Source organism: Larus michahellis, chromosome 3 (assembly GCF_964199755.1).
Source record: "Larus michahellis chromosome 3, bLarMic1.1, whole genome shotgun sequence".
Classification (NCBI taxonomy): Eukaryota; Metazoa; Chordata; class Aves; order Charadriiformes; family Laridae; genus Larus; species Larus michahellis.
The window spans coordinates 114,332,683-114,605,252 of record NC_133898.1 but is presented as its reverse complement, the minus strand read 5'-3'; the positions used below and the strand labels follow the sequence as shown (position 1 = coordinate 114,605,252).

Sequence of the window (272,570 nt, the reverse complement as noted above, 5' to 3'; positions counted from 1 at the left end):
GAGTTCGCTGCCTAGTTTCGAGGTACCAGAAGTTAAGAAATGCAGTCGTTTCCCAAGAGGTCTGTGCAAAAATACTGTTAGGCTAAGTAACATTTATATCTGAATTCTTAGAAAGCTTTTTCTGTACTCGAAGAGGAAGCATGGTTATCAGAGGAGGAGACACTTTGTCCCTTGATATAAAGCCAAAAGGATTAATCGAGGCAGAAAGTGCAAACCTTGGCCCCAGCAGTGGCGTTGGTGACTCGCAGCAGAAGGGAGATTGGCGAGGTGTCACCGAGCAGGCACGGTGCTTACTTGCCTTGGGAATACGGGCATGCGATGCCTAGCAGTGGTTTCCCTTGGCCTCAAAGCCCTTAGGACTTCCAACCTGTTAGTGCAGAAAGCTTTGGAAGTCTTGTATTTTGGCCCAGAAACTCTCCCGTGGCTCTTTCACTCCCCTCTGGTGATACAGTTACTAGCTTTCTGTAAGTGATTCTTTATTACTGTGATTTAAAACTCTCTAGGGAATTCAGATGAGTAAGCAGGTACTCTTTTGCTGCACTTTGTAAAATGTCCAGATAAATAACTGTAGGCCTACCCAGATGTTACTGCCCTTTGCAATCCTTGTTACGGTTATACAAAGTTCTCCCTTAACATAAATGATGAAGCTTGTCAAGCATATTTAATTTACTGGTTGTAGCAAAGCAGATTAATAAGCAATGACTATTTGCATGTCTTATTCTTAGTACTTTTCCATTCTAATTGTTATTTTCTCTTATAAAAATCACCACCATTATTTTGCTTTTTACTTCTGTCTCCATAATTTTGTGTTATAAACCCTTCTCCTCCTTAAGACTTGTGCATGTTCCAGTCAATGGGGCATGTACAGGTATAAATTGTTCCAGTGCTAATGCATTAAACTTCTTGTCTGTGTTTGTATGTCACATAATAAATGAGTATATTTGTGACCAGGTTGAGTATAAATATTTGTTCTTGCTAAAAATGTGTGTGATGTTTCGTCTTTGGTTTAGTATCAGCTGATGGTTACACCTTTAGAGCAATACTTAGCACACTCTTACCCAAAATAGCATTCTTAAACTATCTGTCATATCTTCCAATGTGGCATATTTATTTAGAAATTTTGAAGGGGATGAAAAACTTGGGGTCCAAAAGGCAAATAATACCAGATTTTTACTTTTTGCAACAACTCTTCTATCAGGTGTAGTCCAAATCTGCACCATATCAATGTAGTATCTAGTGGTTGCATCTTCAGTTTGATATTGGAGTATATACAAGACAGTATCATCATGCAGTAAATTTTTAAATTCTGTAGACCATGTTTACACATCAGGTTAGGTTAGGTGATTGCAATGATATCTTCTGATCCGTAACTTAATAAATTCAAAAATTTGCCATCCTAATGAAATGGCTAGGCCTTTTTGCTTGACAGACTGCGCGTTTCACTCAGCTATCCTTTTACTGAAGCTAAAGACTTTTGCTTGGGTGAACTTTCTGGAAGACATCTAGTCTTTTTATATAAAGACTTAACTGTTTGGAGAATCGACTGCTTCTGTTAGTGTTTTATTATAATGGCTAGTCGCAATTACTGTGTCTTCCACCTATTGCTTGTTGTTACAATTCTTTTTCAGTAGGTTAAGGAGCTATTCAGTACTCAGACTTTTTTCCCTATGAGCATTCTTGTACACTGTAATGAAATCATTTCTCAGTTTTGTTTCTCGATAAACCAAGCTGATCAACTCCCCTCTTTTAAAGAGGGCAAAGCTAATTTGAATTGCTTTGCATTGGCCACAAACCAAGATTGAGTACGCAGATGGTGACTGTGGGTCAACTGACATGTGGCAACTCGTTACTCTGCAGTAACACTTTTATTAGTGTGTGAGCCCTGCGTCTCTCACTGAAAGGATATTTTCTCAGCCCTTCCATCATTTTTATAGTTCTAACACCTCAGTAAATTATTATCCTAGTTCTTTACTCCCTCGCTGTTAGATTGAAGAGTGTCATTAGACTTTCTGGGCCCAGTATCATACTGGTTCATCTTCCTGTCCACTCTGGCCTCTGGGTGTTTATGATTGACACTTAATTTCGGCATCCAGCCCCATTCTTTGAATCTGTGCATAAGTGTTGCAGTGGAATGGCTTGATAATGAGACAGCTGTGAATGCAGCTTGTTTATGCGGGATCTGGTACTGCTATTTTATTTCTAGGTTTTTCCTGCTTCCTTACTCACCATTGCTCCTTCTCCTCTGTCTGTCTTTCTTTCCTGCAATTAATACTAGATAAAATGTCACTGTCATCTTTGACCCAGTCACGCAGTTAGGGGGTCTTCTACTGAAGAGAAATAAATAACAAAAGGAAGATCCAAGCTGTGATGAAACGCTTCTAGTCTTGAGGATATGGATAGACTGCAACTCTATAAAGCAGTGTGGAATTTAGGGTTTAGGTCTCTTTCCCTTGCAGAAGATATGAAAATCAGAGTACTTGATTTGTACAAACATTTCTTCCTACGCTGACTCTAAACTAGTATTAATAGTTTCATCAGTCAGTGTTGTTAAAAACATGTCAGACCTTCAAAATCATAAGATAGATTTTAAAATAATTAGTTTTATTCTCTTTTGGGGGGTTTTGAGCCTGTAGAAATCTTATCTGTATGTCAAAATATTTATTTGCATCACTGCCAGTAAGTAAGAACCCAAACCAAGGACCAGGTGCTGTACAAACACAGAACAATAAGGCAGCCTCTGGAGATCTTAGTGTCTAAAATTAGCTAATGGAAAGGCAATTGAGTGAATATAAGGAAATACTGGACCATTATTGGTCTGTATGAAAGCCTGTTATCTTCACACACTGTTATCCGAATGTTTCTTAAGATATTTTAAGTAGGGTTTTCAAGAAGGAGTGTGAGATAGATTGGGATGTTTAAGGGGGCATTATTACAAGAATGAGGGTCAGCATGAGAGAAAGCGCACAAGACCTTGTGTCCTTGAAATGTATCAATTCAGAGTTGGAGGTAAACCTCATGAATCAGAGGCAAAAGTTAATGTCTGTTCAATGAAAGGACATGCTGAAGGAGTTGTGAAAATAGCAGGGAGAGAACATGATGAGCTGGTTAGCATATTTGATGATCCCTCAAGCAGCTGCCTGGGATGGAACTGAAAATGTGTAAGGAATTTTTTTTTGCCACAGCAGTCATGTCATTATTGCCCTTCACTGACTAGCTCAATAACAGATTGTTTCATAGTATCTGCTCTATCTTTCTTTAATATTTTTTTTTCGCAGAATTTCTTTCTTTGATTCCTCCAGATAGTTTGTGGAAGTATTTTTTTCTTGGCCTTTTTTGTGCATACTCAGTATTTACAAGGATTCTGAGATGTATCTGTTAATTCTATTGAAGGTGATCTGAGGGAACACAAGAAGGTGGTTCATAGAAAATCTCATTACCCTCATTGTTTATCTTTAAGCTTAAAAAATGAGCATGCAAATAAAAGCAGTCTGTCAGCTGCTAATTACTGGATGACAATTTTCAGGCAAGTAGATGTTAAACTCAGAAATTTATGGAGCACATACAAGTCACAGCAGCTCAGTAAAACGCTGTGTGATACGCCTTGTTACTGGATCCTGTTGTTTTGTTCCAAGTCTTACAATATTTTTCTTAAAGTATCAGTCCCTGGTGTTCAGTGTTCAGATAAACACTTTCAAAAGAGATTCCACTTTTGAAAATTAGTTTCCACAGTTCTGGAGAAAGGTTTCTTGTGATTTCTAAAGGTACAACCCCCCAAAAGAGCAGATATTTGGTTATATTTAAGTCTTTTCTATGATTTTGGAGATCAAACTCATGTTTTAATGATACCGATTACAGCTTGTAGCAGCTTTAGAATAGCAAGTGTGTCTGCTGTTTAAGAATGAAATCGTGGCATTATTCAGTTGAAAATAATTCCTATTTGAAAATGTACTTGCTGTTATATGTATATTTCTAGAGATTTATTTCTACAAATAGGGGCAAATTTACAAATAAGGGCAAATTTAAAAAGATTAAATTAAATTAAATTCTGTTAGTTTAGAAAAGTATATTTTTAAGGTTCATTTGTATTTGGAAGTGCCTACTTGGGAATCTCTGTTACAAGCACATGCTTGTCCCATTCTTACCATGTAATCACGTTCCCTTGCATTGCTCTCTCAGACTTCTGTAGAGGAGTTACAAAGAACTATTTTCTCTAGTATTAATAATAACAACAACACCTGCGACTGAAGTGGTAGCATGTAGACAAAGGCAAGAAAGAAAACATAGAGAAGAGCGTTAGTATTTTGTGCTGTTTCCCTCAAAACTCTCAAAGGATGTTATTTTAACCAGTAGTGGGGGGAGTATGCTACTTAAAGGGTGAAAACGGACAGGACTGAGTCAGTACACTGTGTGATTCTGTGGTACACCCTTCAGTGTGATGGGAGTTTTGCTTAACTGAGATTTGCCAGAACTGCACCATTTTTTTTAATTTGAATTTGGTAATAATATCCTATGGTCACAGTACTTGTAAGGTGTGCTCTGCATGAGTGCGTGTACTCCCATCTGTTATATAAGAAAGTTTCAGGTTTTTGGAATCCACTGTTCGCTTCAGTGGGTCAAACTGAATATGTCTGCACAGGTCTTTCAAGATGCCTTCAAGTGCTGCCCCTCTCACGGTGCCTCAGGCTGGATTGTGTTGTGTGGATCAAGCTGCAGGCCCCTGGGCCATCTCTAGAACACACATCAGATGGGAAGCCCTCAGGGATACTGACTGCCAAAGTTATCTTGCTACAGTCCCAGAAAGATTCTTCTAATATCCATGCGGTACAGGTTGTGTTTCCCCTGGATGACCTGCTACTTCACCCTTTGTCATTGTCCCTAACTGCCACAACCTTTCAGGTAACATCAGGAGAGGAAAACAGCACCGCGATCAAAATAGTCACAAGAACAAGTACACCATGGAAGGTCACTTCTCAAGCCTCATGTCACCCTGAACCACATCCTTCCTGTCAGCAGCTCAACTGTGCCCCAAGAAGATAACACAATGGAGGTAGACTGCCTTTCCATAAACATGCTTTTTTGATCTTTCTCTGATCCTACAGCTCTAGTTCACCAGTGAAAATCATCAAGATCAGCAGTCTGTGGGCCACTTTTGCACTCACTAGACCATTTTCAGAACACTCTGCTCTGTTGCATCAGCTCCCTGATGTGTAACTTGGGATAAAGTGATTTATTTTCTGAGAAATTACAGAATTACAATTTGGTCCCAGAATCAGCAAAATTTCAGGTGATGGGACTTACATGAAAGACAGTTGAATTGTGTTTAGGAATGAAGAGACATTAGTTCCCATGGGCACAAAGTGAAGAGACAAGAGGAATGTTCTTGGGTTCAAGGTTTTTTAGAAAGAGAAAAAAAGAGAAAAGCCCGTATTGTTGTCAAACACAAAGCACTTTTATTTCTCTCATAAATTTGCTGTCAAGGAGAGAATCCTGAAAGTCAGTTCAGAAAGTAACAGTGCTTCATTGCCCCACTGGAATTTGGAAACTAGAAAGTGGTCTCTTTTCAACAAGACAACTTAGAATACTATGAAACCCTGAGAAATTAAATGCAATTTCATCTGGCTATGGCCTGAGCAGGATGCAGAAAGAAAGACTGCCAAAAAAGGGAACGAAGACTGAAGTTCATCTTGTTTTAACATGGAAAATAAGCATAGAAATTCAAAGTTTCCCCATTACAATGAAGCTTGGCTACATTGCAATGAATTTAAGTAGAATTAACAAAAGAGCATAACTATTTAATCTCCCAGAATCAGGCTTTCAACCAAGAGTGAAGCATATGTGATCATGTACTTCATGAATGTCTGTTAAATAAAACATGATGACCTTTAAAGTGGAGAATACATTTAGAAACAAGAATAAGTCTTCTAGCCTGAAGTCTTCTTGCCTTGTATGGTAAAGTCCTCACCTCACCTATTCAAACTTATGCCAGATCACCTGCCTTGAATGGGAATATCTGGCAGTGACGAGCTAGCTGCCTTGGATGCCTTTCAGGGGCCATCCTTTGCTGCATTGGTTGCTGGCCTGCAGCTGGTGATGCTACCATGGAAAGTGGTAGGAAATGTTAGTTTACTCTGCGGGACAACTGCATGGTGATGGGGGACATAGCAAGCCTTAGGCAGTGCAAAAAGGAACTCCTTTTGGAGGTCATGGTTCTGCTCTTGAATTCTCCCTGAGCAAGGTCCTGCTCTGCAGGCGCTCCTGACACTTGTACTTGTCTAGTTTGTTGTTTCAGACTTACAAAGGGCCTGCATCTGCCTGGGGAAGTGGTTATAGCAGCTCTGAATAGTAGGGAAAGAGCCTGCAGAATCTGTATAATTGGGCTAACTTGTGCCTCAGGAGGCTCTTCGGCAGGAAAGATTCTGTGGAGGTCATTCCCTCAAGTTATGCTGAGAAGACATAGTTTGTATCGTACAGCACTATGGCTATATGAATAGAACAGAATAGAATATTTCAGTTGGATCTACAACGATCATCTAGCCCAAGTGCCTCACCAATTCAGGGCTGATCAAAAGTCAAAGTATGTTGTCCTGGTTCCGGTGGGAATAGGGTTAACTTTTCCTGGTATTCCATGCCATGTGAGCCACGCCCACCCTGAGCTGCCGGGGGAGGGGGCAGGAAGTTGCTGCTTAAAAGCGGGCTGGGGCGTCCCGGTCCGGCCGGTCGGCGAGCGGCGGGGAGCGGCGGTTCCGTAATCGCGTTTGTATATTCCCCTGTCCGTGTTGTTGTTGTTGTTTGCCTGTTCCCTTTGCTGTTCTGTTAAACTGCCTTTGTCCCAACCCAAGAGTCTTGCCTTTTTTTACGATCCTTCCTGTGTTAGGAAGGCACGTGCGAGCGGCACGTGGTTCTTTGTTGCCATCTGAGGCTAAACCACGACAGTATGTTATTAAGGACATTGTCCAAATGCCTCTTAAACACAGACAGGCTTGGAGCATTGACCACCTCTCTAGAAAGCCTGTTCCAGTGTTTGACCACCCTCTCAGTAAAGAAATGCTTCCTAATATCCAGTCTGAACCTCCTCTGTTGCAGCTTTGAACCATTTCCATGTGTCCTACCACTGGATACCAGGGAGAAGAGATCGGCACCTCCCTCTCAGCTTCCCCTCCTCAGGAAGCTGGAGAAAGCAATGAGGTTGCCTCTCAGCCTCCTTTTCTCCAAACTAGACAAACCCACAGTCCTCAGCTGCTCCTCAGAGGACATTCCTTCCAGCCCTTTCACCAGCTTTGTTGCCCTCCTCTGGATGCATTCAAGGACCTTCACATCCCTCTTCAATTTTGGGGCCTAAAACTGCACACAGTACTCAAGGTGAGGACACACCAATGCTGAATACAGCGGGATAATCACCTCTTGACCAGCTGGTTATGCTGTCTTTGATGCACCCCAGGATTCAGTTTGCCCTCTTGGCTGTCAGGGCTCACTGCTGACTCCTGTTGAGCCTGTTGTCAACAGACAAAACTCTAAATTTTTCTTGCGGATTGCTAAGATGTGCCCAGGCTATTAGAGAGGAAATCTTACATAGTTTTCACAAATTTGTAAAAAATACTAGGACAGCTGTAGGTGAACACTTTTGTAGGATGAATCCAGTGCAAGAAGCACCCTAGTCTCGCAGAAGAGCTCTTCCTTTTATAATCCATGAGGAAATACCATTTTATCTAGGCAAGTTATCTTAAGAAAGCAACATAACACAAATGTCTGCTAGTTATGCACAGTCAAGTTGACTGCTGACCTTTATCAATGGAAAGCCCCGATTCTCACTTCCGAGTCTCATTGCCACAAACCTTTTTTGGCTATCTTTTGAGGTTACTCATACTTTTAATACATTTCCATCCATCTTTGTTTTTTTCTTAATGTTATCTTCTAGTACTTGGTATACTGAAATGTGGAATAAGTTAGTTGGAGGTATCTTAATGGCCTACAAACTCCAGCCCGAGAATTAACTGCTGGAGAAAGGGGAACTGAGAGTGAAGGCTGGGAGTGGACAAAAATTACAGTTAGATTGTCCTTATGGATTAGTGCTGTCTGCACTGTTGCTGATATGGCCTACTCTCTGTGCTTCTACAGTGTCCCAACAAGGAGATCCTTTACCAGGCATCACATTGTCATAATGGCGATGACACCTGATTTATTATACCATGAGACCATGAGACTGTGGAGTGTGAGACATCCACTTGAGGCATATACCAAGCCTGCTTCCTCTGCCTTGGCCAATTTCCCAAGGATTGCATGGCAGCCCAAGCCTCAGGCTCCCACATGCAGTTCCAGCCTGACTGCTCAGATCCTTCTTGGAAATGGACTAGTGTGATCTGAAGGACCTTGCAGAACTTGTAACAGAGTTTGAGGAGTAACAGCCAGTAGCACTGAATGGTGTGATAACAAGGAAGTGGTCTTTCAGAAAGGTCAGGAGGTGAAAAAGAAGAAGTGGTCAGGATGGAAAGAGTGAAGAGGAAGGAGTAGTGTATCCTGTCTTGTCCATCCTACAGGGGGAGTCATGCTAACGCAGGACCAGCTGATGAACTGTATTTGCGACATTTGCTTAAAACTTAGAGCTGAGACGTCCATAGAGTTTGGCAAGACAAAGGAAAACTTCATCTCATCTCTAGAATATATTGCCAATCCACCTCTGTGCTGGAGGGTGGCAGACTGGAGAAGACTCAGAAGGCAGAATGGCTCTAGACCATGCAGTACATTCCCTTCGCAGTACAGAGAATTTTAAATCTCTAATTAATAACATATTTTTACTTGTGTGCTCTTCTGTTCTTGTGTACTGGCAACAGACAGAGGTAGAGATGATTCAAGAGTGTGATCATTGTCTATGTCAGTTGCTCCTGCCTGGGGAAAGGGAATTGAGGCAGCACATCAACAACAGCCAGGCTTTTCTAAAGCACACAGTACAGAAGGCAGGTTTTGAGTGGCTGGCAACCTTGGGCTGAGATGAATGTGGGTGTAAGTGTCTGACATTTGATGTAGGGGTATTTTCTCACTGGATTAATTAGAGTTGGTTGGTTTGACCTTGATGCTGTCTCTGCGGATGATTTTACAGGGTAGTACAGGTGCAGCCGTAGCATCTTCCACGTCAGGCTGTGCTTTGTGTATAAGGATTTTAGTTACAAAACTTTGATTCAGTTGTGGGTCTGATTTTATGGAGTTATCAATCAGGAAGCACTTCTAGACTGGTGGGCAGTGGATTTAGGATTGTGGATATATCTGTCTTAAGTTTCCGTTAATAGCCAGTCAACATCTGGAGAGCTTGGAAATTTTTCTTTTACTTCAAGGAGTTTTTCTTGAGATACAGAAGTCAGCAATTCCAATCTGTGGCTTAAGTGAGTTCTCTGCCTTCTAGACTTGAGACATTGTCCCTCGTTTTCAGAAAACATTTAAGTAATTGATACAATCAATTGAACACAATCAGCAGGCAAGACTGAGAACAGCCCCGCTGAAAAACTGAGAACAGCCCCGCTGAAAAACAGAGCATGGTGCATCTCCGTTGAGAGGGTCAGCTTGTCTCATCTGTAGTGGTAAGTTAAAGGTACAAAAATACAGCATGGGTCCTGGAGTGCAATCTGCCATAGGTCTTGAATTCTTGAAGTCTTCCAGAAAATGCGTAAGTGCACTTTGTGAGATAGGGCATTGTATTAATGTACACTAATATATGCTACTAAATGTACCCCGTGTTTTAAAATCCCTTAAGACAGATGACTTTGAGAATGACTGTAAGAATGTTGTAATCATTGGACTTTAAAAACAGCTGTGTCTTCTGCACCAGTTTTATGAGTGTAACCTCCCTTTTTTGGTATTTAGCTTCTGAAAGTGAAACACTCTGATTCCAATTTAAAAAGAAAATTAATCTAAGAAGACATTTTAAATTTCCTTTGAGAAAAATGAAACAAAAAGTATGTTGGTCAATACAATCCCTGTTCTCATGTAGTTCAGTTTAACTGCTGATGTGCTTACCCATCTCTTTATGTCTGATACCCATAAAGGGGTGAGACTGATATACAGAGATTGGTTCTTCATCCTTTCCCTCTTGGCACCATGTTTAGGAGCCTGTTTTTGAATGTGGATCTCTCCCAAGCTGTTGGGCTCATGCTAAATATGTTGAGTAATGCTACAGCTGGCACCTCAGTTTGCTAAATCTAGCTGCTTCAGTCAGAGTGGCCCTGCACTCTGTAGGACTGAATTTAGCATTTTGTGGGTTTTAAGCACACCATTATATTTCCTATGCTGTCGTCTAAATAATTATGCAGTCTGCTCTCATTGCACTTATCACAGCACTACAGTCTTAACTTTGCTTGCATCTTACCTATTTATGCACAACCTATTACTAAGTCATTACCCTCCAACACTAGTAGCTATCAATTTTAAAATGCAGTCCTAACTATGGAATTGCTGCCAGGCACTTTTAGAATTCATGGGAGGGTCTGGCAGAGTTCCTGCAGTTGCAGGACAATGGGTGCAGGGACTATACTTGGATAATACTCTTCAGTGTTAAGTTAGACTTGATATGATAATGGAGTTTCTTAGAGTACAATTATAATGTTTTGAAGTACGTAATAAAATTATGTGGGAAATCGTAAACAGCTGAAAAAGCAAAGCATAAGGATTTAAATCATCTCTGAGGCTGTTCCAAGAAGAGCAGAGGCGCTTAGGCGGTAGAAAGATGCACATGTCAGAAATGAATAGATTAGATAGGACCTGAAGGCTTATAGACTTCAGAGAGAAAACAGAATGAACTAAAACTAAATCAATACAGCAAGATGTATATTAATTTTCCAGTCTCCCTTATTACTTATTAAACACAGTTTAAGGAAACAAAATAATTTCATTAAACAGGGAGGATTGGGATAACTAAGTAACTTTAACTCTTTGAAGATAACATTTATAATGGTAATAAGAAATCCACTACAGGCAAAACATTCTAGCTTTGAACTTTATCAATTCAATCATTATTTTGCCACTAAAGAGAAGGCCAAAAGAAATCGAATGTTTATTTATGAGGCATTTATTGTGGATAGAGAATTAAATCATAAACATGAATTGTAAATAAAAAACATTTGTGATTAATGGAAATAACTGGGGAAAAAATAGAAATTTGTCTGAAGCACTGAATTATATACGCTGTTAATGTTTGGTAAGTAACAGACAATGTGAATAAGGCTTACAAGGTCTTCAATATGTACAAAAAAGCAAGAGTGTTATAACAAAGACCCTCTTTCATTGGTGTTATCAGCAGCTGATCCCTACCAAGCTTTGTAGGATTAGTGGCAGACAGTGACGAACTTCAGCAGAAATGTACAGTCTTCTGGATGCCACAAAGTTCAGTCCTTTTACGTCAGCTTTATTTGTGTTTGAGCAGACTTGCACTAACTCTCTTAAGGTATCTGCCAGTCTTTCTTTTGGTGTCGCTGTCTAATAGCTAAAAGGTAGTGAATAGTGGTAGTGAGTACATAGTTCTCAGTGGCTAAAAGTATCATCAGTACCCAGAGGATAAAAGAGAAAACAATCCATTGTTAAAGTCGAGGTAGGATGAAAAAGGGACACAATCATCATGCACCTTAAAATAACAAAAAAGAGATTGCTGCCTCAAAAAATGGTTTAAATAGTCCATGAAGAAAATAAAGACACTTAGAATCCAATGAGATGTAATATCCTGTGCTGCAAGTAATGAACTTTTCATGCTTTGGCACAAAAAGCTATGAGCATTATCAATTAAGAGAAACAAATCACATGCCAGCGTGTTGCTTGGTGTGTAGTAGATAGTAAGTTTATCTGCTTAAAAATAATAATTTTAAAAATATTTCATTTATGTTAACATTAACATTTACATTATCGTATGAAGGAAATAAAAAAAATAAATACAAACAACTGACTTGCCATTAAGAATTCAAATGGAGTAGTGCTTGTATGCAGTTCTGTTGCTTATTGTGATGCAAGTAAGGAGCCTAAAGGCAGCCCCTTAATTCCTCTGCATTTGCATCCCAAGTAGCGGTACATGAAGAAAATCTGGCTCCACATAACTAGACTGTCCACGTGGGTCAGAGTAAGCTGAGCATGAGAATTTGCCCCATACTTGCCGCGTGCATGAATGGTGTGTCATGGAGAGTATCTTCACCGGATCGAGCGCTGATGCAATCCACTCCCTCCTGGGACCAGCGGGGGAGCTGCCCAAGAGATTCAGGCTCTCTGAGCTCAGCTTATTAATTGACTGTTAGTTTTTCCTAGCCTAAATTAAAAATACCCAAACAGTATTTTTATTAAACTTACAGATCCAAATCTAAGTCTTTTTGCCAGTCTCACTCATCTGAATTAGATTATCTTCATGAATTAAAAAAGCAAGATTTGATCATTATTTCTGTGTGGTTTATTTAGCTTTAGGTTAACAGTATCTATAAATAATGGAACACAGTCTGAAATTAATTTCAGAAAAACAGAGCCACCACAGTTTCCACAGTTGTGAATGGAGCGTGTGGTTTCTGAACACCTCTGAAGTGGGGCTACTCTGGTGCAAACTGCAAGCAACCGAATTTGAGATTTATGGCTTTACAGTCTAATTTTGTCCTGCAAGAGAATAATAGAATCTGTAAAAACTTATAATGAATTCCAGTGTATGCTTAAAAGCACATATGCCATTTTGAAAGCAGCTCAGACTTTTTCTGAAGCGTTTTTTAAATGTTGGAAAACTTGTTGAGTAACCCTCTAACTAAGGGAAAAGAATTAGTGCAGTAATTTGAAAGCAGTTTATAAGAGTCAATCAAGAAATTTAACATAACATTCCAAGGAAGTCATGTGATTCCCATTCACATATTTTCATTATCTTGACACTAACAGACAATGCAGCACTTTATTTCCAAAGGTATTGTCTTATGATAGCTCTCATAAGAGAGCCATTACAGTGCACAGTTGGTTTTGGCCGGAGGTAGAGATGATTTGCTTTATGATACCTATCTTTTTGGAAAAAAAATATAAATTTGGAGGAACTTCTTTAATGCAGTGGTCTGTGGTCCCTTTGGCTTGAATAGCTCTGTATTTACTTTTCCACATGTACAACTGCAAAATCAGAACAGGGTAGGTACGCTCTACCAATGGAAATTCTTAATTTCCTGCACTTAATAAAAAAAACAGTCTAGATATTGGCAGCTCCTTGAAGAAAAATGAAGAGATACCTCTTTCCCCAAGTACGAAAAGGATAAACATAACAGCAAATAGTTTTTCAGCTTCTGTAAATGTACTAAAAAAAATGGAAAATGAAAATAAAAATAAAAATACTTAGCTCGTATTTATAAACCAGTTATAGGCTACAATTTATGGAAACCCAGAAAGTGGAGTTAATGTTCACATACATATATAATGAAATTTAAAGTGCATGTATGTTAAATATGTATCATACTGAGGGATTCTTTATAAATGCGTAAGACAGAGATTTATTATTTATATTGCTCCAGGACTGTGCTAAGTTCTTTTCAGTATAAAGCAGGTTGATGTGTTTCCTTCCTCAAAGAATATAAAAGTCCACTTAAGAAAATAGATTGTATTCTATACCTTTAAATTTGAAACAAGCTATTTTATGGGGATGGGATGGTGTACAAAATGAAATGTAGCCATAATTGTTAAGGTTTGCAACATACTGTGTACGGCTCAAGCTGTTATATCTATTCCTATATGCATTCAATTAAAGAACCCATCTTCAATGATGTACTCTAGCACGCTCCTGGGAACTAATCCAATGTCTTTAGCTGTCTGTTTTACATGGAACCAATTATTGTAATATCTCTAATGTCTAAGAGGTATTGTCATGAGTGCCATTTTAGCATGGTCCAAAGTATTTATTTCTATGAGATTATCTATCTACTCTTCAAATTTATTATGCTTTCAAGAATATCCACAGAGTCACATTAGCATTTTTGTATCCCACAGCCAAATGTTCAAGCAAAATTTAATACGAGAGAAATAATCAGCTGACTAAACTCAGTGCTCTCCACTTCTATTTACATAAAATGACCTCTTGCTGGTGCTTAACCTCTCTCTATCCTCATTCGAAGTTCCCCGTGACAGCCTATGTGCATTATTTGTTATAATCCTCTGTTTTTCCCTGGTGCTGTGTGATGCTAGCTCAGCTCTGGTAAAAACTACAATCACTGCCTGGAAAAATCTGGGAATGAGAATGAAAGCAATGTTCTAGGAGTTTGCAGAAGAAAGGTTCTGTCTCGTGTTACTACAAATTATTGTTATTTTACAGCAATAATAAAATGTACCCACAAGCACTGAGGTCTCAGTTGTGCCACTATTTGACCATGTGTCTGAGCTAGTGCAGTTCTCCTTTGTACAATTCTGCCTTTCCAGAAGTACAGTGGGGGTAATTATCTAGTCCAAAAGAGTGTTTAGACTTTGTGCATTAAGGTAATGTTTGTTTGTTGCAAAGTAGTATGTCATTTTCATAAATTATTATTAGTAGGTTCTGACTTCCTATTTGCATGAAAAGTGCTGTTTTTGTGGAAAACTCCAAACAGCTGTGAGGTAGCTAGGCATCATTATCATTACTGTTGCCATTGTCATGGTTTTTTACTGGTAGTTGACTTTTACTAGTTGACATTGTATAACAGGTGCTGTATGAGCTCTTCAGTGACCTGATATAGCAGCCCTGTAACGATCTCATTTTATAACAAAACTTTTATTTATGCCAAGAAGTTATAAAACCTATCATCGGAACAAGTGGAGAACTCTGATTTGGTGGTGCTTTGGACTCACTTTATAAAAGGAAAATAGCTAAGATGTAATGGAGTGACAGAACACAGCACTTGCATCTGAAGCACGAGAATGGGAGGTATGCAATGATTCAGTGGTACAGTGGGATGACCTGTTTTTTCATTTGAGTGGATTTACTGTATGTCTCATGAGGAACGTGCCAACAAAGATTTAAAGAAAGGTTATGTGTTAGGGTCTGTCTGGTTAAGGAGGTCCCACGGTGATTTAAAGCTTTTCAGATGAGGCATGTGCATACAGCAGAGTGCATTGGTTCAAGGGAAGAACATGTACTTCCTGGTATGACTGTGGGGAGGCAGTAGTAAAACTGCATTGATGGATGGATGCCTGCATGAGTAGCATATTAAAGGTTGGACTATAGCAAGACTGAATATCTGTCTGGAAACTCATCTTCTAAGCTTCTCTTGTCACCTGCTAGCTGAGACATTGCAGGCCACAGTCATTCTAGTATAAAATCTCTCAATGCACTTTTATTTTCAATCTGAGAAAAGGAAAGAACAATTCTGCCCAATTAGTACTAAGAAATCTTCTGTCTTTTGAATGAGTAGGACACGTGCATTTTTAAAGATCTCAAAAATCCTGAGATCTTGTCTCTTCTTTCTGACGAGTTTTCTGTTAGAAAAACATGCAGTTAGCCTTTCTTCCGCTAGGACTGGGAGTCTATTGAGTTTGCAAACTGGAAATCAGCCTCTGGCTGAATCAGACTTACTGACTCCGCATCATGGGAAATACACTTCTGTTGGCTCCTTCTGTTATATGTTTATCAAAAAATGCTATTACATTAAGAGTAGTTTGATTCTATATGCAATGGGTGATATAAATAATAAATTCCTTGACTTTCACTTCATGCAGGATTGTGTGGTAGTAACATAGCTGTGCTGATGCCATGTTTGCTTTCATTTTCCTAATTTCTGTGGGTTAAATTCTTAATCACAACTTCTTGAATTAAGCTTCCTCAGGCTGGTGATGATGGTGATTTTCAGCTAAACCAGTAGTAAACACGCATTGGAATAGTCATTATGCAATGGTAGATTTTAACAGAAAGGAAATGATTATTTATTGAGTGTTGCTGGAGGGGTTAAAATAGTATAAATAAACAGAAAAGAAGACAAAGACCAAGGGAAGTGCGGTCTACAAAGCAAAGCTAGTTTAAGAATCTTTGAAACTTCTGCAAAGTTCAGATGAAAGGATTGCTTTATGTTATTCTTCTCCACTTGGCCTGAAGTCTTGTACTACAGTAAAAAATCAGGATTCATGCACATTCAGCAAGGGTGAGTGTGTTGTTCTGTACGGAGCATTTTAGGATTCCTCATTTAAGACTAACTCTAAGAGGTTACTAAACACTTTAATGGAAAAAAAAAAGCAACTGAAACCAACAGCAGGCTCCACCCAAAAGAAAGCATGTGTCAGCAGAGGAATTTGTTTGGTATTGCTTTGTTCTTTTTTGCTTGTCTTTACAAAAGGAGGCAGAAACATCACTTGTATAAATAAATATAGAATAGGGCACACCCACAGAAGTCTGCTACTATGACCTGAGAAAAAGCTGAGAAAGTAAAAGAGATTTTTAATGATGTTTTGGACAGGAGAAATTTGGAGATGGGAGCTGTAGAATTATGTACTATTATTTTGATTTTTTCTTGTATTTAGAGGAAGAGAACCTGTTTGTAAATAAAGGAAAGAAACACAGCAATTGCCCCAATATCAGCTCCCCCTTCTCCCTGGAATGACCTACCTAGAACCCAGAAAACTGGCTAACCTTTTGGATCAAAAGGCAATAGGAGCGTGTGGTTGGAAGCAGGCAATAGGAAATATTAATAGAATCCAGAATAAACCTTCAGTGTGCCAGGATGTCTGTCTTCACAGGATTCATTTTACCACCACAAAATCTGGAATCAGATGATCAAAACTTGTATTCTGCATTGTCATTCAGCACTGGAGTATAAGCAGTAGCAAAGCACTAAACATTTCATCCTGTCTTTTTTGGAGGCAACCCACACTGCTTCTGGGCTTCCTCCTCCTTGTAGCACTGTGTGAGCACACCCAGACAGTTGAAATGAAACAAGCAAGGAGATTCAGGTACACAGGTGCACCAGTAAAAGGACCGAATACCTGCTAAAGGACCAGCAAAAAGAGGAGAAGCTTAGCAAAATGAACATTTCCATAGAGGGATTTAAGTGAGGGGTCAGGGATTGTTGAAGCAGTTCCTGTGCTGATCTCTGTTTCATTCTTATCATTACTTTGCATAGTCAAATCAGATTGTGCAGGTAGTTCAGTAAAATGCATTTGATTGAAAGAATAATTACTGGAACCATTCTGATGCTGTCTTAAAAGATAGCGGATGATTCCAGAAGCATTTCTTCAGAGCATATTTGTTAGTGCAATATACTGAAAGACTTAAGAAGAGCTGGATGAAGAACTTAATGTGGTTTAGCTGTATTAAATCCACAGAATAGTGCCCAAATATGTGGCAATGTATTCTATTTATACAAATACAAGTTATAAAATACTTCTGGTTTTGGTAATTATGAGTAATTATTTTTATGGGAGTAAAATCATTAAAATAAATTATAATAAAAGTAATTACAAGAGCAATTGAATAGTAACTTGAAGACTGAAGAGGAATGGCATCGGTAGTATGGCTTGCAGAGTTGTCTGGGCCTCTGATTTCTGAGGAAGAATCCTTTCCCTGTAATAAGAGGGGACTCTGAGTAGAGCAATATTCTTAACTAAATCCCTGTAATCCTCTTCAGTATCTAATGAATCTCTTCATTGGTTTGTATGCTGTAGGATACAAATGCAATGATGTGCATTAATTATAAAATCCTAAAAATTTAGGCAGAGGTGGCACAGCCCACGAATTCATCCCGAGATTGTACCACCGTCGTTCCTTATGGGGCTTTGTCTGAGCAGCTCCTAAAGACTTAGAGCGAGTGTAATCACTGCAGTTAGTTTATTCCCGTGCTCTACTCCTCACCATTAGAAAGTTTTGAAGACTATTGGGAGACTTCCCTTTGTCTTTCCTCCACAGAATAAATAGCCCTTATTCTTCTAATCTTTCCTTATGTTTGTAGAGCTCCTATTGTTCCTATTGCTCCCTTATGGATTCTGTCCAGGTGATTGTATCTTCTATGCTTTTGTTGAAGTGAGAGCAGATGATGCAGAGTTAGAGACAGTGGCCAAGAGGCTACTGCATTCTCCGCCCCGTTATGCATATTTGCAGCTTCCTCCAGCACGCCACCCTCAGCATTTGTGCCCTAAGTATGGCAGTGGATATATTTCCCCACGTTATGGATTGAGAAACACACAACAATTTATTGTCGTTTAGGCAATTATCCTATCACCTGATGAACCCTCCCCACACAGGAAGGGGAATCAGGGAAAAAACAAGGAAACCCAAGGGCTGAAGTATAAACAGGTTTAATAGAATAAGACTAGATAATGAACATCAATTTCGCTGAAGAACCAATATTGATCCCAATACCAATACAAAATATACAGGGATTATACTCAGCCCATTCCATCAGTAGAAAGCTGTGCACTCCCAGCAGGGGACAGCAGATGTGGGACATTGCGAGCGCTATGGCTTTGGGAGGAGGGGAAGGGCTCAGGGGTCTGGCACCAGGGCAAGAAGTTCTCAGGATCACAGTCATTAAGGGAGAGAGGGAGAACTTCACAGCAAACTTTCTAATTTATATTGAATGTGGTATTCATGGTATGAAATAATCCTGTTGGCCAGCTTGGGTCAAGTGCCCGGGTCTCGCTCCTCATCCCTGCACCTGGCTGACTTGAAAACACTGAAACCTTGAAACCTGCATACTGTAGCTGGTTATAAAGTAAATATTTTCACAAATTCAGACACCAGAGTCTTCTAAAAGTGCGGTTTTCCCCAGCAGTAGAAGATTAATTAGTCCTGTGTTGCTCAAACCAGGACACCCCAGGAGACCAAGATTGCTTCTAGTGCTGAAAAACACCTTCTGTTGAGGAACAGCAGATCGTAAGGGTCCCTAGATGGGGTGGCTGCAGCAGGACACACGTTGCAACGCACTAAATCTGGGATTTAAACCTCTGCAGTTGCCCATTCACCCTCTGCCCTTCAGAACCGCAACTGTTGTTCTGTAGCTCAGCCCTTTGTTACATTTTAACAAATTCTGTTACACTTTAACAGATTTGGGTTGTATTTGCACTTCTCTTTCCCCAAGCAAAGAAAGTCGCAATAACAATTTTGGGGGCTATCAGGATGGCATTGGGAATGATCAATGAAATAACAACCTCTGGGATACAGGCTGTGCCAGCCCTGTGCCTGCTCTGGCGTAGGCTGGGGGTCTGGGATGCAAGGCAGGGCAAGCACCATTAAAAAACAGACTGGGAGCAAGATTTGCAGAGAACAATTGTTTATTGCTTTCACTCCAGCATATGCATAATTTCACAGCACAGCAAGCAGCAGTCAGGGATTTTGCATAACATAGTTGGTCAGGGCATTCTGCACAATTTGCCCCTCACGTTTATCCCGGGTGAGTGAACAAGCTGTGGCAGGCACAGGTGGTGACCGCGGCTCCATTTGGGCTTCTCGCTCTCTGCCTTGTGCCATCTGCTCCTCTTTGCTCCTGCGAATACCATGCAGGATAGAGCAGAGAAGCAGAGTCCTGTTAAGGTTAGTCTGAGATCTGCCCCTCTTCCTTTGAAGTGCTATTCCTCTGGCCTTCAGGGGATCGAGCACACTTGCTACAGGCAATCCCCCCCATATTTGAAGTTTCATCTCATAGCTATGAGACATCTCTTTCCTCATGGGACATGATATTTTTGGAGGGGGAATCCCTTTATCTGCATGGCTAGAGTGAATTCTTCACAGAGAGGTCTTAGTTGTTTTCTCTCTGTTTTCACAGTGCTGTGGTACCTGAAGCTGATCACATCTGGGCTGCTGTGGTCCTGCTGTCCCCCTCGACACCAGATGCATGTTCTTGTGTTGTGCAAGCTCATACAATTAAGTGGTGAGCAGGCTCCAGGAGCTGCTCTGGCTGAGAAATAATGACTTTCTTTGTGGAGCCAGCTGCCAGCCCCCTCAACTGTCTCAGCATGTGGTCACATTAGAAGCAGTGCTAGCAAAAAGAAAAGGATGGGAATGCAGTTGGGAAGTGAGGGTTGTCAGGACTACAGCAGACCAGATTTGGTACCATTGACTGCCGTAGAATTGCACTGTCCATTTCGGAATGTGCTCACCTTGATGTGTGAGATGTACTTTGGGTGGGTCCATGCTTCTTTGCACAGCTCTCTGACCAACTCCATGGTGATACCCAGCCTGCTGCTGCTGCTGCTGCTGTTTGAGGCAGAGCTGAAAGTGGTGTGTTGCTCATGCAGTAGTAGGTTACAAATGGTGATGTAAAACACGCCACCATCTGCTATGGAGCTTGTGGTAATGGTAGGTGATTGAGCAAGGCACAGATCTCACAGGATTGCGGAAATGTGGCCTAAATGTACAGCTTTGCATCGCTTCCTCTGAATTCCCTCTCATACCTTCTTCTGAATATTTTTCCAATATGTCAAAATCACTTGGAATGCTAATCCTGTCAGCCAATATCCTGTCTGTCCCTCGCAGTTTCATGCTGTCTGCAAATTTAATACGAATGTTCTCTAGTCCATCATCCAGGTTGCAAATGAAACTTTGAATGAAAATGGACCTGGGCCAGGTTCCTGTAGCCCAAAGCTTGATAGAAAAACGTCACCTGATTCATCCCTCAATTTTGACAGTGGTCCATTAATAATTACTCTTAGTATATTGTTATCCAATTAGGTTTTGTACCTACCTTCCATTAGTTTCAACTAAATGTCCTCAAAAATTCATCCCTCCCAACTGCGTCCCATCTTTGCTGTATCAACAGGTTCTCATTTACCAAGATGACGGGCACTTTCAGGGACAGTTTAATTGACTCTGAAGGCGGCTTATTTCTACACTTACAGCCACTTGAATGTATAGTATCTAATCCTCCCACCACGATGGGAAATTAACATGGTGATTTCACAACAGAATGACAATAAAGTAATTACCTGTCACTGGACTACATTTTCTGTTACCATTTGCAGAGCCTGGAAATCAGCATCTTCCCCTACCCTTTCTTTCATACCTGTGAATGAAAAAGATCTGCTGACTTTTTTTTTTTCCACAGAAAAGCAAAAAAAACCCAAAGCCTCATTAGTGGTGACTGTTCTCCGTAGTTGTGCAACCAGCAAGGTCGTTTGTGCTTTTCTGCATGGAAGTGGAACACATTTGTGGCATCCCCATGGCAGTAAAGCTCACACACTGTTTAAAGCAACGGCTCCTCGCACACTCATCGATAGGCAGTTGGGGCTGCGGACCCAACTGCTCCCAAAGTAAGCCTTTATAGCCACATGCTATGATATTGCATCTCCAGTGTTAGTCTTTAAAATACTGTGTTTGTTCTTTTATCTCACTGTTTTACAGTTTCCCTACTTGCTGCATGTAATTGCCACTAAAGTGATGGAAACGGCAGGTGATCCCTGCCTCCACTTCTGCCTGGAGGCCAATAGTTTGTGTCTAGAGGCAGCTTTGGGTTTTCCTGGTGAAAAGGTATTATTTGAACTGCACACATGTATCCTGACAACCCTGAAGACAAAATCTCCTCTACACATAAGCAGACAACCATCTAACAGAGTACAAAATACTTAATTAGCTTATCGCAATCACTTTAAGGGGAGTGAGGAAATGTTTTCTGCCACTGGATAGCATTTGTGTGGTGACACAAGTTCACTGTGGTGATGGTAGTCAGCTTAGAGATGTTATTTTCTTTCCTACTATACAAGAGAGAAATTGTAGAAATCATCAGATTTTTTTCCATTGTAACTGAATCATTTTGCTGGTTGTGATAAAGGAGTCTCTGTAGTAAGTTGGATAGAATTAGGTCACGGCAACATGCAGTCAGTCTCTGAGGCTGCCAGATATTTCAGTTCTGACCTTTACTGTCCACAGTACTGGAGTTAATTATGACTAGAAAGTACTTACCATTTTTAGTCTTCACAGAAATCTCTTAGCCAAACTGCTTACTAATGATAACGTAGTGTCTGTTGGTAGCTTGTGTTTTTTTAAGACTGTGTGGCACCTACCACCTTTGTAGCAGCCCATGATAATGACCTGCACAATTGGGTTACATTTAGATGTTACATCTGGAAATCACTTAGCACAATGATACTATGTCTGTATGGTACAGGGGGCCTGAATTCCGTTTGCCCTGGGCCTTGCTAGGTAATACATACTGCTATAAATGCAAGGTAAATATGATACCGCTCTGATGGTTACTATTTTATATTAACTTTCTGGGGTATAAATTAGTACCTGGTTCAGGACAGTGATGAGAACATCTTCAGATGGAAAGACGTTAAGTCTGTATCTTCCCCTATGGCTGGCCGAAAAGCTGTGGTGTGTGGTACTACATGTGTAATTGTGACTTAGCAGTTCTGGAAACTGCCGGAGAACTTCCAGAAAGGTGTTGATCCCATCCCGCTACTTGGAAGTATTAGGGAAAAAAATAACAGCAAAGGCAGGAAAGCCCCAGTCGCCCACAAAAAATCTATCTTGAAATAGAGAAACTTAATCTGACAGCATCAAATACAAACAGATCTTTCAGAAAAATGTTCAAGGTCTCTTTCAAGACAATGTCTACTGCAGAAGCATTGGGTTATTGTCCCCTGCAAGCAGGAAAAAGATCACAGTAACAGTAAGAGCTGTGTGGGAGGTCCTTCACAATATGCCTTGATTAAGCAAAGATGCGTGTGTGTTTAATTCTAATTTTACTGTCTGAAAGAAGAAATAAAATCCTTAAGGAAAATGTATTCCTAAACTCAATGAAATCAACCACAGTCTAATAGCTTTAATGCCAAAATATCTGCCCACAGTCTAATCAGGGAGATGTTTTATGAAGCAAAAGCCTCTGACACTGCTATGGCAGTGTCAGCCAACTCTTGCTTGAATAAAGCTACATAGAATGTAATTTAAGAATTTTCTAAGCTGCCGATTTCACAGCTATGGAGATATTTCTCCTTAAAGCAAAGGAAGCAGGAATATTAGTAGTCACTGTTGTAGGTTACCACCCTCCAGACTTTTTATGAATAGGATCTAACATTTCAAGCTTTAAGCATTCATTATTTTTTTTTTTAGCTCCCAGGAACTACAGTATCCATTTTATTAAAAACCCTTTCAAGCTTCCCAGCAAGTTTCCTTATGAAATCCAGCTGATTAATTCTGCTACAATTAACTAATATTCTCTTTTTCCTTAAGGATTTACCCTTCTCTATCAGTTCAGATAAATATCTAGTTGACCCGAGGCATCACAATAAAGCAATGATGAAAAGACAAAGTGTAGAGAAGGACTCCTATAAGGGGGGGGGGGGATAATTTCCACAGTCATTGCCCTCATAACCCACCCACCCCAATTCTTATTCCGATTGTTTAAACATTTAAGGCATTCTTGGTTTTTAAAAATACTTTTTTTCCCCTAAATTTCAGGCCTTGAAATAATATATCTACAATTTATGTCAAGGTAGTGAACATACTTCAGCTACAAGTTTCCAAGGATATATTACAAAGAGTTGTCTACAGAAATGTTGTTTTAACACCTCTTCCTCGTAGACATCCTGGATACTCATGTCGCATATTTATTGTCAATAAATGTTTGCAACAACTTGCAAAAGGATTTGGGCATTTGCCCGCAGCCTAAATTCAATGCAACTCAAGATATAAACATCACTGGTTTAAGCTTTTGCAGTGTATTAGAAACAGCAACTGGTTTTTCAGTGTTTGTTTTTATACGGTTCCCTACAGAGACTGAAGAGACTAATTTCTTTCCCCAAGCACAGGAATAACAGATGGTGTCAGTCAGGTAGACCTGCCAGGGTGTGTATGAACAGACAATCAAGAGATGAGAAGATTTACTTTGGAAACACAATAGAGAACAAAAGCCAAAACGTCTCTTTTCGTAATTGCTTGGGTGAGAAGATTCTCCTTCCTTCTTCTTCTTCTCCTGAGCCCAGGACGGCAGTAAGGGGATCAGCTCAGATGTATTTGAATGCAGCTTGAAGTTTAAAAAGGAAGGCTGGGGCAGGGACCAGACTGAGGGTCCTGCAGAAGGAACTTGATTCCTGAACTGTTGAGCAAAAGGGACTCTCATGAACTACGAAAACTTTGCTTTTCCATTTAAAGGCTTCTGACAGATAAGTAGTCAGAAGAACAGAGATGAGGCCTTTCTGTCTCTAAAACCTAAGAATATGTTTGAGTGGTGGCTTGCAAAAACACTTTTCTGTGTTGCAGCAAGCTTCTCTTGATTGTAGAGTTCATGGTAGTTTGGTGTTCAAGTGAGATTTGCGGTCCACCAAAGGTGTCCCTGTGGGAGCTATGGGTCAGTTAGAAGCTGCTTGTGAAGCCAGTCACCAGACACTGTTTCCAGGACAGGTGGGCTACGGCACAAAGGAGTGGCTCAGGGTCTCGTGCTGAGAAAGAACAATTCCAAAAAATATGTAGAAAAGGTGGAATAACCAACTGGAAATGTGGCAGTGTTTGAGATTTTCTCACATTTATACTTCATTCTTCAGAGAACTCCTGACAGAAGAGGTTAGGAGAACAAACATATGTTTTCCAAGGCATTGATTCATAGAAAACCATAAAAAATTGGAATACACAAATCATATGCATAGCTTCTCTCACGACGGAAGGTTTGGTGTGTCTCCATTCATAGAGCGTCTTGAGTGAGAGCATGAGGCTGCTCGACCTGGTCTGTCAAAGCCCTTTCAGCCTTTGGTCATAGCTCTGCCCATTTCATATCTGTGTGACTCATTCTTGAGCAACAAAAAGGGGGGGATTTCCTGTCGCGGTAGCTCAAGCCGGGGCATATCTATTTGTTCAGGTGTAGACCATAGAGACACAAGGTGCCTGATAAGAGCCCTGCGTGGTGGCTGCACGGTGATGGTGTTTGAAACAGATTGCTCTGTTTCAATACCCTCTCTCTAAAATGGAGTAATGTCAGGTTAAAAGAAAAGAAAATTACTTTTCAGTGGAAAATTAAAAAAAAAAAAAAATTCAAGTTAATATTGTTTTGTTCTGCCTTCTTAAAACATTAATGTGTTAAGGAAAAAGATGTTTCACTTCTATCTTACAATGCCTTTTTATAACTTTTATAGTTATAATTCAAATATTTTAGAATTTCTCATTTTAGAAAAAGATGCTACTTTTTGTCCCGATTTATGGCAAAATATTAAAAAAAGTCTCAGTGGTTTTGACCATCTCCAATTATTTTTGACACCATCAGCATCTACCTATCTATGGCAAAAAGCTAATTTATTTTCAAGCAATCTTGTCAGCTCTTCGAGGGAACTGTGAGATGAGTGAGGAGGGCATGAGAGAGATGTATTTATAGAGCTCAGTTCCAAGTTGTCTTGAGCTGGTGACAGCAGCGCACAAGACGGCCTGGCCCTGAAATGCTGAGGCGGGACAGCTGGTTTGCTGTCCATCTGGAGCACCGTACTCTGACACTTGAGATCATGGGATACTGAAAATACAATTTGCTGGATGTGGTTCCCCATGTCCCACGTGACTGTGACTCTCTTCACGCAGCTACCGGCCTTGAAATTCCTGCCTCTCTGAATTCCCTCTCCCTCGAAAAAGAGCAAAGGCACTTAACCCCTCTTTGATAGCCGGGATAACTGCCAGGATGCTGGGAAAAGAGGGAACTTCAGGCAGAAAGTCAGGTAATAAGTAGCCTTTGTAGAGGAGTTTGTCAAACACTGTTTGTCAATAGAGGAATTTGTCAAATATTGTTTGCTGCAGAGATTCCAGGGGGACTTGGAATGAGATTAACCAAGACCACTGCCTGTAGTTCAGTTTTACGGTAGGCTGGCTGCTGTTCTCGTTGCCTGCTGCAGGAAGGATGTTGCTCTAAAGCCCCTTGCAGCTCTTCCCAGAGACCAGAGCATCCTGTTTGTTATTACAATAAATTATGTTCTAGTGTACGCAGGCACAGGTATACAGAAGTGTAAAATATATACAGAAGTATAACTACTTTTCAAGCAAATGTGAGAAAGACAGCCCATTCTGAGCAGGATATTTATTCCCTTCGCAACTGTTCCTTTCCTTCTCAGAGGTTTCCTCTGTTCCAGCTCACACAGAAAATTTACTCAAACTCCTGAACCGGCAAAAAAACCAAACCAAACCAAACCAAACCAAAACCAAAACCAAACCCAAAACTCTTGAGGGAAGCAAACTAGGTTAATTATCTCACTCACAGAAAATCACCTACTGCTTTGGTATGAAGAGGTGGTGTGCGGGAAGCAGGAGCTGAGGACCTTGCTGGGAGTTGCACACATACCTGGCCTCTGCTTCCGTCGCTTCCTGAGGACTCCAGCACTCGTGGGGCCACAAAGAGCCCAGAAAAACCCCAGTACTTCAGGATTTATATTAAAATTCTAGTTTCTTAGGACTACAAAGACATTTTTTTTTAGACCTTACCCTTTATTGGCATGGTGATTCATTGCTCTGCCTGTAGCATTAGTCACAATATTTTGGAATTTATTTCAGTAACTCTTGAGAGCTTTGCTTTCAGATGTAAAGTGCAGCTGAAAACCACACTAATGTAAAGAATGGTTTTAGCGATGGGTAGGAAGAGCAGGGATTACCCGGGCTACTGGAAAAACTTACTCCATCCTGCAGTCAGATTCCTCATGCAGTCGAAGCGGAAAGCAGAGGCTTCTAGTGAGTATAAATTAGCCTGGCAACAATAACTTTAATTATGGTACAGCCACGAGAAAATTCGAAGTCCACTTCATCCTTCTTTTCCAAAAGTGAATTCAGCTTTCTTCTGAGAGATACATATTAAAGATTGTAAAAACAATTCTGTGTCCCATTTCCTGCGTGGGACCTTAATCTTGTAAAAAAATATTCATTGCACTCAAAGGTTATTTCTGTCTTGTTTTGACACTACAGATTTAAAGAATGAGATCATTTCTGTTGGATGCCCAGCTGTTTAAGAATCTGCATCTCTTTTTAAGAAGTGAAAGAGGAAAACACAGTGTCCTTGCCAGAAAAACAATCAGATAATAGGATTGCATTTTATCTAATTGGGAAAAAAGAATCAGACATGATGTGATGTGTGGATGAATCAGCACAGACAAGAATGCCTGTGACCCAAAAAATGTTTAATCTTGAAGTAACTGCCATACTGTGTGTAGTATTACTTTTACCTCTTGCACTGTAGTTTTTCATCTTCACTGCATTATGTTCCTAATATGCTAGATTTACATGCTGTGCTAATTCTGCTGATTTTATCACAAGTTTTAGGACTGTTGTTTATCTTCTTAAGGCCCAGTTCTAGAAGCGATAGAGGAGGAGTCTTGGATATCATTTTAGTTAAAGGCTAGTTTCTAATCACCCCGACTACAGGAAAAAAATATAAACATAATGAAGATCAAGCTAGAGTTTCTACAATATTTCAGTGCTGCCCATCGCTTGATTTTTTTATTTATTTTTTTTTAAGCTGGGGACTGGCAGAAGAGCTTATGTGTTTTACATCCTTACGCAATTTAAACCATCAGTGGAAGTTAAGTAGGAGTTGCAACATGCAGCAAGATTATTACTCCAAATTTTATATCAGGAGAAGGTGAAAGAGAAAGGCTATGAGGTTTGCTTGGTGGTTAACATACAGTCACTGCCTTGCTGTTGCTAGACATTTTGGGTGGAATACAATATGGTCACTATGTTTCCAGAGAAATTATGTTTTTCCTCCCTTTACCATTTCTTTAGATTATTTCTTATTTAACCATTGTTTGTGGCTTTGTATTTAAAGGACCATTGAGACAGAAGAATTATAGTCATTTGAACAAATTTTGCCATGTTGATTGATTTATTATGATGTTTGCAGCACAGAGAGATCGTTTAATTATAGCAGAAGGCACTTCTCCTTTACATGGAATTGTTCAATTATTAAATCTGTGGTGGGTCTAGAAATGGAAAGAACGACTGAACTTGAACAATAACGCAAAAGACAGACACTGCTAATGCTATGCTGGGATGCGGTTAAAGACAGAGCTCATGGGAGAGCAAAGTACTGGCACGGATACAATCATCATATCATCAATTAATTATTATTCAGTATGTTTTCCGCCAGACTCTTAATGCTGATGAATGAAAACAAATTCTGAAGCCATCTCTGCTGTATACCCTTACCCTTCTGAAGGGATATGCCACTTTATTACAACTCCTGAAGACAGAGATCTAGAAAAGTCTTATATTTGGTCTGTTTGATGGTGTCTTGTTGATTTGCTACAGTGGCAACAGTTATATGAGGACATATTGGAAATGAGGCAGAATTTCTAACAAACACCTTTAGTATTATTGTAACTTAAATGCTGTTGAAATTAAGAATAGGTAAAGTTCCACTGAATATTTTTATTATGTTCCTACATTATATGTTGACAATTATAAATCCTTGCGTACCTGAGGAGCCTGAGCCGTTTTCCTGTTCAACTCCTCTATAGCTACTGAATTATGTATCTTGATTCTGCCACTCTCTCCTCCTTACAAACTGTCACAACTGAGCTGTCACTCTTAAACTGATAATAGACTTTTTTTTTTTTTGCACTCTGTTAAATAATGTCAGGAACTTTCAGCCACCTGAGGCCAAAAGAACAGCAGGTTTTTAAAAGGATAACAAAACCCACTCTCACAGGGATAATTGGAGCTTTCACAGGCATGGGATGTGAATGCTAAGAGGGTATAAACCACCCGGCATTTTAGCTTTGTATCCTGATGGCCTTTGCCTCTTTCATAGAATCGTAGAACAGTTTGGGTTGGAGAGGACTTTAAAGATCATCTGGTTCCAACCCCCTGCCATGGCCACAGACACCTCCCACTAGACCAGGTTACTCAAAGCCCCATCCAGCCTGGCCTTGAACACTTCCAGGGATGGGGCCTCCACAAATTCCCTGGGCAACCTGTTCCAGTGTGTCACCACCCTCACAGTAAAGAATTTCTTCCTAATATCTAATCAAAATGTCCCCTTTTTCGGTTTAAAACTGTTCCCCCTCGTCCTATCGCTCCACTCCCTGATAAAGAGTCCCTCCCCATCTTTCTTGTAGGTCCCCTTTAGGTACTGGAAGGCTGCAATAAGGTGTCTCTGGAGCCTTCTCTTCTCCAAGCTGAAAAACTCTTCTCCCAACTCTCAGCCTGTCTTCCTAGGAGAGGTGCTCTAGCCCTGTGATCATCTTCATGGCCCTCCTTTGGACCTGCTCCAACAGGTCCATGTCCTTCTTATGCTGGGGGCCACAGAGCTGAATGCAGGACTCCAGGTGGGGTCTCATGAGAGCAGAGTAGAGGGGCAGAATCACCTCTCTTCACCTGCTGGCCACACTTCTTTTGATGCAGTCCAGGATGCAGTTGGCTTTCTGGGTTGTGAGTGCACTTTGACGGCTCACGTTGAGCTTCTCGTCCACCAACACCCCCAGTCCTTCTCCTCAGGGCTACTCTCAATCCATTCTCCACCCAGCCTGTATTTGTGCTCGGGATTGCCCCAACCCACCTGCAGGACCTTGCACTTGGCCTTGTTGAACTTCATGAGGTTCACATGGGCCCACCTCTGAGGTCTGCTCAGGTCCCTCTAGATGGCATCCCTTCCCTCCAGCGTGTCAACTGCATCACACAGCTTGGTGTCATTGGCAAGATTGCTGAGGGTGCACCCAGTGCCACTGTCCATGTCACTGACAAAGATGTTCAACAGCTCTGGTCCCACTACCAACCGCTCATAGTTAGCTAGGAAAAAATTGAATTGGAAACACCAATAAACTTCCAATTGAAGACAGCCCAGTATAACCAGATGTTATAATAGTTAATGTCTGCCTCATTTTTGGCGTATTTCAAAGACAATAGCTTTCCCAAAGAAGAAATTATAAATAAAATTTGGTAAGGATAAAGAACTAAGAAATACTTTAAAGACATCTGGAAGATCTTTTTGATGAATTTATTAAATGGCCAGAAAGTTATGATTCCTCACTTGAGAGAAAACACAACCTTGGCTAATATCCCATCCTAGTTCAGGGAAGACGAAAATTAAAAATAGAAGAATTGTTTACGAGAAATGTAAAAAAAATCAGAAATGTGCAAAGTTGATGAAGGAAGCTAAAGGCATCAAAAAACATCTATGGTCTGCAAGGCTTAAAGCAGTATTTCATTTCACCTGGGGAAAAGGTGGCTTGCGCTGACTGAGAAGGACCTTACTCATAGAGACAAAGCTTAAAAGACTCTTCATCCACAAGAGAAAGGCTATGCAAAAATCAGTCATGAATGGGAAATAGAAGGTAGAAAGGGGTAGGTTTCAATGGGGTGATCCACATAAGCCGAAGCAACAACTGCTGCCAAAATGGTCACCTCTACTTGCTCCCATCCCTGGGCTGCAGCCACCTGTTCCCAGCCCCTCCCTTGCACTGCCGCTTGTCTAACCACCTAGTGCGTGAACTAAGGGAGTTGAACCAGCAAAAATGTATTGACATGTATTTTTTGTGGCTTTTGGTAGCGTGTTTTCTGTTAGTTTGGATTTTTTTTAAACTGTGATAGGATCAGGCAAGCATCAGCAGAAGGGTAAGGTAAAGGGCGGGGAAGGGGAGGGGGACTGCATTTAAGCAGCCGCTTGCCATTGGAATGGCTTTGCTGTGTTTAACACCATACCCTTAAACTCACCTCTTTGGAAAGTGTTTTGCTTTATAGTTCCAACCAATCACAAAAGAAGAACATCCCTCCTCTAATTTATTTGTTAAATAATGCGCAAGGAGTGGGAAGCAGTAAATGTTGTTGTGGTTGCAACTACTACTTTCTCCTGTGTTATTTTGCTTTCTTTCTTCCTGGAGCAAATGATGCGAAGAGCCTACAGCTACAAGAGCCTTTACAAATGCATTTTATCTCCTTTATCTTTCTTATGGTTTGTGCTTTTTTTAAAAATAATGGAACAAAAACAGTTTCAAAAGACACAGCTGTTAAGTTAGCTTTTAACAGGAAAATGGTATACAGAGCAATTGTGACAAACTGTAAGTTGATTTAATTCAGGTTGTCACATTTTTACACGTCATACACTTTTTAAAAAGATGCATAGTTTCTTGCTTAGATCAGTACTTACAGCCATAGATTTTTCTCCCCAGTTCTTCAAGGAGTGAAGTACTACTCGTCTCTGTGTTTCCCTTCCTCTTCTTCAAAAACATCTTGGAAGAGCTTCAAGGACCACTTGTGATCTTATAATATAATATTTTTATCTTTGGGATTTCCACAATGTCCCCACTAAGGATGGAAAGAGCAAAACTAAATCAAGTGGACTAAGCCCAACCTGTACTTTCTAGACAATGCGCGGCTGGCTGCACCCTGGAGCTATGTGGAGTCAGTGCTGGCACCCATCTTGTAGAGACTGGAAGAGAATATACCACGGATGTACTGTCCACTCGTGTGCATATGCAATAATGCCAGGGTTTTGATCAAGAATGAAGCTTTTATACATGCAGAAATCACAGAGAAGAACACGGGCAAAAAAGAAAGCAATGCAGTGATACCGATACCTGGTATACGTAGTGCTTGTGGAATCATAGAATCATAGACTAGTTTGGGTGGGAAGGGACATTTAAAGGTCATCTAGTCCAGGCCCTCTGCCATGAGCAGGGGCATCTTCAACTAGATCAGGTTGCTCAGAGCCCCGTCCAACCTGACCTTGAACGTCTCCAGGACTGGAGCATCTACCACCTCTCTGGGCAACCTGTGGCAATGTTTCACCACCCTCATTGTAAAAAATTTTGTCTTCTGGCTGGGGTCTCCTGTAGCAATCAATGGCTTCAGAAATACTCAGCTAAGGTGAATTTTACCTGACAGAAGCATCAAAGCCTCAGAAATGCCCTCCTAATGGATTTTATGGTATAAGCACCATTCCTGCCTCCCATTTATGATCAACTAGTTCTTTTGAGCAGTTCTTTTAGTCACCAAATGACATCTCTGTGGCAATCAGGGTGATTTTTAATTTGAAAAAAGTTTTTTAGGAATGTTATTTATCTTCTATGATGTTAATCCCAACTGGAAGGAAAAAAAAAAAAAAAGAAGTAAAATACAGTGGGGCCATCAGCTTTCTTCAGTGATAGGGTGTTGAAACTACTGACTTAATCCTCTGTTCAGGGCTGCAGGATACGCACGCTTTACCCTGTTATGTGAAGTCAGTGACGGATAGGATTCTTTCTTTTCTCCTAAGTAACAAATAGTTAAAGATTAGGTCCCTCTTCTTTTTCTACCTGCTATTGATTTAATTATTTCTTTTCAAAAGCAACAGCTGGTCTGCTAAAAACAGATTGAAGAGAAGGGTCTTGAAATGTAGCGAAAAGGCAATAAAGTTGTGGTTATTCTACTCTTGAACTGAAAATGAGTTTTACAGGTGTGCATTCACCCTCCTCACTTGCAAACCCTCTCCGAGAGTCCTACTCTGCCCCATCCCAGTCCATGTCCCGCTTGCTGTGAACTCTGCTGAGAAACCTCCTTGCCAAATTAGAAGTTTCACCAGCTGGTAAGAGTTACCCTACCTGTATAAACAATTCTAACAATATTTATGTGTTTCTATGACTTAGCTGTGCCCCTTCCTGAAACTCCATCTTTTCAAATACAGGAGTGAAATATTGCCCGACTTGCCCATGTACCATAGTGTAACAGCCCTGGGACCCTGTCCTTAGATCCTCTCGTGAAAATGGAATTGATTGTATAGGCCTAAAATTCCTTTTAATGTAAATTACCAGTCTCAGACACGAAGAATTTGCTGTCTGTATCATCAGAACTTTCAGAACAATTTCTGAGATCGGCAAGTCCAGCGCTAAACCTTCTGTAACTGAATGCAAATACAGGCCATTTCTGAGGGAAGGTACAGGAGCCACGCAGTAAAATGTATGTTTTAAGACGAAGGACTTCTTTGTTTCTTGAAAGAGCAATATTAATTCAGCCACACACACATAGAGAGAGATAATACATACACCTTCCAGCGTAAGTCCCCCCCGAATGTGTGTGCGGCGGGTATTTAGCCTTGGCTGCGGCTGGCGGTGGTGGCGAGCAGGAGTAGCCCACGGGCCTTATGCGGCAGCGCCTCTTAGTGAGAGAAGGGAATTCTGCATTTAGTTGGTATGGGAGCAGAAATATTTTGCTTACCCTTCCTTTTGCTTCATTCCAAAGTCACTGACACAGTACACAAACATTTTAACTTCCAATAACACATATCTGAGAATTATTCTTACTATTCAAGCTTTAGTTCTTGTTACATCTACGGCTGTGCACGGACGGGCATTGCAGTCTCCCCTTCAGATGATGGGTTGACTTTTAGCATATTTTTTAATCTAATAATATAATTTTAAAGTCCAAGAAAAATCTATTATGTTATTGAAAAAATGTATTACCTTCAATTTATTCAAGATGCTTTTTGATTATGAGATGTTGAGTTTGTTGACCATTAGAATTTCAAAAGAGATTGCAGTCTGAATTCTTCTTCAGTCAGGAATTTTATCCCAGGTAAACTGGCTGAAATTCAATGGGAGCCTTTTCTTTATTCAGAGGTATTGATATTATGGTATAACTTTTCAAACAACTTTTGCAACTCACTGGATTTCAGTCTGATGGTATCCTTTAAAAGCGTAACAGAGGCCAGCATATTAGTGAGATACCTGATCAACCTGAGTTCAAAAGACTCAGACAAAATTACTTATTTGGATGTGAAAATAAATAAATAAAAGGAGTACAAGAAGAGTGGAAGATGCTAAGTGAAACTCGTTTAATCCAACATGGTCTCTAGAATAGAGGCTGATTCTAAGTTCTTGATACAGATTACTCCAGTTAGAAAAAAGGCATGTTTATTATTTTTAATCTAACAACTGTAAACCTTTTATAACATCCAGAATATTGTGTTGGGAAAAACTGGTAGCCTATGTATCTTTCTTCCTATGCCCAGAAGTACTTCATTGTATGCCAAGGATATTTGAAAAAAGAGTGACTCAACAGGTCAGATGGGGAACTATGATAATGAAGTAAGTATGTAATTCTGTAATACATGTGGCACTAATCCCGAACATGTCAAAAGACCTAAGGAGTTAATGCTGGATTTCTTCTATGCTTTTCAAACATTTGCATTGGAAGCTTCATTATGTGTTGATTTAGAGTTTCCTCTGGTTCTTTATCTTCTTCTTGAGACTCATTTTCTATCAGACTTCTTTATTCGCATTCTAACATTGGTGCTACCCATCAGATGATCTGGGGTCGTGTCCTCCTGAGCAAACGGCCAGGGCACAGGAACAGCCTTGGCTCTTCTCCCTGCTTTTCCAAAGGGTCTATGCATACCCTTACCAGGCTTGGGGTGTGTGTGTGGGGCTAGAGGTGGCTGCCCATGAGTTTTTGAAGCTACTGGCAAATTGCAGCCACGTTTGGCAGAAGGATTGGGGTTGTAAGGCAAATCAGAAACCCAGTCCGGTGTGAGGTATCTGATTTGCAACAGCATTTTGGCTCTACCAAAGCTCTTCTCCCACAGGTCCCCGTGAAACAAGGAAGAGAAGCAGTTGCGGTTGAAGGCCTCCAGAGGGAGATCCTGCCCATCTAAACCCAAGTGCCTAAATACAGCTCCTTAATTCCACCCTGAATTCCTGAAAGTTTCAATGAAACTGGATGGCCAGGGTGTGGAAAGGGAAGCTATAAATACCGTGGCCGAAGGAGCAGCTGCAGCATGAGTTCACCTGTAATTGGTGGTGAGAGAGAATCTGAATTTGAAAAAAACACCCTAATTCCTCCGGTTGTGGGAAAAGCTGTAACCAGAGTTCACCGACCCTGTAACCCCAGTCATCTGGAGAACCCTTCATTGGGTCCAGTAATCGTTCATTACATGAGAAAGCAATGTCGAATTATCAGGCTGGATATGTAGACCTTACTGAGTGTTAGGAATTCTTTACATAGCTCAAACCAGTGTAAAGAGACGTGGAGGAACAGCTGTGGTCACAGAGAGATGGTACAAACCAGAAGGAAATCCCTGGCAAAGCCAGAAATGGATGTGTTTTGAATTCAGGGAGTTAAAGTCACTGGAGTGTGGTTATACCTATTTAAGTGAAAATACGTTACAACAATGTTTTTGAGATGCCGTTTCCCTGGGTGAGCTCTGGTAAACAACTACTTCTTTTCCAGAATGCTACTTGTACTGAATTGGTTTAACAAAGGCATAAATTGTGGCAGTTTGAAGACCACAAGTAGGAGGAGATGCTGAGGAGGGTTGGCTGCCCGTGAGAGTTGTGATGAAGCTGGTGAGGGGTCTGGAGAACAAGTCTTATGGAGAGTGGCTGAGGGAGCTGGGGTTGTTCAGCCTGGAGAAAAGGAGGCTGAGGGGAGACCTTCTCGCTCTCTACAACCACCTGAAAGGAGGCTGTAGAGAGGTGGGGGTCGGTCTCTTCTCCCAAGTAACAGGCAATAGGACAAGAGGAAATGGCCTCAAGTTGCACCAGGAGAGGTTTAGACTGGATATTAGGAAAAATGGTTACACTGAAAGGGTTATTAAGCATTGGAACAGGCTGCCCGGGGAAGTGGTTGAGGCACCATCCCTGGAGGTATTTAAAAGACGGGTAGACATAGTGCTCAGACATACATAGTTTAGTGATGGCTTTTGTCAGAGTTAGGTTGATGGTTGGACTAGATGATCTGAAAGGTCCCTTCCAACCTAGGGGATTCCATGATTCTGTGATTCTATGAAGCCCCTGATTGGGCAGAACCGTAGTTCTGCGTAACATCTCAGTGATTATGGAGAGCAGAAAACATCAGAAAAGATGGTCCTGACCAAACATCCTCAAGGATGACAGTAAACATAACCAACAACTGTTCTATATCAAAGAGCGGTAACAGAACCAAAGCACCAACACAAAAACTCAGACTCCCTTAGAGATATGCAAGAGCTGATCAAATCTCATGGAACAGTAGCTACGTTTTTCTGTAGGCAAAGAGTTACTTTTGTGTATTTGGTTGTTGTTGACTTTTGTCACCAATAAGGTGTGTTGAGGGGGTTGTCCAGTTAGGATGGGTGTTGAGAGAGTGGCGGGGGGGTACCAGAGGGAGTAGAGCATATGGCCTACAAGGAAGGGTTAAGGGAGCTCTGCTTGTTTCACCTGGTGAGAGGAGGCCAAGGTAGAGACCTGCCGAGAAGTTAATGCATAGAAGGGTAATCTCAGTGGGAAAGAGAGAGAGTGAATATCACATGAAATCCCAGATGTACCCACAGAGCATCGGCACACGGCTATGAAGTGCATGTGAAATAAGTCCTCCATGGTCACTGAGCCGAGGCAGTAGGTCTAGCATCAGATGGTCAGCTGTAACACACTTAAATGGAAGAACCAGCACATCCCCGAGGTTGCGGCATACACACAGACCAAAGTCTGTCCAATTTCAGACCAACTTCTGTTTGAGATTTCTGTAGAAAAATGTACCTCTAATATAACTCTATAAATATGCAAGTACATTGATAACATATTGCTCAGTCATAAGGAGCTTGTGACTTCATATGGCTACGCTGATTCAATTAAAAATATTTTTCATTTATCTAATACAAAAGCACAAAAGGCAGCATATGACACCTCAGAGAGAAACAGAATTTTCAATTATCAAGGCAAAATAATGCAGAAAATCTGCTACATTCACCAAAAAAATAAAAGTAGAATGCAAAGTTTGGTAAATAATTCTAAAGTTGGGATTGAAAATAGAAAATTAAAAGTATTGATTAAAAATTTTTAAATGTTTTAAGAAAGTCCCGCTTTGTGCGAATATCTATTTTCAATAGTTTTTACTGTAAAAAATATTTTATGTGGATATTACCCGGCAAATCACAGCTATGCTCTTGTAGAAACACCCAACCTCAAAACGAGGCATTTCTGATCTCTGCAAAGTTTGAACGCATCAGATATGTTCTTCATGAGTTATTCGGGTTTACTAGTTTATCTCTGATCATCTGGTTTAAGGCAAAGTCGGGTTATGTAAACTCCTTAACTAGTCCTCCATCTAACATTCTTCATTATCTTTATTTTTCCTTTTAATTGGCAACCACCATCTTTATGTCAGCCAGTTTGCGGCTGGGTTTTGCTCGTCAGCCACTTCGTGTACCAGAGAATAGTTACGCAGCTTTGGCTTCTTGCTTTGATACTTCTTTTTTTTTCTGAGCATTTGATCCCTTACTCATGCTGACAGCCGAGGCCGGTTTGAGTCACACTCTTGTGAGAATCCTTCCTGAAGATTTTAGTATTACTACAAGATCTGTCACAGCGTGAAACAAAGCGTATCATGTTCCTGTCTAGAAATGACTTCCCAGAAAGTTTTGGCCCTGATCCTGCATGTACAGACACACAGAAGGACATCGATACTTGACTAACACCCAAAACCACTGTAAATATCTCAAGCATAAAGCTATTCATATAAGCATATGTTTGTAAGTTGCCGACTACTGCTGACACATGTAGGAAGAAAGATGATTATAATACAATTGAATACAGAATTTGATACAATCTGGCTTTGGTTTAATAAGGTGAAATCAAATAGATAAACAAGGTTCTTTTATTCATGAGCTCTTGAAAACTGTCCTCGGCATGTATGAGTCCATTTGCAGTGGAGTACCTGGCCCAAGTATTTTATAGGTTGGAAAGGGAAGTAGAGAAAAACAGGAGTGAAGTGCATCGAAGCACTGAAGCCGATAGGTACAGAGGGAGGATTTGTCTCCCTTCCCCAAATACAAAAAATAGCCTGAACTGAATGGAAAAACACAGATGCTTGGCACCATCCTAGCCCAAGTTAGGCAATCACAGAACACATTAAACGATCAAGAGAAGAGTAAGTAACGGATCTGTGAATCCTACTTTTGTTACGTTGGCGGACACATAGAGAAAACCAATGGAAAAGAATAAAATGAATAAACTCCAAGAATTTAATAATTACTTGGGCTGCAATTTCTAGATCTGTTTATGGGGAAATATAGTCAGAGGCTACGTCTGACTGCTAAGGGCTGTAAATTGCAATGCCTTGCTTGTGACAGAGGTCCGTTTTGCCAGGTGGTGATGAATCAAGCCGCAGGTTGACTGGTTCAGACAATTTTTCTCCCAGTTTCACGTGGTGTATATCAAGTGTTTGGGCTTAATATTTCTAAATAAATCACTTCATTTAAGCTTACAGAAACAATCAGGTGTTGTAAAATGTCATTTATTTTTGAAACTTCAGTAGTCTGATTTTTTTAATTACTCTAATGAGGAAAATGAAAAAAATATTAATTCCAATATTGAATTTCACTTTCTTGGACTAAATAAATGTAGTTTCCTATGAAGTTATAAGAAAACAGAGAGCTGAAAGCCATTCTGGTTTGTGTCCATGAGTCTCCATCGACCTTCTCACCTTCTTCTGACCCAAGCACAGTCACTAAGCTCGGGGCGCTTACCCTCAATTCCCTTGTGCCAAGAATGATACAAGCCAAGCACCACCGTGGAGTGAAACAGAAAAAGAAGAAAGTGGGGAAGGGGGAATCTGTGCATAGGAAAATACGATCTTGAGACTGTAGTGGCCCAAAAGCGCAAGTTTCCATTAGTGAAACCTCAGCCAATGGCCTGGAGCTCATCCTGATGAACTTCACGCAGGGAAAACACGACTCCTCTGCAGCTTAAAGCAGTGTTGCACTGCAGGGGGCTGATGTTTTGCTCATAAGGAGCACTGTCCTGGGCTTTGGTAGGCAGGGCATCCTGCTGGCACCGGCGCTGACGGAGCTGAATTGTGTTTGCTGCTTCCAGCTCCTCGCCAGCATCACCTCCCAGCTGTGCCGCCGGCGCCTCGTCGTCCCCAGGCCTCATGCGGCCCCCATAAATGCAGTGCCACTTGATTTCCTTGTCCACACAGCTTCTCACTGAAGGCGCTCAGAGATGTATCTATCACCTGTCGTGAGAGTTTCACTTACGTATGTTGCGTAAAGAGCAAAATCCGAGTGACGCATCTGATTTCGTGCAGCTTGCCCACTCCTTATCTCTCACCCGCACAAGCACACACCTTGAGCCCCTCTTTGTGAAACTCCTTTCCGAGGCTGTCAAGCTGTACCCTTATCAGTCCAGAAGTGCGACTCTGCACCGTTGACCTCTGTCCCAGCAACACTATGATGAATATGGCAATTTATTTTCTTGGCACAGTTTCTGTGTGATACAGTAGATAAATTAAATCAAACAAGCAATCCACCTATCCCAAATGGTAATAAAAAAACGTAAGAACTGATGTATTGAATCGGGCCAGAGGTCCGTCTAGTTCATTAGTCTTGCCTTGAAAGTGCTGACACAAGATGCTTGGGAAGGAGTGGACGCGCAAGGAAAGCATGTGGTGACTCTTCCCCAGTTCACCGCCCACCCTGCAGTCATCTGGAACTAACTGACTTGCTGGGAGGTGACATCTTTCTGTTTCAGAGCACCTGATGTGTTTTTCTTTCATGACTGTAATTGCTTCTTGGATATGTATAAAATTTTACTATCATGGCGTCCTCTGGAAGTGTTCCGCAGCTTTTTGCTCCGGAGGCTTGCTTAATTTCCATTTTCTTCTTAACCTTACTAGCCTTATTTTCTTAATTGTAAGCCTGATGCTTTTATTACTTTCCGACTAGAGAGTTGATAAATCAAAAAGTCATGCTGTGGAATTTAAGGAAGGTCAAGAGGGTACTAAGGGATTTAACAAGCAAATAAGATCTCTTCTCCCTGGTATCCAGTGGTAGGACACATGGAAATGGTTCACCAGGGGAGGTTTAGGCTGGACATCAGGAAGCATTTCTTTACCGAGGGGGTGGTCAAACACTGGAACAGGCTTCCTAGAGAGGTGGTCAATGCCCCAAGCCTGTCTGTGTTTGAGAGGCATTTGGACAATGTCCTTAATAATATGCTTTAACTTTTGGTCAGCCCTGAATTGGTCAGGCACTTGGGCTAGATGATCGTTGTAGGTCATTTCCAAGTGAAATAGTCTATTCTGTTCTACTCTAAGTGTTAGAAAAGGTGTAAACACCCATGATGCTGAAAAATTTTGAGCAGTAATAAGAAGAGACACAGAATCATAGAATGGATTGAAAGAATGGAATCATAGAATGGACATGAAAGGACGAAACTGAGGAGAACTCAGTTTTGACTGTGAAGGAAAATATTTTCCACCAGTGCAATGTATTCCTATCTGAAATATCTAGTAAGAGATTGGTTGTGTCTAAAAATGGACTAGACCTGAACCCTTGTGAAGAGTAAGGACAATTCCGCATTGCCGTTAAATAGCTTTCTCTCTCTGCAGTGGGTTCCTTTACTTTCTTCCACACCTGGGAACCAAAGTGCAGATGTCACGTCTGTGTCACTGCTCTTTGTGCTTTGGCATCCGACCTAGTTTGGATTTTGCTCCACCAGGTTTTTAATCTAATCACCATTACATGTTAGAAGAGGAAGTTATAAATCCGTTTATCTGCTCCTCCATTTTACCTCCCAGTATCTAATAAAGGTACAGCTAGTTTAGGAAATAGTAGGAGTACAATTCTCTGGTCAATAGCTGCAGAGCATTGGTTGAATCTGCTCCAGGTGCTTCCCATCACAGACGGGCAATTGTCCTTCCTTGTGTCCCCTGGTCCTTCCAGCCCCTGGACACACACATGGCAGTGGTATGGAAGTAACCTTTGCCGAGCTTCCTGTGCTGTGGGACTTTTGTGTCTCCTCTGTGATCTCTAAGAACACACAGGCAAACGCGAGAGAAAATCGCCAGGCTCTCCATCTGTGTGGATTTACTGCTTACTGAAACACCAGCATTTCTGCAGCGCGGGTGCCCAGACTGGAAATCTAAATAAGTTGGTAAAAATAAACAGGGCAGACAGAAGTCAGTGCATTAGGTCTAATCCCGACGCTAACGTGGCATGGCCTCATTTAATGCCGGGAACTGACAGAGGTAGCAGATAAGGAGAGAGTGGTGACAGATGACAGTTGGCACCAGATAAGGAAGCTTGGGTTTATAGCCCACACTGTGAGTTGACAATGGCGACAAAAGAGGACACACAGACCAAATTGTAAGCACTGGTGAAAAGGCTTCTTAAAAGTCAGTCTCGACAAACGAAAGCTGAGGTTTTGTGTGCTCCAACATAATGGCCACACTGAAGAGAATACACGTGCCACTGCGGACGTAATTGCCAAAAACTTTTTTCTGGGTTCCTTTAAACTTTCTCTTCTTTAGAAAAAAATCGAATAAAATAGAGCTCACAAAAAAAGAAACATGAGCTTTCTGAATGACTGTGGCTTATTGAGTGCAACTTTTCAGTCCTTCGTTATAACAAAGAGTGGTCACTGGGCAGAAAACTGGGTTGGGATTCATCAGCCGCAGCTTGTCTTTTTCAAATTACTTAACCTCTTCTATGCATCACTTCATGTTTGCTCTGAGAAGCGGTGTGCTTACAAACAACTGACTGGGGGAAATTGAACGTCGAAATACATCTGGTGGGTTCCTCCCCCCCCGCCCCCCGGCCCAGATTATCGGAGTAAGCAGGGAACATTTCAAAGTTGTCACTGCTTGCCTTGCAGAGGGTGAGGAGCCCCGCGGTGAGGGGTGACTGCTTGGCTGCGCCTGCTGCGTGGCTCTGCCGCTCACCCTCCGCAGGGAGCTGCCGGGTGCCAGCGGGGCAGGACTCTGGTCTGGAGTTCGCTTGGAGATAAACGCTTGAAAGCGAGGTGTGGGGCACAGCCAGCATGTGGAAGTAGTTGCCACAAGATATTACTAAAAGGAGTACATTAGTAGGATTTTCATAGATACAAAGGCACATATAAAAATTATTTGGGGTGAGATGTTGAGCAAATGGTTTCATCTTCTTACGATGGTTCAAAACAAGGATAATTACACTTACCCTATTGAGTAAACTAATTAGAGATCTAAACATAGAAAGCACAGTATGTTCCTAATGTGATTATCCTCAGCTCAAGGAAGAGAGCACAGCAGAGAGATAGCAGGAGAGGGAAACAAAGGGAACGTCAGCCCTCGCTCTGGTGCCGGAGTGGCAGAAATGTCTCCATGGCATTTAGGCATTTGAACTGGGATGGGGAGTGCGTCAGGCACTTCACAGCTCTCTTTCATGGACTCAGATATCAGCGGTTGTTCAGGTGTCAGTCAACTAAACAGAAACGGCATCTTCTTCATTTTGACCACTTGCTAACTCCGGGTAGGTTGAGGAACATCATCTTTTGTCTGCTGTTCTTTAATGGACAGCATGTGCTGCTGTGAAGGCACAGTTTATCACTGACATCAGATACAAGATGGGAGGGGGCATATTTGATATATTTGATACCAGTGGTAAATCTAAGGATTATGTGGGGGGAAAGCTGAAGTTCATGGTTTGGTTTTTTAATAGCCTTCAAAATACAATACAATACAATACAATACTAATACAGTAAAAAGCCTGTGTTAAATGAATATATTGGTACCTAACTACTGCCTGCACTTGACACTGGTCAGTTATCCATCCAGCAGGGACAAATCAGTTCCCTTCAGACGCTGAAGACCGGATAGAGCCCAGTGAGACCTTGTAGTAGAACTCAAGTAGAAAAGCAGGGATCAAAAGAAAGCCAAACCCTTCTGCAAACGCAGGCTGAAACACAGCACCCTCCACGTTATTCTTTGTTTCATTGCTCCAGATTGAAACAGATTTAATCAAAATCTTTATTATTTCGCCACGCAGTCTGCAGCATACTGACCTCAAAAGCTCTAAAAAGGAGAGTAGCTTCATATTCTCCTGGTTTGGCTCTGACTGCCCTAACCTTTTCAATTCCCTTTCTCACATACTACGTTTAGATAAGAAAGCCTGAAGGTGAGGCTTAGCTTGGAAGGCATTCCCAGCACAACTATGCTGGCAGCCCCTGTCAGTAGAGTGCTTGTGAGAAGTACCCGGCTTGTGCAGGTAAAGTGCTTGTTATTATCATGCCAGAATTACAGCTCTCCTCTAGATTTTAGTGAAATAATCAATTTGGGTATTTCTGTAGTGTCTAATTCGATCTAGACCCAAGTTTTTAGTCAGTACAAATTTATCTGCTCCATTTCGTATCATTATTTTGGTCTGGCAAAGTCTTGACGATAATATAGGGTTTGGCTCAAGTAAACTGGGCTCCATCCCCCTAACTCCTAGCTGGGAATACTATTTCTTTGCACTTGTCTCCAGAAAAGGAGACAAACCTCCTCAAAAGCACACCTGGAGGACAGTTCCCTAATGATTCCTTCTCTTGGTCAGAGTACACAGAGAAGGGCCCTAATGTTAACCCATTGCTTGCATCATTTTGTAGTTCCAGGGTAAAAATCGCCATGCAAAGTGTTAGGAGGAATAAATACAGTATTCTGGGCAGATTTTTCCGAATGGTGATAAATATCCTCAGACTGCTAAATGCAGGACTGATCTATTTTCTTTTCTTCTTTCTTAAAATTCCATTAGTTTCTTTTGTTTCAACAAGGTGGATGGGAGATTGTTTTCAAAGGTTTCTTGGTAGCTGAAATCTTTTGCCCTTTATTTTATGCTTTACTAAAGGCATGCAATAATCCCCCTACAGTGCACTGCCTGTCACGTTCAATTGCTTAATTAAGTTGCTGTGGTGAAGTCATTAGGACTATAACAGTTTAAATCTATTATCCATAGCCAGCCCAACATTAGCAATAAAATGCTAGTATCTTATTTTGGAGCCTGGATGCTAACTTTCTGCTGGAGGGCAGAAATAGTAAACTGACCACGTAATTGAAAATGTTGGCTCCTTTTCACAGCCCAGAGTCAGTCTTCTCTCAGTGTCCACGTATGTATATCCTTGCTTAACTGTTTAAGAGTAAACCGATTAAAAATAAACTAAGAAATAGTAAACTACTCAGCAACAAACTGCATAATGTGGTGAATAACAACAGAACGTTGGTGACTTACAAATAGTGCACCCATATGACTGTCAAACAAGGCACGATTTGAAAGGAATATGGACATCCACACAAACCCCAACATTTGCTAAGTATTGTTCCAAGCTTGCTCGTGGCTGTGCGGCTTTATTCAGGACTGCAGCTAAGTTTGAAATGAGCAAAGAGTGACCAAAAGGGGTGCACATAAAAAAAATCTCGGTAGGCACATCATTAACGAGATCACTAGTACTAGAGCAAGAATGACGCAGGTCAAGTGCATTTAAGAGCTCAAGGAAACCAAACCTGAGCATGGATACTAACAATTTAGTTCACCTGTGGGAGAAGTGGCCAAACCCTGAAGAAAGCCCCAAGATTTACTGTCTTCTGTGGTGGTCACACCAGCCTCTGCCCACCGTGGCCGTAGCCCAGGGCATTCTCTCAGCAAGCTGGAGCTGTTGTTTGGCAGTGAGAGGGGCTGCAGGAGCGGGAGGATATTTATCATTTGGGTGAACTTTACATATATTTAAGATCCTTATTAAAATTAAGACAAATTACAGTCTGTATGGGTAGAAATTCTCATTAATAAATCATTCCCATCATGTTAGATGACATCTATATGAAGTTCTGGACAGCTTTTTGTGTTTCTTGTTTGACCACAAAACTTCCTGTGCTTGATGTAAGGACTCTCACTGCTACCATATTTATTTGATTAGATTAGATTCTCTTTGAATGAAGAGGGTGTGAATACCAAATATAACAAAATATTTCCTGAATGTTCTGCGAAAGCACAAAACAGAACTACAGCTTTCCGTATCGTGCAATAATCTGCTGTATTTGTCTCTGTGCTGGCTTATATTCTGCTTTTCTTGCTTCTGTTCATGAGGATAATCATTTGAAGAAAGAACATCAAGTTGTTAAATGACAATTCCATGTAGTTTTTCAAGTATGAAATCAGTGACCTTGTTCTACAGTGCACACCACTTCCTAGTCAACAATTGTCCACTCTTGAGAAGCACTGAAGAGAAAAAGAAGCTACCTAATTGGGAACAAGGCTCATTTGAAGAACTAAAGAAAAAAATTAATGAAGTGGATGGTCCAAATGCGACTGTAGAAGTATTTTAAAGGCAGATTACATCTAGCAGACTCTCTGAGGCAAACAGTATTTGCTTCAGTGGAGCTGCACAAGGACTGACGGTGACTGGTAGCTTTTAGGTGGGACCGGGTCTGCCTTAATAAATGGCTCTGCTAAAAGCACAGGGGAGAAATACATTACCTGTAAACGACCCTGATGCTAGATATAGTCTGACTATAAACAAGGAACAATTTTTTAACACTTGAGAGCATTTAAAGGTTGCAGTCCCTTGCTCATGTCTGTCATTTTTAACATCAAGATGGGATATTTGTGCTGTAGTTCAGACAACAGCTAATGCTGGGCAACCCGGTGGCGCTTTGTGCAGGAGGTCATACCACTGCGACAAAATGGTCCTCTCCAGCCTTATGAACAAGGAATATAGACATCTACAAATGACAGAGGCTAGAGGCACATAGGAAGAATGGATCCAGCCCTCCCTAGACATCCAGAACCAAGGGAACTGCTTTCCCTGTCTTCTCCCTGCAAAACGGAAGCCCAGTCTGAAGGATCTTCAGGTTCAGTGCGTTATATATCAGGCGCCGCCTGCCATTGACTTTATCACTTAATCAACAAATTTTTAATGAAGAACCTGTATACAGCATTTCTCTCCAAACTTCAGTGTAAAGCTTTTACAGACATAAAATACTGAGTTGGCTGAATTTGAATAGGGGTGGGGTAGAGGAAATGCCCACCCTTATTACTCAGTTTGCCGATTTAACTCCACTACAGAACTGAAATTATTTAAGCAGCTATACATTAAACTAAATTTTTAATCAATCACCTTGAAAACCGTATAAAATAGTTGCTCATAACCTTTAGAGAAAGAAGAAAGATTATGTCCACGTAGTGCAATGAAGTTCAGCGAGAAGCTTCCCATCCTCTCTGTGGCTCCGCCAGCTCAGCCAACTCAGAGAACGGCACTCGCGTGCCACTTCTGGGGTTGTGACCTGCAAATTGCAGCCAAATGTCACTTCTCTACCTAGATCTGCTCCTCGCCAGTCGTTGCACTGACTGAGGAATGGTATGCACTGCAGAGCTGGTACACGGCTGAAGGGAACTGGTCAAGCCTGGAGACAGCTGGGAGCACGGTGCAGTTCAGTGACATGAGCTTGTAGTGAGCTCGTTTAGAGTTAGCTTTAACATCCCTGCGCAGCACAAAGGCTGATGGAATGGAAATTAAGAATGCAAACTTAACATTTATAGGAAAAGATCTGTATCACTTGGTGGGCAGAGTGCAAAGAAGCATCCCACATTTTAATGTTGACAAATAATTTAAGAGAATGAAAGGTCATACTTGTAGAGTAGGGAACAGCAGTCTTGAAAATGCTAATCTTGAAAGTGCCTGCAAAGCAGCAGTTATAGAGAATAACGGTGGAACATCCTCTTCTGTGGAAACGCTGTGACTCACAGCGTTCAGACATCGAATGTATCACTAGATGCGTGAAACGGCATTACATTTACTAGGCCATGACTGGAATAATGAACTAAATACTTCTTCACATCACACTCCAAGTGTCTCACATTATGCGTCTAAGAAATGAAAAGCTCGGATCAGTTGCACTGCTTCCAAGTATTTGCCCTAACTATCCACGTACCTCAGGTTCTCCAGCAGTTGAAGATCAGTAGAACACCTGTCGATATCAAGAATTGCTTTCTTCTTGTACTTGACATGAAAGAAATGTGGGAATACAAGTGCTGAATATTTGATTTGATAAGGTGCATTATGTTTTCCCCTTCAAATACACAGTAGGTTTCCTTTGTACTCTCTCTGTTTTTATTTTGTCATTGAACTCATGTTCATTTTTACAACATTGCTTTGCTCTTCAAGTATATTTTCCATGGATGATCTGCAAATTCCATCACGTAAACTAGTATCTGCAATGGTAGATACATAGCCACATTAATAATTTACATTATTTTTATTAAGGTTAACCAAATTGATTAATCCTTGCAGCAGATGACAACAAAGTGCTTACAATACACAAAGGAGCTACTATAAAATTCATTTTAGTCTCTGAGCAACAGAAATGCATAAACTGTGTAGATGGAGAATTGCAGGGGTGTGATGCAAAAGGGGATTTTTACATCTTACTAGAAAACCTATCAAAAAACTTTTGATATTGGATTTTATCTTGCGGATTGAATTTTTGAAAACAAGTCGATGGTTCATGGAACATAATGAAATCAATCAGTTAATGCATATTTGAGCTTTCATAATGGATGATGGCTCTGCTCATACGACATAAAGCGTGCGTCACGTAGGGGACGTGTCTACACAGCGCAGGGATTTGTGCTTGTTGCTCCCTTCCAGCCACTGGATTTCACTGTCCGGCCCGTTGCCATTGCTGCCGCAACGAGCTGTGACTTATACACAATCCGCCTCCTTCTACCAGCTCTCTGCCACCGATCCTTCTCAGGTGAGCACGTTCCATCCACCTTTCGCTCCCTGCACTGGCTGCCGTTACATATCAATAGGTGATTGCCAGGACTCGCATTCATCCGACTGTCTGTCCAAGAATCTAATGTCTTTTCCAAATCTCTGGCTGTCCTGGCCTCAAGCTGGGAGAGTTCAGCAACGCTGCCCAAAGTTAATTTGAAGGTTCCTGTTTGAAATAGCTTTAAAATGCCCATAGATTTTGAAACGTCAGCGTAAACTCTGTAAAATGATAAAGAAATAACTTTGTTTTCATAGAATGTGCAATGAAAAAACTATACCAAAGTATTAACGTAACCTACATAGCTCATCAGTGTTAGTGGACTTTTCTGTGTCACTGGAAGATAAAACTGAATTTTGACAATTAACTGGAAAAAGCTAGCGTGAATGGTTGACTGATCAGTATTAAATAGCATTTGCCTTCTGTATCTATTATTATATTGCTCTCCCCTGGACATCTGTGATGATTCAAGCATACGACATCTAAACAGCTATATTTTATAACTGTACCAGAAATAAAGAGCTTGTGTTAATATATACTTCTGAAAGAGTTTTCACACGGAGACACACAAACAAGAGTTCTCCCTATTTAGGAGACTGAGGTAGAAGCTTCATTTATGTAGAGGAATAGTTTCATTTAATTTGGAAAGATTCCTTGTCTGCATTTAACCAAACCCTAATCCTGCAAACACGTGGTGCTTCAGTGTGAAATAAGATGCCTGCTGACCAAGTTGCAGTGTAGCATTGCAGAACCGATGGCGAAGTTACAGTATTAATCGCATTTATGTAACATCTGTTGCCTAAGTACCTCCAAGCACTTTACGAATGTTAACTAACGAGAAGCCTGCCCATGCTCTTTTTGAAGTCAGTGGCAGCATTCCAGTTGTCCTCAAAGGGAGCAGGCACAGGCTCTGAGCCTCATAATAACGGAAAAGTAGGTTAAGGATCTCCGTGTTCACTGGAGAAGGGAGGGATAGCAGAGATGGGGAACAGATCCCAAAAGGCTTTTCTCTAACCATGGGGCTGCCTTTCCCTGGAAGAAAAAGTAATATAATTTACTGGTGAGACCACAAAATGAAACATAAAGAAGGGGCTGTTCACAAAGACTTAAACTATTGTTGCCTCAGAATGTGACCTTTTTCTTATTCCAAAAACAACACCCGGTGAAAGAGCTGGGCTTCCTGGGATGTCCCTCTCCGGTGGCTGCCATGGCCCTATAAATAGCTGCTCCTCGGAAAGGCATTTTGCTTTCTCTTTGAGGTTTTCTCTACAGAGGCAAACGACATTCCAGAAGTGTAGTTACTTTGCCTCCAAGTTTTCTATGTCCATGACCAACATGTTTTTAAATCAATGCTCTTGGCTTCTTGAACCATGGTAAGTAATCTGATGAGGAACAGAAGTCACTACGTATTTGCACTTTCACTCTTAAGCACTTTCCTGGTAGCAGTGCTCAGCGCTGAGTCCCGTTTCAATCAACTGGTCTGGCATCTCGTCTTCATTCAAACTCTCCCAGTAGGCCAGCAATGCCGCTTCCGTGTCACGTACCTCCATACAGAGGTCCACATGGAGCCACAAGGGTCACGGCTGTCAGAAGCTGTAGGCTTAATTGTCCCTTGTGCAAAGACAAATAGCATTTAGTTATATAGCGCCGTTTCGACAGGAACGCAGTCACATAGAGGATATTATCAGAGCCAATTTCAATGTTGTTTCAAAACAAAAAATCCCAACAACGTATCTGAAAATAAGGAACCAGAAAATAGCCTGTAGTAATTTTCCTCTAGTCTGCCTATACTTTAGAAGATTGAATTAATTTTTTGCCAATGATGCCAGCAGGGAGCCTATTTCCAGGCGTCATCCATCAAACACCCGTGCGACCCAGGACATGCACATGAAGACACTGGAAGTTCCCGTGATGCTGTGTGTGTCATATGGCCCATGTGGCTGAGTGAGGAGAACTGCTGTAGCAGGCAGGACCAATATAGATTAGATTACCTGGACGTTACAGAAGACACCCTCACAGAACCTCGTCCCTGCTCGGCAGTGCTGTGGAGGGAAGCAAAGCACCTTGTTATGATTCATCTGCACATGGGGATTTAAATGGGCATTTTCTGTGGGTACAGACAGGAACATCTTCCTGCCTTCCTAGTCACATAATGCCTTTTCTTTTAATATAGTCTAAATAGCATCAGCTTTAAAGATATAAAAGTGTTATTTATCTCTGCAATATGACGCACTCGCCAGTTTCTGACCACATCTGCTGCCTGCCTCCCAGTTTGCATGCTGCTCACCATCCATCTTCATTGACTTTTCCCCCACACCAACACCAGATTAGAACACCACGGGAAATTAAACACAGTGCATATAAATCATGTTTATTGTTGCCTCGGATACAGAAAGATAACAAGAATCAATAAGAAAGGCATGATGACTCACAGTTTTATTAGTATACTCAGTTTTTCATGAGCTGAGTCTTCATAAAGAAAATGGTTTAATTGGACCACTGAGATCTTGAAGAATTCATATATTCCTGGCTATTTATCTTCTGAAACCTCAGTTTCTGATTTTCCATAGCACTTACAATCACAAGGGAAAGAACTTCACTTCTCTCAGAGAACCTGACAAATTTCTAAAAGCTACATAGGTTTTGTGAGGGCAGAATTCATCTCAGCCGCAGTACCTGAAGCAGAGAGGTGGTGCTCAGCTCTCTGAGCAGCCTTAACTGAGGAGGAAGCAGACAGCCAAAATGACTAACAGAATGGGTTGTTCAGATGACTGAAGTGTTGGCCTTTCACCGTCTGCCCTCACAGTGCAGAAAGAACCCATTGTTAATGGGACTACAATTTCTGTCTGCCCAATTACAGGACCAATGGATCAGGAGAACCTTATTTTGACCATTCCTCATGATTATTGGTCTTTTATCACAATCTTAGATAACTTTATTTCTATGAAAGATGCATTGTCTTATTTAAATTTGTTGCTACTATGTTTCTGGGAAATGTTATTAAAATACAGTTTAACCTAAGCATATCAGAATATGGACTCCATACAATTATACCTAATAAAATCAGAGACAAGCATGTTTCCTTGCTTACAGCGTAGTCCTTCACCATGGTTTTCTTTGGGCAGCAAGCGGGAGGATCTGTTTCCTTGGCTGCATCCTTTTGAGTTGGTCAGACCGTACCTGGCTTTTATCCCCCTCCCAGAAGTAATCCTTTGCTCTCCCCAGTATTGTACAATAGCAGGTGTTTCTCCCCAGGGCACATAGTGATGCAAAGGCAAAAGTCAATCTCTTGTCGTAAGAGACATCATTTCTCTTTCAGCTTTTCAAAAGAACATCCCACAAACATGCAACCGTCCCTTAGGTTATGGCTAAGCTCTTTTCTCATGAGCTAACAACTGTCATGAACTATGGAAGCAAACCTCCCAAAATAAGAGAATATTCCACTAGCACCTCCAGTAGCCTAAGGAGCAGATATTTCCTTCCTTGCTCATTTGGGCAAATGGGCCCCTGTTTCCACACAACTTGTTACCAGGGATTTTTATGTATCATTCCCACATGAGCATTGGGTTTGTCTTCCATCACAGCTGACCCTGAGCTCCTGCCCTGGGTTTCCCAGTTTGGCGACAGGCAAACTCTGCTGCAAACCTCCATCATACTGCCCTGGCAGCTGATTTACCATGAGCGAACTTGAGTATCAACAGAAGCAGTCAGCAGTGATGGGTCGTGCTATCAGTACCCCTTTCCACATCAGCAGGAACCATTGGGTTGGTCTGTCACTACAGCTCTCTACTTATTTCTGGGAAGATGGTTTTTATCCCCCAAACTTCCTGGTTGTCTCTTGACCGCCTCATTCGTTCCCCTCGTCCACTGACCACTGCAGGCTGGCTAGCAGTAAGGACTGATAATCAACAAGATAAAGATGCTCCAGGTATAATCCTTCCAGAAGAGACTTCTTCATTATTTTTTTCTGTTCCTTGTAGAACAGAAGCTGCAGGGACAAATCTGTTTGTGTGTGCGAGACAAAATGAGGGCTCTTAATCCAAAACTGATCATTTAAGAAAGGTTAATGACTTTGAAGTTAATAAATTAAACAAGTTTTAAAAAGAATATCTACTTTTCTTTCTACAAACACAGAAGGCATTTCCCCGTACCTTTGTGGCGTGCTAGAACATAAAATTATACAATGTTTCTATTATTTTTCACTGAAATTTGTTATTTATCTCTATTTAGAAAACAGTAATACATTTTGAAATCATAATGGATGCTCACGCTACTCCTGCTTAAGAATCTAATTTTCATGACAACCAAGCTCACTAGCAATACAAAGAAGTAACATTCAAACATAAGATCACTCAGTAGTCATAGTCTTAACTCACAGCTGGAGGCTTCCTTGTTCTACCCATCCTTTATTTGTCTTTTTACTTGACACAAAGGGAAACGTGTAACACCGATCAGGAAAACCAGCCAGATGCCTGTGGGTGTTTTGTTAAGGTGGGGAAAGGTGGTGCAGTGCTACTTCAATGGCCACGAAGAGCTCAGCATTCTGAGTCAAAATGTTAGTCCAACTGCTCACCTTGGAGCACTTCCAGCGAATGTCAGAACAGTGACAAATCTGGCCAAAACCAGGTAAAGTCAGAATTTCTTCAGAACCTCATAACGGAACCTCAGAGCTTCAATTATCACGATGGTGCAAGCCCCTATCGATCACAGGAGGAAAAACTGTTGCCGTTATGAATTTTTTGCAGCTGAGGCTTTTACCTGCCCATCGGTGCTCCCCGAACTGGAGCTGACCTCTCCCTGACCAAAGGCGATGGGGACAAGGCTTCTGACACATCATGGTCCAAGGCAGCACTGCAAAGCAAGGATGTACAACGTTTTGTAAGACATTGAACAGACACTTGGAAGTGGGATGGCTCACTGTACTTATTCCGCACAAAGCAAATTGCGTTGGAAATGCAGAAGGCCCCAGACCAGGCACGAAAGCAGCTCCTGGAAAGCCTGCTGTCTGTGCTAAAAGCAGTCCCAGTTATCAGTGACTATTTGTCAACTGAAGCTACAACAATGTAATTTAATGTCTATCTATCTCAATAGGGCTTCTCAGTAGACATTCGATCGCAAAAGATGATGATATCCCAGCAGTATGTAAGTTTAAAACAAATTTATCTACAGAACGACTTTTGACTCGACATGAACGCTACAAGCTGCCAACTTCATATGCTCATTAAAGCTATTACGTTGGACCTGCTCCACAAACATAACCTTGTTTTCTAATAAGCTCAAGAAATAAAGTTGTACGGCTTCATCCTCAATATGTTCAAAGATGAGACTCAGCAGCTGGTCAGTTAGGACAGAATGTGCTGGAAAACAGCAGTCAGTGAAAGAATAAAAACATAAGAACTTGGAGGCATTAGCTTTTATTCTATAGCAAAGAGCTTGGAGATTTTGACCTCTACCTCACCCAACAGATTACTAAAGTGCCCTGCAGTGGTGGGCTGAAAATAAAGCAGCCAAACTGGTGGCTAGGGTCTTGCCATTCTGGGGAGAAATGTTGCATAGGACAGAGTGTTTTCCACTGCTGGAACAAACCTATAAACAAACTACATTATTTGCTATAACAAACCTCTTTTCCTCAAAATGGTTCATCTTTAATTGCACTCAGGCAGAAAATCTTGATAAAATCACAATTGACTTACATTTTTTTTATTTTCAGTATTTTTCAAATACAAATTCTTGAATATTTTAGCCAATTCTTTCTAGCAACTTTTGTTATTTTTCCACAACAAAGTTTAGTGACTGCAGCTAAGAGCAATTTGTTACTAGATGAATTACTGACTTGCAGTGTATTTTATTCAGAACAATTTGTCATGACTATATCCACAGCCAAAGAAGGGGCCACTTAGCTGCATGGTAAAACTGTCTACCACACAACATGCATTCTTGCTTAACAAATAGAATAAAATCATTCTAGTATTGGAGTTATATTGGAAGATGTTAATAATGGAAGATGTTAAAAACCATCTGAATTGCATGAGGCATGCATTGGAGTCTGTTAAGCGTAGGACTTACCTGCCTAGTGGGATGGAGTTGGTCACTGGCTGGTGGCAGGTTGTGATTTATGTCAGGTAGCACTGGAAACTCTTGGCTTGTTTTTCAATCACGTTTTATATTTGATCTTTAGCTTTACTTAGAAAGCAAAATTAATAAGCTACTCCAAATGCAAGTGCAACATTTTCTTCTTAAGAATAGCAGAGCTCAGCAGTAGATTCTCCTGGCTGTCTGACAGCGGTTCGAAAATGGCTTAAAAATGGATTGAATGGCTGAAATGACTCAAAATGTGCAGGATTTACTTAATGTCAGCAAAGGAAGCATACAGCTTTGTTAATTTGATCTCCATTCCTTCTGCTAATAATCCATGAACGTTGCCAATGGAAAAGAAAAAAATCCTGTAGTGCAGGGCAGGACAAGTGAACACTGAATTCTGGGCTGTCAATCCAACCCTGCATGGCGAGTGGCTAATTCAAAATCCTGCAGAAATGTATGAATGGAATAATTAAGGAAAACACCTTAAACACACATAGGAAAGTGACAGCAAATGCAATTCATTGTAGTAAAATTGTTGTGCTTGGAGCAAATGACTTATACTGATTACTTTAGGGCACTGGCAATGAGTGAAGAAAACAACACACGAATGACGTAAAACACTGGAAACAGCAACAATGCCGGGTGCTCCGTAAGGGCAGCTCCCAGTGCAGGACCATCAGTGAGAGCGGGACTTTAAAGTAAATTTTGAGTGAAGGAAGCACATGAAAGGAAGCGTGCTCTTCAAATTAAAGCACACGGTAGGTATCAAGGTACCCAAGCTGATTTTTACTCACATTAGAACAAACTAGTGGGTTTCTGAAAAAACTTTCCAATGAGAGTTATAAGGGGAAACAATGTAACAGTGCTTAAAAATCGATTTGATTAATTTATTAAACGAAATATGTGCGGATATGTGCGGTGGTTATCAAATAAAGCCAGAGACTGGCTTTGCTGAGGCAATACTTGCTACTCCAGCATTCCTCTTATGTTTTCTCCTTCAAATTTCCCATCTCAAAGCAGATGCCGTTTTAATATGAACAGATGTTGAGCCCAACCTGCTCAATGACACATTCAATGTTACTTGTCCCTTTCAGGAATTTGACAACCATAAAAAAGAAATAAAGTGAGGGAATAAATATCAATTCAAGCTTTCTGCCTTGTGTCTACAGTGTCCCGCCCTAGCAAACGCTTCCAGGCTGTACGGTCCTTGCCCCTTGTCCTACACAGCCACTCCCCAGTGCTTTTAACTGGGTTTTGGTTACACAGTGAGTCAACAGGGTTAGGAAATCAGCATAAACCATTATACGCTTTCATTACATGCGTGTATCACCAGATTTGTTTCATGCTGAGTGCCCAAATTCATGCTTACTTATATTTTCTTGGCACTACAAGACTGACTCCATCAATATTTGTAAAGTGCTATGCACTTGCTGGGTAAGAACTGTACACATGTAACTATTAGTAATTACTATTGTTTATCTTTAAACAAATATTAGCATTTAAATCCAAACTCATGACTAATCTTGTGTTGAATCTAGAGGTTTACTTCAGAACACTGAAAAGAACAGAAAAAATAATACTAAGGGCAATGGTTTTATGGTAGTGTCAAAAGCACATAATTAGATCATATGTTAAATTAAGAAATCTCAAGCTCAAACTCTGTGGGAAACAAGGATGTAGTCACATACTGAAAACATGTCCTGGATGAACTGAGATGACATAGGTACTTGGTTCCCCTCTGCCATGCGTTTGCTGGGTTGCCCTCTCAGCCGTATCTCAGGAGGGTACCCGGGCAGTGCCCCCACTCAGGATTGTGCCTCTCTTCCTGGGGCACTGGAAGAGCTATACAAATAAAGAAAATGTGTGTTCAGTTTTGTTACATTCAAAATCTTGCTTATGGGCAAAAAAGCAGCTTTCCTTATATATGTAAGTTAAGGCAAGAATTTATTGTTAGTACAATGCAAATCTTCACAGTTTAATGCAGGAATCATAGAATCATAGAATGGTTCGGGTTGGAAGGGACCTTAAAGACCATCTAGTTCCACCCCCCTGCCATGGGCAGGGACACCTCCCACTAGACCAGGGTGTTCAAAGCCCCATCCAGCCTGGCCTTGAACACTTCCAGGGATGGGGCACCCACAACGTCCCTGGGCAACCTGTTCCAGTGCCTCACCACCCTCAAAGTGAAAAAATTCTTCCTGATGTCTAATCGAAATCTACCATCTTCCAGTTTTGAGTCTAGATCTAATTATTCATTAATCATTAGTCTAAATATAATTATTACCAAAAAAAATGCAGGTAGGATATTTATATATATAGCAAAAGTTACAGTAATAGCAATCTTCCTTCTACTTAGGGTCATATATATATGTTTGCTACCACACAGTTAGACCTTTGTCTTGATTGGTCTACAGGTCCAGGTAACATCCAAATTTACTACATATGTCCCCATTTATGTATATTAGATACTATTTTTTGGCTTTCTTTGTTACTCCTAAAACCAGATTTGTCCAGCTCCAGGTCTGCAGGTTCTTTTAACTGACCATTACAGAGTTGTTTATGGCTGTGGGGTCTCCAGTGCCAGCCTGTGCCCTATCACTTACCACCCACCCCACCCTGCACACCTCTATGCTGCATCTCATGTCCCCGCTTTTCAATGCCTCCACCACCGTACCAGCCCTGTATTGCTCTACACAACAACGGCGTGTTAAGGGTTGTAAACATCTCTATTTACTGTTGTCTATATAAATCTATTGGTCTACCACACAAAGATAAAGTAAAACACATTAGATACAGACACCTGGTCAATGACAGCAATTGCTGCCATGGCTAAACCAAGTAAAACAGGTCAAGAAAAGTTCAGTCAGAGCTTGAGGCCTTGCAAACTCGGGACAAAGCTGGTGGCCTGTTACTGGCCATGGTGATGCCGTGTTGCAGGGCTGCACAGTCACAAATCTGCCTGAGAGCGCTCCAGCAGTTCCGCAAGCGCTGCCATGGCTGGGCTCCAGGAGCACATGCCGGTAACTGCGTGCCCGGCCGGGCTTGGGTGTGAGCTCCTGTGCACCCTTCTGTCCGTACCGCCTGAGAAGCAGCCCTCTCCGCGCTCCTATATTTGCTCCATGGCGTAAGGGCAGCCTGACTTGGGGAGCTCAGATTTCACTCCTACACCTGCTTCAGCTGCTGTCCCCACTTTATCCTGCTTGTTTGCACGGTGGCTGCAGCAGAATCACAAGCTGTTGGGATTTAAGCCAGTCCATCTTTCACTCGCTATCCCCAAATCTCCTGCTTTTCTGCCTTTGGACAAACTTTCCCACCCCACTGCTTTACTTAGGCAGTATTGGATAACTCTGTCTTTGGCCTTCAGCCCCTCATTACTGGGCTGCTCCAGGCTGCCAGCCCAAGTCATATGCATTCCTGAAATACAGCTGGCTGGTAGGAAGGGTGCAGTCAAATCCTGCTCAGATCCCGGAAGGGACACGACAGGCCTCGTGACTTCAGCTGATATATTAAAGCAGATTGCAGCGATGCCATTTTGAGGGAGGTTGCGCATAGCAATCCGAGGAGAGCATCAGACGTATGACGCTAGCTTCCTGAAAGGCAACAGGGCTGAACCGTGCCTGGACATGCCCTGGCTTCAAGCCTTTGCTACATAGAGCCCAGTAAAGTGCTTATATTGCCTTCAGCACTGAGATTTCTGCAATCTTTTTTTTTTTTTTTTCACAAGTCCCCTTTTCAGAGGAGAAAAAAGTTTTCATTTTAAGTGTTACCATGACACAAACGTGGCCACATGTCCCAACACAAGCTCTGGAGCAACCTCCTTAACAAACAATTTCCTCAGATCCTAGAAGAATTATCGTGGGACCTGGTACACCAGGAGAGAATCTTCTGTGCTCTGAATGAGAACCCCAAAGCAGTAAGCCTGATTTACACCTTTGCTATTGTTTGAGGAAAATTTCTCTACAACAGGAAGGAGATTTCTGGACAGACAGCTACAGGGAGCCTTGCTGGTGGAAAGGATTCTGTCCTCCTCACAGACTGACAGGGTTTGACCTATGGAAGAAATCAAGGAATGGGTTTACGCCTGCTATTTGCCTGGGTGACTGACAACCAGAGGTGTTTCTATATATGTAAACAGAGCAATTGCATCCCCCCAAATTGCCATAGTATTGTGTTGTGGTTTTTTTTTAAATGTACTGAAACACATCTCAGCAATTGCCACACAAGAGTTAAAATATTTTTAAATATGTAATTATGTGCCTAAATATTCAAATTGCAAACAAAAAAATAGCAAAAATATGGCCATAGCACTTGCACACAAGTACGGTCAACTCGCACGGAAAATAACTTTGAGAAGCAGCTGACAGCTTGTGCTGCGTTACTTGGTTTGGCTGCTGCCTCCAGCCAGGTGTGGTACGGTGATCTGCAAAGGCAACTATCTAATATGATGTTTTTCCCCTAAAAGAAACAACTTTGAATACTTGTTGGCCAATTTCTTCACACTGACACACCTTTACTGGATCTGCTGTTTCAGAACCCTAAGAATGACAGAGCAGCTGTCTCAATGACCCAACCCAAAGTCATGCAACAGCACCAATGCTGCAGAACTGTTAAATCAATCATCCCCTTAAACATCTTTCTCTTGGGTTCACTTACAACTAACGACATCTGGTTTAATAGAGGGTTGTCCCCTAAGTGAAGATGGCTTGCAGTGTGTGGGAAATGCTGCAACCTGTACTTCACTAATAATAAAAGTAACAACAACAATCATCATCCTCATTATCATCTGCACAAGCACAGTGCTTGTGAATTAGCCTAAGGAAAAGCCTTAGCAAAGTTGTGATTTAGCTTTTCAATTGTGAGGCTGCTTTAGTGGGTGACATTTGTTAACGTTGAAAGTCACCAGAGGTCTGTACCACTGGTCTGGTTTAGGTGGAAGCCGTCCCAGGCAGTCTGGCAGCCAATGCTTTTTGGCAAGGGTTCCTTTGAGGGTCCACAACTGTAGAGCTATACCACAGGTTTATCAGCTATATCCTGCTGATAAACTGCAAACCGCTCACTTCTCCCTCCGCTGTGGCAGATAAGCTGTCCTTGTGGGAAGGCTGGTTGACAGGTACCATTCAAAAAGTAGTTACTGCAGATCAGCACTCTTCCAGATCCAGATATGAAGTAATAGTTGACAATATTTAAGGGAGAAGGCATTTTAGGCAACGAGTTTGGTCAATTAATAGTACAATTTGGGTTCAAGCTCCCATAGTTGAGAATATTTCCCATTTTACTTACATATTAAGTGTTCACATGGCTTTTAAAAAGCTTTGCACAGCCTGAGGAGGATGCTCAGGGCATGCTGGCCTCAGAGATTTGCTATTTTCCCATTCAGGGATCTCTAAGATATTTATATCCCCAGTGGGTTGCTCAGGGTCTAAAAAGGTCAAACAGGCCCAAGGCTGAGGCTCTAATTATCTGTTTAGCCACATTAATGCTGAGAGGCAAACCACTTTCCATCGGAAGTCAGTAAGCTTGTAAAAGTAATTTAAACAAAGCAACAAATAAAAACCACCTTCTCGCAATCTGGCCTGTTGTCGCCTTGATACATTTTACCAGAAACCTCTGAGGACTGCTGAGCTCAAAGGTGAAATGACACAAAATAAAATTAAATCTGCAAACTGTGATCCTGTAATGTAGAATTAAGTAATTCTCACAATGAAAATCCATGTCTTGCTGTCTAAAAAAAGAATACTGAAGGGACTGCTTTTTCCCATTGTAGACACTGAGGAGCGGGAGCACATGGTCACCATAGTGTCAGGCCAGGAGAAAATGCACTTCTATACCCAAATTAAGAGGCAAAACATCACAAACATTACTGTAGGCATGTGGGAATCACAAACCATGGCAACATTCTTGAAATTCTGTGGTAAAGGTAGACCAGAAACACTTTGAGCATTGGTTCAGTGATGAAGGTCCATAAACACTCATGCTGGAGTGAGAGTATGTGCAAGTCCCAGCACTGGTACTTTTGCCAGGGCTGTGAGAAACAGCTCCTCCAGACACAAGGACACATGGATTGTAAGTTCCCCTCCAGGTTCACAGGCAGGCATCCTAAACTCCTCCAAATCTTTCGTCTGCAGCTTCCCAGAGAATGAAAAAGGCAAAGACGAGCATTTTATGAGATGCTTGTGTGACTTCACATAGTGGTCAGACACTCTTTAGTCCGTGCCAAATAGAGAAGAGGTGTAGGGGAAAAGAAAACCCTCAAATGCAGAAGAAATCACAACTCAGGCCCAGTCCTAGCATTTCAGAAGTTGAATTTTGGCTTGTTTGCATACAGTTAAAAAGTACATTAACTTTTTCTTAGCAATCTGACGTGGCTCCTTAAATTGTCCACTTGGTGAATTTAGTGCGGTTCTCTGTTTAAACATGTCATATTGTTCCCCATAGTAATTAAATGCTTGCCTAAGAAAGTCCAAAAATTAATCTGTGACAAAACATTCCGGGCAGAAGAACTGCCACAAACACTAGAAGCTTAAGCAAATATAGACCACACAGCCTCCAAGAAATGAGGAGAACATGTTGCAAAGTATTTTGCAACCTAACACTGCACACGGTTGCAGGCAATTACTTATTAAAGTACCTGTAAAGAGCAGGGAAGTAAACACGTCCAACACTAATTTCACCAGACTCTCTTGGTTACATTGCTTACATGACTGCTTTATGACTGTGGAACTCTACTACCTTTGAGCAACTAAGGACAAAACGTTCTGCATGTCCCTATTGTGCGAGATTGCTTTCAGACCATGTCAGAAGATAACAGGTTCAGTTCCCGCTAAACTGTGACAGAGAGCTGTATGTGTGGCAGTAGGCTTCAGCTCTCCAAGGAGGTTAAGCGCTCACTTGTTTCATGACATGGTGAAGTGGAGCCTTCATCCAAATGGGTGTTTTTCAATGTCCCTCAACAGTCTCTTGATCCTGCAGGACAAAGGAATACTGCTTTTTGAGGCTGACTTGGCTTTTTCAAAAGGTGCAATCAAGTGGACATTTGTATCTTATAACTAGAACGTTCTAAAAACTAGCTAATATTTCAGGTGTGCTCCTGATAATGTCATTTATCTATTGAGTCTAATAGTTGACTTGCCAACACATCTCGAGGGTACCCAATCTCTACCATTTCTTGACTGAGACACTGGAGATCTGAGGCAGGTTGCTCAGGCACAGCTTCTGGGATCATTGGTATTGTTCTATCTGCTGGGAGAGGTATGAACAATGTAGGCAAGGATAGCTATTCTGCTCTGAAAAGCCCACTATGTAGCCATGTATTAGATCTTCCACATCTGTACTGCTTCCTTCCTGCTTCACCTTCTCCTTAGCGCTGTAATGTCTCTGTACAATATGTCCTTGCGTTGTCCCCCAAAAAGAAAACATGACTTGCAGATGTAAAGATCCATGCATTATTTTTTTTTCTTTTTTTTTTTTCTCCTCGGCAGTAGGCATGTAAGTCTGTGTCTAGATCAGTAAATCGCAGACTTTGGAGGATTAAAATAGCCTCTAGCTTTGGGCTGATAAAGAAACACAAGTCACTTTCCCAAAGGGAAAAGGCTGTTTTATTGGCTCCTGTAGGAAACCTGCAATGCTCCTCCCAGGATAATAGAGCCCAATAATACAGTTCCAAGCAGCAGAGCATGCGCATGGGTATTATGACCTCATGCAAGTTTCAGAAAGCAGCGTGGGAAGCAAAAAAAAAAAAAGGAAAAAAAAAGAGCTTTGCAATTGCCAACGTACAGGACAAACACAAGTATATACATGAGCAAGTGGGAGAATGATGCAATTAAGCAGCATAGGCCTTGTAATCTCTTCAACACAAGCACATCTGTCAAACGGCTTTTTCATGTCAGGTATAAAACACACACATATACTTCTATTCTACAGTGCTGCAAAATTTAATATATGAAATTTTTGGCATTTTTTTTAGGATCTATGGGTGGAATTTTATACATGAGATAAATAATTATATATTGCGAAGACTGAATTGATGAATACTTTCTATCTTATGTGATGTTAAACTTACGTACCCGTGTCAAGCCTCAATGATTTAACTGATTTTCATGGATTTTCTCTCTACAGTAAAATTTTAGAGCAGGAACCATGTCTTTTTATTTGTTTATGTAGAACCATCATGCTGGAGACCCAGCTAGTCCTCTTCCATAACACAGTTTAAAGAAAGAGGTCACCAAGGAAGCAGATGGCTGAGAAATACAGGTCCAGCCTTTATCTTCATTCCCAAACACGCAAGAACCCATCTGTTCCCAAACAAAAAGGGAAAGCCTTTGCAGTTGTTCTGGACAGACTAATTATACGGTGGCCAAAAAGAGACTGTTGGAGCCTATCATTAAAGAAAAGGGAAGTTGCTGAATACCTGGTAAGGCCTGCGCAGCTGATGACACGGGGCCAAGACATATGTTTGAATTGTTGAAACATGGCTGTAGAATCTCTCATCCAAGGGAGAACCTGAAGCTTGTGTGGTGTGCCTCCAGGTATCTGCTGTGCCATGCCCCACTAGAAGATGGAAGGGGAAATGAAGGACACATTAAAAAAATAATAAAAGTGAAGAGAACTTAATCCAGAGTAAGTATAACAACAGCTAGGAATAAACTGCAGGAAAAGGAGTGACTTACCCAAGTATCGCCCCTCACACTATCCAAAACATGGCATCAGACAATTCCAAAAGCCAGAAAATGTACGTGAGCTACTAAAGATTCAGTAAAAGGGTGGAGAGAAGCACCTTTATGCCATTCCCTCTTTATTTAGTGACATTGTTGCATATATATACATAAAAGTCACCACTTGCTATTTCTTGGAGTTGGCATTTTAATCGAGTTCTTCAAACACACATTGAAAATACAAGTCTCTGCATGGTTGAATCATGTGGCTTCCCAGCAGGTTCCTCGAATTAACAGATTTCAACAGGAATTTAAATTACTTCTTCAGTCAAAGGTCTCTCTACAATTGGAAATTCCAGTCTGGAGGACATCTATTAGCAACTTAGCATAGAGTGCCAAAAGGAACTGTTGAAGTCTGTTCTGCAAGCATTTGTCCGTTTATGTGTATTTCAGTCCCAATATGTACAAATTCCATATTCTTGAATAGAAACTCATGGCAAACAATGCACCTAGACGCTCTACCTGGCTCCTTATGCTCTTATGCTCCCCTTGCAAATGATGGAATTTATCTCAAATCTTTCTGTCTACCCTAATTTGATAGAATCATGGAATAGTAATAGTTGAGGCATGAAGGGACCTCATCAGATTGCCTAGTTCAGCCCCCACCCTGCTCAAAGACAGGTCAACTACGGAACGTTGCTCAGGACCTTATCCAGTTGGGTTTCAAGGATCTCCAAGGCTGAAGACTCCACAACACCTCTGGGAAACCTGTTCCAGTGTTTGACCGCCCTCACTGCGAAGAAATTATTTCTTATATGTAAGTGGAATTTCCTGTCTTTCAATTTGTGCCCAATGACACTTGTCCTTTCTGGGCAACAGTGAAAAGATGCTGGTTCTGTTGTCTTTTACTACTTCGCTTTTGGTATTTACACACATTGATAAGATCTCCCGACCCTTCTCTCCTCCAGGCTAAACAATACCAGCTCTCTCAGCCTCTCCTTGTATGACGCATGCTCCATTCTCTTAATTATCTTTGTGACCCTTGACTGAACTTACTCTATTACGTGCATGGATCTCTTGTTCTGGGGAGCCTGGAACTGGACACAGCACTCGAGGTGTGGTCTCACCAAGTGCCTAATTAGAGAGAAAGAATCCCTTGCTGGCAGTGCCCGGATGTTGTTGGCCTTCTTAGCTGTAAGCGTAAATTGCTGGCTCATGGTCAACTTTTTGTCCACCAGGAGTCCTGGGTCCTCTTCTGCAATGCTGCTTTCCAGCCTTCAATGTGTACTAGTGCACGGGGTTAATCCTCACCTGCTGCAGGACTTGGCATTTCCCTTTGTTGAACTTTATAAGGTTCATGAACAGGAGCTGGCCCATTTCTCCAGCCTCTTGAGGTCCCTCTGAATGGCAGCATGTCCATCTGGTCTATCAACCACTCTTCTCAACTTTGTATTGGCTGCAAACTTGCTGAGGGTGCACTCTGTCCCCATCACCCAGGTCCATTACGAAGAGGTTGAACAGTACTGGCCCCAGTGTCAACCCCTGTGGTACTGCACTGGCCTCCAGCTGGACTTTGTGCCCAGCCCAACCCTTCGAGCCCAACAGTTCAGTTGGCCAGAGCCAGTTTTCAGTCCACCTCACTTTTCGTTTATCTAGTCTGTACTTCACTAGTTTGTTGATGTGGATGTTATGGGAGACAATGCCGAAAGGCTTGCTAAAGTCAAGATAAACAACATCCACTGCTCTCCTCTCATCCGCAAAGCCAGTGGTTTCTTCACAGAAGGCTACCAAATTGGTCAGACATGATTTCCCCCACTTATATCCATGCTGACAACTCCTAATCATCTTGTCCATGATATATTTGAAAATAGCTTCCATGAGGAGTTGCTCTATTACCCTCCCAGGGATTGAGGTGAGGCTGACAGGCTTGTAGTTCCCTGGATTCTCCTTTTTGCCCTTCTGGAAGACAGCTGGGATATTTGCTTTCTTACAGTCCCCAGGAATCTCATACGATTGCCATGACCTTCCAGATATAATTGAGAGCAGCCCTGCATGCATGGATGAATCCCATCAAATCCTACAGACTTGTGTATGCTCTATTTGTTTAAATGTTTCCTAACTCGATCCTTCTCAACTCAGTTTGTCTTCAGAGCTCCCGATTTTTCCACTGATCCCACAGCCTGGGATCCCTGAAAGCAAATCTTACCAGTAAAAACCAAGGCAAATAATTTAATTCTGCAGTATAAATAATTCAGTTTCATTTAGCTGTAATATTTCTTGTATCTGTATTAGAAGTAGCAAATGAATACAGGCAGTGACTGAGCGCTGCCTCTTGACCAGCCTGCACCTGAACAGTATCTATCTAAAACAACTGTTCTTAGTGGTGAACCACGTATGGATATTAAAAGATGAAAAACTGTTAGAAGTAGCTGATGGCATTTTCCTGCAAAATCATATTGTGATACTGGCAACATAAATATGGTCTAGGGAAAAAAGACGAATGACAAATCTCTCACAAAACTGGAACATTTTAACAATCATAAAAAAGACAGATTCCTCTTTGTGAAAAGAGTATGAGGAAAGCATTTTTTTTTCCAAACATAACCTGTAACTTTTATACCTAAATACTGGAGATAATGCAAGAATGACAGCAATTATCTTCATGCCTTTGAGAACTGAATTTTCAAGTTTCTGATCAAATTCCTGTTATTGTATCGTTAAGGAAGTGGCCTTGTTCGCTGAACTGAAGCGATACTGGAAGAGCTTCCTGTTTAAAGCAGCAGGGAGTGCAGCCCCGAAAACATCAATCACACGGTTCTTGATATTAACTCGACTGGAGCACTGCAGGAACAGGGCTCCATTCAGCTTCAAGGGTCCCCTGCAATGTTACATACTGCAGGATCCCAAAGTTAGTATTTCTTCACTGTGACACAAAAACTCTCTAATAGAAATGGGTATAGTTAGGAAGAGATGGAACAACTTTACAGTGTTGGGGAATCAGATCAGTGGTCTGGCATCCTCTCTCCCATCTTTCACAAAAAGTGCAAAAAAATCTGAGAAGCCAATTACGTAATAACCTACACATAAGTTTCTTCCACAGGACAGATAGCAATTCTTTGGCTTAATAACTAAGAGTCCAAGGCTTAAAGATTTATACCCTTTGTAATTGTAAACTATGTCCACCATTGCTGGTATTTTTTTAAAGTGGCTTTTATTTTCTGGTAGTGATTTCCCCAGAATAACTTTGTATTTCTAAATTTGTTGTCTGTTCTACATTCTTTCATGGAATTTCACTTTCATGTGGTACTTTTAAAAGAAACCCAGGAACATTTAAGCTCTTCACTGTTCTCTCAATGTTGTAATAATTGCACTTCACATTTAAACAAGACAAGGAGATACAGCCAGCGCTCCTATGAAATCTTTAGTACTCACAATTCCTTATTAAAAGTAAATGTAATCATAATTTGTCCATAAAAATGTCAAAACTAGGAGCAGGATGAAACGAAACATACAGCAACATGTCAGACAGATATGCTCTCTAAAAGAGAGCCACGTGGACAAAACATTATGAAATGGACTACTCTGATCTTGGTAACAGAGTACAGCAAGTTGATGTTATGAAGTTTTTGCTATATGCAGACATATATCTTAATCTTCACAGAAGTGATGAAGGTGTTACCAACTTAAAGCAAGAGATGGAGCACTGCTTATTCCTTCAGGCTGTTTAATCTTTCACAGCTTGAAATATCACTCCCAATTAAAGTACAGTTTAGAAACATGTTTAATTTACTACCATCATAAATACCAATTTCAAAAATTATGGATGACATAATAGCCGAACTCTGCTCTTACATACAGTTTAGGGGGTCAAAAGGATGAAGCACCATATACAATACATCAGGATAAATATATCTAATACAATAATTATTTAACTGAATTGACAAGGAAAAAATTTTAATTTATATATATCGATTAGTATACTCAATTTTCTAAAATGCTTCTTCAGTTTCCTGGATAGGTTTTCTGAAAAAAAAAAAAAATTATATCCTACAGCATTTCAGGTTCACATAGTGCAATTTTAGAGACACTGCTGTTTGACTGAATGGTTGAACAAACTTACGGCTTTACTTATGCAAATAACACCACTTATATAAATGGAACATATATCTGAGCTTGCATATGACTTGAAGTAACTCTCAGAAACATGAATACTAATATGCATCTTTGGCTACTGTTCCCAGAACGTTACTCATTAAAGCTTTGGGCGTGTTGTGGGGAGGACTACGCTATTATGACTATTATCTCTCATGGTTTAACCCCAGCTGGCAACTAAGCACCGCACAGCTGCTCGCTCAGTCCCGCCAGCGGGTTGGTGGAGAGAATCGGAACAGTAAAAGTGAGAAAACTCGTGGGTTGAGATAAAGACAGTTTAATAGGTAAAGCAAAAGCCGCACACAAAAGCAAAGAAAAACAAGGAACTCACTCACTACTTCCCATTGTCAGGCAGGTGTTCGGCCTTCTCCAGGAAAGCAGGGCTCCATCATGTGTAATAGTTATTTGGGAAGATAAATGCCATAACTCCAAATGTCTCCACCTTCCTCCTTCCTCCCCCAGCTTTATATTGCTGAGCATGACATCATATGGTACGGAATATTGCTTTGGTCAGTTGGGGTCAGCTGTCCCAGCTGTGTCCCCCTTACAGCCTCTTGTGCACCCCCAGCCTACTTGCTGGTGGGGCAGTGTGAGGAGCAGAAAAGGCTTTGACTCTGTGTAAGCACTGCTCAGCAGTAACTGAAACACCCCTGTATTATCAACAGTTTTCAGCCCAAATCCAAAACATAGCCCCATACTAGCTACTATGAAGAAAATTAACTCTACCCCAGCCAAAACTATCTCACAAATTTGCATTTGGACAACGCTTACACTGCTTGCAGAGGGACACTTAGCAGATGGGACATCAAGCTAAGATGCAACTAACAAAATTAAACCTCAATGAAGTATTTTTACGCTCAGTGGCTGACCAGTGCGAGGCTTCAGGACCACCTCCTCTGAGGTCTCTAGACGTCCAAGTTGTGCACAGCTTCCCCTATCTTGCTGCTCACAAAAGCGAAGGCATTTACCCACTACAACAGACGGCAACAGTTTCTTGCTTGTCATACAAAGCAAGAGAAAGGCATTGGGGAAGCAGGTGGATCCTGGAACAATTGCAGAAACATTCAGGCTCTGACCCAGTGACAAGTTCAATTGCACTGGGCTGTTCCAGGTTGCGGCTGACAGGTCTAACATCCTGAGTACCTACTTCCCATTCATTACCTGACACTCAACCTGATTCCGACACACACCACCAGTTTTGGCCACTAAACAGTCTGGCATGACTTACTGGCTGGCAGAGAGGAGGTACCTCAAGCTGTGCTCACCAATGCTGCTGGAGTTGGAAGTAGTTAGGGAGGAATTCTGAGAGCAGAAGCTTCAAAACTGTGTGTGGAGAAGGAGATAGTGGGAATGATGAGAGGGTGGGAATGAAGTGTCGTATGAACAACCCTATCCTTTCTAGTGTTGGTATGTGCAATTTTTATAAAGCATTTAAAATGAATGGCAGACAATAAAGCTAATAAGTGGCATAGACACTGGAAACATAACAAAAACTTACAAGATGTTTCAAAAATAGGAGGGTAATTTAAGCTCAAATGAATACACAAGGACTAACCCTAGAAACCTGTCAAGGGAAAATCCCTTGTTCTTTCTGAACAGAAAGGATCAGGATTGAACATGAGAATTCATAAGAGGGAGAACCATCCCAAACTAACTAGCAATGACCATATGGACTGAGAAAGCTATTTAGGGCGAGCCAGTCCTGGGGGACAGAAAAAGAAAATTCCATAGTCCTCCCTTTCTCTCCCTTAAGTTAGCTGTGAACTTGAAGAAACTGAAAGGAAAACTTATTTGGGACGCTTAACTTTAAATTGCATTTTTGTTATTTACTTTGCACCCCCACATACACTTCAACCTTTGCTCTTAGAATAAACTCACTTTACTCTGGAAGCTTATCTTGGCATTAAAAGCAACTCTTAAGCAACTCTGGGATGAATAAGGCGTATTATTATTTCAGAAACAACTAATCCAAATAAAGAAGAGTCTTAGTCCTATCTTGTTGCACTCACCTAGGGCAAGTGGGAGGAACCTTGGGAACTGAGCTCTCTAAGCAGCAAGGATCAGGTTGAGAACCTGTAACATCAGATACTGAGAAAAGTCAGGTCTCCCCTTTCAGCCAAGGAGACACAATACAACGACAGCCTAGAAACCTGAGAAACTTGTTAAAAGCAGTTATTTCCGTGCCCTGCTGTTACAGTATGACAGGAAATTAAACTAAATTATGTATTCACTGTACATTTATTCATATGCATTTAATATGAATGGGCTTTCTTTTATAGTTAAATCAATAAAAAGGTAGACTTGTCAGTTCTTTACTACTGTTTTATAGTAGTAGATTCCTTGCAAGGTTATCACCAGCCTCTCCCATCCACTGTATGGTAAATACTTAATTAAGCTCAAAACAACTGTTCTTAAACTCATAACTTAGCTTTGAATTCTCTGCTTTTGTTTCAGTTATGAAAAAAGGGCTTCTATTTCCCAAACTTTTCAATCATCAGAGTAACGACAATACTTCAATTGCATGTCGCACTAGTTATTACACTTTGAAATGCTGTACACTCTGTTTGTACTGTTTCCCATAAAGAATTTTAGAGTAAAATTTGTCTTGAAAAGCCAACGCGCTCATGTGTAAGAGTAACTTCTTGTTGAAGTCAGTTGGTTTGTCCTTGTCATGAAAGCAGGAAGTTCCTTTAGCAAGGAAATTATCATTTCTAAGATCTGTACCTGAGAGTTGACATTTACAGCTGAACAGCAAAGTGATCTTTCACTCATCCTTCTTTACAAGCTCTGCCTGATTTTGTTAACAGACATTGTGCTGTAACTGACAGACAAAATGGTCTGAGCTGAACATGAGTCCATGTTTCCGACAGACACCAATGCACTTCCCCATCACAGAATGTACAAGTGCTCAGAGGAAAGAAAGTTGGTCCAAATCAGTTTTACAATAGAAACCATTCGTTGCCTTAAAAATGGAGAAGATTATGTGCTCTCAGAGCAGCTCTAAGACCAACAGAAAAGACAAGTCAAATATCTAAAGCCAAAGTGTTCCCCTAAAAGAGCCAAGGGAGATTTTAGTGAACCTGTACAACTGTAGAAAGGTATTTATATTTTTCCTAATAAGCAGAGTGCCAAACAAGTGTTATCTGAGCTGGAAATCAACAGTATCATCAAGAAGAATGATTCCTAATATCAACAGGAATCACACCAGGCGCTAAATTACTAATATAGCAGAACCAGCTAATTAAAGATTATATTAATTCAGAAAACAGCTGATGCATGTGCTGTACAGAATATTTAAAGGGATGGCAAAAGACTGCTTTGGAGGAAGGATGAGATACAAACAAATGCCCACATTTCAACAGTAGATTTTTTATGAACAGTAATTCAGTTTGAGTGGCACCAGCTTTTGCAGAAATACTGTTCTCTCTGGAATGAAGTCGCAAATATTTTAGGCTAAGCAAAGCCAGATAGGTAAGGCTCAAATAAGACTTTACTGTGGAAAAGTGATTGCCTCTCTTTAGCTAATACTGAAACTCATTTTCCTTGTCATTTATTTTGCTAAAAGGAGTTTCAATAATTGTTCCTATTTTCTGACTGTGAATGTGTTCCCAGAATGACCTTCTGGGAACACAGACCAGGAACAAGAACTGTACACAATGGCGCATCTAGTAACTTTGTCCCATTGTCCCTTCCTGTCCTCTGCCACAGCTCTTCTCTTTTTGTTCTTTATTGCATAATGTCATATGGGAAGACTGGTATTGTAAACACCTGAATATCTTAAATTGTCATTCAAATAAACAAAGTTCATAGGAAACCTCTGGTGTTTGTTAAATCATTGTGACAGATTAAGTAATCTCTGTAGGGCTGAGAGATGCCTTTGTGATTATTTTTATACCTAAAAACTATGAGCACTTATGGGACCATAAAAACTTAATCGCAGAACATCAGAAGTTCATGCTATGCTAAACCACTCTCCAGGGATTATTTAAATCAACATGTCCTCCTGCATTTTGAGTGACAGCCTTTGGTGGAAAGAATCTCCTCGTGGAAGTACCACTTCTTATTCACTTAGATGCAAATATTTAAAAGAGTAAGAAAATAAGTAGTGTTTATTGAATACTGTCCCACTTACGTGAAATTTTATAGATTCACTACTCTGGGTACATTAGCTTCTTTGTATCGCTCGCCAGCCGCCTTTTCCACAGTATCATTTAACTTTCAGGACTAATTGCACTGTTAACCCTGTCAATGTGATGCTGAATGCTACCTGTCACCAGCCAATGCTTCATTTTCTCTCCCACAACATAGTATTCTCACACAGGCAGGAAGATCTCTGAAAACAAATGTAATGAAATCTTCTTTCAAAAAACCAGGAAAAGCAGATGACTTAGTTTTACTGCAGTGCCCCTGAAAGCCCTTACCATACATTTTACAGCAGACATCAAAGAGAGGCTACTCTTTCTCTGGCAGAAATGGCATATTTTCCCATTACTTTCTTCTTAACCAACAATTGTGTGCTTCGCTTTTAATTGTGAACATAGATTTTAAGCTTGTGGGGCAGGACCCCTTTTGTTCTTTCATGTAACCAATCTCCCCGTCACTACAAAGGGACTACTATTTTGTGGCTATTTTCAGGATGTCTTTCTTTGACATTGTCTTCCCCAACACACACCTTCCTAAATAAGAGCACAAGAAAATCTTCCCAAAACACCACATTTCTCCAATGGAAACTTGTGAAAGATGTAATTATGTAACTTAAAGTAACACAGCTCCAAACTATTTATAATAATACTGTGATTTACAGTATAGATCAATGTACCTTTCAAGTATGAACTCCTAAGATCCTAGAAGTCATATGGGGAAGCATATTTTTGTGTTTTCTGAGTACTGCATGAACACACAGGTTGACAAAGAATAAAAATTACCAGAAAAAAAATAATCAAGCGCTGTGTTCTAAAACCAACTGACATTTACGCTGTGATATCATGAGCTTGTTCTCAGGCATTTTGTTAATTGAAAGTAAGGAGTTCATTCCGTAGGTCAATTATTTGCTGCGAATATTTCACGGAAGTCTCATAACACCACCTCCATGGATTTATATAGATGCACCAGAATCATTTCTTGTGACTAGACCATGATTCAGAATTAGCTATCAGCCTTTTCTAAAGCGTCTCTTCCGTGGCTTCATTCGAGAATGTTTAGGTTAAGATTTCCAAAGACCTGTTGAAGGTATATGTCTCCTCACTAAAAGAAAATCAGATAAAATGAGCTTAGTCTTCATATACATATATCTACGTATGTATAGAGTAATGCAGACTGTACTGAGCCTAGTGGCACTGCACTCCCATGAAGTTACTCACTTGTATATAAAATTTGCAGCTTGAGATTTAAGGGAGTGATTCAGAATTAATTGGGAAAAGTTTGGGTTTTTTCCCTTTCTGAAAACAGCTCTCTGCTTTACTACAAAAACATCACACTATTGCTTCTGAAGCTGCAGATGCTACCACAATTGTAATTGCCTGTCATGCAGTGAAGAAATCTAATTAAAACCACTTATTTGTACCTATTAACCAGTCTCTTTAAATGCAGACAAAAGACCTTACCACAAGCTAAAACATAAGTACAGAGTGTGGTCTGCAATTCAGTAAGAGAAACAATGGATGTTTTCAGATAATTACACTTACCTCCATTTTCCTGCTACTACCAATTAGCATTAACCGTGAACTTAAATGGCTATGTAAATCACTATAGCTAGCCACTACTCCAGACATGGTTCAAACTGTTGGCATGATATTGGACAAGGCATTTCATCTTTCACACACTTAAAATGGTGAAATTTTGGTGTTGAGAATAAATTACTGATCACAGCATGGTTTAGAGGTAAATATACAATAATTATGAAAAATGTTTAATGAAGTGCAAGGAATAACTTGCAGTTTTCTCCCAGGAGACCCAGGATTCTCAAGCAGTTTTATAGATAAGAGCAGTATATTCCTTTGGAGGCTCCTTCATCACATCATTTAGAACAACTAAGGTTACATTTACCTCTCAAGATAGAAGTAAAAACTAACGCAACAGAAACCTCTAATGTAAAAGAGGCAGGCAGGGCACTAAACCAGAATGATTTAATAAGTAGCCTTACTGCACAAGTTCACCTGGTAGAGTTTGCTGCACTTCCTAATCCGAAGCCTTCACTCAAGACTTCACTCTGTTTCACATCAGATAGTGTTGACTGGGGGTGGAAGAGTTGCTGCATACCAATTTATTATCATCATCATCACCACATTGCTTCTTGCTTTCTTTAAAGAAACTGCACCGCTAGGCTGAACCTACTGACAAAGCACTCAAGCTTGTACCATTTCAGGTTTCTGTGTTTAAGAAACAGGCCATCAATGAACTAAAAACCGTGGGTTATAGCCATAATAGACAGACTTAAGTCAACGTGTGGCTGTAGGAACAGGGTTTTTTTTGCCCATTTTTTGCGACTTCTTCAGGGTGCCAGGCCATCCTCATGCCCTGTGCATGTCCATCCCTCATCCACCATTGTGTACACTATGCTGCCTCTGCATCTGTTCTGGCAAAGGGAGATGGTTACGAGCAGAATGGGGGGCTGATCTCTGATCTCTTCATTACCTCAATCTCTTCACTACCTGCACCCACATGGTTTCACGCCACCCTCAGCAACAGACACCTCCGCAGCCACGGCCTGGGCGGACCATCGCCTGGCACCGACCCCGCCGGAGCTGCCAGCACCTTGCTGCCTCGCGGAGCTGCCCCGTCAAGCTGTCCCCACTTCACCACCCCGCAAAGAAAGTGCCCTTTCCCCTCAGGTGCCACCACCCGCGTTTCCCCCCACACCCTCACACCTCGGCTCCGCCGCCAGGCGGGGCGAGGCGCGGTCGGGCCCCTGCAGCCCCGCAGCGCCGCCTGGAACAGGGCGAGGCCGCGCCGGGCCCCGTGCGGTACCTGCGCGATGCGCACAATGTCTGCCCGCCCTCAGCGCGAAGCGGCCGCCGCCGGGCCACCTCCATCCCCCCGCCGTCCACGCTGCCCCGTGATTTACCTCACCGACCCCCGCCCGCCCGGGCACCATCTTCCCGCTCCCGCCCCGGGCGGAGGGGAGTTACCTCGTCCCGCCCACCCCAGCCGAAGGGGCGGGGATTGGGCGAGCCCGCCTGTCACTCCGCGGCGGGACGGCGCGCGGGTTGGCCGCTGTGGCTGTCAGTCAGCGGCGGGGGCCGCGCCCGGCCCCTTGTTGTCACGGCGCCGTGCAGGGCTGGGGCTCTTCGCGCCGCCGCCGTTGTTGCTGCCGCCGCGGGAGCCCGGGCGGGGAGCGGTTCGCCGGCCTCGTTGCCCGCTCTCCCGGCGCGGGAGGAAGCGCCCCCGCCATGGCCACCAGCACCACGGGCTCTACGCTGCTGCAGCCCCTCAGCAACGCCGTGCGGCTGCCCGTTGACCAGGTGAGGATGGGAGAAGGCGCCCGCCCCGCTGCTGCCTCCTGGGGCGGGGGGGGGGGGGCTCGCCGCGGAGGGGCGGCGCCGCCGCCGCGCCGGGCGAGCGCCCCCCGGCTCCGCTCCGCGCTGTCCCGCCCCGCCCCGATCCCCTCCGCCGCCCCTCCATCCTTCCCGCCTCCGCCGGGCGCGGGGCCGGGGGCGGGCAGCGCCCGGTGGGGCGGTGGCGGCGGTTCCCCTCACGCCGCGGCGGCTGAGGGGAGTGGGGGGGGCACCGGCGCGTGCAGGTGCGCTCGCACCGCCGCTCCCCCGCCCGCCGGCGGCCGGTCTAGCAGCGCGGCCGCATCCCGGGCAGGGCCCGCCTCGCCCCGCCGGTGCGCGGCCGCTGGGCGGGCCGGGCTCGGTCCGCCGCCCGGTCCAGCAGCGGGGCCGCACCCCGGGTAGGGCCTGCCTCGCCCCGCCGGTGGGCGAGCCGCCGCGCCGGGCGGCCAACTTGTTGGCATCCCTCCCTCACCCCCCGCTCCGCGTTGGGCAGATGTGGCAGCACAGCTGGGAACGGGGGCCGGTGTCAGCTCAGCAATGCAAAGGTTGGGTAGTAATGGCAAACGTAAAGCAGCGCGCTGTGCCTGCGTGCCTCTGCCAGGGATTTTTAAATGCAGCGTTAAGTAATGATGCGTGCTGCGCATAACGCTGCTGGGAATCCGAATGTACTTTGTAGGCAGAGCGCTTCTTTGGTATCTTTTGTCTGAGCGATGTGAAAATTCCTGAAGGTTGTTAATCTTGTCATCTGCACAAAAACATCGGAGGTTTACTAAATGAGATTGGGAAACTGAGGTGTTCGGAGTTTAATGACTGAAGTTGTACAGAATGTTTGTTTATGGGGGAAGTGGTCTAGACCTCCTAAATCTGCATAGTATTTATGAATACATAAGTAAAATAACAGTAACTAACTCCTATAACTTTTGTAGACCCAGGAAATTTCATGTGAGGAGCTCTTATTTAAAAAAAAATAAAAATCTCCATTAATGTATGAATGAATGAAACACATCAACGACACACTGTGTGTTTGTGTAGAGGGACATTTTGATGTTTGGTTTTACAAAATACACCTAATAAGTGAGAAAAGTGACTGGAAAAAAAATACAGAGGAGGGGCATGTCTAGTGAAAAAATTTTGGAAGTGACTGAACTACATGCTCTTCCCCTCCTTTTTCCCCAAACGTTTGAATGGAGGTGAGAGAACCTTAGGTTAAGGATACACATGAAAAAGTATCTTCTAGAAAACTGACAAAAGCAGTCAAGTTTAAGTTAAGCTTGGTGTGATGGAATAGACACGGCACACAACTTGCAATGATACCTGCATTGGGGATCAATGGCACCACATGGCTGAGTGCCATGTACATGCAGACTGGAAGCTCTTCTTGGCAGGTGCTGTGTGTTTATTTCCATAAAGTCTGCAGCTTCTACAGGGTACAGGAAAACAAATAAGAGATGACCATCTTTTTATGGAATGATACTGGCATGTAATTATCTAGTCATAATAGTAGTCATGAACTTGATTGCTTCATGACATAGTGCAGCTTCTATCACATTTATTATATTTAAATGTTGTGGGTATGGCATTTTGATGATAATAAAGTTACTTTTTATCAAAGCCTGGAAGACTTCCCTGTATTGAATGTTTTGCAACAGATGCTCCTGTAAAGCCAAGATGTTTTTATGAAATACTGTTTGAGCTCCGTTGAAGCTTTTGGGGATGATCACAATGGAGGGTGGCTAAACACATGGTTTAAAATATTTTTATAAGCAGTTAAAAATCATACATACTTTGGTTTTAGATATCAGTGGACCATACATAATATAGGTCCAGTTGCATATGAAGAGCAGTAATTATGACTGGAGTATGAATCGAAGAGTTACAAAACTGTGCTGCACTAAGCAGAATGCATCCATAACTGTTTAAAAAAATAAAAGCAAGGTTAGATAAGTTAGATTTTTGTAATCTCTCAGTTTAAGAGTCTGTCCTGATAGTAAGTTTGTAATACAGAAAGAATGTGAAACGTGTTCAGTGTAATCAAATCAAAGGTAGTAAAGGAGAGAATGAGGGCAGAGAAAAGAAAAAGGAAGTGCTGATACTCTTTGGTGTGTGTGCTTGAAGATTATATGTGACATTCAGTGATACTATATGCATATTTGGTATTAAAATGTAGCAGCAGAATAAAAGTTTTCTGATCAGTAGGTTGTTTCTGCAACTTGATCCAAATCTGTACTGTGACTACAGTCATACCATACAGCAGGCACTTGAAGTGGGCACTCAGAACTGATGGAAATGAATGGGTTTTGTTTCTCTGCTTATATGTTTCAGTTTTGGCCACAAGTACTTACTAATCCTTATATCCAAAGTGTTGCCATTGTGATTTATGTTTAAGATATTACTGTCTAATTGTCCTGCTCTAAAGTTTTAGTGAAGGCAAAGGCACGTAACTCTGGGAGGACAAGTCCAGGCAGCATGTGTCAATGTTTCTCTATTGTCTGGGTGTTCAAACAAATGGACAGAAGAACCTTGCCTTTTTGGCAGTGGATGGAAGTAGAAATTTCAGTTAAAGGTGAAGCCGCTATCTCTAAGATTGAACTGATTAATCGGATCCACATCTGTGTATAGATTGAGTGTGAGAAATTGATTGTTTTCTGACTTAATGCTTGGTAGAACTAGAGGCACAGATTTGTTTGAGAATGGTCTTGGTTATGTGCTTGTTGGAGATCAGTGTAAAGGACGGAGTATGACAGCTCTGCCAGAGCCATTTGACACACGTGTAGAGACAAACAATCTCCTCTACGTGCCCAACTCTGTTACAAGAGAAAAGCTTTGTTGCTTTAACAGATTGCTGTTCTAGATCTTTCTTCTTGATACGACAGTACTAGTTAGCTATAGGAATGGAGAACAACTTGTTTTCTGCTTGTGTGTATATCCCCCAACAAGCTATTATGTGATAACTTGTCGCTATGTTAACCCTTCCTTTGGTTCTTATTTTGTCTTGCACCAAGTTATCTGAAATGGTTACTTCAAAAGCTGATGCATATTTGATAGGCTTCTTGTTCCTGTTTTTCTATTGTTACTTTCAGTCGTTTGGTGCAAGGGAAGATGCCTGGTGTGAACAAGAACCTGTGATTATCTTTGTAGATTTGGGAAGGCAAATGTGCATGTTTCTTTTGTATTTTATTATATGAAAAAAAATTAAATCACTCCTTGGGGGTGAAAAGCCTTATAAGAACTATATCTTTTCACTTCTTGGAGAACCTAAGTTTGCTACTCAGCCAAAGCAGCATCCTGTTGACAGCTGTGTCATCTTGGGTCCTTAAAGTTAATTGAAAGAGTGATTGAATGTTAATGTACTACAGTATTCCTTCTGTCTTGTTAGGGGAGAGAGGGAATAAAAGTAGTTATGTCCTTCCCACCCCTGACAGTTAAAGACAAGTATGGGAAGGATTATCATAAAAACTTGGCTGCTAGAGAATAATGTATTGCATAATACATTGAGATTGCAACTTGAATGATTTTTTTACAGTTACGTTTGTCACATAGCTGTCTGTTTTTCCTGTCTGTACTCATGTCATGTTTGTGTCTCTACCGCGTTCTTCTTTCTCGGAGGTGAAGCCTCACCAACAGCATGTTGGACATTGGTCCACTTCTAGTTCTGGTATTATCTTGCTGATTGTCTATTGACAAATGACATCTCTTCATGACATGTCAGGTTTCCTGTTGTTAAATTAGATCTTTTTAAATTTGCTGTGAGATGAGAATGGTTCTAGGAGACCAAAGCTTTCTTCTTGGCTTTGGGTTTCAGTGGGGTATGGGGAATTCAGAGAATAATCTTTGCTTTCACTGCTTCCACCAGAGGGAGCATAATTTTTATCTGGAAATGGGCAAAAACTACGTGAGTTATTACTGCCCTTCATTTGCCATAGAACCAGATAACTGTAGTAGAGGAAAAGCTGAGCAGGGGAGATAGGAGATTGACTATGACAATATGCGAGCATCAACTTTTTGCATGGATTGCCTAACAGATTGATCTTGAGATCCTGAAATATGGTGTGAGCAACTAGATCAACTAAGCTAACTTCAGTGATTATCTTCTATATAAGAAAAGAAAGAGTATGGCTCCAACTGCTAACAGTATAGCTATGTGAAGATGTGCGGACTGAATAAAATGTCATGCCTATGATTATGCACTTCACTTAAAATCCAGGATATAAAGAGAAGCAGTGTTTTTTCAACAAAAGTAAAAATTTCCTTGCTATTTCCACACTTTTCTTGGGTTGTTTTTGCAGCCTAATTTTAGCTCTTATTTGAATAAATTTGCTCCTTTATGTAGAATAAATATAATTTTCTACATGAGTGCCATCAACCTTCAAAGAATTTAAACCTACCTTTTTTTGAATAAGAATAGCATAAAAATCCAAGTCCTCCTAAACGTGAACTGTATAAACTGTGTGAGTTTCCTTCATTTAGTGATCACAGGCCAGTCTGCTGCATCTACATCTTTGCATATTTTTCAGCATACTCTTCCTTGTGCAGAGGGTTACCTGAGCTGCTTTCAACATGTACTTAATGCACTTAGTTCCACATAAAAGCAATTTTCATTAACATATGTTGAGTCTTCGTATTTCACCTTGTTGCCTTCAAGGAGAGTGGGCAGGATTTTTTTTTCCTCATACGTATGTATGAATTGTTTATTTCTTACATGCATGTGACTGGCAAGATGTATCTGCAAATTTTTTTATTTTATCTTGATGCTTTGGATATGAGCCTCAGCTGGAGTTTAAATAAAATACCAGGCTTGGAGGTGATGTAGGGAGTCATTTTGCTGAGAAGCAGTATGTGCCTGATTTGCCTGCAGGGAACATCTGGATGTGTCTCCTAGTTAGATTTCTGTTATTTCACAAAGTTTTGGGCATTAGTGATGCCTCACTTATTTTCCGCCCAAGCAACCTAATGTAGCTTCTTGAGGACTGAAATGCTTTAGTCTGGTAAAAATCTTTTTGTCTAAACATGGAGTGGAAATCAAAAAGTTTGTCTGGTATAGCTCTCCAGAATTTAGATGGCCTATTATTTGTCTTAAACATTAAGAAACTATAAAAAAAGGATGAAGTGAAGAGTGTCCCAAGTTTATTCTCTTTCACTATTGATTCTTAGACCCTGGTGTGCGTCTGGGAAATACAGAGCAGGGCATTACTGATTTTTCTGATGTGACCCAGGAAACTTATGAGTAATAGAAGCGTGTAAAAGTAGCATTCATGGGTGTGTGAAATCCAAACTGAAGGTAAGGGAGTGGTAGGATAAAAAAAAATTGTGCCCCTACTTTGCCCTGTATGTTCCTTATCCGCTGCTAGCAGCGGTCAGAAGAACGAAGGGTGGAGAGAAAAGTGTGATCTCCCATGACTATAGACGGAGGCTATAGTGGGTGAAAAGAAGCTGGGAAAAAAGTCCTGTTCTCCATTCTGTATGTGCTGTTCTCAATGACTGGATGTTTTGAATTGTTTGGATTTGCTAGCAAGTTTTTACTGGTTTCTTAACTTCTCTTTGAACTAGTGGAAGGGAGACTCATCATCATCAGAAAGGTCCTAGGGGGCATCTGCAGTGCCACCTTTCCTAGAATTTGGTATTGGTGTTTAGGTGTTGACTTAATTCTCCATGTATTATTTGTTGGGATTACTCTGCAATGAAAAATGTATAGAGAAGGGTGAAACTGTTGGGATAAGAGGAAAAAAATTGGCGAGATAAAATTACTATCTTGAAGGAAGGAGTGGAAGCTGTAATGAACACAGTTGGAAAAGAAAAAAAAAAAGCAGACACTGGTTACAGTGTTGGAAAAGAGCCATCTATTAAGTGGTAGAAAGATCTAGTGCAAGAAGGAAATACCTCTATTTAATTCATGGTTCATGAATATTGTTGTGAGGATGTCAAGTATAGACTACTTCAATTCTTTAATTTTTAGGGAGACAGCAGTGAATTTTCATTCTGATATGCAGTATGAAAGTGAGTGAGAGTGTATGTTTTCTCCAGGTTTTTGTGGAGCAGTGGAAAAAGTCAAAATATAATTACAGACCAAGGTTTCTACAGTAAACACCTAAAATAAACGCTCTACCTGAACAGCCTATAGTCACCTGCTTTGTTTTGTCAAATTGTTTTTCCCATCCTTAGGCAATTCATTTGGGTGGTGTAAATGTGAACACTTCCTGACCTATGTTCCCCACAGTACAAGCCATTTCTGAATTGAAAATAGGGTTCAGAAATTACTACAAAAATACTGCAGTCCTGGGATGTTGAGAAGAAATACTGGAGTGCCCAAAGAAAAGGCTAATAAAGAAAAAAAACCCAGTAAGGTGTAGGGAAGACGACAAGAGGCTGAGTACATGGTTACTACTGTGTTGCTTTCTGTTTTTGAAGTGTTACTGCTGTAAATCTATTGTGCTGCAGCTACGTTTCCCTCTGTGGGCTTTTTCTTGGGTACAGTATTGACTTAAAAACAAGAGTTCTCCAAACTGATAAAACGGAAATAAGTGAGTCATCTTTATCATTCATTAGCCCTGATATTTTTTGACTTTAATTCCAGTTTACCTGATCCTGTGTTGACCTAATGAAGCACTATGATACATCCTTTGCAGCCTTGATTATGGCACATCATCTTCTTCACATTTATTATTTTGACTAATGTGCACTTTTCCTGAGTAACAGTTGCCCATTTTTTTTTCTTGTTTTCCACGCCTTTGAAAGAGGGAGTCTAGACTGTGGAATTTTATTTTCTCCTGGAAGCTGAGAAAAACTACGCATGGCCAGGTGAAGACCTGTTTACTTAATGTGTGCATCTTTACAGTATTTATTTTACAAAGAGTGGTGATACAGTTCTTCAGTATTGATATTTCATGTTCCATCTTTCCTTTAGGAAGTATTTTAAATTCAACATTAGTTATCATTATTGTAGGGTGCTGCACCTGGGGAGGAATAACCCCATGCACCAGTACAGGTTGGGGGCTGACCTGCTGGAGAGCAGCTCAGCTGAAAGAGACCTGGGAGTCCTGGTGGACAACAGGATGACCATGAACCAGCAATGTGCCCTTGTGGCCAAAAAGGCCAATGGCATCCTGGGGTGCATCAAGAAGAGTGTGGCCAGCAGGTCGAGGGAGGTCATCCTCCCCCTCTACTCTGCCTTGGTGAGGCTGCACCTGGAGTACTGTGTCCAGTTCTGGGCTCCCCAGCTCAAGAAGGACAGGGAACTGCTAGAGAGGGTGCAGCAGAGAGCTACGAAGATGATTAGGGGACTGGAACACCTCTCTTGTGAGGAAAGATCGAGGGACTTGGGTCTCTTCAGTCTGGAAAAAAGACGGCTGAGGGGCGACCTTATCAACACTTATAAATACTTAAAGGGTGGGTGTCGGGAGGATGGGGCCAGGCTCTTTTCAGTGGTGCCCAGGGACAGGACAAGAGGTAACGGGCACAAACTTGAGCATAGGAAGTTCCACCTAAACATGAGGAGGAACTTCTTTCCTTTGAGGGTGGCAGAGCACTGGCACAGGCTGCCCAGAGAGGTGGTGGAGTCTCCGTCTCTGGAGACATTCAAAACCCGCCTGGACGCGTTCCTGTGCAACCTGCTGTAGGTGACCCTGCTCTGGCAGGGGGGTTGGACTAGATGATCTCCAGAGGTCCCTTCCAACCCTATGATTCTATGATTATTAGTCTTCTAGCACTTGTTCAAGTGAACAGAGCTGTTTGGCAATTTCAATTTGCCTGCAAATTTAGATAGGTGCTAGTTATGCCTGATTGTTTTAAGTGATCCTGTTGGCAACTAAGCCATCTTTTGCAAAGGAAACATCCATAGCTCTGCCTTTTATTCTGGAATAATATATACAAAGCCTTCTACAAAGGTTTAGAAGCTATTTTGGTTTGGCTGTAATAGTGTGATTTTCTGTAGTTGGGATTTTGGTCTTTCCTTTTACTTCTAGTTAAAAGTGGCCTAAGCTGAAGAAGGAGGTACTCTTGTTCTGAAACGTGGCTTGTGAGCGTACTGGTTGTGTAACTATAGTGGTATATTCTATACTGGTAATGCTACCTGTATAGATGCGTCTAAATCTTTCTGACCTGCCCTCTGGCTGAGCAATGCTCTTGATTCTACTGCTTCCTGTCAATCATTCATACATGTATATATATATAAAAATTCAATGAAGACTAAACATATCACTCAAAAAGTGCACTGACAGTCCAAGGGATAATGAATGGTTTTTTATAGAATCATAGAATGTGTTGGGTTGGAAGGGACCTTTAAAGGTCATCTAGTCCAACCCCCCTGCAATAAGCAGGGACATCTTCAACTAGATCAGGTTGCTCAGAGCCTCATCAAGCCTGGCCTTGAATGTCTCCGGGGATGGGGCCTCCACCACCTCTCTGGGCAACCTGTGCCAGTGTTTCACCACCCTCATTGTAAAGAACTTCTTCCTAATGTCTGATCTAAACCTACCCTGCTCTAGTTTAAAACCATTGCCCTCGTCCTACTGCTACATGCCCTGGCAAACAACCCCTTCCCAGCTTTCTTATAGGCCCCCTTCAGGTACTGGAAGGCTGCAATAAGGTCTCCCCAGAGCCTTCTCTTCTCCAGGCTGAACAACCCCAACTCTCTCAGCCTGTCTTCATAGGAGAGGTGCTCCAGCCCTTGGATCATCTTCATGGCCCTCCTCTGGACCTGCTCCAACAGGTCCATGTCCTTCTTGTGCTGAGGGCTTCAGAGCTGGAAGCAGTACTCCAGGTGGGGTCTCACGAGAGCAGAGTAGAGGGGGAGAATCACCTTCCTCGACCTGCTGGCCACGCTTCTTCTGACACAGCCCAGGATGCGATTGGCCTTCTGGGCTGCAAGCACTCATTGTTGGCTCATGTCCAGCTTTTCATCCACCAATTATTCTTCAGGGTGGAAAAGCTAGAAAGAAATTGAGGCCACCATGAATCTGCAGGAGTTTATTGGAAGCCCAGTGATGGCTACCAGTTCTGTAGAAGGTCTAGCCTTAGAATATGTTAACACATGATTATCTGTAATGGGGCTGAAGGTGAGAAATTATGTAAAATATTTTAATATGGAGGCATGATTCTAGAGGTTATGAAAATATTATTAAAAAAATGGAATTAATTTGAAAAGCTGTAACAGCTCAAAGTAGCGTATATTACTTCTGCAGGTTGCTGTGTATTGCAAATGTTTACAGGGCTGTTGTGGTGGTGCTTGGAGACTTTGTAGGTGGCTGATTTCATGCAGAGGATTCCCAAACTGGGAGGAGCAGGAGGATAATGGACATGGAGGAGTAGAGACTGTCTGAGGTGAACAGTAGTTCATTCAAGGGAGAGTGTGGTGAAATCCTTTTAATTCTAAGCTCTCCCCCCCACCACGGAAAACACCAAGAACCTGACAGTTTTAAAGATGAGGAATATTTGTTTTACTTGCTATTTAAATTGACTACTGCTTTTACTGGATTTCTGCAGGCTCTATGGACAAGAGTATTACTTCCTGTGTTTTATTGCTTATTTTAAGATGGATTTCAGTTTCTCACCTATCAGCAGAATATAATAGTACTGAGGTGGATCTTATGGAGAAAGTGGCTGTTTCTGGTTGCCTTTGAGAAGGCTATCTCCGTAGATGTTATTTTGCTTTATTTTTAAATGGCTAGGAAAGTGAATAACTTGTAAAGTTCTTACAAAATTTCAGGCACTGCAGTGGTTCTCTGAGCATTAAAATAAAGACTTGCTGTTCAAATACACTTTTGAAGATCTTGTATACTGCTGATACTCATGTGACGAAGAGTAGAGATTTTGAGGTTAATCACTATGTGTGATAAAAAGCTACACATCTGAAAACGGCAGTAGCCGAGTTGGTCTTTGTTTGCAACTGTGTTTTGCCAACATAATGCCAGGCTGTTTTGTTTTGATGTTGTAAACCCTTTTTTCCTGGCAGTCTGAGCTCTGCCACCCTTAACTGGCCAAACCAGTTTTTGCTCGACAGAAGCAAGCGTGTTAGGTCCTTATTGTTTTTGAGGAGAGAAGAAAACAAAACACCCAAACAAAACGCCCTAGCCAGCGCTCTTAGTCCAATTTCGCCTCTGAACCAAACTTGCTAGATTTTGGCTATTCCTGTGCATAAATAGCTGTTACGTGTGACAGCTCAGTATCTATAATGCTGAATCCTTAAGAGTTGATCAGAGAGAACACCCTTCAGCTGACATCTTCCTATCCTTAATGGGTTAGTTTTGGTTGTTTTCACTATAAAATGTGTACGTTGATGTTTCATTTTACATTTTTAGTCATACAGTGTTTCTTAGAGTAATTCTGAGTAATGACTTAGTAAGCACTGTTTGAAAAAGCTTATTGGATTTGATGCTCGTTTATTGCACAAACCAGATTACTAGTGCCTACATCATGTTCTTCATGATGTTCTTCACTCTCTCCAACATACTTAGGAATTACAAGCTAGAAATTGGAAGTTAATACTGGAAATAAAAATACTATTATTAACGTATGTCATGACTGTCTTTGATGTTTTGGACTGAAATCAGCTTGGAAAGAAAGCATTCAGAATCTGATGAGTAAGTCCTTAAGTTGCCAATAGATTCACATGAAGATGAAGTATATTCGTGCAACATTAAAAACAAAAAAACCCCAACATTTTGCCAGTGTTGTTACAGTTGATTAGCACAAATAGCTAAAGTATGGACTTCAAGAACTGGCTGCCATTAGAGGGGCTATGCTTGGAAGTCTCATCTGAAAATGGGTGTCCCTTCATATTGGTTACTGTATAACTATGCAGTAACATGGTCTTGCTACAAAGAACACACTGACTTAACATAAAAACATCTCCCCTGCTGATACTGCCCCAAAATAGCCACTGCTGCTTATCCTCCATTTCTTCATATTTCACCCATGAAGTGAGGTTGAGACTTCAGGGCAAGAGTGTTAATTGGTTATATCTTCATCATGTTATTGTTTGAACCAAAAATGCATTTGAAAGCATTGCCACAAGATTTGAGTTGAAAGGGGAATGCCTGTTTCTTACTGTCAGTTAGAGAAGAAATGTTCTTTGAATTGATCTCGAGTCCTTCAACTTTATTAGGTACCTGTGTCACTGTCTCCATACTCTTCTTTCTGACATTTCCCAATAAATTGAAGAAAATTACCAAACACTTTGATTTTGATTCTTGTCATGGAATAGCTTTTTTCAGCTTTAGTGTGGAATTTGTTCTTTTTTTTTTATCAGTGCAGCAATTTTCAAGAAATAGTTGGAAAATTGATCATTGCTTTAAAATACTAGTTATTCTCACTCTTCAGTTCTTAGTGGTTTGGCAGTAGGCAATTATTGGATAATTGTGCAAGCTGTTTGTTCCTTTTATACTGGATGAAGGTTAGAAATTGGACAGGAGAAGATCCATCTGTACTGCTATCTGGTTGCTGTGGAGAAGCATCAGCTCTCCTGTGTTATACATAGCTTTTTGTGAACATCTGTAGATGTTTTTAATTCCTCAACTGACTGTTTTGGTGGAAAAGGGAAATGGCTTTGACCTAACTGGCAGCAAGAGCAAGAAAATACTGACATTTGAGAAACAACACATAACTGAGGCTTCATTAATGGTGATAAGGTTTGGCAATTTTTGACAAGTATGTGTCAACAAATATGATGCTTGGAGGGGTTTGTGTTTTTACAGTGTTACTGCTCATAAAATAGCCCTATAGATATAGGAAAAAAAGATCAAAGCCTCAGCTTTGCGATCCGTGCTTCTTTTTAAGGAAAATGTACATTATTCTGTCTTGATCTCCTAGTTCTTGAAAGAGCTCTTTTCAAAGAGTTTTTTCAGTTCACATTCTAAAATGTTTTTTTAAAATGCCTTTTCTCTCTGAGAACTGTAGTTGTTGAAAATGGGGCCATAAGATGGGAGAATAGGAATGCTGCTCAATGCTCACTAGTCCTTGCAGGAAACATGTGCGATAGCTTAGTTTATATGGAAGAAAAGTGGACCGAAAATGGCTGTAGACAGGGTGACAAGTAATGCCTGGTATCTTGCAGCTCAGAAAAACTGAATTCCATGGAGAAAACATACCATGGTGTGGCAAAATGGGAAAAAAACCCTAGATCTCAGGCTGCAGAATCATCGTCTCAACAGGTTCTTGACTGTTTCCTATAAAGCATCTTGCATCTTGAAACTCATGTTTTAGGCTCTGTGCATCAGGTAGGCTTCAGTGCTTCTGCTTATATTTTGGTGACCTTTTTCCAAAGCCTATTTCATCAGCAATAAGAATTAAAATGCCTTTTTTTTTTTTAAAATGAATGACTTAAAAAAACAAACCCAAAAAACTCCAACAAAAAAAGCACACAAAACCAACCAGACAAACCCACATCAACTTTCATTCATCAAAAGCATGTTATTGAGGCCACAGGCATGTATTGCAGTTAGCAGGTTTGAATACATTTTTTTGTTTTCTGATGAGAGAAGTCTTGGTAAAATTAGAAAATAAAGATGCACAAAGAGGAGGTAACTTCCAAAGAGTTTATGTGGGTCACTGCAGAAGAGATTGTAAAATGCTGTTTTCCTGAATCTTAATTTGGTGTTCCACCTGCCAGGCTGCTGTTTCTTTTGTAAGGTAATTTATTGTCCCTGTTGTACTTCTAAGTGCCTCCCAGTGCCTTGCTAGAGCTAGCAAGCAAAACTCTGTACAATAATATTGCTGCTTCTCAGTGGATTTTAGGCTGTGTGGGCCACTGTGATTAATTTTTGCCATCCAGTAGGAATTATCTCTATATCAGTAAAATTCCCTTGCTGCTTTGGCTGCTTTTCTGAACGAGGCAAATGCCTTCTGTGCTGTGAAGTAGCAGGATTCTGGAGGGGTTGGCTGCAACGGTTTGCTTTTGATATTTAAAATATAGCTGATATGAAGAAGAAGCTTAGCCTAAAATCTGAATTAGTGGATAAAACTGCACAGCAGTATATTAAAAATTTGTTTCGGAGGAGAAAGTCTTTTCTTCTATATTTCTTTTTAACATGGACTTAAAATTTCTTTAATGGTTTCTTAAAGATGCTGCCTGTGTTGGAAGGCTGGAGAATTCTAGCTGTTCAAATCAAATGTTTTACCAAAACTTCCTCTTGATGATGAAAATCCTTGTAGCAGTCTGTGACCTTTTTCTCCTTTTCTTTTGCTTTACATAAAGACTTGATCTCTCAGACCTTTTTCCTAAATCAACAACTTCGTTTTTACAAATGTATGGTATAAATTACATTTAATTTTTTAAAACACTAAAATAAATATATTTTTTAAAGTTTTATTATAAGCTTTCCATTGACTTTTACACAGGTCATGCAAATGGAAAATTTGTTACGTAGATAGCTTAATGCAGTTAATGATATGATAGATTTGCATTTTATGTAGATAATCCAAACATTGAAACTGTGAATTTGTGCTCATGTTTTACTGTTACATTTGGCACAAAGTATGCCTGTGAACTCTGTTGGCTGGACAACTGGTCTTGCACCAAAATAGTGGATTTAATTTTTAAATTTCTAAAATACAAGTTTTGTAATAGCTTAGTATGTCTAAGTGGTATTTAACGCACATCTGCATTAATCATTACTGAATAACCAGTGCAGATAATTTGCTGATAATTATAACTGTAAGGTTTTTTTTTAGTCTTATGTGCACATAACTTTCCATTACACACTGCTCTCTATACGGGACTTTGAGGTGTTACACTCATTATAAGCTGAGCTGTCGATATGACCTGTACTTCAGGAGGTAAAAAATTCTGTGTTTGTTTTCTTATACATGTGCTAAGTTATAAGTATTCAGGGTGAAACTTGCCATTCCATGCGTCTGCATCAGAATGTTTTTCCCCTAGGAAGTCTCACCTTTAAGTGGATCAGGGGTTTTTTTATTTCTTCTATAAAACTGGAGCTGGTTATTGGAATTGGAACAGGTTTTATGACTTCGGGGAGGCAAGTTAGATTTTGGTTTGAGGAATGAATCATGTTGCTTTTGGGAATGTGTCGTCTTTGTTCTTTGTGGGTGTTCTTCTCACATCTGACCAAGGCGTGAGGTGTTTGAAAGTTCTATTTTGCCTGTACTCACAATGTTGTAAGAGCTTGATGTAAGTTTTCAAAAAGTACTCAAGTATACCTCTCCTAGTTGTTGAAGTTACTGTATATAACGTTTGTGTAAAAAAAAAAAAAAAAAAAAAAAAAATGTTCTCTATTTTAAGGCAAGTTGCATATCTTCAGTTCTTCATTTGTCTCAGTGTGTGGATACAGTGGAGCTGTATGTCAGATCCACACTGGTCAATGTGGTTAAAGATGGGAGATATAATTAGGAAAATGCTAAATGTTAAATGTAGGCTTTGTTTACTTCAGCAAGTAGTGCAGTACAGGAAGAGTGTTTCTGTGGAATAAACATGCTAACAATGGTTGGCATTGAGAATCCAACATGGATGCTGTGATAATTTTGGGAAATACTGTTTTTGCCTAGGTCAGTCCATGGGCTGAATGTCCATTTACCTTTGGAGCAGATCTTCTAGTTCAGTTTAGCTTAAAAGAAATCAGGTTTTGTGTATTTGGACACCACTGTACAATGCATGCCAAAGCTTCTGAAGCAAGGACAGCTGGGAGGCTTGCTTCAGAAGCCCTCTCCTGATCTGAACCAAAACAGTGTAGATGCATGCATTATCTCACTGCTGGAATTGGAAGTGAATAGAATAGAATTTAGGAGCCCAGAGAGTCTGTTTCTCCTTTCCAAAGCTTTCTCAAAGCTTTGACTTTGTAGTAGAAATGCTGTGTTTTCCATTTCTTTTTAAAAGTAAGAAATCAGATATTCAAAATGTTTACCAAGTGAATATATAGCCTGTGATAGCAGATGCTCAAAAGTCAGAAGAAGTGTCAGATGAGGATTACCTATGTGACTGAATACGGCCAAGTAATGGCCACAAACTCTTTGATATGAGCTCCCTCCCTTATTTGGAATACAAATCACTAGTAAAGAGAGTTCTAGTGACCTGGAGAAAAAATATAATGAAAATGTGTCATAGTGATGACTTTCAGTTTTGCTTGCATTTTGAGATACTTTGGGTCTGATTTATAGACATGCTGGATATTCAAAATAGCAGCTGAAATGATATTTTCAAAGTACAGTTTCAGTTAAAGTTCTGTTAAAACTACTGACTGAAAAACTAGGCACCGCGTATCTGAAATTGGGCAACCAAAGTTAGTGGGCATTTGGGCTTTCATCATTGCATGTCAGTAGCCCACCTTTACAACAGGAATAGGAATTAAGATCTCAGAAAGTTTACAGTTATTTTATGAAGTCTTCCCATGTTATAGACAGATCAGCATAAACATGTCTATGGGGAAATGTAAGATTTTTGTATTCAGTGTAGGATGCAGATGGTCAGCAGGTCGAGGGAGGTGATTCTCCCCCTCTACTCCACTCTCGTGAGACCCCACCTGGAGTACTGCGTCCAATTCTGGAGACCCTACTACAAGAAAGATAGGGACGTGCTGGAACGTGTCCAGAGAAGGGCCGTGAGGATGATCAGAGGGCTGGAGCACCTCTCCTATGAGGACAGACTGAGAGAGCTGGCGTTGTTCAGTCTGGAGAAAAGAAGCCTCTGAGGAGACCTTACAGTGGCTTACCAGTATCTTAAGGGGGCTACAAGAAAACTGGTGAGGGACTTTTTAGGATGTCGGGTAATGGCAGGACTCGAGGGAATGGATTAAAACTAGAGATGGGTCGATTCAGATTGGACATTAGGAAGAAGTTCTTCACGATGAGGGTGGTGAGACACTGGAACAGGTTGTCCAGAGAGGTGCTGGAAGCCCCATCCCTGGAAGTGTTCAAGGCTAGGCTGGATGGGGCTCTGAGCAACCTGATCTAGTGGGAGGTGTCCCTGCCCATGGCAGGGGGGTTGGAACTAGATGGTCTTTAAGGTCCCTTCCAACCCTAACAATTCTATGATTCTATGGTAAGCATTTAATGGGTCATAGGATGAGGGTGAAAACTGAGCACTTGTCCATTTGCTGAACGAAGCAGAAATCCTGCTGGGGAAAGTGGAATAAAGCAGCAGAAAGAATATTATCAGAAGTAGGTATGTATAAAGACTAAACTGAAGTTGCATGGCTTTCAGCTTTAACTGCTGCGTAGCTTGGTTTCACAAATACGTATTTAAAGGTTTAGGAGGATTGGATGTGATACAAGTCTGCAAAACAGTTGATGCTTTGTAGTCTGCATTTTGGTGCACTGTGGAAGCAAGTGTAAGGATCTGATTGGTAAGAGCAGAGAAGGAACACAGGGTGGTGTGTGAACATTGCGGTGGTGTCTTTTATGTATCCAAGTATGCGTATGTTTGTGCACTTTTTGGCAAGAGCAGTTTAAAAATACCCCCTGGTAATTTTGGAGTCCCTTTTGAGGAAGGCTTTCAGAACTAGATTCTGTTGCTTGAGTCACTTAGTTGTGTGTTCAAAACACCAACATCATGAATTGACATCCCTGGAAGTTTTGCTTGTGGGGTTGGTCTGAAGGTATGATAACCTGCATTTTATTGCTGTTCTCAAAATATTCAGGAAGGTGTTTTGTGTTTGTGGTGGTGTTTGTTGTTTGTTTTTTGTTTGTTGTTTTGGGTTTGGTTTTTTTTGTCTGGGTGTTATTTTTTCTGTGTGGTGTGGGGTTTTTTTGTGTTGTGGGTTTTTTTGTTTTGTTTTATGGGATATTGTTTATCAACTATGGATTTGGTCATTTGGGTAAATAGCTAAAGCAAGAGCAAGTACCCAGGAAAGGAGTCAGCAGGTAGGGAGTGAAGAGAGGGCACATTTCATAGATTCTCTTTGCATGTTTTTCATGAGGCTTTTCCACTTTCCTAAACCTGCAGGCTCACCCTGAATTGTGAAATTCAAGGTTTGTTGTTTCGCTTTTGTCTGCTTCTATAGAGATGATGATACAGGTCAGAGATGCCAAGCACTTCCACCCACCCTTTGCCACGGTAATAGTAGGAGCCAGGTGATAAGTATTCTTCTTCCCTGGGTCTTGCTGGTTTGCTTTGAGAGATAATCTGAAAGAGGGGCATCATGAGACACCAGTTGGCGAATCATCTGTAATGCAGCCAAAGCCTGGACATTCAGTAAAGCCAGCAATGTGAACTTGTCAGCTCTGCTATCACTTATGGACAAGTATTCATGCCCATTTCTTCACTCTGTCTCTCACCTCGGCTTAACTTCGTATTTGTCCCAATTGTCTCCTCTATCTCCCTTTCCCTCCTAGTCTGTCTAGGGTGCAAGCTCTTTGGGTCAGAAACTTGCTCTGTGGAGCATGGTAAATTCATAGCATAATTGCTATAATAAATATAAAACCCAAAGGTCAATACTGAATTCATAGTTAATTACTTTAGCTTTTTTTTCTTCATTTTTTGACCTCTTTTTTTTTTAAAACATTATCAGTTTGTTTCCGTTTCAGTGGTTCATTGAACTTGATGGTTTTGTATGAAACTCTTCTACTAAATCCACAGACTCATCCTGAGTTATAAACCTCGCTCCATTTCATTTGCATCATTGCTTATAAAGGAGAGAAAACAGGTCAAGTTATGCCCTGAAAGAATATCTCATCATTCTTTTAGGATTTTCCAAATACTGTTAAAAGCATAATGTAAATGTGGGAGTAAGAGAATGGATGGCAAAGTGTACGTGACGGTTTAGTTTAGGGAACTGCTCCTGTTTAAAAGAGCAGCCCTGCCTTCTGAGCCTCTTTCCCTGCTGGCACTTAATGCTTGTGTAGCTTGGTGTTAAGGAAGGGTGGTTTGGAAAAAGAGGAATTATCATTGGATTTGCAAATAGGGAATCTACGCAATTGTTACAAAGATGAGTTCTGTAGGTAGTTGATGGGGTTTAGCTTCTCCTTTAAATGTAACCATGTTTGCATACTCTCACACCCTTACATGTTGTTGCCTGAAGCTTGGCTGAAAAATGATGAAGGAATGGGCTGGCTGAATTATAGTACTAGAGGAGTGCACTGTGTTGCTGCAAACATCAATATTAGGCCTGCTGTCATCAACGTAAAAATAGTGTTGTCACTGTACCCTGTGGTATTAAGTATATATTTCATCTAAGTGACATCAAATGGGCTGAACTGTTGTGCTAAGGACTAGTCAAGCATGCAGTATGTGCAAGTTTCTTGTGTTGAAGTGCTTATGACCTGAAGGAGTGGTCCCCAAGCTGTTGCTTGTGATGACTTGGGATGCTGCTATTAGACACAGACAGTTGTTAAGCAGTTTTCTATGAAAGAAAAAAAATCCATGGAGTGGGAAATGTTCTTTTCTAAATAAAGGAATTCATCCAGCTTTTGTAGCTTAAGCCAATTTTGGTAGCAGTTGCTGTATTTGAGGAAATTATTTCTTTATCGGGCCCTTACTGTTAATTTCTTTTTGGGCCACAGTCAGAATGATTCTTTTTACTCGCTGGTTTGTTTTTTTTTTTAATTCCACTTTTCCTTTCATTGCCCTAATGTCTTTAAATATTTAATATACAAGAGATTTTCTATCTTCTAGAATAAATGACCTGAAGGGAAGAGGAATTTCTGAAACTGTCCTACTTGAATGTAAAAGAAGAAAATCCAGTGTGCAACCAAGTTGTTTATCTGATTACATACCACTGAAGCGCACTTCGTTGAGCCCTGCTTCTGCACAGGCCATTCCAGTGATCTGACAGGGATTTGTGTAGCTGATACATAATTCCAAGTCATGCTCACTTAAGCAACAAATGGAAAACCCAACCCAGATCTTCATGTTGCTGGGAGGGTATAAATGATTCTGTGGTTGATAGTGGTTTGGTATATAGAAAATTTACAGAAAAATATATATTAAAAAAAAAAATTGTTTTTTTCTTGATACCTGCATGGATTACCTCTACAGGTTTGGCGTGTCTTTTCTTCTTAGCTGCCCAGGGGAGCACTGTTTTGTACTTTAGGAGGGGAGGGGCTCTCAGGAGAAGCTCTTTGAGGCTGACGTGCTGTGGCAAGAGCCATGGCAGAGCCAAAGGTTCTGCAAATTACTAATAACGTGTGGATATTTCTGTTAATTTCCAATACACAAGTGTGTGAGAAGTTTTTCTTCTTTTCTTTTTTATGCAGGTCAACTTTGTAGTGTGCCAACTGTTTGCCTTGCTTGCGGCTATTTGGTTTCGAACATACCTTCATTCAAGCAAAACTAGCCCATTTATAAGACATGTTGTTGCAACCCTCTTGGGCCTTTATCTTGCACTTTTTTGTTTTGGATGGTAAGTTGCACTTAAATTCATTTTTCAGGGACTTGTAGATTTTCATTTCTTGTTTGCAGGGAAGCAAAGTTTTTTTTTTTAATGAAGAGCCTTATTACCTATTTCTGTGGGGTTTAGCTGCTGCAAATATACAGAAATCAGCTTAAATTTTCTGATGCGGTGCACAAATTTTGAAAGCTCTCCCATTTGCAAACCGATAACTAACATACTGTCTTCCTGTGGTTTTGGGAAAATGGAGCAGGTGCAGTTTGTTTAACTTGTACCAGTTTTTCTGTAAACTTGCTTGAGAAGTATTCTCTTGAGGCACAGCACAGGTGTGATGACTAAGATAATTTCTCTTAAATATTCACTGCATGAGATAACTTGCTATGTGTTTTTCTGAATATTGAATATAATCTAACTTTTTGTAGGAAGAGTGTCCAGAAATGCAGTACTGATGATGCTAGTATAAAACACCTGGAAAGGAGCTGGCCCAGATTTGAGAGTTTTTTGTGTGTGGGTTTTTTCTTTTATGTTTTGGAGTGAGGGTGTGGTTTGTGGTATGTGGGGGGGTTTTTTGGCTTTGGGTTTGTTTTTTTTTTTTTTATTTTAACACAAACTTTCTGTGTCTGCTGTTTTCATATCTTGATCTTTTCACAGCATAGCAAGTCAGAATGTTAGCAAGGCTAAGAAAGAGTTATGCATTTAGTTTGGCGAAAATCTTTTTTTTCCCTTCAAAATTAACTTACTAAATGGCTCTCATCTTCCCAAGCTGGTTTAAGATTAATTAAGTGCCAGTTTTGTTTTATTGCACAGTAAACAAAGCGCTTGCTCAGCTTTAAGTATATAGAAGACTTATTTATACTGACAGTGGTAGAGAATTACTGAACTAGAGGGAATTAATCAAGCTGTTTTGCAGGTGGGAAGATGCACACAGTGTGTACACGCATGTGTTCGCACACAGAGGGTGTATAAATAAATCTTGGAATTCCAAACCAAAGATTTGGCCTCTACATTGGCATGTTGCAGAGGCTTCTCAACACTAATTGATATGTATTACTTTTAGGAAAAGAAAAATCAGTAAGTTTTTTAATCTTTGGATTTACATGTGCAGTTTACTTGTGTATATATAATTCCATAACTCCCATGTATTTCTTAAACTTTAGGCCATGGTATTCTGCTTTAAGAGAATGATATGATGTCAGAGACTTCCAGTCTTAGCATCAAATGAGGAGGATGATACGGGAGATAGGTGCTACTCTGTGTGGTTTTTGTGAGATCTGTGTAAGCTTTAGAAGCACATTCTGTATCCATTGCTTTGGAAACAGAAGTCATTAATTGTAGCCTGTAATTAGAAAGTGTTGTCGATATATTCATATCTGAAACTTGAGGATGGGAGACTTTAGAAAGAAACAACCTCCGCCCCTAACAGACATAAAGATTTGTGGAAGCCTCTCATTGGCAATACGTCCTGGAAAAGAAATCAGAGAGAAACTTTATGTCATAGTAGAAATCCAGATTATCTATTTTGCTTTGGATCATACTTAAAGCAATTATTTTAGCAATGAATTTCTATTTTACTAAAAGATGGGGTTTTCTTCTTACAATCATTGAACTAAAGGCTTTTTAAAAACGCTGAAAAGGAAGAACATAATTTGAGGTGTTAAAAGTACACATTCTTTAGAAAGCTGATACTTCTGTTGCACTTGTGCCAACTCTTTTTCCTATTGCTTAAGTATCGATTATAGAAGAATGTTTTTTGAGGGCTTTGTTTTGTTTGGTGCCCCTCACCACTCCCCAAGGAATCAAGTATATGTGTAGATTATGGTCCCATGGTATACCTTCAGTGACTCTTCAGTTGTGTTATAACATGTGTGTACAAGAGGGAAACTGTTCCTGTTTTCTTATATAGTGTTTATAGTAAATGTAGATTTGCAGAAAATCTCATGCAAACCTAAATGTGGTAAGTAGTTTGGAATCTGCACCCTTTTAAGAATATTTATTAGTCATTACGTTGTGATTTTCAACTTCAGATGTCTTAGTTTTCAGTCACCTTTGTGGTGCTTGTGATGGTGATGTGGGACGGGAAGAGAAGGGATAATCCCCTTGGGATAATAGCAAATAGCATAAAAGGTCTAGAATACCCTTTGTATATAGCTAAAATTTACTACTTCAGGCTGTATTTAAATGCATCCCTTTTAACTTTTGAATCTGAGATCAATCATATTGCTATTGTTAACAACTCTTAAAGAGAAATGTTTTCAGAGACTCTAATCTTTATATGGTACCCCATGTCAACCCAAATTTTTTCAGACTTTGATATCTTACTATGTTCCTTTCTCTGTTTAAGAAGCAAATCTCTTAAACTTTTGTCATTTCACTAATACTTGTCTTTGCTACACAGTGTTGCTAATACGTGGCTGATACATAAAGAAAAAGTGAATATTTTTTTTAATTGGCAATTTCTTATATTCAATGTGTATTTGAATTTTACGTAGTCATATCTTAGATGAGACTAGCTAGTAGTGAAGCATGGGAGCAAGTGCAGATTGGATCTCCCATAAAAAGTCAAGATTTTCAAGGTCATTAAATATCCAAGTGAATTGTTTTCCCTCAGTTGATCGTGTGTAGACTTTGTAGGATTTCAGCTGGATAGAACTGTGTTTCTTGTTGAAAGTCCTTGAAGACATTTCCTTGTGAATAGATGAGGAGTGAAATTGGAAATTGCTGATGATAAGATGAAAGAAAAGTATCAGTATAAGAAAATAGTATGTGCTTTTTAGGCTGCTTTTTATGGGGAAAAATTCCCAAACTAGATCAGTGTGTCATTTGAGCACATGTAAGTGTGCTACTGAGGCACTTTAAGTGAAGTATCAGAATGAAAGAAAATCAACTTACTGAAGATCAGATGCTTTACCCCAGTCACTGGCAATGGTTTGCCACCAGTGCTTTACCAGCTTACTGAAATATAACTCCTTTAAAAAAATAAAAGTAAAAATGAAACAGATGCCAAAAAACCCAAAACAATGGTGGTGTGGTAGCTCGGGTGGTAAGTGGTGGAAAACAAAAAGAGAATAGGTTAGAGCAGCCTTATGAAATAAATCTGTGGGTTCTTGGTGCATAGGGGGTTTTTTGTTTGTGTTTTTGAGAGCATCATTACCATCATCCCTTAATTAGTTATTGATAACCTGGAACAAAGAGACTGACTGGACAGAGTTACCACTTCTATTGACCGGGAAATCTTCCCATATACTAATATTGTGGATACTAGGATATTTTGGGCCTTATTTCAGTTATCTATTGTTGCAAAAGGGTAAGAAGATGAGTATGGAATTTGAACCACAAAACATTCATGTTATTTACACATGAAATAATGCCAAGTGGAAGTATTATGAGATGCATTCTTTGTATTCTTGTTTATGAGCTGGAGAATTTTAAGTCTGTAGTTTTTGTTCATTACTGCTGTCTGTGCTGTGCTAAAGGGTGAAGCTCTCAACAGGAGGGAGGGCTGCAGAAAACCTAAATAGAACAAAAGGGGTTTTTGGAAGCAGTGATGGAGTTAAAATTTGACAAACCTATTTATTTGGTGTTAAATAAATAAATGCATGCAGTTTATTGTCATTAATGAAAATGTCATGAGGGTTTACTTCTTTTTTCCTCCCTAGGTATGCCTTACATTTTGTTATACAAAGTGGAATTTCCTACTATATCATGATCATAATAGGAGTGGAAAATATGCACAAGTAAGTTTCCATTGTGAAATATTTTTTTGCTTTTACAAGATTGCTACTGTTTAGGGTTTTTTTTTTTGTAACTGTGCACATATGCCATACTTCTGGTTGTGTCATAATATTTCATTATTTGAATTCTGCTAACCATGGTTTTATTTCCAGGAGAGAAAATGGCTTATTTGGGTAATTTTGCCAGCTTTTTGGAATATTTTTGTTCTCAGTGTTCTGATTTTTCTGTCATTACTTAATTATAAGTAGTTTTAGATGTCTCACAAATGAGTTAACTCAATGTAATTTGATAATGCCCAGTGTTAGTAGAAGGAAGATGTCTGAAGGGAACAGAATTTGAGAGAGAAATGTTTTTAGGTACTCTTTGTCATTTCCTATTTTTTTTTTGTTTGTTTTGTAAGAATTAACGCAGTGTGAATGCTGTCTTAGGTTAAGTATGCTATTGTAAAATTACGTGTGTAGGGTGTTATTTTTATGTTTGCTTGAATGCATGATTAGAATAGCAGTATCTGAATCCATGTAGAATGGCACTTGTTTCTCTTTTTTCAATCATGCTTAAAAGCAGGAGAGACATTTATTTTATTACTATATGCGTATGTTTCACTATTCCACATCAGAACCAAATTAGGTTCCCACTGTGTTAATTCCCGCATAAATGTTTAGTAAAATAGCAAACGCTTGCTTGAATAGGTTCCTGAAGTATGTGAGGCTGTCAGGAAAGATGCTGGTAAAAGAACCAAAAAAAGGAAAATTGCTTTACATAGAAAGTGCAAAGCTGGGGTGGCCTTAGTTCATGATCCTGCCTATTAGAACACTCTGCTTCTTTATGCTCTGTTACTGAATATAATTTTGTTGTCTTTTGAAATATGCCATTTTAGGCTCTTATTTCCAGGATTTTCTGCAAAGCCTGATGTATTCAAACTACTGCAGATGGGAGAGAACTTCATTTGGTTGGATGGCTGGTTTATATTCTAATGGCTTGTTTGATTAGAAGTTGTTTTAAGCAACTTGGCTACTTCAATTTCTCTTTAGACATTTAACAATGTAAGTTGTAGCTTAATATTTTAAAAGAAATTATTAATGTGGTTAAATGCTGCAAAGAGAGGTACCAGCCAGGAATGCTTTGGTCTTTATCATAACAAATTACATAGTTTTCTTGTAAAAGGAAATTTAGCAGTGGTTTACTTCCCTAATAGTGAGAGGTAGGTAGGCACGCATGTATTTAACATTCCTGCATTGGAGCAAGGGAACCCGCTAGTTCCTGACCCTCCCAGTTCATACCAGCTGGTTTAACAACTGATGTCCTGAAATGTTTGCTGTGTCATACACAACTGTGTGCGTACGTTCTCTGTTATTCTTAGTTACTGTGCAGGTGTGGGGGTAAAACCTAGATTTGACTACCAGGCTTATGTGGCTCTATCACAGTATGAATTAACATACCGTTGGATAAAACTAGAAAGCTCTTTCAGTGGAGGACTGCTTTAAGTTGTGGACAATGCTTGGGTGCTGTATGGGAAGCTCCAGGAGCCATTCCTAATAGGTGATACGGGCAAGACTCTACAAGGTTTGCTCTCTCCATCGCCACGGTATCCCAGAAGTGGTGATACCTCTTGGTGTCCCTATATGCCTGTACCTTTTACTGAAGGAATGCACCATGTACTATTAGTTTTCTGCCATGAAAATGCTATTTACAGCTTTCTGTTCAGCAGTCTGAACAGAAACTAATGCGAATGACTCCTCTCCCCACCTAAATGTTTGTCTTCAGGCTACAGATGTGTCTCATGGAGTACAGGAGAGATTTAAGGTTAAGTGCTGTGTAGTAGGACGCAGCTGGTACCACCTGGCCTCAGGACTGGAGAAGGACCCTGTCAATGTTTTACTAGTGTGTATGTATATATATATACGCAACTAATCAGAGTACTTGCATATACCTGCATAACCCAAGTTTTGGGATATACTTTGTATGTCATAGAGGGACCCATTGACTAGCAGTCCTAGTTAGAGGTTCCTGCACTCTTCATAAGCTTCTTAAACTTGGAGACTATAGAACATCAAATACCTATACATAATGTAAATATGGATTCAAGTGATTTTTGTATTGGAAAAGCACTTGTGTATTGTACAAAATATTTTTGTCTATTATCTAAATTAATTCACTGAAGTAAGTTTCCCTCTTCTTTTCCCTGCCCTGGTTGGTGTACTGCAGATTTCCTAAGTGTATGGATTAGGAAAACCATTATCCCTCTCCTTCCTGCTTCCCCCACTCCCTAATACAGTTCCTCAGTCTCTCCAACCTCTCTTAAAATTCTTTAAACAAGTAAGAGGCAACTGAAGTTCTTAGGCTGTTTATCAGTTAAGCTGCTGAGTGGTGGGTATGCCGGCTTTCTTTACCATCAAAAACAAGCAAAGGTTTTTGATAAACTTCTACATTCTCCAAAGCAGACTTTCAAGTCTGATACTGGGACTCTTCTAAATCTCTGTTGCTTTCTTAACGTACATCCTAAAAGTCTGCTCTACAAGGTTCCTGCCTTTGTGTTTGTCCTGAGGGAACTGAACCTTGTGTGGCTGTTGCTTCTAGGTTGGTCTTGACAATACGTGATATGTCAAGTGAGGGGAGGAAAAAAAAGAAAGAAAAAGGTAAAATCTTGGACGGAGGTGGGGGGAAGAGAACTGACCATATTAAAAAGGAAGGAAACCGTATCTTTTTACTTCAGCAACTTCTAGAATAAAGTTAATTAGCAGAAAATGAGTTACCTGAGATGTGGGTTTAACTAAAATTGATGAATTATTTTTTTTTATACTTAAGTCTTACTTAAACAATAATACTTTAAATGAAAGATGGAGTGGTAACACTAGCTCTCCTGAACAGTTCAAAAGCTCTTATCTTTTAATTTGTGACTAAGCTATCTTAATTTATTTGGTGCTTTCATGTCTCAGTTAATTGTGAAACTGAAAAATGTGTTTAAACAAGTTCTCGATTCCAATGAATTTGCATTTGGTAACTGATGTAGTGCTAATCCTTATTTTTTTCTTTTTCCTTGGAAATTCCTGTTTCTTCTGTGGCTGTGAAATTAACACTTGTCTCAAAAGCCCAAACACCGCAAAGGTTTTTCCTTAAAGCATTTGGCTACTGTTAGCTAAGAGCTATGTAAGCAATGCTTGTGCAGGTGATTTGATGACAAGGTAACTTTCTCTTTTGACTTGATTGTTTATTATATGGTTGGTAAATAACGACCCTCAGCCTGTGGGAAAGGAAAGTTAATTTTAGGGCTCACAGTTCCTTCACAGATCTCACAAAATACAAAATCCCAGCTGTGTCAGTGTAGAAAACAAATCTTGTTTATTTAAAATCTGTTAAACTGTTCACTTAAATTTCTTAAAGGTGCAAATGTAAAATCAAGTGATAGACATGCTCTTCATGTCTGTTATCTTCTGTTCTATGATTAAAGCTGCAGGATGATACTTTTCTTTGTCCAGAAGTCTAGAGTTGAACTACTAAGACTTAAGGAGGTTATTTCTGTCTTTAGAAAATAAAAAAAAAAGAAAAAATCACTTAACTGTTTTCTGGCATATTTAAGTTATGAAAAGTAAATTAATGAAGGACCCAGAGATCTGAGATAACTAATAGCAGTAAATACATAATGAGCTGACATGTGTGTGCCACAAGGACCACAAAGATAATGAAGGGACTGGAGCATCTATTCTATAAGGAGAAGCTGAGAGAGCTGGGACTGTTCAGCTTGGAGAAGAGAAGCTTCAGGGGAATTTTATCAATGGATATAAATACCTGCAGAGAGGGAGCCAGGCTCTTTTCAGTGGTGCCCAGTGACAGGACCAGAGGCAATGGGCACAAACTGAAACACAGGAGGTGCTGCCTGAACAGCAGGAGACACTTTTTTTTTTCCTGTAAAGAGAAGTTGTGGGATCTCCTTCCTTAGAGATATTAAAAAGCCACCTGGACACAGGCCTGGGCAGCTGGCTCTAGGTGGCCCTGCTTGAGCCAGGGGGTTTGGACCAGATGACCTCCAGAGGTCCCCCCCAGCCTCAACTGTTCTGTGGTTCTATTTTATTTTGATACATATACAATTCTTTGTACTGTACCTACGGTTATGTATGCGAGCTGTTTGAACGTATAAAGAGATATTTGAATTTGAGTAAATAAACTTTGCATGTTTGTAACTCGAAGTGCTTCCTGGTCATCCCTTTCCTTGGGATTTGGGAATGTTAGTCCCCATTTCCTCATTAAGTTCCCTTCCCTGTCCTAGCTGGAGCCTGGGCAGAGCAGTGCAACTCCTTACTGTGACTTTGACAAGCAGTGAGAGATCTGGCAAAGGAGGGGTGGAGGAGTCTTGATGGTTTGATCTTAAAAAATCTCAGATTAAGAGGCAGATAAATCTTGTTCATCTGAGTGAACTAATTCACTCAGCATGTAACTGAGGCATTTAATTTGTCAGTTAGGTGTTTAATAATGCTGAATGTCATGACTTGTTGATAGACAGCTTTGACTGCTAGTTAGCCTACAACATAGATTGCTGTGAAAATTGTTAGGTATGGTTTCAGTGAAATACAAAATGTATCAAGCAAACTACTCTCACTTGTCCTGTGAGTTATGGGCAAGGTTTCATAAGCATCTTTGTATCTTCAGACGTGAAAGCATTCATAAGATGAAAGTATTTTGGAAAACGGGAGTTTAGGCTGTTTTTTGAACTCGTGTCTTTTCCAAAGGCCCTCAATCAAGGTAAATGTAAGTTTGCTGCGGTGTTTTGTTTTTGTTTTAATTGCTGTCTGCTTTTGATTTGCTCACAGGTGTCTTAGTCAATGAAGAACATACATGATGTGAATAAAAACTTTTTTTTAATCTGCAAAATTGGATCTGAAGCAACATCTAAATATCTAACAGTCGTTAAGTGTTTGACTAAGAAATGCTATCAATTTCTAATAATAATTTTTAGCAAATCTAGGATTGGAAGCCTGCCAATATAACAACATTTCTTTGGAGGCACAAGGGTATCCAGACAACTGTAAGCTATCTGGTATAACTGCTCAGTTGCAAATTTGTAATTAGTTTATGTAACTTCAATAAAAATGTCTGGTACATAGGTAGCTGCCAAAGGACAGTGGGCATAGCACTGAGAATACCTGGATTCAGAATTTGAAGTATTAGTAGGTCTGAACTGTTCTGCATATGCAAACACAATTTTTCTGCATTTCTGCTTCTACAGTTAGTGAAAATAAGATAAACTTATTTGAAGTTAAGAAAATAGAGAGCTGAAAAATATTAAGCATGTTCTTATCATTCAGCCAAGGATAAATGCAAGATGGAGGCTGATGAGATCTACTGGTTCTGTAGCCTTAAATAACACAAAGACTGAAAAAACAAGTACTGTTCTGTCACTGCAAGCAGTTTTTGTTGTCTTATCAGATCTATGTTAAGTGCAAAAAAACCCCACCCCACCAACCTGTTAAAACTTTATAATTATAAAGTTTGTATTTGATTAAAAAGGAATGAAAAAGTCAATTTTGTACAGATGAGAATCAAATACATATTAAACAGTATAACTCCTATAGTATGCATAGAAATCTTATCCTTCCCTATTAGAAATAAACACCAAGGCTAATAGATGGCTGTATTTAGGAGCATATTTCAATAGTTATCAATTAAACAGAATCCATTTTGTTTTTTGAAGTGGTATGTCTTTTCCCAAAGAAAAGGGATTGCACTTGTTGATTTCCCTCTAAGAAAGGGTAGATGGTCATTATATGTCTGTCTCAGGGTGAGCAGTGTTGTAGCTAAAATAGCCAATGTAAATCTTAATATATAAAAAAGATTATCAGGTTTTTTTATTTCCAAAAGTAGTGGTGAGATTGCAGAATTTTGTCGCGTTCTAGTAGCCAGGATTAAGGAATGATTTGGAAATGCTGAATCTCATGTGAAGAGCCATAGCAATGATTTGGGGGACTGAAACCAAGTATTGTTAGGAACCTTATTGGGTTATCAAGGAACTACAAGACAGTACAGTATTTATATTGGAGACAAAATGCAAAGACCTAATTTAGCAGACAGAGCACTACAAAAAGTTGAGTTAATGGCATTTTCTGCTATCATAAATACTACATGGCTCTATGCAGAAGGGTGCTTCACTTCTCTTGTTGAATTGGTTAGTTGTTTGTTGGTTTCTTTTTTTGTTTTGTTTTTTGTGGTCTGGCCCTGCTAGGTGGTCTTCCTAGTTAAGTAAAATCTTTGAGGTTTTGCTTGGGTAATGGCAAGACTTTTCTGGTTTGTTTGCAGAGGTGAAGACTAATTTTTTTTTTTCTTCAAGAATGTAGTTTATCTTACACACATATATTAAAACGGTAAAACCAGAGTTAAAATACAGAACTATCACAGATAACTGAAGCTTGTGATCTGAAATAGGCTTCATGTTTTCATTAAAATTTCTCACGGCTGTTAATTTTTTCTTTAACTGCCGAGCATCTTTTTTTATATGGTTTAATCAGATGAGCTACTTGAATGTTTTAACTTGAGTTAAGTGTGCAGATGAGAGCTCTGCATAACTCAGATTCTTGTATCTTGCTGCTGCTACCTTGGTAATATGTAGGAATAGGACTTGCATGGGGCATATGCTATAGTTCTTTGAAGCTTAATAGCCAACTCCCACACGCGCTTTGCATCACTTTTACATCAAATTGCTCATCAAAACCACATACAGTTAAAAGTGACCTACTAAATTTAAAAAAACAAAACAACAATAACAAACACCACTATATCCCTGTTTACTTTTGTGGAAATAGAAAATTGACATTAATACTGATAGAGGGTTTGGTTTTCTTCTTGTGTGCTTTATTGACTTTTCTTCGTAACTTGTTATATATTTGACTTTTCTGATGCTTACCTAGAGATCAGACCTTTGTATTCTGAAGAGTGTGAATGGAAACATTGACTCTCACCAGGCAGTGGTTCTCTGCCTGCTGAAGATTTGACCATTACAAAAACAGCCATGTAAATGGATGTCTGTCTTCAATGACTTGAAAAGTGAGCACTTGTTGAAGTAAACAGCTGTGAAGGAATTTCCTAGAAATCCTTATGAATTTCTTTTGAAAGTGTTTGTTTTACATAGCTATTACAAGTTCATCCACTTTGATAACTTCCTGCAACTCTCTTGGCTGTGTTTGGATAGAACTCAATACATTCCTTAAAACAATAAAGGTATAAGTTGAGAAATAACTTGATTTATTATCCTTCATAAAATTGGAATGTTTGAATTGAAAGGCCTTTATTGATCATAGTTTTTGTAATTGCAGAAATGAAGTGAAAAGAGAACTGGAGTTTTCTTATCTTTAGTGCCTGTCACTTTTGTGTTGGTTTTAAATAAAAATTAAATACATCTATTTAATTTATGTTCTATACCCCCCACACACCCCACCCCCCGTGGAGAAAGAAGGAAGGACAGGGATCATGTAGAGTCTGCAGTTTTGTGAAGGCTGGGACTTCAGTAGAGAGGCTGATAAACAACAGTACAAAATAAGGACTTTTGAAGTGTTGTAGCCACTTCAATTGCCTTAGTACAAAAGGGACATGTGCTGTCTTAATGCAAGTAGAAAAAATTCTGATTGTATACTTTGTGTTTCCAGGGAGAAGAGTCCAAATTAGTCTGGTTTTAAATTCCCTCCCTCTTTCTTTTTTTTTTTAATTTTATTTTATTTTTTACTTGGTTGCTGATGTTATTCAAAGAATGGAGTTCTCAGAAGAACAAGCATTTTAACAGTGTTGTTGGCATATAAAACTTTAATCATCACACTTCAGAACTCAAGTGAAAAAATTTCTGGACTTCTGTTTTATGAAGTAGCTATACATTATTGAGTATTGATGTTTACTTGAAAGAGGGTTCTCTTACTTTCCTAAACTTTAAATTGATAGGTATTTTTTTTCACACTGTGTACTTGGTTTCTGTAAGTGTACAGAGGATGACCTTTTCTGGGAAAGAAGCAATAGTGTAAAATGGCTGGGTGTGTTAGGTATCTGTTGGGACTGAGTAGCTATTGCTTTTTGGCATGCATAGATCTCAATTTTTTTTAATCTCTGTGCTCAAAGTGAAGCTGAGCACAATCAATCAAGCAAAAGAAAATTGATAGTGAGAGTAAAGTCATGTTTTCTGGGCTCTGTATTTGTTTGGTAATCTCTGAAACTAGCATCTGTATAGATATTTCTTCAAGGCATATTACTCTGCCTGTCATGCTGCCAAGCAACTTGACTGCTAGCAAATGAGCTCTGAGTCATGGTATTATTGCTGCATGGTTTATTACCTCAACAAACTATTGATGTCAAATAAATCAGGCTCCCTACAAAATGAAGTGGCAGAATAAATTGTACCTAGAAGAGTTCAGTGAAAGCTATGTTCTTCTTCAGCTCCTGGCAAAGACTGCTGCTAATAAGAGTTGATTAAAAATTCTGGTTGCATGGCATTGACTGAATTGAACCAGTGGTGTTTGTGACAGAGATTAGATGCAAGGATTCTGTATATTATGGTCAACTTTCCTCTCTAAGTCCATGCTTCTGCATAGTTTTTTATTCTTTGGTGAAATATGTTGTATTTGAAACAAATTTCACTTGAGTAATTATGACAAGCTCAGCAAACAATCGTTTCATTGTTCTTAATGGAACTGTTGGCTGTAAATTATGCAAGCCAGTTTTGCTTGCAGAACCGCAAGTGGTAGCGTACGAAATGTCTGGGTTGGAGCTAAAAGATGTTTGAAGAAGTAAAAGATGACAACCCTTTTTGTTACAGATACACAAAACATAAAAAAAAAGTTTGTTTTGTTCCCTTTAAGGGAAAAGGTGGATGTAAGTAAACAAGCACTGATATTTAAAAAATACAAGTCTCTTCAGTTTAAAATCCGTTGTCTCAATTAAACATGTTAATAAGTTTTGTATGGCTTTTAAAGCTGATTGGTTTTGCAGGTCAAATGCCTTTTCTGGAAGTCAAAGATGAGATCACAGAATAGCTGAGGAGGTGAGGAGGGAGGGGTTTCTGAGTTCAACACCCCCCCCCCCCCCCCCGCCCCCGTTCAAAGCAGGATCAACTAGAGCAGGTTGCTCTGTGAAACCCAAGTCTTCCTTAATACGAACATGATCCTGGATAGCTCCAGCTGTCATAAGCATGAGAGCCATTTCCTTTTGGTGTCTTGCTTCAATGTCCTAAAACTTATTTTAAGGTGACTTCATGCAGCGTAGTTTTCTCATCTGAACGTGCTACAAAAGCTTGTATTATTCTTTAATTTCTCCCCACCCAATAATTGCATTGTCAAATTTGATTGTTAACTTAAATCTTAGGCTTATTTCAATTTAAAATGAAATAAACCAACTGCAATTGAGACAGTTATTTTGGTAGGAGGAGACTGCGTAGACAAGCAGTAGTAGACTGCCTTCTTGTCCTTTTTTATAAGGGATAGTATCAATAATAAAAAGGGCTGTAGGGGCGAAACACACAAAACAAAGACAATGCCAAGATGAAGTGTGTAACTCTTCTGTCTTTAAGTCAGCAGAAACAGGTGGAAGCCAGTTGAGTAATAAATAGCAGAGGGAGCATTTGATATTTCAAGTTTGCTTTTACTTTCAACTTGCTTTTCAATTGCATTTGAAAACAAATGTGTTTCCAGTATTCAAACAATAAATACATTCTTCTATGCCGTGAGAAGATACATAAGGGATTTACTTGTACTCTCTTCTGTGTGGATGAATTGCCTGGAAGTTTTAGGAGGGCTATGTGCAAGAAGTCCTATTTCCTTGTATATTGGTTGGCATAGTTTTTAGCTGGGAAGCTTACTGTTTTATGATAGTAAATTTCAAACTTTGCTGTTTAAAAGTTGCACTTGATTATGTTGAAATAGAAGTGAGTAAATAAAAAAAAGATACTGTAAATGACTGTGATTCCCATCTTAAATCTGACTCAAGTGATAGTGGAGCTTTTGGTGTTCTATTTTCTGTGAAATTTTGTCTATATGGTACTGAAGCTGGTTTGCTGTGTGTCTCTGGTAAGAAGATGCCAGTACCTTGCACAATATAGCGTGGTGTTAATCTTCAAAACTGGGGGTGAAAAAAAATAATGCATAGTATAGCCAAGTGCTAAGCAGTTTGCAGAGTCATTACTAATCACAGGCACAACAGGAACTGTGAAGTCAGTGTGCTTGCAAAAGCAGGCTCTGAGTATTTTAGTGTATGATTACTTAGAGTGAATAATCTGGTTTATTAATAGATCATATCACATGGAAATGCACAATGCATACAAGTAATGCATAATTTTAAACAAAAGTCATGTAACTGGCTTTCTTTTTCTTGGTATACTGCCCTTTCTAGGAGTATCTGTGATGTTTTAAATCCCATATCCTGGAAACTCCCTGTCTTCTGGCTTTGATATGGAGTGCTAATTTTGTTGTGATTGGTATTATTGCTTCTGTAGAAAGCAAGTTCAAAGCAGCTCACAATCTGTTGAATGCTTTAAGGACATCTTGTGAGGTATGAATGAGGTGGTATGCATATCGTGAGAACTAGTAAGATTCTTCCATTTCCCTATGTAAGGTATTCCTATAGAGCCATCTTCTTTTTTTTTTTTTTTTTTTTTTTCCCTCTACGAGGTGGAGGTAGATCTCACTGATCAGCAGCATTCACTTTTTGTCTTCAAGTCCAGGCTCCTCTGGCTTCCTTTCTCTGCGTGACCCTGGTGCTCTGCAAGGCTGATCAGTAAATGCCATAGGCACACTCTTCTGTAGGCAGAGGACATTCATCTAAAACTGTGGTCTTGAGGGTGTTGCTTTTCAGCTGTCTTGACTGCAGTAGTTTCACCAGAAGGTTTGCCTCAGATATTCATGTAAGCAGTGTAGTTGCAGTTTCTTAAGAATTGTCCCCACGGTAACTTCTTACCGCTTTACATGGTAAAAAAATTAGAATCCGTCTATGTGAATGTGATGTGGTATGTTATATTACTGGGCCTAAGAGAGCTTTCCAGAAGAATGGGAGGGCTGCTGTCAGGGCTCCGGTGGCTTCTTCATCGCTCCTAGCTTCTAGAGAGCAGAATAACAGATTTTGCTGTGTTTTATATAAGTGTCTGAAGTAACAATGTCCGTACCCAGGCAGGATATCTCCAAACTGAAGTAGCTGAGACTTTCTAAACCTTTCAAAAGAGTATGAAAGCAAAACCTGATTCATAGGTGGCTTCTGAAAAGTGGGTTGAAATAAAGCTTTGTTCTGATGTTGGTTTGATATGTGGTTTGAAAGCTGCTTAGCTTCTCTGGCATTCTTCCACACTTCATGTTTGAGCAATTAGTGTATGTGACACAATCTGTATAAACAGTAGAAGTGTCTAAATAAAGGAGCCTAAGGCACCTAGAAGCAGACTGAGTTTAGTTTGTTGTGCCAGCTATGCTTTGCTATTCCTATAACTACTCAGTGCATTTTTCAAAGATCCTGCAAAGATATTCCCTTTGCAGTGTAGAATTGCAAGTACCTCAAGACTATGAAATGATTTCTGCTCCTCAACCCTATCCTCTAACGAATGAGGACTGAGATACAAAGTACAACATCAGTCATCTAAAACATACACAAAAATCAAAACTTCTGAAAGACTGGAAGGCGTGTCCTATGAGGAGTGGCTAAGGACTGTGGGTTTGTCTAGTTTGGAGAAAAGGAGGCTGAGAGGCAACCTCATTGCTCTCTCCAGCTTCCTGGGGAGGGGACGCGGAGAAGCGAGTTGCTGACCTCTTCTCCCTAGTATCCAGTGATAGGACATGTGGGAATGGTTCAGAGCTGCACCAGAGGAGGTTTAGACTGGGCATTAGGAAGTATTTCTTTACTGAGAGGGTGGCCAAACACTGGAACAGGCTTTCTAGAGAGGTGGTCAATGCTCCAAGCCTGTCCATGTTTGAGAGGCATTTGGACAATGCCATTAGTAACATGCTTTAACTTTTGGTCATCCCTGAATTGGCCAGGCAGTTGGACTAGATGATCGTTGTAGGTCCCTTCCAACTGAAATTCTATTCTAGAAGAGAATTCTAGATACAGTCACTGTCCAGCTCTTATGGTAGACGAGATCCTTTTGCTCTAAGTAGTAAACGCCATATATTTTAGCAGTTAATAATAATGCATTGGCTTAAGAGGGAAGCAGTGCTTTCTAAAAGTGGTAAAATGGGCAACGGTAGAAGTAATACCAGCGTTGGCTAATACATTCATTCCTTACAAGCATCACCTTCCTGTGTTTATGAGCAGAATCAATGAAGAAGTCAAATAATTCTTTGTCTTTTGAAACTTCTGCTATAAGTGTTAACTAGATGTAGGAACAGCTATTAGTCAAGATATTTTTTGGAAACTTTCTCTTCACATCAGCACTGGGAGCCAGCTGTTTAAAGTATTTTTTTTATCAGGATGGTAATGACCTGCTGTGTACTTGTGTTCATTGTGAAATGAAACCATTATCTGATTATCCATAGTGTATTTCTCTAGTGTTGCATAATCACGTATTTTATTTTCTTTCCTTATTTTTTCATAGTAAGAGTGAAAATATGTGAGCAATCAGCAGATAGTTTCTGTGTCTTAATTGTTGTTTTTCTCCTTCACCATCTGTAAATGTAGAGGAACATTGCGTCAGACTGTCTGGTTTCTTCTGGATAGTGTCCATGTTGCAGGACACTTACAGTGATGACATATGTTTGAAATGGCATTTGATCAAGTCACTGAACATATACCTGACCAACCTGTACAGGTCACTTTCCTTGTGTCACTTGGCAGTGAGAATTCTTGCAGTGTTCCTGTCCTTGTCTGCAGGTGTGCTTAAGAGTTGTAGCAGGTAGTGATTAACAGGTAACTATCTCAACTTGTGGTTCACTCAGCAGTTGAGTGAAGATGGGATGGGAAAGAGGAGACCAAACAACCTAAACAGAATAATTAGTACTTGAATTATGGACTTCGTGTGTGTATTGTTGTCCTCAGCTGTTGGTCTCTTATCTTTGAGTAATCAGGCTTTGTCATTGGGTAACTCTAGCGGACAATCCTTGAACTATCAGTGTGGTCAATTAAGGGTTCTTTGTCAATGGGAATCTTTTGCAAATGGAAACATTGATTAGTTTTGCCAGAGAAGTTCAGAGTACCCCATCTCTTACAGGGAGCCTGAAGGGTTCCAGAATGGGACTCTTGCCAGATGGATGCTGGTTGCTGGATGCTTTAGATGCCAAGAGATCTGAGGAGGCAGGGGGAGAAAATTAATGGTAGCCTCAACAAAAGCCAGACAGTTCTCGTTAAACGCTCAGCAGTGAACCTTCCCCTGCAGCAACTGGTTGCTTTGTCTGTTTTGCCAGCATCTTATTTTCTAACAGCAGAATTTTGGGCTTGGGGTTCCACGGTTGACTCATACAGGAGCAAGTCCTAGTTTTCTGATGTTTACCTGAAATAATCTTTTTATTAATTGTAATATCCTGAAAAGTCTTTGCAGAATCAGAGAATGCTTGAGTTTGGAAGGAACTTTGGGAGGTCACTAGCCTGCTCAAGCAGGGCTACCTAGAGACAGTTGTCCAGGACAGTGTCTGGATGGCTTTTGAATATCTCCAAGGATGAAGACTCTGCAACATCCCCTGGGCAACCTGTGCCAGTGCTTGGTCACCCTCACAGGAAGAAAACATTTCCTGCTGTTTGGACAGCACCTTCTGTGTTTCAGTTTATGCCCATTGCCTCTCGTCCTGTCACTGGGCACCACTAAAAAGAGCCTGGTGCTGTTGTGTGTGCACCTTCGCTTCAGGTATTTATATACACTGATGGGATCCCTTGAGCCTTCTCTTCTCCAAGCTGAACAGTCCCAGCTCTCTCAGCCTTTCCTCATAAGAGGGATGGTCGAGTCCCTTATTTTAGTGGCCATTTGTTGGACTCTCTCCAGTGTGTTCATGTTTCCCTTGTACTGGAAAATTCAGCACTGGACTGAGCACTTCCAGGTGTGGCCTCACCAGCGCTGAGTAGACGGAATGGGCAACCTTCCTCGACATGCCGGCGGTACCATTAGCCGCCTTTGCGGTAAGGGCACACTACTGGCTCATGTTTGAAGTGGGCTGTTATCTAAGTAGAAGGAATTTTTCTTTTTGAAAACAAACACCTGATTGTTTTCACTGAAGAAAACCTACTAAGATACCAAAGTATATCGGTTTTGAAACAATCCCAACTTGCTTTTGTACAAATCTTTCTAGCCACAGTATTTATTTGCCTATTTACTGTGTCTGAGGTTTATTTTATTGCATGTTTGATTTTTGCTTTTTAACTTTTTAATTCTAGAGCGATACCTTAAGACACTTGCAGATTTCCCAGGATCTGGTCCTTGTTTTAGTATTTCCGTTCTGAGAACCTGCTAATGGTTGCATTCCTGCGAGGCTCAGCAGCTCCTTGCTGTTTCCCTTCTACCTGCTGCCTGCGTCTCCTGTCTTTCTGTAGAACACTGTGTGGTGCCTTGACCTTTTGTCTGTTGGACTCCCATGCTTTTCCATGCTCTCCAGTTCATGAGTGGCACGCTCATTTTTCTTGAATTTGAACTGGTGATATTTATCTCACTGTTACGCACTTAATGCTCTCATGTTTTTTGGTATCCACGTCTGTTAGAAACGTTTTCTGCAGGTCAGTCTCTGACCTAAGTTTGGGCAGAGGAAAGGCCCTTTTGGCTTCAGGCAGGAAAGAAGTTGTGTGTCTTTTCCAGGCTTTTGTGGTAATAAGTGTAGGGCAGTATTAGTTAGAGAACCAACTGCTTACAAATGATTTTAATGCTCTAGTTCTTCTTTTCGAAGGGATTAACTACTCTCCCAAATACATGATGCTATCAGAGCATGTACCAGAATCTCATTTCCTTTAGGGTTCTTTTAAAAGATCATTTTGAGATAATCTTCCTTGCTAGGATGTCTTAGTTGTAAAAAAAAAAAACAAAAAAAAAAACCCAAACCAAAAAACCCAAACAAACAAAAAACCAAAAAACAACAGCAACAAAAAAAACCAAAACAAAAAACCCAAACAAACAACAACAACAAAAAAACCAAAAACAAAACAAAAAAAACACCCCCCAAAAAAACCCCAAAACCAACCAGGCAAATAACAACAACAACAAAAAACTCACAACCCCTCAAAAACCAAACCAAAAAACCCCACCAACAACCCAACCCAAAAACCTCCCAAAACCAAACAACAATAAGAAAATAACCCCCCCCAAATCCTTGTGTGTGTGTGTTTGTCATTTTACAGCCTGACATAGTTTCACATAGCAAAAGCCAAGAAGAGGGAGGTACAACATGAAAGGTGAGAGAGCTGGGAGAAGGTCCTCTGGCTTACTTAGTTTACATATGGACTTTGGTAGCTGTCACTTCTTTGTACAAATATAGTTTGTGCATTTTTAAAAAAATAATCTTTGCATCATGCTTTCCAGCTAAACCTTGGGGAGGGGGTGATTTAATTTCTAAAAGGAGACTAGCAGCTTTACTGTTTAAATGTCATAGGCTATTTTGGAGATTATTTGGCTGCAGTAATGACAGATATTATATCATTCATGAAACTTCAGATCTCCCTGCTACTTGAACTAGATAAATACAATGAAATATGATTTCTAGAGGTTGCATAAATAGAGCTCCGAATCAGTAGGAAACATCTCTAGATAGAAAGAGAGCATTTCGAGACTTCCTTGGTGACCTAGAAATGATTTCAGACATCTCGCTGTCCTATTCCTGCGTATTCCAGTGGGACGCAAAGCTGTCTAAAATTCAGGGTGTCAGAAGTCTACCAACCAGCTACTAGTGTGGAGGTCCCCATTTAAAGGAAACAAGTATAGACCTTCCTTTTAGATGAGCTTAGACATTTAGAAAGAGATTGCTTCTTGTTGATTTGTCACTATTAAAATGTTAATTGGAAATTGAAGGCTTTTTCTGGGCTAAAGAATATTACAAATACTTTCAAGTTAGTGTGTTTTGGTTCTTGTTTTTGTAGGTTTTTTGTGTTGTTTGGTTGGTTTTTTTTCTCCTTCTTAAAAACAGAGACTTTCTTTGCATTTAGGTGCACTACTCTAGTTTTGATTTTTATATCCTTTGGCAGACTGGCTAGGCCAACAGGAATAGGCAGGAATAGACCAGAAACAATATTCCATTTCTTCCTACACTGTCTTCTAGTTGCTGAAAAAGAGACAACAATAAAACGTATGTCAACAGATTAACACTCATGGAAGTGCCATTTTGAAGGAAGAAGCCTTCATCTTTCTTCATGCTTCTCTGGCTGCTTTTTTCTTACTGTGCTGATCAGGACATGTTTCGTGAGAATCAACATGTGGGCGCAGTTTGGCTGCAGAGTCCAAGATCGCTGCTGAAGGAGGAGGAGCGAAGCCTTTGACGGAATGTAACTTTCAGGTTTTTAATCCACAACTTCCTTACATCTGTTCCTGAGGTAAATATGCATATTTGGGGGTTTTTATGAAAATTTTAGGAATAACTTGCCTCGTGGGGAACTGTGGTCAGTGTTGCTTTGGCCACAAACTTTATATCCTCATTTAGGATGGTGCTGACTTAATGCCGTAGTTTTGTTACTAGGTTTGCATCTTGCTCAGTATTTTCACCCCTTTTTACAGCAATTAGGGAATCCAGTAGTCTAAGCATAGAATTTGGATTTCTGAATTTCTTCAGAGATTTTGTCCTTTTTTTCTTGCAGTCCCTGCTTTCCCAAAGGTATTAGTAAGAAATGTTCCATCTGGCTTTTCCAGGAGAGAAGCATGTAAAATACATGAGAGAGATACAGGAGGAAAAAAGTGTGCGTGAGAACTTCAACTCAGTTCAGTTTTCTACGTTGCTTACATTTTATTTCTGCATTTCGTGACGTGTTCTGTGGCTTATTGCAAAGATATTTGAACAATCTGTAAATTAGAAAAAAGGTTGTGGGTTACCTCCCTCTTACCAAACAAGCGTTTCTGAAATTACTTGGGCTAAAGCCTCATTCTCACTGGAAAATATTTGTTTGCATTGATCAGGAGATAAGAGAGGTGTAGACTGCCTGCCCTCACAGCATAGCTGAACTCCGTAATCAAACAATGGTTAGAGTCTGGAATATGCGTTAAAAAACAGCTATGTGACTAATAATGCAAAATGTGACATCTTTGCAGCAAATGCAACCTTGGTTTGACAAGGTTGGAAACGTTTAAAAGAAATCTGAGGAGTGCTAAAATATGTTAGGACACACAAACAACTCCCATGGGTGTGTCTCTCATTCCTATTCTTGAGTTTATCTTGCCAGATCATCAGCATCTTGACTGGCTCCCGCAGATGTTTTTCCTCTTTATTGCATCTGAGCTCTTATCAGACTCTAAATTATAAATGCTTTAAATACAGATGTCTTTTCATCTACATACTGGATCGTATTTTAGGCAAATTCCTTTTCTCTCATTTCTAAAGTTGTTCATTTGTGAAACAAAACATGATAATAGCGTTCTGGAAAAGGAGGCTGGACGGGATTTGAGAGTTTATCTAGACGTCTAATCAGAGGCAGTTTGAGATCTTTTAAAATAATAATAATATAAAAAAAAAAATCCACAAAAAGCTTCCAGTCTTGTTAGGCAATCTGTATAGGTGCTTAACTGTACTTGTGGTTAGGTTGTCCTAGAAATTAGCCTAAATTTAGACTAAACCTTCTGTAGTTTGAGCCCATTCATTCGTATAGGGAAGTGTATTTATTCTCTTGCTTTTTGCAGCAGTCTTCTATTTAAATTGTCTCCTTTCAGTCTGGTAGAGCCTGAAAAAAGTCTATTTAAATCTCTCCTCAGGTTGTGTTTTCAAGGCCTCTTTCCATTTTTGTGTAGCTGCATGTGGACTTCTTTCAGTTGTTCTGTGTCATTTGGAGATGTGCTTTTCAAAACAGGTTGAGGTATTTGTAATGCTAAGCAGAGTAAAAAGCTTATTCTGTCTGTTCTGCAATCCTCTGACTTTCCACAGATCCTTTTCTGCTCTAATGCTACTTAATAGTTGGTTTCTGTTACAGATTTGTATAGTTGATTATTTACAGCCAAAATCATGCTTTACAAAATTTACTTCATCTGATGCTTTTAAGCCTTTCTTAGTGTTTTTTTTTTTTCTTCAGGTAACTTTGGCTTTCTGATCAACTAAGCGTTTGCGGCTTTTATAGCTTAATGTCCAGCTGCAGATTTAATTAGTGTACTTACTGTTACCAAAATACTTAATAAATATTTCCTGTTGTTTTGATATGTTTGAGTTAGTAGAACTGTACCTGATACATTCTTATGATTTGATGGTGTTTCATCAATATATTTTTTTTTTTTCTGGTACAATCTGGATATTGGCAGGTTGTCTCCAGCAACTCAAACGTTAGGGCTAAGAGAGAGTATCTGGCTATATGCATACCCGTACCTCGCATTGGCTCTGCTAATAGGGTAGGTTTGATCACGCCACTCATTAGGCTTTGGGTGTGCGTGGTGGGGCTCATACGGCAGGTCACGTCTGTTAGTTGTAGTCATCTACCCAAGTCATTAGAAATAGGATATATTGATAGTACTTGTTCTGGATAAGCCTTTGACTCAATTGTGTTGCACTGTTTACCTTCCAGGTGTTCATAAATATATACCGAGTAAAAAAAACCCAAACAACAAAACCCTTTATAGTATTTAATATCAAGTTTAAGGTCAATGATTTTCTGAGTTCCCCTTTCTATTTTGAAAGATAGGGTTCTAAAGAACCTTAGTCCTTTTTTCCAATTTCGAGGAAATTTTCTTTTTCTCAGTGGATAATTATTAAATATGACTAATTAATCTGTATTTTACTTAATATCATTTAGATTTTACTTGTACTTTGATTTATCAACTCTTATCTCTCCACATTGTCTTGAATTTGTTTTCTGAAATTGGCAGTAATGCCTTTATGATTTACAGGCTATTTGATTTGCATGTTTTGAATGTATTGTGACTGTTAGAAAGATAGATCAAAAGTGACTTCTTGTGAGTTGCTCTTAAGCATCAAGTGTTTGTTAGAGGCAAAGGGCTACTGACTGTTAAGTATCATCTACTAAAGGAAGCTAGTACTGTGAGAAACAAGTTCCGGTCCGAATGAAATAGGCTCCGGCAGAATCCTCTGTGAAGCACATTTTTATTTACGTTCTTGCAAGAGCGGGTGACCTAGCAAGTAGGCACACTTTCAGTTCTTGAAACACACCTTTTTATTCCTTAATCCCGGCCGAATTTTTCCCTCCCCTGTTTCCCATTGGTTAGGTACTCCAGGGTTCACAGTCTGTCCAAGGCGCCTAAAATTCTTCCTGCATGTCCTGCCTCTGTTTACTTCTCTTTATGCTACACCTAAAGGGATTATCTGACTAGTTTATTTCTTTCCTTTTTGGTAAAAGATTGCTCAATGTCATTAGCCCTGGTTAAATGTTTGACTACCCTTCTAGACACTAATCCAGTAGGAATCAGTTTGTCCTTTTGTCTGTGTGATAAGAGATGTTCTAGGAGCCTTTGCTGGAGCCTCTTTGTCTTAGTCATTCCCTTATCATGCCACCTCTGATGGAAACGGCTTTTCTCCTCTGCAAAAGCAACATCTGCCTTTCTTACAGTACAAATAGATCTTCTGGGTACAAGTTTAGCAACACCAAAACTCAGAATTAGATGTACTAATGATCTGAAAAAGACATTAAAAATTGCAGGATGGTTGAGGTTGGAAAGGAGCTCTGGAGGTCATATGGTTCATCCCCCCTGCTCAAGCAGGGCCACCTGCCCTGCCTCTGGTCCTGTCGCAGGACACCACTGAAAAGAGCCTGGTTCTGTCATCTTTGCACCCTTCCATCAGGTATTTATATACATTGACGGGATCCCCCTGAGCCTTCTCTTATCCAGGCTGAACAGTCCCACTCTCTCAGCCTGTTCTTATAGGAGAGATGCTCCAGTCCCTTCATCATCCTTCTGGCCCTTCGTTGGAGTCTCTCCAGCATGTCCATGTCTCCCATGTTCTGAGGAGCCCAGAACTGGATGCAGTACTCCAGGTGTGGCTTCACCAGTGCTGAGCAGGGAAGAAGGATCACCTCCCTTGACCTGCTACCAATACTTTGCCTAATTCAGCAAACACTGGCAGGTAATAGTGTTTTCTTCAGACAAAGGAAGACTTTGAGGAACTTCAGAAGTAATAGAAGACAATAAATGGACAAAAAAATGACAGGCTTAGTTCAACACTGAAAAAGCAACAATACTTAACTTGAATTGAGGCTGTTCCACTGTGCGTACAACACAGTTGTTGTTGAAATTAGGAATGGGGTCTGTATAACATGGAGGATCTCCAAGAGAAGCTTCATAAAGCAAGCTACGTTAAGTGGAGAATAATAGGGAAGACAGAGTGCTCTTATATGGATTGGGGACGTGGCGTCATACAGAGCCCAGTGTTGAGGACTTTATTTCACATGGACTACTGCACAATTACTGCGGATTTGGAGAAGGTTAGTAAAAAAACTCGAATGAGAAATTGAGGACATTTGAGTTGGTTATCTTGAAAAGGAATTTAATTAGAAGGGATGTAAGATCAGAACCTGCCTAAAGCTGTATGTCTGCACAGGAGAAATTGCACTTGTGTTGTAGGACAGTGTGGGGGAGACTGGAAAGGGATCCGGGATGGAAAGCTGGATTTGATGTTCCTATTGCTGCTGAGAAAATAAAAGAAGCAGGAGTTATGACTGTCCTGTCCAATAGGGATACCCACTTCTGAAATAAGTATTTTTGTTCCTGTCAATCTGTTGCCCTAAGCAAGTACTTACTTTTAGTGATACGACTAGTTTGGGCTATGAATAGAAATGTATATGAATAGGATAGAAAAGTCAGCTTGTTAACTTTTCTCTCATGAAGAACGTAAACCCAAATTGCTTTTGAAATTCCACTTCCAAAAGGTGCAAGGGTTTGGTTCTATCTCAGTTCATAGTGGAAATACAGATTTTAATTTTCTAGGATGTTCTGGGCGCCAAGACTATAGGAAAATGCCAAGAAGGGCTTCAGTATCCTTACTAGAGATTCTTATTAGGATTCTGGAAGGATTAGAAATGCTAGGCATCAAAATCTAAAATGGTTTCCAGCTATAAGGAATTAAGATGAAGCCTTCATGAGGTAAACTTTTAAAGGGAGATTTTTAAGTTAATTTTGCCTACCTTCTGATATAGCACAGACATAGTATTTCCCATGGTTAAACCAATAACTTGTTTTTTTAATGTGTTTCAAAATTAAGATTGGATTCTTTTGAGGAAGATTCTGGGAGGCAAAAAATGTTTTCCGTTAGAAGTTGAGTCATGTAATCACTTCTACTACTTTTAGTCTGAATGTTTTTGAGCTGTATTCCTTGTATTCTTTCTTGTTATGCCCGCCTTTTTTTCTCCTTTTGAATTGTTTTCCTAATGGACCTCCCATTCTTTCACTATGAAAGTAGCATTTGTCTTCTAACCAGATATTTTCTAGTCTGAACTATTGCGCCATGCGGTTCTTGCAACTTGTTCCAATTTATCTGCTCCTGACAAGGATATTGAGTTAAGTGAGTGATTAGCTTGATCCTTTATGTAAAACAAAAATTGCCTAAGAAGTACCAAAATAAATTGCAGTGAACAAAATGTATCGTGACTTGTTTCTCCTTTTTAAGACAAGAATAGGTGCATCTCTTGTATGGAGGGGGAAAATTGCTGCTTTTTGTGAGAACTTGCTTTGGGATTAAGGGAATCCTGAGAAATTGCTGAAGTGTGGCAAAAGGGGAGTCGCAGAGGGAGCTGCTGATGCCCATTGCTCATCGAGAGGTTGCGAGGCTTCGGTGAGGGGCTTGGGGTGGGCGGCTGGGCCTTGGAGGGGACGGGGAGAGCTTCCGAGGGACTGGGGTAACTGAGCAGAATCCGTCACCGTTCAGAGAACAGCAGAATTGGCTGGAAGTACAGGCCAGTCTGCCAAGGACACAATGAACAGAGGGAGGGATGTGCTTTTTGTTCTGTCTGCCCTACTTGCTCTCAGATTTTTCTGTTTAAAATTTAAGCTTAAGTTCTTGTTCTAGTAATGCATGTGTCTATGTTGCTTTTGTTGTGTGTTGTGTTCCCCCTGCCCCAAATAAAAAGCCTTTATAACACTATAAAAAGCCTTTGTAACAAGCTTTCTGTTGGGGGCAGGGGGAGGATCCAGCCATGTAATTTTAAAACTGTGGCTAACTCTGGGTGTTTTGCATAACTCCTGTCCTTCTCTAAGTTGCTTGGGGCATGCACATGTGAAGAGTCCTTTAATGATGATTTCCCACAGCAAATCTTAGTGACTGGCGGAGCAGATGATTGTTAAAGTAAATCATCTTTTTGACTCCTTTCCTCTGAGATGCTCCCCTGTAATTTCCACGGTTATTTTTTTTCAAAGTATCTTTACAGATGTTTGGTGTCTTTAATAAAAACGTGAATTTTTCTACAATCTCTGTCACCTATACTAAAAGTTGAGATGACATGTTTGCTCTCATAGTTACAGACATCTGCAACTTAAAAATGTGTATTTGGGAGTAAATGGTTTGGTAGTTAGAGCAGTAAGAAAAATCTGAGATTTAGCTGTGATGCTTACCTTGCAATAGAATCTTCAATTTAAATTCACATTAAGAATTTACAAGTCTGTATAGGAGGTACACGTTTCTGCTATTACATAAATTAAAATATTGGGTTTTTAAATCTCGGTGCTTTTAGTACAATTCCATAAATACAGCAATATTTTATAACTTACTATATAGTGGCATATAGATACTATACAGATGAAACTACGTACAAAAGTATTACTGTTGTTGCATTTGTCCTGTGTGGCGACATCTCAGTTGTGCTCCAGTATTCATCACTGCAGCGTAACTTCTTTCAGTAAGGTCTGCTTCGCCCTGCATCCTGTGGTACTCTTCTCATGCGACTCTCCTCTCTCACAAGTGCTAGGAAGGATTTTGATGGTTTGAAAATTAACTTGTTTTGGGACAAAAAGCTGGTTTTGACATGACTATTTTATGCTTCACACTGTTATTGACACTACTATTTTATGCTTGGAATGCAGCTATGTTGTTATTTGATGGCAAACTTTAGTAGAAAAAAGTTGCTCATTTTCTTTACCATGTTTTATAGTCAAAAATTAACTGTTAAATAAACTGTTAAATTAACAGTTAAATAAAATGAATAAATTCATAAAATGAAAGTTTCGGGTAGAAGGGACCTCAAGAGGTCTCTGATACAGCCTCCTGCTCAAAGTAGGGTCAGTGATGGGGTCCAGTGAGGTTACTTTATTCTTTTGTGTCTGGATAACCATCACCATCCTATGCTCTTCTCCTTCAAGCTGATAATCAGCTGGGAGTAGAGCTATAAAAGATCATAGTGGACCTTGAACGAAGCTTGTAGGTGTCGTTTACAGTTGATGCTGCTTGAAGTAGAATGCTTTTTCCATGACAACTTCTGTTGATTCTTTTTTCCCCTGTCCTTTTTCATTCTACACTTCCCTTGTTACCTTTGCGAGATGAAGTACGACAAGGTTCTGGCATTCAGCTGAACTCACTAAAGCAAAATATGAATCTTACAATCTGTTTGCTTGCTTTTAATTCTGTGCTTTTCTCACAAGACTGACACCAACTTTTTTTTTTTTCTCTTGCCTCTTTCTAGTTTGAATGTGTGTGCTGGCGTAAGACTATGTGAAATGGTGTTACAGCAAACAGTATTTGCCCCTAACACCTAGCAGAAGTTTGAAAAGCATTCCATCTTGATGTTTTTTCAAACTAATTCCATTTAAATTTTCTAAGTAACAAAAAGGCCTAAACAGAATATGTTTTCAGACTGAAAGTGCCTTTACATAATGCTTTCTCAACTATTCCAACAACTAAAGGTGGGAGGAGAGTGATTACTAGTAGAGCAAGAGCATTATAAATGTTGCAGAGCTAGGACTTTGAATACTGAATAGTAATTTAAATTTAGTCCTGGCTGGAGGGGTACGTAGTGGTCTTAACATCAGGAAATGATAATTATTCATATTTTGAAAGCATAACTGATAATGAAATAACTGAGGCAAAAAATAGGAATGTAAACACAATGTGTTTTGCTTCACATGAATAGAATACAGGTGATTCAAAGCCCTCATGGGGTAGTTCTCATTACCGCAGTCTGTGACTACACAGATACCTATGCATTTTCAGTGGTCAAAACAGTATGAAATTCTGTTCGCTTACGAGGTACAGTCCACTTCCCCTCACGTTCTTTGGTCCCTAATAAGTGTCATAAACCCCAAACATATTAAACTGGGGTTTTTTTAAGGCATGTAGAACAGGGCATGCACATTTAGCTGACACTTCTCTTCAAATTTTGTTTATAATGAAAACACAGAAGGAAGCTTAACTGCAGTGACACTGCCAGGCATCGCAGTAACGAATAATCAGAGAGCATGCACTGTGTGCTTGTATTACAGATTAGTTTGTCTTGATTGTTATAATATATGTGATTTTTCAAAGTCTTGACATTCCTGGCAAGTGCAGCGTAGGAGCTTCTGGATGCATGCTAAATTTCTGGCTGACTGGCAATCACACTATTTTTAGGCTTGAAGGGTTACAGTGTGGAGTATAACATGCTTAGAATGAAATTAAAAGTTCTCTTCTATCTGAAAATTAACTTGAAAACAATTTATACATATGTTGAATGCTTTCTAATGAAAGTTGTTTTGGAGGGTAGACAAGTTTACTGTTTAGGTGTTCCTAGAATAGTGACCATGTAGCAGTTCAGTCAATCGTAATCTTTAACACACTTACTTATAGAATGCTCTTGTCTACTAGGTAAGTGTTTCTATTCATGTTTTATAGATGGGGCAGTCAGAGGGATTGAAATAGCTCTGTAAATTTAGCCCCTAAATATCAAGGTTCTGTGGATTTATACGATCGGAATTTGAATGCCTAAAGACCAACTATATAAACAGGAACGCTTGCGTTTGTGGATCTTGGTGTTTGTAATTGTACGATGAGCCTGATGGGTCTCCCAGGCCAATGGAGTTCAGTTCTCTTCTTTGATTGTTCTGGCTGTGTTGGCTGGTGACAGTGTTTTGGTGAACCATCTAATGTCCAGTGGGGCCTTTGCCATCGTAATAACTGTATTCTGCTTCTATATGTGTGTAACATATATTTCTTGCTATGAACAAATAGGTATAAACTATTTAATGTAAATTACCTTTTTGAGTGTTGCTCTGTTTAACTTGCTTCTAAGTGATAATATGTGGCTTTTAATAGTCTAAATCCAGAGTTTTTCACTGCATAATGTCTAGAATAATGATTAAAAAGAAATTAGAGCATATTTCCTAATTCAGACTAGTAACAATCATGAAAAACACAAATCAAGACAAACTCTATTCTCAGTCTTTTTTGTAGTTCAGGTTTAAAATTCATAAATGTCTCTTTTGAACTGTCTCTTGTGACTTTTGTGTTACCTGTAGATAAAGGAGTTTAAGTAACGAAAATTCTCACAAAGAAAGCTTTGAGATGGTGAAATGATTGCACGTACCTTCCTTGTACGTAACTTGCAGCCTCTAGGCAGTCCTGCTAGCAGCAAAAGATTTTGTACATAGATAAGTCAGTGTTACAAAAGATTCAGGAGCGAGAAGTTCATTTGCTTGGACACCCTGTTTGTCACAAGAAAAAAAACTGGTCTCAGGTCGCATAAAGAATGTTTCATTGTGTTTGGTCATATCCCTATTTGTACAAGCCCAGAATAAACTAGTAGTATGAGGAAATTTCCAGATACTCAGTATGAAAAGCGCCTGAATGCTGGGAGGATGAGATTGATGAAGTGAGATTGATTATTATTTATTTCCTTGGGAGAATTTTAAGTGACTTTCCTCGATTATATAAATTTGGTGAATTGAAAGTTGAGGTATGTAGTAAGTTTCAGGAAACAGGAGAGAGAGAATAATTCAGGAAGGTAATGGAACGCCTTGATGAGGAGTGATGGACAAATGGCACCAACATGGGTGTACAACATATAGGTGAATAATTCATGATTTTGATTTCATATCTCAAAGGATAGTTGATGTACAACCTGACATTCCTTATGCTTCTTAGCATTGACACAAAAACTGCATTTATACAGAAACATAGCCTCTTCTACTAGCTTATATTGTGATGAAATCTACCCAAAAGTGTCTGCTAGTTGACTGTACAATATGTTGTTAGGGACAGGTCATATGATTCTTTTGGCTGGAATAAACTGAGCAATTCTGATTTAATTTTTTTAAAGTGGTTTTTTTTTATAGTTAATGGTGAGATAACCTGATTGCTGTAGGCATTTAGAGGGAAGATTTTGAAGGGCATTAGAAGATCATGAACACTGGTTGTTTTGTACATCTTTACTGAAGAGCAGGGAGATTACAAAGCAGAGTGCAAGCAGTTCAGCAGCTAGCGTAGGCTGAAAGTGCAGGGAAGTTGAATTGTGTATGGAGATAGGATCAAGACAGTATGCGAGTAAATTGAAACTAAAAAAAGGTATAGTTTGTATAATACATGTGTAATATATAAAAGCTCCGAGACTACAGATATTTCCTAACTTAGAGATCATAAATGTAACTTTGAATAATTATTGTTTGCCTGGGGTTAATGTATGACACTTCCGTAGGTGATTGTGCCATGACTTGGATTATCATTGAGCAGTTAAATTTCTTTTTTTGTTTCCCGTTGTTAACTAGAAGAAGGAAAAAAGTCCCAAAAAATAAATGCAAGGCTTTTTTTTTTTTTTTTTTCTCACAATGAGTTCCTTGTGTACTTGCATGCAATAGTCTACAGGTACTGATTCTTCCCAGCCATCAAGCTGAAGTATTTCCTTGTGAGTGTACAGTGGGATTACTGTGTGCCACAAATAACCATTATGTATGAAGCTCTCTCTCTTGCTGAGAATTGGTTCATTGCCATGCCATTTCTATTTCATATCACTCTTTCCGTGGAGTATCTCAGATTCACCCCTGGAAACATTCATTAGTGTTTCTGTCACGAGGAAGAAAAGAAATATGCATGAAAATAGAAGTTGCCATCCTGTATTCAGGCATAACCTGTGTCAGGCTTCACCATGGAGCAAAGAAAATGGATCTACCAACAGGTTTTCTCCAGGCTGGGAGCAGGAAACAGCTGACTTTAATCTCTACATGTGATTCTGCAGGAGCATATGACAAATACTGTGACAGTGGTGAGTTGACGCATCATGTGAATGTTAGAGACGTTGCCATGCATTGATTAAAGGATGTAGAAAATACAAAATTGTTGTGTGACTGTGGTGCTTTAACTTAGCTTGCAGGGGGGTGTGGGAGAGAAAATAGGACAGAAATGAAACAAGTCATCTGAAGGGATAGTCTTTCCAGATTAAAGCAATGATAAATGTCGGAGCGAAGCAGGCATTTAGTTTGAGCTATATTTTAAGTAAATCAGATTTTTTCAGAAGCTTTTATTCTAAATGTTGTGCTACTTGAGAGGCGTGTCTGATTGCAAGATGATTTTGACAGCTTGGAAAGGAGTTGGGCTGCAGCTTTGGTGCAGGTCAGACAAGCCGTGGGGCTTGCAGTCGACTCAGTGGCCAGTTGAAATCAAAGAACTGTTTGATTCCTTCCTGAAGGTGAAGCAAGAAATAGATTGGGAAATAGAGTACTATCATCCCCTCTGATAAGTACCTCTGTAAAAGAGAGCATTTTGTTTTGAGAAATAGATTAAAAGGAAATGCAGCTGTCTGACAGATGTGTTAGATTGTTAACACAAACTCCTGGCTTTCCTTTGATATTGGAATCACTTAAATATTCTGTTCCTGTAACTAAATTTGATTCCTGTGGACTTTCACTTTGCGTATTTCACCTTGCAGGGATTTGGGTTGTTGATTAATCTGCTAGCTGCCCTGTATACTGATTCTGGCTGCACAACCACCTTCTCAGCAAATCACATCCCGTATGTTTCCCAGCTGCTGCCATCCTTAACACATGCAGAAAATGTCTCCTGGCTGGCTGAACACAAATTCCAGCTGGCATCACCTCTCTGCCCCCCCCCCACCTCCCCCGGCGGTGTTGTGGCGTGCTGTTTCTCTGTCTCAGGTGTTGTGTCTCCAGGCAAGGATGTGGGGGTCACAGCAGAGCTTGGGGGACTGAGACAGCTGGGAATGTCCCCTCCTCTGCAGCCCGGAAGGAGCCACAGCTGCGGATGTGGGGTGTGAGGGGGGTGTGTAGCTAGAGCAGGGTGATGAGTGGGTGAATGAAAATAACAGCTCGCTCTTATCTTTAGCCAAGATGATACTTGCCAAGTACTGAGTTTACGGCAGTAACGCGTTTAATGATTGATCTCACCATGGTTTTGCCAGCAGAGAACTACTTCTGTTTTCCTGGCTGTAAGTTCTTGTATGAAGCCTTATGGTCCACTGAAACAAAGTGATTTAGTCTTGCAAAATATTTTGTATTTAGCAGTTCCAGTTTACAGTTGCTAAACTATTATGGCGTGTAGGGCTGTACTTCAAAATAGTACTTTCAATAATCCTATTATTGTCAATGTTCTGTAATAACATCTTCATTTCCTTAAAAATATTCAGCAGAAGTTGTGTTGCTGCCTAGCTCCTAAAAGGAGACCATATTCTGGCTATGTGCTCTAGGGGTTTCTACTGGTTTGCAAAAGTAAAGATACTGGGCATGGTTCTAATGTTTGAAAGCAGGTATCACATGGGAGAAAGAGGAAGGATAAAATCACCTGCATGCTGTGATGCTGAAACATCATATAGCTAGGCAAATATTAGATAAAAAATGGGTGAAGAGATGAAAACTCACAGCGCCAGCATAAAGTGTGGAACTTAGCAGGTATTTTACTTCTGAGTTATGAGTACTCATCTTTGTCAGAAGATGTGTCAAGAATCTCCTTCCTTCATCTGGGCTTTGTAAGGCAGATTCCAGCATCAGGGAGTTCTACCTTTACATATTTTATGTTGTGAAGCTGTTAGGCTTTCTTATGTGTGTGTGCTTTTAAGTGCTATGTACTATTGTCCACTCTTTGAAATATAAAGGTCAGATCTGGTGGTCTTATCTACATTGTTTACTGTTATACTTTCGAGTGATTGCAGAAACAGGGGTTGATATGACACACTGGTTTTTTAGGTGAGAGAGAACTTAGGTGACCTCTCATGTCTCATCATTGTAGCGATAGGACGAGTGGTAATGTCTTTAAACTAGAGCAGGGCAGGTTTAGATTAGACATTAGGATGAAGTTCTTTACAATGAGGGTGGTGAGATGCTGGCACAGGTTGCCCAGAGAGGTGGAGGAGGTCCCATCCCTGGAGACATTCAAGGCCAGGCTTGATGAGGCTCTGAGCAACCTGATCTAGTTGAAGATGTCCCTGCTTACTGTAGGGGGGTTGGACTAGATGACCTTTAAAGGTCCCTTCGAACCCAACACATTCTATGATACTATTCTATTCTATCCCAGTTTAAGATTTTGGACAGGGTCAACTTCAGCTCTCAGCTCTGAGTCTGATAAGGGATACAATCAATTTTTCTATTATCACCCTTCCTGGTTCCATGTTCCTTTGGAGACTTACAGGAAGAATGAAGCACGTGACGTATTTCTTCCCTGGGATGGAAGAAATAAAATCACTCTCCTCCCTGCCTTCCCTTTAGTTGCAGATGATATTTCTCCTTTGTATGAGAGCCTGAAGCTGATCTCCTCGTCCTTGAGATGTTCCACATTTGGAGGGAGCAAGGCAAGAGGTCAGAAAGTGAGAGAATATAAACTTCAGGGAGCATGTGGAAAATACCAAGTTTTTAGTATGCATTTTGACAAGAATATTTGTGTTATATTTGTCATATATCAATGTCGCATTTGAAATATGGACTGTAGCTATAAATAGAATGATTGTCTAATTTAGCTTCGTTCAGGATTTATGTTAACAAGTCATTATGTTGCCATTATGTAGCAAAACATCAAAATACATTAGGCAAGTGATAATGTCTACAGCGAATCTGTAGTAAACAAAACTAGCAAAATCATAGCAAATGGTTCTGGGTGCAGTTGAGATAACGAAGCCTCATGTCCCATGGCTTTGTGTGTCTGGTTGTATGCAGGAAACCGATGGGCCTGGGCAGCTCTCTATCTACTGGCTGAGCAAGACCCAACATAGACACTCTATAGATGTCTGGAGACGTGGGCCTGACATGTGGCCAACATGTGCTGCCCAGCTCAGCAAGGCACTGCTCCATAGCGACAGGCAGGCCAAGCAAGTGGGAGCCCTTGTGCCATATGTTGTGTAGGACTGTTGTCGTATCTAAACATTGGAGAACTCTGTCCACCTGTTAAATTTTCTTTAAAAAGGCTATCAGATGCCAAAATGTTCAGCTTGAGGGTTGAAGAGGGCTGGGATAGCTGGATTGCTTGTTACCACAGCATGGTGGTATGAGTGCTTCCTTCTCTGGAAATGGGCTCACACGCAGTCTGGTTTTGCCTATTTTTTTTTGTCTGTTTTTTCAATGCGTTTTTGATCTTTGCTTGAAGTAACCGGGAGGGACAGACTAGTGTGTAAATCAGAAGGCTTTCAATTGGCTCAAAAAGATTAATATTGCTCACGTTTTCGAGAGTAGTTTCTTGAAATACTGAGAGGATTGGGACTTGGTTAAGGCCACACTCTGAGTCTGTTACTGATTGTGTCATAACTGATCCATGGTCTTATACTGATTGATATATGTCAATAGTTCATCTATAATTTGACAGGAATTGTGTAAATAGGAATTACTTCTTGGTGTAACAACAACAGGTTGGGACAGGTTAGCTTACCTTGTGACTGTTAGTCAAAACTAAGCTAATTCTAATCAGTATTTTTATTGGCTTGTACTTGATGATCACAGAATTAGATAGACTTCTAGCTTTAGCACTTTGGACCTTTTTGCTTGATGTATATTTTTCCCCCTGAAGCTTTGCAAACAAATATTCTAGGTTCTAACTGCATAGAGTTGAATTTCTTCATGTGAACACTGAAAACTTATTATGCTCATTAGAATTAAAACAATTAATATAGCTGCATTTTGATAAGATTTCAGTTCTGACACTAGAGATAAGATTTTTTTTTTTTTTAGATTTTTTTAATGTTGGCACAAGCAGTAGGAAAAACAAACAAACCAACCCAGGCAGCAGCTTTCAGAACAAGGCATGGGAAAACTCAGAGGCTATTCTGTCACCTTTTCTAAAAATCAAAGCAGTTAGATGGTGGTCAGGTCTGCCCTTTGAAACGGAATAATTACACTTTTTTTAAAATTTTTTTTAAAAATTGTTTTATTTCCTAACATAATGGAAGGAGTGGATCTTGACTGGATATGCAACCTTTATTTCAAGGCTAAATCCATAGTATGTGCTGACTAGCTGGTGAAAAAGTGCTCTGCATTGACAGGTTTGTTTAACTTTCTTCCAGCAAAATAGCATACTGTGCTGTTGTCCTACTGCGTGGGAAGAGCCTAAAATAACAGAAGCTGTTATGACATCTCCTAAAGCGCGCCTCTGTCAAGGTCGCAGTTCTATTCTTGCTGCATTTTGTGCAAACAGAGATAGGTATGGTAGGTACTTGGCCAAATATTTTATAACTAAGATGCTAAGACCCCCAGAGTATAAAATCAAACAAAAATGCAACTCCTGCCCTTGATTTTGCAAACATAATCAGCTAATGTATGTTATGGTTAGTCTGGGCCTATGTGCAGCCCGACTTGCCCGTCCATGGATACAAAGTTCTATAATTAACCTATGGATGTTCTTGATTTTTCTTAGCCAGCAACCCAAAATTTCTGAGGGAAACAATTAAAAGCTGGGGGTTCTGCTGTTAAACCACAGAATATAAAGCCATGGAAGCTTTATATAAGCAGGTTATGCTGGTTCATTCTGTGCTATCAAATTTGTATGTAGTTATGCTGAAAATCTAGAAATTAACAGGTCTTAAGCATTTTCAGAGCAATAGAGGGTGGTAAAGATGAGGGTGTTCATGTCCAGCATGATTAACCTCTGTCATTCTGCTCACAAGAACATTATTCACCAAGTAGCAGGTATAGAGTAACGCTGACTTTTAAGACCAATTGCTTTTCTACTGGAGGAGAAACATTAGCCTCGGGTAAAACTGTTGCATTCATGTACAGTCTGTAATTAATTTTGTTGTAGTTGGGCAAAACTTCATGTGGTTGAGCTCTGCAAAACCTTACTCATTTTTCTGATCTAAGGGGTGGTTTTGGTGAATGAGCCTTTGAAGAGGGTAGGAAACATGCAGGAAGAGTACTTTTGAAAGTTTTCAAAGCATTTCCAGATCTGTTTTGATTTTTTTCAAAGCAAAGCTGCATTTGTATGAGAGTTAAGATGATCAGCAAGTTGCACCACAAACCTGCTGGAGAAACAACAGGAATGACGCAAGCTGTCATAAACCTTTTAATTCTCCTTTGGGAAGAACATGTTGCTGTACTTTCCCTGCTTAAATGACATTTCTCACCAGCAGGGGATATGATATGGCGTGGCTAATCTGCAGCGATGCACTTGGAAAGTGAAAACACGTTGTATGGGTTGCAAGTTCCTGTGTTTTCCTCATCAGTTAAAAATTTGAAGTCTTCTAAGCTGTGTAACTTGGAGCTGGTGGCTGACGTAGTTGGAAGACAGTTAAAATTCATAGTTGTGCTTGAACGCAATATAGCAGCAAGTTTTAGTGCTCTGTGGGAAGACAGCTTTTATTTAGATTGTGAAATGGAATCTGAAATCGCAGCAAGAAGTTTGAGGCTAGGGTTTTTTCCTTACGTTTCTGCACTGTAACTTCAGCATGGATATTAACTGAATGTTGTGGGAAATACCACCATCTAGGTCATGATGGCTGGCGTCTATTTTGAAGGATATCTGGATGTACCCAGGTGGCTGACATGTTGGTCAGCAGATCCCAAAACTAGAGAAATGCTGTATAAACATGAAGGCAAGAAAGGATACACTCGTTTTGTTGTTCCTTCTAACTGGACTTTCCATAGTAAAGTTAGGTTTTGGTTTGGAAGAGGGTATTGGGATAGCAGGTGTTGGATCTGATAGATGTTTCTGGCTTTCCTCAAGGCAAGGTGCCAGCTGGGCTCCTGCTCAAGTGTCATAGCAAATGATTTTTTCTCCTTTTAAAGATGCTGGGAAAGCTCTGTCCCTCCCCAGACAAGATGTCGTCTATTATTCTGTTAAAAGGACTGAATACTTTTAAAACCTCCCACCCCCCATGCCCTCCCCAAGTACAGCATAAAAGCTGCAATAGCTATCACTTTATTGGGTTTCGTTGTTGAGAGATCGTCATGTGCTCATGCTGTTCCTTAGCACTTGGTTTTGATGCTTTTTTTGTATGACTGAACTGCCAGTCAACCCCTGGCTGACACAGCTGGATTTTTAGATATTTATAGAAATCAAGGGGAGAGAAATCCAGGCACTTGTAGTCAGTAAGCTCTGGAACCAGGACTGGGGGCTTTGTGCGAAGGACTGAAAGGTTCATACCCATGTTTGTTAGTCAGGTTCATTATACAGAGGTGTCTCATGTATTTGCATGAGTGTTCAGAGAACTTACAATTTTTGTTTTGATCTTGGTTTATGATCTTTGTTTTTTCTACATGGATAGCGTGATTCACTGTGAATGGTTATAGCAACCTTATTACATTCATGTAACCTGAAGGACTTCCTGTGAATCTTGAATATCAACTTGGATTTGTATTCAATATATAATCACTAACATGTAGTGGTAGCTTCTATTTCTCTTTTTATGCGTGGCAGGGGAGAGGAGAATGTGACTTCCATCCTCTTTGCCAGTTCTAGGGGAACTGGGGAATTGTAGAATGGTTTGGGTTGGAAGGGACCTTTAAAGGTCATCTAGTCCAACCCCTCCTGCAATGAGCAGGGATGTCTTCGCTAGATCAGGTTGCTCAGAGCCCTGTCCAACCTGACCTTGAATGTTTCCAGTGATTGGGGCATCAACCACCTCTCTGGGCAACCTGTGCCAGTGTTTCATCACCCTCATTGTAAAAAAATTCTTCCTTATATCTAGTCTAAATCTTCCCTCCTTTAGTTTAAAACAATTATCCCTTGTCCTGTCATGACAGGCCTTGCTAAAAAGTCTGTCCTCGTCTTTCCTATAGGCCCCCTTTAAGTACTGAAAGGCTGCAACAAGGTCTCCCTGGAGCCTTCTCTTCTCCAGGCTGAACAACCTCAACTCTCTCAGCCTGTCCTCATGGGAGAGGTTCTCCAACCCTCTGATCGTTTTTGTGGCCGTCCTCTGGACCTGCTCCAACACATCTATGTCTTTCCTGTGCTGAGGGCTCCAGAGCTGGACGCGGTACTCCAGGTGGGGGTCTCAGGAGAGTGGAGCAGAGGGGCAGAATCACCTCCCTTGACCTGTTGGACACGCTTCTTTTGATGCAGACCAGGGTGCAGTTAACCTTCTGTGCTGCGAGCGCACATTGTCAGCTCATCCACCGGTACCCCCAAGTCCTTCTCAGTAGGGCTGCTCTCAATCCCTTCATCCCCCAGCCTGTATTGGTACTAGGGATTGCCACTACCCTGTACTTGGCTTTGTTGAATCTCATGAGGTTCACATGGGCCCACCTCTCCAGCTTTTTGAGTCCCCTCTAGATGGCATCCTGTCCCTCAGGCGTGTCAGCTGCACCACTTAGCTTGGTGTCATCTGCAAACTTGCTGAGGGTGCACTTTTTCCCACTGTCTGTGCCATTGATGAAGACACTAAACAGTACTGGTCCCAATACAGACCCCTGAGGGACAGCACTTGTCACTGATTTCCATCTGGACATTGAGCCGTTGACCACTACCCTCTGGATGCGACGATCTAACCCAGTTCCTCATCCACTGGGCAGTCTACCCATCAAATCCATATCTTTCAAACTTAGAGAGAAGGATGTTGTGGGGGACTGTGTCAAAGGCCTTGCAGAAGTCCAGATAGAAGACATCTGTAGCTCTTGCCTTGTCTGCTGATGTAGTCACTCCATCACTAAAGGCCATTAGGTCAGCCAGGCAGGACTTGCCCTTGGTGAAGCCATGCTGGCTGTCTTGATTCGCCTCCCTGTCCTCCACGTGCCTTAGCATAGCTTCTAGGAGGATCTGTTCCATGATCTTCCCAGGCACAGAAGTGAGGCTGACGGGCCAGTAGTTCCTAGGGTCCTCCTTTCTATGCTTTTTAAAAATGGGTGTAATGCTTCCGTTTTTGCAGTCACTGGGGACTTCGCCTGACTGCTGTGACTTTTCAAATATCACAGAGAGTGGCTTGGCAACTACATCAGCCGGTTCCCACAGGGCTTTGGGATGCATCCTGTCAGGTCCCATAGACTTCCGTATGTTCAGGTTCCTCAGGTGGTCATGAACCTGGTCTTCTCTTGCAGTGGGAGGGACTTCACCTGCCCTGTGATTTGCTTATTAAAATGGACTTCTTTTTTCCTCCTTTTTTCCTTTTTATTTTTGTAATTAAAAATGTGTGTAATTTTGCCTAGTTCTATGTTTGATAGCGATGAGTAAGTTTTTATTATTTTTAGAAAACAAGAATCTCTTAATTTTACTAACAGGGAAGTTAAAGTTGATTCATTGATAAGATGAAAAAAATCATAAAGTATTTTAGAAATAACCAGAAACTAACTGACAGGTAAAATCCTATTACAAAATGATAGTATGTTACATATTGTAGGACTGGGGGTATTTTCAAAAGGTGTAAGGGAAGTGAAAACAGAAGTTCTGTGGGGTTTGGTTTGTATTTTGTAAAGGTGTATAAACATCTATGTTCATTTGGTGTTGTTTTGAAAGCACCACCTGATCTAACATACTGCTGTATCTCCTACCCTGACCTGATGCTGATTTTAATTTTTATCTATGTAATAAACTTTTCGGGAATTAATTATATTTACTTTAGCCACTTATTTCCTAAGTCTTGCCATATTGTGTTTCTTGTGATTTATTTTACTGATACTGCTAATGGTAAAACCAGCTGTATTTCAGTCCAGAAACAAACCTAGTTTTATTGCAAGCCATTTCAAGCAGTACTTAACTTGTTGCTCCGTCTTTGCAAAGTGTATGATAGTGTGTTCCTGTTTGACATGGACTCATCGATGTTCCACATGGCAATGTGTAGTTACCCTACTTAGATTTGAGCGTCAGGCTTTGATGTAGTAATACCAGGTTGCGTCATGTTAGAAAGGTGTATTTCTCACTTGTACATAAAGCAAATATGATCTTGAAACAGTAGGTTTCACTTAATGCAGCACCAAACGTTTTAACTTTGACCTTCAAGTTATTACTGAAGATGTTTACATTTAAATAGATAGCATGTTCCAACTTGCAGTGCTGAAGCAATTAAAAAAAAAAAAAATAATCTGAGAAGCCCAGCCTTTCAAATGTATCTGTAATGCATGGTTGTGGCCTAACATATAGGGGTCTATGTTGTCTTCTGCAGTGAACTGTTACGTGGACCACTGCAGAGGTGCTGTCATGCAGTGTGTATGACAGTGTGTGCTCCGTTCTCTTTTTCATGCTACTGTACTGTCACTGAAGCTGTACTTTGGACGGGAGTGTGTGTTTACAAATTCTTGAGAGTTCAGGCACTAATGCGAATAGCATAATGCTAATTTTGATATCAGAGTCTATTAGACTTTTGTCTCATCAAAGCTTTAAATTCAGATGAATTCAGGCTTTTTTTGAGCTGAAATGTGTTTCAAAGAAAGTTCATTTTTCAAAATTTAGGACTGACATTGGCCACTATGTGGCCAAGCATGTTATGTTTAATGGTGAGTATGAACCTCTATATCTTTATAAGAACAAGGAAATAATTGAAATTATTTATGTGTTGGAACGGTTTTCCACTCTTCATTTTTAACAGTTTCCAATCTCAAAGAACTGTTAAGGCACGAAGACAGATACCTAATATCGGGAAACGTGATAACCAGGGCTGTCTGTAAAGCCCTGGTGCAGAGTCTCATCTATGTACAATCATGCAAATTTATGATTAGATTATGTAAGGATTGCGAAGAACAGTAACCTGGACTTTGATCAACATTAAGAATGTGAAAGGTGAAAAGTACTGTTGTCACTGGACACTTGTTTAAGAGACTCACAGAATGATTGAGACTGTGAGGAACCTCTGGAGGTCATTGGATCCATTCCCCCCTGCTCAAGCAGGGCCACCCAGAGCAGGTTAGCCAGCATCACATCCTTGTGGACCTCCAAGGAGGGACACTTCACAACCTCTCTGGGCAAGCAGTGCCAGTGCTTGGTCACTCTCACATTAACAAAACGTTTCCTGCTGTTCTGACAGCACCTCCTGTGTTTCAGTTTGTGCCCATTGCCTCTGGTCCTGTCACTGGGCACCACTGAAAAGACCTTGGCTCTGTCATCTTTGCACCCTCACATCAGGTATTCATATACATTGATGAGATCCCCTGAGCCTTCTCTTCTCCAAGCTGAACAGTCCCAGCTCTCTCAGCCTGTTCTCGTAGGAGAGGTGCTCCAGTCCCTTCATTATTTTATGGGCTGTTCACTGACCCAGTGGTTCAGGTGTGGCCTCACCAGAGCTGAGTAGAGGGGAAGGATCACCTCCCTCGACCTGCTAGCAGTGTTTTGCCTGATGAAGCCCAGGATACAATTAGCCTTCTTTACTGCAAGGGCACATTGCTGGCTTGTCTTCAACGTAGTGTCCACCGGAACCCTCAGGTCCTTTTCTGACAAGCTGCTTTCCAGCTGGGTGGCCACCAGCATATATTGGTGCCTGGGGTTGTTCTTCCCTAGGTACAGGACTTTGCGCTTCCCCCTGTTGACGGTCATGAAATTCCCGTCAGTCCATTTTTCCAGCCTGTTGAGGTTCCTCTGGATGGTAGCAAGACCTTCTGGTGCATTGGCCGCTCTTCCCAGTTTGGTGTCATCAGCAAACTTGCTGAGAGTACACTCTGTCCTATCATCCAGATCATTAATGAAGATGTTGAAGAGGATCAGTTCCAGTATCACCCCCTGAGGTACACTGCTAGTTACCTGCTTCCTACTCAACTTCATGCCACCGGTCACCGCCCTCTAGGCCCGGCCATTCAGCCTGTTTTCAGTCCACCTCACTGTCTGCTCATGTGTCATCAGCTTGTCTATGGGGATCTTATAGAAGACAGTGTCAAAAGCTTTTCTGAAGTCCAGGTAGACAGTATCCACTGCTCTCCCCTCACCTACCAGGCCAGTCACTTCATCGTAGAAAGTTAACTTGCTGTAGAAGTTGGAGGGCATTTAAGCCACAGGAACCTACAAGTGAAGTAACTTTTAAACTGCCCTATGCGTTTCACTGTTCCATAATTGGGTAGCATTGCTGCTTCAGTCTGTGTTCCTTTGTTTAAACTTCTTGCATTAGCTACAAATACAATCTTTCACTTTTCTTGGAACTCCCGTGCTTTTCTCCTTTTAGGACGTTTATTAGTTTTTCTTCAATTGTACTTATCAGCATAGCTTTTCTGCTTGCCAAAGGAAATCGTCATAATGTTTTGTTCAAAAACAGCGTGTTTTACAACATAAACTGTATGAGGTAGAAAACGGTGTGTCTTTTCTTCCATCTGAGGGTGTGTACCTGATCCACTAATGTATTGTGTTTCTTGTCCTAACAAAGTTATGTGTTGCTGCTGTGGATACATTTGAAGTTATGAAAGCTGCAGTTAGCGTCACTTCTGTAATTCTGTTTTTTCTAGACCTATTGCAATATACTGTGAATAGACTGTTGTTGATAAATACGTGATCTTGCCAGTGGGGATAAAATGAAATTCTCTTAAATAAAACTACAGTTTTTTAATATTTCTTGGCTTTTTAGTATAGTATCTATGAGTGGGTATGTAGATATCTCTATACATAAGAGGTTGACTTTAAATCTGGGATTGTTTAGTATGTAAATGGCTGGTAAAGCTGAAAATCACACTGCCTGTTTAGTGAATGGGAACACTGGGACTGATCTCAGCATGGGCAGAGTAAACCCACATACTGCTCACTCATGCGAAACTTGGGTGATTATTTTCTTGGGGGGCACGGAGGTGTAGTTTTTCTGAAAGTATCTCAGGGAAATTTTAATTTAAAAGGGTTCTGCGTTATATCATACTCCTGATATCTGCAGTCCACTACATACTACTTAATTGTGTTAAATTGTTTTTCTTGACGAAATAATTTGGTATGAGCCAATTATTGTATAATTTTGTTGTATTCTTATTAGAAACACTTTTGTACCGATTAGCCACCCAATATAATATTGTTTCTGGATTATTAATATTAATGAAAACAGAAATTAAACTATTGCTAAAACAGGCACCCTAAACTTTTTTTAAAAAGTAACAAGTGTGGTTCGATGTAGCTACTGATACATAAGGTAATCTGTAATTTGAAAGTTGGATGTTTTAAAATATTAAATGGTTTATATCTAGCACAATTCTTAATTAAAGGTTAAACTGCAAGTGTTCTGTGCAGCAAAAATAGGTATTGCTTTCAGATTGAATAATTTCTAATATTTTAGAACTGATTATGTTAACAGTTTTTTGCAAAAATCTTTATTTGGAAAAGAAAGGAGAAGCATGTTCCAAGGTCCTCCTGTAGTGTCCCTCGCTGAAGGGAAGTGAGGGAGCTTCACTCAAAGCCAGTCCTAGTCATGATTTTCCATTTTGGTGTATGAGTATTTTCATTCTAACTGGATTTTGAATGTATAATATGATCTGCTGTGGAGGTTGCACATCCATCTTGTGAACATGAAACAAGTGCTTGGTTTTATTACCATGAGTGTTTCCTAACTTGTGTGGAAATGTTCAAGACTGTGAAGTTCACAAGTAAAGTTCTAAAGAATTAGTTAAGCTCCTGCTGGCATTCCCCATCCTTTTTGACTGCAAAGCATATCTGGCAGACGTTGTGGGGTGTATTGGCAAATCGGTTCTCACTACTGTAGTGTGGTACATCTTAAGAGGGGGGGGGCGGGGATCCCAACCCTGACCTGAAGAAACTATATGTGAAATTAAATTTGTAATACTTACATAAGGTGGTTATTATCTGTGTCTTTCTTATGTTTGCTGAGGGTCAGCTTTAACAGGAGGCATAAAGGCATCCTGTTCCCTTTTCATTCAGATATGTTTTAATGTGTGTATTTGAAAATTAATTGCCTTTTCCAGTTCCTTTGTAAACAGCAACAGTGGGATTCATGGTGCGGAATTTCGAATATCTAGAAATACATTCAGTGGAAATGATGTTTGGTGTATAATTTCCCAAATTTCTATACCCATGTAGACAAAAAGTTGACATTGAACTAGAAAAAAAGCTTAACATATGCATTTTCTCTTTATAGGATTTCCGGTTTTTACAGTGGTGCTTAAAATTATAAATCCTGTGCTCTATTTATGTGTATAAATATTTTGGCTAATGACAGTAGAATTTGTAAGTTAGTAGTGCACACTTCTAAAAAAAAAAAAGTCTATATGCTTGCATAGAATAAATATTACCAAAAAACCCAGTCAGAATGAAGGTGTAATTGCACATTCTAATTATGAAATATATACTCCAGAAATAATTGGAGATTGAACTCTACTTTAGGTAGTCTATTCAATGAAGAAATGTTTATGGTTTTTAATTTAAAAGCTTTTTTTTTTTCCATTTTCCTTCCAGGTATTGCTTTGTTTTTGCTTTGGGATACCTCACTGTGTGCCAAATTACTAGAGTCTATATCTTTGATTATGGACAGTATTCTGCTGATTTTTCTGGGTAAGGAGAAAAATAATCTTTCCATCTTATCCTCGTAAGTGATACTGTATTGGTTATGGGGGTTTTTGCCAAGTCAAATGTGTCAACCTTTTAAACTTTGGGAGAAACCTGAGCATGTGCGTGCATATTGGCACACATGCAAATACAGATGTACCTATGCTTTAGTCATGCAAACTGAGAATTTTGGGAACAGCGTGTCTGTTAGAACCATGAATGAGTTATCTGCTACCTCCTCTCCCTGTCTGAAGGGCATAAAGGATTTGGTGGCTGGGGGATTTTTTTTGCTTTTGCTTTTTTCCCCTAAAATCTCTGTTAACACCCATGACGACGTGATGAAACTTGGATTGTATCTGATGCACTTGCATGCCTGCCACAGTCTGATACCACTTTGTGAGGAAAATCTGAGTGTTGTATGGAATTTATCTTCTGGCTTCTTTCTTTTTTGTTTTTTTTTTGTTAAATATTCCAAAAGGAGAAAGCTAAGGAGAGAGGCACCCGTATGGTGGAATAGTCACACAGCCCTTGGAAATAGAAAGTTTTGTTTATGTGTGTTCTCACTTTATATAATGAACTTAAACTTATGTTTGACTCGAGCTCTGTAGGAGCAAAACCAAAATTAAACAGGCAAAGTAAAAATTGTGATTCTTCTTTCTACTAGAAACATAGAGAAGTGAAGCACAGCATTTCCTCTAAATAAGTTTGCTCCTGATGGTGCTTTATGTTGATTTAAAGGAGAATATGTATTTTTGGAAAAAAGAAATGGGGAGTGTTTGCTAGTCTACTTTAAAAAAAAAAAAATCCATTAAATATTTTTCAGGAATACTATGAATGGTAGTGGTCTTTGTAGTTTAGTATTACCTGTGTTGTGTAGTAGAGTTGTGCTTCGTGTTGCTAAGAGTCTTGTTGCTTCTTAGGCTTCATTGGTAACAGGCACGTAGTACAGAAACTCAACTTGTAGGCTGAAGCCAAAAGCTTTTATGGTTAAGTTCATCTCTTCTGTAATTTTTAGCCGGGTCTTACCTTCTGAAACATCTTTCTACATTTATGCCTACATCCAAGTGTCTGCCTTCAAGCCAGCTATCAGAGTTCCAATTGTAGTCAGTGGAGATCTGATCAATGTAGACAGTAGAGCCTGGAGGATATTTCAGCTGACCCACCGCTAAGTATCTACCTTAGCGTGAACTGGGTCACTTGCCAGATGCCCCTGACTATATTGACTAGATCCCCACTGGCTATAATGAGAGCTTACAACATAGACATATGCATAAAGACACTTTAAAACGAGGTTTACTGATATTGAATTAAATTTCACCGTTAGGAGTGGAACTTTAATCCAAATGCTATCCCTTCCAGTTCACTGTAGGGCCAGAGTGTACAACCTTGATAGTGATCAAAGCTCTGAGCTGACTCTGGAAACAAAATAATTGTGCTTGTTTGTTGTTGCTCTCAAACTATTAATAGAGCTTGAGCACACCATTGCATAAATGCGACTGTACTGCTTTAGATAGCAGCTGTCTTTGAGGCTCTGCTGGTTTGGTGTTAGCTCAGAGATTTCTGCTAGGTGTAAACACATCGAAAGATTTGGGAGATCTGTGCTCTCAACAGAACTGTTCTGAAGCTGAAGCCTAGATCCAACTCTCTGATGGTATGTTTGAGCTGCCCGATTGAAACCGTCCTTTCATGTAGCTGTTTGGGAGATTGATGTATGCATATCACATTAAATCTATGGCGTATACTAGATCTGCTCCCTTGAGGCCTGAGACAGAGGTTACTTCCAAAACAGGAGGAGAAAGAAAATGCACCAAAGGGGGCTATTTTCTGTCAACTTGCTCTGGTTCCAGGGGAAGAAAGTAAGCTCAAGAAAATAACAAAATTTGCCTAATCAGCTGTCGAACCCTAGCACCAGCCAGTTCTTCCAAAGATGTTGGCATGGATTCATATAGTGGTTAGCCCCCCAAGAGCTCTGAATATCTGTTTACCTAGGTATCTCTCCTATGCGTGCCATGCCCATCTAAAGTGGCCAAGGCCATGGAATCTGCAAAAAGTGTGCAGGGAAGGTATCAATGCACTGACAATGGAGAAAGCTGAGGAAACCTCATGCTGGAGGCATGATTTCTTGTGCAGAGCTGTGTGGTCCTGGCTTCAGTACTAACGGATCCCAGCTGCCAGCGAGCCTTCCACTGCCTCCTTTGCCTTTCTGCCAGCACCTAAAAGCGATCGCTAAAATCCTGGTTCACAGCCTCGCTGTTCCAGGAAGGGGCTTTTTCTCTTTTAGTCTCTAGATTGTTGCTCCTCAGCCAAATCTCTGAAGATACTGGAATAGGCACTTGAGAAGGAAAAAAAAAATACCAGGGTCTGCTTTGATAACAACGACAAATGTATCAGCTAGAATTAATGTAAGGTCTGACTGAGCTCCTCCTGGGCTCCATCCTTCCACCAGCCAGGATCCATGCTGTCACGTGTCCACTTACAGAAGAAAAACCCATTATGTTCAGAATCAATTGGGGATTTCTGCCAGCACCAGTCGGGTCTACATATTAAATGCTAGAAAGAGATATGAGGGATTTCCCAGATTATCTGTTCTTGTTTAGTTTTCTTCCTTGCTGACTCTTGCCTGTCACTCTAGCCTTATGATCAGGATTTTGGGGTACTGATAATATGGTAGAAAAAACTTTTTCCCTGATTGCATTTTGAGGAATGGAAGTATTGTGTGCTTTGAAATAATCATAACCTGAAAAAAAAATTAATTTGACAGACTGAGCCATCTGGCAAAATACTGGTGTAGCCCTGTCAATGAAGGAGGACTTGATGGCTCTTGGATTTGTTTTTCTGTGCCAACTTAAACGTGTTAAAAAAAGGCAAGTGCAGTCAAAGGACTTGAACAAAACTGTGTCCAACCTACAGTATGATTATTTTGTTGAGATTTTTGTTTTTGTCTCTAGCTCAGATATTATTAGGTAAATACAGTCCCTGATATATTTTTGAGATCTGATTTTAAAGTTAAATTTCTGAATTCTGGCAGCCTACTTTATGCCCTCCCCCACCACCCTTCCCACAGTTAGAGGGTTAGCAATGCTGGGATTTACATCAGTCAAACTCTTAGAATACTACAAAGATGGGATAACTTCTCAGTATAAAGCTGACTTGCTTAGCTGGGGAAGAATATGTCTTGGACGATTTAAGATGTGCTCAAGTGTATCAAATTCAAACCAAACTAAACTCTGTTGGAGCTGACATAATTATGCTGGGCTTTTGTTTTGCCAGATATGTTTACTTGAAGCAAATAATAATTCTAGATGGAAAAATAAAGCATAGGACCAGGTGTTAGTAGAAGCAGTGGAAGTGGCCTGCATATCTAAATTATAGTACTGTTCAATTTTGGTATGTTTTTATTGTCTTTGCTTACAGCTGCTGTAATTTACAATGCACATAATTGCTCTTACTGCCCTTTTTCTTTACTCTTCCCACTGTAAAAAAATAAACTATGTTAGTAGAAAATAAATGTGAAACACTTTGGCTGTGTTTGTGGAACCTAATGCAGCAATAAAAGGCCTGGGTTATCAAATACTGTATCTAAGGATTAAATTCTTTTCATTGCACTGAAAACTCTGTAATGGTTTGAGCTCCAAAAATTAATCAGATTGTCCTTGTACTGAATATCTTCCAGTTGAGAATAATTAATCTAGACTATTAGTATAAACTTTCCCTGATATTTACGTGTGAAAGAAAACACTGAACTTATTTCTAAATTATTCTTTCTTCCTTTTTTGTAACAGTCCAATGATGATAATTACACAGAAGATCACTAGTTTGGCATTTGAGATTCACGATGGTAAGATTTTCTTTAAACTGTGTTTAATTTTCCATACAAAATAAATTTAAGGAAAGTTAGTCATTAGTCAATGAGTTACTTTTAGTCCAGTTTGTGTTTTAGAACAAAACATAATTTTGTGTCTCAGTTGATTCTTTTGACGCTTAGCAGTGGAAATACCAAAAAACGTTGCTTAGACACTGCGAAAGTTCTGAAAATGCTTATGTTGTGCAGAAGATGCTACTTATCAGAAGACCAATGACACTTCTGGGGCCAGTGAGCAAAGACCACTGACGTTTTTTGGGGTTGGGGTATTGATCTTGAGAGTTAGCTAAATAATTTCCAAATTCAGAGATCACTGTTACTGACAGAACCAAGTATATGTCATTTCAGTTGTTGAGCACTTCTTGTTTTAAAATGCTGTTAATCTCCCCCTAATTTGTGCCTTGTATACTGATTTTTATAAAACCTTTGTATGCATTTCATTTTTCTTATAATTACACTTGCTGCTAATATAACAGTGTGAACCAGGGGATTATTTAATTATGTTTTTGTCTTTTCTCCTGTCAGACTTATCCATCAGATAAGTGGGCCCTACTTGTGACAGAAATAAATCCTAATATTGGCTTTCGTGGGTAGGGTATCTAGATTTTTAGTTAGCTTTCAGTTCAAAGGCGTAGCTTTCATTTTCAAGGTTTGAAAATACTATCCAATAAAGCTAGCCAATTAGCTTGAATCACTTGGAGCTACGGCTGGCTGTTGAAGATTTGGGAGTGTGGTCCCAGACACCTGGATCCAAGCCACCTGTTTTTCTGAAATTTCTTTAATAACGTTATGTATGGAGTTCAGTATGCTTTTTGTCTCCTATGCAGCTGAGCTTAGTGCTGTTGGTGTTTCATTGTCTCCATTCTTGTTAAGTTACACTATCTAGAGAAGCCTGTAGGTAACAGCATTCATGAATATCAGTTAGAGTACGGAGTACACAAGTTGGAGGAAACAGCTTATTATAAGGAAGTAATAATTCTAGTATCAAAGATAAATGCGTGCTCTTACTATTATTTTGCTATGGGAAAGAGCTGTTCTCTATATGCTGACACCATGCACAAATAGTGGAGTTGTGGTATGGGATCAAGCACGTGAGTGTTCCTATTAATCTTGAAACAGGTGTTTCATTTAGTCAGCTCTATTCTTAACTTCCATCACAAACTAAACTAGGTAATTTTTTTCTACTTAAACTAATTCAGATAATTTGTATTTTCCTCATAAGCCCAGCTTATTTTCTGTCTGAATTTCTTGTAGATATCATTGAATTCTGAGTATCAATCTTGAAATTTTGTTCCTCGTTGACCTCATATCAGAGATCCTCTAGAGTCTTCATCAGCCCATGGAGAGTAGCTGATAAAGTATTGGAAAACTTCCTCTCTGCTTGCATTTGCAGTTCAGTGGAGTCTTTGACTTGAGTTGGATGATAACCGTTGCTGGGAGCACAGTGTGAATGTGATTTTCAAAAGTTCATGTAACCAATATGAATTCAGGAGCAACTGCTAGTCTGGTGTCAGGAGAAGCTAAGAAAAAGATGTACAGGGGAAACAGATTGGATTGAATTAAAGCAATGATTTTTAACCATAGACAATTTAAAAGGGGTCTGTCGTGAGAAATTAATGAAAACAAGCCTGCTTTTAATGGGTGTTTGTTCACTGTACAAAGGTCTATGCTGCCACTGGAAAATGCTTTAGATATACTGATGGGAGAGAAGATAATGTTGAAAATCATTATACTGGTTAATGGCACTCTGAGCCTCTAGTCACATCAGCTTGGCTATATTAATCACCACTTACTTTATCCCCTTCCCCTCCCCGCCCCCCCCCCCCATTTTTTATCAGTATATCCAAAGAGAGGTAATGAAAATAAACAGCTGAGAGGAGGGTGTTGGTATTTTAGAAGATCTTGGTAAGCTTCAAGACTCTCGTTGTAGTTAGGTTGGTTTTGTGGTAAAGGCAAGTCTTGTGGGTTTGATCTTTTCCTGGCAGCCTGTTTGTTGTGGTTTCAGTGTTACATTTGAAGGTCCTGGGGAGAACTGGATGCAATCGTGAAGGCCGCTCACTCATGCTGCATATTGAAGAGTCTGTCTAGCTAAACGGATATGCTTGATTCAAAGTTGAACACTAGTACAGAATCCCATAAATAAATAACAACTACCCCTATAACTGCTACAACCGTGTGCACTTAGTGTGGGCTTTTTTTTTTTTAAGCAGGAAAATTCAGTGCAGTTTGCATAGGATTAATTTAAGCTTGCTGTGTAATACTGATTTTTCAAAAGGTTGCATGGATCGCAAATTTAGACCTGAGTAAATTTGGAGTATGCCTTTGGTGTACTCTGATTTACATTTTGAACTTAAGCCCTTGATAGTTCTTGCCTTACAGTTTCTTGTTACTCAGATGAGCACTGCTGAAAATGAGTAGTCAGTATGCTAAGATTTGTTTTGTATTTCTTGCTGATTACCTTTGGCATCACACACGTATATTCTAAAGGGAGAAATGTTTTTACATGATTTGGAGACTGCCTGTGTCCATATTCATTCTTTATGGCAAGATTTAGATTTATTTATGCAACACATTAGGATAATGACAGAATTAAGGGAGAAAAGAAATATTTTTGTACCTCAGATCCTATATTCTGGAGTACCTTTTTTTTAATCAAATTTAAAACTAGCGTATTTTGGAGAAGGAAGGGTGCATTGCATTTATTCTAGCAGCAGGGGGCTTGTCTACAGGTACAGTTTAGAAGGGCCACAAAATGGAGGATTGTACTTGCATGAGAAATTTCTAGATAAGAGATGGTGACAAGTAGAGAAGCTTTTGCAGCTATAGTTATAAGGTACTAAAAGTTAAGCAGGGGAGAGGAAGAGATGCTGTCACTGCTTAACTCTGGATCTTCCCATGAGTTCAAATGGCATTCTCCCTTTTTGCTTATAACCCACTCATCCCTACGGAGCCTCGCTTATTTTACTGCAATTCTGTATGAGGTCAGGGGTCTTTACAGGAAGGACCCATATCCAAATCTAACCTCAGTAATTTGTATGCGTTTGGCAGCTTGTTTTTCATTCTAGTGATAAGTGAATCTTAAAGAGTCTCTTCAAATGTTTATACTCATAACCCATTGAAGTTCTGGAGCTCACAATGTATTTATTTTTAAATCTCTGAGAGATTAAGCCAGCAAAACTAGGGAATGTTAGACTAGATATTTGATACTTAAAAGGGGGAAAAAAATTTCTCACAACTTCGTACAGCCTTGTTCTTATTTCTTTTCTCTAATATAAACAAAATAATAATACATAAAATTTTAAAGAAAAAAAAAGTAATTTTTAAAATGTAATACCCATCTACTAAACAAGAAATCTAATTCTTCCAAATTATTTCTTCATATTACTGTGTTGCACTTGTCCATAAAAATGTGTGGCTAGATACAGCTAAAAAACCAGAACCATAATGCTTTTCTGTCAGCTGCCTGTTGGTTCCCAGGGGCTTAGCTCACTTGCTTTCTGACCACAAAGAAATAAACTCTTTGTTCCTGTGTGTACCCTTCTCTCATCCCTTATGCCTTGGGTTTCAGCCCTGTAGATGCTGATTTTTAAATGTGCTTTTCCTGGAAGGCTGCTTGCTGCTTTTTCCCACCCCCCCCCCCCTAATTATTATTTCTTTCTATATATCTGGCGCTCTCCATTTTTAAAAGCAATAGAGTAGACAGTGATGTTGATCTGGTAAGGCACTGAATTTACTGAAAAAAAATAAATGAAGATAAAGAGTACAGTGAATATGCAACTCGAAGGAATTTTTTTTTTTTGTACCTCTGCCTTTTAGTTTGAGTGATATATTGGCGAAATATAGTTAAAGGCTAGTCTTACACCAGTTTTCAGGTCTCATTTACTTTGCTCCAACAGCAGGCTATTAGGACAATGGCTGAATTATTTAATGCTATTTTCCTCATATTGCTATTGTACTATTACAAAGTTGAAAGATTTCCAAATAGGCTATTAGAGCCTATTTTCCCCTGAAAAATAATGAAAGTACAGTCTCTGTCCAGTATGGCCCCTGAGAGGAGAGATATTTCAGTGGATAGATGAAACACATGGAAAACGGAGATGAAGAAAAAAAACCAAAACTGATATTGGAGATATTTGTTAGCTGTTCTTGACAGTGTAATAATGTCAGAAGTATTGAGGAATGTTTCTTGATTTAGCTGATATAAACATTTCTTCATTATTTTCAGTTAACTAGATTCTTTGCCTTTTACTTTTCTCAAAGGCGAACAAGACACTGCATCTTTCTAAAGGCCTGCAGACGACTTTAGTATTGGTCTGCTCTTGCTTAAAGGGTGGAAATGTGGATGCACTGAAGCATTGAACAGTTTATGCATTTTCTGTACATTAGATATAGTATTTCAAATTTATTTTAAATAAATACTTACAAAACCAGAAGGGGATTACCAGGCTGAATTTCTGATGGTCTCAATGTGACCCCATGGTAAAAGGGAGCATACCATGTTTTGGCCAACTTACTTTTGCAATTGAGTGGTTTTTTTGTTGTAGTCAGAGGTGGTCAGTTAAGAATGTTGTTGTATTTTTGAAAATAAAGGTCTCATAAACTATCAATGGGCTTTTCTGATTTCAAATAGGTGTATTATTATGTCTTAAAAAGTGTATTTGGATGGTGGTTGTTGTGAAAGTACAAGCAAGAGAAAATTGAACAACTCTTTGAGAAGCAGAATTGTGTGCTTATGTATGTAGAACTAAATACTCTTAAGGATTTTTCGATAGGTCATCATGACCCAGTTCCATTTTATAAATGCTAGTGTTACAGCAAAAAAAGTTGCAGCTGTTTAACCAGGAATGTTGTTTTCTGTTTAATCTGTTAGTTATGTCAGTGAAACTGCCGTGGTGTGGTGATGTGTGGGTGTTTATTTATTTGGGTTTTCTGGTAACTTCGTGCTTTCTTCTTATGTCTAGGAGTTTCTTTTAATACTCTCTCTCCAATTGTCTCTTGATCTATATTTATATATATTTTTTATTTTTTTTAAAGTGCTCCCTCTTGTGTTAGTGACAGCATGGTCATTATTGTTTCAGCATCAGTTACCAAATCACTTTGATTACAGTACATGTCATTAATGTTTAAAGGAATTATACTGTATTTCTTCCCTCCTAAATCTCCAAGTGTTGTTCTGGGCCTGTGTTTTCTTGCACAGCTCTTTGGATATCAAGACTTCTGATTTTTCTTGCTTTTTGTAGTTTCTTTGCAATTTTACTTGACTGGCATATGTGTCTGTTTGCTTTTGTTGCTGCCAGTGTGCTAGTAACAACTAAAGCTGTTATTGTCTGTCTGTCTTCTTCAGTTCTTAAAATACTTTAATAATAGCATGCATTTGGACTCAGCTGGTGATCCATTTCAGAACCTCAAATTAAAATTCACTGTAATTGCAATAGAGCCTGTGATATGATCTCCGTGTTAAGTATTATTAATATAATATAATCTTATGTCAAAGCATTATTAATCAGTTACTGATTAGCTGGATTTAATGCAAATACAAAGGTGGATATATTCAAGCAGACTAACCGCAAAGCTGAGGTGATGCTATGATATCATTGTAAACATTGTATTATTGCAGTGAGGGTCATAATACGCCTTAATAAAGCCTAGACGGTGGGATATTGGTGTGTACCTAAAGATGTTGATTTAGTTAGCATTAGGATGTGGTCTCCTGAGGAGGAATGAAAAGATGGAACTTCCTCATGATCTAGACCACTGGGGATAAATTTTATTACTGATGATTTACAAAATTCTTTTAGTGAGGAAGGAACAGAGGAGTATTTCCTCCTTTACACATGAGAAAACTAAGTTATAGTTACTGAGTGACCAAATGATTTCACCTCTTTAACAGGTATTCGATAAAAAACATTTTCTCCAGTCCCCGCTGTATGATTTGGTAGCAATTAAAAGCTGCAGCCATTGCAGTAGTCTCCTGCTTTAGGACAGGAGAAAACAATTCTCATAATCCCCAGAGAAAGGTTATAAAATTTTATGAGTTCCGTGGCAGTGGTGTGCCGCTGAAGCGGGGTTTTGTCATCTCCAATGTGTAGTAGGTAAGGAACAGCTCTGATTTATGAGGCCTCTGTTCCCATGGGCAGATACGCTGCCTGGGAAATATTGAATGTATATATATTAATTCAGTTCATGTTAGATAAGCATCGATGTAAGAGCACCTTTTCCATATGTATGTTCTATGAATTAAAAAGTTAACAGTAGCTTCCTGAAAGCTTTCAAGAGTAAGACAAGAGGCAGAGATCAACAGTTTCCTTGTTCTTGCATGATATGCAAAAATGATAAATGGGCCTTCAAGGCACTGAGAAGACATTGAATAAAAACAAAACAAAACCAGAATGGGTAAAGCCACTGAACGGACCTTAAGGAAGCTGCTGGTTGGAGGGTGAGAGGGAAATGAAAAATTAATAGAGGCTTACTTGTATGTGGTGTGTTTGAGACAGCAAGTGTATTGCTCGCCAGGTTATTTAGGCTTTAAGTGACTTCTCATGTGTGTATGTGTATAACTTGAACCCATTTAAAATATTCTAATTCTTTCTTCCTTGCCCCTTCAAAAGTATAGGTCATATTTCAATTGTTAGATTCCTCTATGTCAGGTTTGAGGGTTTTTCCTTCTTTTTTATACCACATAAATGATGTGAAATCTTTCATTTGACTAATTACCTTTATTTAGTGGTTAGTGAACTAGCTTTGTGCAAGTTCATTTGGACACACTTGATGACTGCTTCCTCTTTCTGACTGAAGTGTAGAATACTCAAATGGAATATAACAGCGAAGAAGGCTCCTGCTACGGTCAGTTTGCGTTGTGTGTGCTGTGAGAAGGCTCTGAACGGGTTACTTCCCTATGCTATTCGTGTCATGGGATCTACATCTATCAATAGGAGTCTTTGTGTTAAATTTCTGTTTAAGTTTGTGTTAAATTCAAAGATTCACTACCTGAGAACTGTAATCTTATGGCCTTAAAGGTTAAAGGACCTTTCAAAATGCTTCTCCCACATTTTGATTCAGTACAGTTGCCAGCGTAGAAAGCTTTGATGTACCATCAAGGAGAAGATGTGAAAATGTAATTATGAGGAAGAGAAAGTGCCTGCGTGAAGTTAGGGGTGATGCTTTGTCATTCAGTTTCTTGCCTTAAGTGGGTATGAATGGAGGTGACTTTCCACAGTGAAGGATCAGGTCCGAGAAAAGTATTTTTCCAGGTCACGTTGGAAGAGAGGAGATGCCACGTTGCTAACCCTTCTGTATTCTCAGCTTTGTTGAAGACTAAAAGTGCAGTTTTAAAGTCATAAGTTTGTATAGGTCATGGTTACTGGAGTCACACAAAGACAACAGAGTTGTCTCTTTAGATAACAAGTATTTCCATGAGTCATAGAATTAAATGAAGTTTGACTTCCCCCCTGTTCCCCAGTCTTTTTTTGTTTTAAGCCTGACTGATTTAGATATCTAAAAAAAATAAAAATTGGCTGCAGTTAAAACTTCCCTTATGCTTGGATCAAATATAAGGGCTCCTCGCTGTGGATTTGCTGGCATCAAGGGGTAGGGTTGAAGGCAACCTTTCCGTGAGTGGAGGAGGATCTTCTACAGAATCACCTATTTTCATAAAGCACATTGGTATTTCATTTCTATGTTACCTCTATCCTCTCATCAAACTTGGTTAGAAATTGGCTGTTGGGTTTGGGCACTGCTAGGGAGGAAGATAATTGAAGTGAGATTCCACAAACTTTATTTCCTTTAGGAAGCTTTGCTCATAAAAAGAAATTTTTTTTTAGTGCTTGTGATGGCAAAGACAACTTGCAAATGTGAACAGAAGGGAACGGATGCATGTGCTAATGTCTGAACCAGTGGAGAGGCTGCAGAAGGAATGCTGGCTGGTATAAACCAGGCCTGTCTGAAGGAAGGAGCTCTGCTTCTTCTGTGCCCCTGAGTTGGTGTATTTTATAATGATTTAAAATGTTGAAGGTCATCATTTTTTACTTTTCTCTTTTATGGGAGTACAAATTTTGAAGCCTATTTTTCAGGGGTAGGCCACCAGCATTTCAGAAGGTGCCAGGTATGGGCAAGAAGGTCAATTCAGTCTTGCTGCTGAACTTAGCCTTGGCCTGCCCCCTTCTGCTAGCCAGGGTTAGGGCTTCTTGTTAGTGCTCATGGGAGAGACTTGAGCACCCTTTACGGTTGTGCCTGCTTCACTGGACCTTGTTTACAGTCTTTACTTGCAGCATGAAGGTGCTCTTGAGGTCTGCCTTAAGTTTTGATTTGCTTAAATCTATCTTGGACTGTGTTCATACATCAAAACTGCAATGACTAGGGGAATGTCCCTGGGTTACTGCAACGTTGAAAGAGGTCTGGGGCTTGTCCGGTTTCCAGGACTGGGAGTGAAGCATTTGAAAACATGCAGACTTTGAAATCTCAACCAATGTAGGGGAATTGTATTTGTCAACACTTATTCCAAGCGTTCTTAATGCTTTCCTGAAATCCTTGTGATTTCAGGTTTAGGTGCTGTTGGATATAACTGAGGATATGAGAGTTTAATTTTGTCAACAGTCAGAATTGTTTGATCCAACTCCAGCAAAAATGTTATGTGACATAACACCTCTGAAATTACTTGAGGACTTAAGAGATTGTATTGCAGCATGAGGCTTGCTTTACTGAGTAAAGAAACTGCTAATTAATGTGTGGAGGTCTAGCTTTTCTTTAATTTTCCTTTTTCCTGTCCTCTTCCCTAGGAATGTTTCGGAAAAATGAAGATTTGACTCCATCACAGAGGTGCTTGGCTGTAAGGTAGGCTTTCAGAGATCTCTGAGAGTTTAGTTTTGGGGCCGGGGAGAAGCTGGTGTTTTGTGTGCTTTATTAATGCTCTGTGGAATTGCTACAGTTCACACTCAAGATAGAGTGTTTACAAACTTATCTAAACCAGATCTATCCTTTTTATGTTTGTAGCTTAATTTATACATCTGTTCTCCTAGAAAATGTCACTAGAAGTAGGTTTTAATACTTATTTAAGAAAAACATTCTAAATTCTATGCAGTCTATGCAAATTAATGCTATATGAGACAGGAGACGCGTTAACATTTAGTAAACACATAAAGTAGCTGGTGAAGGAGCATGCTTATTTAATTCTGTTTTTCAGTATTTAGCTTACCTTTTCTCCTTTCTTTATTCACGGGACTTGAAAATAATATGTTGTTCTGGGCAAGAACAGTCTGGACTTGAGGCATTTTCCTTAATTGAAATTATTGCCAGTTAAAACAAACCTTTGTTTACTGGTTCAGTTATTGAGGAAAAAAAGAAAATGTAAACAGTTAAATGCTTAGGGAAACACCTTTCCTTCTCCTTCCCCAGGCTTAGTTTCAGTCAAACGCGCTCTACTGGGCAAGGAGAAAGTCACTAGAATTCAGGAGATCTGTCTGAAAATGCTCAGTACGGATTGGAAAAAAATACTATGTATTGAATGTTTTAAGCTGTGATTACAAAAGACACACAAACTGCTCTACTACGTGTGGTTTTTACTGCAGTGAGAGTAAGCAATAACATGGAGTATGACTTTTCCTGCTGTGGAAATTCTGTAGAACTACACATTCCATCTCACGAGTTGCTTGTCTTTGAATTACAGACGCATGCCAAGTCTACTGGAGTATTTAAGTTACAACTGTAATTTCATGGGTATCCTGGCAGGCCCGTTATGCTCTTACAAAGACTATATTACTTTCATTGAAGGCAGATCATACCAACTGCAACAGTCTGAAGCAAATGGGAAGGAAGAGACAAAATACGAACAAACGGATCCTTCTCCAAATGTAAGATGTATGACTCTTGCAGTGCCGATGCTTCCGTAATCATTGCATGGAAAGCTTGGTTTGCACTGTTCATTTACAGGCATAACTTCTGAGCTGTATCCGGAGGTCATTCATCAACAGTATAGTTCCCTGTTCAAAAGCTTAAATACTTATTTTTTTAAGGCAGGTTTTCTCCATGGTTTCCAGCCTGGATCTTGTGGATAAAAGCAGATTAAATTGTGAGTTTCCTTGCAAGCTTGTATGGTAAAAAGCCATCTTTAATTTAAGACAGTTGATGCATGTTTCCTTCTAAGCATATACTTGCGCACACAAAAAAGTCCTGGAAAGGACGAAGAACACATTTTGGCATTTGAAGCTGATGAGACTTAATATTGTTTCAGGAAGGTTTCATGAATGTTTTCAAATTCTACTGTTTTTTAATGTCTCCTAGCAGCAAGTAGAAAACATTCATATGTAACAAGTTGAAAAACACTTGTAGAAATAGTTTCATTTTTCTTGCTTCATTCACGTAGAGAGGTATTAAAGATGGATTTTGATCTGAAGGTGCAGTAAAAGATGTACTAGCCGCTAGCCATATGGCTAGTAATCCATATAACGTATTTCTTATTTCTCTTTGTTCCATTGTTGGAAAAGAGACCAAACATGTACAGAAGAAAGTCCAGTTGATCATACCTTACAAGAGATATTAGATGACCTGAATTAAAATCAAAAGCTCCCGAAGCTTGTAACATTTTTAATTTAATCCAATTAGTTTAATGCTCAGGGTACTGAATGTTATCTTTTCACTCTTTTCCTATTCCCTTAAATAGGAGTGTATCAGACTTTTTAACTTGTGTGTGCCTAAAATAATTATTACCACACACAAAAGGCAGAATTATCATGGAGTTGACTGGAACACCTCAGATAAATGGCTTTTGCTAATTCCAGCACCATTTACCTCTTTTCTGCTTATCTTATGGAACCCCAGCTGTTGCTGGAGCAGATGAAGGCATTACCACACATAGCTGCTTTTCTTGTCCTGCTATCTAGAGGTTACCATCCCCGCAGCTGGGCTAACAGAGAGTGCCTTCCCAATCGGTTGAGTCATCTCCAACCACTTCCATCCTTTGAATGGGATGAGGACTCTTTGCACGTTCTATTCTACCCGTCTTGTGTGGCTGTAGTAACTTGCACCACAGGAATGTAAACTAGTGGCTGGAGGATGATAACGCTTTAAACTGCTCCACATGTTTACAAAGCACCTATGCTCAAGGAAGCGTGCCGTTGAGCAAGTAGTTAGGAAAGGCAAGAGACACAGGAGAATTGCCTAGATTGGCACTTCAGAGTCTGTAGTCTGCATTGATGTGGGGTGTTGGCAAAGTTGCAGACACTTCTTTTGCTTTTAAACATTGTTTTGGCTCAGTAAAGGCATCACATCTTATGTACTAAAATTCTATTTCTGCAGAAAAATATTGTGTAGTAAAAGTATTGCAAATAAATGGAACTAACTAAATTTGCCAGTATCAGTACTTCTGGACGTGCATCTGATTGCCTGGTAGGAATTCCTGGCTTTTTACCACATAATCTTGCTAGCAATCTCAACAGTCAATAGAAATAAATGTAAACCTATGATGGATTCTTCTTTCAGGTAAGCAGTTTTCCTTAAAATGAATTGCTCTTAAGGTGCTTGAAACCTTTTGCAATTTATGCTGCATTGGCTTTTGAAATAAAAATAAAGAGAAGCTGTCTATGCTGTTGATACTTCATCTCCCAACTGGTGTTAGAGAAATCTGGCTGCATTTTATAACACCAGTGAGTAGTTTGTGCTTTTGGAGAAGTATGGATGGTATCATTTTACTGCATTTGCTGCATCAATTAAAATATTCATTGTCTTGTTCCCAGAAGAATGTTTAAATACTATTAACTTCATATTAATACTTTAAATTTGTTCCTTGATTCTCATTTTGTTATTTCAAGAAGACGAAATTGTTAGGTAACTCAAAAAATGAAATGTAATGGGGATCAGCAAATGTTAATGTAGTAAATGAAAGGAAAAAATCCTTCAGCTGAGTTACAGTTAAGTTTCATTTGTTGTTAAATATAACTATATAACCAAAGTAGTTCATGCCAGCCGCCGCCTCTATACTGTGTGTTGACTGCATGTTGTTAACTTGGTTTAGTATTTTTGCTGTGTTCATTGCATGTTTAAATGAATCAAGTCAACATATTAAAGCTTATTTCTTATATCCCTCCTGTTGTGCCTTCTTGCAAGCTATCAATTGTTGGTGCTCAAAGTGGTGTCAACTCTCAGAAATTAATATCTGTCTTTGTAAGTTTCTTTTTATTATGGCTACCCTTAAAATACAAGATTCCTGTCAGCAGATACCTGCTTTCTTGCTTATTATGCAGACGCTTCTACAGGTTATAAAGTTCTTGCTTAATTACCTATAATTTTTACCTGGGGTGCTAACCTCCCCAAAATAATATGCTTTAACATAGCTCAATATTATATTGAGCTCCTTATTGATCATTTTTCAACCAAGCAGAATAACAAGTTCATTCAAATAAAATGTTAAAAGATCCTTTTCTACTTTTTGATATATATTTATATGTATTATACATGTCTCTACAATAATATATTTATAAAATTCCTAAGCTCAGTGTACGTTTTACCTGTATTGCTTCAATTAGAAAGCTGTTCCTGAACTCCATTCTCTGATTAGGCATCTAGCTTTCAGCCTAATTATATTCCCATCTAATGAATGCACGTTTGGTTTTGTCCTGACTCTGTCTTTTAGCTTAAGTACCTTTTTACCAGTGTTGGTCGTACTTGATATTTTTATACAGGTATGCCCAGGTTTTGCTCGTCAAAACTAAATGTACCAGGCCTTTTTGTTGTAAAATAAATTGTGTATTCTTCTTCATATGAGGTCAAAGGTATCCTACAGCTTATGATCTTTTAAGTCCTTAACAGTCATTTTGATATGTTGTAAAGTTTAAGGAGTGAATGAAGTCAAACTTCAAACTTTTAAATTAGTTAGTTCATCCTTGTAAAAACTGACCAACCCTCCTGTGAATGTGCTAGTGATTACGCATTTATGCCTTGGCAAAGAAGCTTATATCAGTAACCTAGTTAATGGAAGCAATAGGAAGTCAATTAATGTTTTATCAAATGCATTTCTATAGGTAATTGAACTGTAGATTATTTCGGTTTCAGGTGAGGACTTTTATTTCTGTGTAAATGTGTTCAAAACTTAGGTGCTATAAACAAGGCTTAGGCTTTAATAATTTAATAATTTTGATTTAATAATCAATTTAGACCAACCCAAGTATAAACTCTTGCTGAATATGGTAGGTCCTGGCTATAGAGTCTGGGTCCTTTGCTTATTGTAGCAGTGCTAACATGCCTTGCGTTGCGTTGTGGTCTGATCACTCAATCCACTTTGAAACTAGAGTTTCACCAGATTTGCTTCTCTAATCTGACTCACTAGAAGGAAAAAAGCAAAAACCTGCGACCAAGGTGAGGAGAGAGGGCAGGACTGCCGCTTTGCGCTGCAGCCTGCGTTTGGATCATTGTTCAGAAACTCTGCGTAAATCAGTCCTGAAACTGCAGCTCCCAGTCTCTGTAGAGGCAGGAGATTTTCTCCACCACTGTTTGCTAATGGCATTAATATACCTGATAATGAACCCATATAAGTGGTATCAGCATGCTTGATTGGGGTTCTAGGATTTATAAGTGTTGAGTGAAGCAGTATAATTAAAACAAACAAACAAACATGCTGTTTCTGGATGTAGTTGTTTGTTCCTACACCTAAATGTTGCTGCTAAAAAACCCTGCAGAAATACATCATTTAAATGCTTAATCAATAAATAAAACCACCTTCCTCCTATAGTATTTTTTCTACAACTACACATTGCAAACTGCAGAGTTTATTTTTTAAAAGTACAATTTCTGGCAGAGCCTTATATTAATTCATTATTTTTTTTCTTAAGATAAATTTTATTAAAACTCTTATGCTTTTCTTTAAAAGAAGCGCTTTCAATTCCACAATTTAGTTAAAAACCTTCACATAGGTACTGAGCATATTTTGACTTGGACAGGTAGATTAATGATTTCTATTTACCAATAGAAAAACTAGTAAATAGTGGCAGTGGCAGAAAACAGGCCTTTAAACAGAGATAACGTTACTTATAAGTTGCCAATACATATTTTGAGACTTTGTAGAGATCTTCAGATGGAAAACAGCTATTTTATATGTTTATGCTTAAACTTCTAAGTTGCATGTTAATGTTACCAGTCTATAAATACTGTTTCTCATGCTAAGTTGGACATGACTCTTAATTATGGCTCAGACTTTGAAGTTAAAGCCTTGCAACCGTCTTCAGAACTTTAGGGTGATCCCTTTTGGTGTTTACAAATATCTAATTTTGCAGGTGTCAGATATTGCATACCAAATTTAAAGATTCATTAGTGTTAATAATAACTCATTTTATGAACGTTCATTTCTATTTAAATTCCTAAAGAAGTTAAGCCAACTGAACTTTCCTTCTGCTCTGGCAGAGAGAGGGATTAATAGTTTCTAGAAAAACAAAGGAACACTCTTAGAAAGTTAATGCCCTTTACTTTGAACTCTTGTAATGGAGTAAAATATTAAAATTAAGTTTATTAGAAAGCAAGTAGAAATATATAATTAAACACCAGCTTTAACTGTTAATAGGTAGTTGCCTCCTGAATTATCCGGCTGGTTTGTTTAATTAGCTGAGTTTTCTGATCCTCTCTGAAATACCTTTTGAGATGAGCCACATGAAATATATGCGGTATCCAAAGTTACCCTCACCATTTTGCAGCTCTTCCAAGTCTAATTTTTTATCAGGTTGTAACCACCTCGTACGTCTGTGTGACTGGGTGGATCTTTGATACTGGGTGTCTTGCAGAAATCTCTGTTTTCAGTTGGGCACTTAATGCTCCATTCTGTATCATGGAACAGAATTAATCTTTATTTTGGAACTAGATACGTGAAGCTGCACTCCAATTTAAGCAGGACATTATCTTTAAATGTTTGGGCAGGTATACTGGAAGCAGGATGGACGGCAAAAGGATTCTGGTTATCTTTTTGTGATGCTTCAAAGAAAACCAGCTAGTTTTTTTGATTTCTTGTGGTTTTTTTGTTTTCTTGACAAGTTTATTGTTTGTAGAATTGTAATGTAAGTTAAAATTGTAATGTTTGAATTTAGGTATTGAGATTACTTACAATCAAAACTTGAAAATTACATTTAAATGAACAAGCTCTTAAGCTTCTCTTTTGGAGGTGCTTGGTTAATGTGTTACTTCAGGAGCTTGCACAGAACATAGTATCTGCCCTTGGGATGTGGATCAGACTAACTACTTAAAGCAGTTGATGTCAGGCATTATTCTCTGTGTGTGTTATAATAGCACCTTACAGATGTTTTCCTAAAAATACATACTTTTTAGTGTGGTGGTTATAGCAAAACGTATTTTGAGGAAAACGTGAGTCCATGTCCTACCTGAACAACCTGTTTTTACGTGTCAGTGAGCGTACTGTTTGACCCCTTATAGCTTGATCACTGTAGTTGGGAAAACAGGTCTATATAGAACTGAAGTATTTTGGCAGTAAATTCATAAATTATTTCAGTATTTTAGTTGGCCTATAATTTAGATATTGCAATAATCTAAGAGAGTTGATTAATATATTGAGTCGGGCAGCAATTGAACACCTGCATTATGCCAAAGATTACCAAAAATGAACGGAGGCCTTGCCATTGTTTTTGGAATCTCTACAATAATTGTACTAATCTTTTCCAAGATTATATGCTTTGTGTTATGATGTTTTAACAACTTACTTATTTCACTGTCAAATTACTGAAGCAAGAAAAAACTGGAGTTGGAAACGATGTTCCTGTTATTGAAAGGGTTTTTAGAGGCTCCCTATAGTCAGATTGAAATTTGCTGTGTTTGCCAGAAGTGGTGCTCACAACTTAATAAAGATAACGATGTTCCTTGTGCCTCTATAAAATGTTACCAACTATTTTACAGTTGGTAGTATATATTACTGAAAAATTGATAGGTATATATGTCTGTTTAGGGAAGGCCGATTATAAGTTGCCTTTGTTTCCAGACAATTAACAAAAAAAAAATAAAGCTTACAAAGTCTCCCATCTTAAACTTTTCAGATAGCTGTGGCACAGAAACTCCTAATCTGTGGACTGTCCTTACTCTTCCACATGACTATTACTAAAACTTTGCCTGTGGAATACAACATTGATGATAACTTCAGAGCTACAGCATCATGGCCCGTAAGGTTTTTCTACCTGTACGTGTCTCTTATGGCTGCCAGACCCAAGTATTATTTTGCGTGGACTTTAGGTAAGTACATATATTTAAAAAAAAATAAAATAAAGCGTATGTATTAAGTTTCACTTGAGATGCTGCACACTAAGCATGTATTAAAAAGTGACAGTGCCCTCTTGAGGCCTTAGGAAAACATTAATATGTTTAAGTATTATGAGGTATTGTCAAAGTATATTGAATGGTGTCTCTGTTTTTGAGAAAGAAAACTTACCATAAATCTAAGCACAACGTTGTGACAATGTTGCAAATGAGATCATGGTCTCCTAAACATGAGTGAAACATAAGGTTTTTTGGAGAGTGATAGGGTTTTAATGACCAATGACACTTTTGTTTTTTAAAAACTGTAGTAAATCTAGTCTGATGTACAATCCCTGGGTTTTATTTTTGTCATACTTTTATTTTGGCATATCTGAAAAGTTATTCTAAGCCACTTTCTGTGGTTAGTTATCAGTAACTTGCTTGATGTTATTAAAGAATGAAGGAAGAACAAATATATTGAAATTCAGATACATCATAGTAATAGTAGATGGCATTTGCAGTAGTATTTTCAAAATTTGATGGGTGACACTTGAGTTCTAGTCTTTGTTTACTAAAAGTTTTAATTGAACGACAAAGATAACACTTATAGTCGCTGATTTAAGACACTGAATAGATGATATAGTTTAAAGAACGTTTTGCTTTTTGATTCACATCATTTGAATAAAACAACACATAAATAGAGCATTTTGCTGTTCTATGTAGGCTGACATCTTGGAAGTGGCTCACAAAACAGATTTCATCAGCTTCCTCCTCTTCTCCAGTTTTACATATTTGTTTCATAATTCTTTTGAGAGAGAATATGTGGGAAACAATGCGATAAAGAAAGCCTTAGTGTAGCAGAGCAGCATGACTCATTTACAGCTGCTGGTTTCATTCCTGGTCAATGAATGAAGTGCTTTCAGCTTGTCTGGATATAGTAATTCTGGGGCTTGTTGTGGAATGAAATAATTTAGAATATTGTGCTCTTGTGCACCAGTGTCATTGTAAAGAGTAGGAGTCATCTGAAAAACGAATAATCTTCATTGTTCTTTTCCCCTGTAATACTTCAGATGGATTTCTCCTTATGCACTTGCTAGCAGTGCAGAGCTAGCATTCCTTTGGTAAAATACCAAAGAAAGTAAACTGTATCAACTCTGTAATTTTAGTTTGCTAAATAACTTCTTTACGTTCTTCCTTCCACTTTACCTCATGTAAACTCCTGATGGTATGAGTAGAATGTGAGAGGCCCTTAATAGTTTTGCTGGATGTTATGCTTTTCTGTTGTACATTGCTATTCTTTGCACTTAAGAAAAAAAAAAAAAATCTCTTACTAAAATGAATTACTTAAAATGAATACTTACTAAAATGCTAGTTAATAAAATGAGTACTTACTCTAGCTAGCAAGAGTAGCCTTTAGCTAGCAAGAGGTTATGGAGTTCACATCTTCAGCTGTTTCTAATTGAGCATAAAATCATTGTCTAATGTTTGAAGTTGACATCAGTGATATTAGATGTTTACCAGCAAGTTTTGTTGCTTTCAAAGATATTACTTAAAATTGTTATTGATGAGGAAATAAAAATATTAAGTACCACCCTATATTAAATCAAATGTCATAAAGCCCTCTTTCAGACTGGTAGATAACTAGAGAAACTGAACTTCAGGAAAGGAACTGTTTGAGTCAATCGTTTCTTTTACTTTCTGAATGCACTGCGTTAATACCTTGAAAAAGTTGTTAAGAAGAAAGGAAAATGCAAAAGACAGGAATTTCTCTTACATGTCACTATTGTATAAAACAAATTATTTTTAATGTGGTAATACAAACTGAGCAATTTCTCTTGCCTTGCTAGCTGTAATTCAAAAGGTGACAATCTAAGTGCTTTAGATGAATTCTGAGCTAACAGAGAGGGCTCATGTCCTGTAACCAGAGACCTAGATCTGTATTGTTTATGCAGAGCCTTTTACGTACCTTGCTTCCAATCCCTTGGGATGCCTCTGAACTGGGAGGGGAGCTGGCATTCTTCTCCCTACAGTCACTTATTTATCCACTTAAGTGGGATACAGGGTTGGGTTCATGCTTCACGGATGTGTGTCCACATTTGGGTGCATGCAACCAAGCGCCTGGCTCAACAGGGGCAATGTTTGGGGAAAAAAAACCCACAACAACCTTGTTTCCTTGTAAGTGGCCATCCTAATTTGAGAAGGGTGGCTGAGGAAACTTTAGTGTCCGAGCTAAGAAAGCCGAGGCAAAGGTGATGACTGGAAGTGACCGGCGCTATTCAGACTGACATCCCTTGTATTTTCCTACATAGTCCGGATGACGGTAGCAGCTTTCTCTCCTAGGGAAAAATATTGTTTGCTTTGAACTGTTTGACCTTTGATGCGTGTTGTAAACACTTCAAATTCAGAAGTGTTGTTAACAGTGGCCTTGTGCCATTAGTGGAAATCTGACAAACTCCACATTGCTCAGTAAATTACCGTTTGCTTCTGTTAGGTTTGTTCTGCTCTGTGTGGTGCTGTGACTGGGCACCTGCTTGAAGTGAATCGTGCAGTTTTATCTTTATGCTTTAAATGTGACTGCTGCTGCGTAACGAAGACCAAAGACATGCACCTGGGTGTTGAGCTGCTGTCTCAAATCATGACAGCTAGCCACTGTTTTCTCATCTGGCATCTCACTGTGTTTATTTTTCTGTCAAATTGCTCAAGCAAGTCTTAAGTAGGTGGTGTGAGAGAGGGGGGAACATCTGTACCGTGCAGTCAGTAGTGCTACCTTTCCTTCTTTTCCTTTTGTACAAGTTTTTGATTTGAAAGCCGTGTGTTGCTTGGATTACTTCCTGTTTGTTCAACTGTCTAATACAGTGATAAGACAATAACTATGTAGCCTTTAAAATGTGATAAATATTTTGAACAAACTACATGTTGTGTGAAGCACAACTTGTAATGCAGGTGGTTTATAATTCTCTTGTTTCTTTTTGTTTCATTGCAGCAGATGCAATTAATAATGCAGCAGGCTTTGGTTTTAGAGGCTATGACAAAAATGGAGGTGCACGTTGGGATTTAATATCAAATCTGAGAATCCAGCAAATAGAGGTTTGTTTATGGCTCTTTCAAGTAAAATATACATGTATTTTGTTAACGTTAACACAACTACAGTGTGGGTAGTTGCTTGTAATTTCAGTAAGTTTTCCTACGTGTTTTGTTCCTCAAGATAGTGAACGTGTTCGAAGTCAGAAATGATGCGTTCACATCCTCAGGAAAGGATGCAAAATAACAGTCTGTTTTGAATATGTTCTACTTGCCAGTTGACTTCCAAAATATTTTGTGGTTGTAAGTAGTTGAGTAAATACCTTATTCAACTCATTGCAAAGTAGGGGTTTTTTTTAAATAATTTATGTGTCAGAATTCTGAAATATTTTGTAACATTTTACAATTACAGAAATAATTAGTTTGGTTTTACTTTACAGTTTTCCACAAGTTTCAAGATGTTTCTTGATAACTGGAATATCCAAACAGCTCTTTGGCTTAAAAGGTATTTATTTCTTAAAGGAAAGCTTTTCTCCAATGAATTTTCGTAGATAAATATGTCTTTGAAGATAATTTAACATTTAAAGCTAAACCCCACTAAACAGTACGGTTGTTCAGCAACTGCACGGGACATTCTTCTTGTAATGCTTGAAAACTACCAGGTAATGGTAGAAACTGTTTTTCTTCACTGGCCGTAGGGAACCTAAAAGTGTTAGTCTGTGGAGGTGTCTCGTTGTTGGGTTTTTTCCCCCTCTTGGCATTCAGATCAGAGCATGTTGCTGAGAGCAGTAGGCAAAATGCACATCTTTGGCTAGCCTGTGGAAAAGGCTATTTTTTTAAAGTTTTTTTTTTTGTTAGACACGTAGTGATACGCAAACTTCCATACATTCTGTGAGAACTTTCTGCACTTCTTCCTTAATGAGTGCCTGGCAAATACCAAACTCTCCAATGTGCTAGCAAAAAAAAAATAAATGCAAATGAGTATCCCTCAGGTGCGCTATTTTCCTTGTCTGGGAAATGGGTATAGTACCCAGTGAACTAACTCACTCTGCTTTTACTATTTCTTTCTGGTAACTAGAAGGTAAAAAAGTGTTCTTGAGTAGTACACGGCTGTTGTTCCCCTTCTCCCACTCTCTGTATAGATGATCTTTTATGAATAGGTGTGAGTTTAACAGAGACCCTCATCTTGGGATCACTCAGAGAACTTTATAGTGTATTCTCTTTCTTCCCTAACTTCTTCCCTAAATATTTTTCTGAACCAATTCAAAACAGAAATTGAAATTTATGTGATTATTCTAGTGGCTCAATAGGCAATAGAATCTATTGCTAGGACAGTTGTTATGGAAGAACTGCATGCTTGCAGGTATTGAAATGTATCATTTAATAAAGGAAATAAGCTATTTTAAAATGCATTTTAATTTAGTTAGAGAACAGAAGTTTATCAGTATTAAAATTAAATAGGAGAAGGTTGTGGTCTAACAAACTTTTAAAGCTCCTAAATTGAATAATGCTAAACTAAAACTCCTTTAAATGGAGCTGAGCACCATTTCTATTAGGAATTGAAAGAAAAAAAATACAAATCAATTGTTCAGGGAGGCGTTAAAAGAAGATGTAAAGAAAAATTAAAGTATCTCCTTTAACAAATATTTTTAAGAAAAACTAAGTTCAGTTTAAGAACAATTAATTGTTCTTAAATTTTTGTTCTTTAATTTTTTTAAGAAAAATTGTAGCAGAATTTTTGAGAGTAGTGTAAAGACATGTTGATTCTACCACAATGAAAGGGAGAAGAGTGGATATTTTCTTAAAGATTTGTTGCAAGTAAAAGATTTTTTTAATGATTATACGAGGCATGAATACTGGTTCAGGTATATATTATATTACCAATAATCGAGTTAGTTGCAGTGTTTGAATAGAGGGCAAGCTCATGTATTACTTTAAATGTCCACTTTTAATACCTCACTTGTTTACCATTTATGGAAGTATCTAAAATCTTAGGCTTTTATCTTACATGAAATACAGAAATACCACATGTCAGCATTCATTCTGTTCTTTTCCGATACTTTTGAAAGAGAAACTGAACTTAAACCCTCTTTGTGTGTAGAAGCAAACCCTTTGTAAAAACACAGTTAACCTTTACAGATAATAAAGAAGATTAATAAACATTTAATGTAGATCACAAAATTCAAAGGCATTATTGTTACAACCATGCAAGTTAAAGTAGATATTTACAAAATAGCATCTATCAACAATATATATCATGATAATGTTTCCTGACTGGGGAAGCTGTTATATTCCCCCCTCAGCCTGTTCATTGTTTTTTCCAAAGAAAACATCCAGTTCTTTTTGTCTTTGGTCACATTTGCAAAACCTCTCTGGTTTTTGTTGCTCTCTTCTGGCTTCTTTCCAAACTTCCTGTCATCTTACGGTGGATGCAGTACTTTGGCTAAGACCTCCAAGATCTTCCCCTGGCTTGTTACAGGCAGAGTTGAATGCTTTGAGTAGATTAATTACCTTTCTTTTCTTTAGATAACTCTTGCTAATACATTACAGTATTACCTTGGTCTTTTTTTTTTTTTTTTTTTCCCCAGCGGCAATCTAGTGTTGATTCATGCTCAGCTGAATACTCAGTGTTTCATGATGTTGATTCATATTCACGCTCAGCTATGCTTCTTCAGTAACATTAAATGGACGGGTACTGTTTTGTATCTTCCGCTTCTCTTAGATGTTTTAGACTTTAGACTTCATCTTGTTGATTTGAGAACATCATCCAAGTCTGTCAAGAGAATTTTGGATTCTAGTGCTCTATCTGTTAATAAAACAACACCAATCTCCTTCATTCCTTCCACACCTGCCTCAAAAAAAAGAAGGGGAGACAGGGTGGAAAAGTCCACTTCTCATTCTACCACCCAAGCTAATAATCAAAGTATAGAACCAGACGAAGGGGAGTACCTTGCTGAACAGTCGATGCATCTTCCTACTTCTAGAGCAAATCATAGATAACCTGAACCACCCATATTTGAATAGATTTCTTCCTCAGCCTGTTGTGATGACCATATTTCCTAGGTTTGCTTTTAGGAATGTCAAGTGAAGGGTTTCAACACGATTTATTATTGACAAATCCATAGAGGATTTTTTTAAGCTTACTTTTAACTCTTTGAAATTGAAGCCTGATGATTTTTTTTTTTTCTAGTATGTATCTTATCTGACTTGCATTGATATAGCTGAAATTTGAGTAGTTAATTTAGGTAGTTTTGTTAACTCCTGAATGCTTTGCAGGGGAAAAACTGCTTAGTTAAAGTAGTTTAAACAAAATAAAGATTGAAGCCGTTTATCAATTTATTAACAAGACATAATTAACCACTGGTCAGTGAAATACGCATTCAGAATTAACAACTAGAACAGATGATGTTTTGTAAGTGCTTAGTGTAGTGACTTAATAAACAAATTTCTACACACCTTCCTGTAACTAACTCCAAAGAGTTTAAAAAAGCGCGCATGCACACACGTGGTTACACGCAAACTGTGCCTCTGCTCCCAAGGACACATGGGTTACAAAACCACACCTCCTTTGGGAAACGTGGGCCCCCCCGCTTGTACGCATCGCCTGTGGGAGATGTGGGTGCTCCAGCTCTATGTGAACCCGCTGATTCACATGCCGATTAGAAAAGCCAGCCACGAGCTCATGTGCGTGCAGCTGACAGGGATGAGATATTGCTCCCTGTGGATCAAACGCTGCAGTGACAGTCCCCTGGCTGGATGCAGGCTACTTGGTGTCTACCAGCGAGGTTGCTCTGTCTTGGCTGAGACAAAGGTCATGATGCATGTGTGACTTCTGGCAGTGTCAAACCAGGTTTTGATGACTAGTATTTTGCTCCAAGGTGTCTCCCTGTCTTGTTCCAAATTTTCCTAGTGCTTTTCTACTTTTTAGGCTGACACCATCTTTGTTTCAAAAATGTCTTTGAAATTCCCTCGTTACTGTTTAGTCTGGCCAATGTTGCTTTCCTCTTTAAGGTGATCTGTTGCAGGCAAATGTCCTCACAGAGTTTTGTGTATTACGCGTGCGTGCACCTGCACCCTAATTAGGCCCATGTTCTCATCTTAACAGGCATTGTTAGTGAAGGCCTTCGGCAGAGGGAGGGGGCTCTGCTGGTAGCCTGCACTGAAGACCTCATAAGATAAAACTTAGCACATCTATTTGACTGGAACAAACTAAATTAGCAAAATATATTTTTGATCTTTCCCTGTTCAGATCCTACCTTTTTACCTTCTGCTCTTTAAAATTTACTGTATCATTTGGTCTCAGTAATCTTTGGTATATACGGAAGTTGTAGTAAAGTAGTTACATTGGTAGTGAATATTTCAGCCCTCTGTATCGTTATCTTGTCTTCCTCTTTGAATAACAGATGTGCATTCTCTTCTCTGTTACTTGCTATGTGTTTACAAAACCTTTTTACATATTGGTGTCTATGGCTTTTTTTAGTTAAAGCTCATTTTTGTATGTTAGCCTTAGATTTGTGTTCATGCATGCCTGTGCTGTTTATTTTTGATTCATGTTAGTGTGCATCTGTTTCCATATTTCCTATTGCTTTTGGTTTTCAGATCATTAAAGACATTAAAGAACTCTTGATGAAGCCATATCAGGACCTTACCATGTTTCCTATCATTCTTCCACATCATGATGGTTTGTCACTGTGTCATTTAATGTTGTCTTCTAGAAACTGCTTTTCTTGGATTCCAGTTTCGCTTTCTTTCTAGAATTCCTTACTGTAGGACCTTGCCTAATAATTCAGAGTCTCCATTTTTAAATAGCCAAGGTCAGCATTGTCCTTATTTGATATTCTCACATCCCTAGAGTCATTAATTGTAATTTCATCATCGTGCTCACCTAATTGCCATGCACAGACACATTTTTCAACTGTAGCCTCACTTACTCAAAATTGAAGGTAGTTGTTACTTTTTTCCTTCTCCTATAAGCAGCTTTCACTTTATGAAAAATACATATCTGAGTCATCGCAAGAGTTTGCGGGATAGTCCGTGCCTTCCAGTGTAGCTTTTCAAATGCATTCTTGGATGGCTCAAGATCCCTTATTAACACCAACACCCATCTTTGGATGCTTCTGTATCACTTCACTGTAGATAAGTACCATATGTGATGACACTGAGCATAGGTTAGCGCTGAGGGGTTAAATCAGGAGCTGTGAATAGCTTTAAGTATTTCCTGTAAGTCATAATATAGTGGCAACACTATTAAATAATAGTAAACTGCAGTTGCGTTGCAAATGATATGTTGGAGATGAAACTGCTAAAAGTATAAATATGTTAATGGTAACTGGGAAGATTGTTGGTGATCTGTGTCTCATGTTATTTATCTTGAATTATCTTTGACTTGCTAGAGTGTGCTATGAGCGAGCCACCTTCAGCCCAACGATCCAGACCTTCATCCTCTCTGCCATTTGGCATGGAGTTTACCCAGGATATTATTTAACATTTTTAACAGGAGTACTAATGACACTAGCAGCAAGAGCTGTAAGTACCAACCAAGCATCTTCTTAAAAGCAGTTCTGTAAAAGAAAATTGATCATGTTCTGTAGTCCAAAGATACGAGTTGACACACAAGCAATCTGTCAGATAGTTTTGTTTACTTTTTTTAGTTAGGAGAGTAGTGGGATGATTACTAAGGAGGGGTTGGTCAGTAGAAACAAGCAAGAGTGTACACAGCCTATAACACTTATGTAGCGTATCTTTTGTGAAAGGCCTTTCTCTGTATTAACTGATCATGTATTATTATGTCATGCTAAACAAGATGATATCTAAGACCATTTAAAAAAACCCAACTTTATCACTGATTATCGCTAGCTTAAAATTTGCAGGGGTCAGTACTATGTATTCATCAAGTCTGTCCCCCTCCCTAATTTCTGTCCAATACTATTGCAAAGATGGTAACTAAAGAATGCTCCTCGTCAACCAGCAGATAAATATCTCTATTACTACTCAAAAATGGCCAGCCAGAAGTGCAGTCACATTAACAAGCTTTTACAGCTGCTATTCAGAACCATATGGAACCAGCAAATCTGCCAAGAAATCTCTCATTCCTGTTTGAGAAAGCTGAATAAGAACAGAGGCAGGTTTATCCTGTTACTCAAGGGGAAAGAGGAACAAAAAAAATGAGCTGTCAGCTCAGAGCAGCATGGCAGATCATTTTCCTGTCAAAAGAACCAGGAGAATGAGAAACGAAGCAGACTGCTCTTTGCTGTAATAGCTAGGAGAAGCTGGTACTTCAGATTTAGGTTCTTACTAACAGTAATAAAACAGATGCTCCTCCTCTTTCTTCACAAAGATGTGGGTATCGTCCTTGTTTGACAGAACTGACTCCTTTCTTTGCAATAGGTATAGCTCCCTTCTCCTTTCCAGGCTCTTGTCACAATGAACTTTTGACATTTATCACATTTCTCAGCCAGGGACTGGTGCAAAAGCCAAAGTTCAGGGACAGTTCACAGGTAAAAGTTGTTGTGTTCTCTCAGTAAGGTGAGTCCAGTAAATCGGGAGTGCTCACTGCACTTTGTCCTGGGCTTTGCTAATAAGCTGCCTTGTATTCACATTTCATGTGTATCAATTAATAGACTATTAAATAAAAATATTGTTGGTTTTTGTATGAACAGTTACTTAATATTAACTGATAAGATACGTTAGAAGTGCTTTAGCATGTTTATTACTTAGAATCATAGAATTGTTAGGGTTGGAAGGGACCTTAAAGATCATCTAGTTCCAACCCCCCTGCCATGGGCAGGGACACCTCCCACTAGATCAGGTTGCTCAGAGCCTCATCCAGCCTGGCCTTAAAAACTTCCAGGGATGGGGCTTCCAGCACCTCTCTGGGCAACCTGTTCCAGTGTCTCACCACCCTCATCGTGAAGAACTTCTTCCTAATGTCCAATTTGAATCAACCCGTCTCTAGTTTTAATCCATTCCCTCTAGTCCTACCATTACCCGACATCCTAAAAAGTCCCTCACCAGTTTTCTTGTAGGCCCCCTTAAGATACTGGTAAACCACTGTAAGGTCTCCTCAGAGGCTTCTTTTCTCCAGACTGAGCAACCCCAACTCTCTCAGTCTGTCCTCATAGGAGAGGTGCTCCAGCCCTCTGATCATCCTCACGGCCCTTCTCTGGACACGTTCCAGCACGTCCCTATCTTTCTTGTAGTAGGGTCTCCAGAGCTGGACACAGTACTCCAGGTGGGGTCTCACGAGAGTGGAATAGAGGGGGAGAATCACCTCCCTCGACCTGCTGGCCACGCTTCTCCTGATGCAGCCCAGGATACAACTGGCTTTCTGGGCTGCTAGTGCACACTGACGGCTCATGTTGAGCCTCTTGTCCACCAGCACCCCCAAGTCCTTTTCTTCAGGGCTGCTCTCAAGCCAGTCGCTGCCCAGCCTATATCGGTGCTTGGGATTGCCCTGACCCAGATGGAGGACCTTGCACTTGGTCTTGTTGAAATTCATGAGGCTGGCATGGGCCCACCTCTCCAGCCTGTCAAGGTCCCTCTGGATGGCATCTTAATTCTACTAGCCTTTATCAAGCCTGCAAAGTTTAGCAGCCTTGACCCCCATTTTCTTCTCCTGTCATGTCTAAGCATGTATTCAATTAGTTTTTACTCCCTTTAATCATTACATGTTTCATAATCAGGTGTTTACTAGGGGCAATTACAGATTTATCTTGGAAGTTGTCCTTCAAGTCCTAAAATGCTAGATTTCTCCACAAGAAGTTCTGTGAAACCTCATCCAAGTTTTGCAGAACTCAGGAACGAGTCATTGTACGTGATCATAGGAGAAAACTGGGGGGAGATGGCAGACACTGGGGTGAAGGGTATGTGGCTAGAATGACTTGTTTTACGTAGCTTAACCAAGCAAAGGCTGAATCGGAATGTGATACTTACAGGGGAATTTGGCTAAGAAGAAGAAAGATAAAAAAGGTTTTTAAGGTAAAGAATGAAATCAGTACACGCTAGTCCTCCATGTGTTCTGTTACAATCCAGGAGTTGTAAGGGAACTGAACCTATGTGGGGTTTGGATTTTTCTAAATACCTTTGGTATTCCACTGTTTGAACAGAATTTTGCAAACAAAAGAAGACTCAGCATAGAAAATTGAGTCCTTTGATAATAGTCGCACTTCATAGTAGTTGTTATTAAGACTCCTGAAATATGTAATTGGAGCTGATATTTTGTATATTCTGATTTATACCCTACTTGTCCTAAAATACATCTTAATAGCGAGTGTATGAAAACAGCTTACCATATAGAAGCTTTCAACAGAAGCATTCTGGTTTTCATTTACTCAGACACTCTGTATTTACAGAATAGCTTGATAGGATAGAATGTCTGCCTCAATCAGACAAGTAGTCCAAACTCACTCTGGATTTAAACGTGTATTCATTTACTTAAATTCCACTTAAATTCTTAAGTGTTTAAATTCCTGTGCTGGATGAAGCGCACTATCCTAAAAGGAAGGAAACTTGAACTGACTCCTGTTGAAGTTGATGGGTATTTTGAATTGTTCAAAGATACTTGACCAAACTGTAGCGTTTAAATACATCCTATGAATTTTGTGGAAGCGCAACAAACTCTGTTTATTCCTAAGCTAACTTACTCTCATCTGCTTTTTCAGATAAGAAACAATATCAGACACTATTTTGTTGAATCTCCTGCTGTTAAACTATGTTATGATATTATAACATGGATGGCAACTCAAGTAGCAATAAGTTACACAGTCGTGCCATTTGTACTGCTCTCTGTGAAACCCTCTTTCACCTTTTACAGGTAAGCACATTCTACCTGTTTTCTTTTTCTTTTCTTTAACTTGAAATAGAAGTATTTTCTATGGCATAAGATTTCTGAGACTGTTCTAGTGATAATTATAAGACTTATTTGTTAGCTGAGCAAACTGTATTTCTCTTCTAGTGCGTGAACACACTTTCTGTTGTTTATGAGAAACCATAAAATGATCTCATTTTCCTGTTGTAATAGACTTATTTTTACTGGCGGAGGGGAAAAAAAACCCACACAAAAACAAACAAGCAAAAGAACCAAAAAGAAAACCAGAGGATGTCTTTGAGATTATTATATGCACTTGAACTGTTTTATAGCAAGACTAGATAATGACTTCCCAAAAGTTACTTTTGGGGAAAAATAGTTAAAAGCAGACTTCTCTTCACTTTACATCTCTGTTACAGCACTAAGTACTGTGGGGGAAGACTTCATTTATTATTACTATTCTTAAAAAGGAAAAATTAATGTCTTTCTGACTTAAATGTCTTACATGCAAAGTACTGTATGCGAGTAGGTTTTGACAGTTTATTCCTTAAGCATCCTGTAAGAGTGGTCAGTTTTATTGAATTCTTATTTTTGTTTGTTTTTTAGCTCCTGCTATTTCTGTCTTCATATTGCCAGCATCCTGGTGTTGTTGGTATTTCCATTGAAAAGAACTCAAAAAGGAAGTAAAAAGCATGAAAGCATCCAGCCCGTGTGGTCCAAAAAACTAGAAGAAGAAAATCTTTTGCAAAAGAACAGTTATTCCACAACAAATAATAGTTTCAGTCAGAAACAAGAAATAACCTGCAGATATCAAGCATTAAAACAGTGATTGAGGAAATACTATGATGAATATATTTTGTATGTTTTCAGAAACCCATTTTTAGCACCTTTTAAAGGGGTTTGTATTTGTTTGCAAAGATGTTTAGTAAGAAAAGAATGCATTACCTAGGAAAATCACATACAGTAGCAAGACTGGAAACAAAACAAATTAACCCCTCCCATGCCATGTCCCTGTGGGTCACGCCTTATATGAAGATATTACCATTATTTCAATGGGCACTCAGGACTTGCAGCGTATGTCCATAGGGTCATATGTGTGCCCTTTGCTGAATGTACGTTGTGTATCCCAAGGCACTGATGGGGTGGAATAAAATTGTGTCAATCTAGGATTAACAAATGGAAATTAATTTTTCCAAATGAATGACTTGCCTTAAACCCTCTATTTACTGAAATATTGTTTCTAAGTGGGTAGTTTCAAGTTTGATTTTATGTGGAAAGCATATTTCAAATATATAATACCGTATGCTATAAAGAAGATAAAATAGGAAATGCAGAGTCAGTAGAAGGCTTTTGAATCTTTTAAAGGGAATTGCAATAAGCATCTCAGTATTTGGAGGGTTTTCTTGAAGTATCTCGAACTATTACAGTACATTATGGAACTGTAAACATTACTGATGCCAAATTGTAGTTAGGTTTCTTTGATAAAGAGTGTAATTACACATAGCCCTTCTGAATAGATTAAAAAAAAAAAAAGGCACCAGAAGCTTCACCTTTTCCAGGGCTTGATAGCTCTAATCTAGGTTTCTTTTACTTTAAAGTACGTAAAAACAATAAAAAAAAAAAACCCAACACTGCCAAGTGGGCTTTGCAGCTAGAGAAGGAAAGGCAGCCATAGGACACAGAAGACAATGTGAAAGCACCAGGATTTCAATGAAAGTGTGTTTTTTATCCTTAAATACCAGAAATACTTGTTCTAGAATAAAACTGTTTTACCAAAAATTATTTTTAATGCTTAACGTTGTTTTGTTTTCAGGCATACACTAGTTAGTTGATGATGCTTTCAGTATAAAATAGCAAAATTACCTTGAGCTCTAGTACACATGTAGTGAAACATGAAATTACTATCATAACCAATTTCTGTGTGCTTGATAATCGATGGCTCTTTCTCCAAAGAAGTATATGAATTTGAGGAAAAGCTTTTTCTTTAAATTAGAATTTTAGATGCAAAATTCATGTCATATCTGTGGGTAGCGTAATGAAAGATAGAAGTCCTTCTGACTGACTGAATTACGCAAGCGTGTCAAGGGAATAACGCAGTGATTATATCTATTCCAGGCCATTTATTGTGATGATGGTCCCTGCTAGAGTACTGCTGTTAAAGGGCTACATTTTAACTGCTTCTATTCTGTATTTTCTTATAATTTTTTTAAGTAAACACAAACTCTTTATCCACGTGGGTTTTTTTAGCTTTAAAACTGACACAAAATACTACTGGAGAAAAATAATGCAGCTTGTTGATTAATAACCTACAAATGAATGAGAAAAATTTTGTCGTAATATTTTGAACCTTACATTTTTGATCAAATGTCTGGCACTAGTGGGGTTGAATATTCTTAGTACCAGAAGTGCAATGATGGCCCTCAGCTTTGGGGATACTACCATGCAAAAACAGTCACAGTACTTCTGGCTTACTCTAAAGAACCAGACCCTGAGTCAGGTCAGAGTTGTTTCCTTCCTGTGACAGTTCTGCGTGTGGCCTTTGGCGCTCTGCTGGAAACTCCAGGAGGATAACGTACCTTCTCCATTTATGTAGGTTAGCACTAAATAACCTACAGTTAAAAAGAGGGAACTAAATACGAAATGAGAGCGGATGAGTCTGTTTAGGTGAGCTGTTTCAGTGGCAGCTGTTTTTACCTTTAGAAGAAAATAATCTGACTAGTTCTAAACTCTTACTTTGATTACCCAAGTAGACTTCCCCTTACATGGGGTTGTGGTTGTCATACGCCTCTTTCAGATGGCATTATGTTTTTTTCTGTTGTTTATAAGTAAGGGCATGCTGGTTTCTTTATGTTTGATTATCCTAAATAGATACAGAATCAGGAGAGACATTTTTTCCACTCTGTTCTTGAAGGGACTTTTACATAAAATAACTAAGAGAATTGCACATTTCTGGGTGGGTGAGTAGAGCTAGGATTGATTCTTTCAGTATTTGTTGAACTTAAATTCATCTTGTTGGTGCCAGCTACATATCTACCCAACCAAGCACTTTTGGATGCCAGTGCAACATCTAATGTGCCATTTTTCCTATTAATGTTCTGCTACTTTTGTTTCATTGTTTTGGCATGTGTGCCCATATGTGTGATGGAGGCTCACTATTTCTTCATTATGAAATACGAAAACAGTTGTAAGCACTCCCAGAAAATAAGCAGGTTTAGGATAGCAAAGGCTGGTACTTCAGTGTGAGTGAATTCACAAGTATGGTTTTGTTCAGAACTTTTGTATATGGGGAAGTTAAAACAGCTAAGAAAATACATACGTGCTTCAGTTGGTCACAAGTGGCAAGATACAGGTTTCAAAACTGGATGTGACTGGTGTCTGCGTGCAATACAATTACTTTTTTCTTCGTGATCTGAACCCCTTAAATAATTGCAACACAAGAAAATTATGACAATTAATTAGTTCTGCACAGAATTTATTTTTAAGTGTAGTGTCCTAGAATTCGCCCTTTAAATGTCATTGCTGAATATAAAAGTACTTTGAACCAAAATGTGCTCTTCATGCAAATGAATTATCCTGGGGACTGTGGAGAGACGTTTCATGTTTTCATCATAGCGTTCTGATTTTAGTCAAACTGGGGTTTTGTTGTTGCTTTCTCTCTGCTTTAGTAGTTGCCTGCTTTGCTGTCGCACTGGATCCTTTTTATCCATTTAGTCAGAAAGTCAAGAGCAGCCCGCCCCAATGCTTTAGATAATTTTTAGGTTTTATCCACATCATTTTATAATACTGAATTTGACAGGATGGTGGTGATTCACTATTGCTCTTGCTGAGAGAAATAGTAGAAAGTAAGTTTCCTAGAAATATTTTGGGCATGAAGGAAGCACGGTTTTAAGTATTCTTTCACTTATTAACTAATGTGTATCCAAAAGGTAAAACTGTTTTTAAAAAAACTGTTTTTTTTTAAAAAGTCTTTAAAAAAAACTTTAAAAACTGCATTGCAGATCAGCACATTGAGTAGTAAATACAACATATCATTCATAATTTTATGGTGCTTTGCGGATATTTGCCTATTTTGAACAATTCATTCAGGCACTTAATGAGTTAATGATAATTAGTAAATGTAGTCACCCTGATAGTAACTATTTGATTGCTTAACCTTTTTTTTTTAACCTTTATGATTCTGTATTAATGAAAAAGATATATATTTAAGGAATACTTTCAGTGGTGCCTACTACTGTTGTAATCAAGAAGGCTTTGTTAGGTTTACAGTTACAGATACCCACTTCTTATTCGGGAAGCTTATTCTTCCATGGCCATTCCTTAAGTTGACAGGTAGGCAAAATTTCAGTAATAGGTGGCATTTTAGAATACATTACCATGTAAAAATATTGGTATGCATTTCAATGTGCTCTTGATAACAAATCACGCTTTAGCGAGAAGACTTTATGAAGAGATCTTTGTATGTTCCCTATCTACACTGACTTGTGGTATGAGTTTTACCAGTATAGTATATTATTTATTGGAAGAATTTTACACTTAAATAACTTGTTCAGCTTCCCCTATGGGAACAAGTAATGTGAATATAAATGCTGTGCTTGTATGACAGGATGCACGCTAGGTAGCTGTGCCTCTATTGATGGCGGTGCTTTGGTTAGCAGTAAAACATCCTCTGATGCAGAGGACACCTTTACGAGATTGTCACCTCCTGTCAAATTTATATCAAAATTAATTTTAACAAAGTCTGGATTTTTCTCTCAGAAGCTTTGCAAACAAATTGTTGACAATTTGTTTAAATACATGGTCAAATGTGTCCTCACGTTTGCCTGCAAATGTCTCACTGTTGCTTACCTGTAAACTTTCACATGCTCAACTTTATAAGTTGGCCTCGAATGATAAAGAAATTTAAAAGCACAAGTTACGAGAATTTTTAGGCTTTCATTTCCCTTATCCTTAAGTCTTTCACTTTGTAATTCTCATTGAATTCTGAAATCAGGTTCGAGAGTTTTTTGTTTTCAATGAAAATTTGGAAATATTACCATTTATGTTGAAAAGTGATCAGTGTTAGAAAAACAGATGGAAATAAATGTAAGGATTTAAATATGATGCAGACTCTAAGTATAAAAAAATATACATTGGTTCTGTGCTGATTTATCACAGGGTTTCATTACATGATTAGTCTTTATTTATTTATTTAGGTCTCGTAATACTCAGAAGAGCACTTGGGAGTATTTTTTAATTTCCTGTTAAAAAAAAATATCATTTGGCTATAAGTACTTAAACAAGTATTTAAATGCTATGCTGAGTAAGTATCTAAGCAGATACTCTAGTGAATTGAGCCTACTCCTTAGACGACCAGACCTGTCTGGATCTAAGCTAGTTGGCACTGTCGGTCTTGATCCTCGTCACAGTCATGGTGGAAAAGCTGGCAATGAAGCAGTGTCCGGTAAGGACGTGTCCCATGAGTGGCTGGGAGGGTTTACCACAGAGTTCCTGGGGGGAGCTAACCCTACATCCAGAGAGGCTCTGCTTGCTTGTGACCCAGGCTGCTCTATGCTAGCTCTGCCTGGATTTCTTGGCGTGTTTGCTGTCTTAACCTAGATGTTCTGCAAACACCGTGAAATCCAGGCATCCACAAAGTCACCCTGCAAGGTTACAACTGCAAACATTGCAACAGTTGCTTATTATGGTCAAAACTAAATGGAAAAAGAAATACTTAATTACTTAAAAACTTGTTTTGAGATGAGCTTTTTGTATGTTTTTTATGAAACCTAACTGTAATGACTTTCATCCCATTAAGTATTTAAAACATAATTTTGCTCACTTTAGGTATATAAATGTGAAAAAGTAAATTCTGCCACTTCACCATCTTCTGTGCATTAGCTGTGTGTCCAGTGACGTAGGCCTGGTTTTGGTTTTAGACATTTTTAGATTGTCTAAATCCATGTACATATCCATATAAACATTGTGTAAACTTTATGAACTGACAAAGTGTAGTTAAGTATAGTGTGCATAAATATACTTAAAATAGGCCATATCAATATTTACATGAGACTAGCGTTGAGCCTTCCAGTTGTACGCAACCTCTGCTGAAGGCTGTTGGGCTCCGTTCTCAGAGTAATAAGCTTTCTGCTTCCTAAAGTGAAAATAGATTCTGTTGGTTACACTTTAAGTGGAAAGTAAAGGGCTTCTTTCGCTCTGTTGCAAACCCAACCCTTACAGGATATTCTGCTGCAGGCTATGAATACAAAATTTGACTTCAGATACATGACTGGAATCTGCGTTAGGGCCGCTTTCCAAGGAAACTTCTTATATCAATAGTGACTCAGTCCAGCACCTTATTCCAAACAAACCTCTTGGCAAAAGACCTCTGCACAATCTCCTTCCTTCCCTTCGTCCTCTGAGGGAGGAATACCCCAAGCTGGGTTTTCATTTAGGTTTTACTACAATGTCATGTCAATAGATAGCTGTGGTCGATGCTGTAGTTGGATTAGGCTTCCAAAGTGTGAAGATATAATCTGAAACAAAAAAAGAGAGGAACAGGGTACCTAGAGACAGGTAATCACAATAGCGCAACGCTATGTATTAAAGGTGCAACAATCTTTTGTCACAATAAGTTAAGCAGTATTTGCCTATGCGTATTTTGCCTTTCTATGTGTTTATCAGTTCTCTTTACATCTTTTCTTCGTACCTTCTTTTGTCCAGTGGTGTTGACTATTTCTATGAAGAATCTGCTGATGTGTCTTACTGTGACAAAGGTGTCAAAATGATGAAATAGTAATTAGGTAGTTACTCTTAAATCCCAGACCTCAGATGTGTTCTAGATCAGTTAGGAGAGAACATTTGAAATGTATTGAATGAAAAATAGTGTAAGATGGGTAAATATAGCATTATTCAAAGATGTTGTAATAAGTTATTCCATTTAAGAATTTAAAATATGGAACTTTGCTCTTTCCTGCCTTGGTTACACATTCAAGGGAATAGTTTTACCTCAATGCAGAAGTAGTTATGCCTCCAACTACCCATACGTTAAGGTGAGAAAACACCCCTAAAAGTGGATAGCTACAGTATTCCTAAATTTGCCTTTCCTGGTTCAGAATATAATGCATTGTCAGTGAATTTCATTTTTATTATTCCAAAAATATATATTTTTTAAAAAGTGTTATTTTTCAACAGATCCATAAACTAAGTGTTGGTGTATGGTAAAATTCAAATACCACTGTTAGTTACACTGTGATTGTGATATTTTAATAATTACTTATTTCTAATTTGTCTCAGCAGTGCTGCAGAAGCAGCATGCTGTTATGTTTTAAAGGTGTTTTTAACTTGCCTATAAATGTTTTTTTCTAATTTGTGTCTTTAAATCTGATTAAACTGTAGTTTAAAAAAAAGTGAACTTGTTTTTCTAAATTTTTTGGTGTTGTCTGGTTTTGGTGAGCACTAAAGAACAAAATTATGTTAATGCATTTTCTCCTTTACTGTATAGATTAGTAAACATTACAACGCGTGCATTTACACTGTGTTATTTGGAGTATTCTGTTTCAAAATTGCTTTTATCCCATTTGTTGTCTAGAGCTTGCATAAAAATATATGTGTATAATTATTTTCCAGTAGACCTGGTAAATAGAATTTCAAGTTGCCTCTTCTTACTTGGGAAAGGTGCTTAAGCAACTTTGAAGTATCCATCTCAAAGCATGTTGCTACCTCACGCAACTATTTATGAATATGACAACTCAGGTATTTTTAGTGTGATACATGGAAAGTACACAACTAGCAAAACAAAATCAATGTTTTGAATAAGCTGCTTATTTAAGTGATGATTCCAGAGATGCAGGACTAAATGCGCAGCATACATATGCATTTTTTTTTACTTTTTGAAGCTTGACTACTAGGACGACTTTATTATGATAGTTTCTGCTGGCTGGTGACAGCAAAGCAGGCTGAGACTCCTTGACTTACGGGTTCTTTGCCACGTGTGTTTAGATTGTTGCAGAAAAGAAGGGATATTATATGTCGCTACTAAACAAGGGCTGTTTCCATCACTTCTTGTCTCATACGGAATCATTTTTATGTTCTCTCAGATCTGGCATTAATTCTGCTTCAATACGAACTTTGTAAAGCCAGTGTAACTTCTCTGACATCTTTACAAAGGTCTCTTTCTGCAAATGCTCCCACCCTAGAGGAATACTGGAACGTGTGTCTTGGTCTTCTGAAAGGCCCTACTGGATTAATGATAATTTTAAACCTTGTGTGTTTAGAATTCTCTTTTAGCAAGCTGTATTACAGGAGATAAAAATACTTGCCATTTCAACATAAAGGACTGCAGATGCCATTTTAGAAGCTCTGGTGATGTTTGTCACTTCAGCCAGAAGTTAGAGACTGCAATGGAAATTGCCTTCTCAAATATGCATTCACAATGGAGTTGGTCAAGAGTATGAAAAGTATCTTAATGAACTAAACATTTATTACTGCATTTACTGAAAATCTTCTTTGAACAGATTAAGATAAAACAGTTTTCTGTTGCTACTTCAGGATGCTAAGACTTATTGGTCAATCTGATTATTCTTATGATAAAAAATTTTAACTCTGCTCTTTTAAGGATCAAGAACATCCTGGAGACAGCAGATATTTTCCTGTGCCTATAATTAACTTAATTCCATCTGAGTAACTTCCTGATAAGATGCAGGATGTTTCAGTATAGAATACAGAAGTAGTTCTAGGGGAAGATGCCTTCAACCAACTTACTAAATTAGAGTTGGAGAGCTGTACCCTCAGCAAGGTTTGCCAGTTCATCTCACAGATCTTCCTAGGATGGTCATATATAGTAGCAAGAGAGTTATTTCTCTGTGGGAGTTATTCATTGTATTTCCAAATTTAATAAACTGTAGCAGTAAAAGGACCCTCCACACTTTTATTCTAAATGGTTTTCTTATGACAGCAGAATAACTAAATACAAATGAAGCATAGGATAAAAAAACAAAACACTCTTGTATTAGATGTCCTTAAAGCAGTGTTTCCCCAGTGACTTCCTGATGGGATACCTAAATTAGTTGCTTGATAATTAATAACTGGTCACGATTTCGATCAATTTAAGTTGAGGAAATTGGAGGAAGGAAAGAAAAGTTTTAAGTATTATAGTAATTATAATCAGTAGAATAATAAGCTTATTAACTGTTAAAGCACAGCAATAACTTTTAATTTATATTTGTATTGGGTAGATGTTGAAATCTGAAATAGGCAATTTTGTGCCTGAGACAAGCTTGGTTACTGCGACAGTTAAACTGTTTAGTTGTTTAAAAATGAAAAGACTAAGAATCATACATCTTTTATGAGGGAGGCTAAACAAAAAGGTTAAGAATTACTTGAAAAAAGCACTTAATGTTTTTTGGAGCTTTTTTTGTGAGTCTTGCCTAAATTGCATCCGTGATTTTAGAGTATCGAATGTCAGCTAATCCTGGAAACAATTTCCAGGCACTTGAAGGACAAGAAGGTGTTCAGAAGTATTCAGCCTGGAATCACCAAGGGGAAGTCATGCTTGACCACCTTCGTAAACATCTATGATGAAATGATTGTCACGGTAGACGAGGGGAGAGCAGTTAATATTGTCCACCTAGACTTCAGCAAGGCTTCTGACACTGCCACCTGTAAGATCCCCATAGACAAGCTGATGACATGTGGGCTGGCTGAGCAGACAGTGAAGTGGACTGAAAACAGGCTGAATGGCCGGGCCTAGAGGGTGGTGACCGGTGGCATGAAGTTGAGTAGGAAGCAGGTAACTAGCAGTGTACCTCAGCGGGTGGTACTGGAACTGATCCTCTTCAACATCTTCATTAATGATCTGGATGATGGGAGAGAGTGTACTCTCAGCAAGTTTGCTGATGACACAGGTGGAAGGAGTGGCTGATGCACTAGAAGGGACTAGTTTATGAGGTTACCCAGAGGGACCTCAGTAGGCTGGAGAAATGGGCTGACAGGAACCTGATGAAGTTCAACGAGGAGAAATGCAAAGTCCTGCAACTGGGGCAGGGTAACACCCCACACCAGTATGTGCTGGTGGCCACCTAGCTGGAAAGCAGCTGTGCAGAGATGGATGTGGGGGTCCTGGTGGACACCAAGTTGAATGTGAGCCAGCGATGTGCCCTTGCTGTGAAGAAGGGATCTCCAGAGGTCCCTTCCAACCTCAACCATTCTGTGATTCTGTGAAATGCTGTAAGAGATGGAAAAACTGGAAAAAGAAAATAAAATTGCTTGGAATAAATTTTTTGTTTTGTAGGATTATATGCTGTACTGCAGTAGCTTACAAACTTCGACACTTATTACCTTTTAAAAAACGTCATAGAAATCAAGTATTTCTACACTTTACAGACTCTGGAAAATTTCTACTCTGAGTTAAATTTCATTTAAACTGTATTAATGATATGACAAAAGTGTTTTGGGGACAACTGTTAAGATTATTTATATGCCTTAACAACAACAACAAAAAAAGCTTTTGATGAGAAGTGTAAAGCTTTGTGTGAAATCCTAATTCTACTAGATTACAGTTTTGACTCTTCACACTGGCACCATGTTTCATTGTCTATGTGAATTAATCACTGGTGGGAAAAGCTATGATAGTGGAATAAGGATTTGGTTGATGAGAAGGTCACAAAGTGAGAGATTAATATACATTTTGCTATAAATGCTGAAAAACAGCAATATTTTGAAAATATTTGAAAATACATAAATCTCAGGAGGCTAACATATAAGCAGTCTCATCAGACCAGTTTCTCTTATCTACATAAGATTATATGGATGCTGGAAACATCAGGACCACTCATCCTTTAGTTGTGGCCCATATGCATACATTCAGGTAGCATGGAGTGAGTGCTTTTCAGCTCACCCTTGGCTGCGGGGATTCATTCATTCTCCATCTGTTCACATTACACTTCCATTGTGTAAATAAGAATGTGCTTTATGCCCTTAATTTCTCCCAGTCTTTCAGATGAATCAGTGTTTTGGTGCAAGATCTGAGTGGATTTAGCTTTTGATTTTCATAGCTTGCTTTTTTGCCTTGTATCAACAATTTTTGTGCAAGTGAGGAAGCTGTTTATTTTATCTGTGTGACGAATTTCTTAAGGTAATAGGAGAAATCACACTTGAAAAAGTGAGCAAAAGTACTTGGAGCACAGTTTCTGGTTCTAAATTATTTGGGGTATAAAGGATGCACCGTCAGATATTTCCGTGATGGCCCTTCAGAGAGCGGGGAGATCTCGGTGGTGTAAAGGTTTTTAAATCAAAACAGTAACTGTAAAAACGAGGAGGAGTATGGGGATTACACTCCTTTCCCTTGCTGGGTGTTTGAGCTAAATTACCTTACTGTAGTCATTAGAGATCATCTCTCATCCAGTTGTCCAAATGAACTATATAACGAGCATCCGTTATCACAGATGTGGATTGTGCTGAAGATCGAAGTGACCTTTTACAGTCACTGGTTGTGTTTTACCACAGAATTGTCATCAGTATGATGATAAACAACTTTGGAAATGCCCTAGGAGGCTCACAGCCAAGTGTTGTGAGGTGAATTTTGCTCAAAATACCTGTGAGGGTGCTCGGGCGGAGCTCCGGGAGAAGCTGGTGAACACCAAGGGATGTGGTGAGGTGAGAAATTTTTATTCATATTTACCAGCAGCAATCCTCACCATCGTGTTGAAAACAACGCTTTTGTTGGCTTATCTATAAGGTGGCAATTGTTAACAAAAACTTTACCCGTTTTCTTTCAGCCCGGGGGTGAATGCCGAGGCGGTGACCGCGCTCCAGGTAGGCTCCATGGCGGTGCCGTCCCCAGGGGCGCGAAGCTGGGCACCGTCACTCAGCGCCTCCTCCCGCCACTACCGCACGGTGACTCACTGCCGCCAGGCCTCCCGGGCAGGGTTTTCTTGGGTCCCCCGTTATTAGCTGCTTACACGCGGTTATTAGCGCGGCAGCCCTGCGGGCTGTTCCAGGAGAAGCTCCCCGTTCCTGACAGAAGCCGGGCAGCGGCCGCCCTCCCCCAGGGCGGCGGGCGGTGCCGCCCCCCGCCCACGTGACCAGCCCGGTGCGAGGGGGGAGGCGGGCAGAGGGAGGTAAGATGGCGGCTGCTGCCGGAGGGAGGTGAGGAGACCTCGGCGCCGCTGCCTCCCTGTCAGTCTCCCGCTGGGCCCGGGGAGCCGCCCGCAGGGGCTGAGTCCCGCCGGCTGTGGGGTGAGTGGCAAGAGGCAGGCGGGGGGCGGGGGACACCTCGGGCCGGGCGGGGAAGGACAGGGGAAGGGCACGGGCTGCCAAACAAAGGGCGCCCCCGGGGCCCTTCCTCGTCGCCGCCCCCGGCGTCCCCTCGTAGCGGTGGGGAGCCGGGGGATCGCTGCGGAGGGGGGTTAACGGTGGCGGTGGGCTGTGGGCCCGGCCCCCTCCCGCCCCGGACTGGGCTGAGGGCCGCGGGGCTGGGAGCAGCAGCGGCGGCCGGGCCGCTCCGCCCTGGGGCTCCGGCAGCGCCCTGAGTGAGGGGCGGAGAGGGCCCTCCGGGGTGGGCGGCGGGGACATCTTACTGGAGGTAAATCGGCTGTGGGGTGCCGCAGGCACGGCCGGGTATCGCTGTCAGCTCCGCTGCCAGGGCTGGGGGAGCCTCTTGTACCGTTTTTCTCTGGTTTTGTTAACTCAGAAAGATAAATGTGACCTCGACCTGTAAGTGCAGGCTGGCGCTTGATTGCCAAGGTAAGGAATCATCGCATGGTTGAGGTTGGGAGGGACCTCAGCAGGTCCGAACCCCCAGCTGAAGCGGGGCCACCCAGAGCTGGTTGCCCAGAACGGTCTCCAGACGGCTTTTGTGTATCTCCAAGGATGGAGACTCCACAACTGCCCTGGGCAACCTGTGCCAGTGCTGGGTCACCGTCACAGAGAAAAAGTGCTTCCAGATGTTCATGTGGCATCTCTTGTGTTTCATTTTGTGCCCATTGCCTCTGGTCCTGTCACTGGACACCACCGAAGAAGCTGAGTAACAAAATCTCTTAAGGGTAGGGCTTTGACACTTCTCATATATGCTTAAATATTGGTTAGGAAAAGTGATTTCTTATCTGTAAATCTTGACGAGGGATTGATGGGGGGGAGTAATACACTAATATGTCTTTTGCTGGAAAAATATTTGAATCATGGGATTAATTACGTGACACCACCCCCTCCCCTTCCCCCTGTCAAATAGTAAAGAAATGGAAAGATACAGCTTTCCCAGCACTCCCTCGGGGACTGTGATGATTTTGATGGGCACGTAACACAGTTTAAGGACTATTTTATTCCTAGAAAGAATGATAAAGAGGAGTTTTTTTATTAGATCAGAATGTGTAAGAAACCCTGTTTGTCTGTTAGAGAGACATTTATTCTTTGTTCTGCAATGGTGGTTATTTAAAGTAGCTTTGTTATTAAGAAATTCAAATCTACCTGAAATCCTGTGTGACCACAGCTTATGAAATGTGGCCATATTCTTTTAAAAAACTTTTTTAACAGAAAGATCTCTGTCACACAACTGACTTTTTCCTTAGGTGAAAATCCTCTAAAAGTTAGATTTTTGTCATAGAACTTGTGTCTGTGACTAACAAACCCTGGATTTTATGATACAGAGAAATATGTTGGCTTTATGAGACTGTGTAAGATGATGTTGTAGACTTCCTTGCTGTGCTTATGTGTGTTTGATATGGGTTTTGACAGAATTGATTTATATTGGTTGTTACAATTTTTTAAAAAACTTAACATTGGTACCTGTTGTTCTTTGCTTTCTTTTACTTGAAGTATTTAAAACCTGTAATAGTGTTTTGTAGGACTAAGCATTTTGTGTTTTGTACAGGAATTTAATTTTCTCTTAGAATTCAGATATTCTTAGCAATACCTTATTGTTCGTTGCCCGTATTTAAATTCTGTCTTAAAGGTAGAGTAGTTCTGATAAGGTTTAAATTCTGTTATCAGATATTTCACAAACCCTTTGTTTTCACTGATCTTTTTATCCAGGATAAAACATAGCCATATCTAATAGTTGCTATCGGGTGACAATGGTGACTTCTTGTTTAAATACGTTTTTTGCATCTTTCCAGTCTTCTAGATGTAATCCCCAGTCTCAATTGTTTTATTTAAAGAACAAAAAATAAATCTGTCACTACAATATTTGGAAATGGCTGTTTCCTTGGGTGGCTAAGGTGGAAAAGAATGACTTGTGTGTCTCCAGTTTTCTGTATTTTTTGCTGTGTACTGTAATAATGGTTACAACCATAGGGACCTCCTTTTGTGCAAACTCTTTAGTTCGCTTGGTTATGGGTTTCAAAATAAGAATATCTGCATCTCTAGTTACCTTTTGGCATCTTTTAATATTTTCTAATTACACTATTTATTCTGTGATATAAAGTAACAAAAAAATAAAATAATCCGTTAAAATGTTTCTTGTCTGAATAAAAGGAGTGTGGATAAGAGAAGCAGAATAAATGTTCCCAGATAAATAAGGAAAAGCTGAAAATCAGCATAAGATCGTTAGTCATACTGGAACTTCGGGCATTGGAGAAGAGGTGTGGGCGTAGGCTGCTTATGGAAACTTAGATTTGTTATTTCTTTCCACCTCAGAATACTAGAAATTAATGTTTTAAAGGCTCATTTCAACTGTTTTGAAAATTTGTTCTTTAAACAGAATCCTGGTTGACTCAGTCCCTATAGAAAGAATAGTTAAAAGTATTTATAACTTCATGTGATTCCTGACTGGTGATCTCTTAATGTTTATGAAATATGTCCATTTAGCAAGTGATTACAGTAAGGTGTCATAAAGGATGGGTAATGTTTGCGTTAGCAAGATTCTCTGTGGCATAAGTAAAGGTGATGTTCCAACATGTTTTTAATTTTTCATGCCATCGTAAAGTATAAAAATGTGTGAGAATATGAAACCAAGTTATGTTACTCTCTTATAATAAATTTTATATGTACAGTTCTTCTGTATTCTACACTTCTTTAAGTTCTGATTTGGAAAGATGGCATTTCCAGTGCTTCAGGGCAAAATACTGCATGTTTTCCTGTTTTATGTGTATGTGCCCAGATTTCAGCAGCCCTGCAATTATTTTACAGTTAACTGAAAGATCTGCCACAGCAAGATGTTGGGAAGGTAGCTTTTGTGTCTGGAAATAGAAGGAAACATCTTAAAAAGAAGGCAACGGGTTTTTTTCATTGTATGATGAAAAGTATGAATTTTATGTAAGTCACTACAAACTTGACCTATTGAAAACAAAACAGGAAGAGAAGGTCTGAGTAATGCTAGTGTTGTTGACCAATTCTGATATTTATTCATAAATGATCGTAGCTCACACAATAAAAAAATACAGGGGAGAGCTATGAAAATGATGGTGATATTTGGAAAATTTAGTGTGTAGTAATATATATATATATTTTAATGTATTTAGAAACTGGGTTCTGAGAGTACACTACATTTCTGCAGATTTGAGTCGTCGGGACCTCTGCAGTCAATATTGGTACTAAATTTCTGTAAATCAGCAAATTTTTGCAGTCTTTCCAAAACAGTGATAACGTCTGCTTCAGCTCAGAATGTGAGCGCCTTACAAAAACAGGTTAATCCCTGTGCAAACATCACCTTCATCTAAGCATTTGTGCTCTTAATGTACCTTTTCATAGTTCTTGGTGTGTTCTTACTCTTATAAAATACCAGTATTTGCTGCCCGAGGGCATTGTGAGATTTCCAAGCTTGGAAGTTGGATTGTGAATGAAGAGCTGCTTCGTGGGCAGGAAGTTGGCTCGCTTTGGTGGGAGGAAAAAAATAACAGCATTAATCCTTATTGGAAAGGGGATCAATTTCCAAATGGGCTCCTGATTTTAATTGAAAGTTTTGTTATAGATTGTGAAAATACTTCTGCTGTGTCAAAGAACAAAGTAAATATTGTTAATTGAGCAATTAAGGACTGTATACGTATTGGATGCTCTTGAATGGTATTGGTTTTGCACTCCATTTATGAAATTTGGCAGGGATTAAGTTCTCATCCTTTGTTGTTGTAAAGGATAAGCTATTGAGTTGTTTGGTGGGTTTTTTTTTGTTCTAGGGTTGTTTGTTTTGAAAAGTGTATGAATATATATTTCAGAACTCGATTTCAGAATAGAGTTACTTGTCTACTCTTGTACCTCAGAGTCTTGGTTTGAAGCAGTTATGGTAATTTAGAAGAAATCTTGACCATTGGAAGAAATCACACCATAGTGTCCTGCACCTATGCAGACTTTGAGTACAGTGTTTAGTTTTTGTAACATAATAATATAAATCTTATTTAATAAAAAGGTGGACTGTGGCTGTGCTCAATTTATACTGACTTGCTGTCATGAGTGAAAATATCATTAATGAACTTCAGCCTAATTTCAGGCATTGTTTATTGTTCTTGGGGGGGATAGAAGGGGAATAAAGTAAAGCTTCCAAAAATCTTAACACCAACGTCTTTTATGTATATTTGTTGGTGGGGTGGTGGTTTTTGTTTTCTTTTGTTTTTTGTTTATTTGTTTGGTTGTTTTGGTGTTTTGTTTTTTTTTTTCCCCCCTTTATTTTGCTGGGTTTATTTAAGTGTAAGAATACTAACACATACATTAACCTGGTTGCATTTTAAGTGGAAATTTCTGTTATTGACTCCCTAAACAGTGCTTTTGTAAAGCTCTCCAGTTATGTTAATCTTTTGGATGCTTTAAGCAGCTTGCCTGAAAAGTGGCAATGAAAGCATGAGGATATAAAATTCGTAATTATAATATTTGATTTTGTTGTTTTTGTTTCTATAAAGTAGACTTATTAATTATTGTGATATTATGTGACAGTGAAGTGTAAGTGACAAATAATATTAATATATTTGGTGATATTTCACCCTTACAAAGCTTTTATCATTTTAAAAGAGTAATGTTAACATGGGGTTTGTAAATGCAGCTCTAGATGTATTCTGCTGTTAGTCAAAGGTTTAAGTCGCCTCTAAGGATTCAGATCTACATTAAGGCAGAAACTGTGCTGTCTTGATAACTGGGAGTTCAAGGAATGATTTCTGAAGCAGGATCCTTATCTACAGTGCAGTAGGGCTGCCTTTGCCTTTTTGAAATACAGAACATTTTGAAATAGGGAACATCAAGGGAGGAATCTTACTTTGAAGAGGAAGCAATGCTGAATATTTTTTCCCTTTTTGTGCTAGCTGAGAATTAATTGGCAAAATTTTGATAGCAATTGCAGAGTGTAGTTGACTTGGTAAGACATTGTAGTCATGTTTTGTCGATGATTTCTAATATAGTTTTCAGTTTAGTATTTGGTATGGCAAATAGCATGGGGATTTAAGGTGCAGCTACAGGAGAGGAGCTGGGACACTGCACAAGGAGATCAGAATGTGTCTGTGGTAGCAGTGGAGCTAGTGGCAAGTCACATTTCATGAATTTCTGTCAAAATATCTAAAAAATGATGAGAGGATGAGAGGAATTCAGGTGCTTCATGTGACTATCTAATGTCATTTTAGATGCCAGAGAATATCCGAGGCATCTGCATAGGGCTGTGATATTGGCGCAGGCCGTAAGGGAGGCATACTGTTCTGGACTGGCAGCTGGATGCCAGGCAAGATGTTGACTTTTCTGGTATTTTTGTATCTGAAATAGCAGTAGGAGCCTGTGTGTGGGCACTGAGTCACTACAAATCACTGTTTCTTTTCAATCTTTAATTTTTGGTGTGATTTATGTTTGGGTTTTTTTAAGTTTGCAACCTCTCAATTAGCTCTTCCTCCTACTGAAAAAAATAAAGACAATTATATGACACCACTATTGTACTGCTCGCCTGCCTTTGCATGATGGTACTTTAACTGTACGGTAAATTTGGTGGACCTTTTGTGTTCTTAGCATATTTATAACTTTTTTGTGGGAGAGGCTGGCTATTTGTGCAGTGCCTAGTAAAACTGTTGCTGGGCTTTGCATGTCAAATATAGTTTGGTTTTTGTTTTTTTTTTTAAAAAACTGATTTTAGATTTGAGTTTTAAATAATGCCTGAATGATACCATTTGATTTGTTTAATTTTATGTGGTATGTAGACATTTGGAGGATGGAGAATTCAGATGCCTAAGTCCTCTTTGGAATTTGTCTCTTAAACTGCAATCTGGATTTTAAACCCAAATTTAACAGTGGGAGTCACAGTCCCTCCTTTTTGTCTCTTCTCCCTCTTGTGTTCTTCTGTTTACATACCTAAAATGTATATACTTTATCGTTTCTTTTGTCACTAGATGTTCATGTGTGCCTACACAGAGCTGCTGTCATCTTAACTGAACTGGCTGTGTTGGTTTTTTTGCTGGAATTTCTGTGAACGAGGCATTTCTATATCTAGGTTTTCTGACGGCTGTGGTGCTATAGATGAGCTCAGGTTGTGTCTAATATATCCTGACAACAGCATGTTTGTCTAGATAAACTTACTTGCTAAAGGAGAAAGGGTGGTGCCATGGTGTTATAGTCTGTGCAAACAATTTAAAGCAGAGCTAGATTGTTTGATTTAAATTTCTAAATCAAAACTAAGGTCTCTGTGCTAAGCATAGTGAAGTTCCTGCTGGCTTCCTTTCGTCTCCTTTTGGCTAATGTTTCACTTCATTTGGGAGTCCAGAAAAATCCACTGGCTGCTTTTATGTGAGAACAAAGGTTAGAACATTTGCCTGGGAAAGCCACTAGGCTTTGGCTTCTACCTGGTAGAGAATAACCTAACCAGTAGGCTTTAGCTAACACTAAACTGGAGTTTTTCCTCTGCTGTTACACTGGTATCATGCAAAGAAGATCCAGAAAGAGAGCAATTGTCATGCTCTGGTGAGGAGAAAGGTGGTGTGGTGTGGGTGGTTCTTGTGTTTAGCCCCACAACTTGTTCTGCATCTGATGAAATTTAATTTGGGTGCAGTGAGTAATTCAGCTTTTGGAGCCATATTGGTGCACTAATACTACTGGTGCTAGCCCACAGCTTTTTAGGAAGTCTTAAATGGTTCTTAATGGTCTGCGTTAACCAAGAAAAACCTTTCCTGTCTTACGTATTAGAGGTTAAAAACACGATCAGTCAACAGAAGCTATGTTAAGTTTGACTAGCAAGTTAACAACATGCCATCACATGCAGGCATGTCTGGATAAAGTTGATGATAACTGATTTAATAAATGCTATTTCTCAGAGTTCCATATGGCTGCAATTTAGATGTTATCACTATGTTTCATAATGCTGAATAGTCTCAATGTTCTGCTTATGTACATAAAGGATAAGGGTTATATTGTAAATAACTAGCATATATAAAGTATGTTACATATACAGGTATTCCTACAATGTTATAGATGCATCAAAACTTATGCAAATGAAAGACCACTATGTATTCCATTAAAAATACATATTTAGACAATACCTAAAAATTAGAATTATTTCTGTAATTTCCTAAGAACTAGAAAGGTTAAGCAATTGATGTTTCATTGAAATGTAGTGCGTTTCAATGCACGAGTCTCCACAGCATTTTGTTCAGGATAATGGCAGGTGTTCATATCCAACCAATAACTTATTGTCATGTACAGTTCATGCTTTCTAATGTCAAACTCTCATAATCTTTACTTATGCTTTACTTTTTTTTTTCCTTCCCGAAATACAGATAAGCTTTGTTATAGAAGCATTTTAAATACTGCGTGAAGATGGCAAGTCTGATGAGTCAGAGTCTGTTGACCTACGTAGAAGAAGGAAATGTTCCTGCTCTGAAAGCGCTTCTTGAAAAATGCAGGGATGTTGATGAGAGAAATGAGGTAAGACGATTTTTTTTTTGAAAGATCAGTTTCATATTGCAGCTTATTAGTTACAGAAGGAATAATTAGTGAGATCACACTGATTATTATTTAATATACAATTTTCAGGTTTATTTTCCCCTGATTGCTTACCTTTGCACAGACTGAACACACAGTATTCAGTCTCTTTCAGAACCTCAGCATCTTTCATTGTCTTCATTTTCTGAGTGTTCTGAGCTAGAAAACGCAACTCCATTCTTACTTTGTGGATGGAGATTGTACCTGTATTTCTGTGGCTAGGAATTGTTTCAGAGATCCAGCTGTGTGTGCAGTCTTGCCCTGTCTGTTTTGAGTGAAACCTGGGGCAACGACTCTTCCCCCACATTGTGGTTTCCAGGCAAGAGAAACTTTGTTATACAATCCATATAGGAGCATATATTGCAATGTACTCTGAGCAGGTTCTCATTTGGATGAAAATATATGTATCTAAAAGGTAAGTCTAGATGTAACAAGGAGTATTAAATGACTTTACCAGGATTACACAGGAAGTCTTGATACACAGTAGGGAGTTGGAATATGGATTATGCAGAATCTTAGGATAGTGCGATAATTGTTAGCTGCAGCTTTGTCATCTAATTTAGTCCGATTTGAGCATATCGCCACCAGCAATTTAAGTAAATGTGCTGCGGTTTCATTATGCTGCACTAAAGATTCCTGAGAGTTTCTTGGGAGGCTTGATTCATGCAAATGTTTGTTGCTAGTGACAGTTTATGTTGTTTTGCACAATGTTTAAAATTCAGGTTATCTTGATGCACTGTTATGTCTTTTGTGTATTTTACAAAGAAGCTTAGATGATTTAGTCTAGTGGGAGTTGTCTCTGCCCATGGCAGCGGGGGTTAGAACTATATGATCTTTAAGGTCCCTTCTAAACTGAACTATTCTATGATTTGACTAATTTAATTTTCTGTAGTAGATTTTCTGGTTTGTAAGTGTAGGAGCTTTTCTTTCATCTGAATGTACAGCTTATATAATGTTTTTTAATGTTTTTTTAGTTCTGATTTCCTAAATAGTGTTGTAGAACTGGAACCTTGTTGACTTACATAGCTTATTCAGAGAATCAGATTCATAGAAAAACTCAGGACCTCTGGAGGTCATTGGGTTCAATCTACTCCTAATTGCAGGGCTAGCTTCAGAGTTACATCAGGTTGCTCAGGGGCTTACCCAAGCAAAATTTGTAAGTCTTTAAGGATAGAGATCCTGCAGCCTCTCTAGGCAATGCTCCAGTGCTTAACCACTCTTTGTTTCAAAACATTTTCCTTATGTTTCATTGGACTGTCCTTTGCTGCATCTTGTGACTGTTGCTTTTTGTCTTTGTCGTGTATCACAGAATGGTTTGGGTTGGAAGGGACCTTAAAGATCAAATAGTTCCAAGCCCCCTGCCATGGGCAGGGACACCTCCCACTAAACCAGGCTGCTCAAAGCCCCATCCAGCCTAGCCTCAAACACCTTCAGGGATGGGGCATCCACAACTTCTCTGGGCAACCTGTGCCTCACCACCCTCCTATCACTATAATCCCTCATAAAGAGTCCTTCCCCATCCCTCCTGTAGGCTTTATATCTCTGGTATTTCTGAGAAGAATCTGCCTTTGTCTTCTAAGATTCCCCTTCCCTGCTAGCGTAAGACTTATGTCAATTCTACTCTTATTCTCTGTTTTCCAGGCTGAATAAATACAGCTCTCAGTTTCTGCTTGCGTATTTTACGCTCTAGTCTCATAACCATCTGAGTGACCCTGTTGCTGGACTCCACAGTTTTTCGATCTCTCTGTTGTTGGGAGTCTGTCTATTGGGAGCCCAAAATGGGGCACTGTATTCTGGATCCAGCCTCACCAGTGTTGAGTAGAGGGCTAGCTGTGCTCTTGCTAATGCGGCCCAGTATTTGATTTGCCTTTGTTGTTGCAGGGGTGTACTGCTGACTCATGGCCCTCTTTGTCCATCAGGACCCCGTGCCCGTTTCTGCAGTGTGGCTCCCCAGGCACGCAGTACCTAGCCAGTACTGTTGCATGGGGTCGGTCTGTTCCAGTCTCTGCATTTGCCTTTGTTAAACCCATTTCAGCCCATTTCTCCAGCCTGTTGAATTCCTTCTGAACAGTATTCCTGTCCTCTGGCGTATTGAACACTCACCCTAGCTTGGGGCAGTCTGTCAACTTGCTGAGGGCACATTGTGTTTCATGGTTCTGGGTGTTGATGAAGATGCTACGGTGTTGGCCCCAAATTAAACCCTCTGAACTGGGCACCAGTTACTATGAAAAGTTGACCATTACCCATTGAGTCTGATGGCCCAGGCATTTTTTTACTCAACTTACAGTGTATGGCAGTTTTTTACTCAATTTATAGTGTATGGAAGACTGGCTTTGTAATTACTTTTTTTTTAATTTTTTTTATATTTAAAGTAAGTCTTAGAAAATGTTCTGTTGCATTATATTTTTAAACCTGCATAAGCTGGAAAAAGTATTTTTGGCAAGAAGTTGTAGAGTGGCATATATTGCAACCAGGGAACATCCTGCAAGTGTGAAAACAACGTACAGAATTTAACCTTACTGTAGTTATTAGATCTGCTTTCAGTGAAGACAATTTTATTTCAATGGCAGCACGTTCATTTTGTGCTGTTTATGTGAATGTGCTGAGGTATTTGAGAAGGGAGGATTTTTAAGTTTCAAAGCATACACATGAACCTCACCGCCTGGCATGCAGTGTATGTGAGAAGAGGAATAATCTGTTCCCTCTGCTGGCAGTTCCTCTCAGCAACATGGCTGAAATCACACAGATTATCTGTGTTAACTTCATCAGCAGCGTCACTGCCTTTACCTTCTTCTCTAAATTTTTCTTCTCTTCTTGATGGCACTGAGTGCACTGCTGGATTTCAGTAACTGCCTTTTTTGCAGAGATCACTTCCCTGATACCTAATTTTTTCAATCTTCTGATACATTGCATCGGAGAAGGTAATTTCTGGAGACACGTATGGTTTGTATCAGTTTTAAACCCATGGTGGCGCGAGGCTGTTTATACGTATAAGTAATAGGAGTTTTGTTTAAGTGTTAACTCTTCATTGGAATTCAGTGGCATTGAGCTCAGTTTTGTTTCCAGTTTTGGACCTGCCAAGATGTCTTTTCTTCTTGGGTAAAAACAAAATACCAAAATGGGAATGTCAGCACCAGCAGAGCATCTAAAAAGATTGCTGGCAAGCCGAGATTTGCTACTGCCAGAACCTCCCAGACTGCAGTGACTTGTCCAATGGTGGGATCACCCACATTGTTACCAGCCCTTTATATCTTGACTATGAGCAGTTGCCAGAAAAGCTGGGATGTTCCAGCCACTTTGTGAATGGATGGCTTTGTTGGAGTAGCACAAGGAGTTTCAGTAAAGTGGAGGAAGTCTCAGTCTCTGCCTTTTCCCTGTGTGTCCTTTCCCCCATCTGCATTCTCTCTCTAATACCAGATACCTTGATTACTTAACAGCTAATGGTACATGCTAGACTTGTGTGATACACTTTGATCCTAAAAACCTGCAGTTTCCTTTGACGTGCGTTTCCTTCTGCTCTCGATACTGAAGTACCCTCTGTATCTTCAGTTCAGAATCTTTTGTTCTCTGTGAGAAAGCTAATCTGTAAGATACCACCACTGAATGACTTCCCTAAAAAGATACAGGTGTGCCCCTTTGTAACTTGGGTATTCCAGTACTTCGTCTTGGCTGTGATGTACAGATATACAGTACTTGATGTGCTTGTGAGAAATATGAGCTTTTAGTTGTGGAGTGTCTAGACTTTTGGATAACTTTTGAGTTAATCTGGATGCCACAGGGATAGTAATTATCTCTTGCTTCTTTGGTGAAATCTTTGTGATCTGCTAAATAATTGAAGCTATGTTTGAGAATCTCCTAGCAAAAAGGGAAGGATGTTTTCAGTACCCTAATAGAAAAGTTTTACATCTGTCTAAAAATACCAGAGCCACTCTGCAACTCTATAACACTTCTTACAGGAGGGGATCATTTTCCCATCCACGGCCCCCTCTTGCCCAGATATGAGTTCAGTTTATGTTATCCATTTATGTTATGTGCCTGTGGAAGACGATGCCAGTGATAACAGTATTAACTGTTCAGAAGGAGGTAAGAGGAATGCTTATGCTAAAACAGGGCTTTTTGTATGTACTGCTAAAGTACAGCTTGGAAGGGACCTCTGGAGGTTGCCTAGTCCTCTGTCCTGAGGTGGGTTGGTTGGAGCCACCTGGAATTGGCTGTGTTCACAGAGACCCCGGGCAGCTCCCCCAACACAAAAACTTGAACACCTACACCCAGTACAATGTCCTGTCTGCCCATTTCTCTACCCTGTTGAGGTCCCTCTGGATGGCAGCACAAGCATCTGGTGTATCAGCCACTCCTCCCAACTTTGTATTGGCTGTGAAGTTGCTGAGAGGGCACTGTGCCCTTAATAAAGGGCTTAAACAGTACTGGCCTCAGTATTGACCCATTGGTGCTGCACTAGTGAGTGGCCTCCAGCTGGACTTTGTGCCGCTGGTCACAACCCAGCAGTTCATCCAGTTTCAGTCTACCTCACTGTCCGTTTATCTAGTCCGTACTTCATCAGTTTGTTTGTGTGGATGTTATGGTAGACAGTGTTGAAAGCCTGGCTAGAGATGGGATAAACAACATCTCAGCTCATCATCCTCTGAGCCGATGATGTCATTGCAGAAGGCCGGCGGATTGATCAGGCATGATTTCCCATTCCCCTTGGCATGCATATTCCCAGACTATTAACTTGCATATAAAGAACACATCTTAAAGTGCAGAAGTTATGCCTGCACGCTCTCTCAGAAGAGAGCTGTTCTCTTCTAGAAAGTAGTAGTTTCCTTCCTCTTGATTTTTTGAGCATTTTAATTTTTTTTGACAACTAGACATAAATACTACTACATGTTGTTACAAAATATGCTTTAGGACTAAAAGCAAAGGTATCATTTTGAATGTATGAAATGTATAGTTATAACAACATGAATTTATACAAGAGCATAATTTCTCCCTGTAAAAAAATTGCACTATTAGATATTAAGTTATATCCTGTCACAAGTAATACTGTTGGTTATCCATCCATAATGTCATGGGAAAGATTCTGTGAAGACTGGTTAGGGAATAGCTGGTGGACCAGAAAGCTTTTTGGAAATAATCAGTGCATTTCTGGGATTTATTTTTTTATTATTTTTTTTTTACATAAAGAACTCATCAAATGTCTTCATTAATCTTACTGTTAACTCTTTTACTAATAAAAATTAGTGATCTTACCGTATTCTGATTCTGCTTTGATTTTTATTCTTTTCAGGGAAATTGCTGGTATATGAGTCCTAACATGTAGCTTTTGCATTATTTATAGATCTAGATAATTTGAGTTTTCTGTATAGTACAGAGAAAAGACAGAGAGAGGTTAGGAAGAATTCTCGTTGTTTGTTAAGCTTGTTGAAATTAAAAAAAAAAAAACTTACTGTCAAATTCAGTAAGTTTCACTTTTTCTCATGCAGAGCAGTTGTATCTGAGGGTTTTCTTCTGTTTGTGAAGTTCTGAAGAGAAGTTTGCTGACACAGAAATAGGCTGATGGAAGGGTGACAGATTGTAACTGACTTTTGAAGTGTCTTTGAAGGCAAATAAAACAGCTTCTCTATCTTTCATCTTTCCTGAGATGAGGCTGCCTGTTAAGAACCTGTGTTGCCCAGGGCAGGAATGATGCCTGTATTGGTATGCTGTCAGACGAAAGTGTGGTATAGAACTTGGCTATTTTTTCCAAGCCTTCAGCAAGAAATCTTGCCGTTACTTTGAATCAGTGTGCATGTTTTAATGGCCATTGTGGTGCCTGGGGTAAATTTGTTTGTTTATTAATTTATAAACTGCGACTGAGTTACTTCAAGATCTAAAGGTGTAACAGGCTGTATTAGAGATGTCTGTAGTGGGCAAAGCTTTTTTTTGGTAGCCATTTTTTAATGTCTGAAATTTTTGTTCAGTTTGTGGATTTTTTTATCTGTTATGCGACAGGATTTAATATCATATTCTCCATTTTTATTGTAAGATCACCACGTGGTTTGAAAACCAATGCTTCCCACTGGCAATTAAAAAATGGAAACAATGTTCTTCTGCAGTTTTGGGCATTTTATTGTTGGTTTATGTGCGTGATTTGCATCACTTTCCAATGCATCACTTTCCTATCATTTTAATTTCAGAATGGCCAGACTCCACTCATGTTGGCTGCTGAGCAAGGCAATTTAGAAATTGTCCAGGAGCTTCTCAAGAAAGGAGCTAATTGCAACTTGGAAGATGCAGTAAGTATTAGTGCTTTATGTGATGGTGCTTAACAATAGAGGAAGAAAAAATTTCAAGAGGCAGGCAAAGAAAAGGCATTTAGGTGAGTGTTGAAGGGGGGAAAAAAAGAAGTTGGAAAATGATGACGTATAAGAGAAATTTTATCCAAAATTGCTTGGCTCTTTATCCCTCTGTTAAGATTCCTTGTAAAGAATAGGGATATTTAAGATGTTTTAAATGTGTGAGAGTCTGCTGAATGCTGCTGCTGTTTCTCTGGGAAATTGGTAATAGGAAGCTATAATAATAGGGCTTTCAATAGTTGACATGGAAAGACAGACGGAATAGAGAAATAGAGCATTAAAGACTGGTCCAAGTGATGTTGTGGTATGTTGGTTTTGTTTGGTTTTTTTCTTGATTTTTGGTGTTTTTCAATAAATATTGAGGGAGAATTTAGGTTAAAGGATTATTGCAGGTGAAAGCCATAACACTGACAAAGAAGGATTTCAAATTTATGAATTGTCTTCCTGCCTTTGTGACAGAGGTTGCCTCTAGGTGAAAGATGCCCAGAAATAAGACAGAGGTGTTGTTAAAAAGTTCTGAAAGGTATTTCATATTCCAATGAAGAGTGATAAACAGGAAAAAGGATGTTGCTTGTGTGTTTTTGTTTTTTTTTCTTCTACACTTAGTTTATTTATAGCAGTGTAGATATCCAGGAGAGGTGTAGTATGAAACCTGCCTTTAAAAAAAAAAAAAGGCAACTGTGTCTATTTTTTGAGACGTTTTATTACATCTGCCGCAAATGCTACAGTTTCTATTCTTATGGGAGGAACAGTTACCATATAAACTGTTGCTATATTTGTATCATATAGCACAGAAAAGAGTAGTCCCCACCTGGACACAGTTTGAACAGTGGATGGAAGATAAGTGTGATGCAAGAGGAAATGTATCTCCTGAAGTGATTGTAAATCTAAGAAGCTGTGGTCCAAATTCCCCTATGTATTAGCCCCTTGGGAGCTGTCATCCACTGTATGTGGAGACAGACCACCACCATTTTCTGGGGTCTTGGTTGCCATCTCATCACCACCCAGCAGTTCTGAATGTCTTGACCTCTTTGTCTAATCCTTTGTAGGTGTTGCTTCCTCCGTAAAATTTTTAAGACGTTAACCTGCAGTGAACTGAGGAGTGGAGAGTGACTATTGAATATCACTTAAAAATGTTTTTTTTTTTCTTTTTTCTAGGATAACTGGACAGCTCTTATTTCAGCTGCTAAAGAAGGACATGCAGCTATTGTAGCAGAGCTACTCAATTATAATGTCAGCTTGGAGCATCGGGATTTGGTATGTGTTGTCCTAGTGTAAAAATAAACTGGGTTCCATCTTTTTTTAAGATTAACAGTTTTGGGAGTTGGGGATTTTCAGTTCTGTAAGACAAATCAAAGATCTTTTATTAAATTATGTACTCCGTGCTGTTAAAATGGAAAATAATATATATTTAAATACTGTTTTTACAGCTGTAAAATAGTTGCTTTAGTGTTAATAAAGGCAACTTGTTTTGCAGGGCAACTTTTTTCCTCTTAATTTGCTTTGGAAAAAAGCTAAACTAAAGAACAGTTTGATTTTGGGGGGGGGGGTGTTTTGTGGGGGAAGGAGGAGTTGATTTTATTTTTTTTTTTGTGGTGCTGGGTTTTTTAAAGTATTCTGGTTAAATAAATATTATCTTTTTCCAGAAGATACTTGTCCGTATTTACTTTTTTGCTGTACGACCGTGACTATTCATATAGCAGTCCTTGTTCTCAGTATCCTGGAATTTTCATTCATCTTGCCAATTTTTTTGTATGGAAAGTGGCGCTATAGTTCAGTCCACCTAAAGAATTACAGAAGTTGCTTACATGATTAATGAAGACGGTTAGGTGCCTCTGAAGAGCTACAGACTTGCCTCCATTGATTGAAGAGGGAATTACATACGGAAAACCACTAGGGGGAGAGTTCAAGTGCTCACTTTAATTGAAGTTACACTCTCTCTGAAGGCTGAGGCATCTTGCGGTGTTCTGCGAATCTAGCTTTTGTTATAACCCAGTAATGGTGAGCACATCCACCTGGTCAGTGGTTGACGTCTGGGCCTGTTTCAGTCTGATCTTTTACTTCCCAAAAAGTGTATTACAAAGAAATAAACAAAAATAGTGCTTATAGTTATCAGAGGCATACTGTTATTTTAAAATTAATTTTGCTTACCTGACCCGTCAAGTGCCTTAGAAAGAGAAACATCATTGTCTACTAGTTTACAAACTGAAATGAACACACTGAATCACAATTCTTTCTATCAAAGTTGCTAAAAATTTGTCTTCGGCAAAGACCATTTAAAAATTTGGTTATCAACTGATTTGCAAGTAAAACAAAAAATATTAGAAATGGTAACAACACAGTCTGTTTAATCAAATCAGATCCGATTGCTACAAAAACATGCTAAGGACAGCCACTCAGCTCATATCCTGGATGCTGCAGTGTCTTTCTCCCACGTAGCCTACAACTGCTTTTTAAAAACTGTTTGTCTAAAGGACAGCAATGGAAGACAAGTCAGGATTTAATGACAGATTTCAAACGAAGGGCATGCATACATTAAATTAACAGATTCAACCTTCAGCACACAGGAGTTTAACTGAGTTACTGGCTAGAGTCACAGCAAGTTCAAAATTTGAACAGTCTTGAACCATTTCCAAAAATTCCAATGGCTTTTTAATAGTTCCAACAATTAGCGGATATATAAAACAGAGACAGACCTCTCCAGCAGAAGATGCAGCCTGAAGTTAATTGCTCTTTTTAATCCCTTAAGAGGATGTATGATTTGCTGCTTCAAGAAAAAAGGAGCAAGTCTTTACATAGTTACTGTATGAAAGCCAGGTGTCTGTTACACAAATAAAAAATAAACCCTTCAAGTTCACTGATTTGGATTCTAGATTTTTGGTTTAAGGTAGTTTGTTCTTCTTGGTTTGTTTGCCCAGTGATCAGGTTTGTATGCACTTCAAGTCTGAATTGTGTGTTTACTGCAAATTCAGGAATGTTTAGGACACGATATTCTCTTAAGTGTTGCATTCAGCAGGAAATTAGTATTTTCAATTGTGTGCTTATTAGAGAAGTATGATTACAAGGTTGCATGGTCAGTCCTCATTACGTTTTGGACTTGCAAAACAGTCTTAGGACAAATAGAAAATAAAATTAAAGTCACTGATTAGGTTTCTAAAGAATATTTTATGGTGTGTTTACGTTTCTTTGAATTGTGCTTGCCAGGGAGGATGGACTGCCCTGATGTGGGCATCATATAAAGGCCGTACCGAAGTAGCTAAACTGCTGCTTGAGAAAGGAGCAAATCCAAACATCACAGGAATGGTAAGTTTTAGTCTTAAACATGTCCCCCTCTCCCCCCAAAATGTTTAAAGGCCTGAATTGTACACTCATCTTATTATCTTGATTAAACATTTTGCATTTTTTGCAATATAATGTTAATCACTGTACTTTATTAATTAAGAGATTTCTTTAAAGATCTGCATGACAGCTACTGTTTTTAATTAAATTTTTTTTAAGACAGTCGAATGTGTAACTTTTAATAAGATTCAAATTAGCAGGAGAAGAAATAATAGAAAAGATAAGTAGCATATCAAATGCTACTTGTATAACAGTTGTTATTATTCTGTGTCTGTGTAAGTTAATGGGATAACTAATATGTGCAATTTGGAAACAATAATTTGTTTTAATTGTTTCAAAATAGTTACCAAATGGACTAGATCATATATTTATACACCATACATGTCAGAGAGAATTAAAAAACTAAGATTTTGAGATTTATTTTATAAGCATTTTCTATAAAAGTATAGGTATATTGAAACTTAAATGAACAATTTGTTTTTATGGTCAGCTCTGTGGTGTTTGAGGCCTCAGCAAACAATCAGGGAAGAACACTAGTCACGTTTCTTTCTCATGGTGGATTCCATCTGGTTTGCAGATGCAGCCTCTGACATGACTGATCTGCAGTCCTGGTTACTCAGGGATATTGCCTGGCTGTCTCCTTCTCTCTTAGATTACAAATGTTTATGTTAAGGATGTGAATTTTTAAACCTTGTTTAAGGAGTTACAAACCAAAATTGATTCAGAACAGTAGACATCTTCCTAGACATCATCTAGACAATGTACTGGGCAAGAGTTATTGATACAAAGTTAGATATATTTCTGTATATTCCTTCTTCTAGGGGTTTATCATCTCATGGAGCATTGTGGTCTATATCATTCATGAAAAATAATTAAGATTCTGTTTTTGTTTTTGTTTGTTTGGTTTTTTTTTTTTAATTCTTTAATTCTAAGCAATACAGTGTTTATCCAATTATTTGGGCAGCAGGACGGGGCCACTCAGATATAGTACATCTTTTACTACAACATGGAGCTAAAGTGAACTGCTCTGACAAAGTAAGTTATATTCATGTAATACTTAATTTCTTTAATGCTTGATACATTTCTTGTAAATTTTTATTACAAAAATAAATCTATGAGTTTTTGATTGGAAAAACACCCACTGTTATTTGCCCATATGATTAGAATTAGTGTGCAAATAGGTCATTATACTTGCAATAATTTTTTCCATAGGATGCTGAAGATGGTTGTGAACATTGGTTTCAGTGGAGCGTATTTCTGTTTTCTAAGCTATTGGAAACCTTCCTGTCCTAGGTTGTGTAGAAAAATAATTCTTACAGCTATCTTCTAAAAAGAAAAAGTTAAAATGACTTTTCAAATGCTCGTGTTAATTCACAAGATAACATTATATCTTTGTAAAAGCTAAAGCAATAAAGTATAGGATGAATCCTAGATTGTAGGAGATACTAAATACAGAGGGCAGTATGATAAAAATGTTATAAATATTTTTTCAGTATGGAACCACCCCACTGGTTTGGGCAGCAAGGAAGGGTCATTTGGAGTGTGTGAAATACTTGCTGCAAATGGGAGCTGATGTTGATCAAGAAGGAGCCGTAAGTAACTGTTTGTTGTCTGGTGGTAAGGTGTGGGGACATACATCTGCGTGCCCGGTTTTATTTTATACTACAAATAGCAAGAAATGCATGAAACAATGTTGATGTTTGAGTATATTACTTTCCAGCTATTTGCAAATTGCATGTGAAGATTATACGAACTTCTTTGTGCCTTTTAATAAAAATATGTGTACGTAGGGAGTGGTATTGACAGTTGACACGCTGTTATATAAAGTGTAAATTTTGATGAACATAAATGAATTTAGGTTATTGTTCTCTGAAGGTTAACACTATCAAAATTAATTCAGTACTTAAGCCTGATAGGTCAAACAACTTATTCCTCAGAGCTACTTGAAAAGTAAATCAAACACAACACATCTTTTGAAAATAATAATGGCTGTTATGCCTTCTCAGAATTTGGAAATTTTTAGGTTTCAGGTGAATATTGTTTTTAAATAAAACAGATTTTAATTCTTTTGTTTTATAAAACACTTAAAATGCTTGTAAAAAAAAAAAAATCAGTAAAAGTTAAGTGGAAAATTAGTACCAAATAGCAATTAGGAATTGGTATTCATATGACTGTTTCTGAAGTTTGTGGGCGGCATTGGCAGACATGGGTGCTCTGATAATACTGTATTTCCATATGACAAGAAAATTATTTCACCATGTGACATTCAGGAGTTAGAATAACCCGATCTTAGCTTTACTGTTCGCATTTGAAGTATTCTCTGCTATAGGACTTACTTTATTTCTTCTTTAAAAACAGCATAGCAGTGCACTTGAAAACATACAACTGAAGTAACATTTGGATGGTTAAGAAGTAACATCAGTGAGTGTTCTTCTGTTATTTAAACTGCTGATACCCCCTGTACAATAAAATCTGTTGTTTTTGTTTAAAGAATTCTATGACTGCGCTTATTGTAGCAGTGAAGGGTGGCTATACTGACTCGGTAAAAGAAATACTGAAAAGGAACCCAAATGTAAACTTAACAGATAAAGATGGAAATACAGCTTTGATGATTGCATCAAAGGAGGGGCATACTGAAATTGTGCAGGATCTTCTTGACGCTGGAACTTATGTGAACATTCCTGATAGAGTGAGTAAATTTTCATCATAATTGTAATTTTTGTATATATGTAATAATAATACATACTTAAATACTGGTGTACACAAATTTGTGGGTACGTGATTTCTTTGGCTTTCTAATTTTTCTGCCACCTAGGGGTATTTTTATGTATTGCGATTTTACAAGTATGTTAAGTAGAAAATGTTGCTGTGTGGAGGTAAAGATAAACTACAGAAACTACTCTTTTTCTTTGAGATTCTTGAATTGTGAGTTTCCATATGACATGGAAATGGTTTATGGTTGTATATTTGTTGTATCTGTAACATAAGGCTAATACTGAACTAACTTGCAGGTTTGGGGTGGGGGTTTTGTGTATTAATACAGGCGGTAGTGCTTAGTGGTAGTTAAAATTGTAAAACAATGTATGTTATAAAAAGAATGTGTTTCATTCAGCGTGTACCTTTACCATTTACAATGAAACTTTTTACTAGGAAACTTGTATACATTAGAGGAAGACTTCAGTTCTGGGTTAAGACATGTCAGTGTAACTGTTGAAAGTTGCGCTGTGTACCTGAGCTGCGATTGCATTGTTCAGCAGAGGTGTGCAGGATGGGCAGTGACCAGAGGGTGAATCTGCTTGCTAACCACTTGGGGATTTATTTGCTTGCTTATATACCTGCTTTGGGCTGTCTACAGCGTCCTTTTGATAGTCAGATTTTTCTGAAGTGTCAGAGGCAGACCAAGCACTGCACCCTTGGGGCTGTAAGTGGTTAGATACTTAAGCTTAGGTGCTTCTGTCAAGATCAGTGTTTTAGTTCAGGGGCTGAATGCCTGGTCCCTAAATTGAATTGCTTGGGGTTGCAGAGAAGAGAGGAAAACCTCCTAATATTTGCCTTGCAAATTTAAAAGGATTTTTGCATGCTTTTTACTGTATTTCAAGTTTCAGCTTAGTGCTTTTCTTAGATGGTTATGTACTGAGCTGGTGTTGCATGTGACAACAATTTTGATCTGAGGCACATATCAAAGCAAAACTTTAAATATTTAAGAAAATATATTACAGTCTCCCTTTCCGCCTCTTCTGTCACAAAATTCTACCACTGTCTGCATTCCTATGCTCTTAGGAAGGATAAATTACAGCTTTCAGTACAGCTGACTGTATTCCAAAAATACGTCAAACAATGGGTAGCCTTAGTTTCAGATGCTAGAGTAGATTTTGATAAGGAAAATTTCTTGGTTTGCAGCCAGGTATATGACTCTGGTTGACAGGGGTCTACTACTACCCTGAACTTTCTAGCTGAATTCCACACCTGTGAGACACACTTTTCCCATTCCATCATAAAAGAAGTGTTAGGTAATTTCAGGATTTCATTTTCTGAAATTCTGACATATCCTTAAGTGTGTTAAAATCAGAAGCCTTAAGCAGAATTGTAACTTTTTTTTACGTATCTACAACTCCATTTATCACAGCAAAATATTTATTTCTTTTGATAAATTTGAGATAAAATCAGCCTTTTGCTTCTTTTCTTTATAACAGCATAGTGTATGTAAACAGGATAGCAGTCAAATCTGCACAAAAAAAGGGATAAAATTCTTTAAAATTGTTGAAGATCTTTTGTCAGCTGTGAAACATCTAAAGGAGACAGCCAACATTCTTGTCTGATTGTAAAGAGTTTTTATTACTGTGAGTAATTACTTGTCTGATTGTAAAGAGGTTATTACTGTGAGTGGTTGGTCTTCCTATGAAGACACAGAACAGCTGGATTTTTTTTGTATTCATCATCAATTTGTGCTGTTACATTTTAGGATAGTGGTTTAAGCTGGACTTATTTTCGGGGTGTTTGTTTTGCCATAAATATATATTATTTCATCTCTTTGCAAAAAAAATATAAAAAAGGAGTCCAGAATATTTTCTTTTATACGCTTGTTTTTGCAGAGATAACTATTTTTTTGTATCTTTCATTAAAATGAGTGCAGATTTCTTAATGTAAATAGGCATAATGTATATTTTGAGGCTATGATTTAGTCTGTGTTGCTTTTCTTTTAGCTAAATAGTATTAATTCATCTTCAATATTTTTTCACCATTTTTCTAGAGTGGAGATACAGTGCTGATTGGGGCTGTCAGAGGAGGTCACGTTGAAATTGTGAGGGCCCTTCTCCATAAATATGCTGATATAGATATCAGAGGTCAGGTAAGTACAACAATGTACATGTTAGAGAATTTTGAATACTAAACAATTATATTATGTTTCTAAAAGCCAGGTCTTTAAAAACTTGCTCAGTCTACTCTCTAGGAAACTGGGATTCCCATCAGACATTAAAAATACATCAAGTTACTGTGCAGTTTTTAAGATAGAAGACATATGTAATCGTAACGACTTGTTAAGCAGCATTTTTTTTCGGTTAATTTACATAATGGTTGAAAAGCAGAACATGTAAATTGAACTTATTTCATCTGCACTATTGAACAAATTTAAAATAATGAAATACTTAAACTCCCGCTTAATATTATTATTTTAATACTTAATATTTTAATTTTAATATCAATATATTAAAATCCACCTTAGATCATATCCGTTGTCAGTGCAGTTCTGTCACTATGCTTGATTGGTTCTTGTCTCCTTCGTTAACTTCCTTTCTCACATTAAGCAGTGTTGTCAGTGATTTCCATGTTTTCAGCCTACCCCTTCTTTCTTTTTTTGTCCTTTGATTAAGGTATTGTTTTTATTCTTCTACTGAAAGCTCTCTTACTCAGCAAGATACTTGTTTTTATCGTTAGATTCAACTTGCTTTCTTTTGCTTGAAGCTATTCAAATCACTCTGCTTGCAGGCACATATGTTCTGCAAATTTGGACACAAAACTAACTAGTTGCTGTGAGCTGCAAAGATTCAGTACCTGCTGTTGATACAGAGCCTCTCTGAGAGGCCAAGGAGCTTTTAGTTTGGAGAAGTAGTAGTGTAGTCTTCTAACCTGCCGTTGGAAACTGGGAATTGTGTGTCTCAGCTCCATGCTGACATGGATCTGTAAATCTGGAGCTTTTCAACGTCTTGATGTGACCAAGGCAATACAGAAGCAGCAAGAGGACCCAGCCTCCTTGGAGATGAGGAAGCTTGTGACTTCTGGCAGTGGGAGGCTGTCTGTATGGCCATTTGCAGTGGTTCATCTAGTGAATGTATTTGTGGCCTTGTTGACACAACAGGAGTGAGAACCATCAGAGGAAGATTCTGGCTGTGCACTTCAGATCTCCAGATAAGGACCAGCAGTCTCAAAATTGGTGATGAGTGCTGGTGTTTAGCAACCCCTCTGCTGTTCGGCCCTGCAGCATCTGTCTGCTAGGCAGACCTGTTCTGGGGAGATATTCTGTCTGCCCAAATCCATGATGTTCCAGAAAGATTGCTGAGTCTTGTCCAGCCTTCCAGCAACTGTGTTCCTTGCTGCTCATTCATTCATACAGACACTAGTCAGGGGAGACGTTGAGCAGATAAAACGTGACTACAGGGCTCTGGGAGTGAGTGTTGGGGCAGTGGGGGTCTCGTGGTGTTCTCAGCCCTTTAGGTAAGGAGGAAGGGCCCAGCTGTGAGCAACTGGCAGACCAGTGTCTGGCTGTGCAGCTGATGATGCTAGTGAGGAGTCAGCTTCCTCAGGCTGGTGTGTTGCTGGAAGCCACCTGAGTGAAGGACAGAGGACACAAAACCCAGGTGATCAGAGAGGAAAGAAATCTTACTGACCAGGCTTGTGAAACTGTTGAGAAAGGCTTTAAACTCAGTTTGCTGTGAAGCCCATGAGTGAGAGAGGAAGAGCTGCAAATGAAAGAAGCAAGCAAAGGAGAAGGCTGCAAGGGGAACGTTGGCATTCTTGCTTAGAAGCAGGTGTACGTTCAGAGGCTTTTCTTAAATGTCTCTACACAAGTGTGCATCAAATGGAAAGAGTCATGGTGAGAGTCACTAGGCTACAAAAAGATGCAGGCGTGGAGACGTCCTGAGATAGCACATTGCCGGGAAAAAACCCGAAAACCCAGATGATACAAGCAGATTTGCAACTATCAACTATTCCCCCTGCTTCAGTGATGCAGTGTATGGCTGATCTGCATTCTGGTACTTTGTGTTGACTTTCAAATCCATCTACTTTTACAGCTTTCCAGCTTGTATGGCCTGTTTTTAGGCCAGCCGACCAATTCAATGGTTTTATTAGACTATACTGTAAAATTGAGAACAAAATGGAAATTAGTTTTTTAAAAGGCCTGGAAATGGTCAGCACTTCCATGTTCAAATAGAAGAGAAATCTTTTTTTTTTTTTTTAAAAAAAAAAAAAAGGCTGCAGAGAAACATGACTTGCATAATTGCATAATAGGGGTAAAGAAGGCAACACTCTGGAAAAAGTTGTTTTCTTTCATTAGAAAACTTGTATATTTGAGTTACAAACAAATACTCATATGTAGTTTTGGAAACTGTTTCAAGACAGGCTAAATCTACTTGGATTGTTAAAGCTCTTTTTTGGCACAGGTTTTTAAAATAGATTTGTGTTCTCTAGCCAGATTTCCATTCCTGCTCCAGAGTTCTACTGGTGTGCCCGTTAGATTTGGTAGCATTTCCCCTAGCTGTGAGCTGTGCTAGAACTTGCTGTATTGTGTGCTGTTTTCAATATAGTGATTGTACTTTATATATAGTTTTTGAAATTAATCCAACTGAGTGAAAGTACTGACAACATTTAATACTCTTTTTTTGCAGGATAATAAAACTGCTTTATACTGGGCAGTTGAGAAAGGAAATGCTACAATGGTGAGGGATATCTTGCAATGCAACCCTGATACTGAAACATGTACAAAGGTAATGATTACAATTTTAATTGAATTGCTTTGTTTAACATGTGTTCTCAACCCCTATGTGATGTTAAGACCATAATACCAAATTCGGTTTTTGTGAAGTGTCGATACCCTGCATGCTGTAAAATAAAAAAATAATTTCTTCTGAAACACGGAATTTATTTTTATCAATGGTAACATCCCTTTAGTTGATAAACATCACCTTCTACTAAAACTCAATAGTAGGGAAAGTGTGGATGGTTTACCTCAGCATCATTGACATGACCAGCAATAAGGAGTAGAGAGCAGGTGCTACTGGAAACTGAGGAAAATAGGTTTCTGATATTACTAAGAATGAAAGTTTAGACCACAGTTTACTGCATGTGCAGGAATAAAAAAAATAGGGGAAGTAGTATGTACAGCAGTGAATTGCCTCTTCTATGAGTCTCTTTTCAAACATCTTGTATTATATCTGAATCTTGTTTTCTGTTTGACACTGTTATTAACAGAAATGTATTTTGTTCTGTGGTTCTAACCAATGTGGAATACAGGGTCTGTGATACTTTTGCAATAATGTATGTACTGAAATGTTGTTATTCACACAGTAACATATTTAAATAAAAATTCTCTTAAAAGTTTGGGACTTAATTTGTTACCCTATCACTAGTTTTTGCTTGGTTTTGAGTATACAGAAAAGATCTTTTTATTAAGCCTTTATTTTTTCCTTTTAGGACGGAGAAACACCGCTTATAAAGGCAACCAAGATGAGAAATATTGAAATAGTGGAGCTTCTTTTGGATAAAGGAGCTAAGGTCTCTGCTGTAGACAAGGTAAAGACTATTTGTTTGTTTACTTTAGTATGTTTAATCATTTTAGTTTTGAAGCAGAATTTTGTAGTGAACTGTCAAGGCTAATACAGAAAGAAAGCTTCCCATATGCTTAATAATTAAGTAGACTGTAACGCTTAAATACTTAGTCTCCCATATGCTTAATAATTAAATAGATCAGAATACTTAAATATAAATTAATTCCCAACATTAATATAATGAATTTTTTTTGTTTGTATTAGGGTGCTTTTAGTAATATTAAAAAAAAAAAAAATTCCAGGTCAGGAATAAAAATTTCACAGATAGGAATACTAATTCTTAATACACTTGAAAAAAGAGCATAGAGAATGGTTGTTATTTGTCACTGATGTTTGGTTTTGATTAGTAGACTTTAAACCAGGCAATGCCAAGGACAAATACAATGGTTTGTTGCTGTCCTCTTATGCATTACCTACTTTGATTTTAAACCTTTTAAATACAGGAGCATTTATTTGATACTTTTTTAACCTCTTAGTATTATATTTAGGGCCAATATGTAATAACGTCGATTTCATGTGTAAGGAAACTTCTACAGGAAAGTTTTTTGGAGAAATCTGAGCAGACATTGAAATAATTCTAACAAGCAGTACCTCTTGTTCCAAACCAGTCTCTGAATTTGATAGTAGACACTTGTTTCTAAATAGAGACTATGGTTTTCATGAACCGCAAGATATTGTTATAAACATTCAAGAAAGAAGATAGTGCCTTAGATTTAGCTGTCTTTTCTGAAACTTTTGTACTGCTTTTTCAAGGGGAAAAAATGCTTGCTGTAAGGTATTAATGCTGTTGAGAATACCTTGAGATGTATTTCAAGTAAATAATGCATCCAAAATGATGTGGAACATATGGTCTGTTCATAATCTTAGGAATTTATGTTAGATATTACTAGTTTTTCACTTAATTGCAGAAAGGAGATACTCCACTTCATATCGCCATTCGTGGAAGAAGCCGTAAACTTGCTGAATTACTCTTAAGAAATCCAAAAGATGGTAGATTGCTTTATAGACCCAACAAAACAGGAGAAACACCTTACAATATTGACTGTAGCCACCAGAAGAGTATCTTAACACAGATATTCGGAGCCAGTAAGTATAAGTATTTAATTTTATATTTTTTTAATCACTTGTATATTGAGAATTGAGTTTATTCAACTCTATATTGAAATGTGAAAAACCATTTAGTTTTTTTAGTATTCCAACTAATGGCAGAGCTTTAAAAAAATCCCTTGCAAAAAGTTCATCATTCTAAAAGCTTAACATAAATCAGATGTACCTTGTATTTTTGACTTTTGACATTGGATACTGTGCAACTTCTGTTGATTGTTTTGTTTTTACTTAGGTCTTGCTTGTGTAGGAATTAATTTCTTTAACTTGCTGTGATTTGTGGTTTTGTTTGTCTCTCTTGTGGTAAGCTGTAATGACCTTTATAATTATGTAACATTCATGTGGATGGTTTAAAATTCCTTTGAACAAGAATGTAGGAGTATATATACAAATATAGGTGAACCGGTCATGATTTTATGTATGAAAGTTGTCATATTGAAGAGATTTCTTAAAGCAAAGTTCTGTAACATAGTATTCATATTACAGGACACTTGTCTCCCACGGAATCTGACGGTGACATGCTGGGTTACGATCTGTACAGCAGTGCTTTGGCTGATATTCTGAGTGAACCAACCATGCAGCCACCTATCTGCGTAGGCTTATATGCACAGTGGGGAAGTGGAAAATCCTTCCTGCTCAAGAAACTTGAAGGTAAAATTTGATTTAGCCTTTTCTGTAGGTTCAAATTTATCTATGAAAAGCATCACAAGGGAGCTGCCAGTTTTTGCGACAGCCGTTGGTCCATTTAATGTTGTATCCAGTCTCTGTTTCTGTAATGAAAGGATTTAAATTTTAGTGTGGTCAGTTCATCCATTGGTTGCTTTGTTAATTTATACAATGTCACGACAGTCTTTAAGTGTTGCTGTCCATTGTCCTCTGGGTTTCCTGCAGCAGTGAATCTACACTTTAGGTACTGCTGAAAATATGGCTGCTGAAATATGCCTTGCTGAGGGTGTTTGTGTGTCAAATCAGGTTCAGACCTCTTTTTGCTGCATGTCATCTTTTTGCTGTGTGTCATCTTTTTTCATTTTTTTTTTTTTAAGAATAAATTCCAGACTATTAATATTGTTTCTCTGTAGTATATTTTCTCTGCATCTAGTTTTCTTCCTCTGCCCCCTTATTTACTTTGAGCTTTTTGAACTTTCTGAAATGACAGAAGAAAGCAAATACAGCATATGAAGAGTGTCAATGCTTTTCACAGTGGAAATAGGCGTCTTATTTACAGTTTTGGTTTTTTTCTAACAAAGGATGTTTTTCTGAGACGTTTCAGTATGATTCAAAGTTCTTTCTGCTATTTCTGTGTTTTTAAAAGCTTCTATATTAGTCAAAATGGGGTCTCTGCGTTCATTTTGTTCAACTGATGCCCCATGTCATAAACAAAAAGTGGTGTGCATTTTTGACTCTGATGTTTATTGTTGATGAGATATTACTTTTTTAGAACACTTTGCCATCATAAAATATGTTTTAAACTTTTGAAGGAGAATAGAAAATGGCACGGCTTTTAATATGCCTGCAAACATATGAAATCTGCAGCAGACAGTGCAAGTATTATTACTTAAATGGTTTCATACATTGCATGCATGAAAACTTAGGGTTTTGCATTAACATTTGAAGAATTCAAGCATCATTGTCTTTTTTTTTTTGATGAATAATAGGGAAAAGTTATGAAGTCTACTAAAAAAAGTGTTTCTTTTCAAAGATGACCATTATAATACCTTCTTTGCTTTCTGTTCTAGAGTGATTTAACATGTTAACTCGTTTTGTCTTTTTGTTTTAGATGAAATGAAGACTTTTGCCGGACAGCAGATCGAACCTCTGTTTCAGTTCTCCTGGCTTATTGTATTCCTCACACTTTTGCTGTGTGGAGGTTTGGGTTTATTGCTTGCTTTCACAGTGGATGCAAAGCTTGGAATAGCGGTGTCACTCAGCTTATTAGCAGTTCTCTACATTTTCTTTAGTAAGTCTTATTTTATATGAAGTTTGTGAAGGTTTTAATCTATTTTTGGAATGCAGTATTGTTTTGTAGACAAGCTTTGTGATTCAGAAAAAATACTAAATATTTTTGCAGAAAATAGGACCCTTTTGCACCCTTTCCTCGTGTTTTGCATGTAATTTGTGAAAGGGCACTCCTGAAAAGAAAGAAGAATTTTGTTTATTAACTTTATTATTTTACTCTTAGGATTCTCATTTTTAGCCATAACCATTAAAAATTCATTCAATTCCTTTTACGCAACTCCATGCTTTAGCTGTTCAAATTTCATGGTTCTTTCAGCTGTAAACATTGACTAAAATATAGCCAAAACATCTTTTTTTTATTATTTCTTAATATTTTAGCTGTAATTTACTTTGGTGGCCGAAGAGAAGGTGAGAGCTGGAACTGGGCCTGGGTGTTAAGTGCAAGATTGGCAAGACATATTGGATATTTAGAGTTACTTCTCAAACTCATGTTTGTGAACCCGCCGGAATTACCAGAGCAGACCACTAAAGCTTTACCTGTCAGGTTAGTTATTTCGTTTATTTACTCTTGAATTAATAATTCAGGTTCACTCTGATATTTTTCAGACTGTGCATGTTTGTCTTCCTATGAAAAGCTGTTGAAATTCCTGTTTGAAAAACAGTAACCCTAGAAGATCATGTAGCTAAATTTTTCATTCTGAAGAAGACGATAGTGTTTTTGAGAAAAACTCTCTGCCAAAGTCAGTAAAAGTTACTGCTTTCTAGTATTCGGGGTTTTGACTATCATACTAATAAAAATTTGTAGAAGACAAAATAAGAATTCGGTTTTCAGGCACAGCTTACTGTTTCACTGATTACTTTTGTTAACTAATTGTTTTGTGGGTTTTTTTTAATTTCCCCTTAAGTAGAGCATCAGACTGCTCAAAGCTTCCAGTGTACCTGAAAGCAAGGAAATTTATGCCATGTGTTTTATAGTTTTGTTTAGTCTTATTGTTTAGAGACTTGTATTTTAGTCTCATGGTGCTTTTATGTGATCTTGTTCTGTTTTGTTTTGTTGTTTGGTTTTTGTTTTTTTAATCCTCCATAAATATTTGCAAATAGCTTGGAATGCAATTTTAGAAATACTTGTCAATGTTATGTTTTGCATCATGAAGATATTTTTATGTTTTTACTGCCATCTGAGGTGCCGTTTTCATCTTTTTAAGAAATCAAATTTTAGAATAGGAAGTGGGGCAAAGAAGAGTTTGATAACGGGAGAAGAAACAAACACTTCAATGCTATGTAGTGTTTAAAAAAAAAAAAGTATTTAAGTGTTTTACATTTTGTGCCACTTGAAAAGACTTAGCTTCAGAGACGCAGGAAGATTTTTCGTTTTGGTTGCTAGAAAATATCTAAAGCTTTCTGAAGTATACAAAATATGTGGATTTTTCTCTTTCAGATTTTTGTTTACGGACTACAATAGACTGTCCAGTGTAGGTGGAGAAACGTCATTGGCTGAGATGATTGCTACCCTCTCTGATGCATGTGAAAGGGAATTTGGTTTCTTAGCAACAAGGCTATTTCGAGTTTTCAAGACAGAAGATACACAAGGTTTTTATTACCTGAATGACATTTCCGATTATTCCATTTCAGTGCACTACTATCAGGGTTCCGTTTTTCACATTATAAGCTCTTTTTAGAAACTGTTGTAGCCATGCAGCAATTCGTACAGAAGGGGAAACTCTTTGCATTGTTTTGGAGAAAAAAATGGCCTGTTTTCTTTGCTTATCTTGATTTTATTAATAGAATATCTCCTGTGAAGTATAGTTTTCAGAGGTGTCAATGGAAATGCATATTTATATTGCATCCTTTTAGATGCAGCATGGTATTTTTCCATAGCAATTGAGTCATTGTGTCTGATTCAGATAAAGGGAAAAGTATACTTTTGTGTACTGCTAAAAGAAGTTTCTATTTGATTTATTAGATTTTAATTCAGAGCTTTTATGAGTGACCACTGCTTATACTGGGAAATAATAAACGTGTAGAACATGTCGATCCAAAACTATAAATTGCTGTGATCAGCACTGGTAAGATAGGATGAAATATTCCTACTTGATCCAAATGGAACAAACTATTTTCTGCTGTCCCATTTTTAGATTTCTGAAGAGAATTTGCAGAACAGAGTATGATATTGTGAAGAAAGGGAATTCTTGAGTCATAGAGGATTTATTTCTACTTTGAGTTCAGTTTCAGTCAGTTACTTCTCATTTCATTTTGACCTTGACTGCAAATTGAGGAATCGGTTAGATGCTGTCTCCGCTTACAAAGTGAAACGTTTAGACTCTCCTGTTGTGCAGAGGGTGGAAAAAACATGCTATTGTGCTGAACACCACTTACTCTTCTTTGTTATTTCTCAAATTCACTGAATGTTCTTTAGGAAAGCGGTATGTGGATTTTTTCACCCTTATTTCCATATTAAACGTTCTGCAGTTCTTCTCCTTAACCTCTGTGAAACGGCTTTCATGATGCTGTAATTTCTCCCAAAGTTGACTTGAGAGTGGCAGTGTAGTACTTTCATTTGTAATCTTATATTTCTCTTGTATTCCTTGGCTCTGTTGCCTTCCTGTGGTCTTCCTATTTATCTAATTGTTTTTTTTTTTATTTTATTTTCCATTTTTGATGATCTTGCACATCTTCTCCTTGTCTCCAGATGTTTATAGGTCTAGGGTCATAGGTTTTTTCTCTCTGGGTGTTCACAGAAATTGCATATTGGTTTCTTCTTAGTCTCCTGTAAGATACAGAGACAGGAGATAATTTTTTCTATGTCTGTAAACTCGCAAACAGGCCCATGCAACTGACATTTCATTGTTGATGATTCCTAAGTCTGTCTCTAATCCTGTTCTATCTCTTTCTAGCTAGAGGAAGCTTAAAGCCCTACTTCAAGATGTCTAGAACTGAATGTAATTATAACTCAGCTGTTATTCTTCTCTTCTTGCCACTCACTCCTGTCACTATGCATTTCTGTTGCTTTGTCCTGCATCACAATCCGATCTGTCACATATGTCCAGCTCATATCCCAGTCTAGGATATCATATGTGGGCTGTGTATAAACCTTTGATATTCTTTCCGTGTAGCAAACTTAAAATTTGATTTTTTCCATTCCAGTTCAAATATTGATTTTTAGCTGTTATTTTTTTTTTATCAGATTATTGCTATATTCCGTTCTTTGTTATCAACAAATGTGTACAGAAGATGTGAACCTTCTAGATGTGCACATCACTAGATGTGTCCACGTCCTCAAGGCGGAGGCTGCTACTTTGGAAAAAAGCTATTTCTTTGATCACTACTTCAGCTGTGCTAACCTCCAACTGCAATATTTCTTCGTCTCTTCCTTATCAATCCAACTGAAGTCAGGAGGTCTCTATTCTTTACTGAGGCCCTTGTGATCTATCCAAACCTTCCATCTGCTGTCCTCCCTTGTTTGTGTATGCTTTAGCATGGAAGAAAGGATAGTCTCAGGTTGTAGCTTGCAATTTTGATTTAGTTCTCCAGTGGCACCATTAGTACTAGGTAATGTATCGTGTTTCTGTTTAAAACCGATAATTACCTTACTGTTTTCCTAGGATTTACTTGTATGAATACACTTTACTGAGATACGTCACAAAGGGGATGAAACCACTGATATGAAATCTGTTTAATAAAGATCATTTCCATCCAGTGTGGATTTCTTGAAACAATGGAAATAAATTGAAGATTAAAGGAATATTTCCATAATTTATAAGAATTTTGGCAAATTTAGACAATTTTTTTCACGTGTTTGTGACTGGGTGGTAACCCTGCGGTAACCTTCTGTGCAAGTTAGTGTTTTATGAGAAGTATGCAAGTTAATAGATTTTGTACTCACCTGTAATTACATTTTTACATTCATTTTAACAACAAATACTTGTTTCCTAGGTAAAAAGAAATGGAAGAAAACTTGCTGTCTCCCTTCCTTTGTGATTTTCCTGTTCATACTGTCTTGCGTTGTTTCTGCAATTGCCCTGCTGGCTATTTTTAATGTAGAACCAGCCAACATGACAGTAAATGTTATTCTTATATCAGTTACCTGTGTTGTTGGTTTGGCCTTTATCTTGAATTGTCGCACATGGTGGCAAGTCATGGATTCAGTTTTGAATTCTCAAAGAAAACGTCTTCACAACGCTGCCTCCAAGCTTCACAAGTTGAAAAGCGAGGGGTTCATGAAGGTAAGCATTTATATGAATCGACCATTAAAAGAATTGAAACAAAAACCCAAACCTGTAGCCTTCTCAAGAAGGGGCACCATTTATTTAATCGGGCCAAGTCTCGCAACATTAGAATGAACCTTGGTGAGTTTTTACTGAAGGGAATACTTCTGTTCCACTGGTAATTATGCTTTGTCTTCGTACAAGATCTGTCTGCCCAAGCAGGAATGTTAGGTTTTGATTAAGTTTTCAGTTTCTAATTTTATTTTTGCTGGGAGGAAGGTACTAGGAAGACAATTGTTCTAAATGATCAGTAGTTAGTAAAACCTTACTTTAGATCATAGGATTAGAAAGAATAACCTTTAAAATATTCTAAAGGTGAAAAAACAAGCCTAACGTTGGCTGTCTGCAAGACCTCTTTACTAAGAAAGGCAGGATAGGACTGAAAGAACATTCAAAAACGGTTCATGTATTTAATGAAAAATGGTAGAAAATACTATTGTTTAGCTGGGTTATATCTAAATTGATAGAAAATGTTCCAGAGAGTTCCTCATATGACTTATGTCATCTTAATGTGCACATTTAAGATATATCTAGTGGTGAATAGATCAGATTTTAATGTCTACCTATTAGTTGCTGAAATTAAGGCAAGTGAATTCCACCTCTGTTTTTACGCTAAGGGTGGTTGTTAAATGTGTAACTTAATTTTGAAAAACTTTATAAATCTTCAGATTGTATATCCTGAATAGGAATGACTGATTTCCTTGACTGGAAGGCAGATAGAAAATTGTAGTGTACGTTTTATGCAAAGCAATTTTTGAGGATTAGCTGAAGCTACAAATACTTTTTTGTTTACTCTTGGAATACTGATTTACAGTGCATAAGTATTACTTTATTTTTAAATAACATTATAATGGATTTTAAATAAGGGTAGTTTGTTACGTTAAAGTGGAATATGGAGTTCTGCTGTGCATTTTTGTGCAAATAGGAAATTAAAATTTTGGAAGTGACATTTTAGGACTTTGGGTATTTATAAGTGTTTATTTTTGTAATCTTATTGAAGTATTTTTGCGGAAAGTAGCAATCTGCAAAAGGAATTATATGCATTTTTGTGAGTTTTAAGTATTATAGACATGTCTCTTCTTTCTTTACTTTTAATTTTTATAGGTTTTGAAATGTGAGGTGGAACTGATGGCCAAAATGGCAAAAACCATTGACAGCTTCACTCAGAACCAGACAAGGCTTGTTGTAATTATTGATGGATTGGATGCTTGTGAACAGGACAAAGTTTTACAGATGCTTGATACTGTGAGTTGGATCATTTTGTAAAGATGATCTCTGGATTATCTGGGTGAACTCTTCCATAGATGAGCTCAGATACACACGATTATTGTGTATTTTCTGTAGAAAGAAGGCATACAAACAGAGTCTGTGTGTGTAGTCTTTTAACGTTTGTGTAGATTGGCATAATTGTAATACTAAGTGTGATGGGTTTTAAAAGTTGAAAATGAAATCCCAGTAGGGACTGTACATGTTAATACTTGTGAAAAGTTGTGAAATAATCATATGTAAATTATTGAAAATTAATATCCTGTTGAAACAAACTTAGAATGTTTGGAGAATTTTTCATACCTTAGATGAAAAATACTGAAATGCTAAACGTTTGGGGGGGGCTAGGACATTACTGTGTGATCCCTTCTTGGTGATGACTTCACTGTAACTACTACTGTTAATTTGTCAAGTGTGCTTATTTCTAATTGTGGGTAAGTTCCAAACATAAGATATCTCATGTTGAAGAAACTGACATCTCTATATATCTCTTGTCCTCTCAAGTTTATAACTGAAACAGAATGAATATAAAATGTTGAGTCAGATGTTCAAATGATCCACAGTTACTATTATTAACAAGGTGTGCTGTCTGCTTTTTTACAGGTGCGAGTCTTGTTTTCAAAAGGCCCATTTATTGCTATTTTTGCAAGTGACCCACACATAATAATAAAGGCTATTAACCAGAATCTCAACAGTGTTCTACGTGATTCAAACATAAATGGACATGATTACATGAGAAACATAGTCCATTTGCCTGTTTTTCTGAATAGCCGAGGACTTAGTAATGCAAAAAAACTGATGGTAGCTTCGACAACCAACGGGGATATTCCTTATACAGATAATGCAGGTAAGGTTATGCAGGAGAATGATATAACAGTTACAAAACTAATGTTAAAAAAATCTGGTTTTTTTGGAAAAAATTAGTTAAATAATTGTCAGATAATTAGTGTTATTTTATAGATCAGTCAAATGTATACGAATGGAGAAAATGCCTGCCTTTTTGTTTTCTTTTCCAAAGGATTGCATGAAGAGGTTGACAAGAGAGTTTCTCAGAACAGTCTTGGAGACATGACCAAGCTTGGTAGCAAAACTGCTCTCAATAGGCGGGTGAGAAAGACTACTTTTTTTTTTTTTTTTTTTTTTTTTTTTTTTTAGACTGAATGGGGATGCTGGTAATACCTCTTTTTTTCTATTCTTTTCTTTTTTCTTTCATGTTTTTGATGATGTCAACTTGGAAAACTTACCAAACCATCTTATGACGTTAATACAAATGATCCATGTAGGAAAGCTACATTCTTAAATCAGTAGAATGATGCTCTATCAAAGAGGAAGAAGCTTTCTTGCTCCCCAAAATGTTCTTTTCGCAAATACTTAAATTTATCTCTCTGTGAATGCTGAGATGATACAGGATACCGATAGTAGCTATGATCGATGTATGTGTGTTTATTTTGGATTTTTGTGTATAAGCCCAGTATCACTTGATCACAGGATCTTGCAACAAGGGGCAGTAATTGAGCGAATCAAGGAATTTAGGATATTATAGTTCTCGACTTTTACTGCAGCATGTCCACCACGCTTTCTTTCCTGCTTTCTGTTCTGTTTTCCCATCTTTACATAAAATCAGAAAGTGGTTGAATCATGAAGTGGTTGAATAAAAGGTATCTAGGAAGTAGTGAAAAGCAACACACAGTCTGAGGATTCTGAGGCTTTTGAACTCCCATAGGCAGAAACTGGTGGAATTTTGTAGCAGAGAAACCTGATGTTTGCGTTAATTTTAAAATGTGATTAGTAAATGGATGGCATTAACTTTTTGTGGAGACAGTAGGAAACAATGATGGCAATACTGAAATTAGTAACCTTTTTTTACAAAGTATCTCACTGTGTCAGTATTTTGCTCCCTCAGAAATGGCATGGAAGTAAAACGTGTAACTCTTGACAGTTCTTGGCTTATGCGGAAGTCATGTTCAACTGTTATACAGCTAAATCAGACTTAAATTCTGGTAAATATTTTCATGGTATTTCATGTCGGCTTCTCAGACATATTCACAAAGGTTCTAACTTTATAATCAAGTAAAACAAATATTTCAAATACATAAAAGTTTTTGATACCAATCAGTATTCCTTGCTTCCTTTGTATCATTATCAGGATACTTACCGAAGGCGCCAGATGCAACGTACCATTACCCGCCAAATGTCTTTTGATTTGACCAAGCTGTTGGTTACAGAGGATTGGTTCAGTGATATCAGTCCTCAGACCATGAGAAGATTGCTGAATATTGTTTCAGTAACAGGTAAGTGTGTCATGTTTGTGTACTGTAAACACTATTGTGTTGTGGTTGCTGGTAGTTACACTCAGACGTTTTGGTGTGAAAACTAAATTTAACAAGTCAGTCTGCGTGTTGATTTTGAAAATCCTTCTGAAGCAAACTCTTCAAGCAAAGATTGTAGACTATTCTATGTAGACTTAAAAAATATTTGTTGTTTCATTGACTTCAGTTGAGAGGTAAATTATTCTAGTCTATATTTTTGGGAAGTCTTATATTTTTTAAATTTTGAAGTGGGATAATAAAATACATTTTTCAGTTTCTAATACTCTAATGTGAACAAAGCTCGTGGTGCTGGTACCTTAAAAGGTAAACTGCGAGGCAAAACCAGGTATGTATCCTTTTCACTCTTGCAAGGGATATTTGAAGTCCTTTTTCCCTAAATGGTTGTCTGGGGCTGATGATGAAAGCATTTTGTGACCTGTTTTCCTTCAACAAAGCACGATCAAGACATTGGTATCTTTGAGGTTTAAAAATTGGAAACAACTGGAAAAGCTGTTATGGAAGTCTAATAAAAGTCATGTTTCATGCAGTAAGTGAATGGGGAATGTTTATTTACTGTCTTTTCTATTACACTAAAAGGCACTGAGTAGCCTTACAGCTAACTCGTTCAGAACAAACAAATTGAGTTACTTTTCATACTGTATATAGTGAAGTGCATAACTCTGCAACAGTATTATGTGGATGCGGGAGGATTATGTGGATTCAGAAAACAATTAAATATCTGAAAAGTAAAATTCATCAAGTGCGAATAGAAAACAAGCAATAAACCACAAATCACCAGGGGCTGGAATAATAAAAGAGAATATTATTTTTCCCCAGGTTCTGAAGCTTTTATATAAGATTTGCTATTGTGCAGTATGAGGCTTCTGGGAACTTGGACCTTTACTCAGAATTGGCTTGATCTTTAACCAGAAAAAAATACCCTGGCAAAAGCTTGAGCTTAATTTCAGTATCCTTAACTATTTTTTGTATTGATGCGAAAACCAATACCAGCTTTTTCAAAAGGATCAAATTTCATGTTTTCTCTACTCCAGGCTTTGTATTCTGAATGTTTATGATTAGGGTGTGGACCCTTGTAGGAAACTGCCATTCACCAGGTGCTAGTGAAACACTTTTTTACTGTGAGGGTGACTAAGCATTGGCACAGGTTGCCCAGGGAGGTTAGGGAGTCTCCATCCTTGGAGATATTCAGAAGCCATCTGGACACAGTCCCGGGCAACTGACTGTAGGTGGCCTGGCTTAAGCAGGGGGGGTTGGACCAGGTGACCTCCAAAAGTCCCTTCCAACCTCAACCATTCTGTGATTCCGTGAAACAAATAATATTTACCGTTTCTTGGACTAACTGGAAAATGTAAAGGATTCACAGATATGCCAAATGTATTGTCTTTAATACTTAAAAATATTTTAGTACTATTTAGCATGCATATTTAGTATATTAAGTTAGGTTCGTTCTACAAGATGGGTTACAAACAGGAAGGTTAATTCAGGAGAACTTCTTGCCACTGGTAAACAAGGTTATTGGCTCATAAAATAATGAGTAGCATAATGGTTGAAGAGACAGTAAACAGTTCTACCTACAGCTGAGTTGAGGAAAGGACAAATAGTGCTTTTAAAATTTGAAACAGATAGTTGAAAAAATGTTACGTTTACTATACAGATATTTCTGATTTTGTTTTGTTTTTTCTCTATCTAATCTTGCATGCAATTGTAGTTTTTTTCATTGACCCACTAGGTATCAGTGGTGTCTTTAAGAAGAAGTGATGCACCTTTGAGCTCTTCCCTTACAAATTGATCCTACTTATGGCTTCGTACATTACACTTTAAGGAGGGTGTTGCAAGGTGACATTGATCCTATTCTTTACAGCTTGGGTGCTGCAGAACTCTTCCCCTGAATAAAATGGAGTACTTGTTTTTATGCCACTTCAGCTCTTCTAATCTGAGTTCCTGGTTTTATGATAAAGGATCTCATTAAATGACGGGTAATACAGTACTACATTGTACAAATGGAGAACAGAGTGAATATTACGGTGTTTTGAAGGAAAAGGGTTCTGGTCTTGTTTTTTAGTTATTTCAACATAAATCAAATTGTCACAAGCTCTGGATTATGTTAATGAAAATAGAATCTCTAAAACTTCTGATTTTGCCTAATAACATTTGATTGCTAGGAAGACTACAGTACGATGCTACCAGTAATACAAGCAATAAAAGATTATGTTAAATGATCTTTGCCATTTCTAGAAATATGACCTATGTCTTTCTACGATAACATTTAATGCTCAAGTAAAAAATCTTCTTAATTTTCTAATGAGAGCTGGATCATTTGAGAGAGAATTTTAGGAAGGAAACTTTCACAGACACAGAAATATCACAGTCGCCTGCGGGCATATCAAGGATTGGTTAAACAGACTTGGCATTAAGTTCTGCGTTGGGTGACTGTAGCCATTGCCTACACTGGGCACAGTTCAGAAATCAGCCTGTCTCTGCTGTGCAGCACATAGCTGGAGCTAGGAAACCTGCTGCAACCATCTCAGGTCACACTTAAGGTGTTTGCTTTACCGATAGATGTAGAGAGTAATAATACAGGCCAAAACTGAATTGTTTCCTGCTGATGCATTTGGTTGCAGAAACCTACAGCAGCAGTATCAATGCTGCGTCCACTGCCCAACTTAACATTGCATTTGTGATTACTTATTTCCAGCATGCCACAAGTTAGGTGGGACTGGTTCAGATCTGGTGCAGTGCTGAAGTAGTTGTCTCAGTAGGAAGTATGATACTGAGAACACAGTTGTATGTCTCTAAGCTGAGGTTCAGCTCTGTCAAACCAACTTGCGTAACACAAGGGGTTGGCTGTCTTCCATTAACTTAATGTTAGTATAATTAATAGAAGAGCGTTAATATGTCATTTTCCCTGCTTTCCCCTGCATTTTCCCTTTTTTAGTGATCATTTGTATGTGACAACAGACTTAAAATTCTCAGCTAATCTTTTAAATAACGTGCCAACTCTTAGCATTGTCGTTACCATTTGTAGCATGAAATGTCTGGTTTCATGCTACAAATGAAATGGCAAATTATAGTGCAGATGTGAAAGTATAAAAAAATCACAAACTGTTAGTTGGAAAAGCAAACAAACAAACCCTTTCAGGAACACTTTTAGTGTACTATAATCTGGGGTTATATATGGTGATTTCATGAGCAGAGCCTTCAGGCTGTTATACGTCACCACCAATATTAATAATGCAGTTCTAGAAAACTTGCTAAAACTTGAAATGCATAAACTGTGGCATTAACTTTTTCTGTTTTTTTGAAATAACTTTATTTGTAATTCATACCCCGCCTTATTAAGTTAAAACACTCTTTTGGTTATAGCTTTGAATTTTACTTTATTGGCTATTGAAGGTGGCAGTTCTGTGCCATCTAACTTCTTTTGGCCATATTTCATATGCCAGTGCACAGATGGTCTTCCACAGTATCAGCATGATTTTTGTGTTTAGAGTGAGAAATGAATGCTGTGTGAAGTTCTCTATTGAGTTTTGTTAAAGTAACTTAAGATTCACCTGTAACGGGATCATAGTAATTAGTGTTTAACCTTGAGCTGAAGTTGACAGTTTTGGAGAGTCTCACATTCTGACCAGTATTTGCACGAAGTTTTATTAGGTTGTCAAATGATATTTTTAGATGCAACTTGATATGATTTTGAACTTACTGAGCTAAAAATATAGAGGGGAAAAAAAAAGTACCATTCAAAAGGGGGGAAAAAAATCCTCTGTATTTTTTTTTCCCTCCTTCCCTGTTATATTAGGTCGTTTATTGAGAGCTAATCAGATCACATTCAATTGGGATAGACTGGCTAGTTGGATCAATCTCACAGAGCAGTGGCCGTATAGAACATCGTGGCTCATACTGCATCTTGAAGAAACTGAAGGTGTTCCGGATCAGCTGACTTTAAAAACCATCTATGAGAGGTAGGTGTTGTTCTGGTAATGGTATGTATTTTCAATGATTAAAATAGTGATCATTATTAATGATGATAAGAATAATATGGCTTTCAAACAGCTACCAGGTTGTAATCGAAAACTCCCACAACCTTACTCCTTCTGTTAACTTTCAGAAACTTTTAAATGACTTTCATTGCTATTTAATGCACCGTGTATGAATGTGTGCTTTGTATTAAAAACAAAGAGAATTATACTGGAATTCTTTCACAGATAGCTAGCTGTGCTTCTGTCTCTGATATAATTTTCATCTCTACCTGTCAAGCTAGAAGGTTGGGTTTTTTCCCCCTAGTTAGAAATCTGAACTAAGCTCTGCAAAAACTGCCTTTACTGGAAAAGATCTCTGAAGGTTTGGTGCTTGGCAAGTGTGCTTGAGGCTACGGCAGTGCCTTGTGCTGCAGTTAAGGAATATGAAAAGGAAGCATGACTTTCTCCATTGCTGATACAAGTTGCTGTCGGACAGAGCTGTCTGGGTTTTGCAACTTGGAGCAATGGTCCCTGTCTTGCCAGTGAACATGTCTTTCCAGAACCTGTCTGCATGTAAGAAAGGACTTGTGGATTGTGACAAGTGGCCTGATGACAGCGGGAGTAATGGTAGAGCAAGAATGTGACTGGAGTTGGGCCTATAGGAAAGAAGCAGAATCTGAGAATCAAAGGCAGTGAGAGAAAAGAAGCATTTGACTTCTGTAAGAAATAACTGAGATCAAGTGAAAAGAACAGCTGAGGTAAAGAGGGAAGACTGGGATTGATTGAACAAGTTGCCAGAAAATCTAGAGACTTTGCAGGGTCCAGGGAAAGAATGGAGCGGAGAATGAACTTGGACAGAAAATTTTGGGAAGGTACCCTGCACTAAGAGCCAAGGAATGGGAGAAGATGAACTGGATGAGGGTCTGGGATGGGCTGGAAATGGTTGAAATGTTGAAAATGGAGTTAGGAATGATTGGGAAAGACAATTGGAACGGGTTGTATTAGAAAAGGAAAGTCAAAGTGGGGTTAAAATCTGAACGCAAAGAACCCAGAAGGTAGGGGGACAAGGGTGGACTGTGTGTGACGAGGCTGGGGGCTGAAGATAGACAAAAGGGCAAGTAGTAGCCTGGAGTTGCTTCAAGTTGGGGGTTGTTGCTGAAATATCAAACTTCAGAGGTAAATAAGTGTGTGATTAGAAAACACTTCCCTCTAGAGAATGGATCCAGTTTCTGGATTTTGCATTTCCTCTGTGAGTGTGAGATACCTATGAAATCATAGATTAAGGAATGGGAACCCACCTCTCCATTGTGGGTTCACATGGCTAGTGTCACAAATGTTTATGTGATCAGGTAAGTACAATAATTCAGAATGATCAGGGATTCTCTCTCCTGTCCTGCTTTCCAGTACTCTTGCTGTAGTATTTCTAACTTATCTTTGTTTAGGTTTGCTGTATGGCATGTTTCATAATATTTTATTTTCAGCGTTTATCCAACAAATTCATTACAGTCTTTTGATTACTAACGTTGACGGTAATAAATCGCTTTGGAGTGATCAAAGTCCAAAGCTATCTTCAAGACATAACAATGTTTATGTTTTGTGATAATTCAAAGGAGGTATTAGACACCTGAATTGTTCTTAGGAATGGGGAGTAGTAATTCCAGTATAAACTAACGTTCAATCTGTAGTAAACCAACGTAAGGAGAAGGAAAGGACAGTCACAATTGGATGTGAATGATTTATTTGGGTTCTGGATTATTTGTTGTTACTACAGACACTTGAACTGTTGATACTCAGTGCCAACTGGAGTGTGTCAGGGTTTATTAGTTCAGGTGTGGAGGAGATTCATGACTCCTGCTATGCTGTTTTGCCTCTTGCTATCCAGGTTGTGTTTGGAAGTTATAAAGCCACTTCGGTAGAGTGCCAATTCATAATTGACAGTTAAATACGTATAAATAAATTTATAGTGTATAAAACTTGTGTAATGTGAAGAAACAGTGAAGAACTCTGTACCATATATTGGAAAAGGGAAGATGATGATCATCTTTTAAGTAAAGCTGTTTGTTTTCTACCTGCAATACCAGGAAAACAAGGAAAAGAGGGCCAACATTCAGAATTCTCTCTTTAGCAAAAAATACCAACAGGAGTATTTGATATGAAAATGATAAAGCTACAAGACTGAGTTTCTTTGACTACTTAGCCATAAAAAAAAAGAGGTCATAATAATAACATTGCCGCATGCTCAGGAAGAGAATTGTTGTCTGTGTCAGCCACTACTGTTTGAACCTCTGTAAGGAACTAAATATATAACTCTGCTGATACAGTGACAAAGCTGAGATCTCATCTGTCTGGTGATTTGGTTGATCATCTTTACTGTATGCTAAATATGAAAAGGTCTGCAAACTCTTCTCTGGTATTATCTAATATTCTAAAAATTCTTTTTTATCCAAAATAATCCTTTCTGTGTCATTGTAATTCTTTTTATCTACAACTATTTGAAGTCACTTGGCTTGAATATCTGTTTCTGTATCAGTTCAAAGTAGAATATTTACTTTAGTTCTTCTTTTATAACTTTAGTCTCAGTTTCCTAAGGTTTTCTAGTTTATAAAGCAGCTTTCCCATTTGGGGTCTCATGAATAGATACCAGACTTTGATACTTTTATAACTTCTGCTCCTGTACTGAGTTTGTGTTACTTCTTCCCTGCCTTTTATTCTGCAAGGATATTTTTAAAAAATATTTTGGTGCTTTAGAACAGGAGCAAGAATATAATTTTCCCAGTATTGAGTATTTTGTGTCAAATTACTTTTTGTTGTGACAGTGCAAATTCTTCTTTGGTTTTGCTGCATTTCTGAACTCTAAGTGTGTGGGGAGAGGGATCTGCTTGGACATCTCCCTTGGATGAAAGGGGTCTTGTAGGTTCTGTGTTAAGTGTAGTTCTGCATTCAGTCACATTCTCCATGTAAGGAGAATGCTTTGATATTGTAGTTAAGTTTTCAACTTTTAAAATACTGTGTGTTAAGAAGCTTGCGAATCACCAGGATTCCCCTGCAAGGGAGATCTCTCCATTGCCTTCCTCTTAGCTCCTGATTGTGCGGGGCAGAGGGTGAAGACAGCGGCTTGATCTGTTACAGGTACCTTCAGCTGAAGATACGGTAGGTATTTTGTGTGTGCACTGAGGGTATGACGAGTGATAATTAAACCTGTATTGTTTTACTGCTGTATCTTGGGAGACAGATTATAACCAGCTCTTTACTCTGAATACAGCCGGTGCTGTGGGAGTGTGATTCAGTGCGAGACTTGGTACCTGTGTCTATGGTGGTGCTGTGCCGGCAGGTGGCACTAGCAGAATGGCCGTCTGTCCAGCATAGCTCTGACAGCTGCTGTTTGCTTGTTTGTCTTGGCATATTCTGTATCCATGTTTAACATTAGTGATCTTTTTCACTAGGTGCTTTGTTTTTCAGCATTTCAAAGAATAAGCAATACTTTCACAACATATAAAAAGTACAGTAAAATGAAAAGAATCAAGTAGTCAAGCATTAAGAAATGAAAGAATAAAAATAGCCTGCAATTAATTCCTATGTATGCAGTATGATATATGATTTATATGATCATATGCTATTTTTCCCCCATAAGATTCTTGTCTTGTAATGTCCAGAATTTAATTTTGCAAACTGTATAAACCGGCTTTGTGGTAAAGGGGAGGACCATTTGCTGTCACATCTCAGCGCTATCAGTTGTAGTTGAAAAGAATGCAATAGGTGAACTTAACTAAGAGAAGTGAAAGGTGCTCTAGAACTATCCGTCAGGGTTTGTGTGGTGCTGGACTAGTCACCTCTGTTGTTCCTTTCACTTGGACAGTATTTAGGGGCACAGAGTCTAGTTGGAGGTCAGTGACGAGTGGTGTTCCCCAGGGGTCAGCACTGGGTCCAGTCCTCTTCAATATATTCATCAATGACCTGGATGAGGTGACAGAGTGCACCCTCAGCAAGTTTGCCGATGACGCAAAGCTGGGTGGGGTGGCTGACACACCGGGAGGCTGTGCTGCCATACAGAGAGACCTGGACAGGCTGGAGATTTGGGCAGAGAGGAACCTTATGAAATTCAGTAAGGGCAAGTGTAGGGTGCTGCACGTGGGGAGGAATAACCCCATGCACCAGTACAGGTTGGGGGCTGACCTGCTGGAGAGCAGCTCAGCTGAAAGAGACCTGGGAGTCCATGAGCCAGCAGTGTGCCCTCGTGGCCAAAAAGGCCAATGGCATCCTGGGGTGCATCAAGAAGAGTGTGGCCAGCAGGTGGAGGGAGGTCATCCTCCCCCTCTACTCTGCCTTGGTGAGGCCACACCTGGAGTACTGTGTCCAGTTCTGGGCTCCCCGGTTCAAGAAGGACAGGGAACTGCTGGAGAGGGTGCAGCAAAGGGCTACGAAGATGATTAGGGGACTGGAACACCTCTCTTATGAAGAAAGGCTGAGGGATTTGGGTCTCTTCAGTCTGGAAAAAAGACGACTGAGGGGGGACCTTATCAACACTTATAAATACTTAAAGGGCGGGTGTCAGGAGGATGGGGACAGGCTCTTTTCAGTGGTGCCCAGGGACAGGACAAGAGGTAACGGGCACAAACTTGAGCATAGGAAGCTGCCCCTAAACATGAGGAGGAACTTCTGTCCTTTGAGGGTGGCAGAGCACTGGCACAGGCTGCCCAGAGAGGTGGTGGAGTCTCCGTCTCTGGAGACATTCAAAACCTGCCTGGACGTGTTCCTGTGCAACCTGCTGTAGGTGACCCTGCTCTGGCAGGGGGTTGGACTAGATGATCTCCAGAGGTCCCTTCCAACCCTATGATTCTATGATTTGTGCCTCTCCTGGGAGGTGGTACACAGCTTATGATTCTGTAGGCTGATACTAGTAAGTGCTCAGTGTTCAGATCTGTATCTGAATCTAGTGGGAGCTCTGCCTTCAGTTGGTGGAGTACTCTGAAAAAAAATGGATATCTCAATTTTGTTACTAAATAAATATACCTGTATCTCTGTGCTTCAATTTGTTATTTAAAAAAAAAAACATCCTAACTAATATATTCTTATTGTGAAGGATTGTTAGGGAAAGTATATTTATGAGTGCTTTTCCATAGATACTATGATGGATATGGAAGACTACATTGATGAGTATGAAACTAGTTTTGTCCGGAGTAGTGTATCTTTACTGTATCGTACTATGCAGAGATGGGAAAACCTACTGAATGTTGTATTGGCAACGTTTTCCCAAGATCTTCAAAAACAAACCAAAATTAGGCTTCAATATGTGGCACAGGCACACCTCTGAACTATCTTTGTGGGTTGGAGTCACTTAGACTTGTCTCCTAGTAACAGGTAGAGTTGCTGTGTGGTAGCTCTTTCATAGAGGGATATAAGCCCATGCTTTGTAATTGTGTCAGATTTTGAAAATAAAAAAATGCTGAATCTGCATTGTTGGCTTTTGGTCCAGATTCTGAACAAAAATGTCTACTCTCTTTATTTCCTTAAACTGACTTGCTGTGTCATCTCACTTCTATTCTCACACTTCCAGCCTCTCTTTTCTGGTCTGGATCTTTGGTTTAGCTTTCCAATTGGTATACTAAGCAGTACCAGTATTTACTCCTTTGGGTTCATGTGTTACCTTTTCAAGTCATCTCTCATCATCAGGATTTTCATGTAGTGTCTCTCCTTGCCAGGCTAAGCTCCTAATTCTGATTTCATGTCTGTTGTGTTCTCCTTCCCCTTTCATGTTCAGGTTTTTCTGTAGTCAAGCCCACTGTTGTCATTACCCACCTCTCCATTCTGGTCTACTTTAATTACTTTTGCCATTTTTTTTATAATGGTGACATACAGTTAATATTGCTCTACATTTATGTTGTGCTGTGTTCCCTTCTGCGTTGCTGTAAAGAGTCCTCCTAATGTCACTTTTGTGTAATGCCAAAATGGTTTGCAGAAGTTGCAAAAAGCAAGTTTCTAAAGCCCTGAAGTGGAATAAAATACATGGGCTTTCAGTAAATGAAGTCGTAAGAGAATTAAGTTGTCAGATTAAAGCAAGTTTCTGTTGAATGTTTGCAACTGATGCTTCACAGACTTGTAAATTAGCCAGCTATGGGAATGTGCTCTCTTGTGAAGACTAAATGGAACATCCATGACACCAGAATAAATGTCAGTGCCCAGACCTAAATAAATGGCATACTGGGAAAAGTCACTGTGGCTTTTGTAGAGAGAAAATGTGTTTCAAGAAAATGAATTCTCAACAGAGTCAATGAGCAGGTAAAGAAGGCAATGGGAAATTTTGAAATTTAAGAAATTTTAAGCAAGATCTTGATCTAAGAACATTTGAATGCATTAAAATTTAAGGTAATAACAGGTGGGATTGCCTTATTACCAGGAAAATGAAGGAAGTGGAAGATAAGAATAAGAGTCTTGTGAGAAACCTGAAGGTAGTTTCCAAAGATAATACTTGTGCTCTTTGACGTACCTGTACATGGTCTGGCAGAAGGAGAAGATGCAATGTGGAGATGTAACCAGGACAACTGTGTCACAGAGGGTTGTGGAAGTAGCTATGAGTAAATTACAGATCAAAGTCATTGTGGCTATAGGTATCATAACATACTGGGGAAGATAATTCCATCTATAATCCTGCTAACATAGTAATCGTCTGCAAATCTGCACTGAGGAAAGAAGTTCACAAACCATTGCTGATTTCTCTGAAAAAATATGTTCAGTGCTCAGCAACAGTCAGAAAATGAAACAGTGTCTTCAGGAGTTACCAGCAAAGCAATGGAAGGAAGGTATTGTATTACACAAACTGTGTTGTATCTAAATTCTAAACACTGTGAGATTCTAGTCATCACACTTCAAAAAGGTTGTACCAAAGTAGAAAAGATATCAAAGAGGATGAGGAGAGTCTTAGTCTCACCTCAAACTTTGCGGTGATTATCACTGTCTGATTGCCCAGTTTTGCTTGAATACTTTCTCCTCTCTTTTTTTGGATTCTGTAGTCTTCTCAGTCTAAGATGTTTGAGTCATTTATTTCTTTTCCCCAAAGACCTTAGTTTTTCATTTCAGTTTGAAGCTCCGAGTTTTGGTCATCTTAGTTTCTTGATATTTTCTACTGCTTAAGGTTGTAGATGGCAACGATTTGATACTGCCACCTTGTTGATTAAAACTCATACTATTAAAGCTGATTACATGGGAGGGAATGTCTTCTCAGTCCCTTTTCTCATTAAGTTTACTCACTAAATGAGATAGTCTACTGAACAGATTGTGCCCCTCACTACAAGACAGACATTGAGATACTGGAGCATGCCCAAAGAAGGGCAACGAAGCTGGAGAAAGTTCTAGAGAACAAGTTTTATGAGGAAGGACCGTCTGAGGGAACTAGGGTTGTTTAGTTGTTTAACCCTCAAGTTGCACCAGCGGAGGTTTAGACTGGATATTAGGAAAAATTTCTTCACCAAAAGGGTTGTCAAGCATTGGAACAGGCTGCCCAGGAAAGTGATTGAGTCACCATCCCTGGGGGTATTTAAAAGACCTGTAGATGTGGTGCTTAGGGACATGGTTTAGTGGTGGCCTTGGCAGTGCTAGGTTAATGGTTGGGCTCAGTAATCTTAAAGGTCTTTTCCAATCTAAATGATTCTATGAACACATTTTGTCTGTTTATATCCTCCTTACCACGGCAGAAACCATAGTCTGATTCTATGATTTGTCTACTGGAAGATGTTCCTGGAAGTCAGTTAAGTAATTTTGTAACCCTGTCATTCTGAAATCTGAAGGTGTTAGGGAGAGTTGCCTCATCTGTGGCAGAGCTAATCAGTTCTCTTCTAGATATGTCAGATTTACCAGACTGACACTTCTTAAAACTATTAGTAGTTGGACTGTCTTTGTTGATAAAGTCTGTCCCATGTGTTAAGGTTTATACAGTTGAAGGTAAAACTTCAGGCATATGTATATGCCCCTTGAGTTCAAGAATGCAATTCAGGAAATGACTGACTAAATTTGCAAACACTTGAAAAACTATGAATGGTCTGAATTTTTGCCCCTGAAGTTCCTGCAATATCTACACTTCTACTACTGTGAATGCCCAGAATTCCTAATGTGAGGCCTCAGTTGAGTCTCGTGGTGCTTACCTTGCATCTAGAGCCTATTCAGGATCCTCGGGAGTCAGTAGCTGAAGCCCTTAAAAAAACCTGGACCAATAAATGTGGTTTGAGTATGTTTGCAGCAGGAGGAAAAGATTAGGTTCAGCACAAAACACAGCAGCAAAGGCTACTTTAAATTCAGAGATAGATGTGTTTAAATTAGTTATACCAACTGCTGGAGCAGGCTGTATGACTATTTGCAGGAACCTTCTGGTCCTGGTGAACATGAGTTGTCCAGGCAGGCACAGGCACTGTAGTACAGTTCCAGTTGGCCTTTGAAAAGAAAATGGCAGGGAACACACTGCAGGCTATCAGTACAATTTAATGACCGGCCTGTTATGGAGATCCCCTTGGGGAAAAAAAGTCAGTATGAAGTCAATAATCATCCATGAGAATTTCCTCGTGGTCATGTCTGGATACTGTTAGGGTAGAACATTCACCCAAGAATTTAGTAGATCTGTGGTAAGTATTGTCCTCTCATGGGGTGGGATCTAGTTTCTGTAGCTTTCTGAATAGAATTTTAGCCATTACATGGTGAAACTGTGAGAAATGTGAGGCTGGTGTGCATTGGGAGATCACAGAATCACAGAGCGATAGGGGTTGGAAGGAACCTCTGGAGATCATCTAGTCCAACCCCCTGCCAGAGCAGGGTCACCTACAGCAGGTTGCACAGGAACGTGTCCAGGCAGGTTTTGAATGTCTCCAGAGACGGAGACTCCACCACCTCTCTGGGCAGCCTGTGCCAGTGCTCTGCCACCCTCAAAGTAAAGAAGTTCCTCCTCATGTTTAGGGGCAGCTTCCTATGCTCAAGTTTGTGCCAGTTACCCCTTGTCCTGGGCACAGATTGTCCTAAGACAATGACTCATTGTCTCAGTGCTTAAAGATACTCACTGGGGAGAGGAGAGTGCTTGTCCCCAGAACTGAATTTACATTTTGCTTAATGATACAGAATTCAGGTATTCATGCAACCTTCTATTCCAGTCCTTCCTACTCGCTGATTTTGATGTTACTCTACTTGTTGTGCTTGATGTCATGAGGGACAGTCCTACCTGGCATTCTTTGCCCAAGATTTGCTCAAACTCGGGTATTAAGACAGGGCTTATCAATTCTGTGTAAGGATATGAATTGCTGGTCCCTGAATTTCCGTGACATGGCTGTTCTTAGGTATTAATTCAAAATACTAGACTGCTTAGGTTATATATATTAGGTATAAATACAGAATACTTAGGTATTCATTCAAAATACAAAATACGTGGGAGCTTGGCTCAGGATAGAAGAAACTCGTGAGCCATCTGTTCAGATTAGGATCTCCACCTTTACTTAATCTCCTTGAAAACATGCTTTTTGGGAAGCTGAAGGAAGCTGTGGAAATCAAGAATCTTACATCTTTGATTTTGAAAAAAAGATTATCTTCCAGGATGAGAAAATGGTTGTGTTTTTCTCAGAATTGTAAATAACCATTATTTAAAACTTGGCAACATATAATTCATCCATCACTTGAGTTTAATTTAACCCCTGGAATAAAGTATTTGTGCACGTATGTATGCATGCCTACCTATGATGGATGTCAAATTGGATGGCAAAATGATGTGCCAAGGCAGAACACACCAAATTTAGAATAACATAGTAGCATTCTTTTATTCAGGATTCTTTTTTGTGTGGAGGACTAAAGGATTTAAGCCAGCCATAGTTCCATTTATTACTTTTTTAATGCTTTTGCAACTCCTAACACCATTCTAAGGAATAATTTGTGGAAAACATCTGCTCTGTCTGATTTATCAATAGTGGAAAGTGCTGGTGTTTCTTCATTTCTTCAGTTCTAGCTGGTGTCTTTCCAGTTTCAGCACTTGTGTGTGATTTTGCTTTTTTCCAGTCTTTTTACTGAAGTTACCCCTTTTTGGAAGCAACCACAGAAATAGTTATCTCTAGTAATGGTAACCAGAGAAATACTTAATTTCCAGTTATAAGACAACTCGTCCTCGGTTTCTCTTTTTTTCCTTTTTTCTTTGTCTTAAACTGGTAAAAACCAATTTAGTGTAAGTGGAACAGCGGTTGATTACTGTAGGTTTGGAGTTCTATAGCGTGGTTTCATTGGTGCTGTGTTTTACTGATAAGTTCAGATCTTTTGTGTGATATGCCCATGTGAATCAAATTAGGAGATCACTTAGGCAGGTTAAAACATTTTTCTGTTTCACATACAGTTGAATATTTCTACTTGTTTACTACTTCAATTTAAGAAAGTGTATTTACAGCATACTAAAAATACCACCAAGATATAAATGATATGAAATTATTTTATTAAAGAAATTGATTTCATAAAAAAATAGTATTCTGTAGCACTAGTAGTAAAATTTATTCTTCCCCATATAAAGGCTCATTTATTTTTATAGCAATTTGATGACACATCTGCTTGCTTTATTCAGCTGAAAAGAAAATGTTGGTTCTTGGTGTTTTGTAAAATTGCTTTGTTAAATTATTTTCGAAATCGTTCAACTTTTAACAAATGACATTTGATACTAACATTGGAAAGCAATTTCAGCTAATTAAGTAGATCCTTCTATAAACCATTGGAACATTAAGATGACAAACTGTTCATTCAGGATTATTTTAATTGGTACAATTATTGTAATTTTGTTGCAATTATGTGTTGAGCTAAAAGCTTTTGTCTAAATCATTTGAGGGTTTTTTGTTAATATACATAAGTAAGAAGAAAAGAAGTAAAATAAAAACCGAAGATAAGCATTATCTGTCTACTTTTTCATTACAGTGCTTTAGACAAGTATCTATTAAATTATTCTTTTAAAAAAGTATGTTACATGTTTTCAGCAAATCTCTACCAGTGTTAAAATTGAGCAAGATCATTTGAAATGTAACTTTTATAGAAGGTTATTATGTTAATTCCAGTTTTGACACTGTTTAAATACCTTTTAATAAAAAGGGTGAAATTAACTTGTGAGGGATTTGTGAGTTGTATAAAATCTATTGATGTATTAATTTAAGAAGTGTAGCTTTTTAGTGATTATAGAAATTAAAAATGAAAAAGCTAGGGAAGGTGCCACATTCATCACTCTGCTTATAATATTCTCTGCAATCATCTTTTGCTCAGGTTGGGTTTAAATAAATCACTTCCTTTAAGGAGACAACTTAATATTCTTGTAGACCTCACAGTGATTCAGTACTTCTAAATACTTAACCTGCTTTTTGTTTTTCAGTTTCCTTTTATTGCCTCCTACTTAAAACGTGAGGCACAAAGTTGTTAAGTTTCTTACTGTGCTAGTAGTGGGGTCTCAGGGTTAAAAGGCACCGTACAAGTTGCGTAGTAGGTGGTTGTTGCCCAAACTGTCTGCTAAATAGCCCTACATGAGACAAGGTGTAAAGGAGGAGCAGAGAGTACCAGAGGACAATGACAAGTAAGAAGGAAGTTCAGATGAGAAGGTAATAGGGAGAGAAAAAGGATTGGAGCACAAGCTAATGGAAACAAGACAGAGGAGTATTTTTAGGTTTTTTTAGTTACCTTTGTGATACAGCGTAATAAGTCATATTTCTAAAATACTTTCTAGATAATTTTAAATGCTTAAAGTCTAGTTAATGTGCAGTAATGACATCTACATTTTTGTTTTTTACCTGTGTAAGTCAGTTCATGAAACTTGTGTACTTTTGGGGGAATTGATAAAGTTGAGAAACAAAATTAGAGATTATGGCTTTTTGTGTCTGCTGAACTTTTTTGCCAAAAGTACAATATTTATTCAAAACCTGAGAGCATGGGAAAACATTGTGAAATAAGATGATAAGCTGGAAATGCATCTCGTGGCTGCATGCTGCTAGTGGCCCATATTCTGGCTCTTGCCCCACAATAAATGTGATGTAATCTCTCAGGAAAAAAGAGGAGATGCTTCATGTTCAGAAAAGACTGGTGTTTCAATAGCTGTAAAAGCCTACCATTGAGCAGTAGCACGGAATATCAAGTTCTTTGGAAGCTGATTCTCTAGTATTCCTTGTAACAATTTGCTCACATGCCCATACAATAAATTTGCCTCGTTAGATCAACTCTGTCATAAGAAACTGCTTCAGAAGGGCAAGATAAGGAACATGTCAAGTAATCCAAATGCTCTGTAAAGGAAGTGATATGTCTTCAAGTCTAGTTGACTTGAATTTTGGTTATTAATGTAGTACAGCGATTGTACCTTTTTGCCTTCTGTTTCTGGATAGCATTTGCAGCATCCTGATGGATTAGTCTTTGCCTTACTCTGAGAAGTTGAACTTGTGCTTTTGTGAGTGAAGCGTTTGCCGTGGACTTTTGGGAGTGTCCTTTTGCCTGGTTCTGAAGTTTAACTGTATGCCATAACGTAGGCCCAGAAAAGAATCTTGCGCTGGAGACTAGGATGAACCATGGCCATTTCTAATGCTAGAGGGACCTGCAAATGTTTGCTGAATTTCTGAAGTGGAGGTACTGAATAAAAGAATCCCTGCATAAAGCCATAAAGCAGCTTTGTAACTGACGTTCAGTAATGAAAATACCAAACCCAGATTTATACAGTAGTATTGTATTTCACTTGTGTGAGTGATCTTGTTGGACCTGTCAGTTGGTGAGACATAATTACTTTTTGTTTACAGAGCAGCTTTGAGCATTCTTAGATTCTTCTGTGCTGCTCTGTTTCACCGCTTTTCCATTTGTGTAATATATTGATTTTTTAAAAATTCTTTTCCTTTATGTAATTCAAATAGCACTGCAAAGCTGTGAATGAATCCAGGCATTTGTAACTGTATTAACACTTTTTTTTTTTTAATTATAAAGAATGCTGGTGTAGGGAATATTCTGGAAAGATGTGATAAAAATAGACCTTTTAAATATGACTCAGTGACAACGCATGATACTGGGTGTGGGAGATTAGTTTAATAAATATCAATCTTTTAAGGATCAGAATGTTTTTTCTTTCTGAAATGATCGAAAGCAGAAACACTTAGAAGAGGTGCTTTATCTATTTCAATTGGATAGAGTCAGTTTTGCAAAGCAAGCTTTCCTGAATACCTACAGTAATAGGAGTTTTTAAATAGCTATTGCATCTGTTCAGTGAAGTCTCTGTACTGCTTAATATGCACTGAGGGGTTTATAATTTTTTTTTCTAGATAGATATATCAAACTATAGCTTTCTTTTTCTTGGTCTTTATTAAGATAAAACATTGATTCCCTTCTGTTTTAGTATTGAGCGTGATGACTTTTTATTCCTGCCTTTATGCAGGTGTGTATATGAGGAAATTGTGGGTTTTGATGCCCAAATAACTTGTTGCAAATTTCAGTTTGAAACAGTATTTTCAGCACTATTCTCAATGGTACTACTGCAAATTTTCTGGAGCGTTTTGTGTGAGAGCTTTTAGTCCAGAAAAAAATGCACCCACAGGCATAAAGATACACTGTCACTATACTGACCACACATTAGAAGAACAGGATAAATACGGAGCGAAGCATTACACTATTAGTGTTTGATTATTAGGTATTAGAGATCAGATGTCTAATTAGCACACTGTTAAGCATCAAAATTTCATTTTGCATTCCAAAGTGGCCCAGATATTCTAGTTTTCTGTTTCTCAGCATCAAACCTCTAGAAAAAAATTTTTGTGTCATTTTTAATGAGAAGTTATCTCGTTATTTTAAGCAACATGTTTGTCTTAAACTGTATTGAGAGACAAATTTAAAAGGCACGTGATAGATAAAACATGACATGCCTTCATGCTCATGCCTTCTGCTGCTCTATCTATTATTTAATAACAATTAATTAGGTCTGTTGCTTTTTATGGAGTGCAAAAGTTAAATGACTCTTGTTCATGTAGTTAGTTGCTCCTGTAAAACATAGGGGAAAAAACCTACTTAGATGTGCAAAGAGTAACTTGTAGAATCTCTTTGTTTTCACCTTCAGGGAGTGAGGTTTGGAAAGAGCAGGGAGAACAGCCTTTCTGGGTATGAGGACTTGCAGAGAAGTCAAGCTTACACCTGTCCAAGAGCAGCAGGGCAGGTTGCTCCATGAGAGAGGGCAAGCTGGGAGCTGAGGAGGACAGCAAGACAGGCAGAACATTGTCCTCATGAGCAAAGCGTGCAGTCGCACAGCAGCCGAACAGGGAGATCAGAGCAGGTTCAGTGACAGTAACCAGGGACAGCAAACAGCCCAGTGAGGCATGTTTTAGGTCAAGCCAGGAAGTCAAATCAGTGAGTCAAGGTCATGACCAGTAAAGTATATAGATGTAGCTCAGGCAAGGACCAAGGGCAGAGGCCTGGGCTTGAAGGCAGTTCTTGAATCAAGCAAGAGAGGCCTCCAGTGAGGCTTCTCACAGCTCTTATGACAGCAGTCTGATCCCAGGTTACCCAGCCGCGCCGTATCAGAGCTGACCTTGAGCACAGGCAGCGAAACCCCTGACCGGGGGCTGGGGGAAGAGGTGATAGAGCCTACTGGTGTACTCCAAGACCTGACAACCAACCAAACAGGGAATGTGGGCACAGCACAGCCTTCAGGGTGGATGCTGTGTAGTTGATGCTGCTGCCGTTTTACCACCACTTGGTTGGGTGGTGAAGGACCACATCCTTTGGTAGCGACCATCTCCTGCAGTAGATGGTGAATAGGTGGGTTGTATCATGTATAGCCCAACAGCCTAGCTATGCATCCAAGCTATGCCGGTGGCATTAGTGCTGGACCCACTGTTGGATGGGTTATTTTCCCAAGTGGTTATTTTCCAAGTCAGTCGTGGAAGTGCAAGGTGAACATAAACTGGAAAAAAAATTTGGAGCAAATTCATAGTCTCTTGAATGGAAGATAAGGCAACGTACCTATGTGTACTTCTAGTAAATTATTTTTATTTGAGGAAATAACGAGAAATAATCTGTCGTTGTTGGAATATAACTTAATCCACACTGAAAACAGTTTTTAAGTTCAGCTGTGCATGGAAAGGACACATGAGGAATAGTGGAATGAATTTTTAAGGTTCTCGTCTGTCAATGTAATGTTCTATTTTGGGCTCATTCCTTTTAAATTCAAGTAGTTTTTTGTGGAAACAGACACTGTAACACTGACGGGTTTTGATGTTTCTGATTTAAAGAATAATTCTTCTGCCTCAGGAAAATCTAGCCCCAAAATGAGAATAGGGTGTTCACAGTGCTCTATTTTTATGTCTGTGTGCTTATATTTTAGAAAAAGTGCTTTACATGCTAACCTTTTAATTTTTATCTGAGAAGTACAGGCACATGCGATTCTTGTGGCTCTTTGCCAAAAGATTATAATTTACATAAATATTTCTTTCAAAGGCGTAGTTTAAGACATTGAGCTCAGGAGGTTAGAATAGAGACTTCAATCTGCGCACCAGCAGTGGGCTATTGGCTTCTGAACAGTAGCTTTGTTCATCGTATTCAGAACACTGTTCACATTCAGACTTAAGTAGAGCTGGCATTAAAATTCGGCTAATTTGTTTCATGTGATTCATCAGCTGTGTGTTTTATTTAAATCTATGTCACATTCTCTTTTGGCTTCTCCTTTTATTTTGTAGAATTAAGTGTTGAAGTAGGCCACTCTTTAACTCTTCAATCCCTGATCTAAAAAGTGACTTAATTTTCATTTTGCTAATGTTGAACTCTTGTCTAGTATACTCACAGTAAATACATATAACTAAAGTGTGCTTAGTAGGTTTGGGTTTTTTTACATTTCTGATGTTTGAATAAGAACATACACATTTGCAGTCAGTTTAGACATGGTTTTATATAAGACAAAACAGAATAAACTAAAGTAGTAGCTCAGTATTAGTGTAAAATACATGCTTCTCAGATTCTGTTGAGTATACAAGTTTTACTTTGATAGTGCCAATGTTATTTTTTTTTGCTTTGACCATTCACTCCTTGAGGTGAGGACCATTTTCAGCCCCTATTAGATTGCTTTAAACACTGTTGGAGAATGAACTGTTTCCATTCTTTGAAACTGTGACCTACTTCTGGGTCTCGAGTTTTTCTTCTGACAGAAGCACCACCTTTTCTTCTCTTAAGGCTGGAGCCTGTGAATGAAGCCTTACATGCACTGAACATGCCTAAAAAGCATAATCCCACTGCCATCCGGACGACTGCTCATAATGTCTTACAGGATCAGAACCTTTGTTAGAATAGGCTACACTTGCTTTTATGCTATATATTTGTTACATTTTCCTATGCTGTAGAAGTAATATCTCATTGTGAATAAAGTTATTCGTAGATACTGCTTATGGCAGCATGGTTTGGTAATATCCTCCGTCTGTTAGGTACGTGGTCCATTCGGATGTTTTCTGGTAAAATTTATAGGAATTTGTTAATTCTACTTTTAGAATAGGGCAAGACTGTCCTAAAAGATCAGATTGAAAGATTAATACACACCTAAAATAAATCTTTAATGTAAGAGAGTTGCACTTACTTCAAGCATCTAGCATTGATCCTCAATTATTTTATTTCCCGTAACATTAAATGCTAAATATTCTGTGTAAATCTGCTACTGTTGTCTCTGGAATAATCCCATGGTACATAAAATTCTACTTTTTATGGAGGATCTAAAGATAAAAAGAAGGTCATTGCTTTTAAAAAGCTAACAAATTGTGAAATAAGGTACGATCGTTCAGCTAATGATAGATTTAGTTCATTAACCGAATGAAAAATGCAATTCAATTGCAACCAGATTTTGTTTTTAAAGTGTTATGTTATTTTCTCTTCACGGACACACAAGTGTGTATTTATTTAATGTAAAGATTCTTGTTGCACTTTGATAGGTTACTGAGCGTACATGAGGGCTCCTTTCTCCCTTTCCATCCATGCATCAGTGTACCATTCCCCCATGACAGTACTGGCAATTGCCTTAGCTGCTTTAATTGTCCAGTAATCAGAGAAAACTTAGGCTTTCTTTGTGCTATGCTAACTTCTTTTTAGCAAGTTACAGCAGCTCACAGAGCAGTCAACGTGTGTATGCTAAGTCATCTGTTTTCATGGAACTGCGATCATAATATGTCTTTGGGAAAAGCTATTAACTAGTGAGGTGTATCATTCATTTTGTATTTATATAAAGATTTTTATTTTTGTTTCCTTACAATTTTTTTCTGTTTTTACTTTAAATACAGTGTGGTTACTTCACGGTATCCATGTAGAGTGCTGTCACACTCACTTTGTAGTCATTACTATAACCATGTCAACCATTCTCCGTGCATTTTTTCACTGTTTCCATTTTTATTATACTGGGTGTGAGAAACATTTTTTCATTTTAGTAATCTTTAATTTAGATTATCATTTCTCATTTGATATCAGATGACATATCAGTCATGATACTATGAGATGAGATGTCAAATAAGATAGATCCATCTGACCCATCATGTCAGCCTCCATTACTTGCATTTGGTAGGAGCTTTTCATAACCTTCCACAAGGCTAACATTTCATCCTTCTGCTTGTTTCTTCCTAAAACTCTCCTGTATACTAGTGCTTATAAAAAAACCCCACCATTGCTTGACAATAGTCATAATGAAAGGCAGGTCCTGCCTGACAAACCTGATCTCCTTTTATGACAAGATGACCCGATTATTGGACGAGGGAAAGGCTGTGGATATTGTCTACCTAGACTTTTGAAAAGCATTTGACACTGTCCTCCATAGAATTCTCATGGAAAAAATGGCTGCTCGTGGCCTGGATGAGCATACAATCTGCTGGATCAAGCACTGGCTGGCTGGATGGTCCCAGAAAGTGATGGTCAATGAAGTTAAATCCAGCTGGCGGCCGGTCACAAGTGGTGTCCCTCAGGGCTCAGTGTTGGGGCCATTTCTGTTTAACGTCTTTATTGATGATCTTGATAAGGACATTGAGTGTATCATCAGTAAGTTTGCAGATGACACGAAGCTAAGCGGGAGTGTTCATCTGCATGAAGATAGGGAGGCTCTACAGAGAGACTTGGATAGATTGGATCGATGGGCCAATGCTAATGGTATGAGCTTCAACAAGGCCAAGTGCCGGGTCCTGCACTTGGGCCACAATAACCCCATGCATCGCTACAGGCTTGGGGAAGTGTGGCTGGAGAGCTGCCTGGCAGAAAAGGGCCTGGAGGTTCTAATTGACAAGCGGCTGAATATTAGCCAGCAGTGTGCCCCAGTGGCCAAGAAAGCCAATGGCATCCTGGCTTCTATTAGAAATAGTGTGACCAGCAGAAGTAGGGAGGTGATTGTCCCCCTGTGCTCAACACTGGTGAGGCCACATCTTGAGTATTGTGTCCAGTTTTGGGCACCTCAATACAAGAGAGATATTGAGGTGCTGGAGCGAGTGCGGTGAAGGGCCTGGAGAATAAATCTTATGAGGAGCAATTGAAGGAGCTGGGACTGTTTAGTTTGAGGAAGAGGAGGCTGAGGGGAGACCTCATCACTTGTAGACCACATCTACAACTACTTGAAACGCCATTGTAGAGAGGTTGGTGCTGGTCTCTTCTCACAGGTAATTAGTGATAGAACAAGAGGGAATGGTTTCAAGCTGCAGCAGGGTAGGTTTAGGCTGGACATTTAGGAAAAAATTCTTCACAGGAAGAGTGGTCAGACACTGGAATAGGCTGCCCAGGGAGGTGGTGGAGTCACCATCCCTGAATGTGTTTAAGAGTCGTTTAGATGTGGTGTTGGGGGATATGGTATAGGGGAGAACTTTGTAGAGTGGGGCTGATGGTTGGACTTGGTGATTGCGAGGGTGTTTTCCAACCTGAATGATTCCGTTCTATTCTGTGTAATGCATCAACAGTCCCTTATATTGATCATCTCTCATTGTTTTGTTTGTGGCTTCTTGCCTTAGAGGGTGGATTGCTTGAAATCAAGCAGTTTTTCCACTTCCTACCATGAAATCATGCACAGTTGGGTTTTGATCGATGTCTGAGACAACTGAGTGTTCTTGTTACAAGAAATGTTAGTTTAAAAATTAGATTTTTAAGCACGAAATTTCTCATTTGGGGTATCAGAATTTGAATGGATGTTTGATGTTGACAAATGGTACGTTCCCCTTACTTTGGACTTGATGTTACTGATTTGTGGATTGCTGCTCTGATTTTAGTCTTCTGTATGTCTTCTTTGAGATTTCTGTGAAGCATACAATTAGATCAGATTACTTAGCAGTTTGAGAATTTTTGCATATTGGAAAATGTTAAATTGTTCTTTCTACAGACAGTGCAGCCCTTTATGGGTTCTCTTAATTTTCCAGAGAACAGGGAAAATGGATGCAAGTGTACTAGTATTTCACCCTAGAATATCACTATGCAAATGGAAGTCATACTCTAATAAATATGGTTTACGATTTATCTAATTTTTCCCCTCAGAATTTCAAAGAATATTCCTACAACTAAAGATGTTGAACCTCTACTTGAAATTGATGGAGATATACGGAACTTTGAAGTATTTTTATCTTCACGAACACCTGTTCTTGTTGCACGGGATGTAAGAACCTTTTTGCCATGTACTGTAAACTTAGATCCCAAGCTACGAGAAATCATTGCAGGTGGGTATGCTTTCAAATAAATTGAAAATGACAATTCTATCGCTTCTTTTCATTTTACATAAAACTGCTTCACATGTTATGCCCAATCCTGTTTGTTCATCACACCAGACTTTCAGATTCGCTACTTTGACTTCAGTAACAGGCCATTCAGTTTCACTTAGTAGCTTTGCTGTAAAGGCCAGATCATATTCGACTAAAGCATCTCTTCTGGAGGGGGTAATCCACTGTTCTTGATTTGAAGACTGCTTTAGCAAATGGAGGAAAACAATACACGTGATGATATTTTAGTAGTAGAGGTGCAAGTTGACTTCCAGAGCTTTGTTAACAGTTTTGAGTAGTGTTAGTAAGATCCTGTAGAACTGAAACCAGTGAAACAAAGTGGAACATCTCCATATGACGTGTATCCCACTGGATACCTGTACAGTTGGTACCTGTGAGTTTTTTTTTTTAGTCTGCTATGGTATGATGTTTAAATTCATCCTAGGGTGCCTGTTGTTTATTGTGCAGTGGTTGTCTCAAAAAATGCAGTTAGGTTCGGGTATGTTCCTGTGAAAACATTCTTCTCAGCATTAAATGTATTCTGGCTGCTTACTGCTGCTGTGGACTGATGTGATGCATGGTTTGGATTGATGTGACACCATGGTATGGTTCTTCTTGTCCAGTCTTGGGGATTGCTATTGGCTTTGGAGTAAGGCTACGGCATCCTAATTTCCACCTGTTAAGAGATGCTAAAGGTCTGAAGAAAACCAGAACTTATGAGTCTTTGGTATGACAAGTCAATATTCTAGGTAGAAACTGAATTCAGGTATTAATAATTCTCTTTTGCCTGTCTTTTCTGTCATGACACTTTTCCTCAGTCCTCAACTGGAATCCTTTTGTTCTTACTTTTTTCCAACTTCCTTCTCTGCGCTTGATAGCCATGGTGGTATGGTCTGACTTTTTCTTCACAAACTCTGTCTTGTTAATCTCTTCAGAAATAGTACAGGTCTGACTGTCACATCCAACATGCTTGCCATCGGAGACTGACTTGGTGCGATGTATTCTTGCATTTCTTCACATTTGGATTGGGATTTGTAACTGGTTCTCTCTGAGAGAGAATGTTTAGAGGCATTTAACATGCTACATAAATTTATGCAATAAATTGTCCTAACTCTCCTAAAGACCCCTGTGTATATGGGATCCTCAAGAGAAATCAACTGAATGCAGCTGAAAGTGGCATTTGATGTTCTACTAGATGAGTTCTGATCGGAGTTAAATAAACAACAATGGACTGTAATGAGTTGGCAGACAAATCAAAACTTCTCCAAATACTTCAAGTCTCATTCTTTTTTACCTTTTTATTTTTCAGATGTTCGTGCTGCAAGAGATCAAATGAATATTGGAGGACTTCCTTATCCCACGTTGCCTTTGCATGAGGCACCCGCTAGAGCAACATCTCTGTTCAGTCAGCCTTCATCAGCTTGCTCTTCTACAACCTCTTTCAATGGACCTTTCAATAGTGGAGTTTTATCACCGCAACCTCATAGCAGTTACTATAGTGGTATGACAGGACCTCAGCATCCATTCTACAATCGGGTAAATAATCGAGAACCAATTAACATTCTTCTGATTCAGTCTGGTAATATTGCAGATGTCATCTATAAAATATTAAAAGACCTATGCAAGTTTTATTTAGAAATGGAGGAAAGTCGAAAAGCTGGTAAATTTCAGAGTAATGTTCAGTCACTTGTCTCAGAGAAATGTGGTAAATTGCATCAGAAAAAAAAAATTGCACAAGAGGAAAAATTGTGGCATAAACTGGACAATCATTCACATATTTGCTTACAGACATTGGAAGGGATCCTGGCTTTCTCTTGGTGACTTTGGTTAAAAGATACAGAAACTCAAGTGAGGAGCTACATCACAAGAATCTATGTAGACATCTGTCTTCCCCTTTGTCTCAGTTATTCTGGGATATTTTCCTAAACCAGTGTTGCACTAGTTTAAAGAAATTAACATAAATTGCATAAAACATACATTTTTTTTTTTTTTGAGCTGTTTGTGGGCCTCAGAAAACATAGTCCTGGGCATGGCTCACTTGAGAATTGAATGAGTACTTTAATGTGTAGTCAGATTGAGTCTAAACTTTCTATTTTTGTGGGATGTATTCAGTATTTTTAAACTTTATTTTTTACTTCTTTTTTTTTCTGCAGTACTAGCATAAAAAAAAAAAGTAGAAAGCTGATAGGTCATAGCTTACTTCTGTACGCAAGAAACGACCTCAGCTTTCAGTAGATTTGGCAGTAGGTAAATGTTCAAGCTAATTAGCTGGAAAGAAAATCGAGTTATTCCTAAATTGGTGTTTGTTAATCAAAGCAGAAAAGAGTATTTTTGTAGCACAGAACTTTTTAAGTTACCTATTTTAAAATTATTCTTGTATACCCTCAATACAGTGACAGTATACTGTTTTGTTGAAAATAACTTAGTGACGTATACTTTGAAGTAGTCCAGCACTGTTAAATGCTTGTCACATGAATCTTCATGCTGATACTAGCTCAGCTTTGTTAAAGTGGGTGTTTAATTGGAAGCCCTGCTTTTGTGTCTGTGTTACTGTACATGACAAGGTTTAAGTATGGGGTGATACACAGTTGAAACTTGTATGGTTTTGTGGTTCTAAAAAGCATTACAAAGGCAATTACTAGTGAGTCATAAGCTATTCTTAACAATCACTTTATTTGTTCATTTGTATTACATGCATACACAGACTTACAGGCATCCTTATTTTTTCCTTTTTGCCTGCTGAAGACTAAGATACTTCTATTTTGGCCTTTCTTGATGGAATTTTGTACTGCTCTTCTAAGGCAGCATTGTTTTTAGTGTTCCACACTTTCAAATATTGACTTTCCTCTATAGAGTCATAAAGGTACTGTTGTGAACACCACATACTGAGATAAGTGACGCGAACCTCATAATAGTAGAAAATTTAGACTGAAAGGCATTTTCAGCATTCTCAATCATTTTTGACTTCTCAGGTTTTTGTAAGAATAGCGTTTAAAAAAAGAACAGCAATAGAAGGATAGGCTCGCCCCAGCAGAGGTTTCTGAGAGGTCTTGAATATCTGTATGAGACAATGCAATGGGTTTAAATGCTTCTGTGGAAATACCTGAATTTTATGCAAAAACCCCCTAAGTTCTGGGGATAGATGCCTTATTCTGACCAGTAAATAGTTCCTGTCCTGTTGTCTTGAAGCATTCATTTGTGCTTAAGAAAAAAAGCCTTTGAGCTGTTGGGGAAAAAAACTCGGGTTGTTTATTTTTAGGAAATACAGGTTTTTTTATTATGTGTGTTTCTGCTTTGTTCTTTAGATGTTCCTGTGTTATGGACCTTGAACTTCCAGTGACATTAATCTATTCATTTTTGGTTTTAAACCCTATTCTCTCTCTGTTGCTGTAAAGAAAATACTATAGTCCCATTTAGCAAGTCTTCAACTTGGCGCTTAGGTTCTCAGTATAATACTATGCTGGATGCACACATTTTACCACTGTCAAATGGCTTGGCTACAAGCTGGATTCAAATTCAGCTTCCCAAAATTGCTATCGCTGATCATTGTGGAGATCATGTTTCTTATGGGGAAGGTCAGAGCAGTAGGCAAGTCTAATTGGGGTTTTTTGGGTGGGAACTAGAAATTGTAGTATGTGAAGACCTTTTTTGCAACATAGCAGAAAATTCTTAGATATCTTAGAAAAACAAAAAACATGACCCTTCTGCTTTATAGGCTATCTGTAAACTTGGAGAACAGCTCTATGCTGGTTTACACCCACATATATTTATATTAATTTCAAGTTTTCACGATATCTCTATTACTGTACTTCAAATGAAGATTGAGTCTGTAGAGTTCAAGCCTATAATGGAGAATTAATCCCACAGTTGGGAAGCAGTGGAGTAGTTGAAGCGGACTCAAGGCATAATTAGAAATTATGAAAGAATTGTGGGATAATTGCCTTATTGGACAATTTTTTTTTTTCATTGCTTTGTCGTTTGATGACTTGCAACCAACAAACAGGTGCTCACTGTGTGTTTCAGAGGATAGTCGTTGCAATAGTGAGAGCTAGGCACTTGAATGCAGTATGATCATTAAGCATTTCATGCTTGGGGGTTTTCCATGCGGTTTAAAGTGTTAGTGGAAAACTGAGGCATTTAATTATTCTAGAAATAACGTGAACTTTTTTTGAAGAGATTTTCATTTCCAGAAAATACCATAGAATCTATGCCTTATGACAGTGAAACAATTTTAAGTCAGTGAATTTCCTGAATCATCCTATATAACCAATAAATGTAAAGCAAAGGCTAGGTATTTGTTCTCCTGCCTATTTAAAACAAACCAAACCAAACTTCCCCATTTAGACTAATGGTTACACTGCATATAATGTAACTTCATATGTTGGAAGAGCATATGAAATTTTTGTGGTAATTGCCTGAAAGAGTGTGCAGAGACTACCTCTAGCAGCTAAGAATATGGAACCATTTGTATTTTCCATAAATCGCTCAAAGTTGTAGCAAATGCCATCTAAGTAATTGATGTACAGAAGAATTAAACTTGAATTTCTCAGTTCATTTACAGCTGCTTCTAAGTGTAGAAGGGTTTTAGTCCTTATTGACAAGTCCAAAGCGGAATATTTCAACAAATCTTACTCCTCTCTTATAGATTAGCCCTCAAGTCATAATTATCTACTCTTTCTTGAATTTGGTGCAGTAGACTACTCAGAATCTTGTCATGTGCAGAAACACAAACCAAATAATATGTTCTGTTTTGTTAAATAGCTGGATAATATAATTTTGAAAATGCTATATATAGAAACGTCAGGAATCTGTAATAGGGACGTTGAGATTTGTAGGTTTGGTTTCTTTGGAGAACTGGATAATGAGTTGAAAGCAATGAGCGTTATAATTCTGCTTTTCCTAAAGGCTAAAGACTCTATTGCTTTCCATTACGTTACCTTAAAAGATCATTGATAAAGAAATGGAAGTTTTTATTTCTAAACCTAACTCAAATTCACAGATAGGTCAAAACAAAATTTCACAATATTGGAAAAGCAGTTTGTACTACTTAACTGCATGACCATTTGTAAGGTTCATGACTCTCAAATGCACATTCATGCATACACACACGTACAAGCATTTTGTTGCATGCCAGTGGGTAGCATGTGAATTTCAGGAAATGTGTTTATACACTTGATTTTAGGACATGAAAGTTTGGAGCATATGGAGTGTATTTGTAATTTTGAGATCTCTATATCTTTTAAAAGCGACTTTATTAAAAGCCCGAGTTCTCATTTGGACCCTTTACACTGATGTGCTGCTAAGACTTCTGGAAACTTGGATAGTGTTTGTTTTCTTGAAATTTTTTAGTCAAAAGGCATAAAAAGGAACCTGGTTATAGAACTTGTGATTAGAGTTAAATGATATTTGTCGATAAAAAAGTACTTCTGTTTTAATTTTTTTTATATTTGTTTTATTAACATTCTCCTTTAAAATGGTATTTGTATTGAACAACATGCATTGGTGTATTTCCAACAAAACAAAGCTCAAATATTATCTGCTATAAAAATCTATTTATGGATCTATAAAATCTAGCGTTTGTGGAAGCCTTCAGATTAGTTACCACAAATACAGGAAGTTCTAGTGATGCTATAATGTATCGCACTTTTTTATTTTGGTACAGTTGTCTTCAGTATTATGAAACACTATACATTTTACTGAGCATCTAATTTTGAGTTTAGCAGGTCTGAGAGAGTGAAATTATAAGAATTATCCTTAATTGATTCTTTTCGCATACTCAGAACAGATGTTAGAGTGTGGTTACCAAAAGCACTCCAACTCTGTTCCTCCAGAAGACCACGCCAGAGCAGCATTGGCTCTGAGGGATTTTGAAGAACTCACTCCAGAGCTTTTGATTGAATTCTGTTCAATGCAAAAAGTAAAGCAAGCTATTAGTAATTGCTATTTTCACTTTATTAAACTCAACTGGAGGATGTGTTTTGTTGAAATAAGTTTTATTTTGTTATTACATTTTGATTTGTGTAATTGTTTGTCCCTTTTTTGTTACATTTTTTTTTCCATAGCCATTCTTTGCCCCATATCTTTACATGCCAAGGTATTACCCTGGCAGTTCTCATCTCATCTCACGTCCACCACTAAAAACGAGTTTGTCCAGAGATCAGAACAATGGCCTAGTAAGTATTTTGAAGGATAATTCAAATACTAACCTAGACAATAAATATAGTGAGTAATGAAAATTAAGGTTATTAATGATGATTCACTATTAGACAAGTACAAGCTCTATGTTTGTATTGGGTCTGGCTGCGATGGAGTTGGTTTTCCCCAGCTCTCATACAAATAGTTTAAGCAAAGATGTTATTATCATGTAATGTAAAATGTATTTTGTTTTAACTTCAGAAATTACTTAGAGAGGAAAACCAGTTCTAACATCCAGGTATCAAGTATGACCTGTAATATTGTCAGGAAAATATTTTAATGAAAATGCCAGCTGTACTATAGTAAAGAAATTGGTATTGTGTAATATTTTAAGAAAAAGAGTGCAACTTGTAAATTTATATTCAAATTTTATAAGATAAAATTACATTCTTTGACACTGTAGAGAATACTAGAAATTGGAAAACCAAAGTAAAAAGTTAAAAGGCATTTTTAAAATATATAAATAAAACAAAATACATTTTATCTTAAGTGTGCATCAGTTATAGCTTGGTTTTGTAACTATGTATAATTCAGCATTATTTACCCATTGAAAAGGAAAAATGAGCACACTTTTATAGCTTCCTATAGAATAATAAAGTTCCTATTTAATAGTATTTATTTTACTGACAGCTGTTCAAATGGAGTTAAGAACTAAGGAAAGCTAAAAAAGTAAAAGCCTCACTTATTAATCAATTTATTTCTAGGATATTGATACAATGAGCAAAGCTGTTAAAAGGTGGTAGACTCTTTAATCACTTAAGGAAATGTGTTTCTGTTGAATTATGTATTGTTACGAGCTCATTCTCTCATTCACTGTTTACTTCATACTTTTTGTTGAGCCCTTGATCGTTTTACCCAAACCGTAATATTTTGTTGTTGTTAGGATGTTATCAAGGAGGATGCTGATGAGGGGCTTCCTTCACCCACAGACCCCTCAATGGTAAATGAGTAGTCATGTGGTGTGGAAGTTGTAGCATCTCATTGCTTCTTCAGCAGTAATGAGTCTGCATTAATCATAACTGCAGTTCACTAACACTGCATCAGTGGCTTTGGTGGACAAATAGAGTAGTTGAAAACTAATGTAGTTCGTGAATGAATTTAAAAGCTAATATTTCACTTATAAGATGTGTTATATTTTTCCCTGTAGTTTTTCCCTTACCTTTCTCATAGCTGTGGTGAGCTTTCAGTACAAATAATGTTGTAGCTAAACAGAGTGAAGAATGACAGCTGGTTATTCAGTGCGTAGATATTAGAATGAACTGTGTTTTTCCCCGCTTCAGTTAGCTCTCTCATCTGAACTGTACTTCTTTAGTTGGTGTCATAAAACTATTGCAGTTAACACAGTATAAATCAACTGTCCATGGAAATTTAAAAAAAAAAAAAATTAAAAAAATGCTGATCATGAGCTTATTCTTGAGTCAGAATGCTAACATCTGCCTTTTCCATGACTTCTTTTGTCTTAAGTATTCACACAAAGAGGTCGTCTTTATGGATATCTGTTTTAACTCTTAACTGTGGGAATTGATGGAAAGGCACAATTTATTACCAAAGCAAAGAGGTTAATATGATTTTCATAATTCTCTTAATAATTGCTGCTGATAGTTGTTGGCAGCAGTTATAGTTTCATCTCGGTTATTTTTTCTTCTAGTAAATCATTGCAAAAATATATTTCCATTGGAAAAAAAAAAAAAAAACAAACCAAACCACAGATTCCAGAACTGTATTTAACTGCACATAACCATCACTGAGCACCTATGTATGGGTGATGCAAAGGAAAATGTACCCTAAAGTTCCCTCTTCCAGGTGATTAGCTACCTTGTGTGAAGGGTGACTTTGGGGTAAGTTTTTCTGGTAGTGTATTTTTGGAGATGCTGATGCCTTCCCTGTGTTTGATTCCATGTCTCAGCATCCCATTCTCTTCCCAGTCCTTTGCAGCTTGTCAGTGGAAGGAGAAAAAGTAAAGACTTCTGAGAAAATAGTGGAGTGATGGCTGAAGTATGTGTGTATCCAAGAGTGTGAGAAGGGATGCAGGACTGGAAAAGTGGGATTTACATTCAGGGTGAAGTAGTGAATGAGCTTCAGTAGCAGACCTGGACCTGGTTGCTGTTCTGCTCGTGTGTGTTTTAAGCACACATAGGCTGCAGTTTCAAGCAGCAAGTTAAAAGACTTATGTAAGTTATGTAGTCTATTGGCTGTAGGTAAGAAAAAGCAGGAGTTAGAACATTAATGAGAAATTTTGTTTGAAATAATGGTAATGGAGGATTTTGTTAGATCTGTTTTTGAGTTTGATTTATACTGCTGTGAATATGTGTAGTACAGCACATCAGATCATAACGCTTTTCTAAGGCTGAGCAATATTTAACCTACAGTGTAAATCTAAAATTTTTAATATTTGAAAATTTCTTGGGTAATTTACGAGAACGTTGTTAGTCAGGATGTGGTATTCTGTGTGCCTGACAGGATGCCTCATCAGGGTTTCATCTATTCTAAAAACGCTTCTTTTGTAGGCTTTACTGAAATGTCTTTGAAAGGAAACGTTATTATCCCTGTTTAAGGTACTGCAATTATCCAGAGGTGATGGGTATCATAATTTCATCCAGCTGTTTAGGTGGCTCTTAATTGATTGGTCATTGCCACTATATAAATGATACAGGTTTTACTTATTAAGTGGATTGATACATGCAAAGTAATGAAATAAACTAAAAAACTGTACAAAGTAGTTAATGAACACCAACATGTGTAACTGGGTTGATGATTGAAAACAAGAGGAGCGTGTAGAATCAAAATTGTCTTTCATGCAAATCTGGCGTGGAGCCAGAAATGTTGCAATTTTACTTCTCTGTACAGTAGAGAATAATCATTATTTTGAATGTTTTAATTCTTACAGGGCAAAACCCGGTTCTTTGGGAGTATCTTTTTTTTTTTTTTTTTCCTAAACAGATCATCGTTGCTATTTGTTGCCAAAGTTGGCAGAGCTGTGTTGAGGATGTTACGTGGTCTAGTTAAGGCCCTGCTGTTGTTGTCAGTCTGACATTGGAGTTGACCGAGGTCTGAAATTTTAGATCCTAATTGTTAGTCTTGTAAAATCAGTGTAAGTCTAGGTTAGCTTAGTGGAAATCAGAAATATTTTGAGACCAGTCATCCTGTATCAATAATTTTACTTCTGCCACCTTCTGTATTTGAATTCTGTTGCTGATGATAAAACTTGTTTATCTCAGACCGTAGTTTACTGTTCTTTACTGAATGGATCAAAACGTAAATGTCAGAGCAGTAAGTTTACCAATACCATCTATTTAGTTGTATCAACATGAAGGTGCATTGCAAATTTTAGGATATCAGCTTAAATCGCTAATGAAAATAGACGTGCCTTAAGATGTCAGCCTTTGCACATCTGTGGTGGAGGCAAACGTGTTTCTGCTGACTTTACTATATAAATGGTTATTTCTGACAGGGACTGCAAAAAACTTCTAGAGTGTTCTTCTGAACGTTTTATCCTTGGATGGTAGTGTTGCCAGTACCTGTTCATAGTATCCCCTATTATGTTAGAAATCATTAGCAATGGTTATCTGTCATAAATTTAATTGTGTGCTTTAGTTTGCATTGTTAACTGTGACTTACTAGGATGCAGCTTGTTGCAATATAATTAACTTTGTTTAAATACATTTTTTCATACTGCATTGAATGCATAATAGCTTAGATTTTGGTATGTGTGCTTTGAGTGAGAACTAACATGGTCCAGAGCATGTAGTATAGATAAACATACGATACTCATTAAGAAACTGGAAGTGCTTTTCAAAAGTTCGAGCATGAGTGAAAGTGTGTGGCATGGGAGTTTTCGGTTATGGGTTTTCCAGGTGCTTTTATGTAGCATTTTTGTGCTTTGAATATTTGTTCTTAAAAGAAGTACCTTTTCAGTTCGGGGGGGGGGGGGGGGGGGTGGGGGGGGTGGTTTGTTTTTTTCGAGGGTTGGGGGTGTGTTTGCTTAGAACATTTCAAAGTTATTTGAGATGCATTGGTGTTATAATGTCATCTTGAAAGGGCATGAGAATGTTTGGTTAAAAGCACGATTTTCCATCAGAAACATAATGTAAAACTTCTATGCAAACAAAATACAACAAGTGTCGCTTTTCTACAAGTGCAAAATGCTCATAGGAAAATGGTATTTGTATAGCATATACTAAATGTATGTTCTGAAGGTCTGTGTTAAAAGTTTCATCACATTATGAAAATATCCTGTTTCTGTCCTAACACTGATTCCCTCTGTTTACTTCAAAGCATGTCATCTGTATGTTCAACCTTTCTGATGTTGCTTTAAGCTGTTGTTTCTTTTCATTCTGTTTTGTCCTTTTCTCAAAGCCGTGTAAGTCTGGGTTAAACAAAAACAGACAGGTACAGCCACTTTCTGTGAATTATCATTCACTTTTCCAGAGTCATTTCAGAAGCTATCATACTGGCGCTTCATGCTGGGCTGTCTGTAAACTAATGCTCATTACTAGCCTTGAGGTTTGTTTTGACAAGCTGCTTTTAGCTTTTGCATGGCAAATACTTTTCAGACTAATGTTCTCTAAGCATCTCTAACAAAACCACTAAGGCTGAAAAATGTGTCAGTTTAAGTACAGTTTTAATTCACTCATATGATGATAGTATCCCTAAAGCTATTACATTACTTATTCTTTGGAGAATGCTTTTTATAAAGAATGATTTGGATTAATGTGCTTCTATTTCAAACAGTTCACATTTTCACAAAAATAGTCTAAATATTTTAGCGCTTTTCCGTATTTTTTTTGTACACAGAAAAAAGAGTTTCTCAACTAACTCTTAATGCATGCAGAAAGAATGATATGTTCTTGATTGTTAAAAAAATATTTTGATCTGAAGGAGAACTGTTAAACTAGAAGTGTTTAAAACTTTCCTTCATTTATTTGTAGATAAATGAGAGATAATGTATTTAATGGATTCAGGGAACAAAAGCAATTGCTTACACACATTGCTTAAGGATCATTAATTTTAGTAGTGCCACAATGTAATTTTGGCTATAACAGTTTCCTTTATTTTTAATTGATAAGCTTTCTTTCAAAAAATAATTAAGATTTGAATTAACTTAATACCTTTTCTTTATTGATGTATTATCTAACTCATGCCAATAGTAAATAGTGTGTTTATGGGGAAATAATAGACAAAACTGTATATATAATAAATCATATACAATGAATAGCTTATGGATGAAGCTTTTTCCTGTCATCTTCATCAGTTTGATGGTTGGCTTATATCCTTCACGTGATTTGGCTGTGCTAAAAATCAGACTAGACTGAGACCTGAATTTCCTCCTTCAGATGCCGAATAGGATAAGTAATTAGGTATTCTAGGCACCTAATCAGGGAGACATTGCAGAATCTGAAAAGTAACTGTCTCGTCCTCAGAAGGAATACCAAGCCCCTCAGTTAGGTGCCTAGACTGCAGCAGAATTACAATGCTTAATTTTTATGGAATAGTTTAGGTAGACTACCTACCCAGAAAACAGGGTATATGTCTTTTGTTTGTTTAGTGTCCAGTTGACATCACATAAAAAAAAAAAATAAAAATGGTCAAAGGAACAAAGATTAGTGCCCCAGCTCTGTTTTCAGGCAAGTGTGTGAACTGCTAGGCTTAGATTCCCCACAACCTCCTATGGTGTTCTGGAGTGAAGTTGGTCGTTTGCCAGTTTTAAGTCCATTTCAAGTACATCTGGCAGAGAACTTGGGAGGAATTACACGTAATAGCATCTAAACTTTGAAACTCAGAGTAGCTAAGGCGGGGAGCGTGCCTACCTCCCCAGATCAGGATATCTCCAATAACAGTAAGTTAGAAATAACTTTGAGGTTAAATGGTAGTAGGTAATGAGTTTTTGGATTGCTGTCTTGGAATTAATAGTTGACTGAATTCTTCTTAAATATCCTGGTTTAGATAATTCAGATATGGTTAATGCCATTCTGTGTGTTAATTCTTGGTTTTCATAAGCAATATATTTGGATCTATTAATTTAAATTAATTCCAGAAGATTAAATAACTTTGAAGAAATTAAATAAAAATGGAAAAAAAGTATTGCGACTATAAAAATAGCCTTCGTTGGTAATTTGAGGAATATAGTCAAACTTGATTAACAGAACTCTGGATAGTCAAAGTGCACTTTTACATCCCAGAGTTTGCACGTGTGATGATGAGCTCTGAAGCTTTAGAAGCTCTTTTGCATTGTCCCAAGATGAGCTTTGTTTGGTGCATCGTCTGTGGTGCTGAAACCAAAACTTCACCTTCAGAAAGAGGGGAGAGTGCAACCTCCCTCCCAGGAGGAGGGCGTACAAGTACTTCATAGCTGATAGAACTGGTTTTGCTTTGAGGAGTTCGGTATCACTAGCATAACTGTTCAGAGCTTTGCACTTTGCTCCTACTTAATGCGCAGGCCCCCATCCAGGGAGAATGTGGGGTTTTTGGGAACATACTGTCTTAGCATCCCGAGTACCTGCAGATGCATTTGTTTTGTTTTTCCACGCTTTCTGTGAAATTTGCAGAAGCTCTCAACATTAACAGGACAACTTCTGTGTTACAGGTCTGAGTTGTGAATAATTTCTACCTAAACCTTGCCAAAGTTCAAGACATGTGAAGCATCCATGTAGTATCTTGGAGGGCAGCGGCAGTGCTGCTCTGTATTTCTGTACTGTGGTACACAGCCCCTTGGCTGATCTTGCATAAATGGAGCAGAAGGAACCTCTGGAAAATGGACATGTGTTGCTAAAATTACACAATGAATCCAAGTAATTGAGGAGTTATGTTTTAGGTCATCTTTATCTGATACTAAACCAGGAGTTTTTAAGACAGGGAAATCTTAAGTTGTCTGCATTATTTAAAAAAATCAAAACAAAACAACCACCAAACAAAAACACACACAAAAAAAACCCCAAAGACAAAAAAAAACCCAAACCAACCTAACTACTAAAATCAGGGGGAAACTCTGTGTAAAGGTGCATTTGAAATTAATTAATCCTGACTTAATATTTCTGATTTTTATGTTGCTTTTCTTAAATAACGTTATTTAAGAGAGTTATTTTCTCACATAGGCAGGACTCAAGATGCTGTGTTTTTTCTCATATAGATACCTATAATAAATGTTTCCTAATATATAGATGTTCCGATAGTAATTGAAAATGCCTGTGTATTCTTATTCTCACCTCTTAATTTTAAAATGTAGTGGAACACAACTTGATTTGTGTTAGCGTATATTGTGAACTTCTGAGTGTACTGAGTATTTCAACAAATCTTATGTGCACGTTTTCTCACTTCTTACAGGGAGCAGGCACAGGATCGACCGCAGGAGTATCGCACGTGTCTCTGAGCACAATGAGTGTGGAAGCCGTGTGTGAGAAGCTAAAGCAGATAGATGGTCTGGACCAGAGCATGCTACCTCAGTATTCTGCAACTATAAGAAAGGTCTCGGCTGAACTCTTTTCTCGAAAATATTTATGGAAACAAATCAAATGTCAAAACAACATCCTAACTTCTATGTGTGCTAAATTTGGAGGACGTTTTAGTACAAGCATATGTTTTTCAGAGAAAATGCTCTCTCTTAAAAAGGAAAAACAGACTCAGAAATATAAATGCTGATGAGACTGGTGATTTTGAGGGGGAAAAAAAAAGGCAAGAAAAACGTTTTCAAAATTGCCATGTGTAGATAAATAGGGTTGCAAATGTGTTGGAGATCCAGGTAATAACATCCCTTTTTTTTTTTCACCGTGAGAAATTGACATCTCTCTTCTGTTGTGAATGGGTGGTGAAAAGATGGTTCCATTTCTCTCTTATCACATTCCACACCTATACATTTTTCTATTAACTGCTCTTTTCTCTGAGACATTAGCACAGAATCATTTTTATCTTTATTATTTTTTTCCCACCGTTCTGTGTGCTCCTTTTACAAAGAAAGAAGGGAAAAATATGAAGGTTGTCACTAGTGAATGTTTTTGTTGAGCATGCTTTGTCCTAGTACCCGTCATATCTTAAAATGATATAGGGAGGATGTTGATTCAAGGATTAAGAACCAGTTTATCATAGGAAGCTTCAGCAATGTTGCTTAAAGCAAGAAGTAGGATGTCAGATTGTGGTTGTTAAGTGTAGCTGCAAAAAAGTTCTAGTTACTTCAGTGGCTCGAGTGCTAAAAGAATGTGCTCATCCATTATCTTTAATGAGATTCCTTTTATATTTATATTCTCGCGTTTCTTACTGAAAGTGATATCATGTAAAAAGGAAGAATGAAAATGGCTTTGCCTGGTCTCTTTCCTGGTTTGACCTGGGATATGGGAACAAACCCACTGAGATCCCTCAGACTGAGCAGAGCTCTCAACTTGAGCCATTTTGTGGCTACTCTCTGAAGACATGGTTCCTCTTCTACATTCTGTCCATCCATTGATTACATGGTATAAAGAGAAATACCTCTCAAGGCTGCGTAATGAACATGGTTCTGCATTGAATTTGGTGCTGTTGGAAGTTAAGCACTGTATAAACGTGCCTAACATCAGGAATCACCTTCCTGGAATGTAGATGGTGTTTAGGCACTTCTGCGTTGATTTCTGAATGATGATGAAAATTAGAAAGAAGTCTAGTCCTCTGTCCCCAGGTATTTCTGATGCTGGGGGGAGTGTAAGCCTGTGTTGGTGGAGGTAGTACTTGATCTTAAATGCCTCAAACCAGGGGTCAGATGGTGCCTGGGACTTACTTGATTATCTTCAGATACTTGGGCATCTGCAATTTGTTTGTGTTCTGAGTCTGAGAAATCTAGGCAGATGAATGTGGATTATTGTCTGAAATTTTCTGCCACTGATGTGTTGTTTCCTTATGGCTGTTCATAGAACACAATCATATTGCCTTTCATATACACATTTTTGATGTGTTTAGTATTTTCATTTTTTTCATGACACATAGGTTCTTCTTGTCCATCAGCAATCATCAATAAATAATCTTTTATAAAAACATGTTTATTTTATAGTATTGGACTTTAAACTGGTTTTGGGGAATTTCACTAGTAGTCCCCATCAATGTATTCTAATTGCCTTTTTAGTCTGTTACTGACACGCCATAAGTTTCGTATTGGTAATTTACATTATTTAGTTTTATTGTTTTAGGCAAATATAAATGGGCGTGTCTTGGCTCAGTGCAACATTGACGAACTGAAAAAAGAAATGAATATGAATTTTGGTGACTGGCACCTGTTCAGGAGCACGGTAAGACTTTCTCTTCAGTAATCAGGTCATCATAAATTAGTCTCTTTCATTATGAACCTTTTTTCTTTCCTGTTGCTTTCTTGTTATTATCATCTTTACGATGATAATTATCGTCTTAAAACATGAATGCATTTATTATTTTCTTACTCTGTCTTTTGGTCTTGAGGAACACCTTAATTGGTTATGAACTGTGAAGTTTTGCCTCCTCTTTTTGTAAGATCTGTTTTTCCTGTATGGGTTCTCTTTTCCCTTTTTAAATTTGCCTCTTTTAATGAAATTGCCAGAACTTAATTGCATGGCACACAATTGCATAAGCATAATTTTTAAGGAAACTTAAGCTAAAAATCGAGCCAATGAGATAGATGTACAATGTTCAATTGACACATACTCATATAATGCAAGAATGCTGCATTGCATACTGTTATTGAAACATATACATACAGATATCTAATTGCCCTCCTCCCGGTTTGAGAGTAAATGACAGTTTTACAGTGAGGGTTATGCATCACAGAGAACTGTGTTTTCTCCTAAGTATTTTTAGCATATTGCCAGTTTTCTTTCTGAAAATGGCAACATGTCTCTCAACTGCTAAATCAGTCTTGAAAGCTCTGAGAATTACAAGGTGAGATTTACTGTTTGATTCAGGTTGATTAAGCTATAAAACTGAAGTGCTTGGTTTTGCTTTTAAATCTGTGATTTATCACTTCTCTAGTTTTACAAGAATTTAAGTGCTTTGGGGCATGTGAGTTCTTTTAAGTGTCTGAGCACTAATAAAAATAATTTGTAAATACAAAAAAAACTCTTAAAATGTGATTTTGCAGTAAAGACAATGCACCAGATTTAGGAACGGATTTTTCTTTATACCTTTCCATGATCACGGCTACATAAGCAACTACACTTTTACAGTTGTGAATTCCTTGTTCCTATCTTTTAATAGAATTCTTCTTTAACAATTTTGAGAACTTCTTCTATTTATATAATTACATTTATACTGTCTCTTTTTGTGTGTTAAGATTCTTGAAATGAGAAATTCAGAAAATCAGGCTGTTCAGGAAGATCCTCGTGGAACAACTGAGCATGTTAATACTACGATTCCTCATAACGAACTTACTCGTCGTCCTGGGCATAACACTGAGTTGCCTCACACTGAGCTTACAGGTCTTTCTGGTCAAGCTCCCTACACACTTAACTTCAGCTTTGAAGAACTCAACACGATTGGTCTTGATGAAGCTCCTCCACGCCATAGTAACTTAAGTTGGCAGGTATTTAATAATGTATTCTGCTTGCTTACCTGTATGGTAAAGGGTTTTATTCAAGGGTTCTTGGATACAGACAGGTCAAGAAATAAATCTACTGTGACAGTTCAGGTACTTTTAGTTCTCAGTCTCAGCAAAGACTAGTTTTGCAGAGATGTAAACTCTAACCACACTCTCTGAGAGTCGAAGTCTTTAGTCTTTGCCATCTGAAAACTATTCATCTGTCCCAGTAATCACTCTTGAGAAAAAAATCAAAGCTATTATGCTTTTCTAATCTAGTTTAAGGTGGCGTCCTGTGAGACTTCTGTTTATCATAGTATTCAGACCTTGTGTAGGAAATATTTTGGCTATGTGCTAGCCAGGTGTTATGCTATTTAAAGGTTTACAGATACATTTGTTAGGTTTTTGTAAACAGACAACTAAAGCACTCCATGATGCCAGAGCCTGGTCCTGACGATGCGTAATCTATTCATAGACTCCAGACCTGACATCCTACTCTAACTATGGTTTCTGCCATTGATTATGGTCAATTTCCTCCTGTATCTTATGAAATCACCTGAAGTGTGTGATTTTTTTTTTCTTTTGTCATTTTTAAGAAATAAGACAAATTGGTATCTAAATAGAATTAAAAAACCAAACCCCTCCAAACATTTAGTAGCTTTTTCATCTGTGGAAGTCTAAATTAGAGAATCTTGAAGGTGCATCAAAATAGGAAGACAACCCTAAATTGCTAGCTATAGGTGATATTTTTAATATTCAAAATTGTCACTGAAAAGAGGTTTGGGATGTATGTCCCAGAGATAGATTTCTGTACCAGATACCTTTGTGTGTGTTTGTAGGATCCTGATTACACTTACTGCCTATTTCCAGCAATGGAGTATCAGTGTACGTTTTTCCAGTCCAAAGTGGCATCACTCATACTTGTTACATTGCTTTTGTGTCAAAAGCACAGAAAGAAGCACAAGAAAATCTTTTTTAAAACACTCTTTAAAATGCAAGTTTAAATAAATAGTGCTTCTGATGCCCATATAGTTCTCTGAATTTGAATCAAAAGAATGAGGTCGTTTGTCCTTAAGAAAACATTAGAATTTGCCCGTTGGAATTTTTGAAGTTGATAGTGATTAAAAAAGAATATTGCTGCTTCTCTGTAAAAAGAAGGAGCACTACTGGAAATGCATGACAAAATCAAATATTTCTCTCTTTGGTGAGGAAGCATAGCTGCCGTGAGTATGGATAAATAGCAGGGAATATGCATAAATAATCAAGTGTTAGTATTTCTGAGATTCTTGCATTTTCCTTTGGGCATTGAATTGCTTAGGAGTCATGGCAGATAGAAGTTATTTAAACACCATTTCCCTTTAGTTAATCATGTTTAGCTGTTCGCCAGTATTCTAGTGTATGTACAACATTATTGATCTTATCAAAAGCTGTCAGTAATACTTCCTTAGTAATAGAGAAGGAATAGTGGAATGGTAACCTGCAGATCTTGTGGATGTTGCTTGCTGGGGGGATTATGAGCGTCTTCTGAGAAGGAAAGAAACATGTTGGTTTGCATTGCGTTCCAGCGCAGCACAAGAAAAAAGAAAAGATGATGAACAGAAACAAGAAAGATAAGAAGGATACACATAAGAGCAATAAAACGGTGGGGGGAAGGAGAGAAGAAAAACAGGGGGTGAGAAAGAGAAGTATGGACCAAGAGGGAATATCTATATGATTAAGCAATCCTATTCTAAATCTTAAATTCATTCACAGTGTTTGAATCCACACATTAATTTTCCTGTTTACATTTAGCTTGTTAAAATTACCCGAGCCCTCTTAGGTTTTTTTTAATAGTGTTTTCTAGTAGAAGGGAGGTTTTTGAAACGTGGTTCATTTTCAGGGTTGCCCCAAATAAGACATAATACCTCAACAGTCTTTCAAAGTCTCATCTCCTGTGCACTGCAAAGTTGAGTAGGTTTCTTAAAGTACTTATTGCTTAAGTCAGTGTCTCAGCTCCAATGCACTGGGCACCGTACATCTTTTACCCGGTGGTAGTGAGCAGCCTGTTACACACATGGCACAAAGCCATATGTTCAGCCACAATCCATTCCTTCACTTTGTTCAGCTCTGTGCTGGACCTTGGTTCTAGCATTTAATAGATGGCCTAGCATCCTATGCCTATGGGGTACTCTGTGTGCACACTGAAAGAGAGCAGAGGTGGAGGCAAAGAGCAATATGTTTGTCCAACAACTGATTTTCCTGAAATCAGCTATATGCAATGGAATTTTGCGAGGATATATTTAAGTATGTAGGATGAGAGTCTTTTAAAAGTGTTTTTGAGATGTTCAGCATTTAGATGAAATCTTGCTGTCTTTCTAATATAAAATGCTAATTTTGTAAACGTGTATTAGAAAATCCCATCTTGACATACCAATTCAATTGTTATAATTATATACTCAAAAGAGCCTAGAATGCACTGGATAAAATGCTTGTTTTGTGGAAATGTTCTGTTGTGGGGACCAACAATAAGAATACTTTGTGAGTTTAGTGAATGTGTGTGTAATTGCATATATATGATTATAGTAAGCATATTTAATTATAGCATTGACAATTTCACTTGCATAATCTATTTATAGCAACAACAAAAAAAATCATTTAAGCACATACTTGATGCTTTGAGTTATTTAATTTTAAAAGATCATTAAAAGTAAAAATAAATAGTTATTTAATTTTAAAAGATCATTAAAAGTAAAAATAAATAGTTCATTTAACTTTTGTCTCTCTTTTCTTTCTTTTTTTTTTTTCCAGTCACAAACTCGTAGAACTCCAAGTCTTTCAAGTCTTAACTCTCAAGATTCTAGTATTGAAATATCAAAGCTTACTGACAAGGTACAGGCAGAATACAGAGATGCATATAGAGAGTATATTGCTCAAATGTCACAGTTAGAAGGAGGTGCCAATTCTACTACAGTAAGTGGTAGGTCCTCCCCTCATAGCTCAAGTGCTTTCTATATGGGTCAGAGTACATCAGGGGGGTCCTTGCATTCCAGTTCAGAACAGGAAAAAGGAAAAGATGGTGAACAGAAACAAGATGATGGAAGAAAGTCTTTTTTGCTGAAGAGAAATGATGTTGTTGATTACAGTACTTCAGGTGTTTCTACTAATGATGCATCTCCTTTGGATCCTATTACTGAAGAAGATGAAAAATCTGATCAGTCTGGTTCCAAGCTTCTCCCAGGAAAGAAGTCTTCGGAAAGAACAAGTATTTTCCAGGCTGCGGATTTAAAGCTTAAGGGAGTTACTCTCCGGTATCAGAAACTTCCAAGTGATGAAGATGAGTCAGGAACTGAGGAATCAGATAATACTCCACTTCTTAAGGAAGGTAAAGATAAGAAAACAGATGGCAAAATAGAGAAGCAGCCCAAATCTCCAGAACATGGATCTGAACCTATTAGAACCTTCATCAAAGCAAAGGAGTATTTGACAGATGCCCTTTTGGATAAAAAAGATTCATCTGACTCTGGTGTAAGATCCAACGAAAGTTCTCCAAATCATTCCCTCCATAATGAAGGAGCAGATGATTCACAGCTTGAAAAGGCAAATCTCATTGAGCTTGAAGATGATAGTCACAGCGGAAAGAGAGGAATTCCACACAGCCTTAGCGGCCTTCAAGATCCAGCTGTGGTTCGCATGTCTATTTGCTCAGAAGATAAGAAAAGCCCTTCTGAAAGCAGCTTGATAGCAAGTAGCCCAGAAGAGAACTGGCCAGCTTGCCAGAAAGTCTTTAATTTAAATAGAACCCCGAGTACAGTAACCTTAAATAACAACAGTGCTCCAAACAATCGAGCTAATCAAAATTTTGAAGAAACACAAGGTATTGGAGATTCGCCTCAAATTATCCTGCACCCTGGCTCAGGTTCCAGTTCAGCCGCGGTTCAGAATGAGAACCTGAAGAGCGTTGCTCACAAGCGGAGCCAGCGTTCAAATTATACCAGGCTTTCAAAAGATTCATCAGAGCTCCACACTGTTACAGCCTCAGAAGGGGCTGGTTTTGGAGAAGAGAGAGAGAGTATCCTGTAAAAAGCAGCCAAGTTAAAACGGAGTATGCCCATGAATTGTAGCTTGCTTGGAATTCTTTGTCAGTGTGTGGTTACATTAAGCTCTGTAGTTTAAGCTTTCGGTATTGTAGTAGAAGGTCTAGATGATTTTCAGTCATTTTCTTGGAGAGAAGAAATAATTTTTACAAGCAGCAAGTTACTTCAGACCTTTCCCACATATAAACGCAGTACTTGTCAGCATGGAAAACTGGTTCTTTGTTAGACACTGTGCAAAGGTTTGGTCAGGGGCAGATGTTACGGAAGTAAGTATGGTTTAATTATTAAAATTATGATGTGATTTTACTTTTCTCTTGGGATACGTATTACTTATCCCTTCTAAACATTCCAGTTAAGTTTGCATACTTGCAAGTAAAGTTAAGACTGTGCATCTTTGCCGTTTGATGTAAGAGATGCCAGAAGATTAAATATCACAACCTGTGACACCCTTATCAAACTTTGCGTAAATTAGTGGATTAATGTGTGCAAACATATATTACATATGTTGAAATTTGAGTGTTAAGATACCTGTTTGGCTAGATGTACATTTTTACTCACTGTACGTTCAGTAATTGCTGTTGGCTTTGTGAACTTTGGGTAGAGTGGTGATAAGGTTTGTAAGGAACATTGTCTTGATGTGTCATTGGAATTGGCAGTTATTTATAAGGTACTACCTTATCATTGATTTAGTGGATCCTTTATTTATTTATAGGTACATAATTTTACAATCACTGGTCTAAATAGCTTCAACCACCTGAGCTACATTAAAATATTGTAAGGATAAAGTATGAATGTGACGTCTGAACTTATTGGAATATCTATTGCTGTGTGTGATCTCTCCTTGGTACAGTGTTTACCATTTGGTTATGGAAAGAAAAACAAGCAGTGTTTGCAGTTTTAAAAATAATGCATACTTTTTGGAATCTTGCAAGAGCTGTATGCCAGCTTCTTTATTTCTGCGGTACAGTGTTTGAAGATTTTTATGTCATCTAAGTAATGTACCTGAATGTTACTGTAGCAAATACTTGTACTGTCCAGTGAAATCTGCATGTTTTGAGGAAGAATTGTTCAAACTAGATTCTGGTAGTACAAAGAGAATAAAAAAAAAATAAATTGGCATGTTGGGTTTGTGTCCAAATTTCTATTTATTGTGGTATTTTGTTTCTTCGCTTGATAAAAATGTTACATCCATGTTGTTTTGGTTAAAGTACTTCACGGATTTAATTGAAAAGAATGCATTAAACCAGTATTGTTATTAATACAGTACAAAATAAGCATCAAGTATAAAAATACGTTTGATACATGGAATTGCCTAAGCAGACGTTTCTAAAGGAAGTGCTGTGAGCTGCGGAGATGTGGCCGCCTCCCGCAGTAATCCTGCTGTGTGTGGCAGTTAATGTGTGCTGGTGGTTCTGCGCGGCTTTGTGTCTGTCCTAGTGCGTCTCCAGCAGGACCGTGTGGTCGTGGCCTTTGTTATCCAAATCAAAAGGGTGCTTTTCCTATACCAGAGTCAACAGAGGAAAAACTGGCTTTATCTTGGCTCTTTGTTTTTTCATTCCATGGATGTCTCATACTTACAGGACTGGAGACACGATCTGTACATTTTTGGATTGTGTTAAATTGATTCATTATTGGATTGAGTTAAAATTTACTCATCAGAGCGTTACAGAAGTACTGGAAATTTGGACATATCTTTGTCTATTGAAAAGATTATTAGTTTAACCAAATAGCCTCCCAAAACAAAGTAAGAAGCCCCCAAACCCTGTGTAGCTTCATGATATTTTACCAAATCTTTGGGAACAATTTTTTGGTTTAGATTCTTCCTATTTAAAAAAAAAAAAAGAAAGTATATCACTGCTTTCTGTAATTTTTGAGATGTAAAAGCTTTTTACAGAAAGATACTTATAAGCATTGTTTGGTAAGAGAGGGCAAGAAGCGTATCTTTCTTCATTTAGGCGTATTCACGGTATTAATGAAAGATACCAATTATTTCAAATCATTTTGTCTGTTGAAGTTCTCAAATAATCCAAATGGATGAATTTTAGATTTTCATATGGTTTTGAGATATTTTTTTTTCTTCCTGAAAGTTTTATCCCTCAAGTCCTCATAAAATAGCAAAATTGTGATGAAATAGATAGTTGTGTGGAAATCTTTTCAGTGTTTCTATCTTTATATTCATAAACACCAGTGTAATTGCTTACCATCACTAAGAAACAATAGTTACAAGCAAAGCGCCGGTGTAAGATAGTACAGGGCTTAATGTAATACTCTCCTTGGGTGTGTAGGGCCATGCCCCGCATGGGATGTGGGGACCTAAAATCATTTCAGTTACAAACTGTGGTTCAGTCCGCCTTCCTTTAACTGTATTATATAATAATGTGTGCTGTAGTTTATGTAATCGGATGTGTTCATGCGCTTGTTATTTAATGCCATCTTAGCAAAGTTCCTAGAATCGGCAAGATAGGAGTGCTTCATAGCCAGGACAGTATGCTACAAAAGATGTTTGTTAATAAGACAGTAAATATAACTGATGCTTAAAATCTACTTGTATAAAAATGACTGGACAGGGTGCATTTTTCTTCTTCATTGAGGCATCTTTTTAATTTTTTTTATACAGGTGTTCGTAAACAAACAGAAGAAAGCGTAGTACTCTGATAAAGGGGGAGGGGAAAAGAGAAAGGAGAGGGAAATGGAGTACTTAATACAGCACAGTAGTAAGAAGTGTCTTTTAGTACATAGTAGATATATACATTAGTTACTGTACATGTTTAATGAATTTTTCACATGTAGAATATGAAAGAATAGTGTTTGCAAGAATTAGAAATATGCTGCAGTTTCGTAGCTGAAGCTTGTTTTTTCTCTACCACAGTTGCTATGGTTACTAACTTGCTTAGTTTGTTGCACAATTCTTGGAGTTAAGAAACCATAAACAATTTCCAGTGTTGAAATATTAAACGTTAGCTCTGTGACTTGTGGGAATCATGGAACCCAAGAGTTCCGTGGAGAATGGAAATGAATGAAGAGTATAAAACAATAAGACAACTGCAGACTTATTTCTGGTACTCGTCACTTTCCAGAACTCTTGTAATGATAGTTTATGTATCCACTATAATTTTGGATGACTGAACACTGCAAGAACTTGAAACCATGACTTCTTTGCCCAACTGAATCTGAAGAGCAGAGTTTGGCGTGTCCTCTTGTTCTGATGCCTGCATATGTTTGCATGGTAGGTTGAAAATAAATCGGTTTTGAAAGGAAAAATTGGATGCAAGTAACATTCCAGGATTTATGTGAGACTCTTGTGGCTATTTGCCAGCTTTTTCCAGGGTTGCAGTTTATGAGGAAGGGGGAGAGGGAAATTCTTACATCCTACTTGTAAAACTTGCAACAAAATAATGATCTAGTAAAATTCTGGGATATTCTGTTAAAAGGTTTCCATTTTGTGCCTGTCCTGCTCAGTCTGGGATATCTGATCACCCTGAATGACTTTGCCCATGCAGAATATATACGTGGTGTAAGTTTTCAGTTCTTAGCTTTCTTAAGTTTTCTTTTCAAATAGCGTTAATTTTTTTTTTTCTTCTTTTATTTTTTCTTTATATAATCTTTTGTGAAACTTTCCTGGGACACATTTAGCATAGATTTATACAGTATGCTGGAAAGAGGTGGTTTCTCCTGTAGTCTGGGGTTCAGCTGTTTGCTTCTGTCCACAGAATCCTCGAAGCCTGTCTTTTACCTTTGCAGCTCTCAGGGGAAGCTTTCTGGACTTCACGGTAAGAATATGGGAAGTTCTTTGTATGGCCACGAGACCCACAGGGAGAAGATCCCAATAGCATCTGTTATCCGTAGTCCAGCATGTTGCACCCCATGGCCTTGATGCTAGATAACTTTATCACCTGTGGCAGGTTTATTTAATTTTCTAAATACATTGCTAAGAAATACGTTGCCAAAGAAAATAATACCTGGGTAGTTGAGGTCTCTTAATTGAAAGCCACAGTTGAGGTAAACTAGAAGTGTTAATACCCAGTAGTGAATTTTCAGACATGTGAGAGAAATACAACATGCTAATTAGTGTAAGATAAAGCCTGCTGTTAGGATTTGGGTTTTTTTTTTCTATGCCAAATAATAACTGTAGTGGGGAAAACTTGGAGCAAAATTCAAATTCCAGTTAAGCAGAGAAGACTGGAAAGACTGTGCTAACCTTACAGGCTGTTTTTTGTTAGCCTTGTGCATTATATTTTCTGGATTTTGATTATTAAGGCCCATTTCATCAGCAAAAGGGCAGGGTGGGGATAGTTTTACTTAAAATCCTTCTCCATGGGAATATGGAACAGTTTCATGAGTTTGACATGTTCTCAGATTTCTGAATATCAACAAAAAGGAGAAAAAAATAGGGAAGTGGGTAGTCAAAAATTTTAATAATATAAAGTATAAATAATATCAAATCATGTTTCCAACAGAATGAAAATTTTCTAAAGACTACCTGGCACATGGAGACCTATCAAACAGTGTTAAAAAGATTATTTAACTATTTAATATCCAGATAACTTTTTCATTAAAGACGTCTATCATGCAAGCTGAGTATGCAACGAGTTCTGCCCTTTGGTTAACAAACGTGGAAGCAGGTTATAGATGCCAAAATGCAATTTAAAGCTGATGAAAAGCTGAATTTTTTTTTTTTTGCTGTAGTGTTTCTTGTTTTATTTCATTGATGTTATGCTTAGGTTGCTTATGATTGCTTTGTTAAAGTCTTCACGTGGAATTCTCTAATAGGGACATGTATTGATTGCAGCTTAGCACAGCTTCTGGCACTGTAATGATTCAGTTCTTTTTGTGGTAAAACATAAGACTAGTGGTAGAGGAGGTTTGCTTCTTCTATCGAGCTTTAAGTCTAACATTTGTATTTTAATTTGTGGGTCTGACTCTGTGGTGCACTTAGTATTTTAGTTAAGTTTTGGTTTAGAAATTTATGCCCCGTCTTCCAGAAGGACTCAGAGCTACAGGTTTTTCAGCAATGTTTTCTCAGTCATAAGTGACTGTAGTTCCTTATGAGACTGATACTCTCAACACCAAATGTTTGGGCCTTAAATAGTATTTAAAAATGTTCTTTTTTCCCCAAAGCATGTTTTGTTATGATAGTGACACTAGATAAACTTCTAAAAGAAATGCTGTTGGCTAATTCCCTTCTCTTAGTTTATCATATCTTAGGGTCACCTTCTTCTGAAGAGGAAGGAAAAAAAAACCCTTGGAATAGTTTAGAACAACATGATCTTTTGGAGGGGAAAAAAAAACATAGGTGAGAGATTGTGTGAGATTTTACATAACAAAAGGTTGTATTTGACAGTTAATATGTATTTCTTTTAAAGGTGGGATTCTAGTAACAGGGCAATACTTTTTGTTACCTAAGTTCTTGGTGTTGCCACTACATAGTGCAGGGTACAGGGTTCTTTCATGTTTCAGGTCTCCTTTCTGAGTACTGGCATCACGCATCCTTGTTGCTTCTCACAGAAGTAAGGTGGATTGCAGAATTATCTTTGTAAGCAAACCAGAGTGTCCCTATGCCCTTACTTCAGTACAATGTGTTTATTATTTATGAAAGAGACGGGGAGGAGAGGAATAATAGTGGTGCGTTATAAGATTTTATTTGTGTCCAGGATTTCTCATGACAGAAAAGAAAAGAGCAAAGTTTGAGTGGTTTGTGTGTGTCTCTGGAACCTAGAAATAAAAACTCAGGCATAAAATGCTGACTGTGGGGAACAGTAAAACTAAAATGGAAATTTTGTGATGCCTTACTGCCTTTCCTTGCTAATTAAACTACAGGGAAGCAATCAGCAGAGATTTAACTTTTTTGTTTTTTAATATTTCTCTCTTCTGAAATAACGTGATAGTTTGTGCTTGGCTAAAGGCAATATATATTTTTGAATACGTTTACATATTGCAGCACCTTCAAATCTTTCTGAATGCGTCATAGTACTTTTGAGAGGCGACAAAATTTTACTAACCTCATTTTGGATAACAGAAGCAAATCCTTTTCCACCTCAGCAATGGTAGAATAAAGAATGATACATATTTTCTGGGAGAGTCAAGAATTGAATCCTAAGCTTTCATCTGCCGGTGAAATTGGGCTTCTATTGCTATCAGAGGCCCCCTTTATTTTATGTTCATTTAAACCATGAGAAGTGCTGAAATCTAAACTGAAGATTACTCTTAATTTAGCTTTCTGTTATCACTCAGTGTTTTTGTTTTCCATCCTCTTTATGTTTCCTATTTGACCGTAAACCTTGCAGCCTGTTTATGGTCCTCTCCTTTTGGCAAAAAGTGGAGATTCTAACTTGGAATGTCTGTGGCACGTCCGTCGTTTGGTATATTTGCTTTCCCTTGTTCTTCCTGGACATGCCTGTGTCCTATCTTGTCCCCAGTCACCATGTTCAGTGCCCGAGTACATCGTGTAGAATACTTGGAACTGTTCCAGTCCTGCCTCACCACCTGACTGGTAGTTGGGGCTCTGGTTGCTGACAGTGTAACTTACCTTCTCTTCAGGTTTTTCATCATAACCTCAGAACTGCTACACGGCAATTTTTCCCACTTCAGCAATGGCAGAAAATGCCGTCCTATTGCAGTGGTGGTTTTTGCTTGGATGGGGGTTTTTTGTTTGGTGGGGTTTTTTCACCCTAGGAAGGTTTTACCACCTAGGTTCTACAATCAATTTTTTCCTCACTACTTTTAAGATACATTTTATCCAATATCTTTGTTGTGGTCAGTAATGAACATATTTAAAAGAAAGTGCACTGGTTTATATCTGCCAATGGAAAGAACCTTCACATTTTATTTAGTGGGGGGAAAAAAATCTGCTTCTTGGTTTCCTTACAACTATTCCTGATAAATAATTAGGCAGTGCTTGCTCATAAGATAAGCGCAGTTGTCAGCTTATCTGTTTTGTAAGTAGTCTGTTAAGATTCTAGAAGAACTTTAGGGCTGCACTCAGGAAGGCTTAATTTTCCTCATGGACCTTTGTAAGTTAATGTTTGCTGCAGGTCCGAATGGCACTGCAAATAATGTAATATACTGGACATTTTAGCTCTTGCTTTGAAGTAATCTTAAGATAGACAAACTTTAAAGACTTATGTTTGTGATTGCTGATCTAGTGTGCCAGAATTTATGAAGTTCTACATTTGTTTAAAGACTCCTTTGGTGTTCAGGTATTTCTGCTCTGAAATATAAAAAGAAATCTTGATTTTTTTTCATTTTCTATAACAGACAAATTCTCAAACCATAAGCCTGTTTAACCTCAGGACATATTTACACCTTTGGAATATAAAGGAGGGTTTAGAGGTTTTGTTCTTCCTGGATGCCTTCTGGTCTTAATTTTCAACATTATATTTTCAGTAGCTCCTTTCAAGGTGTGACGAGGAACCATGAATAATTTCCTCTGTTTTCACCATCTGTGCTACCTTCTGCCTCTCTTCCATCTCATGATAGACTAGCTCAGCTTCATCAGATCTTTTTATATGCTAATATGAACCAGAATCTTTAATTTCGTAGTCCATGGCTACAGTGCTCAATAATTATCTGGGTTTTTTTTGTCCCACAGTCTTCACATCAGCTTTCAGGCCTCTCTGTACAGTAATTTCTTTAACACCTGGTAGGTTCTTTGCAGTACTGGGACCCATAGAACTCATTTTTCTGCATTTACAGTACACACACTTTACTTCCAAGCAGAAAGTACAATGGTGATTCATCCTAGATTTGCAAGAGAAGGCATTTATGCTTAAAATTTAAATTCAGGAGAGTAGTCCCACTTCTGTTTATTTTCCAGTATAGGAAGGGGACTGTTATTTTATTCTCACCCTTGAAAATATTTTGACTTTCAGAAAAAAAAGGCAAGTTACTTTTATTTGGACTAGTTGTCTTTAGCGAAGACCTGACAGTGATGATAGCTCATCTGAGATGGACCTACTTTGCCTGAATGACTAGCTTCTAAAACCGTAAGACCAGTTTGCTCAGGTTCTATAAACTACTTTATGGTTCTTCAATTTTTTTTTCACTTAAGGGACAGTAGATTAAAAGAAATAAATCAGCTGTACTTAAATAGCCCCTGGAGTTCAAAGGAGAGTGAGGAGGGAAGAAAGCTATTAAGAGTTGTTTCTCTTCAGGATTCATTTCAGGCTGTGAAAAGTTGGATGAAATAGTTGGACACTCATCTAGAACCTGGAATTTCATCCTCCTACTATGATGAGCTCCTTTCTAGTCTTTCTGTAATACCTGGAAAAACAACAATAGGGCTTTTTTGTTTTGATTTTTTTTTTCTTTTTTTTTTTATATCTGTCAGTACCTGGTTTGATGTCTAGCTGTGAACTGTGTAATCCAATGGCATACTTCTAGAAGGTGAGAAATCCCTGACTATGGTAGTGAAACTCAGCCACTTTGTGCAAAAAGGTGTCTCTTTATACATATTTGCATTACAGGACCATAACATTTCACTTCTCGGAGACATGCTCAGTCTGAAGAGGAGGAAATTCTGCTCGTCAGTATCTTAAAACTTCTGTCTGAAACACATTCTGGGCATTTCTCTTTCACATCCAGAGGTGACATGTTGAAGTGACAACTGACAACACCAAAGCGATGTGATGTATCAATGTATAGTGTGGTACAAGGTCTACTCCTCAGTCAGGTAGTCCTTGGTTTTGATATGTTAAGCACCATATTCATCTGCCTGTTCCTCTCCTGAGTGCTTTAAATGTGTGGTGGATGACTTGAGTCATGATTAGGAACAGAATCCTAATTTCTCTATCCTGACTTTCTGTGTGTATGTATACATATCCTAATATATTTCAATACATACTTGTTGTCTTTAATGTAAGAAGCAGAGCTTTCTGTTCCTAAGGTGTCCTTAACCTTAATTCCGGTCCAATATGTTCTCAGGTTTATGATCAGAAATTCAAGTATACACATTTCTGGGATTTCTTATATCACATTGTCAGAATTTTTCACTCTGTCAGTAACAAATCTCAAAATAACTTCTCTTTCTGATCTCTGATTGGATGAGAAATTCTTTACCTATCCTAGTCCACTCAACCTTCCTGTTTCAATGTGAATACTGGATGTCTGACAGAGTACTGATGTATCTACGCTGTGGGAGAGATCTGTATCAAGAACATAAAAGGCTCTATGAGGGAGTTATTTATGAAACCTTCTGTGTGTTCGCTCTCTTGGCTGAAGGTCCAGTCTTTGGACTTTCTATTGGAGCTAAAGAAGCTCTGCCATCCCTTAGTTTGCTCCACATTCACTTGGCAAAGTTATCTTGGTGCACCAGCCCCACATTCAACGTTCTCAAAGGTTCTCTAGGCTTAATTAAGTTGTTTGCAGTGTGGAAGACCAAGGGGAACAAAGTGTGTAATGATCAGGACTAGGATTGCAGGAGAGAACCTCAGTGGAGTTTACAACATTGCCGTTCATGATTACATTTCTTTTCAGGTTGTAACATTGTTCAGGAGAGCAGGTGAAGTCCACACTTAAGGCGCTCTCTGCCACTTCTGGTTTTTTGGATGAAGTGTCCATGAAGTCCTATAGCTTCCCTTCTCCCCAAGTGATTCTGTTTTAACTAGGGAATGTCATTTTCATGTAGCCTCCAATACCTAGGCCATTCTTCCATGACCGGAAGCCAACAGACTATGAGCTGATAAGAGTTATGCCATCACACAGGTGTCCAGGAGTTAACACTAAGCTTGTAAAATTGATCTCTCAGTCTTAGTGTGAGGACTTGGACACCCCTTTCCAGGTCACAGAGGGTAATGCATGGAGGTGTTTAAATACACATATGAAAATGGAGAAAAAAAACCCAAACAACCTATTAATAGGTTACGCTGAAGGGTAAGTCTTTCTGGAAATTACGGAATTCTGTAGTGGAGCCAGGGCTGAGATGACACAGCACCTTTATCTCAAGCGTGAACTGTGGATGTGGTGTGAACACATGCCATGGACAGAGCAAAGGTTGAAAATTCTTAACTGCCTGAGCACATGTGCAGTTACAAT

General features: G+C 38.8%; 2 protein-coding genes and 1 long non-coding RNA gene across 9 annotated transcripts; 2 read left to right on the top strand and 1 right to left on the bottom strand.

Annotated features, from left to right (window-relative positions):
• Window positions 1–46,125: 46,125 nt before the first annotated feature.
• Window positions 46,126–73,348, bottom strand: LOC141741320 (uncharacterized). Of its 3 annotated transcripts, XR_012586343.1 has the most exons (9): window positions 73,274–73,348; window positions 61,815–61,954; window positions 55,096–55,249; window positions 53,393–53,851; window positions 52,085–52,177; window positions 49,318–49,368; window positions 48,461–48,937; window positions 48,134–48,358; window positions 46,126–47,547 (listed from the first exon to the last, which is right to left on the bottom strand). It is a non-coding gene; the product is annotated as an uncharacterized LOC141741320 (long non-coding RNA). The 3 variants fall into 3 exon arrangements; XR_012586342.1 differs by lacking the exons at window positions 46,126–47,547; window positions 48,134–48,358; window positions 48,461–48,937; window positions 49,318–49,368 and having other exon boundaries at window positions 49,677–52,177; XR_012586344.1 differs by lacking the exons at window positions 46,126–47,547; window positions 48,134–48,358; window positions 48,461–48,937; window positions 49,318–49,368; window positions 73,274–73,348 and adding an exon at window positions 62,074–62,415 and having other exon boundaries at window positions 49,677–52,177.
• Window positions 73,349–73,433: 85 nt separating this feature from the next.
• MBOAT2 (membrane bound glycerophospholipid O-acyltransferase 2) lies at window positions 73,434–171,144 on the top strand. 2 transcript variants are annotated; one of them, XM_074581793.1, is made up of 13 exons: window positions 73,434–73,670; window positions 92,838–92,983; window positions 96,628–96,705; window positions 137,371–137,466; window positions 141,243–141,298; window positions 150,097–150,151; window positions 150,984–151,167; window positions 157,339–157,531; window positions 160,518–160,621; window positions 160,996–161,060; window positions 165,949–166,081; window positions 169,216–169,367; window positions 169,968–171,144. In XM_074581793.1, the coding sequence occupies exons 1-13, from the start codon at window positions 73,599–73,601 to the stop codon at window positions 170,188–170,190; spliced, it is 1,557 nt and encodes a 518-aa protein (XP_074437894.1). In that variant the 5' UTR covers window positions 73,434–73,598; the 3' UTR covers window positions 170,191–171,144. The 2 variants fall into 2 exon arrangements, with proteins under 2 accessions (XP_074437894.1, XP_074437895.1); XM_074581794.1 differs by lacking the exons at window positions 73,434–73,670; window positions 92,838–92,983; window positions 96,628–96,705 and adding an exon at window positions 112,473–113,143.
• Window positions 171,145–181,427: 10,283 nt separating this feature from the next.
• KIDINS220 (kinase D interacting substrate 220) lies at window positions 181,428–263,660 on the top strand. 4 transcript variants are annotated; one of them, XM_074581789.1, is made up of 31 exons: window positions 181,428–181,574; window positions 189,002–189,149; window positions 195,383–195,481; window positions 196,700–196,798; window positions 198,746–198,844; window positions 199,814–199,915; window positions 200,374–200,472; window positions 201,372–201,569; window positions 203,631–203,729; window positions 206,266–206,364; window positions 207,071–207,169; window positions 208,113–208,290; window positions 208,795–208,959; window positions 210,086–210,265; window positions 210,643–210,808; window positions 211,703–211,854; window positions 214,198–214,487; window positions 215,634–215,774; window positions 216,399–216,642; window positions 216,814–216,902; window positions 217,942–218,086; window positions 221,922–222,084; window positions 241,555–241,733; window positions 243,082–243,308; window positions 247,835–247,945; window positions 248,851–248,907; window positions 252,324–252,356; window positions 255,288–255,428; window positions 257,114–257,212; window positions 258,226–258,474; window positions 261,256–263,660. In XM_074581789.1, the coding sequence occupies exons 2-31, from the start codon at window positions 189,042–189,044 to the stop codon at window positions 262,525–262,527; spliced, it is 5,382 nt and encodes a 1,793-aa protein (XP_074437890.1). In that variant the 5' UTR covers window positions 181,428–181,574; window positions 189,002–189,041; the 3' UTR covers window positions 262,528–263,660. The 4 variants fall into 4 exon arrangements, with proteins under 4 accessions (XP_074437890.1, XP_074437891.1, XP_074437892.1 ...); XM_074581790.1 differs by lacking the exon at window positions 252,324–252,356; XM_074581791.1 differs by lacking the exons at window positions 248,851–248,907; window positions 252,324–252,356.
• The last annotated feature ends 8,910 nt before the right edge of the window (window positions 263,661–272,570 follow it).

Coding starts and splice junctions, on each gene's coding strand:
- MBOAT2 (XM_074581793.1), top strand. CDS start 73,599: ATGGCCACCAGCACCACGGGCTCTACGCTGCTGCAGCCCCTCAGCAAC. Junction 161,061..165,948: donor ACAGCTCTTTGGCTTAAAAG/GTATTTATTTCT, acceptor TTGACTTGCTAG/AGTGTGCTATGAGCGAGCCA. Junction 169,368..169,967: donor CCCTCTTTCACCTTTTACAG/GTAAGCACATTC, acceptor TTTGTTTTTTAG/CTCCTGCTATTTCTGTCTTC.
- KIDINS220 (XM_074581789.1), top strand. CDS start 189,042: ATGGCAAGTCTGATGAGTCAGAGTCTGTTGACCTACGTAGAAGAAGGA. Junction 210,809..211,702: donor ACTAAAGCTTTACCTGTCAG/GTTAGTTATTTC, acceptor TTTCTCTTTCAG/ATTTTTGTTTACGGACTACA. Junction 258,475..261,255: donor ATAGTAACTTAAGTTGGCAG/GTATTTAATAAT, acceptor TTTTTTTTCCAG/TCACAAACTCGTAGAACTCC.